This window comes from Macrotis lagotis, chromosome 2 (assembly GCF_037893015.1).
Source record: "Macrotis lagotis isolate mMagLag1 chromosome 2, bilby.v1.9.chrom.fasta, whole genome shotgun sequence".
Classification (NCBI taxonomy): Eukaryota; Metazoa; Chordata; class Mammalia; order Peramelemorphia; family Peramelidae; genus Macrotis; species Macrotis lagotis.
In genome coordinates, this window is record NC_133659.1 from 45371923 (window position 1) to 45626808 (window position 254886).

Here is a 254886-nt window from a genome sequence, read left to right on the forward strand (position 1 = left end):
GGAGTGCACAGATCTCAAAGACTTCAACAAATTTAAAATATATTTTGGTAACTATTTTAATATAATTGACTTCTTTTGAAATCTTATGCATTTTATGTTCTGCATTTAAAACATTTTGAAAAGGGGTTCATAGGTTTCAGCAAATGGCCAAAGAAGTCCATGCCCCCCTAAAAGTTTTTAATCCCTTCTCTAAGGAATTTTTGAGGGTTGTCATTTTATTTTCAATGCACCGCAGAAGACTTTTTTGGGATAGAATACGAGAGCAGTTTAATTTAATAGATCAAAGGATTATAGGATCCTAGTTTTAAAAGGGAATTTGGGGATCATCTAATTTAATACCCACATTCTTCAGATGAGGAAATTGAGGCTCAGAGAGAAGTTCAAAGTCATAGAGCTAGTTAGGGAGAGAGCTAGGATTTAAACCTAGAACTTCATATACCAAATCCAATATTCTTTCTGATAGAGTGTTCAAAGAGGACTAACAAACAGGGTTTGTTGAACCCTTTTCAGGGCTGTTCATCATCCAGACTCTCAATTCTCATCTGTAGATTCAAAAAGCCACACACAGTAAACTATCTCAGCAGATGGGTTAAACTTATTTGGGGGATATTTACCCCAAGCATGTGAAGATTTTCCCCAGAAGAATGGGTGAATGAGAACAACTTGTTCCAATGATCATGAAGGCAACTGAAGCAGGCCCTGTGGAGCATTAAGATCTAGATTAGATACAGAAAACAGCAAGGTCATCCGCTACATCCTGCCTCATCACTCATCATCTTGACTTTTGTCTTCCCCTGGACTTCGATAATTCTGGAAGAGAGAGTTAGACTGACATATTTTTGCAAACCTGCCTTACTTAAATCCAGTTCATGCACAAATCAAGTCATCACCTACAATGTCACTGATCTTTTCAAAAATGAACAGACAACAATAGGGTTGATTTCTTAAATCATTCTAAAGAAATATCTAAAGTAGTTCAAACAGATATTCATAGTACCAATAACAACCTTGGAAAGAGAATGAAGATAAGAATTTAAATTAATCATTTTAATTGTAAGGAAGGTTTTCATTCCATCAACTCTACTTCTTTTCAACTTCCATTCTCTGCTCCAAATTTTGACTTCTAGAGCTAAGCAAGGTAAATGAAAGCTCTCTTCCTTGTGACTGACCTTTCACATCCTGAAGATAGTTCTTATGTTAGTCCTTCTTATTCCCAAGACTTCTTTTTTCTTCAAACCTAAGCATTTCAGCCAATCCTCATATGTCATAATGGCATGACCTCCTATTTATCATTTTTAAATGCTCTCCGGGTTATGAATGTACTCCCCCAAATGCGATATCTCAAAATGAACCAATTACTGAAACTGTAACCTGACTCAGACACTATATAGCAGGACAATCACTTTCCCAGAAAACCACCAATGTCTTTTAATGATACCTAAAATCCCACTGGCTTTGGGGGCTGCCATACTGCATTATTGAGTTAGACTGAGCCCAAACCCCTAGATCTTTTTCAGATGAAATGGTGCTCATCCATGTGGATCCCATCTTCACAGAATCCTAGATTTCAAGGTGGAAGGGCCCTTAGGAGTCTAGACAAGTCTTTCATTTTATAGACAGTCCCCCTAGGTGTCCTAAGCAATTTCATTGCTATCATTAATAAGAGCCAGACCACCTCATTGGATTTTCCTTACAGGCAGAAGTATTCTTCCCACTAATTGCGTAGAAATTATATTTGTAGTGGCAGATGGAAGACAGGTGATGTGCAAGGTCCTTTATCCTGGCAAAGGGGTCTTCAGAAAGACAGAAAACTAATGTCCTACACTAAAGTTGCTCTCAATTTGCTCAGGGTTGTTAAACCAATAGATTGCAATCAGAAAGACAATAAAAACAATTGATCCCCTATGTTTCCCTGATGGGTCCTCTATATGGTGTTCTGACTTCCAACAACTAAGTGAAGCCATTGAATTCTGCACTTTGCAAATTATCCAGTTGTGCAGTGTTGTAATTTTCTTGATATCTCTCCAGGAATTTGAAAAGCTATGACATAGAAAAAAGGATTCAATTTCTTCTTCCTGGTCCTAGAAGGTAAAATTGGGGGTTAATGGATGGAGGTTGTAAAAAGACAATTTTTAGGCTTGATAAGAAGTAAAAAATGTGGTAAAGATTAGGGTAATCTATAATAAAAGCAATATACACAGCCTCAGGAAGTATAGGTTCTCCCTCACTGGAGGCTCTTAAGTAAAGGATTGGTAATTACTTGCTAAAGGTCATAATAGGAGTCTGAAAACTTTCTAATATGGGATTTGTAGTTCAGAGGGATAAATATTTTTTTATGGCCCTGAAAGTGAAATTGGATGATTGTGATCTTTGAACTAGAAAGGAGATTTGAATCACACCTGTAAGTTGTTAAAGAAACACCTTTGAGGGGACAGCTAGGTGGTGCAGTGGATAGAGCACCAGCCCTAGAGTCAGGAAGATCTGAGTTCAAATTTGATCTCAGATACTTAATAATCACCTAGCTGCGTGACTTTGGGCAAGTCACTTTAACCCCAATTGCCTTAAATAAATAAATTTTAAAAAAAAAAGAAAAAGAAACACTCTTTGAGAGAGTTGACAGAAAAAACAGAGTACAGAAATACCACCCTAATGTCCCAATAACAACCCAACCCACGACCTAACTGGAAAAAATCAAACTGGAAAGTATTACTATCTCAGGGAAAACAGTTTCAGAAAAAGCTGAAAGAATCACAGCCCTAAAGTGAGGAGAGATTGAAATGGGTTATTGATCCTCTATAGACAGCATTGAACTGAGGATCCCAACTGAAGCTATTGGTTTTACTATACTGAACTCAGAAGACTGAAAGAGTCTCCAAAAAAAAAAAAGGGTTGTTCTTTTCCCAACTTCACCACTTTCCATCCCTACCCAGTAACAAACTCTGTAATATAATGTCATTTTTTTTTACCTAAATATTTCCAGTATCCTGATTTTGCTTCAAAAAGAGAAAGGACAAAGACAAGTCAGTTAAATTAAGGCAGAGAACCAAGTTTTTGCACAACTGTTGAGTTTTCTCACTGGGGGAGCTCTGAGCTATTATGATTGTCCAAATAACTGTTCAGCTGATGTAAATTCACAGAGGAAGAGAACATGCCTATCTGAGAGCCATCATATTGCCCTAGGTTAAAAGCCAAATTGATAAGTATGAGAGGCTATCACTGAGCAAACCTCCAACAAGAAAAGAGGTAGGGTGGAGAGGGCAGTGGTCTATGAAAAGAGCATACTTAAACCACCCACCAGAGAAGAAATACACAAGGCCCAGAAAAGATTCCATTCTGCTCTTTTGTATTGAGTACTGAGTGAGAAAAAAGGATCCAGTACAAACAAGTCAACTCTACTCTCCATAGTGATGCCCGTCACCATTTGAACCTAGTCTGCTGTCTTTAAATTTCCACAGATGCTTTCACATTATATTGATTCATTGAAACCAATAAAAGACTTTACATTTATAACTATTCAAACTCAACTTATTAAATGAATTCTCAAAACACTTCAGAACCAGCTGGATTTAAAACAATTGAATTTTTTCTGTCATTAAGAGAAAATTAGTTCAAAAAAATAAAGAAAGAAAAAGAATGAATCCTATCAAATTCCTTTTGTGATACAAATATGGACTTGATAATTAAAATTAAAGAGAGATAAAACTGAAAGAAAACTATTGCCCATTATCTTTAGTTTTCTCATAGGTAAAAATGGGGATGATAGGACTTAAACTAATGCCTTACAAATTTGCAATTCAGCAAATTTTTTAAGTGCCTACTGCATACAAGACATATCTTACACTGGGTATACTCCCATATTCCCTTATTTCAGGTAATCCTTACTACATTGGTTTGTGTATAACTCTTCCAATAATATAGATCTTAATCAATCCCAACCTATTGTTCAAGTAGTAGACTAAATCTATTTTCTTAAGACTAGTCTCACCAAGAGTGGATATGTTCACTATCGGCAGACTGTTCACTTGAAGATGATTATAATGGAATATTATCTTTGGGCTCTAAGAAATGACAAGCAGGATGATTTCAGAAAAAACCTGGAGAGACTTACATGAACTGATGCATAGTTAAGTGAATAGAACCAAGATAACATCGTACACAGTAATAGCAATATTGTTCAATGAAGAATATGAATGACTTAGCTATTTGCAGCAATATAATAATCCAAGACAATCCCAGAGTACTAATAATGAAATGTATTCTCTACCTCTAGAGAAAAAAATGGATATTTTTTGGATAGAGAATGAAGCAGTCTATTTTTCACTTTCTTTTTTTCTTTTATTTGAGTACAAATTTGAGTACATTTGTACAAAATGATAAATATGAAAATATTGTACATAATTGCACATTTGCTTACAGTCTCGGGAGGGGGGGAGAGAGGGAGGGATAGAATTTGGGACTCAAAAATAGATAAAAATAAATAAATAAAAATGTTAAAAAATTGAAAAAGAGAAAAAAACCCTGAGTATGAGTAGTAGGGGCCCAACCTTCAAATGAGAATTGGAAAAATAGCCCTGGAGGAGATGCTATATAAAAATATGAAAATTTGATTCATGGTCAATTGATTTTTATAGAGTAAAATTCATTTTTGTACCCAAAGAATGATTTTCTGATCAAATGAGCAAATATGTCATGTTCCAATAATCTGGGTGCAAGTTTAAGCTATTAAAACTTTAAAACAATTAACTGTAGGTATGATTAAATGATTCAGTCTTAAGCATGTACTAAAGACTTTGAGGATAGCTTATATTTACTAGACGCTTACTATACCAAAAGCACTAGGATAATCACTCTATGAGATATAAATGAACAAACAAACAAAAATACCTCCAAAAGTCACAGCCTCTATGCCCTAAAGAGCTTATAGTCTAATTGGGGAGGTAAGACATAAACATGTGAAAAATTGTCTGATTAGAATTTCTAGTTCTGCCTAATACAAAATCTAGTTCAAACCAAATAAGACTTATCTTGCCAGCAGGATATAGATCCAGAGTCCTAGTAAGAGCAAATTAATATTGTATTTCCTTCCCATCATTGCCAGCAAAGGCAAACTTAGGAAGAATCCAAGTCCCCTATTACCTTAAGCTACCTAAAAGCCCACCTTGGAGTGTACTGACTTTACTGTTGCTGGTGGTCAGCTTTTCAGCAGGTAGGTTTAGCAACTAAGTGGAGCCAATGGACTTCTATCTTTGCCTTAACTATCAGAATGCTCATAAATAAATTCAGCCCTCAACTACAAATACCCAGCAGTGTCTTCAAATCTCTTCTCATATTGCTTCCTGTTGTTCAAAGTTTACCTCAAATGCCACTGACTCTATGAAACTTTCCCTGATCCAGTTGTTCAAATAATTTAACTTGTATTTGCCTCAGTTTCTTCAACTATAAAATGGGAATAATTATAGCATCTACCTTCAAAAAGTAATTGTTGGGAAGCTGAAATGAGATAAGATTTCTAAAGTATTTAGCACAGTACTACATATATAAGTAGGCTTCACAAATGTTTTTATTCCCAATAGTTCCTACTTTCTCCTTGAATTGCTTTGAATTCTCCAGTCAAATCAAACATCATTGAAAACTGAAACTGTTCAGTTTTTTCCCCTTCTATTCCCAGTGCCATGCACAGAATATTGCAGAGTTAGAGTTTAATAAATGTTTATTGAATCAAATAGAATTGAATATTTATTTGTCCCTGTGAATGGGTTTTTGGTGAGCTTTTATTTTACATTTTCCCTTTTTATATCTCTTTCATCTTTTTGGAAACAAGTAAGCCATAAAATCTCATTTTAATAAGGTATCGCACTTAGGAATTTTTTGTTTATTTTATTTTTAATTATAGAATAAAATAAAAAAAGATGATTGCACATAAAACTGCAAATCTGTTGTGTACAACTTGCTATTCCTTTTAAATATATATTAAAGTTATCATGTAAATTTCTTTTTTTTCCCCACTCCTCCCCTCCTTGACCTAGGATGGTTATCATTACATACCACTTTGTGCGTGTGAGTGTGTGTGTGTGTGTGTGTGTGTGTGTGTGTGTGTGTGTGTGTGTAAAATTGTTTTATACATACTCCAATTTATCAATCAGTTCCTTCTTTAGATGCAGATAGCATCTTCCTACATATGTCCTTTGTAGTTAATTTGGGTATTTAAGCACTCTTCATTTGTAACTAGTCACGTGTACAATCTTGTCCAGGAACTTGACCATACTAATTGATAGAAGAATAAACTATCAACTAAGTTACAATCTCATTGATGCGTAGTGTCTGCATCTATGTTGAAGTTTTCTAACACCTCTAGGTAGAAATTCAATAGATTAAGAGACCCTGGTCACAACACTATGGTGACTTTGTATTCTCAGAAATGTTTCTGGATTCAATACATATATGAATCCCAACACTTTAAATCTACTTTTTATTGCTTTTGCTATTTAAAAACATTTTTTAAATACTTTTACATCATTGAATTTACATTCTGAATCATAACAGTCAGGCTTAAAAAGAATCTTCTAAGACTTGGCAGCCCAGAATAGACTATTGACTCAACAAAACCTTTTAAACATAAAGAGTTGCTAGAGAAAATACGTAAGGAATTGTTCCAAGTCATCTCTGGCTTCCAACTGTCAACCTTGATTTGGCTTGTTTTTTTGTGGTACTAAGAGCCTACTAATAGGTCATGGAAAATTGTCACTGAAGCTACCTTTGCTAAATTCTAATAAAAGGAATGTTCACCATAAAAATAAAAAAGAGATCCATTGATTCTACATGACAACCAAGCAGTAATGTACAGAGTTTCTATGATATTCAATACAACAAGGATTTATTGTTTACTATATCCTATGCATGAAGTAAGAACTGGGACTATGAACATCAAATTGAACTATCTTTGCTGTCAAGGAGCTTATATTCTAGGTTACTTGTTGATAAGTTATTTTATAATTGTCCTCAAGTCACTTATGAAAATTTTATCTCTGCAACTATATTATAAGCTATGCAAAGACTTGGTCTCATATCTTTATTGTGTACATATTTTCTACATTTGCATGTATTTACATACATATATCTTATTTCCGAAATTTCTGAGGGCCCAGAACAGTGATTTAGCCAAGTTACACTCTCTATAAATAGTTGAACTTGTTTTCCAATATAAGTCCTCAGATTTCTTTCCCCTGGAAATTCAATGAGAAAAATTGAGGTCTAGAGGAAAAGAAATGATTTATCCAAAGCCACACAGCTCATAAGTCAAGGAATCATTCTAGCCTTTCTCCACCTGACGCCCTGAAAAAAATAACAGAGTGAAAATAATCATTTTATGGTAGATCTGGAGTTCTGCATAGTTCATATATTCTCCATAAGTATTCTTTCAGACAGTCCACTTTATGGTTTGTTTTCAGCTATTATATATCATTAGCATTGTCTTAGTCTTAGCACCTTGGTTATTGTCATGATTTGGTAAATTTGTGTAGTAATCTATAGAAGAAAGAGGTCTCTAATAATTCTTCCCTCTGTGAGACCTCGTGATCTACACCTAGAGACTGAAACGTAAGAAAATTCAAATATTTATAATTTCAAAACTGTGGAATTCTCTAAATGTATAATGATCTGTTTTTCTTCTAACATCCTCCTTCTACTACAGTAAGATAGAAACAAGGAAGGAATTACCACCGATTTTTCAGGGAGGGAAATTGAAACCTAGAAAGATTAAGTATCTTTATAGATAGAAAAGAGTGACAGCTCTGGGATTAAAATCCAAGATGCCTAAATCCTAGATCAGTACTCTCCAAACTCAAGAGAATGTAAACTCGTAAATCAGTATCATATAGGTTAACACCCTAAAAGACCAACAGAATTGTGGATTGTCTCTCTGCCAACAGAGTTGTGGACTGTATTTGCTTTTTATAAGGCCAGGAATGCAAGTTAGGCAAGTGATGACCTTGCCCTCTGGGCTTAGCTCATTTAACTTGGAGGGAGAAGAGAAAAAGGGCTAGTATCAAAATGAAGGAACTCAGAACCTCCAGTTGTTGGTATTTGTGTAAATAACAATTGCCAAGCTTACAGTTGAATCTTTAGAGATGAAAATTTGAGAGTATAGATGATTGAGGAGCCCCAACTCTTCTCTAGGAAAAGGATTCCAAAGAAAAGATTCCAAAGAAAACCTGACAGCATTAGCTAGCAGAGATGGTTCTGCGGTCTGTCCTAAGGAACACTGCCTCTAGAAATGAGAAGCTAGAATTGGAAATATGAGAGGTTTCAGTACAAAGATAAGACCAGGGAAACTTTTTACTGGTCCTACCTAGAGCAAGGAAGTTTTGCCTTTTCTAAATGAGCTACATAAAGCCCATGTGTTTTTAACTGAAAAAGTATGGCAGCACCCAGTCTTCTTTCGAAGAAAAAGATCTTGAGACTATGAATCCAGAGATTATTTGTTCAGCTGCTCAGAGCCTGGCAGAGTAACATTTGGAAAAGCAGCATCTGGTATAGACTGTATAGTAATGGAACACCAAGGAGCCCAGCAGAGGAACATCTGGTAGAATTGTGTCTAGCAGAAGAGCATCCAACAGCAAAAATGACATCTGGCTAAGGAGAGTCCAGTGGTGATTGAGACCAGAAGGAAATAAGCCTGGTATGAGCAGTGAGATGACATCTTTAAAAAGCATTAGTGACCCAAGAAGACATCAGCTCACAGTCACAAAACAACAAACGTAGTCCTAAAAGACATCTGAGGCCCTGCAGCATCAGCAGCTTGAATAGCCTCTCTAACCTATATACATAAGCTCCATAAAGTGTCTCTTCTCTTACCACAGATGCTCTTTGTATTCATGGGGAAATGAACACTAGTTCTGAGAAGTAAATGCTTCATTATTATTTTTATTTATTTACTTTTTGTTTTTCAATTGTTCAATTATTTATTATTCAATATATATTTTTTTCTACAAGCCCTTTATTATTTGAATTGCATCTTCAGAAAATTATGAAGACATTAACCTGAATTAGGTCTAGTTCCTAATAAAAGGTTGGGCTTTCCTGAAAACACAAATAACCCATAACTTTCAAAAAATTTGCCAACATTAATTTTCACCCCCTCCCAACAAGGAACAAAGACAGCTTATTGAAAATCTCAGCCTTTTTATTTTTTTCTGCCAATAATTTTTTGCAAGGTTTTGAGTTTTACATTTTTTCCCTCCCTCCCCTCTCTCCTCCCCCAACAGAAAGCAATCTAATATAGACTCTACATGTGTAATTATGCTAAACATAAATCCATATTTGTCATGTTGTAAAAGAAGAATGAAATCCAAATGGAAGAAAAAGAAACAGTAAAGGAAAAAAAATGACACAACACATAAGACAGCATTTAAAAATGGAAACTTTGGTCTTCATTTAAACTTCACAGCTCCTTCTCTGGATATGGATGTTATTTTTCATCATAAGTCTTTTAGAATTGTTTTTGATTATTGTACTGCTGAAATGAATAAGTCCATAATAGCTGATCATCACTCAATGTTGTTAGTATGTAAAATGTTTGGTTCTGCTTATTTCACTCAGCATCAGCTCATGTAAGTCTTTACAGACTGAAAATGTTTTTTTTTCTTTAATTGTGCTCATGAGTTATGATTTTAGGGGATTATGGGCTCTGGGGAAGTCACCTTGCCATTTGAGAAGGTACTCCAACATACTATAGTAAATTTATACTGGTTACTAGGTTTCTGTCTCTTAAATGTGCAGTGTAAGTTCCCAAATAAAGTTCTTGAGGGTATTTGATATTAGATACCAAATAAGGTGGTGGAGAGAGTATGGAGTCAGGAAACTGGATCTGAATTCCAGCTGCCAAATCTATACCAGTTGCATGACCTATGTTGTTGTTATGTGGATTAGTCATATTTGACTCTTCATGACTCCATTTGGGGTTTTTTCGGTAAAGATATTGGCATGGTTTGCCATTTCCTTCTCCAACAAGCAAAGTCATTAAATCCCTCTGGGGTTCAGTTTCTTTATCTGTCAAATAAATATAAAAATCTTTGTGCTACCCATGCCACAGGGCTTTTCTGAAGAAAGAGCTTTACAAGCTGTTAGTTCATAAATATGAATTAATATTTTTTAACAGAAATAATTATCTATAGTTCAAATCAGAGTTGCCTTGGGAAAGAGTGGGTTTCTCTTTACCAAAAGTGTTGAAGGAGAGATTGGATAACCACCTGTAATGGGTTCTGTCAAAAGGATTCTCATTCAGATATTGGTTAGACTAGTTGACCTCTGAGGTTCCTTTCAATGTTGAAATGCTGGGTGGACACAAGAATATTCTAAGTGAACAAGAGACAGTCACCAATAGCTATTTATTTAGCTGGTTTAAACTGTCACTTTTTTTACAGTGGACTAGCAATGGAATTTCAAATATAGATGAAGGGCAAAAATAATTGACAATGTGAGTTTGGCCAAAAACACATCCCCCAAAATATAACAACTAAGGTTTTCCTTTAGGTTTTTCCCTCCTGATTTCTGTCATGGGGTTTGAATAATTGAAGGTGGAAAAGGGTTATTCATGTCTATGTGTGATAAGGGAATGAAGAGATTTATTCAGAGCACCAGATGGAAGACTGTTTTGGTGCTCATAGTCCTATGAGATTTGGTTCCTAGAATTTTCTGTGGTAGGAGAATTGAGTAGATTCTGCACTCAATTCATTCAAAGGAATGATGGATAGCTAGAAATAAAAAAAAAACAGATACAGCAATTTTAAGAGTTATTTTTATCTTTTGTGTTGATAAGGAATTCTATCAGGGAAATGGAAATCAAAGCTAGCTAAAATTTAGTGGAGTTAGCTATTGGTAAATAGTGATCTTTGAAATTAGAATGAAAACAACCTGGGATATAAATGTGCCTTTTTGGAAGTTATTCAAGATTTCCTTCTATGATCTCTTCAGGGAATGACTGAAGGCTGAGGGAAGGAGATCCATTTGGATCATATAATCTAGAAGAAAATATAAATTGTTTATTGCAACCAAATATATAATTTAAAAATTATTTGGTCTATCTTTTTTGAAAAAAACTGTTTAATATCTTAACCCAATCTAATGTATTCTCTCTGCATTGTAAAATGAATGTGTAATATAGTGTTAGATATGTCATAAAGATTTAAGCTTAGTAAAAGACAATGCAGTGATAATTTTGTATAGCAGAAGCAATTTCAAATTTACAAAAAAAATCTATGTTTTCATCAGCTTGAGGATATTTCTTGGTGGAAAAATATTAGATAGCTGCTTAAGGTTTTGAAAGGTTAAATAAATTGTTCAGGCTAGCAATGAGTCAGAATCAAAGGTTTATTTGAATCTGGACTTTTTTTATTCAGGGTACTGTAATCACACTGCTTCTCAGTAGTGATAGCAATCATTATTATCAATGAAAATCATATTGCAGAGAGCTAGTTTTAAGACTTTTTTCCTAAAAAAAAGCCAACGTTACTAAAAATGGATTATTACCTTAGCTGAAATGACAAATTAAGTATATAAAAGGATTCCATTTTTTAAAAAAACAGGATTCATTCATTCCTTTGTTTATTAAAATAATATACAACACCTACTTTGTGTATACTGAAGGTAAAGGAAATATAACACAAAGTTAAGAAATGCAAATGAAGATAAGAATTGCATATCTGAAATCAATATAAGAAGGTTCATGACACTGCCCAGTTTTCTTTGCCATTTATATGATCTCTTGCATCAATCCACTAGAAATAGTTAACCAGTTTAAAAAATCCTAAACCCTTTAAAAGACAACATCTCACCTAGACAATATGTCATCTGTAGGCAAAAGTCAACAGAAGTACTGGTGAACTAAAAACTTCAAAAAAATAAATAACTTTTTCTTGAAAGATTTAGTAGGATCTATCAGATACATGAATCATTATGGTCAATTAATGGAAATTCCTAGCTCAATACTCACATACATATATGTCCACATGATTCCAGGGAATCTCAGTTGTAAAAGATTATTGCAACTCATACCTATCTGTGGTATCACTAACAGTATTCTCTAAACTTTGTTTGATGACCTCCAATGAAGAGGAATCTACTATCTCCTGAGGCTACTCTTTTTTTTTTTTAGGTTTTTTTTGCAAGGCAAAGGGGGTTAAGTGGCTTGCCCAAGGCCACACAGCTAGGTAATTATTAAATGTCTGAGACCGGATTTGAGCCCAGGTACTCCTGACTCCAGGGCCAGTGCTTTATCCACTATGCCACCTAGCTGCCCCCTGAGGCTACTCTTTATATTTTTGGATAACTAATTGTTAGGAAATTTCCCTTTGCTAAGTTTAAATTCGCCTTTTGCTCATCTACCCATTGCTCATAATTCTGTCTTCTGGGGCTAAGCAGAAAAAAATATCTAACAAATCTACCTCATAGTAGGTCATTTACTCATGAAAACAGCTCCAGTTCCTTCTCTGTATTGTCAGTTATTGTTTCATCCATCTCAAGGAGCAATAATTCCTTTTTTGATTCTCTTCATTCTTCCAATTATAATAACCACAATAAAAATCCATTTTTGATGACCTCTGAAGCTCTGGTTTATTCTAAGTTTTAGCTCTCCTGTCACTATTCTTCAAATGTCAAGCCATACGTTTGAATTTATCCTCTATTCTCTTCCTTTGCTTTCAATTTCAATACATAATTAAAAAGTTTAAGTTGACTGGCCAGTTTCCTATGTATACCATCCATCTCTTTAGGAAACTCATTTTTCCTCTTTGTTGGAATCATTTTTTTTATGTCTTTGAAATTTCATTCCTGGGAATTTCTCATCCCTACTTTTGTCTGTTTTTCTTTAGAATTTTAGTCCATGGGATTCTACTCTAATTTTCTGAACCCTTTAAAATCTACTCCACCAAAAACCCAGATTGTGTGTCATATTTTTTCTCCTTTATTATCAATTTCATGAGGAAGTGGTAATTTCCCATTAAAATTTCCTTTATTTTCACCCCTGCAACTACTCCCTCTTTGTTGATGAAAACCTGATCTGCAATAGTATTTCTCTTTGTTGGTTCATGAGAGACTTTTGTCACTTGTTTTGCTGAATTTAGGCAAATACTAAGTTAGTCTGGATGTTCATAATATAACTAACTTGATACATTCTTAATGAAACTGTCTCTTTTTGATCAGTATTTTCTTTCCTAGATGTTCACTAATGATTCCTTTAATAACAAGTGTTTAAAGCATTTTCTAGGAACCAAAGTCAAGCTCACTAGCCTATAGTTTTCTTGCCATTTATATGCCCAGTTTTCTTTCTTCATTTCTAAGCTGACTCTCCCATTATTTGAAATTTTAAAAGGATTATTGATAGGAGCTTAACAGTCATATCTGTCAATTTTTATGGTACCCTGGGATGTAGTTTATCTATGTCAGGTTACTTGAAAGAACCAAAGAAAATGACCCACTTTATTACTTTATTCCTACTTGCTTTGGGTCCCATCTCCTTATTCTGAACAATAAAATTAGAATACTTAAAGATAATTCTGAAAATATTATAGTTAATTGTGAAAGGAAGATGAGAATGAAAAACTTTCCTCGGCCTTATTGGGTCTATCTTGACAAAAGACCCATACAGAGGGAGAATGGAAGACAGAGAGAGATGGACGACAGAGAAGGAGAGGCATACATACACAGAGACATAGAAACATACCCAGAAGGAAAAGAGAGGGAGAAACAGAGAGAGAGAGAGAGAGAGAGAGAGAGAGAGAGAGAGAGAGAGAGAGAGAGAGAGAGCCAATGAGTTAACTCATAGGCTGCTGATCTGTTCTCCAGAAGATCAGTATGCTATCTACTAATGCTCATGATGGAAACCTCCTCCTCAGTCCTATGAGCATGGTTCAAAGGAAGTCTGCTCCATTCAATCTGGTCAGTCTGAGACTTCGGGGATCATTCTTTCATAAGACTTATTATTTTGAATGATGGTGGTATGCAAGTGTAGAAGGATGGGGTATCAAATGTCTTTCTTTTTCAGCTGGGAGATAATTGGGTGCCATCTGTTAATTTTAACATATTTTCAAGGATGGTTTAGCAGACAGATTCCTAACAAGAGTTAATAAAGAATAAAAGCTACCGGTTTTAATAAAATTGCCACATTTCAGGCAAGGATTATATGATAAGTGAGTGACTCAGAGAATTAAGAGCTGAGTCCAAAAGAAGAAGAAAAGAGGTGATTCAGGTTGATCAAGGAAGGCTTTGAAGAAGTGAGAACTGATCTAGTCCTTACTAACCTCTGATTAATTCAACAGATATCTGTTCAGGCCTTACTTCAGGTATCACCTGCCCTAACTGCAGGTGATACATAAAGAAGAAAACTTTATTTCTCCTGTCATGAAACTTAGAGGTTAATAGGGGAGATAAGGTATAGGCAATAACATGTAGCATTTATAGAAAGCTCTAAGGCTTGCAAAGCACATTTCATATGTTATTTCATTATATCCTTAGAATAATCTTTAAGGTAGATACTATTATTATTTATAATTTACTGATTAGGAAACTGAGACCAATTTGCCCTGGGTCACACATTGTCTCATAAAGGATTTGGACTCAGCTCTTTAAACTTCAAGTTCACAAATAGAGCTATATGACAATATAATGAGAGGTACAAAGGGCTACAGATGTTTACAGGAAGGATAGATCCCATTAAACTGGGGGCATTAAGGTTTCATGGAAGAAATGGCAATTTGGGCTGAGTCTCGAAGGATCGGAAATGAATAGGAAGAACTGGGAGAAGGCTATTCCAGGCAAGGGGGCAGCTTGAGCATAGCACATAAGAAGGAACAGGAGGTACGCATTGACAAAACAGCAAGAAGTCTAGTAGAATAGTCCATGTGGCCCAGTGGGTGTCACAAGTATTGATTTCAACCTCACTGAAATGGAAAATTATCCTTAAACCTCTCAGCATATTCACTGGAGTCATCGGTTCAGTCAACAAGATTTCAATTATAGAGGGTACCTGGCTTTACACAAGGGTTCTGAGTCAGTTTTATATAAATCAAATTGGGGCAAAATAATTACATTTCATTAATAATAATAGTAACAGACATATAATACCTTAAATCTTGCAAAATGTAGGGCTATTAAAAGATAATTGTCATCTATTAATAGAGGAAGAAACTGAGGTTGTCTGTCACACAAATAGAAAGTATTAGGAGGATATAAATTGCACTGTTATTTGATATTTTAAAAAACCTATTATGAAGAGACAACAAGATAGAGAGCACAGAGTTTAGGATTTTTAGTCAGAAATTCCGAATTCAATTCTCAACTTTGAAAGTTTCCTGTTTATGTAGTTTTGGTCAGGTCAAACATATATTGGTACCTCAGTTTCCTGATTTGTAAAATGAGGAAGTTAGATTAATGACCTCCCACTTCCCTCTTAACCTTTGATCCCATGAAAATCTCCATGAATCTTTGCATAATAAGAATCAATTACTCCCTGATTTACATGAGTTGTATTTTGTGGGTTTTGAATAATTAGTTTTCTTAAAGCAGAACACACTTTTATATTATAGGCATCATCTCTCCAAGTGTTGCCCCCTACCGTGAAGGTTTATCTACCACCACCACCACCACCACTACGACTATGACTACGACTACGACTACCACTACCACTACCACTACCACTACCACCACCACCACCACCACCACTACCACCACCACCACCACTACCACTACCACTACCACTACCACTACCACTACTACTACTAATACTACTACTACTGCTACTACTACTACTAATGCTGCTACTACTACTGCTACTACTATACTAAGCACTATTCACAGTATTCCAGACATGTTTCCTGTTGTAAATCACCTAATTTGTTCATGTGCATTAGAATCACTCACAATGAAAGGGTTAAGTGAAATAACTTTTAAGATCTTTTGAGTTCTAAAATTGTGCAACTAAATTCCATTTCCAAAGTAAATCTAGAAGACTTCAATCTTCCTTACAAATTTTCTACTTACTGAAACTTTACTTTAATTTAATTAATAACAATAGTTAGCAATTTACAGGATGTTTATAAAATACTTTACAAATATATCATTTGATTCTCAAAAAACCCTTGGAGACTTGGAGCTATTATTATTATTCCCATTTGAGATATGAGGAAACTGAGGCAGATAGAGTTTAAGTGACCTGCCCATACTGAGGCTGGATTTGAAGTCAAGTTTCTCTGACTCTAAATCCATGACTTAATCCACTGTACCATCTAGTTGCCTTTATTTATTTAGTTAGTTATCTATTTATTTCTGTTTATTTATTCCTTTCTTTGTTTATTTATTTATTTATCTATGCATCCATTTATTTATTTGTTTGTTTGTTTGTTTATTTATTTATTTGGTATTTTTGTTTGTTTATTAGGTTTTTGCAAGGCAATGGGGTTAAGTGGCTTGCCCAAGGCCATACAGCTAGGTAATTATTAAATATCTGAGGCTGGATTTGAAGTCAGGTACTCCTGACTCCAGGGCGGGTGCTCTATCCACTGTAGGACCTAGCCACCCCTAGCTGCTTATATTTATTAACAGCAAGTTATTAAGTGCTTATTGGGTGCTCATGTACTCCACCTGGTTCTAGGATAAAAACACAAAAATAAATATTCCTTAACCCCAAGGAGGTTACAGTCTACTGGAGAAGAAGTTGGGGTATAATTTATTCAGGTAAGTAATCTGAAGGGGGAGAGAGAGGACTATTAGAGAGATCAGGAAAGGCTTCAAGAAAGAGGCAGTACCTGAGTTATGTCTTGGAGAAAGGTAAAAATCTCCTTAGATCAAAAGAAGTTAACTCATTACCAGGAGATGGAATATGTAATTCCAAGTTTCTAGTACAAGAACAACTTTTCTACAACATGCTCAACTTGGCTGGAATTTAGAGCTTCATGAAAAAAGAATTATGTGAACTAAATTTGTTAGGATCAGATTGTGAAAATCTTTAAATGTTACACTGAGGAGTATGGATTTTATCTCAGAAGAGTGCAAAACCATTGAAATAATTTTGAGGAGAACATTGAATGATTATGGGAATGGTATTTTGGCAGTCATGTAAGGAATGGATTGAAAAGGAAAAAAACATCCAATTTGGTAGCTATAAAGATAGCCCAGAGTAGGTATTTAAGTGAAAAGTAGTCATAAGAGATGTTAAGGAGGCAAATTGATAGAAATTGGTAACTGATTAGACATGGGTTTGAAAAAGAAAGGAGAGTCTCCAATACTTCTTTTAAGCCTTTAAATCTATGTGACTGAAATAATGGTGGTTTTCTTCATCAAAGTAGAGAAATTGGAGGAGAGATGGGTTTAGAAAGTAAAATGATGAATTTCATTTCTATGTGTTGGATTTGAGATATTATTAGAACAGTCAGGGAAAGATGCTCCACAGGCAATATGTGATGAAAGACTAGATTTCTGGTGAGAAATTAGTGATGGAAATAAAAGACTACAAGACAACAGATTTAGAACTAGAAATAACCTCCAAAGCTCTCTAATCTAATCCCTTCCCTTTATAGTTAAGAAAGTTTAGGCCTAGGAAACTTAAATGCCTTGCCCTAGTCATGCAATTAGTAACCATAAGAGAAGAATTCTAATCCAGTGTTTATCCCACTGTGATAAGGAAGTCATCTGAGTAGAGATAATAATTGAAACCTTAAAAAGTTGATGAAACTCATCAAGGGAAGAGATTATAAATAGAAGAAAAGAGCCCAGGATACAACCTTAGGGGACACTAACACAGAAAGAAGATGTATGATGAGCCAATGAAAGAGACTAAGAAATCTGATCAGAAGGGTCTTAATGGGAATAAAGGATAGACAAGTGAAGAAAAAGGAGAGATGAAAAGACTAGTGGTAATTATAATAAAAATAAATTTCAGAAGTCAGGAACATATTGGAGTTACAGTTGGGATGATGGTGAAGTTTGAAACATGATAACTCTTGTGGATGGTTTGGGGAGTGGAGATGTAGGGCATAGGAAGTAAGTTCAATGAACTGAGCATCTAGAATTTTTGAGGAAATAGCAATGTGAATATTGAATCCTTTAAATATGAGAATAGGAGTTGTGATGAAGAGGAAGATTATAAGCCAGATACTTAAATCCTTGAGAAAGGAAAGAAAATGACCTCAGATCAAAAGATAGCCACAAAAGGATGTGGACAGAATGCTATGAACCTCAGAGTGGAAGAGGTGATGAAGTGAAGGCAACAGAAGGAGGCAAAAAGTTGTAAGGAGTGTTGCCAAGTCCACTTTCTTGCTCAGTGTCAGGGACATGAGAAGAGGAGCACCAGGTTTCTATTACATGCAAGAAAACAGAGGGCAAGATAGATCTAATCACTGGGAATACCAATATAAGCAAACAAGTTAATCTCTAATTTCATAGAATTTACATTCTTTTTTTAAAATTAAGTAAAGATTTTATTTATTTTGAGTGTTACAATGTTCCCCCCGATCTTACTCCCCCCCCAGAAAACAGTTTGTCAGTCTTTATGTTGTTTGCATGGTATACATTGGTCCAAATTGAGTGTGATGAGAGAGAAATCATATCCTTAAGGAAGAAACATAAAGTATAAGAAATAACAAGATCAGAAATAAGATAACAGTTTTTTTCCTAAATTAAAGGGAATAGTCCTTGAACTTTGTTCAAACTCCACCATTCTTTCTCTGTATACAGATGGTGTTCTCCATTGCAGACAGCCCCAAATTGTCCCTTACCGTTGCAATGATGAAATAGAACTTACATTCTAAAGGAGGAAGAGAACATCTAAAGGAGATCTAGAAGGGATTTTATTTGGATCCAGAGGAAAGAAACAGGAGAAATGAAGAGCTTTCTTACTGTTAAGAGTTGTCCCAGAAAAGAATGGGTTGTTTAGGCTGTGATGGGTTCTCTTCTTGGTGATCTTATTAAGACTGGATAATCACCTGTTTGTTATGTAAGAATGAGAATTTCAGGGCGGCTAGGTGGTGCAGTGAGCAGAGCACTGGCCCTGGAGGCAGGAGTACCTGAGTTCAAATCTGGCCTCAGACACTTAATAATTACCTAGCTGTGTGGCCTTCAGCAAGTTACTTAACTCTATTTGCCTTGCAAAAACCTTAAAAAAATGAGAATTTCTTTTTATATTGGTTGGATGATTTTACCACTGAGGTTGATTCCAACCATTTTATTATGGGATTCCTGGAAAATGAATTCTATTGAAGGGGACTAACCCCAATATGAATTGGTTGGTTCTATTTCTTGGGAGGACCAGCTTTTGTGGGATGAACCACTTTCCTTCTTCTATCCTATCTTTTTTCTCTTGCCTTTTTTTTTGTACTTTTTGCTTTTCCCTTCTTTTTTCTGGAGAGATCTTGTGAATACAACTTGTAATGGCTTCATATGCTAAGGCAGATATGGCAGATCTTCTTATGCAGATGACTAGAGTAGGTGTTCTTGGAAAATGTCATTCTGCAGCTTCTCTTTGGGGAGGAATAGGGAGCAAATTTCCTGGGAAACACTAATCTTAAGAGTTGAGGGAAATCCCAGGATGTGAAATAATAGAGTAAGTTAGGAATGGATCCCAGAGGGAAACTGACTGACTTGGGCATTTTTCTTAAAATGGAGCATCATATGGATATACAGAGTGTCCCAAAAGTTTTAGTGCAATTTAAAGTTTTTTTTTTTTTTTAAACTTATCAATATGAGCATTTGCATTTATATACATAATCTATATAAGGCACATCTATTTAAATTTTAAAAATTTATTTATGGAAAAGCAGGTATTTCCATAACATAGTAGAAAAAAAGATGATTGCATATAAAACTGCAAATCTATTATGTACAACTTGCTATTTTTTAAAAATATATACTATGGGGCAGCTAGGTGGCATAGTAGATAGAGCACCAATTCTGGAGTCAGGAGGACATGAGTTCAAATCCAACCTCAGATACTTAATACTTACTCATCTGAGTGACCTCGGGTCTTGCAAAAATAAAAAACCACAAATAAATATATAAATATATAATAGTTATCATGTAAATGTCTTTTTTTCCCTTTTTTTCTTCCATTCGCTCCCCACCTGCTCTAGAGATGGCTACAATTAGACACTAATATGTACATATATGTCTCTAAAATCATTCTGTACATACTTCTATTTATTACTTCTTTCTCTGGATGCAGTTAACATCTTCCTTCATATTTCCTTTGTTTGGGTATATGAGCATTTATTGTAGTTAAAATGATTTAGTCTCTCAAGTTGTTCTTAAAATAATATTGCCATTACTGTATACAATGTTCTCTTGGTTCCATTTCGTGTTCCATTATTTTGTATAAGACTTTTTTGTGCAAGGTTTTTCTAGAATCAATGAACTCATAATTTCTTATAGCATGGTAGTATTCTATCACAATCATATACCACAACTTGTTCAGTCATTCCTCAAATGAGCATCCCCAAAATTTCCAGTTCTTTGTCTTTGCAAAGAGAGCTGCTATAAATATTTTAAAACATTAAGTTATTTTTCTTTTTCCCTAATCATCTTTGGAAATAGACCTAGTATTGGTGTTACAGGGTAAAAGATTATAGACAGTTTAATAATTCTTCGGACATAATTTCAGATTACTCTCCTAAATGGATGGATCATTTCACAGTTCCAACCATGAATTAGTGTCCCTACATAAATGCATTAAATAAAGATGTCTAGCATTCAATCAGTGCTTTTAGCACCGAGTGTTCTATTCATAAAATAGAGCTTTCTTTTTTAAACAGCTATTCAAAAATATAGTTTCAGATCTGCACAGGCTCTTGTTGGAGGCCCCACCATTAACTTTTCATCTATAGAATGTTCTGTAAGGTTTTTTTTTTCCCCTATGAATGATGATGGGTTTGTCCTTGAATGTGTATGCACTTGTTTATCTGGACTACGTTATGATAGTTGAAATGCCCACACCAGGGAACTATCTAGGTGGAATTAGTGATGCAGGCATTCATCATTACTTAGGATCTGTGCAATGGCACAGTTATATTCATAACTTTTCATCAAAGACCTTTGATTTTTCAAGTAATATACTCTCATCAGCAGAGCTAACTCACAGAGACTAGAAAATAAACACCCCATGCTTTTTAGGACTGGAGACATTCTCTCAGCTGAGAGAAGGAGTTTGGTGTGATGGAGAAAGTGCTAGACTTGAAATCTAGGTAAATATTAGTTATTGTTATTTTGTAGAGTCATGGGTACATTGGGAAAAATTAAATTTTTAGAAAGACCTGAAAACAGGTAAGAAGAGAACCAGAATAGAGGCTTATATATGCCAGGTGCTGTACTAAGAACAGAAACTACAATTGCAGAAGGCAGATGCTATTATTATTATCACCATTTTTTCTGTTGGGGAAACTAAGGCAGGCAGAGGTTAAGTAACTTACCACAGCTAATATTATTCCCACTTTATAATTGAAAAATCTGAGGTAGACAGAGGTTAAGCGACTTACCGGGGTAAGCATTAGAAGCCAGGTTTGAACTCCCTTTCTGACTTGTGGTCCTGTGCTCTATCCACTAGCTTCCTGGTATCATGGAAGCCTAGATAACTAAGAATTTCAAAGGAAGGGGGTGATCTCACTTTCTCCATGAAACCTTCCCTCACCACACCAGTCCACATAGATCTGTCCCTTTCCTGAACTTCAATAGCACTTACTGCCTTTGCTTTGGACCTTTTTAGCTCATAAAGAATTATGACTAAATGGTTATAGTCAGTTCACAGTCTCTACATCCCTCAGCTCCACCCAGATTCGACTAGTAAACTCAGGGTGGAGCCACTAATACAGAGCAGTGAATCACCAAGTAAAATCCTTTTGGTAAGATGTGCATCTATTGGGACGTAACTTCTATCTACCATGAATCTTGCCATAAAATCTTAATTTAACACAGTGTTTAATAAATACTTTTTCATTCATTCATATCTAGTTTGATAGACTTTCTTAGACAGTTTTATTTTTAAATGTCCCTTCCCTTTCCAGTTAAAAGCTTTCTTGATTCAATTTCAAATATTCTAGGAAAATACAGTTTTACCAGTCTTTATTAGGTGCCTGCCTGTTGTCTTCATTCCAGTTTCATTCTTAAACGCCCTTGGGATTGCTTTACTTAATTGAGTCTCTTGCCAACCTTTCCATAAGCTTGCTTTTCCCTCTACTGCTTCTCACTATTTTATGTGTCTCTTAATCTTCCGACATCCTCATTTGTAAGATTTTACAAACGAGTTTATATTCTAAATTGGTGTTGCCCTTGGCTGCCATATCTCTCTGCTTGGCAAGGAGATCAAGTATTTGCAGGCTCCCAGTAAATTTTAGGCTTTTATTTTTTTGGTCTCCTTGTTAAGGCAATTGAGTTATATCAATTAAACTTCCTTCAGAAGTAGTACTATTCTTTGGTGATGTCTGTTTTTAAAACCCATTTCCCATTTTTTGGGCAGCGATATCTTGTTTAAGCAGGTCAGCCTGGGGTCATCTCAACATCTTCATATCTTCTACTCAGTTTTATTCTTTCTTCTAATTTGATATTGACTTTTCCCTTTGCCCTAATATGTTAATGGCCCGACTAGGAAAGGACATTTCATTTGGAAATTATTCTCATATCAGTAACTGATTACTTATAACTATATAATTCATTTCTTTCTTTCTTTTGGGGGGGCAGAGATTTGGAGGGGTGGTATTTGAAATACCCAATGCCCCCCAAAGATCTTCTTGAAAAAGTACACTTGATATATTCCTGTGAGACTTCAGTGCAGTCTATAAGCCTTTGGTCCCTCCTGTTTCTCACTCCCCAACCATGCTTTCCAACATACCATTCACAAACCTACACTATGATCACCTTTACATTGAATAGACAATCCATAGAGCTAGTCTATAAATATATGTATCATGGATAGATGATGAACTGAACCCATTGCTGATAAGCAGGACCAATATGAACTGGGGAGCTTTTGGGACACTGAAAAGTACTTTTAATGATCACAAAGTTCTCTTTGGAACAAAGGTTTATCTTTTTGACAGTGTTCTAATAGTATATTAGAATTATTTAGTGTCTGAAAAAAATAAAGTCAAAGGTCATCCAAAGGGGTATAGGAGAGGTACATATCTGTAGACTACAATACATTTCCAGTGAGAAGTTATCCTATAAAATAACATCTTTTGGCAAGTGTACGTTTGACATTCGAACAAGATGGCAAACAATAAAATTGCACTCTCTGTAGTAGTGTTAGAATGCTAGGCAGTTCAGTTTGAGAAAAGACTTCAGTGTCTGGAATCTTATCCTGCCAGGTGATCTTCAGAATCTTCCTAAGACAATTTAAATGGAAGTGATTCAGTTTCCTGATATGGCACTGGTAGACTGTCCAGGTTTTACAGGTAGACAGCAAAGAGGTCAGCACATCAGCTCTGTAGACCTTCAGTTTGGTTGCCAGTCTAATACCCCTTCTCTCGCACGCTTTCTTTAGAAGCTTCCAGAATACTGAGCTAGCTCTGGCAATGTATGTGTCAATTTTATCATAGAAGTACCTCCCTGGAAAGGATGCTGCCAGGGTAAGTGAGCTTGTCCGCAGTCCTCAAAACTTCTCCATTTTCTGTAATTGATGGTTCCACATATGGACTGGTGTTCATTGTCAAGCCAAAATTAGAGCAAGCAGCAGAGAATAGATCATTCTTTGTTGCATCTCACTTTTAGAGACTACCTTGAGTGGACCATCATCTGCAAATAGAAGATCATGCACCAACACTTCCTCCACTTTGTCTTGGCTTGTAGACTTTTCAATTTCAAGAATTTACTGGCAGTATGTTAGATGACCTTGCTGCCATGTTTATTCTCAGTGAAGACGTTTGATAACATGACTAAAAACATAATATTGAGAGTAAATGATTACTGATAGCATTTTTATGTTGTTTCAAGTTTTACAAAATTATTTATCTACACCATCTCATTTGATCTTTACAACAATCCCTTTGGTCATTTTTCATTATCATTTTATAGATAAAGAAAATGAGTCTAAGGGACATAATGTAAATTATCACAATTGGGAAGTGGCAGAGGAACCATTTGAATTGATTTTGTTTTGATAGCAAGTCTATTTATAGTGACACACAGCCATATGATTCTCTAGGGAAAAAACCCTTAGATGCCATCTGGACCTTGTGTGGAGTATTTTAGAGGAGTATATATGGATGAACAAGTACAGGATGAGAAGTGGGAATGAGCTGTAATCAGCTTCATTGGAGGGACTACCCCCATCCATGAGATCACCTATCCTTTGAAAGCATACCAAGGCTTCTTAGGGGCACTTGATCCAACCCTTGCCCTAGCTCAAACTCTAATTCTTATAAAGGGAAGTTAGCAGGTTCTTGCCACCAATGTCAGGTCACCAAAGAACAATCTCAGTCACTTTGAAAGGGGAATCAGCAGCTATCACTGCAAATCTCTTCTTTTTCTGACTCTAAGAGGATGATTTATCTTATCTTGGCCTTTGGTTCATATCATTGTTTCCTTCTTTGTAACTCCATTGCCTAGCCCATAGTTGATTGGTTGGTTGTTCTTTATTTTCAAAGAAGACCAAAATGACATTACTATGTTAGAGTCAAGTTGCAATGTGTCTGATAGACTGATCAGACCAATATGAGCTCAGAATGCTCTACCACAGATTGTACACAAATAGGCCATGTGAACATTTGTTTCAATATCTCATAAGCATACAGTATTAAGTACACAGTAGGTGCTTTAATAAAGGAATGTGAATTGATTGATAATCACCTCTTAAGGTGCTAGCATCTCCTTCCTCTTCAGAAGACTATCTCTTATTTCTTTGGGAAAACAGGTATTCATCATTTTGTGCTAATCTTTTTTCATTTCACTTGAGTCACTTTCATCTACCCTTTTAATTCTCTTGACATAAATCAATATTCTTTTGATCACATCTCTTTGTTTTTAATCTTAAAGTCTATCTTCCATTTTTTCCCCTCTAATGATACTTCAATCTACCCAATTATCTGGTGAACCAAAAAAAAAAAATTCTTTTAATTCTTTATCTTCTCTTGTAAAAGGGAGGGGAGCCTGCCTTGTGAACAAAGATAGCCATTTCTTAGACATCCCTGCTTGATGCAAGGTCTTCAGTCTTCTGGCATTCTTTTTAGCAGCTCTTGTGATCAATATTCATTTTTGTTGCTGTCACCCAAAATGGCAACTTCTTCAACTGATAAATAGACTACTGTAATCATTTCCTAACTGATGGATCCAGTGCATCCAATTAATTGCTAAAGAATTTTCTATGAAAATTTCTTAAATTAGTTTAATACTGAGGTAATAGATGCTCAAAAAGAATTTGAAATTGCTTAATTGCAAGTGATCTTCTTGAAGTTTTATTTAAAATTGAAGATACTGCTTCTGCAAAAAGTCTGAGGATTCCTGGTGTGGGTTTTTTAAATTCCAGGTGAATGAGTTTTAACTATTAATGACACTAGATAACTTAAGGCAAATTATATATTCAAATAAATTTTATTCAGAAATTAATATGGCAAATGTTTTGTCAACTTCAGATTAAAAGTTAAAGAAATGTCTGTTGTTGTTGTCTTCGCAGTGCCCTGAAACAGATTGATTCTTGATGTTGGTGATAGGTCCATGATATTGCAGTTATTGACCCTAACCCTAATCCCTTCCTCTACCTTTTGTTCTCATTCTCTAATTTGCTTTTCTGTCTGACCCCTGGTTCAGTTGCTTCTGTGGACTCTGGCTTTGACCTCAGAAAAAACTTACCAGCTGCTCCCTTGGCTCTTGGTTTGGCCATACTCTTTCTGCCCAAGGCCTACTCACTCCCACTGGGCCTGTTAATCACACACTAATCCATGTAGACAGGACCAAACCCAGGGTCTGATTCTTACTAGATCCAGATCAGATTTCTTGGCGGCCCCCTAGGGATTTGGCCAAGAGCCTATTTAGGTGGCCATAGTCAAGAGTCATGTTCTCAGTGGGCATTCAATAATAAACTGGCAACAAAAGTGCCAATCCCCAGCAACCTTTCTATATGACAAAGGTGACAATTGGAAGACTTGTGAACAGCTTATTAGTTGCCTGATTATCCAACCTTTATTAAATGTCCGATGTGCGTAAGAAGACCAAGAAAAAAACCAGTTTATCACTGTGTGAACCCTAACTGGACAGACAGGTTCAGGCAGGAAGATAATTTTTTTCTGAGTTTTTTAAATTGAGTTAGTTCCCTGGGGAGTCATTGATACATCATGAAATAATAAAACTAGCTCTTAGCCCAGAGAATAAACTCATTGACATTATAGTTACCTGGTTCCATGTTACATTTCATTCCTAATGTTAATTGAGGTGACTTTAAATTGCATAAATGTGCACTCTGCTACTTTTGAAATTCTGCTCAAAAGTCATACTCAGGAATCATTCCCAGATTCTAGCCCCCAAAAGATTCTGCCAGCCTTGAAAATATGATACCTCACTTTTGCCACACCATACCACACACACATACACACACATACACACACACAAACACACACACACATCTACCTCATTTTTCATCCCTCCCATTTTTCTAGTTACCTATTTAACCTTTAGGTACATGAATTGGGATAGGGCTAATAGTTGCCTTAGTTCGATCATTGGTACTTTATTTTTATTTGTGAATCTTCCTATTTCCCCTATTAGCTTATAATTTTCTCTGGGACAGTCTTCTTCTATATATCATTTATAAATACCTTACTATTCCAACCACTGTACAGTGCTATAGGCATGGAGGACATTTAATAAAGGTTATAAACAGTGGAAAGCATATTTTGCTAGGGCAAAAATGAATCATGATTTCTAGAGAATTAAGCCTTCCATGTGAGTAGTATTCATTCACTGACCTCCTCTCTCTCTCTCTCTCTCTCTCTCTCTCTCTCTCTCTCTCAGAATAATTAGAATTTAAGTTGTCGGGCTTCTAACTTTAATACTCAGAATGAATACTCACTAATAATGATACAACTTTTCGAATGGTTTTATCAATCAACATTTTATCAAAAAACCAATAAATATATAATAATAAAAAGCACCTACTATGTGCTCAGTACTGTTCAAATTCCTGATATTAAGATATAGATTAAAAGAATGACTTTTTTAAAAAAAATGGTGTAGAGATCAGGATGATAAAGTAGAACTCTGTTGGTGGACAGGAGCAGGGAGGGGCACATATAAAAAAGTTTTCCTTTATATTCAACGATACAAAGGAATTTGAAAATAATACAAATGTCATGTATATGGCATATTTTGAATTGAGGCTTCTATACATTATTTTTTTTAAATATGAGGGAAGGGATGGAGAAATAGTTCCTTCTTAAGGAAAGGAAATGTTACTTTTGTCTTTTTATCATCAGTTCCTACATTGGAATCTGGCACAAAGTAGATGCTTAATATTTATTCAATTGAATTGAGTCATCCACTACTTGCTAAGGACACTCACTCTGATAAATGTCCAATTTGTTTTATTAACACTATAAATTCCAATTGCTGACCACCATCCTTCAATTTTAAACAATAGATCTGAGCAATTCTCTTTTACTATCACTCTTTATTATTGTTATCTTATTAAGAGAACTGGTCTCAAAATAAAAAAATTCTACAGTTCAAGTCCTTATTAACTATGTGCTTTCAGGCAAGTTAATTCACCTCTTTTGGCTCAGTTTCCTCATTTGTAAATAACACTGAAGAATATTGTGAGGATTAAATGAAATAATACAAAAGGTTGTTCTGAGAAACTTAAAGTGCTATATAAACATGAGCTATTATTGGTACCATTATTATTTATGTTAGTTGAATTATTTCCTATTTATTGTTAGCTCTTCTGATTTGAACTCAGATTCCTTCTGACTCCAGAGCTGGTTCTCCATGCACTGCTCCACCTAGCTGCCCTCTAGTCAAAACATCTCTTGAAGGAGTTTAGGTCCTTATAACATCTTTCCTAGACTAGTCTTCTAACTGGTCATCCTGTTTTCAACTACTCCTTCCTCTAATTCATCCTTTGCATATTACCAAATCAATATTCCTAGTGCATAAGTCTTATATCACTCCCATACTCTAGGACTTCCTGGATCCCTATTGTTTCTAGGATAAAATATCAACCCCCATTTGAAACCCTTTATACAAATCTAGTCTGTATGTCCAGCTTTATTTTGTATTACTTCCCTTCACATTATACATCTCAGACATATTGGTCTTCTAGCCATTTCCTAAACTCAATATTCCATTCCCATTGCTGTGTCTTTGTTTAGGCACTTGGCAACTAGGTGGTACTATGAATAGAACACCAGTCCTGGAATTGGGAGGACCTGAGACGTCTAACTACTTGTGTAACCTTGGGCAAGTCATTAAAGTCATTAAGTCATTAAATCCTGACAGCCTTGTATCCAGGGCCATCTCCAGTTGTCCTGATTCATATCTGGCCACTGGACCCAGATGATTCCAGAAGTATAAAAGAAGGCTGGTGACTTAGCACAGCACCCACTCATTCATATCCAATTCAATTCATGCTATCTCCAACCTGATGTCATGGTCTTCTTTGACAAACATCATCATCATCACCTTGCGGGGAATAGATTGATTCCTCTCTTCAAACTGTCAGAATCCCAAGCATCTTCCAGGTTCAGCTAAGGTGACCCCTCCTCTAAGAAGTCGTTCTTGATTTCCAGAGTTCCTTCTCCTTCATTCAACCAGGATTCACACTCATCTGTGTGAATATGATATACTCTTGGAGGAAAGCAGTATCTTTAAGGGAAAGGACTGTTTCTTGTTTTAGTCTTCATATCCCTAGAACCCTGCACATTGTAGAGATCAATGACTTATTTCTTGAATGCAATTTTCCACGCATCTGTGAGACAAACACTGTTGTGGCAGTGACATTTGTTGAGAAAATCATCTTTTCCACTCACAACTTCTGAAATGAAGTCTGTGGAAATAGGATCTGGAGTTATAAAACATGGGTTCAAATGCTGACTGCAACTTATTAACTATGTGATGCTGTATAAGTCACTTAACTTCTTTGTACCTCAGTTTCTCCATTTGTAAAATGGACAAGAGAGATGATTTCTAAGCTATCTTCTAGCTCTAAATCTATGGTCCTATTATTACTGGCATCTAAAGATTTGACCTTTGTCCACTATTGGCTCCCTTATGCCTTTTCTCCAAGGTATAAGATCTGCATAATTATAATGTTCAGGGGAATTAATAACCACATGTGGGTTTCAATTCATTTTATAGCTAGATTTTATAAGATGGGATTTCCTTTCTAAGGATGGGATTTTCTTCCTCCACCTCTGCCAACACTTGAAAACATTTTTCACACTTCTATGAAATTGTAAAAAATATTGGTGGTCAATAAACAGGAAAGGACATTGAAACAGGAGGAAATAGACTATTTGCTCTCTCATTTTTAACCATCCTCTGTGCTCCTACCTTCACAGACTGGGTTTTGTGGGAGAATGGGAAGAGGTGAAAAAGAAGGAAAAATGAAAGAAAGGAAAAGAACAGAATCAGATATAGGGGTAAAGAATGAGAAAAACTGAGTATTTTTAATAATTTACCCCCCCCTTCAAAATTGAAGAAGGAAATTAAAACTACTAAAGAAAAAACTAAAGAAAAATCAAAATGCCATCTCTTCACTTTCCTGTTCACCTCATGGGTTTCATGACTTCTCTTGACATTGTATATATTCTGTTATATAAATTGGACTGTCCATTCATTATTGGTCATTCTTGCAACATAACTGACCATCTTCACCAATAGTTCACCACTCTGATGACATTCTTTATGCTTCTTTTTTATGCTATTCATCAATTGTTGTATGTTGCATTCTTCTCACACCCAACCATGTACCTCTCCACTGAACTTTGGTTTACCATCAACTATGGTTCTTCAAAGACTGTTTGCCTTTGACTTGAATCCCTGCAGGAATATTGTTGCTTCAAAAAGAAATCCTTTGTTTTCATGAAGAAGTCTGGGATCATTAAAATTGTAATTACCCTCAAAGAAAGCCAGCCCATTTTTCTCTTCTTGTTCAACTCTAGTCCGACCTGATTATCCATTTACATATCTGAGCATTTTCTCTGTCTATTCCCCATTCCTGGAATGCTCTCCCTTCTTCACTCTGACTAATGATTGAACTGTCTTCTTTTAAACCTTATTTAAATTCCACCTTCTACAGGGAAGTCTTCCTGATCCCTCTCAGTTGTAGTGACTTTCCTCCATTAATTGTTTCCTATTTATCCTGTAAATGGTGTGCTTTGTATATATTTGTTTGCATGTAGTTTTCCCAATTATATTGAGGGCAGAGGCTACTTTTCACATCTTTTTTGAATTCCTACTTCTTACCACAATCCTTATTACAGAGTAGGCATTATATTGATTGACTGATTGATTGTTATAGAGACCATCCCAAAACATTTAGTGCAATTTTAGTTTACTAAGATTTTGGGGACTACCTGTATGTACAGACTGATCAATTTTATGGTTCTTCATGGGAAACAATGAATATTATAGCCTGGACACTTGATTTTTCCTGAATAGACTTTGAGGCCAACCTCTTTTGAATAATTATGGATGTCCTTTAGGAAATTTTTATAGTGTAAGATAATCAGTTTTTGATGCTGTCACTATAATCCCATTCTTAAACAAGAAAACCTGGAGAATGTCATCAATTGTAGGGAAACTCTTGCATCTTTTGATAGTAATAACCAAAGTCTATCAGATAAAGTTGTTGGATCTTATCTCTCTCAGTGAAGAGTTTTTAAGGACCAAGCCTCTAGTTTTCTGAAAGAGAGGAAGATAACAAAAAGATAACTGAAATACTATAAATAAATTTTGATTCACTTGTCTACCTTTCTATCTCTATAAAATATTTGTGGAAAAAATCTGTACACATTGAGGCTCTCTTTGAGAAAGGTTTACAAAGGGAACAGGCAGACTTTATACACAAGATAATAAAATTAGAGGATTTTTTCATTGCAAGGGACCTTAGAAGTAACCCAGTCCAAACTTCTCATTTTACAGATGAAGAAATTGAAATCCAGAGAAAGAAAAGGACTTGTTCTAAGTTGGATAGTTAAATTCAGAGGCAGGATTTGACCTGCATTCCTCCATTTCCCAAACCAGTGGTCTTTCCATTACAAATATAAAGCTGGGAGGACCTTAGAAGATTCCATTCCTTTCTTGCTATTTCCCTCAGTGTTCCATTATCTGTCACCATTTTTGTTCCTAATCTATTTCACATCCTATTGGATGAATTTTGTTGTTTCTGTTCTCACCTCTCTATCCTGTTTGGGTTTCTGACTAACCAAATAGGAAATGATAAATGCTACCTGACTTTGAAATATCTGGGAAATATTTCTAAAGGGGTGTGGGGTGGGTGGATGAGGAGACACTGAAAAGGCTGTCCTCATTCCCAGCAAGTCATTTCCTTTTCTGGTAACTCCTTTACTACTTCCAGATAATAGACAACTTTGTCTTAGGAGCAGGAAAACAGAAGATATCATAAAGATAGTCCACAGTTAACCACATAGAGGATATAAAATACCAATGTGCTTATAAGTTTGGTTTGGTTTTCCTATTAAAATACATCACTCTAAAATATCTCTATAAAGTAACTCCTTGGCTTTTATGAAAATCATACTAGATACTACAAGAGATAATGGTTTTATTCTATGATAACACAATTCAAGATAACAACATTTGTCAATAATGTCCTCTTTCAAAGAATAACCATAGCTATTGGTCTAGCTGCCCATAGTAAAACATGTGACTACTAATAATTACTATTATCATTAGTTATTAATATTATGAGCTGTGCATTATCCAGGGAACTGCCAAAGGAAATTAACTAAGAGGAGAATTGATGATTCCTAACATTTAGAATTAGTCTTTATCTGTGACCCATTCATAATGTCTTCTATGGATTCAGAGGGAATAATTGATAGACACTCCACTAAATTTCTATAATATTTATTTTTATCTAAATTACATTCCACTTTTTTCTTTGTGATTTTTTTTCCTTTGAGGTCATTTCAGCATCTTTTCTGTCTTCAGTGATGTTCAATAGGAATGGATTTAGTGAACAACTATGAAGAATTATTGAACCTAAGAAGAAGGGACACAGGTGCGGAAAAGTTAGTATGGGATGAGTAGTGCTTTACATTAGTATGTAGGATTGATGGGAAATTTTCAGTCTTTTTGACTCAATGATACAATTATTAATCATTCTATTCATTTCTATTGACTAAGACAGAGAAGGAAACAGGTAGCTGGAATTCAGCTATGTTTTACTTTTTGGATATTGCTTCAGTTATTGTTCAACCTTTTAAGTCTGAGTTTCCATATTTGCTGTCATTTCTTTGATGCCATAGATAATTTTTTTCACAACCTTATATCCTCATAACTTTGCTTCCCTGAGGCAAACAGAGATGTCATGAACCTGATGAAACACTCAGGTTTCTGACCCACCCTTGGAAAGGTGCGCCACCCAGAACACTATGAAAAGAAACCTGTCACTTGCTGCAGCCCGAATGTCTTCAGTGCTTGGCTGAGTTGAAGACTGAACTTGCAATATATCATGGAATCCAGAAGGTCAGACTGCAAAGAGCCTACTGTGGATCTCCTAGGAGTAAGTTTTCAGCTAGAATACTATTTTTATTTTATGAAGAATTCAAAATGAAAAATATTGGCATTAACATGAAATCTTCATTATGGGTTTAGCTGGTCTTTTTTTTTTAATTATAAAGCTTGATGTGGAAATATAAAGTCACTAAAACTTAGGATTGGACCATCCAAGGTGATCATTGATAGGTACCTTTTTCTTTTCTTTTCCTGAGAGATTCTTTGGTGAGTCTCATAGCAAGTTCACCTTATTGAATTAAAAGAAAACATTCACTTCTTAGACTTCTACCCTAATATGTGGTTTCCCAGCATGTGACCAGGAGAAGGGAGTGGATTTAGCATTTTGGAGAAGTTCAAGAAGGATTAACCAATACAGAAATGAATCATTGCTTTTAGGCTTTTCTCTAATCATAGACTATCTTATTTTTAATGTATTTAGCTGGCTCCTAGGGTAAATTACCCCTGTTGTTTTTATTAAGGAGAGAACTTTCAATGGAGAATGCTACCATATAGCTTCCTAAAACACATATTAAAGCAAGGGTATATTAGGTGCATTAGACCAAGAATTAAGCTCAGTATAAAAGTTTTATATATAATACATGCCCTTCTGAAAAGGGTTTTGTGGAGGACTTGGCTAACATGAATATCAGCAGGAGGTATATTTCTTTATGTTCTGAATTTGCAGTTGTTTTTGTCTATCAAATTGTTTTTAGTCCCTAAAGGGTTTTTTGGTTAATTTCATCTTTTTTAGACTAAACTTTTTATATAGAAGGCAGAGAGACTCTAACATAATAATGATGATGATGATGCTAATAATCCTCCATATTTATGTAGTGATGAACTCTGAGGGATTCCAAAAGTACTTGTAAAGTTGGTCTTATTACATTTCAGATCATTTCTGTGACCTGAAGTAAAAGTTCTCCCCTTAAAGTATCATACTTATGGCTCTAAAGAATATTGATATCGACATATAGTTATACTGATGCCTCTTCAAATAGGGATATGTATAGGTATAGGCATAGATAAAGGCATTGAAATAGGCATAGGTATAGTTTATAGGCATAGGTATGAGTACAGATTTTTTTAAGTATAGACTTAATTTCTTTGTTATATAATTTCATTGTTATATAATCCTTCTAAAGAAGACACGTTCCAATCCAATGCAGATTAACACCTTCTCTGCAATTAAAAATCTTAGATTGTTTCCTATATGTTAGAGGGATTTTGAATGCAGTTTTTCTTTATCAGACTTACGATTTCTTTGACATGGGGAACTCTTAGATAAGGAAACTCCCTCTGCTAATGTTGGTTGGCATCTTTTCTGCAATTCATAATAATAGAGTTGACTAAATAATTCATTAACTTTCCCCTGAGTCACTCAGTAAGAGTCAGAAATGGGTGTTGAAGCTGGGCAAACCACTCTAGTATCTTTGCCAACAAAACTTCACATGGGGTCCCAGAGTTAGACATCCCTGAAAGATGACTGAATGATTGAATTGAACTCTGAAGCCAGCTCTCGAAGTATTACTCCATCCTTTGTCCTGTAAGTTCATTGCTGCACTCACTGCTGAGTAAGGAAAGTCCTTTTACCAGTGTAGGTTAGCAATTATCTTACAGATTAGAGAAGTAGTGATTGCACTAAGAGGTTAAGTAACTTACTGTGGTTGTGTTTTTAGAATGTAGGATCATAAATTTATAGTTGGAAGGGATCTCAAGAACATTTAGCCCAAACTCCTTATTTAATAGATAAGGAATTGAAGTCTAAAGAAGCAGTGACATCTCAAAGGTCACATAGTGGTAGGTGGTAGAACTGCGTTCTGGAGTGTCAGAATCAGATTAGAGTGACCTAACTCTAAATTGACTCTCAATCCACTAAGCCATGATGCTTGTTACACACACACACACACACACACACACACACACACACACACACACACACACAGAGAGAGAGGCAATACTAGGGAACACTAAGATAGATAAATATTGTGGAAATGCAAAGGCAGTACTAGCCTCTGATCCAATTTGACAAAGCCTCTGCCAGAATTCTGGCTATTTAAAGTTTGTAATTGGTGTTCTTGGATTCTGGCTTCCTTCTCTCCAAATGTATTTGGAGGAAATGGAATCAAAGATGGGTCTAGGGTGACATGATTAGATGTCTCCATTAGCCCTCTTTCTCTTCTCTGGTTTTTCCCCCCTTCCTCTTTGACAGAGTGGGATCAGAGATGGCAGCAAATAGACATAGCACCCAATTTTGGTTAGGGCCAGGCTTGGTGGAGAGGTTGTTATTATCCCCATTTTGTAGTTTGGGAAGCCAAGATTTCTGAGCACCAGTGAATTATCCAGGGTTATACTATCAGAGGCAATGGAAAGAGAAGCTCTAGCTATTATACTATGCCATAAAATGCAAGTAAAACAGACTCATACTTTCATGTCATGGGGTTGAAGTGTGTTATGGGATTTTATTTTACAACTTAAATCCAGTATATAAATCTCTCAGATCAGTGAGACATTTCTGTTGTTACTCAGGCTGAGTTCACCTAAGGCAAGCATTTCTAAATTATAGTATGTTGTTTGGGTCAAATTGTCTTTTCTCTCCTTTGTACCCTTAAGAATCTTAGAATCACTGAAATCTATCTCTGAAAGGTCTCTTAAAGACCATCCAAACCAACCTTTCTATTTTATAGAGTCTCTGAGGGGCTATGTGACTTGGCCAGGGTCTCATAGCTAATTGGTAGTTACCTGTCTAAACTAGCAAACTAGATAGAGTGTTAAAGATTAGGTAACAAAGGAGCAGAAGAATTTATCCACTAATGACCATTTAATAGACTGGAGTCTGTAAAATTTTTCCTCATTATAAATTTCTTCTTTATTATTATCACCACCCTTGTTGTTATTGTTGAAAGAAGAGGGGAAGTAGAAATCATAAAACCAAGGGTGTCAGCATTCAACACTTAGTAGACGCTTATTATGTATAAAGTATTAGGCTAAGTGCTGACAGTCCCAAGTCAAATTTTTTTTAAAAATGAAAGTACCTGACCACAAGGAATTTCTGTTCAGATCCTGCTAAGGTTCTGCTGCCAACATCCCAAAGAATCTTAGAATCTGAGAGAAAGAAGAGACAGACTAAAGCTAATCATGTTTCAAACTGATTTGTCTAATAGTAGAAAATCATCTAGTCTGTCATTCCCATGAATCTTTCATTTCTCTGGGTATGTTGATATGCTCAGGTACTTCTACTGATTCCCAACTTCTCTATTTCTATTGAGAAACATTTCTCTAGTCCCCCAGATTTGCAACTGGAAATCAGAATGGACATCTTGGGCATATCCAGTCAATTTCCATGAAGTCTTGTTGGTTTTTCCTCCATATTATCAGTCCCTTCTTGCCCCTCACACATCATTATTCTAGTTCTATTTCTCATCAACTTTTACAGAGATAATTCAAGTTGTTTTCTAGTAAGTCTTTCTATTTCAAGTCTCTTTCCTTTCCAAATCATCCTCTAAACAGCTGCCAATGGGATATTCCTAAAGTATGGACTTGATCTCTCCATTCCCCTACTCAAAATGCCTATTGTCTTCTAGTTAAAGTATAATTTCCTCTGTTGGACACTTAAAATCTTTCAAAATAGATCACTAACCTACCATTCTGGGCTTATTTTCCTATTCGTTTTTCTCAGAAACTCTGCTTTCCAGGAAAGCTGTGGTTCCTAGATTTAACATTCCAGTTCCTGTCTCCACATCTTTGGTCTAGTTTATTCCTACTGTTTGGAATACACTTCTGGCTTATAGAAACCATAACATGCTTCAAAACTCAGTTTGGATGCCAAGAAACCTACTGAATCCCTCATTACTAGCATCTCCCCTTGAGAAATTAAATTTATTGATATATATTTTACATATTGACTTGTGACCGTATTTTCTCCTAATAGAATGTAAACTCCTTGAAGGCAGAAGTTGTTTTATTTTTGTCTTGGTATGGCCAGGATCTCACAGTGCCTAATTCATAGTTAGGCACATAGTAAATGATGTCCCTGGATTATTCCTTGCTAAATCTTTTGTTTCCTATTGTTCGACCCACACATGGCTTGGATATCACTTGGAGGAAAGAATTGTTCTTCTCATAGAGGAAATGAGTCCTGTCTCCATTATACTTTCTTGACTTCCCTTGTAAAATCATATTGATTGTTCACCTCAAATTGTAAAGAAGGTCAAGAGAAAAAAAAGGAAAAAACAAGAACAGAAAGGTAAGAAGGCAATACAGTTTACTTTTGAAATTCAACAGCAAGATGGTGAATTTATGGGATAATCCTATGGGAAAATAGCTTTTATTCAGGAATGCTGACCTTATATTCCCTTTAATGGTGTCCCACTTGGAGCCTAACTTGGAAATTTCTTTGTGTATTTCTCAATGAATTAACCACATTGGCTAGTGCAGACAGACTCTAAGGCAGGCAGTCTATCATACAATAGCCACCAGGATGGCACATGGTGCCCTTCACTCTCTAAGCATTGGGAATGTAAAAAAAAGACAAAAATTAATCCTGGCTCTCAGGAAGACACAAGATGAGTGGAGACAACATACAAACAACTAGGTAAAAATGAGCTATGCACAAGATAAATTAGAGATAACTAATAGAAGGAAAACACTAACTTTAAGGGGATCAGAGGGATCTTATATGGTACTTAAAGGATGATAGAAAATTAGGAGACAGATAAAGAAAGTATGAGGGACGTCCAATAACAATCCCCAGCAAGAAAGTTTGTGTCAATGAATCACAGTGTTCATGAGGGTAAAATGTAAAAGATTGGAAAGCAAGGGAGGCAGTGTAATTCATGAAAGGCTTTGAAAGTAAGCAAGGGATTTTATATTTGATCCTAGAGGTGAAAGGGTACCACTGGAGTTTATTGGGTAGGGGAGTGGCATGGTTAAACATACACTTTCAGAGATAGGTCACTTTGACAGCTGAACAAAGAATGAATAAGAGTGTAAAGAGACAAGGCAGGAAGAACAGCTAGTTAGTTATGTAATAATCTAGACATGAGATGATGAGGGCATGCACCCAGGGGAGTAGCAGTGAAGAGGTTGAATCTATAAGAAATATTATAAAGGTAAAATCAATAAGACTTGGCAACAGATTAGATAAGAGGAGTGAGAGAGAGAATGAAGAGGCAAAAATGGCAATTAGGTTGGTAAGCTGTGCAATTGGAGGATGGTATCTTCCACAACAATAGAAAGGTAAGGAAGTGGGTAGAATTTTAAGAGAAAGATAATAAGTTTGGATTTAGACATGTGATGTCTATGGAACATCCAGTTTGCAGTGTCTAATAGGCAGATGGGTTTGCCTTCAATTCTTGGTAGAATTCTAGAATATATTATTAAGGAGATGTTTAGTGAATATGTAGAAAAGGAAGGAAGAAATATTTATTAAGAATGTTCTTTATTAAGAATGGCTAGTGCTAGACTAAACTAATTTCCTCTTTTGATAGAGTTACCAGAATAGAAGATCACTGCCACGCTCTAGATATGGTTCATCTAAAACAAAGCAAAGCAATTGGCAAAGTCTCTCAAGCCATTCTAATGCAGAAGATGGAACTATGTAGTTTAGCAGGTTAGACCAAGTATATGTTGACCCCAAAAGCAAATTCAGGATCAGAATCAATAAGGTTAAAAAAACCAAAACCAAACCCAAAATCTCTCACAAAGTAAAAAAGCCAATCAAAGAAACATATGCAGTTCTCCAGGTTCTTGCACATGGGGACACACCCAGGTTGATAAACAAAGCCTCAATGGGAATAAACAGTTTGTTGAGCTTTAAAAGCTACAACTTCTCATCAATACTGGCTTATATAGGATTTAGCAAAAAGCTGGCCTTAATGCCTTTAGCCTAGCTTCCTTCTTCCAGGTCTCCATGACTAAAGGCTCTGCATACATTTTAAATCATTAATGACATTTTGCCTATTCAGCCCCTTAGGATCCAAAACCTGGGCAGGGATGAATAATGCCTAAAACAGCAGGACAATTAGGTAGATTAGAAACTGGTTGAATGATTAGAACCAAAGAGCAATCATTAGTGGTTCAATGTCAACTTGTTGAAAGGTCTCCAGTAAAATTCTCTAGGGATCTGGGATCTGTGCTTGACCTGGGGGTTATTTGAATTTTTTGATCAATGTTTTTGATAAAGGAATAGATAGCATGCTTATCAAACTTGAAGATGATGCAAACCTGGGAGGAATGGCTTATACTATGAATAAGAAAATCAGAAATATGTAGGAATCACCTAGTCATAACCACCTCATTTTACAGAAGCGGCACTTAAGGTCTATAAAAGTGAAGTTACCTGCCCCAGATCACACAGGCAATAAATGGCAGAGTTGATTACAACTCAGGTCCTCTGACTCCAAATCTACCAAGCCTCTAGAGCTTGACAGTCTAGAATGCTGGGTCAAACTGGACAAATTCAATTCAGTACAATAGGGATAACTATGAAGACACAAAATCATAGAATTATAGATCTTTAGAATTGTAAGACAGACATCTAATCTAACCCATATATGAAGGAAACCATACTCTGCAATACCTGACTGCAGTCATTTAGCCTTTCCTTGATGTCTAAGAAAGGAGAATCTATCTCCCTTGCCTTGCAAAGGCAAATCATTCCCCTTTTGGACAACTTAATTTGTGTATAACTCAAAGATTTTTAGACAAGAGGGTAAGCATGTAAGTGGGTATTTATGGAAATTCTCTCAGTCAAAATATTGCTGAATCAGGGAGGCTAGGTGGCGTAGTGGATAAAGCACCAGCCTTGGAGTCAGGAGTACCTGGGTTCAAATCTGGTCTCAGACACTTAATAATTACCTAGCTGTGTGGCCTTGGGCAAGCCACTTAACCCCATTTGCCTTCCAAACAAAAAAAAAACCTAAAAAAACCCCCCAAATATTGCTGAATCAAAAAGGTTAGAGATTTTTTCTTATGCTTTTGATGTCTTCTCTTCTTTCAGAAACTTGCATGTTATTCTCTTAAAGCCTTCATATTGTCTACAATGCAGACTACATGTGCATATGTCTCCATATATTTATAGATAGAAATAGATAAGTACATAGATAATGAATAGCTATCTATATAGTTAGAGATAAATGAATAGATAAGTAGATGGAAGGAAGGATAGATGGATGGATAGATATGTTTCATACATTCATTCTGGCTACTTTTGTGATATTTATTCTCTTTTGTTCCATTTCTGCATCTGAGGACCTGAGGAATGACCATGGTGGGTCCAAATGTGTGGGTTCTTTTATCCTTGAGGGAAAAAAGAGTTTACTAATTTTTTTTCAGTCTTTCCCATTTTTCATATTTGCAATTTTTCCTTCTATTTTCACTTGTGAATACCCTTAGAGTGATTTTGCTTAGTTGGATATATTGTAATTTATATGGAAAGTAGCCATAAGGGGAACTCTAGAGCCTGGGAAAGGCTTCTGGAAGAATTAATATTGTAATCCTATGTTGTCTTTGTTGGCTACCTCTCTCTGTTAGGCAAGTAAGCTATTTGCTGACTAAGACAATTTTTGGACTCTTGATTTATTGGTAGATTAGACATCTGAATGAAATGATTATAGTTGGTGTCTATATTAGTTCTATTGTCTATTTCCTCCTTTTTAAAATTTTCAACTACCTACTTAAATAATTTGAGTTTAATTGCATATCCCATGTCTTTTTCTCATAATTATTCTATCTTGTGTAAGAGCTTTTCTTTTTACAAATACTGATAATTTTGATGAGTACATGATCTGATGTTACCTAAACAGTTGACTTGAGTATAACTCCTTTATCAATAGTAAAACTTTCTGTCTATTAAAATGAAGCCTAGTCCATTCTTATGGTGTCATTTGTTGCTTTTCATGTTCAGTGCCTACCAGTTTCATTTTAAAGGGGAGTAGTCATGATAAGTTTTAGGCTTCCATCAGATTCCTATTTCTTTGTTCTTTCTCATTTTTTTCTTAAAATAAATATATTTCTTCTTATCTTCACTTTTTCTCACCATTATACTGAAGTCCACAAAACTCAAGAGTGCATGGTGATTTGATTTTGAAGTTTGCATTGAGTTCTTTGTAGAATTTCTTTTCAACTTTAGCAATAGACACTGGAGTACATATTAGTGTAGTAATATTTATGGCAGTCTTTTTTAGTCAGTTAGAAGCTAAGCTAAGCAATGGGAATACAAAAAAAGTCCAAAAAATGTCCATGTCCTCAGGGAGCTCACAGATTAATGGGAAAGACAATATACAACCAGCTACATGAAAGCACACTATATTCAAGAATAACTGGAAATATTCAATAAAGAGAAGGCATTGGAATTAAGGGTGATGAGAAAGGTTTCCTGTAGAAAGTGAGAGCTTAATTAGAATTTGAAGGAATTCAGGGAAGCCAGGAGACAGAGATGAAGAGGGAGAGAATTCCAGGTATTGGACATAGCCAGTGAAAATGCTCACAGTTGGAAGATGGAGCTTCTAGTTCAAGGAACAGCTAATATTTATTATTATTATTGCAATATGTGATAATCAAATGTCACATGACAAGAAGTCTCTGGGCTTATGATCAAATTCATTCACTAACTCTTTTTTTAGTCTATCTGTGAGCCATCCTTCCATTTAGCGGCAAATACTTTCTTTTGCTTCCATTTATAGAATGAATGACATAAAATTCGCCTAAAATATGTCTGAGAATAGATAAATATTAAATTTAAAAAATATATCTGTTCATTGGTCTTTGGACTACTTGGAGTCATCATTAAAGCATTTAACTTTAAGAAGTTGATGATGACTGTGGTTGATATTGCCTGAGACATCAGGGTGGGTTGACAATGTGCCACTGGAGTTCAAGGTTCAGAATTACTGTAAGGGCTATGTGGACATGGTGCAAACTATCTCTGTGAGGCATGGCAGGGTCCAAGGAATAAAGGTGTACCTGTAGTATCAAAATATTCTTTGGGATACCATCTTGCCTCCCCAGGTCTTTTTCTAGACTATCTGTTACTATGCAATACTAAAGGAGGGGTGTAGCAATGGGGGTATCCTGGCAGTGGCAGTATCTGAGTTTGAAGCAAGAACCTCTTCAACAACTTCATCAATTATAGCAGGGATTTTTAAACTTTTTTTTAGTTTCCTGACTCCTTTGTCAGTCTATTGAAACCTATAGATCCTTTCTCAGAATTGTTTTTAAATGCATAAAATGAAATACATAGGATCTGAAAGAAAATCAAATTTATTGAAATGTGGTCATTAAATATTGAAACAAAAAATCCATCTATTGGAGTGTCTATGGGCCCTAGGCTAAGATTGCCTGATATTGTAGCTTTCAGCAGTTTCAAACTTTTTGGTCTTAGGATCCTTTATATTCTTCAAATTATTGAAAATCTCCTTCCCTACAAAAACATTTTGGTTTTTGTGGGCTACAAATTTTACCACAATAGAAATGAAAAACTCAAAATTATTTTGAATATAGTTATAACCCAAAAGACTCTCTGAAAAGATCTTATGAAGTGGAAGGTAGATTCTGAACCAAACATTAAGAACTGCAAATCTATAGTATGGGAAGGGAAGAGAATGTGCCAGGCATATTTGATGCTCACAACAAACTGAAAAATTAAATACTTGTTTATATTGTCATTTTACAGTTGAAGAAATCAAAATTAAGTGATTTTCCCAGGGTCAGTTCAGGGGGTTTGAGGGGGTTATATTTGACTTTTCATGACCCTATTTGGGTTTTTTTGGCAAAGATATTAGAGAGGTTTGCCATTTTATTCTCCAGGTTGTTTTACAGATGAGAAAACTAAGCCAAACAGGATTAAGTGAATTGCCCAGGGTTACATAACTCAAATCTTCCTGAGTCCAGGTTCTATCCATTGCACTTCCTCCCATAACCTCTATATACATCAATATGGGAACATGATCCAAACTGAGTCGTCAGCTGTGGAAATTACTTTAACTCAAGGATTTTACATTTGGAGTAACAACAGTCAAATTGAAGTTTGTTGGTGGCATAAAATCTTTGTTTTCTTGGTATTCCTTTCTTATAGGCAGGTAAATAGCACCATGAACGGAGAACTGAACCTCAATAAGTTCAAACATGTTCTCAGATACTGGATGTAATTGTAAAACGATGCTATTAATAATACTTGCCTCAGGGTTGTTGTGAGAGTCAAATGAGATAAGAATGGCACATAGTAAGTCATTGATGTATGTTTCTTTCTTACCACTTTAAATTATTTTCTTTGTATTTGTATATATTTTGTAAATAGTTATATGTATATGTAGAGTCTCCTCTGATAGAATAAGTTTCTTGAAGTCAGAGACTTTTATTTTTGTCCTTATTTCCCTTTTAACTAGGACAGTGTGTGGCATATAATAAATGCTTGCTAATTGACTCAGATATGATTTGGATTAGATGGGCCCTAAGGTACTTTTTAAACTTGAAATTCTATGGTTCTTGGAGATTCTTGAGTTTCTTGAAGAATATCCTGAAGAATGTAGGACACCAGGACAACAGCTACTCTGTAAAAGATGGAGGCCTTTTCCCAGAAGACTCTTATAGACTGCAACTTTAAGCTTCCACTGGGGGGGCGGCTAGGTGGCATAGTGGATAAAGCACCAGCTTTGGAGTTAGGAGCAACTGGGTTCAATTCCGGCCTCAGACACTTAATAATTACCTAGCTGTGTAGCCTTGGGCAAGCCACTTAACTCCATTTGCCTTGCAAAAAAAACCAAAACCAAAACCAAAACCTAAAAAAAGAAACTTTCACTGAAAGCTAAGGTGAATCATTTTTAAAAGAAGGGGAAAAAAGACAGATATCTCTATACTTAACCAGTCATTAATCAATGAGTATTTATTAATCATTTACTATGTCCTAGACACTAGAAATATGAAGACAAAAGAACAGTTCCTGTTCTCAGTAAGCTTATATTAAATTTGTGGGTATCATATTTCTCTAATAGGTTATAAATGAATATATTGTAATGCCCTATGATTATTGTTCTGCTTATAAGATTGTGTTTTGCATTTTTTTTTGTCAAGCGAGATTATGAGGGTATTTTGAATCTTGTTTATTTTTTGCCAATATTTTTAGTGTGAGAAGTTTTTCCAAAATTAGCTATAATATAAGGATTCTACTCTAATTAGATCAGAATTTGAAGTAATAAAAAATGTAAACAAACAGTAAGGCAGACTGTGGAAAATGGATTTTTAAATTAAAGCTATTCTTCGACATTTCTATTTCCATAAGAATGTCCAGACACTTTTAATAGAACAACGTTTTGGGGGTTTCAGTACACAAAATGGATTACAGCTGAAAGCTGACACAATGTTCTTCAGAGCAAAATTGGGATTATTCAGAGTTTGATTGAATGTCTTGTAATATGAAATACCCTTAAGGCTTTTAAAAGTCTCTCTCATAGTCAACAGAATAGATAACCGGAAAGAAATGACTTTATTGGAAGAATCTTTAAATTAAAAGTAGGAAGTAATGGAATTAAAGGGTCTGAGTTTCCTCTCCTAACTCCACAGGGTGTCACATCTGGAGCTGCTGAAGGGAAAGAAAGAACTATGCCTCCATTGTTCCCAAGGACTGTGTTGACACATTTTCCTGCCCCCTTCCCGATTCGTCAAAGAATCATAAGATCATAGAATGCTGGAAGTTGAAATCTGAAAGGGTACCAAATTCAACCCCTTCGTTTTATGATAGAAAACTAAGTTTCAGAGAGAGTAAAATCACTTGACCAGGGTTATATGGTTAAGAAGGACAAAACTCAGGTTTTCCTAACTCCAAGCCGACTTTTCTTTTTTTTTTTATTAGTGCCTACTATATGCCAAGGAAATTCAGATACTAATTCAAAAATGAAATGACTTCTGCCTTGAGGAGGTTGTATTCAAGTTGAGGAGCCATATATAAGAATTTGCGAAACATATACAAACTAATAATGGGGTTGGGAACAAGACCCTAGCCTCCATGGAGAGTCTTGAAAGAAGGTGACCCTTGAAGTCTTGAAGGAAACAATGGTTCTAATGGGGCAAGTTGAGGAGGAAATGCAGATGATCATTTATGATAGACAGTCTGGCGTCCCTCTTAAAGATCAGAGAATTATGCTTATTCTTTGTCAACTTTTGAGTACCAGCAGCACAATATTAAAAAAATACAAATGAGATCTAATATTGCCATGGAGATTGATCTCATCCCAGTTTTTATATAGAAAATATTCTACAAGTTCACAAGAGACAAAGCAGAAACAAAAGTAGGAGTACATATGAAATCTTATCTGCTCCTTCCTCTATTGACCCATTGCCGGAAGTTCTTAGGATTCACATGGATCAATTCCTCAATCAGTAAATATATATTAAGCACCTACTATGTATGGAGTCCAGAATTTTAATAAGACATAGGTCATAGAGTTTACAATCTAATAGAAAGAGAAGATATAACACAAATACTGTAATGAAAGATATTACATACTGGATACATTAGGTAGTTATAGAATCCAAGTGTTTTGTGAGTATTAATTTGAGGTTTGAGGAAGAAGGACTTATTTTCATAAAGAATCAATCAATAAAACAACTACCATTTATAAAATGACCATGTAGGGGCAGCTAGGTGGCACAATGGATAGACCACTGGCACTGGTGTCAGGAGGACCTGAGTTTGAATTTGACCTCAGATACTTAATAATTACCTAACTGTGTGACATTGGGAAAGTCTAACCCAATTGCCTTGTAAAAAAAACAAAAACAAAACTAAAATGACCATGTTGTACACCGTTCTTATTGCTTGAAATATGAAGTCAAAATCCTCTGTCCTCAAAGGGCTTTCATTCTATGGGGAGTGGAGCAGAGATTACAACACATCACTAGATCATGCATATGGAGCTGCATTGGACTTCAGAAGGTAACCCTACTAACTTGATCAATAAGAAAGTGAGGTTCTGGGATCCAGGGAGTGTCTGAACTAAAATTACATGGTAATATCAGTGTCTTCTGGTTCATACTTAGGCTTCCTTTGATTTGATTATGCTGCCTCCTTTACAGATGAATAAATAGAAGATATATTATGTATATATATATATATATGTGTGTGTGTGTGTGTGTGTATATATATATATATATATATATATATGTATATGTGTGATTTTTTTTTAGGTTTTTTTAGGGTTTTTTTCTTGCAAGGCAAACAGGGTTAAGTGGCTTGCCCAAGGCTACACAGCTAGGTAACTATTAAGTGTCTGAGACCGGATTTGAACCCAGATACTCCTGACTCCAGGGCTGGTGCTTTATCCACTAGGCCACCTAGCCGTCCCCCTATATATGATTTTTAAGGGGAATTGGAGGCACTGAATAACCAGGACAGTCAGGAAAAAGGTAGCATTTGAGTTAAGGAATTACATCCATGTGTAATCATCCTGGAAGGTTAAGATAGAATCATATTGGAAAAGTTTTTAAGCCCTCCACAGAAGAATTTGGATTTTAACCTAGGAGTAAGGGAGAACAATACATGTAAAGTTTTTCTTTCCATTCTCTTTGTCTTTCCTGTGAGGCAACTGCAAAGATTTGAGGACCTCTATTCATACACAATAGAAAAAAGAGTTTCGTTGAACCCCAGTGGAATTCCCAGTATCCTGTGTTGTTAACCTTCTTTGAATTTGTCTTTTGTAAATCAAATATGGTACATATTATTCTTGGGTCTAAAGAGTTTCCTATAATCTCCCTTCCATGTAACTGAATTAAAATGAGTGGAAGTTGGATATGGGAGAGAGGAAGAACTGAGAAAGAATCATCATTGTTGGACCTAGGTCTTTATGAATTTGCTGCTACAAAATTAGGAAGAGGGTCAATAAAGTCCCTGTGCTTCTTCCCCAATAACCCACTCCTGAGGTAACCATAAGTGGTCCAGGGACCTGTATCCGAAGCTTCTTGGTTCTGACTCCAGTTGCTTAGATCGCCCTTCGAGAAAGCCATATTTCACTTACTTTCATTTGTTAATTATTTGTGCTGAATGAGCAATGAGAATTCACACTTAGATGAGAGGGAAACACGGCAAGAGGGATGAGAAAGGGCCACCAAGTATGGCATGATTTGGAAATGACTATGAATAATGTGGTAGTCTCATTCTGGGCAAGATAAAACTTTTCTTTCAGATTCCAGGGTACCAGGGGTGAATCCTTGGATTCTAGTATAAGGAGAATGAAGAGGATAAAGATGATAAGTTTGATGTCCCTGTGAGGTTGGTGACATCAAGCATTTATTAATACATACTATGTCCTAGGCACTAAATATTAGGGCTGGTTGGTTGGTTGGTTGGGTCGTGCGCTTTATTCTCAAAGAAGACCAAAACTATATCATTATGCTGGTGACAAGCTACAGTGTATCTGACTGTGACTGATCAGACCAATAAAAGCTTGAAGTGTTCTGCCACAGGTCAAGCACAAATAGTACATGTGAATCCCTGGAAAGGGTTCTTAAATCTCAAATCTTGGAGGTTCAAAAAATAGTTCATTCCCTCAAAGAGTTCACAATCTAGTGGAACCTAATTATCCCCATTTCACTTCCTCTAACTCAGAGGATTTTTATCAGGGTTATTCAGCTAGTGACTGAGGTAGGATTTGAACCCAGGTTTCCCTGATTCCAGGTTCTACTATATCAGGTTATCTCTTGTATAAGAAGCAATGGTACAGACAATTTCAAACAAAAAAAAAATAGTCAGAGAAGTCTTGCATGTGTGTTTAGGGGTCTATTTTATGATTATTCCTCCAGTCACCTCTTCAATTAATTATTTTTCACTTAAGGCTGATATTAAAACAACTTTTTGTGCCCTGATCATATACCTATTTAGTGATAGGAGTAAATTAGCTCAGAATTGGGATGTGAGACAGAGTCTCACCTAGTCAATGATGAATATTTCACTACATTTTCTAGTGGGTAGATAATAGATAAATCATATGGGGAATAATGACAAGCTGACTAGACAAGCCAACTCTAGTACCTTATCTACATGGAATGTTTCTCTTGTAATCTCCTTAGCAAATGCTGTCATCACTTTTATTGCTGAGACTGCTAATAAGATATTGATGGGCCAGAGGAAGGAAACCTTTAGTTTTTGCCATTAACAACTGCCGACAAAGCATTTAAAACCTCCCCAGTTAGGTGTAAAATTAGTAGCAAAATTGGCTTCCTACTGAAACAAGTTTAACACTTGAAAAAGTTGTTCAATTTCCATAGCAGTAAAAATGGGCACACTTTAAAAAAAAAAAAACCCATTGCTTTGAAAAAAATGCTCTCTCTAAAATGAGTTTCCTTGAGAGGCAGGGGTTCAGACCTGTGATTTCATTGGTCTGAAGAAGTCCCAGTGAGGAAACTCCCCTTCCACCAATGTAGAACAGACCCTGTTATATAACTCTCTGGTTTCTGAGAGTCACCTTGCTCACTTAGACTTTCTGCCACCTGCCCAAGATCATGCATCAGTTTTCTTCAAGAACAAAGGATGAACAACAGTCAATATGCATCAGAAGAAGGTTTAGAACCCAGGTCTTCTTCACTAACTTCAAGGTCAGCTCTTGATCTTGTCTCTTTTTGAGAATTTTGGCTGAGAAAAATTCACACTTAGAAATGACCCAATTGGTTTAAATGGCTTTGACTGAGTAGAACTTAAATCATTGCCTCCATTTGTTTGAAGAAGTAGAGGCCTAATCCAGGTCTACTCAACACTGCCCTTATGTATAATATGTTACCGTCCACTTTAATTATCATATCTTCTCTGAATTCAGGGATTACATGTTAAAGGATGGAGTTGTGTGGCTCAAGAAAATGCTGACAAATAGTAGTAGAGAAGGTTGGATAAGTTTGGTGTGACTATTATGGAGAGCAACCAAATGAAGGTTAAGGACATTGGACTTGATTAGCGGTAGACATTATATGCTTCTAAATTGTGAATGATGAATTAAAATAGCTTTGCCGAATTTTTATTGATAGCAAGATACATGAAGATTGAACTGGAAAGACTTTGGACAGGGAGATTAATTAAGAATCTATTTTACAGAAAGTTGGCTGGGAAAAGGTAAGGGTACAAAAAGAAGGAATATTCTAAAGGAAGATATGATAAGGCTATGTCTCTGACTATGGTTGATAAGTAGAAGGAAAAGAATAGAAGATTCAAAAATTTAGAACTTGGAGGACATTGGGAAAAATGTGGAAAGATTAAGAGAAATGAGGAAATTGAGTCTGGAAACCTATTTCTGGAGGGAGACTGATGGGTTCAGTTCAGGTATGTAGAAAAGATTCTTGAGATGTGTAATTGAAAATACTGAGTAAGCAATTGAAATGAATAGTTTTGTTGTTCACTCACTTCTGTTATGTGTCATTCTTCATGACCCCATTTGGGGTTTTCTTCACAAAAAAAGAAGGAAAGGAAAGGAAAGGGAAGGGAAGGGAAGAGAAGGGAAGGGAAGGGAAGGGAAGGGAAGGGAAGGGAAGGGAAGGGAAGGGAAGGGAAGGGAAGGGAAGGGAAGGGAAAGGAAGGAAAGGAAAGGAAAGGAAAGGGGAAAAAGGAAGGAAAAACTCAGGCTGACACTTTTCAAGCTACAATTGCCTCAGTGTGGGGACTGAGGGACTATCTAAATGTAAATTAAGTTAACCAGGAGTAAATGAAAGAACCCAAGAAACTATGTGCTTTCCCCCTAAGTAAACATGGTTTTGTATTTTCACCTCATGGACTAAGCTAAATTAAACTTTCTGCTTGAAGTCTCCTCAGTTATCTCTTTCTTGTCCCAAATTGTTTTAGACAGTGTGTGTATGTGTGTGTGTGTGTGTGTGTGTGTGTGTGTGTGTGTGTGTGTATGTGTGTGTTGCAGTGAAGTTGTATCCATAAGACCATGTGTGATATCCAATTTAGACTTTTAAAAAATATCATAAACACAGACCTAGTTTTTAGGCCAAATACCCACTTGGCAATAACCAAATAGGGATTAGATGATCTGGTGTCTGGAGACCAGAGAGGTGATAGGAAATTCACTCTGGCAAATCACAGTTTTTGTGCTGGTCAAAATCTGAAGTGAGAATCGAGAAAGGATTGGCTTCCTTGCAAAACAACAGGAAAGTGCTTTTCCCCCCAATCTCAAAGGAAAGGAGGATGTTTTTGCACAGTTCTGTTTTTATGAGAAATGTTTCAGACTTGAGAATGCTGAAATAAAAGTCAAACTTGGTTGGCCTTTTAGTGCAGTCTAACATCTGAAGCTTTTGAAATTCTCTTGCTAGTCTGAGGGAGAACTTAGTACTCTGTTGGAAGCTGTTATTAGACTTGTCACTGTTGGGTGGGGAGGGGACCCTTTCACCTTCAAACCAAGATAAAAGGATGAATCTACTGATAAGCAGAGTTCATAGAAAAATGGAAATCTTTTGGGTGATCTAGTTAAGGTCTCATTTCCTGTTGTTACAGTCTTATCCAACTCTTCAAGACCCTGTTTGAGGTTTCCTTAACAGAGATACTAGAATGGTTTGCCATTTCCTTCTTCAGTTCATTTGACAGATTAGGAAACTGAGGCAACCAGGGTTTACACAGCTAGTAAATGTTTGTGATTGGATTTGAATTCAGAAAGGTGACTGGGCCTGTCACCACTTTGCTGCACCTCTCTCTCTTGGTAGTTGAGATTCCTCAAAGTGAATGGGTCATGGGACTGGGGATAGAGGAAGGTTTCAAGGAAGAAGGAAGGAGAGAGGAGGATGGAATGGCTTCTAGAATCAAAAGGTCTATGATACTTAGTGCGTTATGATCTTGAGCAAGTCTCTTAGCTTGGCATCTCAATTTCTCCATCTGCAAGATGAGGAGGTGGGACTAGAAAATGTCTGAAGACCCTTCAACTTCTGGATCTGTGATGGGTTGATTTTGATGGCCTTGAAGAGAAGAAGAGTTTGAATAGAAAAAGACTAAGAAGGCTTGGTTTCCTAAGAGTCTCAAGGCGGAGATTTATCCCTTTGGTTGGAATAGTATTTATGGAGAGGAGAGTGAGAAACTTCTCCCTGGTTTTATTCATCGCACATAAATCCCTCCTATTGCCTGAATGAAAAAAAAAACTCACCAGATGAAGCCCAGACCCCTTTAGGAAGGACACCTAGTGAACTGGGTGGGCTCTCTGAACAAATCTAGAAAAACCTTCCTCTCCAGTTAGCCTTGAACTTGTGGTCAGTAGGGGGCGCACTGACCTTTAAATTTTGAGCAGTTCCCTGGCCACTGCTGGCCTTTTAAGAGAAAGTCCTAGACTCAGGAGAGAAACAACCACTATACAATAGGTACTTAAGCCTGCCCACACCGATGGCAATGCTTTTGAAAAATAACCACTCTGATAGTTTAAAAAAAATGAATCCCTGGTTCAGTGTAAGAGTCCACTCCTACATAAGACCTTATCTGATTTCTCCCTTCTCTCTCTCTCTTGCCCCACCCTGAAGTTATCCTGTATTGGCTTTGTTAGTGGTTACATTTACAGTATTTATCTGTGGGCATATTATTTCCTCTATTAGAATGTAAATCTTATGAAGACAGAGACTTAGTTGCTTTGACTTTCTTTACCCAGTTCTTAACCCAATGCTTCAGCCATGGAAGGCATCAAATAGATACTTGATGAATGACTGAAGTTCTCCTTAATAAAAACTGGATGATATTTCCCTAGGGAAAAGGTCCTTTTTCCTCCATAGTCAAGTTTTTTTGGTCATATTCTTTTTTGGAAAAGGAAATGTGCAGTCTTGAAAATGATTGTGTGGGTGGCTAGGTGGTGCAGTGGATAGAGCACTGGCCCTGGAGTCAGCAGTATCTGGGTTCAAATTAGGCCTCAGACACTTAATAATTACCTAGCTGTGTGGCCTTGGGCAAGCCACTTAACCCCATTGCCTTGCAAAAAAAAAAAAAACAAACTAAAAGGAAAAAAAATGATTGTGAAACATCAACCCTATCCCCTTCCTTTCATTCCCCACTTCCCATCCAGACAACAGCAGAATGATTTTATCGATTCAGTCAAATAATTGATTGAGGTGATAGGAGTAAAAAAAAAAAAGACCCAGCCACCTTAAGTTTCTGATCATGAGCCTTATTGGAACTGACTGAGCAAGAGCTCACAGGATTAGAAAGAGGGTGGGAAGAGTGGTCTAGATGGTGTCTATATATATATATTTATTTTGTATATATCGTACACAATATAACAAAAATGTTGGATAATTCATTTCCTTAGATCCTAAATTTCCTTTTTTGTAAAAAAGTAAAAGTGTGATCTAAGTAGTGATCATTTAGAATTTGAAGGAATATTAGGAGTCATCTTATCCAACAGGGTCAAACTCAAAGAGAAACAGAAGCTACTAATAGGTGCATAAGGATCTCTGTAGGGCTACAGAGTGATTTTGTCTTAAAATGTAATGGTGTCTATGTTTTGTTCTTATTTTATTTATTTTGTTAAATATTTCCCAATTCTATTTTAATTGGATTCAACCTGCACACAGGCTTCATGTTTGACATTTGCAATCTAGTTCAATTGCTATGTCAGGGCCCTATTTCACAGGTTTCTGAGATGATTTAGACAGAGAATAGATGTCAGAAAATAGAAAAGAATAGATTATTGAACAAATGGATGTTATATTGGTCTCTAGTATCTCCAGCTTCTTTCCAGTTCTACCTCCTACAGACAGTCTACTCTGTCCTCCTCCATACTATACATTTCCTTGACTGGTATTTTGAGTTATTTATCTATGTACATGTTGACTCTTTCCCACTTCCCAATAGAAGATAAGAAGGTAAGGAATTTGTATTTCATGACATGTTATAATTGGAATCTGGAAGACCTGGGCTCCAGCCCCACCTCAAACATATACTACCCATGTGATTGAGGAAGTTACTTTATCACTATCTGCCTCAGTTTCCTCATCTGGATCTAAATCTATGATCTTATGTATTTACTTATGGATGTACATTTTATTTTGTGATAGAAACTCCTCAATAGTCAATTTAATAGCTAATATCTGGCAATTATATAATGCTTTGAGATTTATGTAAAGCACTGCTTATATACTATCTTCTTCACACTGACCCTGTAAGGGTTTTGTTGTTCAGTCATTTCAGCAATTTTTGACTCTTCCTGACCTCATTTGGGGTTTTCTTGGTGAAGATCCTAAGATGGCTTGCCATTTCTTTCTCCAGTTCATTTTACAGGTGAGGAAACTGAGGCAAGCAGAACTTACATGCCTGGCTTAGGGTCACTATCTAGCAAATGTCCAAAGTCACATTTGAATTCAGGTCTTTGTGGCTTTAAAACAAGAAGACTCCCTACCTAGCTGTGCTATTTTTGGATGGATTTTTTTTTGGTTGCTTTTTTTAAAATTTTATATTCCCAGTATCTAGAATGGGGGCTGCCACATAGAAAGTACTTAATACATATTTGAATAGGTAAAAGGGAATAGTACCTATACTTTAGGAGATCTCTGATCTCATCAATATGGAGATGTCCCTCATGGTACATCTCCTAATCTACTCAAGATGTTTCATTCTGTATGATTCTAGTCTATGATCTCCCATAGATCATCCACATTATTCCAAAAGACTACCTCTAGGATTTTTCTTGTGAATATTAGGGCAAAACTTGTGTGGTTCATATATTACCTCTGGTTCCTCTTTTTAGCTGAGTTTTCCTCACTGACATTCCTTCAGCTACTTTTTGTGTGGAGATTATCAGTGAAAAGATGTACGATTAATGCTTATAAAAAGAAATATAATTCACCTACAGAGAGTAACAATAAAAGTAACACTGTCTGGGACTTTTAAAATTATGTTTTTGCTGTTTGTCTTCCCTCAATGGCAAGGATAAGCTGACACATACTCTCTACCATCTACCATATGAAAGCAAAGTGTAAGGATGCTTCAAATAGAATTCCCATGATGCATATAGTCCCTTGCTTTGAAAACCAATATTTAATTCACCCATCTCCTGTCTCATCTGGACTCTGAAAGGCAACTTTCCATCAAGAGTTCTTATATAATAACACTTTAAAAGAAAAAAGATGAAAAATAAAAAAATAATTTAATGTGCACATGGCTTAAAAATAAAGGCAAGGCCATTTGGACATAAAACAAATATTTTCATTGCATTCACTGTATTTCAAAAAATGTTCAAAACTTGCAGTTCATCTATTTTCTCTGGTGACATCAATTAATTTGACAGGTGGTGCCACTCATAAAAAAAAGTGAAAAGTGAATTTTAAAGGCATGCTATTTTTAAGTAAAAAATCTTTCTTTTCTTTCTTTTTTTAAAAGCCAACTCATTCTTCTATTATAAAAAAGCAGCCTTATTGACATCAATTTCCATGGTTGCTTAGCTCAGTTGGTAGGAGTGTAGCATTAATGAGACCAAGGGACTCAGTTGAACCCCTGTGTTGACCAGTTAGCTTTTGTCTGTTCCATGGCCCTTGACTGAGCCTGAAAATTCTTACTGCTGATTGGAAGGGGAGCTGGGCAACAGGATATATAGAGAGATTAGGACAAATCCATCACTACCCACCGGAGAAAAGACTGGAAGTACAGATCTCACCAAAGATTTGTCAGTGGTGTCATCTTCCTATCCGAAGCCTGGCACATTCAGAGAAAGAGTTAATATTTGCATTGTACTTTCTAATAGATATGTAGCCCATCTTTATGAGGGCATCTTTCTTCTGCACTCTCTTATTTCTTCCCAGAACTGCACATCCTGAGGATCATAATTTAAAGCCAGAAGGGAATGTAGAAGTCATTGAATCTACCTTCTCTTGTTTTATATATAGCAAAGGAACTGAGGACCAGTGAGAGTAAAGGACTAAGTGATACAATCCATCAAATGCCAGGTTTAGAGTCAGGAAGACCTGAGTTCAAATCCAACATTAGACACAATCTGATTTACCCTGGGGCAATCACTTGATTTATTTGCCTCAGTTTCTTCAACTATAAAATGAGAATAAAAATAGTAACCTCCCTCCAAAAGTTGCAATGAGGATGAAATATTTGTAAAGGATTTGGCACATGGTAGATACCGTATAAATGCTAGTTATTATTACTGTTAAGTGACTTGCCATGGTTAATAGTGTGATTATAGGGAGTGGATTTAAATTCCATGTCCTTTACAATTCCAGTTTTCTCTCCATTCTGTTATATGATACAAGAATAAGCACCTGGAACAGTTTAATCAAGATCTGCCAGTTTGGCAGAAGAACCATGCAGATGTTATGCATGATCATAAAGAGACAGCCACTATGTAATGTACCATGTGATGAACACCTTGCTTGATGATGAGCTCCTTATCTCTCTGTCTCCTTAGTGTCCAAGGGTTGTGTTAAGGTCATGGGGGTTCAGAAAACACGAAAGATCTGAAGGAGCACAGCTAGAGGAGAAATGGAATTGGCCAACTGGGATCACTTAACAAGAATGGCCTGAAAAGTATATAAAAAAAGTTGTGCCCTCACCGTTAACTTGAAGGCAGTTGGTTTTTGGAGCTGGAGCAGATGTTGTTGAGGTGGTTCTATCATGGTGTTCTCCATGAAACTTCAGCGATTGGGTTTGGGGAGAGAAATTACAGATGTGAGCCAAGAATACAGGAAATGACTGACTCAAAATGCAAGTAAATTCAGCAAGTATTTACCGAGAAACTCCTCTGGGCATGACAATGTAAAAAGGAGAGATGATAATTAAAATTAATTTCCTCAAAATCTTACAGTCTAGTAGGAGGGCTGTATGGGGGGATAATGAATTAGATAGGAAGTGGTACCAGATGATTTCCAAGGTCCCTTATAGGTTTTTTGTTGTTGTTCAATTATTTCAGTCATGGCCAACTCTTCATGTCTCCCTATTGGAATTTTCTTGGCAAAGAAACTAGAGTGGTTTGTCATTTCCTTCTCCAGCTCACTTTTGCAGATGAAGAAACTAAGGCAAATAAGATGAAGTGATTTGTTCAAGGTCACACAGTTAATAAGTATCTGAGACCAGATATGAATTCAGGAAGATGAGTTTTCCGGCCTCCAGATCTGAGCCTCTAGCCAATGAATCATCTAGCTGCCTTATAGGCTCAGAGTATAACAGATTTAGGGTTGGAAAGGACTTTAGAAGTCAGACCAAGAGAAACCAAACGACTTGCCCAGGGTCACATAGATATAGTTAAATATCTGAGGCAGGATTTGAATCTTGATCTTTCTGACTCTTAAGCTCTGTCAATGCATCACATAGACTCTCAACTTTAAGATCCTCTGACTCTATGGAAGTGTAAGATATCTGAAGTTATTTCTTCAATATTTATTCTTTGCAGAATAACATTTGCTGAACAGGGTTCTCCATTGGTACACTGATTCAATGGTTAATTATAATGCGAAGAAGGAATATCCTGAGTTTTCTAAAACTGCCTGAATGGAAGCTCTACAAGGTCCTACTACCTTGGAAAGGCTTTGGTGTGTGAGGACTAACTTAATTAAGTTTGGAAAGACTGGTTGCTGAGTGGGCTAGAAAGGGATCGAAATTTGCATTGGTGAGGAAGGCCTCAGGACGATGAATGAATCATCTCTAGCACTAATTTATGGGAGGGCCTAGAGAAGAGTCTCATGGGGTAGGCAGGCATAAATAGATTGGAATCCATATCATTGAGGGGAAAATCCTTATCAAGGAACTTATAGATCCTTTCAGGGTTTGAATACCAAGGCTCATATTCCCCATGGTGAAGCCTTTGAGAGCCCAGGGTCAAGTCCACAACAAACACAGTTTAACCATGATGAATATCACTTAGTGTACAGAACTTTAATATTGCAGTGATCTCAAGGGCTATTGAGGTGTGTAGAGCTGCTTAATGCTCCCCTAAATGGGCTTCTAATGCTGTGTGTGTTTGTGTGTGTGTGTGTGTGTGTGTGTGTGTGTGTGTGTGTGTGTGTGTGAATAGCTCTTCTGTTTCCCTCCAGCCCTCCTGCCAGCTAGCTCTTCTCAGCTGTTGTTCCTGTGTTGTCCTGGCACCCGCTTCCAATTTGCTGCCTTATTTTGCAAACAGTTGTCTGGGTAAGGGGCTGAGCAAGACTTGGAACACTCCTAAAATGCAAGGGCTTTGGGACAGCTGTTTCAGCCACTTCTGAGGCTTTTTTCATTTAGTTTTTAGTTGATGGCTGGATTCCAGATGGCCACGGTTATGGAAGACTGACTTCTGAATAAGAAGAGTAATATTATATCAGCCTTACCAATAAGCACAAGAACCTGAAAAAACCTCTCTTTAGGTTCTCAGTGCTTTTTTCTTCCTCTTCTTCAGAAATGGGGTGACTCCTGGTCCTCCCTCCCTAAAGAATTAGTCAGATGAAGTTCTCTATGCCTATGGTAGGCATAATAACCAAAAAAATGTTAACAAAACCAGCCACAATATTGTCATTGCTTTATGCTGCTTTGCTTTTTTGATAGAAATCACCAAAATTTTTATAGTTCTATTTCTCTCCCTCTGTTAATCTAAGAGGGAGTTTACAATCTTGATAATGAGATTAAATGTCAATAGTAGTGTGAATGCTGCTACTTGGTTTAGCTAATGAATGGATTGACTCTTAGAATAGGAATCAGATGATTTGAGTCTCGGTCTTCATTCTGCCATGAACTAGCTCTGGTAGCTTGGACAGGTTACTTTTCTGGAACTCAATGTCTGCTGTCTGTCTGTCTATCTATCTATCTATCATCTATCTATCTATCTATCTATCCAGGGCATGAAAGCAGCATTTCCCGGGAACTCCTTTCCCCCCAAACTCCAATAAAACAAAGGGTGGCTCTGTCCATCTGCCTATCTTATATCTACCTATCATCTATCTTTCATCCATCTACTGGATGAAAGCTAAATAGAGAGTGAATAAATTAACTAAAAAATTCTGCTTTACAAATTAATTTTAAACTAAAAAAAGTGAAGTTTTTTTCCTATGGATTGACAGGTTGCCTATAGTTATCAAATAGATATGATAGATATTTATCTATATCTCTAGCTATGGATAGGTATAGATCTATATTTAGATAAATAGATGATAGATCTGGATATTTAAATATGGATAGATATAGATACAGATAGATATAGATGTAGATGTAGGTAGATATAGATGATAGATATGGAGATACAAATAAAGATAAATGAAGTTAAAGGAATAGAACATATCTATCTATATCTCTTTATCTATATATATAAGTTATGGGGATAGAGAGGTAGAGGTAAGCTAATATAAATAGATAGGTAGATATGTATATATATGTATGACATGTACTATCTATGTCTCTGTAGCATGAGGTTTAGAGTTGTGAGGGATGCTAGATTGTAAATGTAGACCTGGAGGGTACCCAGAAATCATTTAATTTGACCAACCCCTCATTTGCTAGATGAGTAAATTGAAGGTTAGAGATGGAAATTAATTTGCACAAGGTCACACAAGTAGCATATTCCAGATCTTGGATTTAACCGTGTGTTTTGTTCCAATGTCATACCTAACCTTAACTACATTGGTGCTGGTCCTGATAATCTTTGAGGGGTCCTTTGAGATCCTCTTGAGGGATTCTGAGAAAATATTATTTCCCACTTTACCAGTGAATAAAGGAGAAGGAGATGTTATGATGAACCCCATTTTACAGTTAAGATAACTGAGGCAGAGGTCTCCTGACTCCTAGTCCCATGCTCTGAATTTCCATTGTTTAAGAAACTGTTGTTAGATTTATTATACCTTATACTTTGCTTTTAATGTGCTCAAAGCAATCTGGTGGATATTAATCTCCACAGAATCATGATTACTATCAGATCTTGCTCTCTCAGCAAAGGATTCTATAGTTCTGTTTCAGCTTGAAGTCATCCTCTAATCAGGAAGTTATGACTGAATATGAGCACACACACATTCACATCTGTATCTGTCATTACATTCTAAAACTTTCTTGCTTTTGAAACCTCAGTTTTCTCGTCTGTGAACTAAAGGGATTGGATTAGATGGCATCTTACGTTCTTAATGGCTGAAAATTCCATGCATCTAGCCCAGTGTTTTTACTACTAATATGCTTGCTCAGACCTGAGGGACTTGGGCTTTCATTATTGCTAATCATGCCCATGACTTCAGTCTCTCTTTCTTCCCCAACCCCATCCCCAAGATCTACCAAGTAGGGGCTAGGATTTTACTTTCTGAAGCTTATCTATGGTCTTTAGTAGAATTTGATTTGGGAGAGAACAGGAAGAAAAGGACTCAATAATAGCATTGTATCTAATGCTCCCACCCCTTCCTGTCCATTATGGGTATGGATCAGCATCTACTCAAAATCAAAGATCATAAGCCCCACTTATGTGTTCACTTTCACTAAACCAACTAGAAATAACATAGTAGTTCAAAATAAAAGACATTTAATTAAACAGAATAACAAATAGTGAGGAAAAGATGCCACCCCACAACCCTCATGTATGCATATAAAATATTTTCCTGAATAGTTTCTTATAATCAGTAGTGGAGGTCACACGTACAAAGAATATGTGTAATCAAAGAAAATGGAGAGGGCACACACATTGAAAACTAATACAACCAAGGAACATACATGGAGAGTATATATATATGGGGACACATGTACTGGAGAGCTGCTGATGTCGTCTAATAATGTTACCATGCTGCTTTTTTGCCAGAATTTGTGTTTCCTCCTCACTCTGCTGATTTGGGGATCACTAAGTTGTTTGTGATGCTCAGGGTTAGAAAAGTCCTTTTAAAACCTAGTTGTCAGTCTGCTCTGCCAAAATTCACTTTGGGTACCCAACAACACACAACAATGGAATGGACTGGGGTGATGATGCTTCCTGATTTGGCTATTTCCTGATGCAAACAAATCTGTAGGCAAGTAGGTGAAGTTGTCTGGATTATCTATCTGTTTCTGTCTCTGTTCTATAGTCTTGCCTTCACCATTCAATTGTTGACTCTACTGTTGCATTCCAACCAACCCAAACTTTGCTATTGTAAGGGAGAGCTGACTTCTTTCCATTGATATAACCACATATTATAAAAATACTCATGGAGAGTAATCACCAAGCAAATGCCTTTTAGTCCTTATAGACCAAGTTGTATTTACAGGAACAAAGCTAAATGGAGAGTTGAATAAATTAATTAAACAATTCTGCTTTACAAATTAATTTTAAACTAAAAAATGTGAATGGATTTTTTCCCCTTATGGATTATGACAGGTTGCCTATAGTTATCAAATCCTTATAAATACCTCCAGTGAAACCCTATTTCTGTAATTCTATGCATCTCATCTAAGTCACAGATTCAAGTCTGATAACTTAAACACATTGGCTGTATGATCTTAGATAAGTCACTTAACTTTTCAGTGAAACTCTCTAAGGCTATAAATTGAAGAACAACATTTGGGTACTAGGGTGTAATGAGGCTCTAATAAAGTAAGTAATGTGTTGCAAATCTCTTCATAACTTTATTATTGTTCATTGATTTTAGTTATGTTCAACTCTTTGTGACCCCCATTAGGGGTTTCTTGGCAACGATACTGTAGTGGTTTTGCCACTTCTTTCTCCAGCTTATTTGACTGAAGAAGAAACTGAGGTAAACAGGCTTAAGTGGCTTGGTTATTTCTTCCTTTCTTTTCTCCTTCCTTTTCCCTCTTTTGCACTTCCTCCTTTCCTTTTTTTCTTTCTTCTTTCCTTCCTTGTAATTCAGAGCTCACCATGTCCAATATCTTCCAACTCCATTTGGAAGAATTTATTCTTGATAGACAGGGAGCCTACAAACTTTCAGCCTCAATAGGCTCATGAATCTAGGGCTTTTTGAGATCTCAGAGTGACCTTGGGCAAGTCACTTAACCCTATTGCCTTGCAAAAACAACCAAAAAAGGGGGCGGAGCCAAGATGGCGACTTGAAGGGATCGAGTCTTAGGAGCTCTCTGATAAAAACTCATAAGCTAAGGACTCTAACTAAACTTTCAAGAGACAGAACCCACAGAGGACCCAGTGAGGCAGTTCTCCTACTCAAGGTTACCTGGAAAAGAGCAGAAAGGCTCTGCTCCCCCGGGGTCGGAGGGGTGGCCCGCCGGAGGGGCGGCCCGGCAGAGCCAAAGAACTTCAGCCTCCCGGAGGCAGCCCCAGCACGCTGGGAGCCTCAGCTCACAGCAATGGGGGAGTCTCCTGAGCTGCACCCGAGGAGCACCAGCACAAAGTGGGGGAACAGAGGGGGACCTCTGCCAGAGCGAACCGAGGAGCCCAGCCCTCAGGGCACACAGCAAGCAGCATCATCTTTCCTCAGCCCTGATCCAGGAAACAGAAGCAGGTGGAGCCGGTAAGCAGGAGCCCCCAGGGCATGAGCCCATTGAGCTGAGGGAGGGGAGTGAAGAGAGACTGCAGAGCTCTGTCCTCTGCCCCTGGAACAGGACTCTGGGGCTCTGACCACATTCAGATCCTGATCCCAGTCTAGGCCCCCCATAGAACAACAGGGCCCCCCAACCTCGGCCCTGTGGCAGAGGGAGGTGCTTATGGTCATTCACAAACCAGGAGGGAGGACAGAGCCTCACACACTGAGACCCTCGTGGGAGTGTCCCAAAAGCTCAGGAAGCACCCCGAAAAACAGGCTTAGGCTGGGAAAATGAGCAAGCAAAGAAACAAGAGGAAGACCATTGAGAAATATTTTGCAAATGAGCCCAAGAAGGATCAAAATACTCAGTCTGAAGATGAGGAAGCACAAGCTCCTGCATCTAAAGACTCCAAGAAAAACAGAAATTGCATTCAGGCTATGACAGAGCTCAAAAAAGACTTTGAAAATCAAATGAGGGAGTTGGAAGAAAAACTGGGAAAAGAAAGGAGAGAGATGCAGGAAAAACATGAAAATGAAGTCAGCAGCTTAGTCAAGGAAATCCAAAAAAATGCTGAAGAAAATAGCATGTTAAAAACCAGCTTAGGTCAAATGGATAAAACAGTTCAAAAAGTTATTGAGGAGAAGAATGCTTTAAAAAGCAAAATTGGCCAGATGGAAAAAGAGATAAGAAAACTCTCTGAGGAGAACAAATCCTTCAGACAAAGAATAGAATTCAGGGAGATTGATGGATTTACCAGAAATCAGGAATCAATACTTCAAAACCAAAAAAATGAAAAATTAGAAGAAAATGTGAAATATCTCATTGAAAAAACAACTGATATGGAAAATAGATTTAGGAAAGATAATTTAAAAATTATTGGAATACCTGAAAGTCATGATCAGGAAAAGAGCCTTGACATCATTTTCAAAGAATTAGTACAGGAAAATTGCCCTGATATTCTAGAAGCAGAGGGCAAAATAGAAATGGAGAGAATCCACCGATCCCCCCGGAGAAAGAGATCCCAAAAAACCAACCCCCAGGAATATTATAGCCAAGTTCCAGAACTCCCAAGTCAAAGAGAAAATATTACAAGCAGCCAGAAGGACACAGTTCAAATATCATGGAGCTGCAGTCAGGATCACTCAGGACTTAGCAGCAACTACACTGGAAGCTCGTAGGGCTTGGAATATAATATACCAGAAGGCAAAAGAGCTTAGAATGCAGCCAAGAATGAACTACCCAGCAAGGCTGAATGTCCTCTTCCAGGGCAAAAGATGGATTTTCAATGAACCAGGGGAATTTCAAATGTTCCTTTTGGAATGGCCAGAGCTGAACAGAAGGTTTGATCTTCAGATACAGGACTCAGGTGAAGCATGGAGATTGGAGGAGAGGGGGGAAATATGAGGGACTTAATGAGGATGAACTGCATGTATAGAAAAATGATACTGATAATATTTATATGAACCATCTCAGTTAATAGAGCAGGTAGAGGGAGCTTTTATAGTTGAAGCAAAGGAGAAAGCTGAATTCGAAGATAAAATATGGTGTAAAAATGGAGTCAATAGGAAAAAAAGGGAAATGGAATGGGAGAAAGAAAAAGGAGATGGGGAATAGTCCAAGATATTTCACATAATAAGATTTTCAGCTCTCTTGTTTTTCACAGCTAAGTAAACTGAGGTCAAGATTGAGTAAATGGTGAGATTTGAAGCCAGGTTCTCTGATCCCAGAGACAGTCCCATTGCACTGTCTCATGTTTCATTTCTTGAGCCCAAATCATTTTTTGCAACATAATTTGATCCATCTAACCCTGTGTTGTTCATTTCTAAGTTTGAAGTCAAGGAATAGCCTGACAATGTGACTTGCCAGAGATACAACAATAGCAACCTTAACAACTACAAAACCACTACCAATAACAATAATGACAAAATATCATCCACTTACTCTATATGGATCTATATAGACTTGGTTTTTATTGTCTTCCCTATTAGAATTTAAGCTCCTTATCTAAAATAAAAAAAAAGGGGGGGCGGCTAGGTGGTGCGGTGGATAAAGTACTGGCTCTGGAGTCAGGAGTACCTGGTTTCAAATCCGATTTCAGACACTTGATGATTACCTAGCTGTGTGGCCTTGGGCAAACCACGTAACCCCATTGCCTTGAAAAATCTAAAAAAAAAAAAAAAAAGAGGGAGAATTTAAGCTCCTTGAGGGAAGAGACTATCTCTGCCTTTCTTCATAGTTCCAGTGGTTAGCACAGTACTTAAGAAATCCATATAAATTGATTGATGTGGAATGCTTTGCAGTTTTATAATATTTAAAGTGTTTTCACGCACACCTTATCTCCTTTGATCCTCATGCTATCCCCTTTAGATGGGCAGTTAAGAAATTCTCAAAATTCAGTTTTCAGACAAGTAAACTGAGGCATAGACTTGCTAAATGACTTGCCCATGGTTGCATGCCTAACAAATGGCAGAACTGAGATCTAGAAGCATTCAGACTGCCTGACTCCTAGTATAGAGCTCTATTTTTCCATTTTATGAGAAACATGACTAAGTCTCATCTGACTCACTGCATGTAAGCCTTAGTCTCTAATGTACCATTAATCCCTAAAGCACCATCCTTGCCACGAGACCTTGGCAGGCATCCCCCCCCCACCCCCCCCCAGCAAAGGGCTCCGATAGTTAGTCTGTCTCTGCTTGAAATCACCCACAGTCAGCAGCCACTGACCATTTTTTGCTATCTCCAGAACCACCTCGTTTGGCCTAAACAGAATATTTTGCAGTTTTCTTTCCCTCCCCACCCCCACCTTCGATTTAGAACTTCTAGGCAAAGCTTTAGAGGGAAGGAAGTGCCCTGTCATGCCCATAAGAGACGCTGATGGGCCCAAGCCATTCTTGGCCACTGATCTGGTGCAGACCGAAATAGTTTAGCATCGGACTCCACAGGAACAGCCTGTGGGCTTCTTGGTTGCCATTAGAGAGGCAGCATCTCTCTGTTGTGTTTGTGCGGCAGGGCTTCAGCTATTAAGCGTGCACTGTTTGCTAAGTAGGTAATAATGAGATCCTGGGGACCCAGGGAAGCTAACAAATGCTTGGAACTAGAGCTTATTGGAAAAAAATCTTTCCTTTGGTTCCTGTCCCTGCCAGTGACCATGACTCCCCTGTGGGTCCTCTTCTTTACCAACATAAACATTTCACATGTCATGCTCACCATGCAGCTGCTGGGTAGTATCTCATAAAAATTAAGACTGCTATGTGGTTGGTCTTGTTCATAGTTTGGGGTTTTAAAAGGTTTAATGATGTCTTTTATTTTTTCCAACACAGTTATTTCTAGATGTGGCTCTATACTCCCCTCCACCCCAAGAAATTCCTTGCACCAAAGAAAAACAGTTAAACAAAACAACACAATGACACTGTCTAATGGTGAATACAATATTCCATAACCTTAGTTTCTAGATTCTCTAGTGAATGAATGGACAGTGGTCTATTAACTCATTTCTTTGCTGAGATCAATATTGGCCATTATAATTTAGAATGTAAACTCCTTAAAGGGAGGGACAATTTTATTTCTGTCTTTGAATAGCAATGCTTGGAAATAGTAAAATACTGGAACACTAAAGACAAAAAAGGACCAGTTATTAACATATAAAACAGATATTAAAATTATTGATTATTGATTAATTAATTAATAGTTATACATCCTTCAGCTTGGTAATGATGCTTTTAAAAAGTAATTGCATTCACTTTTTTTTGGTTTTTCTTAGTTCTACTGACTTCACCCCATATCATTCATATAAGTTTTTCTTGTATTTCTCTATTCCTCACATGGCTCATTTCTTATGGAGCAATACTATTTTGACACTCAAATGATACAATTTCTTTATCTCCCAGTTCATGAACACATATTTATTTCTATTTCCTCCAATTGTACCAGTGCTACAATTATTCACTAGAATCTCACCACTGGGTATAGAAAGTCAGAGACTACTTGACTGCCATAGGAGACCCTTTTCCCAATTTCTTAGTTCCTTTCTTATTCATATGCCAGAAGGGTATCTCATCTTCAAGGGTTATGGGTCCTGACCCTCCCCAAGCTGTGGGATGCATATGACTGCCCATACCCACTGGCATCTCTCTAGACATAGCATTCTAAGGATTTCTGGGTCTTGCCTTCTGACCTCCTACTACACTCCAAGGATCACCACATCTTTTCATCTGCCCTAAAGCTAAACACTCCTAAAGATATTGTCTCTCCCAATTAGAATGTGAGTTCTTTGAGAGGGAGGACTGCTCTTTCCTATTTGTTTACCTTCTGTATTCTCATTACCAAAACTGACCCCAGAGAGAAAATGATTTAATACATAATCTTGCTTTCATATTTAGAGCCAGCGTTTGACACATAATAAGTTCTCTTATATCCTATTCTATGGTCTAGTTCATAGTTTTAAAAATCAATTCAACCCAATCCAATCAGCATTTATGAATCTTAAAGGAAGTCTTGAAGTAAGTGACCACCGTGATACTATGCTAGGGACCAGAATCACAATAACTCAGTACAAAAGAGCCCTTAACCCTTTGGGACTTTGCATTCTCCTGAGAGGATGCACCATTTACACCTAAAGTTAGTGCAAGATTCCTAGAGAAAGGCTTCTGTACGAGGTGGGACTAAGGTTGAATCTTGAAAGAAGCTAAGAATCCCAGGAGGTGGAGATAAAAAGGGAGTAAATTCTTGGGGAGAGACAGTCTAGACCGATTCTAAACCTGGGATCCTGGATCCATTTCAGAGAATCTGTGAACTTGGATGTGAAAAGAATAAAATATTTCTTTCAATTGATTTCCTTTACAGTCCAAGATAATTTCTTTTATACATTTAAGAAAATCTTATTCTGATAAGGGTGACATAGACTTCACCACACTGGCAAGGGTAATAATTCCAGACTTGGGCCAAGGCAGACACAGGAGATGGAATGCTGAGTTCAGGGAATAGCAGAAGTCCCACTTGGCTGGAGCAGAGAGGGCATGCAAGGGAGTAATATGAAATAGCTCTGGAAAGGGAGGCTGGCTTGGAAATGTGAAGGGCTTTAAATAGAAAGTTAAATAGGTTGTACTTTATTTCAGAGGCAATAGGGGGCAGCAAAGATTCTTGAGCAGATGAGTAATATGGTCAGAATTATACTTTAGAATGAATCTGTCCTAAAGGAATCAGTATGTGCAGGACTTTGGGTGCATCTTGCATTTTTACTTATTTCACGAGTTACTATGGTCAAAAAACAAACCAAGTCATCGTTCAGACTAGTCCATAGTCCATCATTTGACCAATAATAGTCAAAGCTCTTCCAGTCTGGTAGGGCTTCCCAGAACTGCTCTCCATTGACAAAGTCTTCAAATGCCTTGGGGCAGTTCCCTATTCTAGTGAGGGATCAAAGGAACCTGTGTTGGAAAACTTGGTCAAGAATTACACAAAATTCAAAGACACTGGGATTTTTTTTTTGATAAGTAATCACACCAATGAATTCATTGCTCTTTTAAAGAATGAATTCAAATGATTATATGAGTAGGCATCAAATAACATTCTTATTTTACATTTGTATAGTGATTCAAGGTGTTTTAAAAGTGCTTTTGCATACAGCAGATCTTTTCCTTGTCAATAAGATGCAGGAAAGTGGGCTGGATGACAGTGCAGAGAAGTGGATTCATCCCTGGTGGAACAACTGTCCCCAGAGTGTGTTGATTAATGGATCAATGTCAACTGACAATGTCCCACTCAAATGCTCTCAAGCTCCATCCTTACCAAACTCCAGAGTGTCTTATTCCTTCTCCTTTTCTTTCCCTTGCTGACTCCTGGAGGCTCAGAATCATGCCAATCACATATTGACATCTGCCAAGGCACCCTCCTCACTGTTCCTCTGTTATTGCTGTGTGGGAGGACACCAGAGCTCAAAGCTCCACAGAAAACATTAGGTTTAAAACACCAAGGAGGATGTGCCTAGTTTTGCCAGCCCTCATTTTTATATTTTCACAAATTTACATGTGAAACAGCTACTCTAGGGTCCTCAAAATTAAGAACTCCCCACCTCTTTCCCACCTCAATCCCTCCATTCTTCCCTTGACCTTCTCTTCCCTCTTTTCCTTCTCCTTCCCCTTTGCTCCTCTCTCTCTCTCTCTCTCTCTCTCTCTCTCTCTCTCTCTCTCTCTCTCTCTCTCTCTCTCTCTTATTTCTCCTATTTCTCTCCCTGTTTCTTTCTCTCTTTTGTCTCTTGGGGATGGGGATGGGAAGAATTTCTTTCTTACTCTCCAAAAAAATTGCTTCCTCCTCTGTTCCATCCACGACTTAGACTGAATCTCCCAACTAACATAGCCATGTGCTCAGTCCCTAGCATCTAAAGAATTATTAGTTATGTGTTCATAGCCTAGGTAAATAGTGAACAGTTGAGTAGGATTGCTCAGAGTCCCTTTGGTGATATACATCAACTCATTTTATTCTTCTTAGGATTCTCAATTTTAATATGTCAAAATCAAAATTTCTAGCCCTGTTCAAAATTTTAGATCAATGAATTGGATGACTATGTAGAAGGCATGATTCTCAAATTTGTAGCCAACACAAAGCTGGGAAGAATGACCTTAATAATGTTTATCCTTCAGTTTTTGAAGAAGACCATGACATCAAAGAGGTGATGTTATGACAAGCACATGAATTGGATTTGAGTGAAAGAGTGCTGTGCTAAGTCATCAGCATCACTATCTCCTCCAGAGCCATCTGGGTCCAGTGGCCAGTATGAATCAGGATGACTGGAGATGGTCCTAGATGCAAGACAATCAGGGTCAAGTGACTTGCCCGATGTCACACAACTAGTAAGTCTGAAGTCAGACTCTGATCCTCCTGACTCCAAGGCCAGTGTTCTATCCATTGTACCACCTAGCTGCCCGTCAATGACCTATATGATAGATGACACAAATAGCTGACAAGACTGAGTTGATTGTCAATTATATGCATATAAGTGTAAAGTCCTACATTCAGGTTACAAAAACAATGGTGCAAGTACATGATGAAAAGGGCCTGGTTTAAGCAATTTATTCAAGTTAATTTTTTAAAAAATGTTCATTGAGCATATTATGATTTGTGGCACAGTAAGAAATACAAAAATGATTAAGAAATGGTCCTTCAAGACTTAGATGAACTGATTCAGAATGCAGTAAACAGAACCAGGAAAACAACATCAGCTATGACTACAATGATAAATGAAAAGAACAAAAACTAAAAAAATTCAACAGCTATGTCACTATAATGCCAAGGAATTTGGCACTGGAAAAGTTGGAGAAGGGGATAATTCTTTTATTAAGCTTTTACTATGTATCAGGAACTGTGCTAAACAGTTTACAAAATATCTCCTTTGATCTTCACAGTAACCCAGGGATCTAGGTGCTGTTACTAACTCCATTTTGCAATGGAGGAAACTGAGGCAAACAGAGATTAAAAGTAAAGTAAATGGCATAGAATCACATAGCTAATTTTGAACTCAGGTCTTCCTGACTCCAAACTCAGTGTTTTATTCAGTAGTGGAATTCAGCTGGTTCATACAGTTTGGCAAAACTGATACCTAATTTTATGTTGAGTTTGGTGAACCAGTTGTTGAATCCCACCACTGGCTTTATTTGCAGAGTGGAGAAATTATGGGTGTGAACTATAGTATACATTGTCAGACAAAAAGAAATGGGACATTTTGCTCTATAGAACAGCATCAAGACAAGAGGTGGATGAAGGTTGTCTAAATTTAGATTCATGGTGAGAAGAAAGAAAAGAAAGGAAAGGGGAGGAGAAGGGTGACTGAATGTTGGATTAGATATTTTCATTAACCACAGTTGAAGGTAGGTGTGCTTTACCTTAAGCCTGTGGCATGAATCTGCTCAAGGTAGAATAAACACACTTGGCTATCAGAGCCAATAGGCTAAATGAAGATTAAATACATGAGCACTTGGGTAGGTAGCATCAGATTTCTTGGAACAGACAGAAAAACTTCAGAAGAAGGACAGAATACTTACATAAGCCTGGCACAGTAAATAGGCTTGGTAAATGGGGAATTTATCATTAAAATGAGCTGCCAGGTTTGGCAGAGCTAGAGAGAAATGGGGACCTTCTGGTTATGGAAATGATGGGAGACCAAGGAGAATATTCCAATGACTTTCAGCTATTGTGCAAAACTTGGATTTTTGTAACTACTAAATATCTTTAAAATCTGTCTTGGTTTATCTATGATGGCAAAATGGACAGGAGGAACACCCCTCTCTACCATCTAGGTTATCATGGAAATGACAAATCCATAGAAAAACTGGAGGAAGAACTTCAACAGGAAAACACAGAGGGGGAAAAAGTAATCAAAAGAAACAGAGTAATCTTAACTTATGTCATATATTTGGATGGGAAAAGAATGTCACTGACACAAAGGTGGTAGAGAAGAAAAGGACCCATTGAATATTTGGAGCTCTGTGGAATTGGATTTTTTGAAGAAAAATAACCTCCACGTGCTCCAAGGAATATGATAAGGAGTGTAAGAGTCATCAGAAGAAAGATCATGCAACCAAAGAGAGATGAGATAAGCTGTAACAGTGGGCAAGTCACTACCGATGAGGACTGAAGCATCCTTGAACCAATTTGACTCAAGCAACTGAGAAGTAAGTTATCATCCTTGCAGAGATAAGTAATACTTTGGATCATGGGATCTGTAACCTGATCCTCAAAAACTAGTTGTGAAGCCAATATAGTAATAGTGACTAGACCTTCACTGATATAAAGCACTCCCAGATAGGAAAACTCTCTCTGCTGGTACAGGTTAACACCTTAACTTATTGTCTCAGAAAGCTGCCAAAAGCAGAGGTGTTTAACATGCATATTTAACTCCTAAATATAGCATGGACCAAATTAGTGTAATTAGGACATAATTAACCAACTAAATAAATTTATAATAAAGCATAGATAATATTTCATTTAAAATTAAGTCAATGTGAATGAGGACTCCAGAGATCCTTATATATCAACTGAGTGATCCCTATTCCTATTTGAGTTGGGCACTATTAGCCTGGAACAACAAGAGTTTAAGTGTCTTGTCCAGGGGCTCAGATATCAAATGACAATGACAAAATTAGAACATATCTTTCTGATTCCAAGGTCAATTCTCTAATTTGAATATATAAATATATGAAATTTAATAGGGTCAAATGTAACATTATTTATTTATTTATATTTAGAAAAACCAATTGTCTAATAAGGATTAATGAAATATGAAATAAGGATTGATAGAATAGAAAACAAAAGAATAGAATCTCAGAGTTGGTAGGGCCCTGAGAGACCATTTTAATCCATCTTCCTTGACCTAGAAATTTCTTTTACAATCTATTCAAGAAACTGTCATAAAAACCTTCCAGTGATAGGGGATCTGCTATTCCTTGAAGATTGTATGAAAAAGACTTGGATATTGGTAGGCCTTCTTATACTATAAATTTCACATGAGCCAGCAGTATTACACAGGAGCAAGAAAACAATTTTAATCTTTTTTTTGGGGGGGGGGGGAGTGGTGGTGGAATGGGAATTTGGATCAGTAAGTTCACCAATACGGAAAACTCAAGGATATTCCTTCCACTAGAGCAGATTGCAATTCATCTGTAGATTAAAACTTAGGTACTATTATTTGCCTATGGTTACATGTGTCAGAAGCTTGGCTTGAATCTTGAACATTTTGACTTCAAAGTCAGCTAGCTATATGCTCCACTATGCTGCCACTAAATATTAGACTAGATTAAGTGGTATATGGTCTTGGGGGGAATGGAGTAGGGTTTTAAGTCTGATTATAGCTAGAACATTTCATTCAGTGGATGAGAGTTACATTTTAGAAAGGACATTGATCAATTCAACAGGGTCATGAAGGATTTTGAGATCATCTTAGAAGAATATTGGTAGGAGTAATTGAAGAAAAATGAAGAAGAAAAACCTTAGATGGAATGTGGTAGCTGTCTTCCAGGATCTGAAGGAGAACCCTCATGGAAGAAGGATGAGATGGGTCCTTCTTGATTCCAAATTTCAGAACCAGTATTAATGAATGGAAGCTGCTAAAGATGATTTTGACTCAGTTTAAATAAAATCTTTCTAATTATTGCAACTTTCAAGTGGTATAATGAGTGTGTGTGTGTGTGTGTGTGTGTGTGTGTGTTTGTGTAAAAGTAGTGTTGGAAGGGCCTGAACTATCGTGGTTCATCAAGTAATAATAAAAAATGATTTTAATACTCTGCTAAGTGCTTTATATGATTATTTCACTTGATCCTCATAATAAGACTGGGAAATAGGTGCTTTTATTATCTTCTTTAATAGATGAGAAAACATAGGCAATCAGAAGTCAAGTGACTTTCTCAAAGTCATACAGCTAATAAATATTTGAAACCAGATTTAAACTTAGTGATTCTTGATTTCAAGGCTAGTTCTGTCTTCCTTATCCCCACTTATCTTCCCCTAAGATCACATATCAGGAGGGGCATTCGATGTTTACTTATCAAATAGACCAGCTGGCCTTCCTTGAAACTCTGGTGGTCTATGAGTCTATGTTCTAGAAGGGTATATGATAAATACACCAAAAATTATAATTCACGTTGGAATTGAAGACTGAGTTTGTATTAGACAGGTAACTTGTAAATAACGAAGTCATAGAAGTATTAAATGTGGAATTAGAGAATTTGAATAATTTGGTAGGCAAAAAAAGAGCCAGGAAAAGCTTTGGAGTGAAAGAATTTAATGACTAGATCTATATTTTAGAAAGATTTATTTGAAAGTAATAAAGAGAATAAGTTGGGAGGAAGGGGACAGTAAGATGTTTTAATAGATCCCAAATTTAATGAGACAGTAGATCTTAAAAACGAAAATCAATGCAATCTTCAAATGCATTATTGTAAGTTTAATTTCCAAATGGTATTGCTAACCACAAACCTGACCCTATTAAACAGGAAGGATAAGGACATGTGCTGTCCCACATTCATCCTGAGATCATGGAACCTCAATCCAGTGCAAGAAAGTGCTTGAAGAAATGCCAGAATCACTGAAGTTCTTAGATAGCAAACAACTTTCAGTCTTCCAGCTCTCCTCTTGGTAGCCATGATGACTTATTATCTAAACAGTATGAATTATTGTGCATTTACCTAATCATAATCAGCACTTGAGCCCTCATCCAGTGGCAAACCCTACATCTTTCTCCTGACCTTTCTTTATTTCATTGAACCCCCATCAGTTAATCTTGACATAATGGAATAACCCTGCCTCAGGAAGAGAGCAAATATACTTAGATGCTATGTAAAGCATTTTACTTATAGAATAGAATCAATAAAGAAAACAAAACAATATATAATAAAAACATGTACATGTGGCTTTATGCCAATAATTTCTCCCAGATCCAAGCAACCCCCCCAGATGGCACCTAGATAGCTATAAGCCTATAGATTCTAAGAAAGGAGCAGTTCAGTTTTCTTTAGGCTTCAAGTCTATTCTTTTTACCGGCAGGCAAAGAAATACAAAGAGTAAAATTTGATTTGTAACTTATGCTTGATTCCAGGAGGGCTAGCCATTAGATATAGATTCTTCCCTGGTCACTGGACAGATAACCTCTCACGTGGGTCTTGCACTTTGTCTCCGGTATGAACTAGAATTCCTGATAACCAAGTATTTTCCTATTCATTGTTCTGACACTGGAAAGATCTCCAAATGATTCTCACTTGATGATCTAGATTATCTCCTTACAGGAGGAATGGCTTCAGTTACTAGTCCCAACAAAAGCTATCCCTCTCTCTGGTCTTGAGATCTTAAGTCCATAGGACTTCTCTTTGGATATATCAGGTAGCTTCTTGATTCTCCCATGCAGTTAAAAATAACTTCTCATGTAATGGGGTGGAGGGATAGGATGAAGAAGATTTAGAGAAAGCGACAAAGTGTCCATAGCAAGGAAGACACGAGTCCTACGATACACTGAATTGCTCAATCCACATCTAGAGAATTGTGTGTGATTCTACTCACTATATTTAAAAAGGGATCCTGCAGAACTCAAGCGCAATAGAAGATGACTAGAATATTGCTAGATATGGAAACAAAGAGATAATTTAGGACATGATAGCTACATTCAGTTAATCAAAAAAGTACATGGAAGCAAGAGTTCTTCACCTGGAGTCCTTGTTTTTTTAAATTTTAATAGTTGCAGTTCAATATAATAGATTTGCTTTTCAATTCTATGATTTCATAATATATACATCACTTTAGTGGTATGCACAAGATTCTGAGAAGGGGTCCATTGACTTCACTTGATTGCCAAGAGTTGGGGTATACAAAAGGCTGAGGACTCTTATGGGGAAGAATGTTTAGAGGTGTGTAAGTTGGCTCTGGAAGGCAGATAGAGAGCTAAGGATAGAAATGTTAGGAAGAGATAATTTGACTTAATTTAAAGAAACAAGGCATTGCTAACAAGTGTTATAGAAAGGTTTCTGTTACTATTCAAAGCTTGAATCCTTGTTTAACCAACAGCTGGTATGGTGGGCAAAGGCAGTGTGGTATAATGGAGAGAGATGGCCTTGGAATCAGAAAAACTTTGGTTCAATCCCACATCTGACCTGTGTTGGTTGTATGACCCTGGGAAAGTCATTAACCTCTCAGAGCTCTAGGCTATTATCAAAAACTTGAGAGGGTATATATCTGTAATGGGAAAGGAATTTCATTTTCTATAATTCTCTAGATCAATGGAATCAGGTCTTATTCTCATCTTTATATTGTTGAAAATCAGGGGCGGCTAGGTGGTGTAGTGGATAAAGCACCTGCCTTGGAGTCAGGAGTACCTGGCTTCAAATCCGGTCTCAGACACTTGATAATTACCTAGCTGTGTGGCCTTGGGCAAGCCACTTAACCCTATTTGCCTTGGGAAAAAAACTAAAAAGAATGAAAATCAGTTGTTCAGTCATATTTAAGTCTTTGTGAGTCTGTGAACCATATTGTCCAAGGGTTTTGCCACTTCCTTCTCCAGCTAATTTTCACAGATGAGGAACTGAGAGGCAAATAGGGCTAAGTGATTTGCCCAGGATGACCCAGCAAGTAAAGGTCTGGGGCTGGATGGAACTTATGCAGTCTTCTTGACTCCAGGCCTGGAGCTCTATCCACTGTGCCACCTACCTACCCACACTTATTTTCCATTGCTGTTCAACATGCCCTCTCCATTCCCATTAGACTGGCCTCTTGGCTGACCCCCATAATTTCCATATTCCAAGCCTGTGCTTATACATTGTTTTACTGGCTTAAGACATTATTCCAACTTCTCTAAATCTTTCCAAATCTTATTCAATCTTCAAGGCTAGTGGAAAGTCCCACCTGCTTCTTGAATTGTCTCCAAAATATTCTAACCCATACTGGGCTCTCTTTTCTTTGGAGTCCAATGGCAGAACACAATTAAGCACTTAATTATGTCTCTAATTGTTTAATGAGTCATGTCTCTCCTACTGAATTATTGGCTCTTGAAAGGTAAGAACTATAGCTAATTTTCCCTTATATCTCCCATAGTGCTTAGAACAATGCTAGACAGAGAATATTACATAGAGTCAAAATGCGGAAAGCACTTCAGAGTCCAGCAAATCCATCCTACACTTGGACAACAAAACCTCTACAATATCCTTGAAAAGTGCTCCTCTTGTTTCCTCTAGAAAACCTCCACCATTGGGAAAACCATACTATCTCCCAAGGTGGGACATTTCACTTTTGGAGAGTGTAATTGTGAGGAAAATTTCCCTTAAATTGAATTGAAATTTCCTTTTCTGCAGCCCCCTCCTCCCACATTATCTGAATTTTGTCTCTTGGAGTCAAAAAGGACATTTTCTATAAAAGAGCCTTCCATACTGGTGTCATATGAATCCTCAGACATTTTCCTTCTTCAAGGAAAAATTCAGTTCCTTCAAATTTCAAACTGAGAAATTGCAAGGGTAAATCTCAATAAGATTTAAAGAAAATCTTTCTAGCAATTAGAATTTTCAAGAAATATAATGAGAATATTTTGAAAGGTATTGAATTCCTAGTCCTTTTATGGATCTGATCCTCTTACTAACCTTAATTAGCTTCTTTAGGATCTTTGCTATTTTGTCCATATTTCTCCTCAAATATGGGGTCCAGAACTGACCATATTACTTAACATGTTTGGTGGGATGATCTCCATTTTGAACTCTATTTCTCTCTTAAGGATACCCAAGATTGCATCAGATATGTTAGTCATTGTGTCATACCATTGATTCCTAGGGAGCTTAGATCCACTAAAAATCCCTAGATATTTTTCACAGGAACTTTTACTTAACCATGCAACCTTCTGATATAGTTGATTCCTTAAGCCCAAGGGTGGAATTTTACATTTCTCTCTCTTTTAAATTCTATTTCATGAGAACTAGTCCACAATTTTAGTCTGTTGAGATCTTTTTGGATCTGAGCTTCATCATTCACTATATTTGCTATCCTTCCCAGCTTTATATTATACACAAATTTCATGAGCATGTTATCATAAAAGACACTGATAAAAATGATGAATGGCCAAGGAAAGATAGGTAATTAGAAGATTGCACTAGTGATTACCTCCCTAGATTGTCATTGATCTATTTATCCCTTCTTCTGTGCAGTCTTCCAATCATTCTCAAAGCCACCTATAATCTAGCATACATCTTTCCACTTTGTTCACAAAAATATACAAGAGACTTTGTCAAATTCTTTCCTGAAACACATATATAACATGTCTATAGCCTTCCCTTGAACTACCAGTCTTGTACCCTGACAAAAGATCAAATAAAGTTCATCTGTTATGACCTATTTTTGATGACTTTATACTGGATAGTCTTCAATGTTCACAAATCATTTTTAAAAATGACACATTTTAAAATTTTGAAAAGGAGAAACAGACATGGAAGGATTACAATCTGCATCATTGGAGTGACTGCCTTCATCAATGAAATCACAGATCATTTGTAATAAAATCACACCAAGTATTGAAGTCAATGTCATTGGTTTATGGAGTAAAGGTTCTGCCTTTTTCCATACTTTGAAAAATGAGATAGTATTTTCTGTTTTCCATTCCTATGGCATCTGTCCTACCCTACCTTTCATGATAATTCAAGGAGGTCACTGAAGGTGGAACAACAACCACAACTACCAGTTCTTTTAGTATCTTAGCATAAGATATCACACTCTAGTGATTTGAACTCATTAGAATAATCTAAATGCTTTTTTAAAAACCACTTTAGCTCTTAAATTTGGTTTTGATTCTATTATCCATTTTTCCCTTTTTTTCTTTCCAGCATAAAATTTGTTCTTGTATATTTAGACCTGGAGGAGACCTTAGAGACCATCTAAGCCAAGAATTCTTAATCTGGGACCTATGACCTTTTTAAAAAATTGTTAATTGTATTTCCATATAATTGACTTTTTTTCCTAATTCTGTGTATAAGAATGCATACATTTCTTTTCTGCCTAAAACCCTTTGAGGGAGCATTTTGGAGACATTAGTCTATGTAAAGATATTTTAGGGATACAATATGAAATAAATCTTTATTTTAAAACTGAGTATAATCTTCATTTCTAATCCAAAATACTAATTTTACAAATGAGGGAACTGAGACCAAGAGAAGCTGTAATTTGCCCATAATCATGTGGCTTTCAAAATTTCAGAGATGGGACATGAATTCAGATATTTCTGACTCTGAGGCCAGCTCTTTGTCCATTACCAGGGATTCCTAACTTGTGTGTTTATATATATATATATATATACATATATATATTTATGTGTATATACATATGGCCTCTTTGGTGGTCTGGTGAAATCTGTGAACCTCTTCTCAGGATAATGTTATAAAAATAATCAAGAAAATGTAGAGGACTAAAAAAGAAAATCAATTACATTGAAATACAATTATCAAGCTATTTTTAAAGAACATAATTTCATGAATCTCAGATTGAGAATCCATGTGGATTATACCATGCTGAGTCATTTCCCCTTATTATTATTAGTATTCTCTATCCAGCACTATTTATTGGGTCATTCTGCCTCTATGGGAGATGATTGATTTAGATCACAATATCATGCAATGAGCATAATTGAAAATGCTTGTTCATGTATTCTGTATACCAGTCTACTCTGTGAATGTCAGATATCTTCTTAGTTGTTTGTCTGTTGTCTCCTCCACTAGAAAGTAAGCTTCTTGAGAGCAAGAACTGTTCTTTTGTCTTTCTTTGAATCTTCATCACTTAACATTGTTTCTCATATATAGTAAGCACTTAATCAATGGTCATTGACTCGACAGGCACAGTTGATATAGCCTGAAAATACTCAAATACTCAGACTCTATCAAAATATATCCTTTGAAAAAAGCTAAGCATCAAATAAAAACATCACTTTCCATTTTTGTCATTTATTCTTTATTAAATAGAAAGAATCAGGTTTGATTTATCTCAATATATCAAAGATTTGAGATTTCAGTGCAGGTAGGAGATTGTGATTTCCCTAAGACTTACAGAGAATTGTCCAAATCACAGAGTGGGTAAATGAATGGCCATTGTCTTTATGCGTCATAAGCAGGTCATGAACCTAAATCTTAGTGGCTATCTGGTCACTAAATCACACTGTTTTAATTTTAAGAATTTGGTACCTACATGGACAATTTCATTTGCCCAGAGTGCTGTATTTAAGTCATCTTCATTTGCATTTTCATCATATCTATATATCTATATAATCTTGTTCTATTGGTTTTACTTTCTTCATTCTACATACAAGTCATTCCTAGGCAAAATCTTTAATGAATGCCCCTAAAAGAGAGGTAATATTATCATTTCTACCCTGTAAATAAGTTTTTATTTTTAAGTTTTTTTGCAAGGCAATGGGGTTAAGTGGCTTGCCCAAAGGCCACACAGCTAGGTAATTATTAAGTGTCTGAGGCTGGATTTGAACTCAGGTACTCCTGACTCCAGGGCCCATGCTTTATTCAATGCACTACCTAGCTGCTCCTCTTATATACATTTTTAAAAAAGCCTCAATGACCCTCTTTTTTTTTACTTTCTCTATAATTTTGATACCTGAAGCAGTTATTAAGATACCTGCCTTCAGATTTTCTCTCACTTCCCTTTATCCAAATTTGCTCTCAGAAAAGGAACCAAAATGTTTCTTGATTGCACTCTGACCACCCATATGGACATCACCATCCACCTAGACAAGTAATTCTGAACTCTGAAATTCCCCTCTCTGAACATAATCCCTTCTCCTCCCATGTCCTCCTTTGCCTCATTCTTTTTGAACCTCTTCTTGAATGTCACATAGCAATCTCTCATCTTAGTTACCTGGAATACATTTCCTCATTCTCTTGATTTCACAAAATCTTACTTTCCTTCCTTCCTTCCTTCCTTCCTTCCTTCCTTCCTTCCTTCCTTCCTTCCTTCCTTCCTTCCTTCCTTCCTTCCTTCCTTCCTTCCTTCCTTCCCTCCCTCCTTCCCTTATGTCATTTTGGAGACATTACTTTGTATAAAGCTACGTTGATGTTTTTTAGTTTACAACATCAAAACATATCTTCATTTTTCAGAGTATTTGTGTATTCCCCCTCTTCATTCTCAAACTATTTGCTAAGAAAGAAGGAAAGAAAAACAAAGATAAGTTGTTATGAGTTCAAATAAAGCCCTCTTTTTTCTTCCCATGAAGTTATTTATCTCTGTCCTTGTTAGGTTATGAACTTTGCAACGACATTTGGTTTGATGGCAAAAATTGCTTGCAGGTAAAAGTGGGGCAAAACCTGAAACACAAAATGGAAATTCAGCTGTGAATATTCTTTTATGTAAAAGAATAAGGAAGAGAAATATTAAACACTGAAGGAAAATGTTTCCAAATAAGGATTTTTAAAATTCATTTATAATATGAAAATTGAAGGGGGGAGGTCAGGCCATTACCACAATCCTCTTTTCTAGCTTCTAGATTTACCCTTTGGTTCAGGGAACCCCCAAAGCCCTAAGGGTTCACATGAACTAGATTGACACCAGGATCTGATCCCCCCAAAGGACCATTATCTCTCTTTTATCTTATTCTCAGCTCCACTAACCTCTCTCCTTGGAGTCTACTATCTCTAAATACTATTCACATATTATAGAAGGTACAATATTCCTTTAAAATTTTTATTTCATTATTTTTTAAAAGAAACAATTTAATAATGAAGAGTTCTTGGGAATAGATTTATTCAAATGTGAAGAGCAGGATCCTAAATTCCATATGGTTCAGTCAATAGTCTTTGACAAAGGCTAAGTTACTGAAAACCAATCAGAAATTGTCTGTGTTTGCTGATGAAGGTGTCAATAGTGGGCCCAAGCTCTTCATGAAGACTTGACTTTCTGATTCTCACTCCAGACTCTTTACCTGTAAACCCTTCAGAATGACCAGGAATTCCCTTATCCAAGTTAGCAGTTGGTTTAGACTTGCACTTGAGAGAGCATCTCCTTTGTCTTCAAAGTTAGATGTTGATCATTCTACTATTTTTCCAATGAAAAGCAATAGTAAATCGCCCTCTCCTATCACACCACTTCACATATACTCAAATGAAGTGGAAAACGGCCAGAACATTGGCAAACTCCTTCTAAACAGTGACCAACCTCTGACACAGATACTGGTTTTGGATGACATAGCTCTGGAAAATGGAAATCCAATCCTCTCCCTTAGTACCATTTTAAAAGTCTTTTAATCACCTAGTGATATCTTCTTGTGATATAAGTCTCAAAGTTTTAATAAACATAGGAAAAATGCAGCTTAAGTTAATGTCTCTTTCTCTGTGTTCTTCTTGAGTGACCAAGTAAAATGTTTCCTAACTATAGCAGAAGTGAAGAAAAACTAATAAAAAAAAGATGGAGTTGTGAAATAAGGATGAGGTTTGCATAATTGACTAGAAAGAAGGCCTTGCCTTATAAGACTTTTGAAAATTCTGAGGCAGATATGGTGCTAGATATCTCAGCACAGAAAGCAGTTCCAGGTGAAAATTAAATCAAATCAATAACTATTTACTGGATGCCAGTACAAATTTCAGATATCTGCCTTCCTTTAGAACACTCAGAAGTGATCAGAAGCACTCAGATGCCCTTCAAATAAAAAAAATTGAAACTGATATCTAGGATCTAACCTGCTTCCAATTTGCAGGATCCTAGATTAAGTGTTTAAGGGATGTTGGAGGCAATCTAGATTAATGGCTTCTTTTTGTTGTTAACACTATTTGGAGTGAGTTTTTTGGGGGCTGGACTGGTTTGCCATTTCCTTCTGCTTATTTTACAGATGTGGAAACTGAGGCAAGCAAATCACACAGCTAGTAAATGTGTGAGGTCAAATTTGAACTCAGGAAGATGAGTCTTCCTGACTCTAGTTCTAGTTTTTAAAGACAAGGAAACTGAGGCTCAGAGTTGGTTAAACCAGGGTCACATCAGTAGTAAACATTGAGCTAGAATTTTCACATAGGTCATCTAACTCATCTTTTCACTCCACCAGATTTTATATATATACATATATATATTACACACACGCATACATGAGTTTCTTAGCATGCGGTCATTCAACTTTCAGTGGGAAAAAAGGATGTTTACTTTTTAGTATTCTGATATTCTGCTCACCACAGTCATTTTTTTGGCTAACACAGCCATAAACACACCCTACTGAGCCATCACTCTGGGCTTTCTCTATTAATAACTGTCCCAGTGCCCTCCAGTCCAACCACAGTGAAAGTGATGTCAGGCACTTTCATAACCAGAACATTTGCAAAGAGCTTATCTGGGTTTCCAGAGAAGAATGTATTTGTAGCTTCCCCTTTTGCTTAGAGCATTAGTTTCTTCCTTAACATTCTTCTCTAGATTCCTCTAATTATTCAGCAAAATTAGCTTGACCAGATTACCATACTAAATTCAGTTTAATTCAACAAACATTTCCTTAGCACCTGCACAGTAGAAGAAACTACAATTAGGTCTACACAGCACCAACACTGACTGAAAAGTAGACATTTCAGTTGAATATTTTTTATATGAACAGAAAGCTAGGGAGTCAAGTCACTTACCAAATCACTTAATTTCTCAGAACCCAAGATAACTTTCTTAGATTATCAATTGTAAAATAGTAACTGATTTATATTAGTTCACCCAAGAACTTTCTATATCAGTAAAATTACAGAAGCAAAAAGAGTTATATGCAGCAGAAACAACAAAAAAATTGCACTTCAATCCTAAAAACTAAGCATCAATAAATAAATTTAAAAAAATGTAGGGTTTTTTTTGCAAGGCAATGCCGTTAAGTGGCTTGCCCAAGACCACACAACTAAGTCATTATTAAGTGTTTGAGGTTGGATTTGAACTCAGGTACTCCTGACTCCAGGACCAGTGCTCTATCCACTGCACCACCTAGCCACCCCAATTAAAAATATTTAAAAAACAAAAAAAGAAAAAAGGCACTTAGGTAGCACAGTGGATAGAACACTGATCCTGGAGTCAAGAGGACCTGAGTTCAAAACCAGTCTCAGACACTTAATAAGTACCTGGTTATGTGACCTTGGACAAGTCACTTAAGCTCATTGCCTTAAGTAAATAAAAAAATTTAAGAAAAGGATAGAAAAACTAAGTATCAAAAACTAGAGCAAACAGCACTTATATTTTCCCCTATAATATTTTCTCTGATGTAGAGATTATGATGTTTTAAATATTGCTTTTATAAATATCTTGATTTTTACAAGTATTTTCGTGTCAATAAAATGGATTTCTTTTGAAATATTATGTATTTTATGAAGTTAAAAATATAATCTGAGGAGACCATAGAGGTGGTTAGACTACTTAAAGGAGTTTGTGATACATAAAAATGCCAAAGCATCCTTTAAAAAGTTCTGGGGAAAGTAAAAAACAAAACAAAACAACCAAAAGCTATTTCCTTATGAGACAAGAGAAGTTGGACATCACCGAGAAGAGTAAGAGAAGACGAGGAGGTGAGTCAAAGGAGAGAAGAGAGGACAATATACAAAGGAGAGAGGGAAGTTATACAGGCATAGATGCCATTCTCTACCCAAGGCAAGGGAATTATGCTAATAGTTTAAAAGGGAAGGGAGGGAAAAATTCTATGGCATGAATCACTCACTCTAGATTAACCTTGTCATTGGCCTTGTCCCAGATACCAAATGTACAATCTGCTCCTGACTTCAATTTTTCCTTTATTTGTTTTGGTATACATATACTTACATGCAATTGGATTTTGATTAGAAGGCTGGGGGAGAGTGAATGAATAAGTGGAGAAGATCGTTTCTTGAAAGTGTTTGGCTCACCAAGGAATTAGAGAATTAAGTCTAACAGAGCAGAAAGAGACAAAACTCCTTCCACTGTTGTTAAGAGCCTGCCTGCTTAGCTGTCCTTGGCAATATCATAATTTTTGATTGACATCTCATTACTTTTAGCTATTTGGAATGAGGACACATAATAATGTGTTCTTTGACTATCTAGTGCCAACCAAAACAATAGGCTTTAGAAAAGCAGTCAGCAATGGACCAAGCGACTGTAATGAGGGGGCAGTTTTCTGTTTTTAACAGAAGTGGACCTTCACAATTAAAACTACATCCCTTAAAAAGGAAAAGGGGCAGCACCCATTGTCCCAGCGTTTTGAATGTTGTTTGAATGTTCAATGTACAATTTCATGCACAAGCTTCCCTGCCCTCCCCCTAGTCCTCAGGGGGAACTAAGAGACAGCTACAGAAATTCTGTTAGGGAAAAAACAACTAGAATGGAAGGAGTAGAAAAGATGAAGAGTGGACTTTGTCTTTCAGCTCTCACTTTCTTCTGGAAGGTGGAGGAAGAGTCAGCAGTGTTCTGTTCTCCCTTTATTCACTCTATTCTCTGGTGTAAATCTGAGAGGAAGAAGCTTTCCCCACTTCTTTCTAGCATCCACCTTGGGAGAAGACACTCTGTTGCTCTGCCTGCCGAAGAGGAGAAACAAAAAGCAAAATCCCCTTTCTCTTCCTGGGAGGTTGGTGACCTTGTGCCAAACTGTAATCCACAGGATCTGGAAATATGGCTGTGTAAATTTGTATGTCTGTGGCTATTCATTCTAATGAGTGGAAAAAAAAATAGGTGTTGAGTTTTTTAAAGAGTCATGATGAGGGGCAGCTAGGTGGTGCAGTGGATAGAGCACTGGTCCTGGAGTCAGGAGTACCTGAGTTCAAATCCGACCTCAGACCCTTAATAATTACTTAGCTGTGTGGCCTTGGGCAAGCCACTTAACCCCATTTGCCTTGCAAAAACCTTTTAAAAAAAAGTCATGATGCTAATAATCTGATGCTTATTCATCCATATCTTTTAGATTAATGCTAAGAATTACAGTCTTCATTTATGTGAATCATCTTTGATTGGCATGCAGATTTATATAAGGGCAAATTTTTTTCCAAAAGTCCTTTACTTTCAGGTTCTTTTAAAGTGCCAATCTCCTTCTCTCTTGAGCAAAGTTATCTATTTATTAGATGGGGTTCAGGCCAATAACAGATTGTTCACTTACTTATAAAAGGTTCCACAAGGAAGTCAGTCATGCCCCCATTGACTTCCCAAAAGAATGTTGGTAGTCATTGATCATTGCCATAGCTTCAAACTAGAGGAGAGCATGTATAGTATGCACATCTATAATTTGTTCTCCATGTCTAGAATGCTGTCTTACCTCATCTCCTCAATGAATCCCTTGTCTCCTTCAAAGCTGTTCTGAAGCATGAGGATTTTCTTGTTCTATAACCCTCACCTGCAAATGTATTCCCCATTCCAATTACTTTGTATTTATTTTTTATAAACTGATAACATATACATGTTGCCTCCTCCCTTATAGACATGGTATTTGATGGCAGGAACAGTTGCATTTTTTGTCTTTTTGACTGCAGAACCTGACTTAATAAATGTTTGTTGATTGATGGATGTAAACAAATAATGATTAGTAACATTATTTTTGAAAATAAAGGACATTGAAATATTTATTCTTCCTCAAAACCATACAAACATTGAAAGCTAAACGATAAAGTAATATGATTGATTTTTTTTAAAAAAGATATATCCTAGAATTTTCACATGCAAATGTGCAAACATATGCTATTCTCTTCAAAGTAGTCATCTAAGTAAGTTTTAAGCTTATACTAATGACGCTCTATACTGTGTGTCAAGATAATTTTCCAATTCTCTTTTTGGAATTGCCTTCAGAGTGTGTGGCACATCTTTTCAGATAACCTTGATGGTTTGACTTGAGGATGGATTTAACTTTTGGAAATAATGCAAAGTCATTTAGAATCAAATCTGTTGAATCAGATGACTGAGAAATCTAAATAATGCTATTTGGGATCAAATCATGTAGTCTAGTTTGATTAAATCTATTTAGTGGCCAGCTAGGTGGCACAGTGGATAGAGCACTGGACTTGAAATTTGGAGACATCTTCGTGAGTTCAAATCTGAACCAGACACTAATTGAGTGTAAGACCCCGGCATGTTGTTTACCTCAGTTTTCTCATTTGTAAAAAGAACTAGAGAAGAAAATGACAAACTATTCCAGTATCCTTACCAACCCCCCCCCATAAATGGGGTTATGAAAAGTTGGATATGATTTAAAATTACCATATAACAGTAACAACAAATTAGTGACCAAGAATAAGTGAAAATATATTTGAATTTTCACCAAAATGTTTAAAATTAATACAACTCACAACAGGCTCAGCCAATACTTTATTTTACTGTACCATAATTAATAGATGAATTCTTTAGCTAAAGAAGTGTTAATTTTCACAACAGAAGCTTAAATTAAACCCTGATTTATGAATTTGCTGGTTGTTTTTCCCTGCTGTTACCTACTGTTATTTGACCATTAAAAAAAAAAGAGCTCAAAATGCATTAACAGTTTTATCTCATTTTTCTTCACTATAATTCAAAAGGTTTCAAAACCAGTATTAACACCTAATTGCATAGCTAGAAAAGCTAAAAAGCAAAGATGTAAAAGTGATTTTCCCAAGGTCATACAGAAAATGGCAGCGCATTCGTCTCATAAATTCTTCAGTTTTTTCTGTTTATAAAAGGTGAACTGACTAGTAATGTTTCAATTCTCTGGATACTCTTCAATCAAGGTGACCAGACAACTTAGTAAAATAACAAAAATTAATAAAAATTTTTGATTATTATTAGCTTTAGAAATAGCTTTCCTATTGGTTAGAGCAACATTAATTAGCTCGGGATAACTGGGGTTATGCCCAAAATGGTGACATGAAAGGCTGCTGTTTTCCCTTCTCTATGAAATACCTACAAAGTGAGCTGCTGGACTCCTTCAGTCACCCTAATGGTACCCCTAGCCTCTACCCAACCCCACTCTACCAGCATCTTATCATCTTCATGTTACTGGTGGGGCTGCTTTCTGGAGACAGAGAATGTCACTTGACTTGGACACTTGGAATTGGTATGGGAGGCGGGGAGACGAATTAATAGGTATAAGACCTTCAGCACTCCCTCACACCTTACTCCATACATATACTCTCATTTGTTAAATGTGGCATAGTAACACTTGCATTGCCTCATTGTTGCTTGGAAAGTGGATTCTTTTGTAGCCTGAGCTTAAAGTGGTCTTCCAATGTCCCCCTCTAATTCTTGGGAAAAGATGGGTAGCAAAGAGATACATACAATATATGAATTACTAGAAAGGGGATACTCAATCCCATGAGTGAAAGTTAATATTCTCAAAGGTTATAGATAGACCTTATAGATTTTAGATCCTCTTGTCTAATACATATTTGTTGAGAATTGGGCAAGTGAGACACTGAGTAGTAACTCGACCTGCCCAATATTATACTGCTAGTTTAGGCTAGTAACTGGACTAAGGCTTGAGACAGAAAGATTCTAATCTTGGATCTGCCACTGTGGATGATCCTAGTCTTAAATGAATGTCCTTATGAAGCAATTGTTGAAGGTTGCCTTGTCTTTGGTTGTTTTTTTGTCTGAATTGTAAGTAGGAGCAGGGCCTTTAACAGAGTAGACATGCATTAAATATTTGCTGAATGAAAGTGGATAAATGATCAAGTATTGTGTAGGCAGATGATTATTTTTTATAATTTTGAAAAGAGTCAGCAATTCAAAATTTCATCCATTAAGAGGAAAGAAATTGAAGTTGGCAAAAAAAGGACCTATTCCTAATCACCCATTGTGATAAAGCATCTAATGGAATGGACCATTGCCATGTGAAGGTGACCCTGAGTACTCACAACCTTTGCTGGAAGAGTATAAGATCTATCAAGTTCCACCAAGCTGGATGGACTTCACACATGGGCCCAGTAATAAGGAGAGCGTCTATCTGATTAAACATTCTAAAATCCCAGGGGTATGTAGGACCTATAGAATTCATTAAGCCTCAAAGCAGGACTTAATTTAAACTCTCCCATTCAGAAAGGTATGTCTTTTATCTTTATTGACCACTGGGAAAGAGAATCCCCAATCATTGTCATTGCTACATAATCAACTACAGTCTGAGACAGTATGTGATTCCATTGAAAGGGTGGTGGGTAGAGAGGAGGAAAATTATGTTTAACTTAGAAAAGGAAAATGTAGAAGTGAAGGGGAAATAAATGGAAAGGACTGAGGGATTAAGGGAAGAGAAAAAGGGAGATAGAGGAGGGAGGAAAGAGAGAGGAGAGTGAAGAGGAAAGGGAAGAAGGGAAGGAAAAGAAGTTGTTGAATCATAAGATCACTTCATCCTGTCTAGATCCTTTTGTTATAATTCCTGGAATTCTAGGCCACCATATTTGCTTTCCAATATTTTAAATTTGTAGTCATTTTCTATACTCCTACCTATCCTCTAAGCACTGTGATTTCTCATTTCCATTCTCTCAACTCTCATGACCTCAATCTCCAGTATGGCCCACTCATACATGGAAATGGTCATACCTTAGATCTAAACTACTGAATTTCCTCCAAGTGCAAAAGTTCCTATTTATGGTATGACCTTAGTGTTGCTTAGTACTTTTAACATTTCAAATTTTTTTCCATTTGTTCACTTATTTATGCTCATAGTAGGTCTTGCTGATAAGTCCTTCCTTAATTATTGGGTGTAGTAAAGAAGATGAAAACAACTATTTTAAAATATTCATGAATTCTAATTTGTTAGGGAAGAAATACCCTCAATAACTTAGGAGCCACACTGAAGACATTTCCACTGGTCCTTGAACATGTCTTTCAGCCTAATTTAGCCAATATGGGAAGATGAGGGCAGGGGGGCAGAAGTAAAAATTTAGGACTTTACAGCAAGTACATACAATTAGAAAGTTAGAACCATTGTCTAACACAACCCCATCATTTTACAAATGAAAAGATAAGTAGTTTGCAAATCCCAAGTGAAGCATAACTTTTATTTAAAGCCCTTTAAGTTTTGAAAAGTATTCTGTAATAGAATCATGCTTTATCCTCACAATAACATAGAAGGCGTATGGGTGTTAGCATTCCCATTTTACAGATGATGAAACAGAAGCAGAGATTAAGTAACTTGCCCAGTCAATGTGTCTGTGACTAAAGTACAACTCAGGTCTTCCCATCTCCATGCTCAGTACTCTACCTACTATACTACCTAGTCACCTCTCAACTCCATTACTCTTTCCACAAAATTTTCCTATTAGTTGGTGATAAGCAGTCAAAGTTAAAGATGAGAAAGGCCAAATCTAAGAGTGTTTTGTTAGCCCGGATCGCAAGATCACAAGATCACAAGTTCTGCATTGTGCAAATAGAATTTGCTTCAGGACCCATTAGATTGTGCAAGTAGGTACTAATGAGACAAGAACATGGAGACCTGTGGATAAATTCAGGATTGTCCAGGAAGAATATTACCTTTTGACAATTGGGTTAGCAATGGAGTAGATATGTTTTTCTAGACCATGGTCATTGGGTCATTACCTTCCTATTTATTTGTCCATCCTCTGGGGGAGGCATTAATGACAAGTGAGTTATTCCAAAAAGCAGTCAAAGGAGCTGGTTGATTAGAACATTGGATAATCAGTTGAATCACTGAGAGTTGACTTCTTCTCGTGGTGAGCTAATTTTTCCTTATGCTTTAGATTACATATATATTGTTATAATTATAATGATATATAATATATAATAGCAAAATGATCTATTTTCTTGGAAAGTGATATGTTGGAGGTATTGAGAAAATAATATTTTAGTTGCTGGTTTTATAATAAAGAGGGATCCTCCTAGATTCAGATTGTAAAGCATGAATAAATTCTAAGGAGAGTAGGAATTCCTATAGGAATGTTCTAACAGTTACCTCTGATTAAGACAGATTGCAATTCTGGTAGTGAAGGATCAAGCCTCTAAATGCAAGATAGATGTACTTATTTTGAGTACAAATGAATCCTCCTCCTCTCCGAGTCTGGAATGGACTGCGGTTCAGGTCTCCAATGCATGTCCAGTGTTTCTTGTAGTATCTTTGGGAAACACACCATTTGGAATGATCATAGTGGGAGTTAAAAGTAGACTGTCCTGGAATTCTAATTCTTTTGATGTTATAGACATGGTATGAAAGAGAGCAATCTGATGGAAGTTTAGGTTGCCAAGTTTCTACAAGCAAATTGGTCTGCAACTGTTGTGCCATCCAAGCCACAAAGATCTCTATGAGTTAGAAGAAGAAAGAAAAATGGAATTGATAATTCTGATTTATGCGATAATAGCCTAAAGAATAACTTCATAGTCAGAAAATGAAGAAAGGGATACATTTCCCAACATTCCTCTCTCTGGGGTGCAGTTCACATAATGTGTTGAAAACATGTGTCATAAAAAAAAATGGAGAGGAAGGCATAGACCCTGCTCCAGCAAGATTTTTGGAAGTAATTAAAGCTAGCTTTTATTCAACCCTCCAAGGTTTGCCAAGTGACTTACAAATATCTCATTTTATCCTCATAGCAACCCATAGAATTTGGTGCTGTTATTATCCTTACATTATAGATGTGGAAACTGAGGCAGGCAGAGATTAAGTGACTTGCCTAGGGTCACACAGTAAGAGTCTGAGGTTAGATTTGAACTCATGTCTTCCTTTCTTCAGTTCTAGCTACATTTCCACTTTGGTACCTTAACTGCCTCTTTGAGAGTAGTCATTAGGCAAGTGATGGCTTGCTGGAGGAAAGAACAAATATTCTGATAAAATAAAAAAAAGTTTTCTTATTCCTTTCTCATCTCTGTCTTTTAAAATCATGAGTTCCCTTCAATTCTCAACTTGGGTGCCATCTCTTGATGGTCAGTCTTATCAGTTAACATCTCTTGGGCTAGACACAAGGTCTTTCTTCATTTCTCCAATTGCTTGTGTTCTATCTCCTCACTGAAATTATTTTGTATTTCTCTTGTTTCTATTTTTGTCTGTACACATGTTGAAACTCTCCAATAGACTAGAAATTCCTTGAAGGCATGAACTGTTTCATTGTCTTTACATCTCCATTGCTTAGTAAGACACTTTGCTCAAGCAGAAACTTCATAAATGCTAATTGAATTATGCCAGCATAGAGAGTTTGAGACAAGAATCGATGTCATAATATAATCCAAGTGATTCAGAATAATTCAAGATGAAAATGAAATCTTTTTCCTTGTTTAAAAATTTTCCAGTGAGGAGATTCAGTTCAGATCTTCCAATTCCTTGGTTTCCCCTTAGTATTTCTTCTTCCCTCTTTTCCCCCTACACACAGACTTCCTCACTTTAATCAACTTAGAAGAAAATGTCCTTTGACCCAACCCAAAAAGTCAAATCCACTAAAGCTAGTATTTAAAAATTATCCATGATCATTTTTCTTACCAACAACAAAATAAGGTGATTTTGCAAAATGGAGGAAGTTTTGGCCTTGGGTAGACTGAAGTCTGGAAAGACGCTGGCGAGGAATCCTGGGAAGTGGGGAGCCAGTACACATTTTGGGCAGATAGATGAGCTCTGAGTGAAAGATGGCAGGTATGGAGCAGCTATAGACATTTGGAATGCAGCTTAATAGCTGGCTATCTGGAGTGGGTAACAAACAAAAATCACATCAAGAGGTGAGATATGCTGGGAAGTGAGAAGCCAGTACACATTTTGGGCAGATAATTGAGCTCTGGGTGAAAGATGGTTAAGTATGGAGCAGTTATAGACATTTGGAACATAGTTTAATAACTGGATATCTGATGAAGGTAATATACAAAAATTGTATTGAAGGAAACAGATTTTGTCATGAATTTTAAAAGGTCAACTTATTTGGCTTTCAGTTCTTTTCTCTACCATCCAGTTCTCATTAGCTATCAGATGGAATTCCTTATCTAATCCAATTAAGGAATTGATTAGTTTTGGTGAGACTAATTGAGCCTAAACTACACAGAAGAGAGATTGATTGGAAATCATTGTCAGTGACAGAAATTTAAGAATATAAGATTTAGGTCTAGGAGACAACTTTAGTCAGTTGTTGTTATTCCTTCTTTTTCAACTCTTTGTGGCCCCTTTGGGGTTTTCTTGGCAAAGATACTGGAGTCATTTTTCATTTCCTCTCCAGCTCACTTAAATGATGAGGAAATTGAGACAAATAGGGTTAAGTGACTTGTCTAGGGTCATAGAACTCCCGAACTCTAGCCTGAGCACTCTATACATTGTGCCACCTTGCTGGCAGGAAGGAATTTAGAGATCATCTATTCTTACCCTCTCCTTTTACAGTTATAGAAACTGAGGTCCACAACAGTTAATGTACTTGTCCAAAAGGCAAAGCTGAAATTTAAATCCAAGTTTTCTCCAAATACATGGCAACAACACTTGTAGATGGAAGTTAGAATTTTGGATTTGAAGTCAGAAAGACCTGGGTTGAATCCTGCCTTAGACACTTCTGGCTCCAGGACCATGGATAACTCTTGAGAGCTTCCTTGTCGTAAATGGTCACAATACTGACCTCAGAAGAGATAATAGATTAAAAATATTTTGTAACCATTACAATGGATTTAGTTGTTGTCATTATTGTTAAGAGAGACATTCTCATCTTGTTTACACATCTAACCACTCAGGAAAGTCTCTACTCACCTTCTGTATGTTAAATTAACAGGAAGAGACAAAAGGAATAGCAAATTTTCAACATTATTGTACTATTTTACTGTAGGAACTAAGCAGGAATCACTGTAGCATCAACCACAGAAATTTCAAAATTCCAAAGTAACTCCAAGGGAGTAAAGTCCTGATGTTCTGGGCTCATAAAATAGAAGGATTCTTAGAATTCCTCTTTTTTACAGATGGGAAAACAGAGGCCAAAGAGGTCAAATGATCTGTCCATGGTTACAAAGCTAAGAGGATGGAACAGCTCAGTGCCTCAGAATCCAACAGACTATTGAGAGATACCTGCTGCATCTCCCATGCAAACACATTACATTGCTTTATTAGATGATGCAGTGGAAAGAGCACTGGCCTTGGAATCAGGAAGACAGGAGATTGAATCCAGTCTCAGACACTTGCCACTTACTAGCTATGTGACCCTGGGCAAGTCCAGGACTTAACTCTGATTGTCTCACATCCAGGGCCATCTCCAGTCATCCTGACTCATATCTGACTACTGGACTCAGATGACTCTGGAGGAGAAAATGAGGCTGGTGACTTAGCACCCCCCCCCCCACTCAAATCCAATTCATATGCTTGTCATGGCAACACCTCCCCTGATGTCATGGTCTTCTTCGAGAATGAAGGACAAACATCATCCTACTGGAGGGAAAAGAGAGAGACAGAGACATAGAGACAGACAAGATATAAACAGAGAGGCAGAGACAGAAAGAAGAGAGACAGAGACAGAGAGACAGAGAGGGAGGGAAAGAGAGACTTATCCCCTTGTTAAAGGAAGGTAACATTTCCCAGTTGCGTTAACTCATTAAAGAGCTTAAGACTGAGGTTTCTAGGCAGATCATATTTTCTTTTTTCTTTTCTTAGAGCTCCAGAGTTAATTTTCCCCAGAGAACAACACACTTGAACCAGCTGGGTGGAAACTTATCATAGAGAAATACCTTATCACATCAGAACCCACCATATCCCATATTACCTATTTCTGCAAATTGACTGTAGTTGTAAGTTATGCAGATACCAATTTGTCCATTTTTCCCCCCAGTAGATGGATAGCTATAGCCATCTTCAGGAAAAGGAGGAAACTGGGGAATTGTGTGAATCAGCCAGAATCCTTGTGATTTATCCCAAAGCAAGAAACCTGTCAAAGATAAGGTTAATAGAGATAAATTAGAAAACCCAAGTCTCTCTCTCCCTCTCCCTCCCCACCTCTCTCCCACTCTCTCTCTCTCTCTGTAATTTTGATATCTAGCCACCCAAAAGAAGGAAGGCAGCCAGCCTCCCTAAGAAGAGTTAAAAGGAGTCCTATGTTGAAACCACAGGGTAGGTTTGTTTTGGCAGAAAGCAGTTTGTTAACTTGGAATTTGACCTTGTTAAAGAAGGAAAGGAAGCTTAAACAAGTGTCTTCCCTGCCCAACTGTTTCCAAAAGTCTGAGAAAGAGTCAAAGAGAAATGTTTTTTCAAAGGAAAATTATGTAGAGAAAAAAGGTTCCAAGCAATTTGTGTTTTTGTGATTGGACTTAGACAATTAAACTCATATGTATGGCAGGGGGAGTTGCCCAATCGTTCTTTGACACAAAAGGAGGCACAAATGGCAAATAGGGAGCAGCACTAAGTGCTCCATTCAAGTGAATTATCTGTACATAAAATCTCTAGCAAGAAAATAAGAAAAGTCCAAGAAAGAAGAATATGGATTGCTTTCCATAATCTTATGAGACATAAAGCTTTCCACAGAAGTGTGTAAAAACCCTTCTGTGTTAATAAGTGCATGGCAGTGGTTTCTTTTATATGATTTGAATTATTACTCTCACAACTAAATGTGCAAACAATAATAATGCATTCATATTCCCTTTAATAGAATAATGGAAGCCTCCCTACTTGGATATCAGTAACTCAATTTCAGGAGATGCACATTTGCAAGAGGAAAAAAGTGGATCAAGAAAGCAACCTGACTGGGGAAGGGTTTTGAGTCTATGTCATATGAGGATAGGTGGGGATGTTTAGCCTAGAGAAGACTTGGGGGCCACTATAGCTATCTTCAAATATGGGGAACTCTACCAAATGCAGAAGAGATAAGACTTTCCTTGCTTGGTCTCAGAAGGAAGAATGAAGAGTTATGGGTGGATGTTACAAAAAAAGAAAATTTAAGCTCAATGTTAGGAAAATTTTCCTAATAATTAGAATTGTCTAAAGGTTAAAAGGATAGCTTCAGGAGAGGGATGGGTTCTTCCTCTTTGAGAAGTGTTCAAGTTGAGGCTAGTTGGCTTCTTATTGGGTATGTTATAGCAAGGATTTCTTTTGGAATAGTTGACTGCTAAAGTCCCATCCCACTCTCAAAATCTCTGATTCTGCAGACTCTGGGAAGAAATAGACTGAATATGGAAAACCACATGGAGCAGTGGAAAGAACGCTAGCTTTGGAGATGGTTCTGCCATGTGCTACCTGTGATTTTTTGCTGGGTCTCAGTTTCCTCATTTGTCGAATGAAGGGTTGGGATGGCATGACCTTTGATGCTCTATATAGTTCTAAATATCTCTTATGGCTTGTGTTGAAATGGAAAATGTTTGGCCAGATGCCCAAATTAATATTGCATAATGAAGTTGGCTACCTCCCAATATGAACCTCCCCCATGACGGAATGTGCTTCTTTGCCCAGGCATCATCACCTTAGCACATGTGTCATTGCACTTGGGGGGGAGGGGGTCTTTCCATTGGAACACTTGCCTCACTCCCCTTCTTGCTTCTCCTCCCCAACAGGACAGTTGTAGCTTTATCCCCACAGATGGTTGCTGATTTTGAAATTATTGACACAGGTCTTCAAGTTCTCAGGGGAAAGATGTTCTATGAATCTCAAAGTTCAAACAAATAAGTTTGGGGGTGAGTTTCATCTCTACGAGAAGACATAGATTTGGGGCTCTTATCATACCTTTTGTATGTCCATGCTTCCAGCTGTAATCCACAGAGTGAGGGACATTGTCATTATATATCACGTAGGCAGTGCTATAGTTCTGCAGAAACACATATTATTTTTAAAAATATGTTAATCTTCCATGGCACAATAGAAAGATTAGCTATCTTCATGGTGTAGCATGTGGAGTTTCCCTCAATACTCTAGAGATTTCATCTTTGCCTCTAAGGGCAGCTTATAAGACCTTTTTACAGTCTTGTCCTGCTTCTGCCCTTGTATGACTTTACTATCATTGAGGGCAATGGGGGGTCATGCTGGACTTGGAATCAATTGGTCAGTAAGCATTCATTAAGTGTTTACTATAGATCGGTTGCTATGCTACTTGCCAGGGAGAGAAAGAAAATGCAAAAATAGTCCTTGCCCTTAATCTATGAATAATCAAACATTTAATAAACATTTACAAAGAGCCTACTAAGTGTCAGACACCTGTATTAAATGATTTACAAGCCTTATCTCTTTTGACTCTCAGAACAATCCTGAGAGTTAGGCAATATTATGATTCCCCATTTAACAGTTGAGGAAACTGAGGCAGATAGCAGTTAAGGATTTTGCTGGTGGTCACACGGCCAGTAAGTATCTGAAGCTAAGTTTGAACTCAGCAAAGATCCAGAAATCTGCTATTATTATTATTATTATTGTTTTCATCTTTGTGGTAATCATTGGTTGCCATTATTGAAGGAAGTCAAGAATTTTAATAGGCAGAAATGAGGAGGAAGAGCATGCTAGGCATGGGGTGGGGCTGCCAATGTAAAGATAGAGAGAGAGAGAATACAATGAACAGAATTAGGTCATTATCAAAGTATTTAGAATTGGCCTTAGTCACTTATTAGTTGTATGACCATGGGTAAGTCAATGAACGTTTGTCAACCTCAGTTTCCCCATCTGTAAAAAATGGCATTAATAATAGCTCCGGGTTATTGTGAGAATAAAGTAAAATCACATATGTAAAACTTTATAAGTGCTAGTTCTTATTTTGATCATTGTGGCTGCCATGAAACCATTGGATTGCTTTATTCCAGGATAAATAAGGGAGGCATTCTTCCTCTCACTTTTCTCTCCTTTTGTTTCTGCTACTGTTATTATTTTTTTATTTTAATGTTTTAGACTCAGATTTATCATGGAGCAACCAAAACATATAATAAAATTGGGGCTAAATATTTTTTCAGGAAATGGAACAGGAAGAAATAGCCAGATGGTGCCTGGGCTTTTCCCACTGATAATATAGGTATTCTATGAAGAAGACTCCGAAGTTAATCATCAGTGTATCATTACTTTTCTACAACTTCTCGGTCAGGGCTATAATATGCTACCATACTGGCCTTTGTCCTTTCTCTTATGTTACCTTAGAGAGTACCACTGGTCCTTTCTCCCTCTATATTGACTGAGGGAATCCTCATTAGGTCTTCCTTTCAACCAATTTAGTTCCCCAAACATCAATCAAAATGTCTGTGGTCCAGTCCAATCCAATCCAGTCTAATCCAACCCAATCCCAACCCAAATTTCATAAGCATTTATTATGCACCTACTATGTCCCAGAGATTCTACCAAATGATGAAGATACAAAAAGAACTTCTTGCCCTCAGGAATCTTGCATTCTTTTGCAAGATGTGAGATTTGCTACACATAAATGAATAAATTTATGTATGAGAAGGGAAAAAAGACCCTACAATAAGTGGGAGAAAAAGAAAGGATCACACTTATAGAATTAGAAGGGGCATAAAAAACCATCAAGCCTTACTTTATAAATGAGGAAACTGAGGCAGACAGAAGTTAAGTAGCTTGCCTGGAGTCATGAAGCTAGAAAGCATCTCAAGCAAGATTTGAACTCAGTTCTTCCTGACTTCAAAACCAGCACTGTATGTATCACGCTATCTAGCTGCCTTTACAGTGGATTTTCACTAAGCCTCAAATCCTGATTTAGGAGGACGTTTCCTACAGGAAGTTGAGGGGTATGGAGTACTATGTTAGGGTCTGGTAGATGAGGGGTGGAATCATCCGGGCACTCCTATAGATTGCAGTTTAATAGCAGGATAAGATTAGTAGAATAACTAGGTAACTAATATATGTGATAAATGTTAATAGAGAAGTAATACAAGGGGCAGCTAGGTGGTGCAGTGGATAGAGCACCTGCCCTAGAGTCAGGAGGACCTGAGTTCAAATCCAGCCTCAGACACTTAATGACCTAGCTGTGAGGCCTTGGGCAAGCCACTTAACTCCATTGCCTTGCAAAAACTAAAAAAGAAAAAAAAGAAAAAAAAAAGAAGTAATACAAAAGGCTTTGTAGTATAGTGGAGTCATTCTAGGAAGGATTAATTGGAATACAGCTTGATGTGGCCATCCTAAATCCTATATCCATATATGCTCCATGGGATGGTCCTGCTCAGACGGATTCCCATGGATGACCCATGAGATCACCTTACTCAATGGGGTTATTTCAGGAAGGATGGTTACTGTCTTCAAGGAATAGGTTGCATTTGAATTGAGCCTTAAAGTAAATAAAATTTCAACTGATAAAATTAAGAAGAAAGGATACTTTTGCATCTTGGTAGGAAGTCCTTGCAAGCATCCAGGGAATGGTAATGAAGACTTTTCCTTAGGGTGATGGCTGTCAATATAAATGCTGAATGGAACATCACTGCATAGAGCATTTTCCTTTGAGATGGGAGCATTTCTCCTAAACCCTCTCTTCAGTTCATTTTTCACTGGCTTATTACATTTTTTAGCTTGATATTTTCCTGCCTGGAAAAACAGTGAAATTGTATGCATAACATTTCATTTCCTCGCATGAATCTTGCCATTAAATAAATACCACTGCATTCTCAAAACATCCAAGGGAGTCTCTAAGGCCAAGTTTGTGAGGCCGTGATTCTGAGGACTGTTCCTTGCTATGTTTCAGGGGATTTTTATCTTATATTTTTTATTCTGTTGTAAATAGTGTTGTTTCAGGTAGGCACAGTGATGTGCTTTTAGATATGACTAACAAAGATGATTTCCATAAATCTTTCTTATGAGCTTCTCCCCACCTAATGAGTTAAAGAAACAATGACTAAAAGTCCTGCTTTCATCTTAAGAAGTAGGGAGGCAGGAAGGATGCAGTTGTCTTCCCATTCTATAGAACAGTTTAATTTCTTTACAAAATCCAGCTTCTCTCTTTTATTAGGGCAGAGAATCTTTTCTTCTTCTGTGTCATGAATCCCTTTGACACTCCTTTGATGAAGCCCACGGACCTCTTCTCAGAATCATATTTTTAAATACATAAATAAAAAAGAATTATAAAGGAAGTCAATTTTATGGAAATGCAGTTATCAAAATATTTTTAAAAGGTCAGAGATCTGGGGTGGCTAGGTGGCATAGTGGATAGAGCACCGGCCCTTGAGTCAGGAGGACCTGTGTTCAAATATGACCCCAGACACTTAATAATTCCCTAGCTGTGTGGCCTTGGGCAAGCCACTTAACCCCATTGCCTTGGAAAAACTGAAAAAAAAAAAAGTCAGAGATCGCAGGACAAAAATCCCTGTTTTAAGTAATATTCATCTTGATAAGCACACTTTAATAGAATCTTGAGAGTCTTCTTGATAGAATGTAAGCTCTTTGAAGACTGGATTGGTTTCATTTTTGTCTTTGTAGCCCCAGCATCTGGCATATAAACAAATGTTTATTGACTGATTGATTCACAAGCTTAGTTGTTATCCCCCCCCCACCCAGTTATCTCTAATACAATTAAATTTGACAAATATTTTTAAAAGTGGAGGTAGAATTACACAGAGATTGTTTAGAGATCAGTGTTGAACTCAGGCAGGAAGACTGAGTTCAAATTTCTACCTTAGACAAATTACCTGTATGAACTTAGGCAAGCTACTTCCTATTTGGGAGCCTCAGTTTCTTTATTTGTAAGATGAAAGGGTTGGACTAGAAGATCCCTTCTAGCTATAATTCTATGATCATAGAGATCAAAGACATTCCAGACACTAGGATCACCATCACCATCACCATCATCATGATCCTCCTCCTCATCATCATCATTTACTTATCTAGATCTAATATTCTATGATCTTAAGGGCACATGAATTGGGAAACTATGGGATAGTTGCTGGGGAGCAAAAATGAGGCTCTCTCTATCCTTAAGGTGCTTCCAAGATGTTCATGATGGCTCCATGTCTCTCCAGGATAAATCAGCAGGGTAGGAATGTTGCATTTGTTGTGGAAAGACAAGAGACTTGGAATGAAGGCTTTTTCTTCTTATGGTTGATCCAAAGGCAATACTCTAAAAAGAAGAATTCCACAAATAAAGACCCTAGATTTAAAGGGCTGTCCTGGTGACAGGTGAATTGATCAAATTAAACAAAGCACAATATCCTGGGTGGACATAGATTTTTTTTTTTTTAGACTTGTATTTTGTAGCATTTTTCTGTATATTGGCAGTATGTTGCTGAGGTAGAGCTACGTATTCCTAATTCCAGAACATATAATTGGATAGCAGTTGACTAGTGGTTAGCTTCCTTATATCTGGTTGGAGTCCATGCTCTTGTCACCGAGCAGCAGATGGTGAATAGGAACATTTGGAGGTAGGCCACCCTGGGCCAGCAGCTTGTCTTAAGAATCAGCCACCTATGTCCAAAGAGTTTCTACACAAGGTGTCTAGAGAAGGGAGGTCTTAACATTTTTTTGTGTCATGGACCCCCTGGCAAAAGTGACCAACCTCTTCTCAAGACTATTTTTAAATGCTAAAAATAAAATACATAGTATTATGAAGAAAACCAATTATACTGAAATAAATATATAAAAATATATTTTTTTAAATTTATGGATCCCTAAAGTAAAGAACTCCTGGCTAGGTAGTGTCAAATCTATTGAATCTAAACCTCTTGAGGACAACAATTATTTCATTTTGTTTTCATATCCCCCAGTGGCTAGCACAGTTTTTTGCATATAGAAAAGTGCTAAAGAAATGCTTGGTAGGGGGTGGCTAGGTAGCACAGTGGATAAAGCACCGGCCCTGGAGTCAGGAGTACCTGGGTTCAAATCCGGTCTCAGACCCTTAATAATTACCTAGCTGTGTGGCCTTGGGCAAGCCACTTAACCCTGTTTGCCTTGCAAAAAAATAAAACCTAAAAAAAAAAAGAAATTCTTGGTAGTCGAAAAAACAAAAAAGGGGGGGCAGCTAGGTGATGCAGTGAATAGAGTGCCAGCTGTGGAGTCAGGAGGACCTGAGTTCAAATTTTGCCTCAGAAACTTGATACTTACCAGCTGTGTGACCTTAGGCAAGTTACTTAGTCCCATTGCCCACAACAATCAAAAGCAAAACAAAAGAAAGAAAGAAAGAAAGAAAGAAAGAAAGAAAGAAAGAAAGAAAGAAAAAAAAGAGGGGCAGCTAGGTGGCACAGTGGATAGAGCGCCGGCCTTGGAGTCAGGAGTACCTGGGTTCAAATCCGGCTTCAAACACTTAATAATAATAACTACCTAGCTGTGTGGCCTTGGGCAAGCCACTTAACCCCATTTGCCTTGCAAAAAAGAAAGAAGAAAGAAAGAAAGAAAGAAAGAAAGAAAGAAAGAAAGAAAGAAAGAAAGAAAGAAAGAAAGAAAGAAAGAAAGAAGGAAAGATTTGTTGAATGAAGTTAAATTGGATTTGTTAGGTCAATGTCAGGAACCCATGACCTCTGAGTTTCCACTAGGGTGACCATGATTTGAAAAAAGATAAAAAAAGGAAATATCTCTTATAGCTACTCAGTGACAGGGATTCCTCTCAACTGGTTTTGTGACATATTTATCACTGCCATGCTTTCAGGATCAATTGTCTTTCCAAAAAAACCTATAATTCTTCTCTGGAGAACACATACATAATAGATGGTACACAGATTTAAGACAGAGAGATGAGGCTCAGAAAACACTTGAATGTGGCAGCCGGACTTCAGTGTCACAACAAAGTCCTCTTTTCTCCCATCTTCCAAAACTTCTACAAAAATCAAAATCACAGGAGCAGCTAGGTGGATAGAACACCGGCCCTGGAGTCAGGAGGACCTGAGTTCAAATCCGGACTCAGACACTTAATCATTACCTAGCTGTGTGGCCTTGAGCAAACCACTTAACCCCATTGCCTTGAAAAAAACCTTAAAAACAAAAAAGCAAAATCACAAAGGTTAGTCTCAAACATTGTTACTGAATGTCCTTCTAATCTTTGGTCTTATGTGCTGGTGCAGATCATCAGAGTATGAAAGAGAAGCTGCTGCAACCAAGGTATTTGAATGAAGTTGTTGCCCTGCATGCCTTGTTGTGCTAACGCCAAAAAAGCAAGGCAGTTACAAATCTGAGATGACCATTTCAATCCCCTTTCTAACCCATTTGGTCAATTCACTTTTACAGTCCATTAACCTCCTGTCCATACTAAAAATGCATAGTTAACAAGAATTAATATTTTTATAGTACTTTAATGTTTGTAAAATGCTTTAATAATAATAATAATTAATATTTATATACAGTCTACTATGTGTAGCACACTACGATTATCATCTCATTTTAAACTCATAAAAACCCTGGAAGGTAGGTGCTATTATTATCCACATTTTACAGATGAGGAAACTAATGCAAAGACTTGCTTGGTTCATGCAACTAGTAAGTGTCTGAGGTTACTGAGGATTCGAACTAAAGTCTTTCTGCTTCCAGGCCCACTTTTCTATCTTTTGTTCTGCCTTGATTTACATATTTGATCCTTAAAACAACCCTGGGATGTAGGTACCATTATTATCTCCATTTTACAGATAGGGAAACTGAGGCTAATAGAAATTAAGTGACTTGCTCAGATTCATACCAGTTTGGGGCATCAGAGGGAGGATTCGAACTCAAATTGTCCTGAGTCCAAGTCCTGCACTCTATACATCATGCCAAATAGCATTTATATAAGAAAGTGATGCAGAGAGGGTTTGTGAAAAGGTTAGCCCATAGTTATTACCATTAATGAAAAGCAGCCCCATGGTTTATATCTTATTGATGTGGTTCCATTCTGTTATTTTATATTTGTGTCCAAGGAATATTTTCTCTTCTGCTTCTACTAGGAAAAAATATATCACATAACAAATACAAAGTGAGTAGTAATAGCTTTGCCGGCAAACCTACTTACTTAGAGACTTGTCTCAACCCATGCCTAGAATCTGACTAAAACCTTGTCTTGCGATGCAGTATTACAGCCTGGTCCTTAAGGACTTGAATCAGCATGACCTCAAGAGTTGTCCCTTTTAGTCTTTTTCTCTGGTTTGCAGAGCTGTACACACAGCTGCCTTGCTTGTATCTCTAAAGTAAATCGATTTTGACTCATATAAGCCAGGCTAGTCTCCTACTGTTCCCATCAGGTACTCTGCATTCTAGCCAAACTAAACTACTTTCTGCCCTCTCTCTCCTTACCCTACTCTCTGCCTTTGCTGCTACTGCTTCCTGGGCTAAGAATGTGCCTCTATCTTGCTGAAATTATTCTTTTCCTACAAAAACCTCCTCAACTCCCACCTCAGTCATTAAAAACTGTTCCAGATGATTGATCCCTCGAGCTCCATCAGCTCCTTTTCTGTAATTTATAATTTTAGTGTGTTAACTTAGAGTTTCTTAGAAAGGAACAGAGGTTAAGAGATCTGCCCATGAACACCAAGTCTAAGTCAGAGAAACAACTTCAGCCTTAATCTACTTTTTCCCAAGGGCAACTTTCTATCTATTAGACCAAACTTCTTCTACCTATGTGACTTTGTGCAAATCATACAACTTCCCTGAGATGTGGTTTTTCTCATTTGTAAAAGGAGACGATTGGACTAGATGGTTTCTGAAGTCCCTTGCAGCTCTGGATCTAAGGTCCTGTGACCTCACATCTAGCTCCTTCATCTACCATGTTGTGCTCTTACACACTCTTAGGTAGGGCTCTTACACACCCAATCCAGCCTCCTTTGCCAGAGAATAGAACATAAGCCTCCTAAAGTCATGTGATTTTATCTTCCATCCCTAACAGCTAGCACAGTGAATGGCACATAAAAAAACTGAATGAATGAATAAATGATCCCAAAGCCCTGAGGGTACTTGCTTTGCTTTTCTTTTCATCATCACCATCTTACTAGATCATATCCAAGTTTGGTTTACCTTGATTTCCCATGCTTCATAAAGTTGCTGTAATGTTCTTCCTAAGACACTCTGGGTCATATTGACTAGACGTTCACTCTTCTGCCAACTTCTAGTGGTAGGATCCAGGTACATGTACTCTAATCCACTCCTTTCATTTTTCTCTTTTCTATTCTGGGGTAACTTGTAAAAAACAAACCTGAAAAAGGAAAAGATTCAAGATTCAACTAAGATGCCACCTCTTCTATGATCCCTGCCTTTCCACAGTTGAAAATATTCTACCACTCTCAAATTTTCTTAATTTGTCTGAATCTTTCATTGGTGGAAGGGGAAGGATGATATAATAGACAGAGTATTGGACTGAAATTCATGAAAACTTGGGTTCAAATACCATTGTAAATTCAAATTGTATGACCTTGGGTAAATAACTTCTCTTCAACTCAGTTTCCTCTTCTTTAAAACGGAGGGGGGGAAACAGCACCTATAGCGTTATTTAAGGGTCATCTTCATGTAAAGTTTTCAGTGTCTGATTCTTCATGCCCCTATTTGGGGTTTTCTTGGCAAAGATACTAGAATGGTTTGCCATTCTCTTTTCCAGCTTACTTTTCAAAGCAAATGTGATTTAGTGACTTTCCCTGGGTCACATAAATAGTAAGAGTTTGAAGCCTGATTTGAACTTGAGGAAGACTCATCTTCCTGACTCCAGGTGCTCTATCCACTTAAACCTTAAAAAGTTTTATGTGTTAGATATTATTATAACTACCATATATCATACTTAACTGTGTTTATGTCAGTCAGACAAGTAGTATTTAAGTACTTACTATATATAAGTCCTATGCCGAACACTTTACAAGTATTTTTTCATTTGACTCTCACACAACCCTAGGATATAGTTACTATTATTATTCCCATTTGGTAGCTGAGGAAATTGAGACAGATTGTGACTTGCCCAGGGTCATCTATCTAGAAAACATCTGAAGCTAGATTGGAATTCGAGTCTTTCTTACTCCAGATACAGCATTCTATCACTATTACACAGATGAACAAAATACCTGGAAGTATGTTAGAACCTGATGAATGAGAGCTGATAGTTAAATTTTCAGCGTGAGCATTTAAACCTTGGAAATCAGCAAATGCTATAAACAGGATTTGATTTATTGTTTTATTGACCATTTAGACTTTAGAATGTGATGTAGAAAATGTTAATAATTCAGATTTTAAAACGGTAAATATGTTTGGAGGGAACCATATGGTAAACATTTACCTGCATAGCACTGAAAATATCTGATTTTTGTCATTGAATATAAGTATAAGGATATAAGCTTAGGGTAGTGAAGTGGCACAATGAATAAAGCCCTGGGCTTTGAATCAGGGAGACATCTCCTTGAGTTTAAATCCAACCTCATACCCTTACTAGCTGTGTGGGAAAATCACCTAACCCTGTTTTCCTCAGTTCCTCGACTGTAAAATGAGTTGGAGAAGGAAATGGCAAACCATTATTTTATTTTCAATTTACATGCAAAAGTAGTTTTCAACATTCATCCTTTTGCAAGTTTTGAGTTCCACATTTTCTACCACATTCTTCCCTCCAATACTCCCCATGGCAGCAAACAATCTGATTATAATGGGAACTCCAGTATCTTTGCCAAGGAAAACCCAAATGGGTTCACAAAGAGTTGGACACAACTGAAATGACTCATATATCAGCAATATAAATTCATCTTCTATAAGTTCACTGAAAACTTCCTTGGTACCTCTTCAATGACAGGAAAGTCAACAAGACTGATAACCACCTCATCCTATTTAGACATGATTTTCATCTCCCTTTCTGGGTCTCTACATTTTGAAAGCTTTTTATTCCTTGTAGTTTAGATGCCACTAGTGTTTGTCGTAGAGATATTCATTAAAAATATTCTCAACTTTTTATGGATCAGTGTCATATGTATCATTGTGGGCAACAGTTTGGTGTGCAATGGTGTTCTATTTTAGTGTAATTCATTTTCTGAGTTCATCAGGATATGATAATATTTATAGAATGCTTTAAGGTTTCAAAACATTTATCTTATTTGATCATATTTGACCTGGTTATGACTGTAAATGACAAATGGAGATAGAAATTAGTAAAGCTTTCTCTTCTTCTAGTAAAGAAGAGGGCAGGACCCTCAGGGTTTCTCTATAATCACCTTATCAAAGGATACAAAAATGAGGTAGTTTTCCCACCCTCTGCCTCTAATCTAGCCTTACTCTTTTCCACATCCATATTACCAAATCTCTCTTTCTCCCTGCTCTTTTTTTTAGAATTTCTTGCATATAGGCAATTATATTCTTTTTTGCCCCAGGCCTCAATTGCTAACTTCTGGTAGGATTCACTCCCAGCGTCCTTCTTAGTCATTCTGAAGTTATTCTAGTGTCTGATATATCCAGGAACCCAACACAACTACTCTGTGTCTTTTAGTCGCCTGCTTTTTTTTCCTTAGCATGTTTCAGAGTAAAGAGAGGTCTTCAGGAAGATGCTAGATCATATTCTCCCTCCTTAATTCTGTGTCAGGACTAATGACTTGAGTGGGCTCAAGAATGTTAGCAATTGGGTCTATTTTCTAGGAAAAACACTTTGGTATGCAACTTTTCAAAAATTAAATTTAATAAGTTTTCAGTGAAAATGCTTTTATTTTTCTTCCTGCTACCTTTCCCCATCTGAAAGAAGAATAATTGAAACATTTTAACAAATACACATCATCAAACATTCCCAGATTGACCATGTCCCCAAATGTACCATATTCTGCACATTGAGTCTATCACCCCTCTGTCAGGAAGTGGGCAGTATTCTTTTTGACTGGTCATCAAAAATCAATGATGAAGCACTATTAGAAAGATTGAGTCTCTCTACTTTATAAACTTATCTCCTCCCTGGAGATAGGGAGAACTTGAAAGAAGCAGCCTTCTGGCCTAATTCCATTGTTTCTGTGCCAGTATGTTGAGTTTCTTAGCACTTGAGAAAACTCAAACACATCCAGAGTGTTTGAGCTGGGTTCCATGAATATTTAAAAAATTTTGATAACTATTGAATTGAATTGGTTTCCTTTTTATGTATTGCTCTGTATATTGAAAAACATTATTCTGAGATGTATTCTGTAATCATCTCCAGATTTACAAAGGGATCTATAAAGGCTAAGGACCCTTACCAGAGATAAAGCTCTGCTTCTCATACCCTGTAAAGTTTCCCAGATTGTCAAAGATGTTCCAACTATTTCAAAGTCTGCCAGGAAGCCCTGAGACCTGGGGACAAATATAACTTCCAAAAGACTTGTGGATGCAAAGGGAAGGATTGTTTTTCATCTTGGACAATATTTCTGAAATTCTCACCCCTACCTCTGCCTCCCCGCACCCCCAAAATAGAACCTTACCAGGGTAAACAGTTCAGTGTAAAGAACTCCGGATTTGGAGTCAGAACACTTTTTGAAAGGTCAAATTATGCCTCTGTATCACTGTAGGCAAATTTGACCTCCCTGTGATCCAGATTCCTCAAATATAAAATGCATATGTAGAATGGATGGTATCCAAGGTACCTTCCTGCTCTAAATCTATGATTTTGTGACCAGTAATTTAGGAAGCTGGGAATCTGGTAAACCCCTATGTTTTACTGGCATTGGGACCGACTGGTATTGAGGTCAGAGCAACTGGGCCCTGGAAAAAGAAGAGGAGAAATGAATTTTTGTTCCCCAGCTCTGATACCATCATTCTAGTAAATTCCATATATGGGGGCACATAATACTGTCTAAGCAGAACTTCCCCTAGAGAGAAAGCCCCTGAAAGCAGGTTTCTGCCCATCGGTTCATGGAGATCTCATCCTCTTACATTTATCTACCAAGACCAAGAAAATAACTTCTGATATCTTTGCTTCGGCAGAATCAGTGGGAAAGAGAAAAGCAAGTTTTTAAAGAAGTGCAACTATGTATTAATTAATGAGATAGTAAAAAATAATGACTGAGCCAAATCTGAATACAGAGCAGGAAGGATCTTTGGGGTCTTCTAATCCAGAGATTCTAAACTTTTTATTTCTTTGTTTCCTAGAACCTTCTGGTAATCTGGCAAAGCCTAGGAACTCCTTAGAATCATGCTTTTAAACGTGTAGAACAAAATACATAGAGTGAAATGAATAGGAAATGAATTGAATTAGTTTAAAGTTATCAAACTATTAAAAAAATTTAAAATTCATGGACATCACATTAAGAATAATTGTTTTAGTACAACTAGTAGATAAGGGGGTATCTGATACATTATTGGTGCTTAATAAATGACTTTTGAATAATAATAGCTACTTATTTAAATAAGGTGTGCAAGGATTTTTACATACATTATTTGAATAATTATCTGGGTTCAAATGTTACCTAGAATGCTGACTCTGCATTTATCCTTGGGCAAGTCATACAATCTTTCTAAACTTTAGTTCTTCATCTGTAAAAAAATGAAAGGACTAGCCTCTTTTTTTTAGGGTCCCTTTGAACTCTCAATCTGTTATCCTTTGAACCCATGAGCCTGTTTGTTTTCAATTAGAAAGAGTCAGCAAGTGATCAGAGTTTTCTGAGAACCCAAGATGATTTTGCAATCTGAGATAAGCAATGCTAAACCCTTTCACCTTGGAACATCATCCAATGTCAGTGATGTGTCATTCAGCTACAATGGCCACTCATATAGACCAAGGTTATTCAAACAGTGTACTAATTTTAGGCCATAATGTTGATTTTTCCCAGTCTTCTTGAGAAAAGTCCATTTTCTATGTTGAGAGGAAAACTACCTTTTTCTTCCTTCCTCAGACTCCTTGAATGGGAGACTGGAAGAATCCTGGTGAGGAAAAGAGCAAAAGCCTTAATACAACTATCTGGGCATCTCAGCCACCTATGAGAGGTGTAGACCAGGGCCAAAAGTTGTAGAATTAGTCCTCCATGAGATTCTGTGTCCAGGGGAATTAATTCTCTCCTATCCTCATCCTTTTCTGTTCAATGTACAAAAGTGTCTATGTAGCTAAATCCCTTGAAGGGGGGGGGAGATGGGAGGAGGAGGAGGATAAAATGGACCCCAAGTATTCCACAGTCAATTATTTTATCTACCTGTCAACCAGTTCATTTGATTTGCAAAAGTCAGTCTATGAATTTTCTTTACCTACCAATCTACAGCATCACCATCTTCATTTCTGCAAGAAATTCGAGCTGCCCCCAGAGTCGTACAGAAGCTCAGAAAGAGCACAGTGAAGCCCACGTTTAATAATCTTGCTGTCATTTTTCTGTCTGCCTTCTCTAGGAAATATCAGAAAGGACAACTTTTAAAAAGATTACTGAGTGTCTAAAATATATTTCTTCCAAGACCTGTCAACTCCACTTTTTGATTCAGTTTCATCTAGCAGTCCCGGATTCCTGCCCTTTCAGAATGGGCTGGATCTGGGAGAATTATGTGGTTTTGCCACAAATGCAGTTAAAGTGACTTAGGACATGATTTTCCTGGATTGTTTGTCTGCCTTAAAAAGTCATCAAAAAGCCTGAACAAGAGGGGAAATATAGTTAACCCTTGAGGGTAAATTTTCTGCGGTATGGAGGATCAGAGAGAGCCTTTCAACCAAGAAATATGTATTGAGTAAATATTCCTTTCCTGGTTCTTCTCTCACCCTCCCATCCCCAACCTAGTCTGAACCTGTTTTTCATGAAAGACACAATATACATACATAGGAATGCAGATGCCTCTTCAGCTATAAAATGATCATTTCAAGAGGTTGGGGAATAAGACCTGTGATTTTACTGGGGTAGAAAATTTCTTAATGAGAAAACTCCCTTACCAATGCGATCAGCAAATTTTTGGAAACTTATTTTCTGACAAAAGAGCACAGGACCTTGAGAGGTAAAATGTTTTGTCCAAGGTATGAGTTCTTTCTAATTTTATGGACAGCTTTCTATATGCTATATAATACCACCTTTCTAAATTAGAAATAAAGATAATTAAATAATGATTCCAATCATGTGAGGAAGATCACTTCTTTTCCTTTCTGGAAGTAAATGGTCATTTATTTGAGGCAAATAACTGCCTTTTGACAATAAAGAAAAGGGTTAAAATCAAAGTAAGACTACATTAAACTATGACTAATCGGGGGTATTGACATATGGTCTCCACCTCCCAGACTTAGCCATTCAAAGTCTAGTTTTAGCTTAAAGAGCTCCAGATAGCCAATCAGCTTTGATAGGGAACAGGTAAACAATTCTGACCTTTCTCCCATCCATACAAATAAAAAAAAAAAAAACTAAAACCAAAACCTCCACCAATAAATGTTTTGTCCAAATAAATTCATTCTAGTGAAACAGAATTTGAAGATTAAATGAAAATGTCTTATCCCTATGAGCATGAAAAGGTGAGAATTACCTTATTACTTTGAATGGGTGAGGGGAGAGAATAAGTAGAGGGACTTAAAAACTATTTTCTTAAGTACAGTGGATTTGAATGAATGATTTTCCAACAGAAAATCTAGGTAGATGGAAAAAAATGTAGGAAGTAGAAAAGTCTCATAGTCTCAAGTATTGGGTCTAAACCAGTATTGGGGATGTGGGTTAAAATTAGAATCACTTTGAGAATTATGAACCATCCTTGAGTATAGACCAAAGAGGACTTTTGCCTTCAATCTTTAAGTGAATCTGCTTTGGCACTGGGTTGCAAGGATTTGCCTCAGCTCCCTAGGATTCTTCAGGACAAGGGATGATTTCAAACCAGGTTCCCTTTAAAGGATACTGCAAAAGATAAATTGATATCTAACTTAGGAAAGCACCTTTGGTTTTGGTTCAAGTTAGACCCTGTAAACAATAGCCAGCATTTTCTTTCCATGTTACTTCATTTTCCAAATGACTGGATCCATTAGTCTTTCCTATGATGTCCATAGGTATAGATCTTATATAGTTTGGACACATTCCAAAATTTCAAAGACTCTCAACCTTTATGAAATTGTGATAATCTGTTTAATTTCATTTCATGATGCTCCTTAGTCTCTGTAAAGGAGCTGCATTATTGATGTTTACTTTTTAAAAGTTACATAAATATTACCTTAGTTTGAAATCTTTTTAAACATTTTAGCATTTATTGAAGTTTCCTGAAAATTACTAGGCCTGGGAAGCACAATTGTTTAAGGAAATATGACCATCACATTTTCCGGGACCCAGGACACATTTGTTTATTTTGTTGGAGTATTAAACTGATTCTAGTTCTTTTAAGCATATTGTTTATATATCTTACAAACCTAGGATATATAACATCTATATTGGCATGATATATTTACAGGAACTTTGTTTCTTTTTATATCTGGTTACTATTTCAAGGATTGTCAAAATAGTAGAGTTGGGCCAAGAGTTATATGGAGAAATTTGGGGAGCCAGAATAAATTATGAAACAATCAACTCCATTCAATCCAAATAAAATCAGAAACCTGGTGGGGTGGGGGAACATTCACATTTAGGGAGTAGGGATGATGGTCCAGCAAAGGAGATTGGGAAGGTACAGTTAGACAAGCAAGAGAGAACAGTGTCACAAAAGCCAAGGGAGAAGGGATTATCTAAGAGGAGGGGAATCAAGAATGGCAAGTGCTTCAGTGAGGTGAACAGGAGTAAGGATTTAGAAAAGATCATCTTGGGGGGGCTAGGTGGCGCAGTGGATAGAACACCGGCCCTGGAGTCAGGAGTACCTGAGTTCAAAGCCGACCTCAGACACTTAACGATTACCTAGCTGTGTGGAAAGGAAGAAAGAAAGAAAGAAAGAAAAGACCATCTGTTTTAGCAATGGAGAGATTCTTGGTAATATCAAAAAAAAAAGTTTCAGTTGAGTGGTACAATTGCATGTCAAATTGCAAAGGGCTGAGAAGTGAGTGACTAAAACCCAGAGGGCTTGTAGGCTATAGCAGTTGAGTTTATACCCATAATTTTGAAATCTTGGATCCTTACAGCACTGAAATGTGAATTATTTCCATAAAAATCGACCTTGCTATTACTAACTAGATCAAAGACCTCAGCAGACATCTAATCATATCCATGTCTGACCAGGAATCCCTTCTGCAATATCAGTGGCACATAGTCATTCAGTCTTTTCTTCAAGACCAGAATACAGAACCCATTCTTCCCAAAGTAGCCATTTTGACTAATTGATGATTGGTAATTTTCCCTTCCATTCAACACAAACTCTCTATAGCTTGCATTAATTCCTTCTTTTTCTGCTCCCTGTGGCCAAACAGAATCTAATCAGTCAGTCAGCAACAGTAATTAGACAGCTACAGGATACAATGGTGGGACAGAAGAGGGATTTGGTGATTAAAGAAATCAACCAGAAATTCAAATTTGCTTTAGATTTTACTATTAACAACAGAATATTTTTAAGGTAAGCAGAGCTTTCAAAAGTGGATTTGAAATGTTCAGGTTCTGTATGGGATGGTGAGACAAGTTCAGATGATAGAAATTTTCCCTTTTCCTCTCACTGTATTTCTTTTGAACTCTGGGAAACAAGCTACTTTGGCAAAATCCTATGTCTCCTGCCCCATTTATTCTAGATATACAGATAAGGTATTCATGGGACCTTGCTTAGCTGTAGGAAAAGCTGTAGGAAAAAAAACCTAGGAAAAGTTCTTAAATAAATAAGAAAGAACCCACAGTATAGGGCTTCCAGTCAACCAGTGCTTTGCTCACACTTCTTTACTATCATGATTTTGTAGATTTTGATCTAGGAATATAGTAATCATTCTATTGCTCAGACCTACTAATTAATTACATTGCTGTTGCCTTCTTTTCATGTTGTTACATTTATCTACTTTTATTTAAGGCCATAAATTAAAGATACAGTTTAATTAGAAAAGTAAATACATGGCCAAAGAAAAGTATTAATTGCATGCAACACAGATTCCAAGATCCGTCCCCTTCTATGGCAAAACATTTTTTAGGGTGGTGTCTGTTTCTTCATTCATGCTTCTCTCTGTCCCTTCAAGTTTATCACTAAAATAAAGAGCTCTCAAATGAATCAGAGACTAACTCTTATCCATTTGGGGCCACCTGACCATCATTAAAGTCTAGCATCAGTAGTGTCAATCAATCAATATTGATACCCTGTATCTCTCTCACATGCATATGAAATCAAATCTCTTGATCCTCTATCTGTTGTTGTTGGGTTTTTTTAGATTTTTCAAGGCAATGGGGTGAAGTGGCTTGCCCAAGGCCACACAGCTAGGCAATCATTAAGTGTCTGAGGTTGGATTTGAACCCAGGTACTCCTGACTCCAGGGCCAGTGCTCTATCCACTGCGCCACCTAGCCGCCCCTTGATCCTCTATCTGAAAAGACAAATGAACAAATAAAACCATTCCATAAGGATGATGGAACCCTGGCTAAGAGGCAATACTTATAATAGGAAACTCTTGGAATTTCTAATTTGTTTGAAGTTCAGCATCTGTTCCTTTTATTTCTTCATGAGTAGTTTTAATAGTTTGGATTGAATTTGTAGGATATATTTTTATTTTATCCCCAGACACTCAAGAAGTGTTGCTTCTGTTTAAGATCTAAGGACTCTACTTCTGTTGATATAAGGAAGATAAAAGACCAAAAGATACACATATACTGATTGATATGTTAAAGTTAGTTAAAGTTAAAGGAAGTTTATAATAGGTCAAAGAAACAATAATAAAGTTGGAGAGGACCATGAAAAAATAGGGGAAGGGGAAAACATCAGGGTGATAAATCCTGCAAAATTCAATCATGTCAAAGAGATTATTGGTATATATTTTGAGATGAGAATTCTGAATTAATGCTAATCAAATCAATAAAGTGGAAATGAGGATATAGGTAAGATTTCATAAAGAAAAGCAACCAGGACCTTGGGTTCATGTCAAAAGAAGATCAGTTAAGGTAGATAGGGATCTGGAGTGGCTAGGTGTTGTAGTGGATAAAGCACTGGCCCTGGAGTCAGGAGTACCTGGGTTCAAATCTGGTCTCAGACACTTAATGATTACCTAGCTGTGTGGCCTTGGGCAAGCCACTTAACCCCATTTGCCTTGCAAAAACCTAAAAAAAAAAGGTGGATAGGGATCCTAAATTTGAGAAAAAGAACATAGGGGAACATAATAGTTGTCTTCAAAATTTAAAGACTGTCATGGGGAAGAAGGAAAAGACTTGTAATGCTTAATTTCTAGGAGTAATGTGGGTAGAAGCTACAAAGGGGCTACTTCCAGTCTGATAAGTGGAAACGAGTAGAGGCATCTTAAAGTGGAATGGACTGCTTGGAGATATAGTAGACTTCTCCTCACCAAAGGGGGATGATGGCCACTTGTGGGATATTCTGTTGGGTGTGGATGTTCTTTTTCACTGTTGGATTAGATTAGATTGACATGGAGGTCCCTGTCAACTCTGAATTGTTGCGACTCTGACGTTTCTACAACAGAGGACCTAGGTTGGTATCCTACATTTGTGTTCTCCATATTGATCAAGACACTTAAACACTTCTTTTTTTCCTCACTGGTGAGGGGAGGAAGTTGAACCAGCTCATACCACTTACATTTCTAATAACCTGTGATTCTGTCCCAAACTCAAATTCCACAAATGTATCCTAAGTACCGAATACAGAAGTAGTGCTTTGATGACCTGATTTTTGTGAATTCTAAGCAATGACTAGTCCCATGTAACATGCTTTCTCTTGTCCTTGTTCATGCAGAAGTTACTTTTCAAGTTAATTGAGTGGTCCCTGCATTTTAGGGAGGCAATGGAGCTAAACTTTTGTTCTGTCACGAAGCAGCAGGGAAATGTGGATGGGTAAATAAAGCTATCGTTTGATATTCTCAATTCCCCACCATACAGACATCCTTGTCACTTAAAGAGAACCCACCCTCAAAGCCTAAACCAACTACAAGAACTCCATTTTAAAAGACTCCAGAAACAAGGAGAGAAAATATGAGGAAAGACGACTGGAAATTTAAGGCAGGAGAATCTGGATGAGATTCCCAGTGTCACTATTTATTATCTGCACGACCCTTTTCATTTGTTTAATGACTGTTGTCCATAGTTTAGAGGGTCCATGGACTCTCTCAGACTGGAGTTCAAATCCTGAAGAATTTCAAAGTTAAATCCTTGATCAGGTTTGCTTTGCTCCCACACAGTTAAAACCCTGGGAACATCTGAAATGAGCTCAGGTTTCTATATTTGGTTATTTCCCTCTGCTATCAGACCCGAGAAAATAATAGTATTAAAAATGATAAATGGGTTTCTTTGCTTAAAAATGTAATTGGGACAGAAATAAATAGTAAAATTATAGAAAGTAATCATAGTCTATATTTCTGAATGAGCACAATCTCATCTCTATTTTTCATTACTCTTCTAACTCTAACTGTATTGATAGTTTATGAAATATATAGTCTTCTCTTTCCTCCTTTCTTTTTTCTTTCCTCCTTTCTTTCTTTCTTTCTTTCTCTTTCTCTCTCTTTCTTTTTCTTTTTCTTTTCCTTCCTTCCTTCCTTCCTTCCTTCCTTCCTTCCTTCCTTCCTTCCTTCCTTCCTTCCTTCCTTCCTTCCTTCCTTCCTTCCTTCCTTCCTTCCTCCCTCTGTTTTTTCTTTCTCATTTTCTGTCTCTCTTTGTCTGTCTCTATCTTGCTCTTGTTCGTTGTTTCCATCATCATCTTTCTGCAGATGGAGTGGATTCCTTTAGAGTATGCTATTTAGACAATCTTGACTGTTCAAGTATCTGAAGCCAATCTCTTTTGGTTATGGTCTCTACACAGCTCCTGGCTTGCTTGTCTCCATCACTACTCTTTTCTCAAAATCACAACCATCCCTTGCAGAGATATCCATTCATTTTCCATTTTATTGTACTCTCATCAACATCAGAAGTCCCAATGAATAGCTGTGTCCTGAGTACATGACTTTGTTCCCTTACAAGAACATTTGTCATGGATCTGAACATTCTGGAAAATGTCTCATACAGGACAATTACATGGGATGCTAATACTTGTACTACTTATATAACTCATAAAATTATTGCTTATGAGAAAAGTGCTTAGTAAACTTTAAAAAACTCAATTGAAATACAAATTTTATTATTAAGAAGAAGGTTGGGTAAGAGTGGTGGTATGCAGGACATTTCCCTAGAGGCTGCTCTGGGGGGTGGCGTGGTGCTCTGAATCTGGAGTCGGGAAGATCTAAGTTCAAATCCAGCCTCAGACACTTCCTAGCAAGCTGTCCCAGGGCAAGTCGCTTCACCTTCACCTTCCTTAGTTTCCTAATTTGTAGAATAGGAATCATAATAATAGTCTCTATCTCCTTGGGATGTTGTGAGATAATATTTGTAAAATGCTTTGTAGACTTTAACATGCCATTTGAGTACCAGCTATGATTTTCCTCCTTCCACTTTCTTTTTTCTCTGTTCATTCACTAAAATATGTTTCACCCATAAATTAATGAGGAATGAAATAGCCAGGATTCATTTTTACTAATTCCATCATAAGAAAACAACCCAGATCTTAGATAAGAGCTAAACTGGAAGGAAGTTTAAAATTTATCTAGTATCAGAGTTTTTAAGCTAGGGTATATGAACTTCTTTTAAAAATATTTTGGTAACTATATTTCAGTGTAATTGGCTTCCTCCCAAATCTTTTGTATTGTATTTTATGCATGGAAAAATGTTATTCTAAGAAGGGGTTCATAGGCTTCATCAGACTCCCAAAAGGAATCCATAGAATTAAAAAGGTTAAGCACCCCTGACCCTGTCTTCTATTAGGAAAAATAATAGTATACATTTATCTAGTGCTAGACATTTCCAAAATATTTTACAAACATTCTCATTTGGTCCCCAGAACAACCTTGTGAAGTTGATTGATATTATGTTTGCATTATTATCACCCCCATTTTACAGATGAAGAAACAGATTCAGAGAAGCAAAATGCTGGATTTTGTCTATGGTCCCAAATAAGTAGATGTCATTGCTGAGATAGAAGGTTTCTTCTTATTCCAACCCTCCTTTTGCCCCTCTAAGCTGAACAAAGGCTCGTGGAGATCCAATAATTTGTCTGAGGATGACCTATGACATTTAGCATAATAGGGTTAATTCTGACATAAGGGAGGTTGAGGTCAAGAATTCAGCTTTTTTTTTCTGCATCCCTGTTCCCTGATGCCATTCCTAGTGTGGCAAAGACTAGCAGACAAATCAGCATTCTGGTCTGGGTTTCTTTTTGATTTCCTCTTCCTGGGTAACATGAGCATCGAAATAACAATAATTGAGTACCTGTAACTCCTGCTATTTTTAAAGTTCATTCTATGTAGCAGGTTATTCTTTCTCCCTGCTGTAATTAATGCAGATGTGCTGTTATCCTGATCATGAAACATTTGTTAGGCAAAATTCTTTTATGGTCAATTTTGTCTGCAAGTGTGATAGCTCAGGGCAATCCCCCCCTTCTCGGGTAGATTAAGGCAATGCTCCATATTGGATGATTTGGGGATATTTATCAAATGCAGTAGATTTGGGGCAGATTAAGAGATACCGGTGTCCCTTTGGCTACAACTTTTTGACCCATCATTGTTGATCTTAGTTTCATTAATATGAGTGTCACTTATATTGATATTTGTCCTTCATTCTCAAAGGAGACTATGGCATCAGGGTAGTGATGCCATGACTTGCAAGTAAATTGAATTTGTTACTTTGGGGGGGTTGAGTGACTTGCTGAAGGTCACACAGCTAGGTAATTACTAAGTGTCTGAGGTTGAATTTGAACTCAGGACCTCCTGACTCCAAGGTCAATGCCCTATCCACTGTACCACCTAGCTGCCCCAAGTGAATTGAATGTAAGTGAGAGGGCTGTACTGTCACCAACCTCACTTTCTCCTCCAGAGCCATCTAGGCCCAGCGACCTGATATGAATCTGGAAGACTGGAGATGGCATTGGATGTGAGGCAATAAAGGTTATGTGACTTGCCCAAGGTCACACAGATAGTATCAAGAGTATAAGTTCAGATTTAAACTCAGGTCCTCCTGACTCCAGGGCTGGTGTTCTTTCCCCTTATGTTAAATCTCACTAAAGAAATCATGTTTTAGTTTAGAGATGAAAGAGACTTCATTACTTATATAGTCTGACCCCTCCTTTTGCAGATAAGGAAATCCAGGCTTTGCAATGTAAAGGGACTGGTCCATGATTCTGCAAGCATAAATAGTAGGGTTGGGATCTGAACCAAAAATTGTTAGCTTTGGACCCAACACTCTTTCCACAGGTGGTTGCTGCTCAGATATGCTAAGTATTTCTTTCTGTGCACTGCCAATATTCTCTGCAGTTGGAATGTATTCTTATCTCTTATTTAGAGGCTGCTAGGTAATACAGTGGTCAGTGTTCAAATCTAGCCTTAGATTCTTCCTACTTGTATGACTAGGTAAGTCACTTACCTGCTGTCTACCTCGGTTTCCTCAATGGTAAAAATTATAAAGATATAATGAGATAATATTTGGAAAGCACTTGGCAAAGTTTAAATATTAGCTACTATGATTATCACCCATTTTAGAGATGAGAATTCTGAGGCAGGCACTCAGCAGACTCTTCTGAAATTAATGAAACAATTAGAGAAAGGAAACTGGTTTTCTAACTTTCAATGAGATTTACTCTTGAACGCTTTCTGGTATCATCATTTGACTATTTACAAAAAGTGTGAAGTGATCTGAAGATACAGACCAGAATTCTCCCACAGGTGTTTTTAAGCAACTTTGGAAGTGTGCATTTTCATATTGTTGTTGAGAAACAAGAATGAATGAGGGGAAAAGATTCTGTCTTTTTTAGACTGAGCTGCAATTCTACTTCTGCTATTTCATCAAAATGTGTGGCAGTTTCCCCCTATCTCCCCAAACAATTTACCCTCGATTTTCCTCAGGCTTTCAGAAAAACAAATCCCAAACAAATCACATTTATTAATATCAGAAAGATGCAAAACCGAATATGAAGATTGAGGTATTTCCCTCTGGCAGCTGACGGGGGAGTAGACACTGGAAAACATCTAACATGGCAAACAAACCAAACAAAACAAATCCACCAGAGCTTTTGTGAAAGGAAGTCAATCTGGAAGAAGCAGAGACGGGTATCCTGCCTGGTTAGAAATATGAGTATTCCAACCATTTCAGTCTTCTTATTCTAGAGGAGAATTCTACAATGGCTTTAACTCAATCAGAAATATTTTGAGCTCATGAATAACATAAAATCCAATTGTTTCCCTATTAAAAACCAATGTAGGGAGAAAAAAAGGCCAATAGAGGCATTTATGGGATTTCTTTTTTTCATTAGAAACTTTAGTTTGGAGCTAAGTTGATGATGCATTCTAGTTTTGCAAGCTATATCGTTGGGGCTGAAATAATACTAATGGTGTATGTCTACTGTATTTTAGGAAGAGAATAGGGACCAGGTCCATGATTTTCTTGACCTAGAATAAAATTCCTTAACCAATATAGGTAGGCACATTCTCTGCAATTTATATCCTTATTGCCTTATTCAGGATATCAAAATCAAATGTCTTATGCAAGGTCATATAGCCAGTAAAAGATAAAAGCAGAACTGGAACTCAGGTTTTGCTTATTTCAAGCCTAGTACTGATCTGGCCTAAGATACTTGCTGTGTAACCCATAGCAAGTCATGTAACTAGGATTGTTAAAAAAAAAGACTACTTCTTTATCCATTTCCCCACTCTTACCATCTATATAGATATGCATATATATGTATATCTATATATATATATTTCTTTATTTATTTACATTCAATCCACAGAAGGAAACTTTTCAGTCAATACTTCATTTCCTCCTGATATTAAAAAGTATAGCTTGGTTGGGGTTTGCTTTTCTGAAAACCTGAGGAAAATAGGGAGAAAATGGTTTGGGGGAAAGGGTGAAAATGGCCATATAGTTTGATGAAACTTTTTGAAATGCTTTTCTTATGTCAATCTCATGTGGCCATTTTGTGAGTAGAAAAACCCTATTATGCAGATGAGGATGATGAGGTTCAGAGACATTAAAACAACTTGCAGAGTTGGCATTCCAAATCAAATCTTTCCTGATTCCAGATCTAGTATTCTTTTTATTTGGGTTGTACTGTTTATACCATATTTCTAAGTAAAACATAGATTTTTTACTTTATCACTTTGATGGATCCCTGATAGCATTATCTCCTGTGATGCAGACTGCTTCTGTCTGTGCCTGTTTATCCTGAAAAACTCTTGTCCACGTCTTCTCCAAATCACCTCCACAGCAGGAAACTGCCTCTATTTCTCCTTATAGTATGTGGATGTCAGTGAAGCAAGCAGACTTTGTCCACTGGTCATCCCTGCCTTTTGCTGCATTATTAACTCATTTTTTTCTGACTATAAATTTCTCTGGTGGTTTCATCTTTTGAACAATTTGTCCCCTGTAATTCCTCATTTTAATGGGCTGCAGTCAATTCACACCCACCTACCAATTCTCCCTCGCCTTTTGTGTGATACTTGCCTTTAATTCTTTGGACACTGTGGTATTCAATGACTCATTGTCATATATTTACTGGAAGAATATTGGTGCTAAAAAAACTGAATCTTTATCTCAAGAATCTGGGGTCCTTAAAAGCACCATAAAAATTCCCCAAAGTTATCAGCATGCTCCCCTCCCTCTGCTCTATTTTAAGTTTCTTCTTCATTTAAATCAGATCACATAAATTTGATTTTCATTTCAATGCTGATGACCCCTAGGTCTATATATAACACACGTTGCTGAGCTCTGGCTAAGACCAGCTTGGACTTAAAATGTCCAAAATAACTCATCTTTTATCTCAATTTCCCCCCTCTAATGAACTTCCCTACATCTGTCAAGGGTATCACCATCTTTCCTGGTACCATCTTGGTGACACCTTCTACTCCTCACTCTCTATTGCCATTCTATCTAACTAGTTGCTAAATCATTCTCTCTTCACAACACTTCTTGTATGCAGTCCTCTTCTCTCCATTCAGATACTCATAACATTGGTTTAATCCCTGATCATTTATTGACTGCACTATTGCAATGACCATTTTACTGGAACTCCTGCCTCAAGTTTCTTCCCACTACAATGTATCATCACACAGCTGCTGAAGGGATTTTCCTATAATGTGGAATATACTACTCAATAAACTCCAGTGGCCTTATCACTTCAATGATGAAATATAGATGCATCTGGAATTTCAAATCCTTCACAGTTTTCCCGTGTCGTGTCTTTTCAGCCCTATTACAAATCTCAGCCCACCGAACTGACTTTTTTACTGTTTTGTTCTTTACACTAGCTTTCCCCATGCTGGGTGTATACACAGAGTTTGACAAAAAGTAGGTACTTAATAATATTCATCAATTGATTAGTTAATTATAGACACCTATATAGGTGCATATACTGGTGCATACAGTACTCAAAGGTAGGAAAGCCTGAATTTTAATCTTGCCTCAAATATTTTGACCCTGAGCAAGTCATTCAACTTCTCTCAACCTCAGTTTCCTCATCTGTAAAATGGAAATAATAAACAGCACCTATCTTATAGGTTTATTGTGAATATCCAATTAATTAGCATATGAAAAGTGCTTTGCAAATCTTATAAATGCTAGCCATTATTTTTATTATTGTTACTATTAATTGATCTGAGTTATATGAACTAAATGATGGATGAGCTCTATGATTGTCCAAACACCCAAATGAATATCTTTGTCCCTCCCTCACAGTGTGGATAGTCATTTTGAAATCTTTGGAGTGATTATCAGGTGATGGTGCTGGGGTTACAAGGACAATAAATTAAACATTCCCTATTCTCAAAGAGGGTACACGTTATAAGCAGCAAAGAGAGACAAGATGTGTAGTGGAAATTCTGTGACTCATTGTCATGATGGATAGATAGATAGACATATAGTTTAATCAGATCTCTCTATGTACATATAAACAAAAACATACGCTATTACACATACATACATATAAATACACACACACACACACACACACACACACACACACACACACCTGACTGCACATCCAACTATTGCTTTGTGATCTTCCCTGATTACTAGTTGACAAACCAGTGTGCCAATGTAAAAGATATCCTTGTTGGTATAGAGAAAAGAGCCATGGATTTGGAGCCAGATAGTCTAAGTTTGAGTCTTGGTCTTACTGATCATGGAAACTTGAGTGTTCCTTTCCCTCCCCCTGCCTCAGTTTCCTCATCAGTAAAATAAGTACATTGGCCCAGATGATTTCCAATGTCATTTCCAACTCTTTTATTCTAAAATATATCTAGACCAGTTTTTACCCTTAAACTTAAAGATACAATCTGTTTCACCTAACAAATGACTTAATAATTCTTCAATTGGCCCGAAGATAAGATACCACCCACTCATCTACTTTTCATGCTGGAGAAATAAAAATCCATCATCTATATTAAACATCCATAAGAATAATGTCTCCTTTCTGCAGGGAGCTTTTCTTCAGTCTGGCTCTTCTTTTAAAGAGTCTAGAGACTCCTTCCTATCCCTTTCTGATTACATTATCTGATACTTCATTCCTATGGGCTAATAGACATGACTGGAGAAGTACAACTGTCCTTGGGGAGAAAAGGTAAAGACTCTGTATTAGTGGTCAGTCAATCAAACAACAATCATTTATTAAATATTTACCATGTGCTAGCTACTGTGCTAAAGACTAAACATACAGCTGTCAAAGGGAAACAGTCCCCTATCCTCAAGGAATATACATTCTACTGGAATGGACTGAATATTATATGTGACAGAGATAAGGGCATCTGGTGCCTCAATGGATAAAGGACCATGCCTGGAGTAGGGGAAACTCATATTTCTGAGTTTAAATCTGACCTCAGACACTTACTAACTATGCGACCATAGACAAGCCACTTAACTGTTTGCCTTGGTTTCCCCATCTGTATGAGCTGGAGAAGGAAGAGGCAAATCATTCCAATATCTTTGTCATAAAGGCACATAAAGAATCACAAAGAGTAAGACATGAAAGAATGAAAAATGATTGAAAAATAACAAAATGAAGGAAATATATAAAATCAATACACAGAGATGATATATATATATAAAATATATGCAAATATTTAAAATCAGTCAGTGAATAAGCATTTATTAAGGATTTAATATGTACCACTCAAAGTGCTAAGAACCTTGTTATACCAAAAAAAGGCAAAGACAGTTTCTACCCTCGAGAAGTTCACAATCTAATGGGGGAAAGACAACACATGAAGAGAAGTCCTGCAGCCAGGTGGGAAATATGGAGATGGCTACCCTCAGACCCCCTCCTTAAAGAAAGAAGCTTGAAGGATCTCTTCATTGACTGTCTCCCTGTTTTTCCAATCAAAGAGAAAGAGGGGCCCCAGGGAAAGGAAGGGACTGAGGAGATATCATGCAGGAAGATGAGTTTCTGGGGACAATGATGATGATGATGAAGTCCAGGAGAGCAGTCTGTTGGGAAATGAAGAGAGATATAAGAATATACAGAATAAAGGCAAAATAACATACATGGTAATTTAGAAGGGAAAAAGGAAAGCAAGCATTTATGGAGTGCCTATTATGTGACACTTTAAGATATTATGTCATTTATTCTTCACTACTCAAGGAAGGAGGTGCTATTATTATTCCCATTTTGCAGTTGAGGAAACTGAGGCAGACATAGTTAGGATTGGATCTGAACTCAATCTTTGCAGACACTGCAGTACATTATTCCATATGCTGCATGAATATTGGAGGGGCATCAGGATAGACTTCATGTAGCTGACAATACTTGAAGTGAATTTCAAAGGAAGTGAGGAATTCTTTAAGATGGAGAAGAGCTAAGAGTGCCTACCTGGAATGGATACTGGCCAATGCAAAGTACAATATTTGAGGAAGAGGAAGAAAGTTAGGTGGGTTGGACCACAGAATGTGGCAAAGAGTAATATACAATGAGGCTACCACCTGGAATCAGATTATGAAAAGCTTTTAAAATGGATCAAAAGAGTTTATATTTGATTGTAGAATAACAGGGAGCCAATGAGGTTTATAGATTCAGGAAATGACCTGATCAGACCTGCATTAATATCAAAGGAGACATCATTTAAGCCTCTTCTGTATGTAAAGGGGCTATTTGTTCATGTCATTATCTAATTATTATCCAATATTATATTCTGAAAAAACAGAAACAGGGAAAAAAACCCTTTTCTTGCCTCTAGGCTAATATAATAGTTATCTGTTTTTGAAACTTGGAATTAAGACAACTTGTATTCAAGTTTTATCTATGACACATACTGCCTTTGTGAACATGGATAAGTCATTTAACTTCCTAGTGTTCCAGGCAATTTTCTAAAACTAAGTTGTAGAGTGGTTGCTAGCCTTCATTTGGTGAGGGGATTTTCTCACCAAGGAGTGAGAATTAGAGGAACTGATCTCATTCCTAACTAATTTCTATGCAAACAGTTGTGTAAGTAAGTACACTTTATTTCACCCTTTGTCATTAATTGTATGAGGAAATTATGTGGACAAACTTCCATCAATAATCAACAAGCTTTAATAAAGGCCTACTCTGTATCAGGTGCCATGTCAAAGACTAGGATCTCAAAACCAAAACTCAACTGAGATTTGAAGCCTAGTCTGATGTAGGTATTGTCTGGTTTCTTGAGGTGTCGGTCATCTAATGAATTTGAAATGAATTTGTTTTCATCATAGAGCAAGGATGTGGAATTTGTACGCACAGGCTATGGAAAGGATATGGTCAAAGTTCTCCATATTGAACGCAATGGCAAATACCACATCATTAAGGAAGTGGCAGCATCAGTCCAACTTACTTTGAGGACCAAGAAAGATTATTTGTGTGGAGACAACTCTGACATCATCCCCACAGACACTATCAAGAACACTGTCCATGTGCTGGCAAAATTCAAAGGGGTAAGCGAATCTGCTTTGTGTTTTGGGGATATTCCATCTTGCTTTGGCTTGTTTGGTTGTTAACTTGGGTTTCTCATGACTTTTTAGCATTTGGTGCTTTTAATAAGTTTCAAAGAATTTCTTCTTTGGCTATTCTGAATTTCCCAAACATCATTCAGGAATATACATATATATATATATATATATATATATATATATATATATATATATGTATGTATATAGATATATATATATATAATCTCACTTTTGGCTTCTTCTTGTTAGTATATATGCCCAACTTCTGACCTGGCTAAGGGGACTTAGGAAAAAGTACTTCATCTCTCAGTACTCTAGACAACTTTTTAAAATTGTAAGTTGTACTCATCCAACCTTTCTGGAGAGAAATTTGGAATTATTCCCAAAGGGCAACAAAAATGTGCATACCCTTTGATCCAGCTATACCACTACTGGGTCTGTACCCTGAAGAGATCATGAAAATGGGTAAAAACTTCACTTGTAGAAAAATATTCACAGCAGCTCTGTTTGTGGTGACAAAGAATTGGAAATCAAGGGATGTCCATCAATTGGGGAATGGCTTAACAAACTGTGGCATATGTACATGATGGAATGCTATTGTTCTATTAGAAACCAGGAGAGATGGGAATTCAGAGAAGCTTGGAAGGATTTACATGAACTGATGCTGAGTGAGATGAGCAGAACCAGAAAAACAATATACACCCTTACAGCAACATGGGAGGAGGGGGGATGATCAATCTTAATGACTTGCTCATTCCATCATCGTGACAATCAGGGACAATTTGGGGCTATCTGCAAAGGAAAACACCATTTGTATCCAGAGAAATAATTGTGGAGTTTGAACAAAGATCAAAGACTATTGCCTTTAATTTTTAAAAAAAACAGTTATCTTATTATATAATTTTGCTATCTCTTATACTTTATTTTTCTTCCTTAAGGATATGATTTCTTTCTTATCTTAGATCAATGTATACTATAAAAACAATGTAAAGACTAACAGACTGCCTTCTGTGGGGGGTGGGGGAGGGAAGTGAAATTGAGGGGATTGTAAAATTCAAAATAAATAAATAAAGAACTTTAAAAAATTGTAAGTTGTAGAGAAAGTGTGAATCTGGACTTGTGGAGAGAGAGTTCACTCACCTAGAAGTTCTTTATATCAGTAATATCATAGGTCCAGCTTTATTATTATAGTTACTATCAATTGATTTGGGGGCAGCAAAACTTCACATAGGAACCAAAGAATTGGGTTAGGAAAAACTATTAACCATGGGAGTTGCAAAATGGTGTAAGGGAAAGAATCATCAAGTAAAGACAGGAGCTGAGTTTGAGTCCTGATGCTACTACCTGTGTCATCTCTACTACATCATTTACCTTCTCCAGGTTTTAATTTCCCCATCTATAAATTAAGGAGATTGGAGTTGATGGCCAGTGTTGGCTTGGAGTCAGGAAGATCAAAGATTAACTCTGGTCTCAGATATTTACTACCTGTGTGATCCTGAGCAAGTCACTTAATGTCTGTCTGACTCAGTTTCCTCAACTGAAGGGATAATAATAGTGCTATCCTATAGTAATATATTGTGAGGATTAAATGAGATAGTTTGTATAGTGCCTTATACAGTGTCTTCCTCCTCCTTCTCTCCTTCCTTTCCTTCTTTCTTTCCTTCCTTTCCTCCCTCCTTCCCTTCTTTCCTTCCTTCCTTCCATTTTTTCTTCCTTCCTTGCATACTTTCTTCCTTCCTTCCTTCCTTCCTTCCTTCCTTCCTTCCTTCCTTCCTTCCTTTCTTTCTTTCTTTCTTTCTTTCTTTCTTTCTTTCTTTCTTTCTTTCTTTCTTTCTTTCTTTCCTTCCATTTTTTCTTCCTTTCTCTCTCTCTCTCTCTCTCTCTCTCTCTCTCTCTCTCTCTCTCTCTCTTTCTCTCTTTCTCTCTCTTTCTGTATCCTTCTCTCCCTTCTTTCCTTCCTTCCTTCTCTGAGATCACTTTCAGGTCAAAATACTTTGACACTAAAAGTGCAATGGACTGTCTTGGGAGCTAATAGGTTCTTCCTTCCTAGAGATCATAGATTTGAATCTGAAAGAAACCCCAGAGGCCCCTAAATGCAACCCCTTCATTTAACAGATGATAAAAACAGGTTCAAAGAGGTGTACTTTGCCAGAATTCAAGTAGACAACGTGTTGCTGGGCTGGAATTTGAAGTAAGATCCCCTGACTCTAAATTCAACATCCTTTTCACTGAGTCGTCCCAGAATGACTACTTGCTGGGGGTGTCATGGAGGGAAATAGGCAAAGGTTTGACTAGTTGAATGCTGAGATCCCTTCTAACCTTTAGGTTCTGTTATCCTGGGTGAGGTTTGGAGGAGATAACAGTGCCATTCTTTCCAGAATCCCTTCCAATCCTCTCACCTTTTTTTTTTAAAGTAAGCACTCCAGACATGTCTGTCAAGATCCCTTTAAATCCTCTTAAGATTTACATTTTGGGGGTGGCTAGGTGGCACAGTGGATAAAGCACCGGCCCTGGAGTCAGGAGTTCCTGAGTTCAAATCCAGCCTCAGACACTTAATAATGACCTAGCTGTGTGGCCTTAGGCAAGCCACTTAACCCCATTGCCTTGCAAAAGAAAAAAAGATTTACATTTTGTATTTTCTGAAGACCATTACCCACCCCTCCTCTACCTCTACCTCTTGCCTTCAGACCAAAAGAATATTAAAGTTCTTGACTTCAGTCCTCCAATTCTTTGTTCCAGCTGTTAAACTCTCCCACCTCTCATTAATTACTCATAAAATGCAAGTAACCATGTTCAAGACTAGATGAACTGGTGGTACAATGGAAAGAAATCTGAATTTGGAATTGAAAGACCAGATGTTGAATGGCAGCCCACGCAGCTTAGCAGCAATGTCACACTTGGGTAATTCACAGTCTTTCTGAACCTCCTTCTCCTGTCTACCTTACAGGGTCATTTGGTGAAAAGCGTTCTGTGGCTAAGCTGCAAATCGTCCGAAACAACATGAGCTATTTGTACTTGAAGAACACACTTGTCCACTTGCCTTCAGAAGGACATGTATTTTGGGTTGTTTTTCTACCCATCCATCTCTATGCTTTCTTCCTCAGAGTGGGTTTCTGAGGGGGTGTTTACAAAAACTCAAGGGAGAGTTCTCTTTTAAAAATAGGACAGATTTTCATCTGTTAAACATGTTTTATTAACCATTCTTGGCAGTTCCAAATATTGTGGGCTCTGGTGGAGGAGACTGAGGCCCAATTAGAGGATAGTTGAAGGAACCCTGGAGATTGAAACAGAACACAAGGGATGGACCTGGCAATTTTTCTAATTAGCTGTTTGTTCATGGAGAAATTCATGTAATCTCACTGAGCCTCTGTTTCCTCCTCCATTAAAAGGGGACAATAATACTTATACCTTCTGGTATTGTTGTCAGGAAATATTCAAATTCTCAAGTAGCTCGGTGATGTTGTGATTTGTGTGTTCATAGCAATGAGGCATAGAAAACAGGTTTCAAGTTGGAAAACAGGTTCAAGTCTTATTTTATCTAGATACTTACTAGCTGAATAACAGATAGGACTCTGAACTTGGAATTAGGAAGACTCATCTTCAGGAATTTAAATCCACTCTCAGACACTTACTAGCTGTATGGCCCTGGACAAGTCACTTAACCTTGTTTGACTTAATTTCCTCATCTGTAAAATGAGCTAGAGAAGCAAATAACAAATCTCACTGTTATCTTTAAGAAAATCCTAAATGGGATCATGAAGAGTCAGACACAACTGAAACAACTTAACAACAAAAAACTGAATGATCCCAGACAAGTTATTTAATCATCTCTTAGCCCCAGTTTCCTCCTCTATAAAATGGACTTGAATTCAAAATCCTACAAGTCTCCTTCCAGCTCTAAATCTAAGATCCTACAATCTATGAAGAAAATTATAAACTAGATGTCCCTCGTCTATATCAGAAAAATGTTTCATAAATCATAAATTTAGAGCTAAAAAGGACCTTAGGGAGCATCAAGTTTCAACCCTTCCTCCCCGTTTTTTAAATTATTTTTTTTGTTATTATGAACTTCACTTTATTTATAAAGAGTCTAAGGCTCAGGAAGACTGACTTGCTCACAATTACAATGTAGAAAATGATAGAAATGGGATTTGAACACAGGTCCACTGACAACGGAGCAAAGAATACTTTTCAGCATGCTTTTTCCTAGGGGTTATTATGACAGTGAATTCACTTTCCTTCCAAAGTCCCTTACAAACCTTTGTTTTCATGACTCTAAGAAAGTTATAGATCATTAAAGGAGATTGTAAAGGTAACAGCACTTTTGTTGTTGTTGCTATTGCTGTTGTGCACCTGGGACCAAGTATTCATGTCATTTGGCATTTTGCTTCTCTTTGCAGATCAGAACCATAGAGACCTTTGCCATGGATATTTGTGAGCATTTCCTTTCTTCGTTTGACCATGTTACTCGAGTCAAAGTATATATTGAACAGGTTCCCTGGAAACGTTTGGAAAAGGTCAGCTCAATAAGTTGTATTTCCCAATTTATGTATCTTAAACTACCTGTTCATTTATCGCCTACTCCACTAGACTCTTGTGTCCAGGTCCTCTTGGCCACCAGTGATTGCATCTTTGTATTCTTTGGTATTCATGTATTTATTTTATATCTATTTATATGTATGTTGTTTCTAAGGTCTTGCTCAATAAAAATGTGAGTTCCTTGAAAATAGAAAGTGTGCTTAGCACAGCATCTTGCACTTAGAAAATATATATGGATTGATGCTAAAAATTTACTGGGTATTTTTCTCATTTTCAGAATGGAGTAGAACACGTCCATGCATTTATTAGCACTCCCACCGGAACACCCTTCTGTGAAGTTGAGCAGTATCAAAATGGTGAGAAAGGGTTTCTCCATACATCTCTGGTATTGTTGTAGCCTTTCTTTTTTTCTCCCTAGACTCTTCTGTTCTTTAACACTGAGGCAAAGAGGACGCAGAAGGTTACCTTCCCTTGAGATGGAAGCTCAGACTCTAACTTGAGGATCTTTTAAAGGAGTATTCATTTCATAGAAAGCCAGAATCTCAGAGTTGGGCCAACTTAAATCTAAAACAAAATCCCCATTATGACATGTTCAATGAATGATTTCTAGCTTTTTAGCACAGATCTCCTGAGAACAAGAAACCATCATTCTGCTATGGATAATTCTAAATTATTACAAATTCTATTTCTTCATATAAATCCTAAATTTTCTCTCTGGTTGCTTTTAATTGTTGTTCTAAGTCCTTCCTCTTTGAATCCAAGCTGAAAAAAAAACCCTATCTCCTCCTCAAAGACAACTTTGACTCTATAACTCTGACAGATGAGAAAACAATGGAAGATTTTAAGACACTATTCCTTGAATTATCTTCATTTTGGTTAAGACTTTCAGAAAGTTAGAACTCTTTGGGTAATTAATTATAAAGACAAAAGGCTGTGGGAAGGCTCCATTGGTTTCTGGGGTTCTGTGTGGTCAGAATTCTAGAATAGTGCTTCTTGGACATGGAAACCATGGATATGAGGAAGTCTTTATATTTGAAGGATCTATAATCTTCATATATATATATATATATTATATATATGCATATACAAATGCAATTCTTCAGATAAATTTTCCACATAATACATACTTACAGAAATATGTATATAGGTATAGGAATAGGGATTGGGTCCGTGATTTCATTGATAAAAGCAACTCTCAGATAAGGAAATTCTATCAATATAAGTTGAAACTTTCTCCACAACTTATATTCTTAGTGAGTCACCTAGAGCACCAAGAGGCTAAGTGACTTCATCAAAGCTACACAGTCAGGATATATGAGAGGTGGGGCTTAAACCCAGGTCTTTCTTTTCTGAGGTGACATCTCTATATACAATAGCACATAACCTCTTACTAAATATACTCCTAAATACCAATAAACATATAATTTTTTATCTCTATAACATTTCTCTCTATTCCTATAGCCATCACCCAAGTCCAGGCCTTCATTACCTCTCACATTGTTCATTTTCATGTCCTCTGATGGATTTTCTGTATCATTATCTCTTCCCCCTCGAGTCTATCCTCCACACAACCACCAAAGTAGAGGTGCCAAAGTCATGTCACAACCCAACCCAATAAACAAACCCCAGTGGTTCCTTATTACTTATTGGGTCAGATATAAACTGCTCTTTTTGGCATTAAAAGCTTTTTACAACCTGCCCCCTTTTTACCTCTCTCCACATGCTCTGCCACCTAGTCATTGATAGTAAATTAAATTCAGTAAAACAGCAACAAGGATAATTGCATAATTCCTGATGTTTATCCAAAAATTTGCAAGTTAAATACAGAAAATGATTAATTACAACAACCTGGACCTCATTATAACTGATAAAAACGAAAGCAAATATTAGTAAACAATTCTCCAAACTGTTAGACTTCCCATTAGCAGTCTATGTGTCCTTGAAAATCTCTAGCATCTCAACTCTCCTTTGCATACTTTTGCAATCCTCATTTGCTGTGCTAAGTGATAGAAAACAGTTGATGCCTTCCTTCAGATCCGGCCAACACCTAGAGAAGCCCAGGTACCTGAGAAGCAATTATTGGCTAAGTTGGGTTAAAAAAGCCTCTCCAGGGCTTGTGGTCACATGATAACAACACTATCTGATGACATTTGTTTGAGAAAATATTCTTTCTGATGATTTCAGATCCTTTTTAATTTATTTATCAGCTTGAAGAATCTGCCCTAGTGGAAGGGGGACATCCTTCCTTATCAGAGTTATGATCATTTGAAACTGAATTCCAATAATTGATGCCATGTTTAGCTAGTCCCCACTACATCCCAAGAGGCTGAAAACCATTGTTGAAAATATGGTCAAAGCTCATGTGGATTCAGAAGTAGGGCAGACAACAAAGTCCAATATCTTCCAACAAAAGACAAAGGCAGTTCTTTGTTTCCCTTATTGGGTTTACTGGACAAGGGAAGGAGTCAAGTTTTGCTGTATTCTTCTCGAAACCAATGCAGGAGGAAGATTAAGACCTGGGAATTTGGGTGGACTTTCACCTCACTGTAAGCACAAAAGGTACTTTAGATTTCATTAAGAAAGTCATCAAGGGGCGGCTAGGTGGTGTAGTGGATAAAGCACCAGCCCTTGGAGTCGGGAGTACCTGGGTTCAAATCCCATCTCAGACACTTAATAATTACCTAGCTGTGTGGCCTTGGGCAAGCCATTTAGCCCCATTTGCCTTCTTTGGAGAAAGAAAGAAAGAAAGAAAGAAGAAAGAAAGAAAGTCATTGTCATCGAGTCCAGTATAAGAAGAGGGGTGTGTGTGTGTGTGTGTGTGGAGAAAGAGAGAGAGAGAATTCCCATGTACTTTAGTCTGGGTCAGACCAAATCTGGTATATTCTGTTCAGTTCTGGGCAACATATTTTAGGTAGCACATAGACAAACTGGAATTTATCTGGGATAGTGAACTGAAATCATTGTCCATAACACTTGGTGGAAAGAACTGAGGTGGGAAATTGGGATCAACATCAATCACAGTCAATTAACCAATAAAGAAGCACCTTTTATATAATAAAATAAAGCAATTCCTACTCTCTGGGACCTTATAAAGAGGGGAGACACTGCTCTATCCAGGTGCTTACTTTGTTCTATCTGACATTATATATAATATATATTATATAATTATTAAACCATATACAAGAAATATTTAACAAAAATATAGTAAAAGTAAATTCAAAATAATTTTTGGTGGAGAAGGAAAGCACTAGAAGCTCGTGAGGATGAGAGAGGGCCATATATGGAGGTGACATTTGAATTGAGTTTTGAAGGATAAAATGGTTCAATATTTGCCAAGTAATTTGCAAACCTTAAAAGTACTTTGTAAATGTTAATTATAATAATAGTTTAATAATTATATAATGAATATTATATGTAATTATAATAATTAGAAGCAAGAATTCTATTATATGGAAGTGAGATGGGATGTGAGGAAGACTAATTTGCCTGAACTTTAGAATATATATAAGGAGGAGTAATGTATAATAATGCTGAAATATCAGATGGAACCAGGTTGTGAAGGACTTTAAATGTCAGATAGAATAAGGTAGGCACCGAGATGGAGCAGTGTTTAGAAATCTAGACTTAGAATCAGGAAGACTTCATATCCTGAATTCAAATCTGACCTTACGCACTTACTAGTAATGTGACCCTGAGCAAGTCTTTTTTATCCTGTTTGTCTCAGTTTCTTCATCTATAAAATGAGCTGGTGAAGAAAATGGCAAACTATCCTGGTGTCTTTGCCATGAAAGCAATAAAATGGGGTCCAAAGAGTCAGACATGACTAAACAACAATAGTAGCATTTTTATCATGAAGGCACTGGTATTTCTTGTTCAGCCACATGGTAGTTGTTTGAAGAATAGATTGGAGAAAGGAGAGACTTGAGGCAGGGAAACAACTGGAAGACTTCTGTAGTAACCCAGGAAAAGTATCTGAACTAGGCTGCTGGTCAAATGAATGAAAAGAAGGGAACCAATACAAGAGATCCTGTGGATCTAGACTCGACAAGACTTAGCAACTGACTTGATATATGAAATGACAGAGAGTAAGGAATTGAGCATGACTGCAAAATTAAAAATCTGAGTAGAGAGATGGATAGTTTGAAAGGGGAGTGGTTTAGAAGGAAAGATAATGAGTTCCTTGTCAATGAATTTTTTTTAAGTGGAGATTAGATGGACCTCATATCTAGTATATGGTAAGGGGAATTCTTGTTTCAATTGGGAGTTGTAAAAGGTGACCTCTGGGTTTTTTTTTAACATTGACATTCTCTGATTCCAAGTCATCTGTTATCCCCTGAAAATTATTTTTCTTAAAATCACACTGAGGGGACACTATGAAATAAATTAACATAAGGCAAAATATGATTAAATACCCAAATGAGAAATGGTATCCAATATTATAAAGTGCTGTGAAGGTCAGGCAACAAATATTTATTAAGTACCTACTAGTGATAGGCATTGTGCTAAGTACTGGAGGGACAAAAAGAGGCAAAGGATAGTCTCTGCCCTTAAGGAGATTACAATCTTATTGGGGAGGCAACTAGTAAGTAAATCTGTCCAAACAAGCTATAATATAGGATAAACTGGAAAATCATTAAGAAGAAAAGTAATAAAATTAAGAGGGGTTGGCAGAGGGGACTTGAAGGAAGCAAGGGAAAGCAGTAGGTAATGAGGAAGGAGAGCATTCCAAAAATGGGGAACCACCAGAGAAGATGCCTGGAGCTGAAAGATGGAATGTCTTGTTCAAGGAATAGCCAGGAATATGTGGTGGACACTAAGGTACAAGAAGACTAGAATGCTAGGAGGAAGCTGTGGTAATAAAAGCTTTGAAGGTTGAAGAAGAGCTCCTGGAAGCAACAGGAAGAAAATGGAGTTCATTTTACATTATCTCATTTGATCCTCAAAGTAAATGTGGGGTGGATGCTTTGCTTCCCTACCTTTTATAGGTATAGAAAATAAGACTGAGAGAAATTAAGGAATTTGCCCAACCTCACAGAGCTAATGAATATATGAGGTAGGATTTTCCCTCAAGACTCCCTGATTCCAGAAGCAACACACCATCTCCTAAACAATATGGATTTTAATCTACCAGTATTCATCAGCAATATATATTAAATGCCTGATGAACACAGATGAATCCCTATCCTTAAGGAACGTTCAATCCAGGAGAGGAGAGTATTATGTGATATACAAGAAACCATTTTTTTATTGATAATTATTTAAAAATATCCAAATCTGGACCTTTGGGTGGTCATTATATTATGTAAAATTATTATTCTTTAGGGTAAAACTTTATTCAGAAGAAAATAAGAAGCCACTGGAAAGTTTTGAACAAAAGAGTAAAATGAGCCTACCCATAAGTATGAATTGAGTGTGTACTGAATTTCCAGTGGTTTATCCAAGCTACACTTTGTGTAAACCTATGATTATGTCTGAACATGGGGAGACAACTCTGGAAAAAAGAATAGATGGAGAAACTAATGAAATAGATTAGTTATTAGCCTGGTGCAGTAGATTGGACACAAAGTAATGAAAGCCTGAACCAAGGTGGTGGCAAGAATAGAAAGAATGAGGTCGACACAAGGGATCTTGCTGAGGTCAAAGTGGCAGGATTTGGTGATTAACTGGATTTGAAAAAGAAGAGGAGCAATAATAAGCATAAGTCTTTGTGTTAAATGACTGAGTGGAGGATGGTGATAGAAGTAAGTCTAAAAGAGAAGTACATTTGGGGACAGGTGAGAAATAAATTCAAGTTTGGAGTTCAGTGAGGAGTCTGATGATCAGTGAAGTAAGAAAACTGAGGGAACAGGACTGAAAATATAAATTTGGGAACCATCTCCAGAGATGGGGAGGGTGTTTCCTCAATAGCCCCTGGAGCCTCTGACCATCTGGGCTTCCTTCAGGGAGAACTCAGGTTCTAGGTTCCCAGTGAGTCAGAATGCTCTCCAAATCATAAGTAAGGAGCCCATAACTTTGCAGCAGGTGGCCTATTCTATGTCCAACGTTGTGTTTCTATGTGGTAAGGAGAAGGCCCTGGATTTTTCTAAGGTAATGCTATAGGAATATAAGATCTATCATGCTCTGTATCAAGAGACTGAGTCTGTTTACCCAGGACCAGAACAATTCATGATGCAAAGTTTCATCATTTTGTGATGAAAATTTTTTTTTTATCCATGGTGACTGGTGAAACAAAAAAAATACATGAATAGAGTGGATAGAGCACTGGCCTTGGAGTCAGGAGAATTTAAATTCAAATCTGACCTCAGACACTTGATATTTGCTAGCTATATGACCTTGGCAAGTCACATAATCCCACTGCCTTGTAAAAACCAAAAAAGAGAAGAAAAATACAAAAGATATTCAATATAAATACAGGCATACCTCAAAGATATTGTGAGTTTGGTTTGAGACTACCACAATAAAGTTAGTCACACAAATTTTTTTGTTTCCCAGTGCACATTAAAGCTATGCTTATACTATACTACAGCAACTGATTAAGTATGCAATAGTACTATGTCAAAAAAGAACAATGTTCATATTTTAATTAAAAATATTTTATTGTTAATAAATACTAACCATCATCTGAACTTTCAGCAAGTCGCAATCTTTTTGTTGGGGGAGTCTTGCCTTTTGATGGGGGAAGGTTTTGGTGATGGCTGCTGTTTGACCAGGATGGTGGTTGCTAAAGGTTAGGCTGCTGTGGCAATTCCTTAAAATAAGATAACATTCAAGTTTGTCACATTGATTGATACTTCCTTTCACTTGAATATTTAGAGGCCATTGTAGAGTTATTAATTGACCTAATTTCAATAATATTGTGAAGTGGTGGAGGAATGGCCAATCAGGGGACTAGTCAAAACACATACAACATTTGTTGATTAATTCACTTTCTTATATGAGTAATAGGGAGACACACTGGAATTTCTTGAGAAGGAGAATAATATAGAATTAATTTTTAGAAAAATCACTTTAGAATGGATTGGGGCCTTAGTGATTCCCTTACATCTCTGTCATTGAAGAAAGGTATATTTCATGCTCTTTTCTCTGAGTCTTTATCCATTTTTTGTAAATCTCAAGGTCTAACTTTTATTTAGTGATTTGTTTGCTTATATTGTTTTAGCTGTTCTATCTGTTATAATTATTATAGTAGATAGATTATGATTTTGCCTTTGATATTAGTTGTGTGCACTTAGGCCAGTCCCTTATTCTCTATGTGTCTAAGGAAAATCCCTGAAATTCATCTATTAAATCACAGTTAAATGGAGATCTCTTTTAGTGAAGGAAGTTCACACACTGGGAATTTCTGATCCTGGTGGCACCAAGGATCTTTCTGCTATCTTGGTTTTAATACTACTTAAGTCCTTACTTTAAGGAGAGCATGAACCCCTATCTATGTCTTCAATCAAGACTGCCTAACTTCAATAACAAAGGCAGTTAAATCTTTGCCATCCATGGAGAAACTTCTAACAATGGTGCCACCCAGTGTTGTGCCTGCATGTAGAGTGTGGGTTGGATGTGTGCCTGCACACAGTCACAGGAAGGAACTGTGGTTTCATCACCCCATCAGGGTGAGGAACTCACACTCCATGCATGCTTAGGATTATACCACAGCCCAGCTGGACAATTGCCCAATGGTCTGCAGAGTAACTTGGTTACTGTCTTGGTGGATGAAGCAAAGAAAAGAAATGTTTCCCCTGAAAACTGTGCCTAGAGGCAACATGAAGATTAACTATGGGTTGATATGGAGGATTTAGAATCCACTTCTACTGGTGAATTCTACACTTATTGGTATTCCCTTCTCTAATGTCACAAGGGATTCCCTCCTTGCATCATGAGATGGTATTTTTTCAGTCTTCATTGGATACTTCTGCAGCTCTATTTCTGATCATCCTTTTATGTTGCTCCATACACAATTCCTTCTTTGATTGTTTACTCTAGGAAATTAATAGTTTGCATTGTATTGCAATTTATGGATTACTATAAATTCAAAAAAATCTATTAAGGATCTACCCTGTAATTAGGCATTATTCTTGGATTCAGGATACAAATGAAAAGAATGAAATAATTTCTACCCTTGAAGAGCTTCAGTTCTTATGGGAGGGACAAATACCCATGTAATTATATATAGAATAAAGGTAAAGGCAAAAATAAAAGGCAGTTTGGAAGGGGGACACTGGTAATTGGGGGCAACAGGAAGGCTTTGTATAGAAAGTGGTACATTAGTTGTGTCTTGAAGAAAGAGTTGAGTCTCTACATGAGAGAAATGAAGAGAGCGGTCTAGGCACAGCCAGAACAAAAGCATGAAGAGGAGAGATGAAGGGTTGTGTGGAAAGAACAGTGAGAAGACCAGACAGCCTGGATCAAACACTTTGTGAAAAAGAATCATGGACAAGGAGTCTACAAAGAAAGGCTGAAATTGGATTATAAAAAGCTAGAAAACCACTCCCTGGAAAAGTCAGGCTAACAGTATATTAGTACAAAATTGAGGTTATGGTCACTATACCTAGACAGGAAGTTAACAAAAGCCAGCAGGATGTGGTTAGAAAATTCATTATAATCTAGTGATATCCTCCATAGTTCAGGAGATCTGTTTCTTCTCCAGTGTCATGACTAGAGCACCAGGGTGAGCTTTACTCCCAAGATTATCTGTAATTGGAATGTAAGTAAGCTAGGATTTAGAACAAAAGTTATGTAAAGAAGGTATATATCTATTGTTCTCAGCTCTCCTCCATCAATATTCCTGCCTTTATTATACTTATCTATCTGCTGATAACCAAACCTCACCAGTTTCCCTTTATAAAGGAGCTAAGGATATGTTCATTCCTGTTTCATCACCAAAAACCATTTCAATAGATTGCAGGTTCACCAACATGAGACAGCATCAAGTAAAAGTTGAAGACCTGTTTAGGTATGTGATGAATTAGATGGAGTATAAAACTATAGATTTCAAGCTGGGATAGAAATTCAAGGTCATCTAGTTCAACTCCCTCATTTTATAGAGGAGGAAACAGACCCCAGGAGGGGAAATTACTGGCTCCAGATTACTCATGTAGTAATCAGTGGAAACAGGTTCTGAGTTCAGATTCCCTTAACCCCGAATTCAATACCTTTATCCCACTGTGCTGAGTTTCCTCCCAACTCTAGGCTCTGTGATGGGGTGAATTGCACTTGATGTGATATACTATTTTTAAAATTTCATCCAACTGTAAGTAGAAGGATCACATGGGTTCTCTCGATTCTGCCAAAGGTCTCCAATGTAAAGTCTAGGCCTGCCTCCAACACTGACTCAGAATTGACAATACCGATGGGGTTACTTGTCCTCCTCAATTCTTTTAGAACCTTCCCTTTATTGATATATTATGAAAATGGAGAAAGTAGTTGTGTTTGAATGTGTTTTGGCTTCAGTTTTGAACAGAAAGAAAAGGCTCATGTTCCCAGAGACAAATAGCTATTACCACATTTTTGGCATGACTCTGGCCCTCTCATCTTTCTATTAAAAAAAAAATCTTTTCATGAGTGTGTGTGTGTGTGTGTGTGTGTGTGTGTGTGTGTGTATGTTTGTGTGTTTTAACTTGTCTCATCAGACATTGAGAATCCCAGATAAAATCAGAGAATTTATTTGATCTTCTCTATTGGCAACATCCCAAGGAACTTTTTTAAGTCTACAGATTTACCAACGAAAACATTACACTTCACAAACTCAAAGAATATTCAAATTTATGCAAATAAGAAGCAACTAACTCCAAAAAGACAGTCCTTTTCTGGATTACATTTTCATGAAACCACTTTATCAGTTTTTCAGATTTCCCTCAGTGATTGTGGTGTAATGCATGGGGATAAAAAAGGAGGGAAAAGGAAGAGGATAAAGAGTTTCAATTTTCTTGCAACATAATTTTCCCTAGCTTTTAGTAGTCCTCCTACCTACTAATTAACTTACCATATTGCAATTTCTTTCCCAAAGAACCACATACTCTACCCTTTAGTTCTCTTAGGGAAAAGAACTCACCGAGAATTAATAGAAAAAACAAACCCATTTCCTTACTTACACATCAGTGTCAAAAAGCACAGTTTTCTCTGAGCCATAAAAAAGTCCTGTTATGAGGAAATATAATTACTTCCACATTTAACATCCCTGAAGAAGGTACAAATAACAGGGATTGGAATATTTTTAAGACCAAATTAAATCATTCTAGTAAAAGATCTTCCAAAGGAGGTATGTGTGTGTATATGTGTTGGGGGGGGGGGTGGGCTTGTAAAGTATTTGGGCAGAGATAAATAGATCAAAGACCATTTACTGGGTGAGGATCAGCCTGGTTCATCCTGACTTTAAAAAACAAGTATGGAATCCTGGCAAGAGAAAAGCTCCCTTGATGGAATTCTGTATGGAGATGATAGGTATTATTCGGATGGGAAAAGTTGATTGAGCTTTTGTATAGAAGCAAATGATGACAAAGATGATTCAAATTGCACTGATGTTTATAAAAGTCTTTCCTTCCCAAGTTATTATGAAACAATTTCTATTCTGTTATAAGCAAGAGATAGGCAGATGGTGCTATTCTGTTCTTCTCATCTCAAATTCCAGTCTAGTTCTCTACCCTCTAGGTCTAAGCAAAGCTAGTCCAATCTGCCATCCACAAGACGACCTATCAGATGCTCGGCCATCGTGACATTCCTCCCCAAGGACAAATCATCCTAGTCCCTACAATCAATGCATGCTTTCAAGTCCTTCAACTACACCAGTAATCCTCCTTTGGACATACTCTAGCTTTTCAATGTCCCGCATGGAGTCAGAGAAGCACAGAATATCAGAGATGGAAGAGATAACAGCAGCCAGTTAACCCAAAAGGCATCCCCACTAGAACATAACAGACAAGTGGTCATTAAGTATCTGCTTGAAGATTTCTATGAGGGAGAACTCACTAACCTCCCATGGAAACTCATTTCATTTTAGAATAACTAAAATTATTAGGTTTTCCTAAAATGTGAAACCCAGAACTGATCTCCAGGTGTTTTCACACCAGAATAGAGTAGAGCAGGACTATTTCTTCCCTTTGTTCCAGATACTTTTCCTCTAGTAATATGGTCTAACATCATTTTCAACTTATTTTTTACATCATTGCATGATACTTTATTAGTATTTTCAGTCCGCTAAAATTCCAAGGTCTTTTTTTCCATTTTTTTCAAATTCACCTTGTTTTTTTCATTTAAGCATTTATTTCCTCTCCTTCTTATCTATCTTCCTACCTCTCATTAGAGAAGTAAAGAAAAAAGTCCAGCAACTCTCTTATAACAGCTATGCATTGTTGAGCCAAACAAATTCCTAACATTGGCCATAGTCAACTATGTATACTTCATTCTCCCCACTGAGTCCATAATCTTTTTATCAGGAGGTGGGTAACATTCTTTATCACTGATTCTCTGGAATCATGCTATGAATCAGAGCTCTTAAGTCTTCCCAAGTTTTTTTCCTTCTTACGACATCGTTGTTAAGTGGTATCTTGTCTGGACACAAGTCACCAGTCCTGCCCCTGTACAGCTAAAATTTTGAACCCAATAAACAAATCTTCATTTTTTTTGTAGTAATTTTCACCCTAGTTGAATTAATTCCATAGTTGGTCCATGGAAATATTGATATATTTTTAATCTGTGTTAGTTACTGCTTTCAGAATAATGTTGTCTACAAATTTGATGAACATGACAACTGCGCCTTCATCCAAATAACTGACAATGATGCTGAACCAGAAGGAGCCCAGAACAGAGTCTCTATTCCTTGCTGGTTTTATCTTCCTTTTTAAATTGTGAATTGCCAATGATATCTAATTTTTTTTAAAAAAAATCTATTCTTACCAATTTTGTTTAGACCAGACTGAACGCTGGAAATACTAATACATGTAACAGAGAGGAATGCAAAAATAGTAATTATTCCACTTTTACTAAATTCAGTTACTCCTGAGTACAGAACAATATCTAATTGAACCACTTCAATTAAAACTGTGCATGGAGTATAGATCAGTGTGTTATTAAAATCTGTAACTAGAATTTAGCCAGGGTCCATGAGTTTTTCATGTTTTGCATGTACCTAGTGAGTACTTAAGTAAACGTTTTTGCTGATGGTCTTCAGAAAAAGCTACTTAACATTCAATATAGCTAAATTGATGGAACCCTTCATTCTGTAACCCAATCCGGTCACCTTTGTCTATTCAGAGAATTTGCTGAAAGACCTACTTAGCCTAAAGAGAACCATTTTCTGAATTAATTCCTTCTGGAATCCCAATAGCAATTTGGAAATAAGTAGTTTATCTCCAAGAATCAAAGTTGCCTGGGCTAGCTAGTCTTTTTAGATGGACAGAACTGGGAAGTAATTGGACTTGTGGGCATTGAGTGGAGACAGGGGAGTAGTAAAGGTATTCCTTTAGGTGAATCCTTTGGGTAGCCCTTCCTATCACTTCACCATCATGACTTCACACCCCAATTTGGAAAGTCTTAAAACATTGATATAACAATGTCACTCCTCTGTTTAGGAACTTTCAGCATCTCCCCAAAACCCAGGTCTCCTCATTTCAAAATTCAGATCTGATTCCTAGACCAGTTTTCTTTCCACCTACCACACTGCCTTCATTGGAATCACCTGGTGGTGTTGAACAATGTCTTCTGAAACATATGTATTAAAATGGATGGTTGAAAAGTGATGGATTCAGAGTACATATTGAGACTTTTTTTTACATGATCAATGCAGGAATTTGTTTTACTTAACTATATGTACTTGTAACAGAGATTTTTCTTGCTCCCTTAAATGCTGTATCTTAAAATAAAATTTAATTTTAATAATTTTTTTAGGGGCTGCTAGGTGGTGCAGTGGATAAAGCACCGGTCCTGGGGTCAGGAGTATCTGGGTTCAAATCTGGTCTCAGACACTTAATAATTACTTAGCTGTGTGGCCTTGGGCAAGCCACTTAACCCCATTTGCCTTGCAAAAACCTAAAAAAAAATTTTTTTTAAAGTTTTTGCAAGGCAAATGGGGTTAAATGGCTTACCTAAGGCCACAAAGCTAGGTAATTATTAAGTGTCTGAGGTCAGATTTGAACTCAGGTACTCCTGACCCCAGGGCGATACTCTATGCACTGCACCACCTAGCTGCCCCAAAATTTAATTTTAAAAGAGACTTTGGAGAGTAGCCCTACACACACACACACACACACACACACACACACACACACACACACATAAAAGAAAAAAGAACTTTCATCATCTCCCTAGTGTCTCTTGGATAAAATGCAAACACTTTCCTGTGGTATTGAAAGTCCTCCAGGATCTGACTTCAGCCAATCTTTTCAAATTGATTAAACATTACTCTGCCTCATACATTTCAGACAAACTGACCTATGTATTTTCTGTTCAGTCATCTCCCTTTGTATAATCTGTCCCCATCTCATTGCTTGAATGGAATCTTTTCTCATCTCTACCTCTTAGAATACCTAGCTGTTTTCAAACCTGCACTGTGCTAGCCAACATGAAATAGTCCCAATCCTCTAAGAGTTGCATCCTAATGAGGAAACAACATCTACCTCTATAGGCATACACATAAGCCATAAGGTGACACAGATCAAGAGGGAAGGTATTCACAGCTAGGAGACCAGGGAAGATTTGAGTCAAGTCTTGAAGGAAGCCAGGGATTCAAAAGATAGTGGCTAGAAGTGAGGGCATTCCCCTAGGTGACTCATACTAGAGTGCCACCTTGAACACAGTACTTTTCCTGATCTTTTCTGATATCCTTATTGTGAGTGACTTACTATATATATATATATATATATATATATATATATATATGCATATATATATGCATATGTGTGTATAGTATTCAGTTGTCTGCATATGTGCTGTTTCCTCTGATTTCTTGCCCAGTAGAATGTAAACTTTTTGAAAGTTGTCATTGTCCCATACAAAATGAACAGAAAAAACATAGCTCAGTTTGGCTGAAATGTAATGTGCATGAGAGAGGAATGTTTAATCAGCTTGAAAAGACAGACAAGTCAGATTCTGGAAGGGTTTATGCCCCTAGCTCCTAGTACCAAGTTAAGTATTCAACAGGTGCTTAATAAATACTTAATGAATAATCTTAATAGTCATATCATGATATTGAGTATACAGTATTATAATAAAGGGGATTGCAAGGACAATAGAAGACATGCTTGATGACTTTAGGGAGGGTATTTCCTTTATTTGGTCCAGACCTATGATTCTGTGATTTCACTGGTTTAGGGAGTTGTCAGTATAGAATCACAACTCATTCCTTCTATCTTCTACCAAGATTGATTAGTCTCTGAGCTCTAAAATTTATAATTTTAGACAGTTGCCTAGACACTGAGGAGTTAAATGGCTTATAGGATTAGACTACCTCAAAAGTCCTTCATCTACTCTGCAAGGCTGCTTCTTCATCATCAAACTTTTCATTCAAAATGCAGAATGTTAATTACCATATATAATAACACCTATCTATGGGTGTGAAAGTATTAAAGAGTAAGGGTACACATTTCAAGGTGCTTCAGGTAAAATGGGCAGTTTGGACTCTTCCCCACTCCTAATTTCATTCTACATAGACCTAGATTGGGATGGAGTAGGAGTCTTGAGACAGTGAGAAATACATTGTACATAGAGGGACTGATAAAAGCAAATCCACAGAAGAGAGAATAATGTTTTTCTCTGAAAAGGTTAATCTGAATTTTTTAATTTAAGAATTTCAAAGCCTCCTGGGAGTGCACAATGTGATGGATCCAGGAGAAAGTAGTGTTTTGGGAGAAAGCAGGGTTGTTTTGTGAAAATTACAACACCCCCAGAATTTCTACTTTTCTTCACCATTGGGATCGGGTTTTTACCAGTTTAATTTCTCCTTTCTACTTCTTTTTTTCCCTGAACAGGACCCCCAACTGTTCACTCTGGCATCAAAGACATGAAGATTTTGAAAACAACCCAATCTGGATTTGAAGGCTTCATTAAGGACAAATTCACAACCCTTCCTGAAGTGAAAGACCGTTGTTTTGCCACCCAGGTTTATTGCAAGTGGCGTTACAACCAGTTCCGGAAAGTGGATTTCCAAGCAGTATGGTGAGGAAGCAAAAACATGTACTGACCCTCCCTCCATAGGTTGGGTGCCTCTCCATGGCACCAGAAGATCAAATAGGGCCACCCCTCATTCATAAAGAAATTTCTCCTCCAATATCTCTGTATGATGGGTGATTGTTCTCTTGAATACTTCTCATGCTTGGGTCTGGTCCTCTCTGACTCTGACTCTCTGTCTCTGCCTGTCTCTTTATTTCTGTTTCAGGCTCTCTGTCTTTCTTTCTGCCTATCTTTGACTGTCTTGTCTGTCTCTGTCTACCTCCTTCTCTCTCTCTCTCTCTCTCTCTCTCTCTCTCTCTCTCTCTCTGTGTGTGTGTGTGTGTGTGGTGTCTCTGTGCACCTCCTTGTCTTTCTGTCTTTGTCTTCTCCTCTCTGTGTCTCTATATCTCTCATCTCTCTCTGTCTTTCTTCCTCTCATGTTTATGCCTCTCTTTCTGTCTCTGTACCTGTCTGTCTTTGTTTTTTCTCTGTGTGTAGTTCTCTCTGTATCTATCTCTCTGTCTTTCTTTCTGTCTCTTAGTATCTGTCTTTTTCTTTGTCTGTCTGTCTCTCTCTTCCTTCCTCCCTCTCACCATCTTGCTTCATAAACAATCTATTCCTTTGTTGGATAGGTCCTATTATTATTGAAAAGTTATTCCTTTATATTAATCTGTATTCTCTTGTATAGCTCCTGATTCTGCCCATTATTGCAACAGAGAACAAATGTTTCAGGGGCATTAGGGAACATTGTTGAGTAGGAGTCAAAAGGTCCTGGGTTCAAATGTCTGACTGTCATTCTGTCAAACTCTTGTCATCTTGGGCAAGTCATAGAACATCTCTTCATCTCAGTTCTCTCCACTGTAAAATGAAGGAGGTGGACTCCAGAACCTTTCTTGAGTACATTTTAGAGGGAACATTTCTTTCTATTTAATTGTAAGCTCCTTGAGAGCAAGGACTACCTCTTGCTTCTCCTTGTATCCTCCTCAGGGAAGCTAGGCAAGGGAGTAGATAGAACATTGGTCTGGGAGTCAGAAGATAGGAGTTTGAATTTAGTCTCAGACACTTGGCACTCACTAGCTGTGTGACCTTAGGCAAGTCACTTAAACCCTGAATACCTCACGTCTGGGGCCATCTCCAGTTGTCCTGATTTATATCTGACCTCTGGACCCAGATGGCTTTGGAGGAGAAAATGGGACTGGTGACTTAGCCCAGCCCCCCTCACTCAAATCTATTCAAATGCTTGTCATGGCAACACCTCCCTGATGTCACGGTCTTCTTCAAGAACAAAGGACAAACATCATCACCATCAGCATCATCATCATCATCATCATCATGATCTTCCTCCTCCTCACTTAGCACAGTATCTGGAATGCAGGAGGCACAAAATAAATGTTTATTGAATTATATTGAATTAAACACAGCAGGTGCTTAATAAATGCTTGTTGAATTGTATTGAATTTAGGAATTGGATGGAGTAGAAACCTCTCAGTACTGAGATACTTTGCCCAAAGATCCTCTCCAGCTTGAAATTTTTAGCTCTATGTCCTCTGCACAATAACTCTTCAAGATTCTGACCTGTCTTCTCTTCTGTAGTTCAATCATTGCTCAGGTTCTCTAACCATTCTTCATATGACCATTCTAGTAACTCTCTTCTAGATAGATTTGAATGTAAGACTATCACTTTTGTGGGGTTTTTTTTTTTGCAAGGCAGTGGGGCTAAGTGACTTGCCCAAGGTCACACAGCTTAGTAATTATTAAATGTCTGTGGCTGGATCTGATCTCAGGTCCTCCTGACTCCAGGGTTGGTACTCTATCCACTGAGCCCTCCAACTGTCTCAAGACTAACATTTTTAAAAAGGACCTTGTCCAGAATTAAACTTAACTCTCCAAAAGTGGACGGGTCACAAGTGAATCCTACTCCAAAATTCTGTCCCATGACTTATAACTATTTTACTTTCTTCTTTTTTTCAATGTATTTCATCTCAAATACATACTTACGTTTATTAATGTTACCTTACATTTATATTTGCCTTTCAGTTTGATGTGGTTCTAAAAGAAATTTAAACATACATTGAGAATCACATACTGCAGAGATAGAGTTTTGTTATCTATTTGAGAACTAGCTAGGGTAAAGAGTGGGAGGACCAAAGTTATCCAATGCTGTCTTCCCATTTTCCCCAAGTACCTGTCAGGGAGAGAGAGATGGGGATGGGAATGAGAAGATGGGGGGGGGTTGTATCTTATGGGTACCGATTGTCAATATACCAGACTAGATGATGGAGGTTGCCTGGTAGACTGATGCCAGAGGCCAAGTAAGGACTGTGTGTGTCTGTGTGTGTATGTGTGTGTGTGTGTGTGTGTGTGTGTGTGTGTCTGTGTGTCTTTGTGTGTGTGTCTGTGTCTGTCTGTGGATCTATGTGACTGTGTGTTTGTGTGTGTCTGTGTCTGTGTGTCTTTGTGTGTGTGTCTGTGTGTCTGTGTCTGTCTGTGGATCTATGTGACTGTGTGTGTGTGTGTGTGTGTGTGTGTGTGTGTGTGTGTACTGGGGAGCGGGTGTTTGGAGACAAGATGTACAGAGGTAGTGGTAATGAAATTTTGAAGCAAAATCAAATATCACAATGTTCTAATATTCTTAAAAGTTCTTTCTTTCCAGTGACTCATATTTGATCATCTATCAAATGACTAGAAATATTGTTTGCCTTAACTGCATGGGGAAATGAGAAGCATAAGTATGCATGATATTAGGATCCCTAGCGAGATGGAGGTGGGTGGGGGGAAGAAAGGCAACAGGGGACAGGTAAAGTCATATTAAAAAGATGTGGCATTATTAATGAAATCTTGATTTTAAAAAAAAGGTCACAGGATTGCTATTTCCTGAATCTATTGTTTTCCTCTTCTGTGTTTAAGGAATGGTGTTCGAAATATTGTCCTGGAGAAATTTGCTGGGCCGTATGACAAAGGAGAGTATTCCCCTTCAGTTCAGAAGACCCTCTACGATATTCAAGTGTTCTCCCTGAGTCAAATTCCAGAGGTATCTTTTGTTTTTACTAAATCTTCTGGAGAGTTAGATTGAGATAACTTGCTGGGGATCCTCTTGTCTTATGAAAGCTCTTGGGCACAGCTAGGTGGTGCAGTGGATAGAGCACCAGCCCTGCAGTCAGGACTTGAGCTCAAATCCTGCCTCAGACACTTAATAATTACTTAGCTGTGTGGCCTTGGGCAAGCCACTTAGCCCCATTGCCTTGCAAAAACCAAGGTGGGGGGGGGAGAAAAAAAAGAAAGATCTTGAAGATAAAATAGAAAACTAAATAATAGATGAAAAACAATCTGCTATGGTTTAATAGTTCTGTCCGGCAAAAATAAGATAAGCAACAACAGGAGATGACCAGAACTAGCAAATTGGGTCAACAGCATCATTGTTTTGTTTTGCTAATTTTGTTTGCTAATGATTTAGGGTAAGTGTGACCCATAGCACCTCTATGTCACCATATCATGGTCTCAGAGTAGAACTAAGGATGTGCTGATAAATGTATCACCATTTCAGGACTCACTTTTCAGTATAATCTACATAATTTATATTTTCTTTATCACCTTCTTAAGTCTAGGCAATCAATAAAATAATCAGGCAAGCATTAGTTTGTAGCATCAGCATATTTCTGAACTCACACTGAAAATTTGGCAATTTGCTCTCACTAACCAGTAGCAGATCCCTTAGTGGATCTATATTTGTATTGAACCAAAAGATATTAGGAGGAATGTGGAGAAGAATAAGGAGGTTGTGTGGAAAGGGTGGTTGGCAGAAAGAACTGGTTGGGGACCTATGTGGAAAAAATTGAAGATGTTTTTATATAGAATTATAGAAATGATCAAAGAACAGACTTGGACAATATGAGATAGGAACAGGCAAAAGAGCAAAGGAGGAGGAGGAAACATATTACAAATACTAGACAGACAGTAGTTATCTTCATATACTTATTAGCTGTGTGACACTGGGCAAGTCACTTAACCCTGTCTGCCTTTGTTTCCTCATCTGTAAAAAAACCTGGAGGAGGAAATGGCAAATCACTCCAGTATCTTTGCCAAAAAAACAAACAAACACCAAAAGGTCAGATTATGACTGAAATGACTTAACAATAAGTTAGAGCGATAAACAGGAACAATTTAGCTGGGGTGGGGAGGAAGGGAATAAGATAAAGTGGGGTTAGATGGAGGTTCAAAATAATCACACTCCATGATCTGTTTTATGGAACTGATTTCAGATAGAAGATATGGAAATCAGCCTCCCTAACATCCACTACTTCAACATTGACATGTCCAAAATGGGGCTGATCAACAAAGATGAGGTAAGAAAACTATTAATGGGCTTGGCATATAGCTACTCTCAATAGCCAGCTATATTCCCCACTCTAAGTTTTTAGAGCAGAAAACTGTCTACCATCTTAGCAGCTCTTGGGTCTTCCTAGGTGATAGCTAATTAGAAATTTCCCATCAGAGCCCTTCAAGGTTTCAAGGATTGGATAGTCTAAAAGAGGACAGAAGATTGGATCTTAAGAGGGGAGGTGAAGAGATAAAAGTGGGAAAAGAGAACAGAAGGAGTTCAAAGGTACGAAGCTCTCAGGGAGACTTCCTTGAGAAGCATTATCTTCCCTCATGTCAATACATTATTCTTCCTCAACCAATAAGAAGTCTTATTGATTAGGAACCAACAAGTCCAGTAGCAAGGAAGTTTTTTAGGGCAGATGAAAGGACATTCATTTTTCTAACTAGAATTACAGAAGGTGGGATGAAGATGCTCCCTTCCACTCATGTTGTCTGGTTTTAGAAAAGCAGCTAAATTGTGAGAGGGTTTCTTATTTATTTATTTGTTTGTTTATCCCCATTTCTCTTTTTAAGTAGAAAAACAATTAAATCATTTAATTATTTGACTACAAATCCCAGGGATATTTTTAATGGTATTGGAATCATGAGCAGTTATTCCCCGGTGCTAAAGGACTGAGATGGTAGGGAAAGGAAATGAAAAGGGGGAGGCACAGTTCTGATCACTGGCAGTTTCTTATCATCAGTATTCCATGGGCAACATTTCTCTTAAATTGTTCTTTTCCCAATTTTATGAATGCATTTTTAAAAATTTGGAGTTTTAATTAATATGATTATATTGATTAACTACATAAAATATCCCTGCATCCATACACACACTTGTATGTATATTTTTTGGACTTCACCATCCATTTCATGCACAAGGGGAAGCTCCTACTGTAAGAATTTTTTCCACTAATTTAATTTGGAAACTCATCTGTAACTTAGAGTCTTACAGAGTTGCCTGGGGTATTGAGAAGTTAAGTGACTTCACCATGATCATACACTCAACATTGTCACAGGTAGGATGTGAACCCAGATATTTCTGCCTTCAAGGCTAACCCATTATCCACTATTCCATGGTGTCTCTTCTGTGCATCTATGTTTGAAAGCATAGATATGTGTTTCCATAAATACATGGAAACTAAAATGTTATGAGATCTCCTATCTTTTGAGTTCAAAAGATCCAAAGCCCTCATTAGGAGTATGAAGAAACCAGGACCTAAATAGATTAAACAATTTGTCCAGGATCTTTTAGGAAGTTAGTGACAGAGCTGAGATCCAAGCCCCTCTTTTTTGAGCCAAATCCAGAACCCATAATGACCAGGCAGTGTACATGATTTTGGTCAAAGATTGAAAATCTGCTTAGATGCTGGAATTTTTCTAAAGATTCTATAGACTCTAGATTACATATGCTTTTCTTTATACCCTTTCTTTTCTTGATACCCTTGCCAATTTCTCCAAGTTGCCTCTTCTTATACCCTTCCCTATGCCCCATCTCACAGGACAGATGCCCAAAGGATGGTTCTCTTAGGATCAAAATATTTTGTATGTCTGCATCACTAGAAACATAGTTCTTGAGTCCTTGCTGGCGTGCTTAGCTTTTATAGTCAGCCAGAGGACAAAATAGCTCAAAAACATTAAGAAAAAAATTCAAAAAGGAAGCTGATCGAGAGTATATATACTGACATTTCTCCTCTGCTGAGAAAAACAAATGAGTCTCCCCGGGCTCTCAAGATCACAGGGTAATAAAGGCTTCTAAAAGGGTTGACCAGGTGTACCTACCTCCTTAAGTCTCCCATTCTGGGAACACCCACAGCTCCAGGAGCATCCCAGTGCTACAATAATGTTAGTGAAAAGTGTTCCCAAGATGGGCTCAGGGGAGTATGCTATTTTAGTTATCTGATATAATAATAAAATGATAATTATATAATATAATAATAATATAATAATATAAATGGAGAATGCCTTTCTTTTCCCTCTACCCCCCTGGTACTATTATTTAGGTGAAAGACCACTAGGAGGCAAAAGATCTGGGTTCTTTGCATCAAATTTTTCTTGAAATATCTAAATAACTTTGAGGAGGAATTTAACCACTCTTAATTCTCAATTCCCTCATCCACAAAGTGGAGGGGATTAGACTCTATCTTAGGTTCTAAATTTTAGCAATTCTATTAGGAGGGAGCCTCAGGTCACTGATGCAAACGTATCTCTGTGGCATTTTTTTCTGTGATCAAAATTAAACTGATTCTGTGCCCTCCATGGTCGTTTTTTCGGTACCTCCTCATTTTTTCCACATCATCTCTGGGACTGAGGAGACTACAGAAAATGAGTAAGATGAAAAGAGAAAGGTAAAGGATGATTTTGAAAAGAAAAAACAAAGGGAATAGGATGAGGAAAGGCAAGCAAAATAACCCACATGTGAGGTTCTGCAAATATTTCACTTCAAATAATTTCTCATTTATCCAGAGTTTGCTTATCTTACAATTCCATTCTCAGGAACAGAGTAGAAAAGATCTCTGAGCTGGTAGAATAGAGGATACCAAGTCTATGTGCTTAATATTCATGTGCTTTGCTCCACAGGAAAACCCTGTCAGCCCCTCACTTGGGGTCTATTCATTCTTCCTTTATAGGCAATTCTAACAAATTCATTTATCTAGGTTTTCTGCACTAGTTAAATCAGAAGCGGGGAATTAGAATGAGAAGAGGGCCCTATGAATTGGCAGTGGCAAGAAAGGGCAACTGTGAGGAAGACAGGGAGAGAAAGCATCCTAAAAAAAAACCAAGAGAGAATTCTGAAAGCATAGCCTTCAAGAGAGCTATAGCAAAGGGGCAAGCAATACTGGAAAGTGTCACTCTTTATGACAAACTATACTAATTATCATAATGATGGCCTTAAGTCTTTGATGAAATGTTAAATTATCTTCAAGATGCCAGATGGGTGATATGAGGACTGTGTTGATCCTCCTGGAATTTTAAATGTAGAGATGGTTAGGGCAGGGGCTGTTGAATTTTTTGACTTCTGGGTGGCCTCACAATGGATAAAGACCATTAGAGGGTGGGTTCCCTGAGGGCAGGGACTGTCATCTCTTTTTTAGTACAAAACATAGTCTGGATTAATGTTTATTGATTGATTTGGGTTGAATTAAAAGCCCCAATGCAAATCTTCAAGTATAGCAAGAATTTGATAGAACAAGGGTAAGAACTGTATTATAGAATGAAAAGGTGACAGTCATCTCAATCTATTAAGTCTCTCCTCTTTCCACTCAAACTACCAAAGTCATATTCCTAAAGTACAGTACTGCTCAAACTTCAAGGAGCTCTCTTGGATCTCCCCCTTCACTCTAGGATAAAAGACAAATGCCTCAATTGGGTGTTTAAAGCCTCCAACAGTGTGGGTCCAGGGTTTTCCTCTCCAGGTTTATTGTACGTATATCACTCTCCTGCATGAACTCAACCATCTAGCCAAAGTGGCCAATGACCTGTTCCCCAACATGCAACACTCCATTCCTTCCAGTCTCTCCCCTATGCCTGATTTCATATACTTCTATCTCACCTCCACCTCATGGAAGTAGAGCCGTTCGATGGTGCAGTCCTTGGAGTCAGGAAGACTGGAGTTTAAATTTAGCCTCAGACACTGGACACTAATTAGCTGTGTGACCTTGAGCAAGTCACTTGACCCTGATTCCCTTGCATCCAGGACTATCTCCAGTCATCCTGATTCATAGCTGGCCATTGGACCCAGATGACTCTGGAGGAGAAAGTGAGGCTGGGGACTTAGCATAGTACCTTCTCACTCAAATCTAATTCATGTGCTTGTCATGACATCACCTCCCTGATATCATGGTCTTCTTTGAGAATGAAGGAGAGGGGGCAGCTAGGTGGTGTAGTGGATAGAGCATTGGCCCTGGAGTCAGAAGTACCTAATTACCTAGCTGTATGGCCTTGGGCAAGCCACTTTAACCACATTTGCCTTGCAAAATTCTAAAACAAACAAACAAGCAAAAAAACAAATGCAGCCTCAGACACTTAATAATTACCTAGCTGTGTGGCCTTGGGCAAGTCACTTAGCCCCATTACCTTGCCAAAAAAAAAAAACCCTAAGGGAAAAAAAGAATGAAGGACAAACATCACCTCATGCAAACCTAACTTCCTTCTAAGCTCAGCTCAGAGATGGCTTCTACTCCTTCAGTAACTTCCTCAAAATAGTTTTGAGCATATTTTCTAAATAGTTTCTATAGGGGTGGTGTGTATGTATGTATGTATGTATGTATGTATGTATGTGTGTGTCTTTGTGCCCTGAGCTGCTTTTTTTTTTTCTCTCTCCTCCCCAATAGAATGTAAACTCTTTGAGGGCAGGAACTGTATAATTTTGGAAACCCCATACCTACCTCACTACCTGGGATATAACAAGAGATTCATAATTGCTTGTTGGATTGTGCCAAATGTGTGTTGTTGAAAAAGTAAGGGTTCACCATAACCCTGAAATATTCTCTTTTGAAGGCAGAGTTACTTGAAAAAGGAAGCTAATCTTTGAGTGATGGAAAAACCAGTGAAGATCTTGGAAAAGAGATAATAAAATATATCTCCTCTTTCATATCAAAAAGCTGAGAGACTGTGAGAACAGAATATTGGTTAGCTTGTCAAACAAGGGTTCTGTATCAGATGCTTTTGTCACAAGACAGGTGGAAAATGATTGGAAAGGAAAGAGAAAAAACATAAATATAAGACTTAAAAAAAAAAAAGAGGGTGAGTAATTGTAGTATCCTGGAAAGAAAACTGACTCTGTAGTGAGAGGACCTGGGCTCAAATTCTGCCTCTGATGTTTAGTACCTATGCAATCTTGAACAAATCACAACCTCAGTAAGAGTCTCAGTTTACTCAAAAGTAAACCAAGGGGGAGGGCCTCTGAATTTCCTTCTAGTTCTAGATCTATGAGTCTATGTAACTTGGAAGAAAAGGTAAAATGTTTTTTAAATTGTGTTATGGAGAACAGGGTGAGGGAGTTCAACTTGAAATATATAGAAAAGTGGAATATTCAGAATATCTCAGTTTCTAACAATGACATGTATGTATAAACAAATGCACACATGTTCATATATGTATGTTTGTACATATGCATAAATAAAATTAAGGGCATTCTATTTGCCTGTATGTTCACTACATATATATATATATATGATTTATGTGCATTTGTTTTTACTATTTCCATAATATAAATTAATAAAACACAAATAAATGACTAGATGCCTATTTCCCTCAAGCTAATGTTGATTCTATCCATAGGTTCTGCTCCCTACTGACAACCCATATGGCAAAATTACTGGTACGGTCCAAAGGAAGTTGTCTTCAAAGTTGTAACTCATTTTTGCCAGTCATTGAAAGCCATCCTTCTGCCTAAGAGATGTCAGCTTGTTGGATTGGTATCGGGTGTCATAGCAAAAGCTATCCTTGCTTGCTAAGTACCAAGTTAATTTATAGGGTATATTTTCTTCCCCAATTCAATCATTTCTCTCTACTGGATCTACCTCACTGAGATGTTCTATGGATGAACTCATCAGGGGCTGCAACATGCTTTGCAAAAAAACAGAATGTTCTATGAAAGCAATGATAATTAACCATAGATCAACTTTCCCTTTGGGTCAGCTTGTGCTTTCTCAGATTCCTGGAGCATTCAAATCAAATCATTAAGAAACTAATAATAAATTATAAAGATGCAAAAATCAATTAATTAAACTCTGAGTTAGAGAGGAAAATATCCAATAATGTTTTTGTGCATGTAATGGTGAATTTCTCTTATGTATGATGCAGATAATTTAATGATAGAATCACAGCAAAAATTCATTACCAGGGTAACTTCAATTAGTGTCTGAGTACCGCAAATCTGTAAGCACAATGGAGTCCATGGAGTCCTGAGAACTCATATGCCTATTTTAATGACATATTTGTGATTCTATGCCTCGACAATATGTTGGGTTTTAATTTTTTGCAGTCTACAAATAATGATGATCACATAAAGGGTCTGGAGGGAATAGTCAGATTGTTTCTCTTTTAATCATTGAATCACTATGTACAAAAGAACTACACTTAATAAACACTAATTATTTCAAGACCTATTGGGGGTTTTGTTCTTGTCTTTTTAATGATCAAGTAGTAAAAATGACTATGGTTTCTATAATGTTTTTGACACTTTAGAAACTGAATTATGAGAAATATAATAGATTGTCCAAAGAATCTTTCTTTGTTCAGAAAATTATCTGATGTTTTTGAAAGGTATGATTTTCCTGTTTTATTCTCTAAAATTTCATTCCTTGCTCTACTTTCTATCTTTCCACATCACCAGATTTGAGGAGATGAGATTCCAGGAACTTTTGAGGATATAATAAAATGAGTCTCTATTGACAAAATCTTCTTAAAGAAGTTTAGTATCCAAAGGGGGAAGATAATTTTCAAATGAAATTCAGTACTACATTGAATCAGCATACTAAGAATAACTGTTACTTCCTATATATTGCCTCTATGTATTCAAAGGCAAGTTTCTTGAGGAAAAAATTTGTTTTAAAGAATTGCCTGGTGTAGGTGATAGAACACTGGATCTGTGGGTCCAGAAAGGAGCTGATAATTAAGGTTTTTTTTTTAAATTTATTTTCCTTCACTTGTAAAAGAAAAAAAAATATGGGGGGGTTGAACTCCATGACTTCTAAAGATCCATTGGGTCTAGACAGGAGCTGAAAGCTCAATCTCTCTTGGTTTTTCTTTCTTCACTTGTAAAAGGGGGAGATTGGATTCTATAATCTCTAAAGGAAGGTCTCTTAATAAATGCTTTTTTCATTAATTCTAGTGTTTGACTACACTTCATTTATTGCTAATTTTGTCATTTCATTCAACTAAAATGTTTGAATGATGTGGCTATAATGACTGACTTTAAATATTTAAAAGAGTATCCTGGAGGAAGATAATAATAATGTATTACTGTTAACTTTGATATACTGCTTTAAAATTAATAAAAAGACTTTAATAAATATTAATTCACTGGATACTCACAAGAACTTTGTGAGGTAAATAATATTATGATCCTCTCTTTGAGAATGAGGAACTGAGACAGAGACAGGTTATAAGATTTGCCTAGGATAATCTCATTAAGAATCAAGGACTTCCTGCCTCCTAGTGTTGGACTTTAGCCCCTGTGCTCTAATAAGGAGTAGATTCTAAAGTTCCAGTGAGCTGGGAGGGCAATAATGGGTTAAAAAGGTGTAGATAGGCAGATTGAACCTCAATAGAAGAAAAAATCCTTCACTATCTGAGAGTGACTCAAGAGGTGGTTATTTCACAATTTCTAAAAGTCTTCAAGCTAAGGTTCAATATCAACTACTCAGAGATGTGGGCAGGATCTTTAATCAGGTACAAGGTTCTTGTATCATTGCAAAAAAACTCTGATTTTTTTATGAATTTCTTAAGTTTTGGCTAGTATAACTGGGTTCCTTAAAAATAAATACCCTCTCTTATCCGTATTCCACTATGGATAAGATTATGAATTAAAGTTTAAAAGGGCCTTGGAGGTCATCAAATCCAACTCCATCATTTGACAGAAGAGAAAACCAAAGTACAATTATTTGTCCAAAATCACAAAGAAAGTTACTGGCAAAGTTGGGATTTGAATTTAATCTCGAGGCTCTAGATCCCAAATTCTTTCCTTGAAGGTTTGCAGGAATCTTTCATAGTTGTTCCGGAAAACAAGAATATAGTAGGTTTATTAGACGGGAATCTGTTAGCCCATTTTTTATCTGCATCTTTCCGCTTCTCTTGAGCTTTGGGGAAAGAAAACTGCTACTGATTTCCCATTAACTAATTGATTTGTTATCTCCTGTTGTGCATCAGTCTGGCCTCTGATCTATGAAATTTCTAAAGGATGCATTCCCATTTTCCCCTTTTCATGGAAGGTACTGAGTTTGAGCTTTTTTGATTTATTGTTTTTTCCCCCAGTTAGGATTTAAATCATGTACTGAAGAACAGGTTTTATGCTTCCCCTGTCCTTTTTACACCAGTGGCGGCAGCATTGCACTGGTAGATGGGTGGGCAGGCAAGAAATTACAATCAATCTGTAAGTTGATCCCATGTAGGAGCAGCTGTGGAAACACTTCAGCACCCAAGTCAAGAAAAAGAGACAGAGAAAATTACCTTTCTTTGAACAGGGGAACTCCTCTCACCTCTGGTGCTACTAGCACCCCAAACCAGGGATTTTCAGAAAGAAGAATTTGTTGTGATGCTTTTTTTTAAAGAGTTGCAAAACACTTTCCCTTTTTTTCTCATTACATAGTTTGTTTTTTTAAAACTGCAAATTAAATTTAACACCATAATCACAAAATTATACTCACTTATGAAATCTTTTTGTTTCCTTCTGCACTTTTAAATATTTTATTGACTTTTTTCTTTTTTTCTCACGTCTGTTACTTCTCACTCACTTCCAATTTCCACCTTCCCGCTACCCAAACAGAAGCTCTCCCTTAAAACAAACGAGTATCACTGACTCCAAGCACCCTGTCTTGTTCTATGTCAAGAGAAGTAAGGTAGGCAGGTTTCCATCATTGGTGTTTTGAAGGGGAAAAGAAGAGGAAAAAAGAGCAGGAGAAGGAGAGAGGAGAAGAAGAGGAGGAGGAAAAGAAGAAGGATCTGATGGAGAAGGAGAAGGAGGGGAAAAGAAGGAGAGGAAGGGGAAGAAGAAGGATGACTTAGAAGGAAAAAAGGAGAAAGAGGAAGAAAAAAGGAGGAGAGGGAAGAAGAGAAGGATGAAGAAAAGAAGGGAAAGGAGTCATTGTGTTGATTCAATGTCTATATCATAAGAAATGAGAAAAATAAGAAAGGAGAAGCATGAAAGACATAAATTGATGCAGATTGGAGTAAAGAGAATCTAGAAAATCATAAACACAACTGACTACTACAATGTAAATAGAAAGAATAGAAAAAAACAACTGACCTCTGTAATTATAATGAGCAAATTTGGAGTGGCCTGAATAGGCAGCTAAAGTGGCACAGTGGATTGAGCACTGGACCCAGCGTCAGGAAAACCTGAGTTTGAATCCTGCATCAGACACTTACTAAGTCTGCATCCCTAAGCAAGTCACTAAACCTTTAACTATTTCACTTTATTCATCTGTAAAAAAGGGAGAATATCAGTCCCTACTTCCCAAGCTTGTTATGACAATCCAGTGAAATAATATTCTTTTTACAAATCTCTAAGCATTCTATAAATATTCTCTATCATCATTATTATTAGAGAGCAAAAAGGAGATGATATAATAAAAGATATCAATAAACCTTTTTTAAAGAAAAAGGTTCTTTGCCATTCTAGAGACAAGACAGAAATCATTCTTTCCCCCCTATTTCAGGACCTCTTTTCTCCAGTTTCTTTGCCAAGGACTTACTGGCTCAGTCTTGAAACAATACTGGCTCCCACCCCACCTCCCCATGAGCCTTAATTGGAGAGATGTGAGCTTTCCTCTGACCCCTTCTATTTTCCCAGTTTCCTTTCCTTAAAACTCTGAGCCATGGGGAGAGCTCACAGCTGCTCTCTGATGATGCTTTCTCTTTGCATTCTCTATTGCAAAGCCATTGCCACATCTGTTCCCATAATAATGCCCCTGGAGAATCATCAGGCTTCTTTTCAAACAAGTGAATTTTATCATTTTCCTCAACTTCCATTGACTTCCTTTACCCTCTCAGATATGCACTATCACTACCCTCATCTCTCCACAGTACTGTTGTCTGAGGGTTTCTTTCTTTCTCATTTCAGCTGCATATAGCATAAACAGTCCTAATATTCTTCCTTTCTCATCACTTCCTCTGTATCAACCTCTAGGTCATATCCAACCTTTAGAATGGAAATGTGAGCACTGGGATCACAGAATCACAGATTTCCAAGTGGGAAGAAATCTGAGAGAACTTCTAATCCAACTTTCCCATCTGAAACCTGGTGTCTACAGGGAAACACCAGGTCTAGTGGATAAAATACAAGACTAGAAGTAAAGAAGAGTTGAGTTTGAATACTACTTCTGACTCTTGCTAGTTATGTAGCTCTGGGAATGTCCCAGCCCTTTATTCCCTAGACCTGTCTTACTAGCCCATTCTAGGAACCATGGTAGGGTAGCAATATGGATTTGCTTGTGGACACTTTCCTTCAATCTTAGGAGCTCAACCCAAATGCTGATTCTTCTTCCTCCCTGAAACCTTTCTTTAACCTTCTATCGGTAGCAATACTTCTCCCCTTAGTAGTTACAAAGCATTTTGCTATGATGTCCTCATGTATTTTGTTGGGTTATAGTTATTTATTTACGTGGCCTACCCCCTGCTAGATTGTAAGGATTGCGAGGGAAGGGATTATGTCTTATTCATACTTTCTGCATCCCCATAGCATGGTGTTCTGCAAAGAGGTGGTACATAATAAAATACTTGTCAAATTCAATTAAATTCCTCTTGACAATGGCAGATTCTTTTACATTATCATGAACCCTGCAGAGGTACAGAGTGTATTCTAATACCTTATTGCACATTCAGAAATAGGATTCTGGAAATAAAAGAAAAGGTGTTGAGAAGACACCTTGTCCTTTGCCTCGCCTTCAGGAAACACCACCATTAGAGCATGCTAAATCATAAGGGCTTCATCTAAAGCTTGAAGGACCCACAAATGTGACTGAACTCAATTTCCAGATCATTCCATCAATGAGTACGCATTGAGCATTTACTAGACTGAGTATTGAGGATACAAAGGCAGAAATGAAACAGTCAGTCCATCCATCTTTTAATTAAGGAATAATTCTATCTACCTACTATGGGTCAGAAACTATGCTGGATGGGCCCTGGGGATACAAATGCAAAGAATGAAATAAATCCTACTTGAAGAGAGCTTACATTATAATTTGGCAAAGTATATATACAAATGTGTATAACATATACATGAAGTTAATTGTATAAATTGTATATTATTTTATGACTATATCTATAAGTGATCAAAAGTAATTAAATACAAGTCAGATTGGGATGAAGGGCATTAACAGGTATGGAAAGGAGATACATTCTATTAGGGGAAACTAAAGCCAGGAGAAGAGATAATGATTTCTTCAAGATCACAAAGATGGTAAGTAGCAGAGTCAGGATTTAAAACAAGCTTTTCTTAACTTGGTACCCAATAGTCTTCCCACTTTCCTAGGTGGAGATTTAATTTTCTTTTGAAAGACCTATAGGGAGGAAAATTCCCTTATCCCCCCCCCCCCCCCCCCCCCCCCAGTAATTCATTCTCTTTTCTAGGGGTCAAAACAAAATGAAACAGCAGTCCTTATTTAAATCTTATCTCAATACATTTTTTTAGATTTTTTTTTTCAAGGCAAACGGGGTTAAGTGGTTTGCCCAAGGCCACACAACTAGGTAATTATTAAGTGTCTGAGACCGGATTGGAACCCAGGTACTCCTGACTCCAGGGCCGGTGCTTTATCCACTTCGCCACCTAGCCACCCTATCTCAATACATTTTAAACTCATTCTTTTTCTTTCTCTAGCAGAAGTAAAAACACACTAGTCTTCTCCCCTCTCTCCTTTCTTCTTCTTCTTTCCTCTTCTCTTCACTCCAACTACCACCATGTTTTACTATCCTCTCATTAAACCTTGTCAACAGCTTCCTATCAGTCTTCATCTTTCCAGACTCTTTCTCCTCTCATCTATCCTAATTAATCTCCCTAAAACACTGGTTTTTATCAAAAATCTTCACTAGCTCCCTATTTCTTAATGTTCAAAGTCAGCATTCCTTAACCTTACGTTTAAAGGTCTCCATAATCTGCTGGGTCATCACCAGTCATCTTGACTTTTATCTTGTCACGGAACTCTGATGATTCTGAAGGGGAGAGTGAGGCTGATGCTTTTGCCCAGCTGGACCTCACTTACATCCAATTGACTCACATACCATGAACTTCATTAGATAGGTGGTCCTCTTTGAGAATGGAAGACCAACAGCAATAACAACCACAGTTTCTCTACAATCTAAATGACCATTCCAGGTTTCTTTTGGCATGCCCAAACTTACGTTTATTGAACATTTCCCTTGCTTTTCTTCCCCCACACCTTAGCTATATGATGTCCTATGCCTGGGACATATTTCTTTCATATTTTTATTAATAGAACAATAGCAGCAGCAACAACAAGACAACAAAATTAGGAAGAGCATTTTTAAGAGATGTTGCCATACTAGATATTCCTAATCATCTCCAAGCAACATGGAACATAAAACTTTCAAAATATAGAGACCTAGGAGAAGATATCAAAATCACAGGAATGCATGGCAGGATAGCCTCAGGATTAAAAATTCGGCTAATTGAAAAAATGTTTCTTCTTTTAATTGTACAAATGTCTGCAGTTGATTGGCTGCAGAACAGGAAGAAGAGCTACTAGGATTGTACTGAGGATGTCTATAGCGGAGGAGCTTATATCTTACTATTTGTTCACTTCTTGAAAGCAGTTATTTTATCTGTTTGTGCAATAGTCAACAAGCATTTACTAACTGTTGCCTCCATGAGCTATGTACTAAGTATTGAGGACACAAAGGAAAAAAAAACCCAGTTCCTACTTTCAAGGGACTCTCATTCTAATGAGGCAAGTTGTCAACAAATCTGTACCCAGAAACTATAGACAGAATGAACAGATCACAAACCATTGAATATATTGTTACTGTTTGTCCTTCATTCTCAAAGAAGACCATGACATCAGAGAGGTGATGCCAAGACAAACATGTGAATTAGATCTGAGTGGGGGGAAGCTGGGCTAAGTCACCAGCCTCACTTTCTCCTCCAGAGTCATCTGGATCCAGTGGCCAGATATGGATCATGCCTGAAGATGACTCCAAATGTAGGAAAATCTGCCCCATTGAACATGAAGAATATTAGTAGAATAGCTGCATGTCCTGGACCTATCTGAACCTTATAAAAATGAGAATGGAATAATTATATGAGAAAAATCAAATAATAATTATTATGATACAATTTAAACAGTATTGTTTTTTATCTTTTCTGTTTTATCTTTTCCAATTATAGGCAATAACAATTTAAATTTTTTATTATTTATTTTTTCCAATTATATGTTCAGATAATTTCCAACATTCATTTTTTTTAGTTTTCTCCCTTTTCCCACCCTATTATGGCAAGTAATTTGATATAGGCTATGTACATACAGTCATGAGTAATAATAGTTTTGAGCATTCTTTTTTCTTTTTTAATTTTGAGTTTTAACTTCTCTCCCTCTTACCACCCCTGCCTTGAGAAGATAAGCAATTTGATATAGATTATATATGTACAATCAAGCTAAACTTTTTTCCATATCAGCCATATTTGTTTCAAAAAAAACAGACCCTGGGGCATTTAGGTGGCAATGGATAGAGCACCCATCCTGGAGACAGGAGTACCTGGGTTCAAATCCGGTCTCAGACACTTAATAATTACCTAGCTGTGTGGCCTTGGGCAAGCCACTTAACCCATTTGCCTTGCAAAAACCTAAAAAAAAATAGATCCCCCAAAACCAAAAACACAAGAAAAATAAAGTTTAAAAAGTCTCGATCTGCATTCATATTTGAACAGGTCTCTCTTTGGAAATGAATAATTATGTTTATCATAAGTTTTTTGGAATTGTCTTGGACCATCATTTGCAATGTACATTAGATATAGTATTTCACTTGATCCTCAAAATGACCAGTGAGGGACGATATTACAGATATATGTTTCTCATTTTACAGATGAGGGAACTAAGTCATGAAAAAAGCTCAAATGAATTGCCCATTATTTGTACTTAGTTTCCATACTGTGTCCCACCTTTCTCCTTAGATTGTGAGTTTCTTGAGAGTAGGGATTATTTTGAGCTTTCCTTGGATCCCCCATCCTTACACATAGCCTACACTTCCTAAATGACTTGCTAGGTCTTGCATTTTTTCTCATAGACCATATTGCATTACAAAAATCTTATTGAAATCGGAATCATCCTTAAAACAACACATTTCAGGGGAGGCTAGGTGACACAGTAGATAGAGCACCAGCACCCACCCTGGAGTCAGGAGTCCCTGAGTTCAAATTCAGCCTCAGACACTTAATAATAACCTAACTGTGTGGCCTTGGGCAAGCCAATTAACCCCATTGTCTTGCAAAAACCTTAATAAAAACCCCACATTTTAAATACAGCCTCATTCATGGTACCTTCTTCACTCCTCCTGGTCAGAAATGACCCTTCCTTCCTCTAACTCTTCTTAGAACTTTCTTTGTATACCATGTACACTGTCAATATTCTGTTTTATTGTGTATATAAGCCATGTAGCTATGGCTTATGTCCTTTACTGGAATGAAAGCTCCTGCAGGGTGGGATTGTGTTTTTGTGTCACCTCTGTGGACCTTTCCATGCTCAGCACAGTGCTTTGCCCCATGAAAGTGCTCCATAAATGTCTACTGAATTGATTGTTCAATAAAAAGCTTTCCAACTGGTAACCCCTTAATATCTCATAGCCAACCAACTGCAGGCATTTACACAATTAAAAGAAGAGGCCTTTTTTTCAATTAGCAGCATTTTAAATCTTTAGGCTATCTTGGCATCCACCCATACACAGCTTCTTTCTATGTGCCAAAAAAGAAAATTAACCATGGTTATGTGTGGAGAATTTACTCTCGTTTCTACCCTCCCTCTCCTTTTCAGGTCTATATTCCTTATTTCCTTAATAAACCAAATTTAACAGCCAAAGGCAGATTCCAACACAATCCATAGCCAAGAGAAAAATGGAACCCTCTACCAGTCTGCTGGAGTATTTTCAGGCACCATGCATGGAAAATGTGATTGCCATCTAGTTTTAATTATTTGAGCTCAAGGAGAGAAGACATGATGTGGATAATTCCAATCCTTGATTAATTTAAAAATCAGAGATTGTTAGAGCTAAAAGAGGTCATCATAGAAGTCATTTGATCCAGTTTCCTTATTTTTCTCTTGCTATTTCCACAAACAACATGTAATCCCTTCTCTCGGCTCGCCCCCCCCCCCCCCCCCTTAGGTCAGACCCTCACTCTAGATTAGATTATTTCAAATGGCTTCTTGGCCTCAGTCTAGTCCATTTTACACATTGCTATCCAAATGATTTTCTTTAGCTGAACATTTGACCATATGACTCCCCTACTCAATAAATCCCAGCGATTTCCTAATTATTCTAAGATAAAATATAAACTTCTTTGTTTAGTTTTTAAATCCCTACACAAGTTGGTCCCAAATTACCTTGCCAGTCTCATCAGCCGTTGTTCCCTTTTCCAATCTTTCCCAATCAGCCAAATGGTGTATGCTCTGTTTTTCCTCTATGACATTGTCTCTGTTACACTGCCTGCTCCACACCTGGAAGAGCCTCCCTCCTTAACACCCACCTCATAGAATCCTTCTAAATGTTATCTCTATGAAACTTTTCCCAAGTCCTCACCTGTTGGTGTCCTTCCTCTTCACCTATCTTGAATTTAATTACTTTGGATATGTACACACACACACACACACACACACACACACACACACACACACTCTCACGCACAAACATATGGATATAGATGCATTTATTAACTTTACGCTTATGTTGTAAGTTGTATGAGGTGTTCAGAGAATACTGGCGTTTTTTTGTATAAGAGCAGCCAAACTCTTTTCAGGGATGCACATCCACCTTTGTGCCCAACTCTGACCCTGCTCTCACCTGTCCAAGAAAGTGTAGCATGACCAGTAGCCACACCCCAGTAAATCTATCTCAGCAACATGCTAAGCCAGATTAAGGGTCATTGGCCAGTTCCAAATCTTTTGGTGAGTTAGAGGGATGTCTGATCTAAGCATGTGAAGGTTTTCCCTGGCAGAATGGCTAGATGAAAACAATTTGTACCAACAGCCATGAAGGCAGCTGAAGGAAGCATTGTGTAGCTCTTAGAGCTTGGACAGACATAGAAAAGACCAAGGTTGTCCGCTGCATCCTGGGCTATCAATAGTCATCTTGACTTTTGTATTGCCCCTGAACTTCGATGACTTGAGAAGACAGAGTACGGGTGACAATTTTGTGCAACTCTGCCTCACTTCAATCCAATTCAGGACAAGTTAAGATATCACTCTGTGATGTCATTCGTCCTCTTCAAAAATGGAGGACAAAAAGCAACAACCTGTGCTGGATATATTTTTATACTTTCTCCCCTATTAGAGTATAAGCTCAGAGATAGGGAGAATTCTTTCATTCTTTGTCCAGGAATCCTCAATGGTTACCAGCACAGTGTATCTACCCTCCCACTCCTTAAGGGGCTTAATAAATAGGGGCTTAGTAAGGGGGGCTTAATAAATTCTTTCATCGTGGAAGCTCCTTAGAGCCCATCTAGTCTACCTCATAGCCAAAATGAATCTTCACCAAAACATAATTAATGAAGCATGCTGTGGTAGAATTTGGCCTATAATGGAGGTCTCTTAAAGTTGTGTCCCAGGGTTTTTCCCACCATTCTTGCTGTAATTGGCTTTGAAATGCAATATGCTTCCTTTTTCTTGAAGAGTTGCATTTTCTTATTTCTACTTGAATTAGGTTCGTATTAAAATGAACCTATATTCTACAGGAAGAATACAAGCCGAAGGTTGGGAAGTAGCTTTCAAGCATGTGGGGGGCGGGGGGGGGGGGATAGGGAAGTCAACTTGTCATTCACAATTCAATCTGTATAAATAGCAAAGTGACAAGTTGAGAGCTGACTATATTATTAAAACAGCTGGGCCTCAGCTCAATTGGCCCAATTTAGTGAATGAAATTGCATTTGTCTTTTATTTTCATTTTTCTTTGTTTCTGACCTGTGTCCACCAAATTCACAAAGGGACCAGGGAGAAGAGACTGGTAGCCACACAAATCATTTTGAATGTTATTGAGCCTTAATAAGGAATACAGATAAGATATATTTGGAATTCAACAAGTTTCTTTAACAATTTTTTCAGTGACTTTGGGGCCAATAAAAACTCAGTTGCATTTTACTAAACACATTTTGCTTGACTGATCATAACCTTTCGTATTTCTCAGGAGCTTGGAAAGACAAGTTTTTAATTTATTTGCAAGGTACAGTTTGTAGAATTGTCCAAAAGTCTAAAAATAGAACATTAGATCCCCAGCCTGAACTTGGTCCCAGGCAGAAGGAAATTCAAACAATGAGGAATTTTCCTAGCGTTCACAAAGGGTCTTTGTTAAACACATTTCTTTTCCTGAGAAATGGAAACATCAATTGCTTGGTTTAGACTTGGCCATTGATTAAGATTACATTTCTCTAAGATGCTTTCTAAGCCTTCCACCATTTTCCATTTGCGTAGTGTTCTTCCTTAGCATTTTGACTGCTCTAGAGAAATTATTGTGATCAGAGGTACATTTAAAGGACAAATGAGGTCCTACTGTGATCTGGTTTAGTATATGATAATATTTTGCATCTCAGTTTCTCCATCTAAATAATGGAATGAAGGAAAGATAATAACACCTGCTGCCTTTCCACTTTTTCATTCAGTGTGATGATTGAAGGCAGATGAAGTAATTTGGTCTCAGAATTAAAAACCAAAAAAGGTCATCCAGGCTGAGGATGTTTAATATTATTATTTTTTGGTTAGACCTATGATTTCCCTAGTGTAAGAACTCCCTTCAAAGAACTTCTCTCTAATCTGCAATTTATAGTGGTGTCTGGGGGGCATTGATGGGATGCAAGTGAAAAGGCTTTATTTCATACTAAGCTTTGTGGGTACAAACACCATCAAAAAGAAAGACAATTTCGATTTTCAAGAAGCCTACTTTCTAAAGGAAATTGAAAGGGGATGGGAATAGTGATGAAGACAGCAGAATGAAGTATGATTGTTCTAGGCTCTTCCTCAAAATAGAGTTTCCATGAGGAACTCCCCAAAGGGAGAAAGTGGAGGGAGGGGTCAAAAAGAGAAGCCAGCAAAAAACATAGGCACTGAAAGGAGAAGCAACTTGCTCTGTCATTTAAACCCTCTTAACTTCCAGGCAGACTCTTTCCACCATTTCATACTACATTAAAAGAATCCTTATCAGAATTCCATATTTATATATGCTAATTTTAAAAGAAGATTTATCCAACACTTAGCAAACATCAATGGAAACATGTAAACAATCAAAAAAAGTTTTAAAATGATCATTTATAAAAAAGGAATTATTATTTACAATTTGTTAGATGGTAAACAAGAGGGCATAATTGATAAAAGTATTGGTCAATCACTGAACCCCTCTGAGCCTCAGGTAACCTTGTTAGATCTACCCACTAATGCAAAACTGGGCTACTCCCTACTATCTCGAGGAGCAAGACCCAATATCATTGGGATGATAACAGATCATTGAGATGTATTGGGATAAACTAGATTGTAAACTCCTCAAGGACCATTTCACTTTTGCATTTTTTCCTTCTACTTCACATAGTGGGTGCTTAATAATAATAATGCTTGCTACATGAATCATTCCCTTTCTTATGAATAACTAGTATTGATTTTATTTAACAATATATCAATATACAATATATACAATATATAAGAGTGTATTGTTTCCACTGATAAAATGGAAACTTTCTGAGGAAAGGGATGATTTTATTTTTGTCTTTGTGTTTTCAATATCTAGTGCAAGTGGGGGCAGCTAGGTGGCGCAGTGGATAGAGCACTGGTCTTGGAGTTAGGAATACCTGAGTTCAAATCCAGCCTCAGACACTTAATAATTACCTAGCTGTGTGGCCTTGGGCAAGCCACTTAACCCCAATGCCTTGAAAAAGCCTAAAAAAAAAATCTAATGCAAGTGTTTGGTCCACATAGTTGGTGCTTAAAAATATTGGTTGGTGGGACAACTTGATGGTGCAGTAGATAGAGCACCAGTCATGGAGTCAGGAGGACCTGAGTTCATATCCAGTCTCAGACACTTAAAATTGTCTAACTGTGTGACCTTGGGCAAGTCACTTAACCCTATTGCCATAAATAAAAAAAATGGATATTAGCACAATTATTGCAAAAATGCCCTGAAACTGACTGAACTCTTTCTCTTAGATATTTTTACTTCTAGATCTTATTGCTATTATTATCCTTATTGAAATATGTACATTGTCATGCAAATTCCTATATCTTTTAGTTAATGTTGGTAAAATAAAGATCTTAGGTAAACTTTATAAGTAATGTAAATAGCCTTATAAAAGAATGCAATGAGATAGATAGCAGATCCAATCCAATACGTCTGCATGCTTAATCAAATCCCAGAATCAGAAATTATCTTATCTGAGTTGGAAGGGATCTCATTGACCATCTAGTTCAATTGAAGGTAACCCCTCACTGTAACTAGCATATGTTGGGTTTTGATTACCCTGGATCACTCCCATCTGAATTGAGAAAGAGAAAATCTTACAACTTTGCTAAGTGCTGGATTATAAATTGATATATCCAACTTCAACAAGTCCTTCCCTGCAGAAAGGCAATTCATTTAATCTTCCCTAATTGATTTCCTATTTCATTTTCCATAAGATTACCAAATCTATTCTTCTCTCCTCAAGCCTTCTACAATGCCCTCCTCCCTCATGCCCCTTGTTTCTTACTTTACTGAGAAAAATCAAGGATTTTTGTTGAGTTCCTGCTTCTCTCCTCCTTTTCATCCTAAGACCTCTTAGAATTATCTACCACCCTCTCTTACTTTACTTTTACAAAGAAGTCACTATCTTTGCCAAGGTCAACCTCTCTAGATGTTCACTTGATTAATCCACCCCTGTCTTATATAGAAGATTGCAATCTGAATCATTGTCTCCTAGCCTCGAATTTTTTTTTAGGTTTTGGATATTTATTTTTATTATATAAATTTTTTATTTGTTTTCTAATTATATCCAATAGTAGTTTCTACCTATCATTTTTATAAGGTTTTTGAATTTCACAATTTTCCCCCCACCCTCCCTTTCCTCCCCCTGCCCTCCCCACAGAAGGCAATTTGATCATCTTTACATTGTTTCCATGCTATGCATCGATCAAAATAGAATATATTGAGGAAAAAATATATCCTTAAGGAGAAAATAAACTATTAGAGATAGTGAAATTATGTAGTACATAAGACAACCTTTTTCCATGGTTCTTTCTCTGAATACAGCTGGTATTCTCCATTGCAGATGGAATTGTCCCTGATTATTACACCAATGGAATGAGCAAGTCCATTAAGGATGATCATCACCCCCACATTGCTGTTAAGGTGTAAAATGTTCTTCTGGTTCTGCTCATCTTGCTCGGTCTCCATTCACGCAAGTCTTTCCAGGCTTCTCTGAAATCCCATCACTTCTGATTTCTAATAGAACAACTCTTCTTGTTTGTTTGTTTTTTGGTAACAAGGCAGCAGGGTTAAGTGACTTGCCCAAAGTCACACAGCTACGTAATTATTAAGTGTTTGTGGTCGAATTTGAACTCAGTTTTCCATAACATACATATACCACAATTTGTTCAACAACTCCTCAATTGATGGACATCCCCTCAATTTCCAATTCTTTGCCAACACAAATAGAGCTGCTATGAATATTTTTGCACAAGTGATGTTTTTACCCTTTTCCATGATCTCTTCAGGGTACAGACCCAGCAGTCCAACTCAAATATTTAATGTCTCCCTACCTCCTGGTCTCTTCCTTATTGCCTTTAAGACACACCTTAATCTCTCCCATCAAAAAACAACAAAAAACTTTCACTGGATCCTACCATTTCCTCATGTGCATCATATATTTGGATATTATATTATATATTATATATTTTCTTTCTTTTTCAGAAAACTCCTAGGGAAAAAAAAAAAACTGTTGCACTCTGATGCTACTTCCTCTCTCATCTCACTCATTCTTCAGTTTGACTTCTGACCTTATCAGATCTTGTCATAACTGCTCTTTCCAAAATTGCTGATCTCTCAGTTGCCTGATCTGCTTCCTCCCCTCCTCCCCATCCTTATTAATATTATTTTTCTGTCTTCTCTTCTTGTTTGTTTGTAAGGCAGCAGGGTTAAGTGACTTGCCCAAGGTCATACAGCTAGGTAATTATTAAGTGTTTGGCTGAATTTGAACTCAGGGCCTCCTGACTCCAGGGCTGGTGTTCTATCCACTACACCACCTAGCTGCCCCTGATCATTCGCTCTTTCTGGTAGTCTGTCTTCTCTGGATTTTCATGATATTATTTTCTCCTGGCTCTTTTCCTACTTGAAAAACTGTTCTTTAGTCTTAGTTGGATAGGCATCCATGTATACCGCCCTGTAAGTGTGGGTGCTCTCCAAGGTTCTGCCTTAGGGCTCTACTGTTCTCTCTGCATTTGTTCTTTTGGTGATCTCATCAGTTCCCTTGGGTTTCATTGTCATTTTTATGCAGATGACTCCCAAAGCTATCTCTCCAGTCTCAGTCTCTCTCTTGAGCTTCAGTCCCACATCACCAGTTGTCTATTAAGCAACTTAACACATCTAAAACAGAATTCATTACCACTCCCTAAAACCTATTTCTATCCCACATTCCCTTTTTTCCCTCTACCAAAGGCACCACCATTTTTCCAATCTCCTCACTCTATCTCACCCCACATATCCAATCAGTTGCCAAGTCTTGTCACTTCAATCTTCATAGATGTCTTACATACAACCCTCCTCTTTTTTTCTATTCATAGAACTATCTCCTCTTACCTAGATTATTGCAATGCCCTCCTAATTCATCTCCCTGCTTCATCTCTCTTTGCCACAGTCTGTCATATATACTGCTGCCAAAATAATTTTCCTTAGGCATAGATTGAACCATGTCATTCCCTTGTCCCCCCCCCCCAATATCATTGGTTTCTATTTTTCTGGAAAAAAGGTTCTTAATACTTTTTGTTGTCTGTTTAATGGACCCTCTGGATAGTATGGTGAAACCTATGAACTTTTCAGAATGTCTTAAATGCATAAAATTATATATATTTATACATACATACATATATATATATATATATATATATATGAAAGTAAATGAAAGTAAAGGAAGCCAGTTTGAAATACAATATGTTGAAAAACAATTATCAATATATGTTTCATTAAAAAGCAAATTCACAGATCCCAGGTTAAAGATCCTTTTTTTTAAGATTAAGCATAATTTTTTTTATTTAAAATTTAAAGCGTTGCCCCAATCTATCTTTCTAAACCCATTACCATTACTCCCCCTTCCATTTTCAACAAATCAGTCAAACTCTTCCCTCTGTTCATTACACACTCTGTCTTTCCCATTTTGGTACCTTTCCACTACTGTCCTTCATGCCTTTTCACCTTCCCCATAGGATTTCTACTTCAATATGCAGCTCAAAGTCTACCTTCTGCTTGAAACCTCTCAATCCTGGCTAACATTTCCTTCCCTCTCACACCACCTTGCATTTAACTGCTTTGCAATATCTGAATTTATTTTCTTATATTTATTCTGTATATACTTAGATATATCCCAGTTGTCACCCAGAATAGACTGTAAGCTATTTGCAATTGTTTTTGTTTTCATTGTTTTTGTATCTGCAGATCTTTCAAAGTGTCTGATACATAGGAGTTACTTAAACATTTGCTGATTAATTGATTGGATTGATTGATTGATTGACTGAAGCAGTCATCCTTCCAGCCAACTATAATGCAACACTTCTTGTTAATGATTCCCATGCAAAAGATCCCTGAAAAGTTTGAAACTTTAGTTTTAATAATAATTTTCCATTCAAGAGTCAGTGTGCCTAGTAGGATCTGGCACACTTTTGCTAACTGGTAACCAGACTGGCTTGAATTAAAAAGAACATTTGGCCTTTGGGTGTCAGACTCTGCCTCCAGCCTCCCCAGGATAGATGGGATTGGGTGCCTCATGAACTTTCCTAAAGGCAGATATTGTTGGTTGCCTGCTGAGTTTCACAGGGTCTGCTACACAATCTGTTTATAATTAGAACAGTTGCGGAAAAGCATTTTCAAATTACATATTTCCCAGCATATTAAGAGAGAATGCAAGCTTTCCCAAAAGGAAATGAAATGCAATTTGCTGAATGAATTTGCTACCATTAACTCTGAGGGAAGACATTTAACTTGAATGCTTCCACATGGATAATGGCAATGAAACTGAATAGCCTTAAGCAGAGCTTCTTCTCTGAATTTGTCTCATTTTTCAGAAAACTTAAGACCTTTCATTCCAGTGACCACACATATACCCTAGGTGGTGTCTGGGCTATATTTAGGACCCTGCAGTTCTCTTTTCTCGTCTCTTATCAGAGTTCAGCTCAGAGACATAGCTAGGAACTGTTGAACATGGGAGCAGCACAAATCATACCCTGGCAAATGACACACAGTATGCCCTAAATCAATTTTGGGGGGACATTGTAAAGGGAGTGAGAGGTGTGGCAGAATGAATTGCTGTCAGGGGGAGGAAAAGGGCCATCTGGTAATTTCATATTTTAACTAATTTTATTTACTAACAAAGCTCTATTATTTCTCTGCTGCAAAAAAAGACTACAAGTGTTTTCAGCACCTTCTAAATTTCATATCCCGAAGCCGAGCCCATCTTTCTCTATGACTCTGAGCAAACTTCAGCAGCCATGCTCCATGAAAAAGCGAATTACTAGAAAGTCAATTGATTAAGTAATATGGACCCTGGATTCCTTTACTTACTAACCTCATCTTCTCTGGAACCAGAAAACTATTCCAGTAGCTCCTGAATTTCTTCTTTAGAATTTAATATAAATTTCTCTGTTTTGCTCTTAATTCTTTAGCAGCATGGCTCCACACCCTTCCTTTCTAATCTTATCAAGTCAGCAAGCACCAGTTATAGAAAAGTTCAGGGCTAAGCAAGGAGTAGATAGTCTAATGGTAACTTGCAAGCAACTACACCCAAGCATGATGTACACAGCATAAACTGGAGATGATCTGAGAGGGAAAGCAGTAGTATTAAGGGGGATCTTCATGTGCTCAGACTCTTGTTTTGTGGCTCCATTGTTTGGTGGCAGCAAGGAGGTGCAGGGGATAGAGTGCTGGGAAGAGCAGAGTTACTAGCTATGCAATCCTGAGCAAACCACTTACTCTCATTTCCCTTAGTTTCCTCAACTGTGAAATGGGGATAATAACCCTCTTGCAGGTTATTCATAAAGTTTGTAAAATAAGTTTGACTACTTAATAATGATAATTAGTGAAATAAATGCTTTTCCAATATAATCTCCAAACCCTGAGAGAAAGGCATTGTAGATTGTCTAAATCCTATTTTAGAATGAAGGAATTGAGGTTCTAGGACATGAATATTCATATATACATTATATACATACACATATATAGATATATCTACACATACATACACACACATACATATATATATATATATATTTGAATATTTCCCTCCAAATACATCTATCTAGCCAGTTATCTATCATCTATCTATCGATCTATCTCTCTACATTTATATATAGGATATCATAGATCATATAGATGCCACCTGGGCTGGACAAATTCCTAAGGATTCTGGGAATCAGCATGATCAAGGCAGATGGTAGTTATCAAAGGCACTTCAAGCTCAGTTCAGTTCAGTTCAGTTCAGTTCAGCAAACATTGACTAAACTGGGATTCTGAGTGAGGTACTATGCTAGGTGTTCCAGATATAAAGACAGAAAGGAAACTCCCCCTGATTTCTGCTTTGCTTCAGCAGCTCCTAAATTATTTTTCAACTTCTGGTACCTCCAGGAAGTTTAAATTAATCCAGAAAGAGAACCGAGGGTATTTAATCACCTTAAAAACTCCAGGGGAGGCACTAACTGGTGCCTCATGAGTGGGCACATTGCTCATTCCCACTTTCCCTTCCTCCCTCCTAACTCTGTTCAGAAACAGAAATGACAAGTCTCCAACAGAGATATCACTAAACCAAAGAAGTCAGCTCTGTGAATAGTGAACATCACAGAATTATAAAATTTTGGAACTTTCCTCTGTATGCTCTACAGATAGCATCACTGGTCATCATGCTCTTCCTTGAACAGGACATTCCACATTGTGTGACTTTGTGCTTTCTCGCTGCCTGTGCCCCCATGCTTGGAATGATCTCCCTCCTCAACTTTGTCTCCTGGCTTTCAATTAAGATTTAGCTCAAATTCTAACTTAGGGGAAGGAGGCCATTCCTGGTCTAATCCAAACTTTCAGGGTCAGTTCCTTCCATTTGAGACTACCTCTAATTTGTCATGCATGCATACAAATAGATAAATATACATGCACATGATACAGGTTTACATACATGTCTATATATATATATACATTTTTGTGCTGAACACACAAGATAGAGTAATCTTAGGTGTGTATATACATAATTCACATATACATATATACATCTATGTAGATATTAGTGTCTTTCCTCCACCTGCAATCCCTATCCACTCTCCAGTTCTGGAACCATGAACAGTGACAAATCGACTCTACTATTGTCCCTGAATGGCTCCTGTCAATCTATTTCCCTTTGACCCCTCTCATGATCTCAGTAAATTTCAGGACCAAAAACCTCTTCTTGGGCAACTCTCTCCTATTTGCCTAAGTCTTCTCCATTAAGATATGAACTCCTTGAGGGCAGGAATTATTTTTGCTTTTATGTTTTTCTGTCCAGGATTTAGCATATAGTAGATGTTTAATAATTTTTATTTGTTCATGAACTAATCAAATGATACAATATATGTAACCACTTTAGAAACCTAAAGTATTATATAAATGTTAGCTATTATTTTAAATCATAATATTTATTCATTCCTAATCTCACATGATTTGGGTTCCTTCCAAAAGAACATATTTTGAAAGATTATTATGGTTACTATCATCATCATCTTTTTTCTTTTTTTCTTTGATAGGGTAGAAAAAGATTCTTTTCTGGGACAAGTCACCATCCTGTCATTCTTATAGTCTCATTGACCCTCCCAGCAGCTCTGGAAAGTGGTTGTTATTATCATCTCTCTCCCCCTTCATTTTATAGTGAGAAAACTGAGAGTGCTAGCTGCCTTATCTCTCCACTTATCTGCCAAATTCATTTTTTCTGAAGTGTAGGATTTTCCCATGTCATCTCCCTATCAATAAACTTACTAAAGGATCAAAAAGGACATCTTCTGTTTAGTCTCTCCCTAGAGATAGCTGGTGGGATGGTGCATAGAATGCTGAACCTGGAGTCAGGAAGAGCTGAGTCCAAATCCAGTCTCAGACTTGAGTTTGTGACCTTGGGCAAGCCACTTTGACCTTTATTTGCCTCAGTTTCTTCAACTGTAAAATGGAGAGAATAACAGCACCTCCCTTGCTGGGTTGTTGTGAGGAACAAGTGAAATATTTTGGTTATCTTTAAGATTTGAGGTTATCTTTAAGAGAAGTCTGGACTCAAATATCAATGTAAATTGTGCAAGGAAAGGGTACAAACCATTCAAGACATCACATAACAGGTACATAACAAGCTCTATAGAAATGCTTTATTCCCTTTCCCTTCCTTTCCCTATACTTTACAATCGAATTACACTGCCCTCCTTGCAGTTTCTCCCTCAACCCTGTACCTTTGCAGTCGATGTTCCTCTATGCCTGAAATCTTCTGCTTTGTTACCTTTGCTTCTTATTTTCCCAGGCTTCCTTAAGATTCAGCTCACCTTTCTTGGTCCTTCCAGCTTCTAATGTCTCTGTTTTCAAGTTATCTTTCATGTTCTTTCTAGATAGAAAGGCAGATCAATAGATAGATTGATAGACTGATTGATAGATAAAAAGGCAGATAAAGATGGATAGATAGATGATAGATTAGGTAGATAGATGATAGATTAGGTAGATATATATATAGATTGATAGATGATAGATTGATAGATTGATAGATAATAGAAGATAGATGATAGATGATAGATAGATTAGGTAGATAGACTGATAGATGATAGATATATAGACAGACAGACATATAGATAAATGAATAGATGAATAGAAAGGTAGATAGTTATATAGAGCTATATCTACATAATAGAGAGCATAAAAACAGCTACATGAAGGATCCATTATAGATCTAGACCATAAAAACTATATCCATAGATTTCTAGAAAGATGTGTGTGTGTGTGTGGGGGGGGGGATCTATCCTGTATGTAGTTATTTTTTTTTGTTTTTTTGTTTTTTAGATTTTTTGCAAGGCAATGGGGTTAAGTGGCTTACCCAAGGCCACACAGCTAGGCAGTTATTAAGTGTCTGAGTCTGGATTTGAACTCAGGTCCTCCTGACTCCAGGGCCAGTGCTCTATCCACTGCGCCACCTAACTGTCCTAACTGTATGTAGTTATTGACATGTTCTGTCCTCCCTATAATGTAAGCTTCTTGAGGTCAGGAACTCTTTTTATCCCTGGGCATTATTACAGTAAAGTTCTTAATCAATACTCACTGACTAACAGTATTAGGATGTAAGCTCATCCTCTGTATCCTGGCCAAATACAACTTTGCTATGACTCCAGGAACAGATGGGCAACAAGCATGGCATGACCTTCGTCCTCTTCCCACACGACTTTGATCTCCTCCACTAACTTTCTACATTTTGAAGGTTTTTTATTAATCATAACTTGGAGATTAGGAGGATTTGGGATGGTGACATCTATTTAAAAACATGGTTCTGAAGTTTTTATGGATGCATGTTATATTTCAATTATTTATTGTAGGAAAAATTCTGATGTTGATAATGATCTAATTCTAGTTGGCTGATTTCTCTAGGACAGACTTGTCAAATGCATGGCCTGCTGGCCACTCATGCTTCCAGAGGCAGACTAAAAGTCAATTGTAAAATATTTATCAAAATAAATAATATAAAATAAAACATTGATAATATCAGATTTTAAAGTCTCACAAAAATTCTTATTACAGATTAGTGGCTCATTTCTATTTAAGGTTTGAGACTATTGTTCTAGAATATTTTGAAATCTTTATTTATAGCATAGGAATTTGTCATCTGTCAGCCCATGAAAGAGAGAAAATTTCTGATGCATGTCTTATTATGGATTAGGCAAGATAATTTCTTACAGCTTATGGTGATGTCTTGAATGGTTTGTACCTTTTCCTTGCACAATTTACATTGATATTTGAGTCCAGACTTCTTAAAGATAACCTCAATAGCTAGATCCTGACTTGCCATTATAAATCCCTCCATTCCCACCATTGAATCTGAATGCCTTAGACTGTGATGCTTCTTTGCTAACACAATTCAAGACGAACTATCTTCCATGAAGGGTCTTTTAATTCTATTCTTGGATCTTAGCTATTTCTCATATTCTGTTTGACAAATCTGAGGGTATTTATATATTATTAACCTTAACAATTAATGAAGGGATAATGTTTGCTTATTCCAAAAGCATTTCTGTAGGGTGTTTTAAACCTTTTTTTCAACTTCTTTTAACTCTGTCTATAAATTCTCCTCCTTTGTGGTGACAAAGTGTTAATCTTCCTTTAGTTGCCTTGCTGTGATGGGCCCTATGTTTTGTTAATGTTACAAGGGCTTTTGTTAGGATACTTTCTAAATTTATTATGGTTTGTTTCATAGTTCTTTAAATGTACATTAAATCTAGTATGGTGTAGGTGTGAATTACTTTAAACTTGTTCCTCATTCAGCTTTATTTCAAGCTGTAAGTCTAAATATAATCAGCCACATTATTCTCTGTGTGTCTTGACTAGAGTAGACCAAGGCAAGTGTAGATATTGCCATCAGGCATTGGTTCAATGTGACTTCCTGATATGTTTAGAATTTGACACTTTTCAAATCCAAATGACTTATAAATTATTGAATATTCCACAAAATGATGAAAATAATAATTGTAGAATCTCAGAATTTTTGAGTTAGCCCACACCAGTCATCTAATCAAGCTATGCATGAACAGAATCCCCACTTTGGCATAATCAACAAATGTTGATTTGATTTCTACATGAAGATATTCCATGAAGAGAAACCCATATCTTAAGACAATCCAACTTTTGGACATTTTAATTGGACATTTAATTGCTAAATTTCCCTTTTAGCAGATCCCCATTGCTCCTGGTTCTGCAAAAGATGGAAACAGAGTATAATCTCTCTTTTATATGACATTTCTTTTTTTAAAAAAAATTTTATTTGTGGCAGTGGGGCAGTTAGGCAATTATTAAGTGTCTGAGGCCAAATTTGAACTCAGGTCCTCCTGACTCCAGGACCAGCGCTCTATTCACTGAACACCTAACTGCCCTCACATGACATTTCTTCAAGTATTTTAAGGTGGCAGTTGTCCCTCCCTTCCCCCTCCAATCTCCTTCTAGCTAAACATTCTTTGTTCCTTCAATTGATCCTGGTGTGACTTATTTTCACCTTGGATGGTTTCCTCTGATTATTTTCTAGCTTATCAAAGCTAAACTGTGGCTTCCAAAACGGAACAAAACACTAGCTGAGGTTAGGCTAGGAGAGAGTATAGTAGAATGACCATGTCACTATGCCCTATGTCTCTCTTCATACAATCCCAGATCATACAATCTTTCTGGCTACCACATTACACTGCCAACCCATACTGAGCTGACAGTCCATTAAAAGCACCAGATCTTTTTCAGACAGACTGAACCCCACCCTGTCCCATCTTGTACCAGTAAAGATGACTTTTTTCCCCTAATACAAGATTTGACATTTATTCCAATTAGATTTCATCTTATTCAATTTAGCCACATGTTCTGATCTAACCTAATAAGAGTCTTTGAAATTCTGTTTTTCAGTATGTTAGCTATCTCTTCCCACTTTGTTCCATCTGTGGATCTGATGACCATGCCATGCATGCCTTTTATCCCAAATATGTGATAAAAACGGTAAACAGCATGGGTCAAGGAGAGGTCTCTAGGTCTTCTACTAGAGTCTTCTTGCAAGGCTGACTTTGGTTTTTTGGGTTTTTTTTTTTTTTAGGTTTTTGCAAGGCAAATGGGGTTAAGTGGCTTGGCCACAGCCACACAACTAGGTAATTATTAAGTGTCTGAGTCTGGATTTGAACCCAGGTACTCCTGAATTCAGGGCCGGTGCTTTATCCACTGCACCACCTAGCCACCGCAGCAAGGTTGACTTTGAATGATTAACTTTCGATTTCAACTCCCCAACCAGTCCTGAATGCATTTGACTGTATTCAGATAGAATTTGAGTTCAGTGCTAGGATAAGTTGCTATCTTACTATTATTTTTACATATTTAGAATTTTTTTAATTCTTATTTCTGTTCAGTGGTTTCAGTCATGTCTAACTCTTTGTGACCATTTAAAATTTTCTTGGCAGAGATACTGTAGCGGTTTGCCATTTCCTTTTCCAGCTCTTTTGGCATATAAGGGAACTAAGGTAAACAAGGTCGCTATCTTACTATTATTTTTACATATTTAGAATTTTTTAGATTCTTATTTCTGTTCAGTGGTTTCAGTCATGTCTAATAACTCTGTGACCATTTAAAATTTTCTTGGCAGAGATACTGTAGTGGTTTGCCATTTCCTTTTCCAGCTCTTTTGGCATATAAGGGAATTGAGGTAAGCAAGATTAAGTGACTTCCTCAGGGTCCACATGTCTGATAGACATCTGAGACTAGATTTGAACTCAAATCTTCCTGTCTCCAAATACTCTATTTACTATTCCAGCTTTGGACTCATATCCAGGTGGCTAAAATAGCTGCTTTTTTTTTTTTTGGTCATTGAATAAGAGTACTGAGATTAAGCTCATCTTCCATAGATTCATTGAAAGTAAATTTGGGACAATTGTAATAATAGTCTGACAGGGAGGACATTTACTTACCCCATTCTGTTGCCAGATAATTTTAATTACTTCAATCAACCAAATAACAAACTTTTAAGTCCTTATTACCTGAAAGCATTCTGTTAAGTAAGCAACAGGTACACAAAGAAAAGTGGAAACAGTCCCTGACCTGAAGGAGCTTCCATTCTACAGGGGAGACAGCACTCACATAAATAGGAATGTACAAAAGCCAACAATAATGATTATAGAAGGAGCTGTTACATTGCTTTTGGCTTCCTGTCAAAAGTCTCTGTTTTGAAAGCTTTTCATTCTATAGAGATTGAAGAGAAGTATTTTGCCCAATAATCTCAGTTGTACCTTGGGTATTTTCATTTTCCATTTTCAGATCTTTTGCCCTTGAACCACCTCTTCCTGTCCTGATTCATAATTGCCCCACCTGGCTCTTCTCTCAAGCTAGCCCCTGTCATGCTTCACTCCCTGGTCACCTTTTCCCTCACCTGGAACCTTCCCCTTACCACCGTATGTTCAGTTCTGCAATGGTGGTCAAATCAGCTCTGTCATGGTTTCTGGAAAAGGAATGTTGATAGACTCCCTTGTGGTTTCCCTCTTCATGCCAGTAATTTGTCAAACCAAACTATCCTCTCCTGACCACCACTCTTATATTGACTACTGTGCTCCTTGAAGGGAAGGATAACCTTTGTTTTCATATTTGTAACCTCAGCATTCAGCACAATACTTATGGGAGAGTTTGGTAAGATGACTCACAAGTACGGAATATCTAATAAATGCTTTTTAATTCATTTATTCTTATTTATTTTTAAATTTTTTTTTAGGTTTTTGCAAGGCAAACCGGATTAAGTGGCTTGCCCAAGGCCACACAGCTTGGTAATTATTAAGTGTCTGAGGTCGGATTTGAACCCAGGTACTCCTGACTCCAGGTCCGGTGCTTTATCCACTACGCCACCTAGCTGCCCTAATTCATTTATTCTTAAATGTTCTAAAGTAACAATGACATCCATCATGAGGCTCTGGTTCCAATACATTATGTTGATTGAATAACAATAGGGATAGCTACCACATTGGCATTTCATTTATACAGGGAACTCTCTGGATGAATAAATCCTTCCTTACCAATTTAGGTCGGCCACTTGGAGCCTTAAAGTTGTTAAGAGTTCTAGGAAATCAAGGGACCTGCTCAATGTCACAGAATCCATGTTTGGCAGAGAAGAGACTTGATCAAGCCTCCTGGTTTCAAGGTCAACTCTCAAGTCATCATACCTCATTTCCTCTCAGCATTTATTCCACAATCCTATGCTCAAAGGAATAGTTCAATGAATTCTCCTTGATCACAGGGTAGATATAATTGGAAAGGACCTTCATATTTCTTTTAGTTCAATCTCCTCATTTTACAGATGAGAAAATGAAGTAAGACGCCCAGAAGTGAATGACTCCAAGGCAACACATAGTAAAGATATTTTGGAGGTTGAATTTGTAGCACAAGGATATGTTGTCTGTTAACTTTTATAGTCTTCAAATGGGCATCTAATTCTAGCCCCTTGATTGGATCTTTCTAGGTAACTAGCCCATACAACCTGGAGTCATGTTTTCCCAGATTTCCACCACTTTATTGTTTAATCTACATTGATTAGTAAGTCCTAGCTCTTTAAATCTAATCCATTTGTAATTTCTGGTGGAATGACCTGACTCTCAATTGCTGTCATATACCACTTCATTTCTATAAACAAATCTTCATGACTCAGACATTTGTTCTACCATTGCTTTTTTATTGGTAGAGTTAGTTGAGGTCACATGGTTTGTCACCTATGGAGTGCTTTATTCTTCTTCTTAGTATTATTATTATTATTATTATTATTATTACTACCATGCAATTCATGATTGAAAATACAAAATAGCTCTAGGTCATCTATTGACCTCTACAGATCCCCATTTGATACATCTTCTCTAAAGCTGATGATGAATCACCATGAACCATTCTTTGTGTCTGACCCTCCAAAGTCCTCAGGACCTTGGCAAATTAAATTTCTTCAAAGTTATTAAAGAAATTTAATCTAACATGATGGAAATTCTGTTTTGTATCCCTGATGGCATACTCTGAAACTTAGTGCAAAAAAAACAAAGGAATCTGGCTCAGTAAGGATGACCAATGAGAACAGAACCCAGAAACTTTTACCGAACTGCACTGCAATTACTTACATCCATCTTGCTCATTATACATCTTAAAGATGCTCTAGTTTGCCATGCATTCTAGCCCAATAATCCAAGTTATCGTTTCCCCCCCATAGTTGAGGTACCCATCTTTGTGCCAAGATCTCGTTTCCATATAATATCTATATTCTATTACAAAAATATCTTAACTTTCAAATAATAAAAGGTCTGAACTAATATTTACATATTGCTTTCATATTTGCCAAACACTTTAAATAATAATCTCAGTGGATAAGAAAATTGAGGAATTTTCAATAAAGAAATTGAGGGGAAATGACTTTTCCCAGGATCACAAAGCCAGTAGGTATCTAAGGCAGGATTCAAACCCAGGTACTCCTAAATCTAAGTTTTGCGCTGCCTCCACTATACCATACCACTTGTTTCTTGGTATGAATCAATTCATCAAGCCCTCATGCAGGATCTCAAATATCAGGTGGTTCCTCACCAAGTCCTCCCCACAGAAGACATTTTGACCAAAGGATTTGCTCAATCTGCTCCAGTCACTACCACCTTTCTTTGTATGACTTCATTTCTTCAAGATACAGAGCCAGGTCTCATAAATTTATTTAAAGTTCATTGTGAGATGAAAAAGAAATCAGACTTTGCTGATTTCTGCAACTGTCTGGTATCAAAAGCCACACGGGACACATTTCAAACATCAGCCATCCTCCATGGCCTGTTCTGATCATGGTGTTTTTCCCCTGGTAAAGTCATAGTGAAGACAGCTTTTAATTATTGTCCAATGTGGCATTCTGATGGTTCTCTGGAGAATGTAGAGCCTGCCTGTAGCAGGCCATTATTCAACTTCTTAGGGACTTTACCTTCTGTCTCTGAGTTTTTTGCCTCTATTAGGAAAGAGGCTGTTAGAAAGGCTTCACAAGAGACCAGAGAAATTACATGACCTCCTCTCTTTTTTCCTTTTAAATCAGTCAAGAGGAAATAACTTTCCTTCATTTCCCATCAAACATTTATTTTAAAAGCACTTTCTGTGTACTCAAGATAGTCATAGTGTTTTGATCAATTAACTTACACTATAGAATATAAGCTCCTTGAGGGCAGGAACTTAAAAAAAATCTTTGTATTTCCAGTGGGTTTTTATGTATTTGGAGGTGGGGTAGGAGAAGAAATCAATTGCAGAAAATTTCAACCTGGAAGGAAACTCCTAGCACCATTTCCCATCAATGAAGAGCAACAATTCATCTGAATCATGGGAATGGATTGTTGACTCTTCTCATCTCCTCCTCTGGGCTTCCCTAGTTTCCTTCTAGTCACATTCTAAAATATTGCCTTCTATGAGAATTGTTTCCCAGTATTTCCTGATTTTAGTACCTCTGCTATTTTCCTTTTATCTTGTCAATAGATTCTTTGCACAGTCATTTGCATGTTGTTTCCACCAATAGTTTGTGAGCTCTTTGAAGGTAGCAATGGCCATTTTCTCTTTCTTTGTAATCCTAATAGCACAGGGACAGGCACATAGTGGATATTTAATGTTTGTTGATGGATTGGTATTATTTTAGACAGTGCCTGAGGTTCAGATAACTCAAAGGACTTGCCCAGAATCACAGAGACAGTCCATCAGAGGCAGGATTTCAACACTCATTTTCTTGACTTGAAGACTAGTTTAGTTTCTCTATCAATTATATCAAAGTTGCCATTCTCCTTGAGTGTAGTTAGCACTGAATCAATGCTTTGAGACTTGCACTGGATTGGTCTAGACTCACTAAGACTCACTAAACCAGGGTCCCAATGTCAATACTCAGGAGTTTGAGAAAGAATGAAAGCAAATGTGGACATGAGGAGCTATTAATGAACATGCCAACAACTACTGTGTTAAGGGAATACAATGTCTAAAGGACAGAATAGCCACCAAATAGATTTGAGAATATGGCAATACACTAAAGTAGAACTCAAGTAATTTCTTTCTTTGGAACATACAACATCTTTGGTGACAAAGAGGAGGGACAAGGATTATTTTACCCATTTTTCTGATGGAAAATTATTTTAGAGATGGTTTAAGTTATTTTCTCAAGGTTGGACCTTCTTGTAGACTCTCCTCAGTGAAACCTTTTGGGGTCATTCCAATTCAAATTAATCTCTTCCCCTTTTGGAGTCTGAGGAGGATTAGGTTTATTCTAATTGATTACAGAGGGGAGAGGAACAATGGATAGAAGCTGCAAAGAAGAAAATTTGAAGTCAGGAAAGTTTCCTAACAAGAGATGTTCCAAAGCACAAGGAGCTGCAGAAGTGGGGTGGGACAGTTGATGACTCTTCTCATTTCTCCAACTCTACTGTGTGAATACACATAACTGAGCACTTCCTGTATGCACCCTTCTTGCCCTTCAAGAAATCCTTGACTCAGACAGGTCCCCATAGGTAAGGTAAGTGACTACTGTGCAAATAAGTAGTACAACTGGAATTTGAAAATCCCATGATTCCAAATTCAACATTCTTTCCATTGGAACCACTCAAATGATTTTAGGATTAGAACATAAATACACATATTACTCATTTCTTTTGTTAGATGGTTTATATTTTAGCCTCCATGTTTTCTGGTCAAAATAAATACACAGAACAATAAATAAAAGGTTTCGATGATGACCTTGATTATCCTGGAACAAAAGGGAAGGAACTCCACATTTAGTATCATTGGAGATTTCTTTGTTCTTGAAATTTTTGGTTGCCCATCTGGATTCATTTAGTCATATGTAGCCATTTAAAGTCCTTCACAATATGGCAACAACCTACAAATTAATTTTATCTTTGGTCAAATTGGTCTACCTGTTCTTTTGTCTATTTACCATCTTATCTCCTACCTTTATATCTTTGTACAATTTAGCCCCTCCAGGTCTGTAATTATCTCATTTTTTTGGAATCTCTAGCTCCCTTCAAAGCTCAGTTTGAGTGTCATTTCCCAAATAAGACTTTTGATAATCTTCCCATTTTGACCCTCCTATGAAATTATTTTTTTCCTTTATTTTGTATTGATTCATCAATATCCTTGTTGTATTCTCTGATAGAATGCAAGCTCCTTATAGGCAGGAATTCTACTCATTTTTATTCAAATCTCCAGCAACATAAAGTGCTTAACATAAGAGTACGTGAGCTTAGTAAGTATTTGCTGAGTTGAACTAAATTGAATTAATTCCCCATCTCTGTAGTTTATTTGACACCATGTCATCACAACCTGAACTTAGGAAATATCTCCAGAAAATAATCACCTTTTAGACCAAATGAAGAAGAGATTGAGCAAAAGGGACAAAAACTTGGGGGGACGAACCAAAGTAACACTTTATTAGGAAGGATCACAGGACACCAATTCAACAAGGGCATTGGAATATGCAGATTGAATAAATGTCTCTTGGAACAGAGATGAGTAAGTAGCAAGCCCATTTATTTCATGTTCTTAAAAGCAAATTTTCAAACCAAAAATTAAATGAGAAAAACATCAGATTACTGGAAAAAAGAAATCACACCATTATAAAAGAATATATATTAAAAAAATTCTGTGTAAGCAGTGTCTTTTTTTTACAACTGTCTGCAAAGTTCTTCAAAACACAAGTTATAAATATAAATCATAAAGTGAAAACATTTTCTTTCAAACAATATAACCTACTTAAAAGCAACTCTACACAGAAAATGCCATTACATTCTCATGAAAACAAGCTGGGAAGTGGATGATTACCCTAACTACTTCACTTCTCAGCATTGCCTTCAGCTCTGGAATGGGCTATATGCATGTTGTCTACTCATTCCTCTAAAACATATGACAATACATGTAAACCTTAATAAGGTCAAGTAGAAGACCCTCTACAAATAAGGGTGTTGGCAATTCCATCCAAGTAACAAAAGCTACAAGGAACGGGGACTTGGAGTTGGGGTTTTTCCCTTCACCTTTCTTTACCCCCCAAACTTCCACCCACCTTTTCTTTATCCATGTCTCCCTAAGTCCATAGTAAAGGTGTTTGTTTTCTTTCTCTGTTTTTGAGAGTTTGGGGGAAATCACATATGTAGGAGTGAAGAAATACTTAAAGCAAGCCTTGTCACTCAAAGCATTGGTGCCCAATTCCTTCCATGATTCTATTGATAAACCCCCAAAGGAAAACCATGCATTCCGGTGGCGTTCCTAGGTCCCAATGGATGAATGGGGGTCAGTGGATTGCCTATTCTATCCAATAGGATAAAGTTTTCTTTGGTTAAAATTCTCAACATATACATATATATGTATTCTATGTTTACAAAGTTTCATCACATGAAACTAAATTATTTAATCATTTATTATTTGAGGTCTAAGGCCCCAATTTGACTATACTATGAGGAGTTGTTCTTTAAATGCTGTGTCTGCAGAGGTTTTACATGATATTCGTAGATTTTCAGAGCAGGACCCAATTTTAATGAAAGTCCTGTCAACACATCATTCCTTGTCATCAGCAGCAGGGATTTTCCATCAATTTCCTAAAACAGAAAACATAAAATAAAACCAATTTTTATCTCCAGACACTTTAGAGAGTCTGAGAAATCTTTCCCTTCCATTTCAAAGGAAGAGATAAAGCACTGAGGATTGTTAGCAAACCAAAAACCCAAATTATTTTACTTAATATGGGACAAACTGAAGAAAAAATTTTCCAAATGTCATCTTCCCTTTAAAAAAAAACACCAGACAAACTGGGATTTGATTAAACATGACCCACATCTAGTCACAGCTATCAAAACTTCAAATATTACATCTTAGTAATTGATGATGAGGTCCAGAGCTCAAGACTTTAAGATGTGAAGACTGTAGCTCTCTAGATTGAAACATGACAAAGAGAAATAAGTTACTGGTTTCTTCAAATGATTGGAAAGAAACATAAAAACGATTCCTAACATCAGGCATTTGGATATGCAAACTGAATGGTGGTTGATAGGTAAAATAAGGGATGGGCACTCAGATTTCTTGAAGTCATATTCATATCTAACTTATTAATAGTCTTGTAAACTCTACTTTGACTTTGAATGGTTCTCAGTTTTCCCTCTTAAAAACAGAATTAAAACCTCACACTAGATGCTTTTTTTGTTTTACTATATTAGAGTTACTTTTTAAATTTATTTTTATTTTTTACAAATCATGTTTTTTTATACATTACTAAAATATTCTTGTTTAAGAGTAAACATAATAGCCCCTCCCCCCAAAAATAGGCCCTCATGAGCACTAAAAGAGAGAGAAAAAATGAAAATGAAAAAATAATAATAATAGGGGCAGCTAGGTGGCACAGTGGACAGAATACCAGCCCTGGAGCCAGGAGCACCCGGGTTCAAATCTGGCCCTGGACACCCAACAATCTCCCAGCTGTCATACTAGATATTAATAGTTAATTCATGTGTTAGAGTACCAAACAATCATCCAGGATCAGAGATAATAGGATTTAAAGTTGTAGGACCTTAGAGATTATCCACTCTAACACCTTTGCTCTCAGATGGGCCAGATGGCCAAGCAAGTGGAGTAATTTATCCAAATAGTCAAACAACTGGTGGGTAGATGAACCTGACTTGACTTGAACCTAAGTACCCTGACTTCAAATCAAGATCTTTGAGCCAGCTGCTGATGCCATAATCCCTTCCCTGTGGTTTGTTGGGATGCCCACACAGAAAGGTGTAAGGAAAAAAGAAATCAAGTTCCCTTCAACCAACAATTTAACTGTCAATCAAGGATACTGTCACTTGTATTGTATTGAGCTATATAAGCAAAGGATGGATAACCACTATTTCAGGATTGCTCTAAGCAAGATTCTGGGAGTCACAATAGCTAGCCCCTAAGATTCTGGAAGCATAAAGCTGAGGAATGGAATTTCCTTGAGGTACCTCCATTGGCTTAACCAAGATCTTAGACATTTTTTTTTTAATTTGGATTCATGATGTCATCAGCGTATAAAACTTTCAAGAGTGAAGATTCCCACTAATGGTATAAATCAGTACTAATCAGTCACTTAAAAGTTTTAAAGCATTGTCTAGAATCCCACGATGACAAATTATTTGCCTGGAATCACCTGGCCAATATAGGTCAAAGGCAGGACCTGAATTTGGGTCTTCCCGACTTCAAGTCCCATATTATATTTTTGTGCCTCTAATACTTTGAACATAGAGCCAGCTCATGAGACTGTGCACATAAGAATCAGCATATAATATTTGTTTTACCACAGATAAGTCCTTTCTCTTCTCTAGTGTCCTGGGTAATGAATTCTAAGGAAACTTGAAGCTACAGGAGGTTTGTCCATTTGGATTAATGAAAAAAGTTCTTACACTGAGAAGCATATCCTCATACAGATAAAATCATAGGCCAAAATCAAAATAAAATAAAAGTTTCAGTTTCTTCATCTGAGGAAGGTAGGCAGGCAGAGGCAGGGAGGCAGGCAGGAAGGAGGGAAGGAGGGAAGGAAGGAAGGGAGGGAGGAAGGAAGGGAGGGAGGGAGGGAGAAAGAGAGGGAAAGGGAGGAGGGAAGGATAGAAGGAAGGAGGGAGGAAGTGAGGAAAGAAAGAAAGAAAGAAAGAAAGAAAGAAAGAAAGAAAGAGAGAGAAAGGAAGGAAGGAAGGAAGGAAGAAGGAAAGAGAGAGAAAAAGAAACAGAAAAGGAAGGAAAGAAAGTGAAGGGAGAAAAAAGGGAAGAAGGAAAGCAAAAGAATGGAAGGAAGAAATAGTTCTTTCCTCAGTAATTGGTATATACAATTCATTTAAGAGAACAATTCCCTAAACTTCTCATCTAATTGAAGGAGCTGTTGCAAGAATATATGTGATCATATCCTAATAAATCGATTTGAATACCTCCTAAGAAGAGTGCATCATCATCATCATCTTGGAAGGAAGGTGGGAAGTCCTTTGTTCATAAAGAGGACCATGCCATACAAGGGAATTGGAATTGAGGGAGGGCTATGAAAAGCCACTAACCTCACTCTCTCCTCCAGAGTCATCTAGGCCCAGAGGCAAGATAGAGATTAAAGAAAATGAAAAGTAGCTTCTCTCTGTCTCACACACAAAAGTGAAGACTTTTTCTGAAGTCCTTGGAACGATGGTGCTTTGTGTAACTTCACCTACTATTTCTTAATAACACAGGCATGAACAAAGTAGTTAAGAGACCTGGATTTGAGCTCCCAATTAATAAATATGAACAAAATGCCTGGTTATTCCAGTGCTTATTTTTCCTCTCACGTCTAGACACATTTTCACAAATAAAACAAATTGCTTTCCATGTCACTCCACACTGCAGGTGAGCTCATTTAGGCAATAGAGATCAGTACCTAAATGGAAGGTGACATGCAGCTGGGCAGGAGGCTAGAGGAAAACAGCCTTGAAAGGAACAGTTCTTTCCTCAGGGTGATATAGGCAGTTCACTGAAGAGATCAATTCCCTAAACTTCTCATCTACTTGAAGGAGCTGTTGCAAGAATAAATGTGATCAGATCCTAATAAAGAGATTTGAATACCTCCTAGGAAGAGTGCATCATCATCATCATCATCATCATCATCATCTTGGTTATTGCCCCCCTAACACTCTTATTCTCCAGGTTCCATGTAGTTCCTAGCAATAAAGTAGAAGCAAAATCCCTTTTAGTTCATTTGTGGGTTTGGATCTCTCAAGCCTTCAGTGGACTACATTACCGAACAAAACCATGTGACTTGACCATATATCACCCATTAACCAATGAGGCAAATTCTCAGAATTACCATTTAAGAGGACAAGTGAACAGAACTGTTTAACAGCCTTAAGACTCATCAATGCACTCTCCCATTTATTTGATTCATCACTCCCCTTCTCTTTGGGCAGTTAAGTGGGAAACTTTATAAAGATCCCACAGAATGGAAAAATGCTAGTGTGGGCTCCAGCCAATTCAGGTAGAAGGCATAGGTCTGAAGGCTTTGTGAAGTCACCAGCATGCAGGAGCATGAACTGATCAGAGTTTATTTTCTGGAGACAGGCAACATCTAATCTTTTTCTGCAGCTCTACCTCCACTTGTTCTCATTTAGGACTTTTTAAACAAATAGTCCAACCTATAGGCTCCTAGGCTTTGCTTATAGTCCCTCATTGAAGGGGATTGCTGTGTGTTTGACATAAAGATTAAGACAGATGAATCTGCCTCCACCCTGCCCTGTGAAATCAGGAGGCTTCCAAAGAGAGCCTAGAAAAGGACATCTTTTCATCTATTACCATTAAGTTCTTTCCCAACTCAGCACTTCTGTCAAAAGCAGAGAATGTCTGAAAAAATAGTAAAATTTGGCTTCTACTTTAAACAAAATGGAAAATCATATTTCACCCTCCAATTTTGTTTTCCCTATGCTCAGCAGACATGTTGCTGTTCACTGTGGATTAGGAAAAGAAAGGACCAGAAGGAAGTCACAATTAAAAACAAATAAATGAATGGACTCAATGAACAAGATAGAACTTCCAACTGATGAGTTTGAATTTTGTGGGAGAGGGCAGGTGTCTGGAGGTCTATCTTGACCTTCTGGCCACCTTGCCCTCTCCGTTTCTTGGACGCAGTTCACTGTCAAATTTCTGACCTTTATCCAAAGTAGCCTTGGACATTTTTTTCACTGTTGAGGTTCTACAAATGTCCTGAGATTAAACTACGAACAATAACTTTCTTTGGTAAAATCACTACAAGTTGTAGGATTGCATTGTGGAGAGCTACCTCCTTCTCAAGAGTAGATGATTATGGGGCAGCTAGGTGGCACAATGGATAGCACTGGCCCTGGAGTCAGGAGGACCTGAGTTCAAATGTGGCCTCAGACACTTAGTAATTTACCTAGCTGTGTGACCTTGGGCAAGCCACTTAACCCCACTGCCTTGCCAAAAAAAAAAAGAGTAGATGATTGCAAAATAGGACTTAATGCAACTGAATCAAAACCAGAGAAGAATCTGACATTAGATTGTGAGGTCCAAGTTCTACCTCTGACAGGAGTTGGGAACCAGGAATAATTCATTTAAGTTATCCAAGCCTGAGCATGCTTTTCTGTAAAATGTGGAAAAGCATAGTTCTATTGGGGGTATTACATGAAATCAGAATGGATGCAGCCTTTTCCAGCCTTAAAATGATGACAAATGTTTCCTCTTATTGTTTGTCTATATAATACAGGGGTATAATGTAAAGGGGAATATTGAGCTGGGTAGAGCAAGGTCTTTTTTCCTCTTGTCTTCAGTTTCCTTCTCTGAAAAATGAGGGAATGAGACTAAGGTCCTGCCCTAACATTCTAAAATTCTATATACTTATGTGTTACTTGAAGCATGTGGCACGGAAAACAAAAGCTTTGCATAGTAGGCTGCTATTTTTACTTTTATTTTGAGGAGGAATCTTCTAACTTAAGGAAGTCCTGATGCCTCTATAATCCTTGTATCTCTCAAGAAAATATTGCTCAACAATTAGGGAATGGCTTAGCAAACTGTGATATATATATGTGTGTGTGTGTGTGTGTGTGTGTGTGTGTGTGTGTGTGTGTGTGTGTATATATATATGGAACACTATTGTTCTATTAGAAACCAGGAGGGATGGGAATTCAGACAAGCTTGGAGGGATTTGCATGAACTGATGCTGAGTGAAATGAGCAGAACCAGAAAAACACTGTACACCCTAACAGCAACATGGGGGTGATGATCAACCTTGAAGGACTCACTCATTCCATCAGTGCAACAATCAGGGACAATTTGGGGCTGTCTGCAGTGGAGAATACCATCTGTATCCAGAAAAAGAACTGCGGAGTTTGAACAAAGACCAAGGACTATTACCTTTAATTTAGAAAAAAAAACCTGATATCTTATTGTCTGATCTTGCTCTCTCTTATACTTTATGTTTCTTCCTTAAGGATATGATTTCTCTCTCATCACATTCAATTTGGATCAATGTATACCATGGAAACAATGTAAAGACCGGCAAATTGCCTTCTGTGGGGTGTGGGGGAGGGAAGTAAGATTAGGGGGGAAATGGTAAAACTCAAAAAAAGTCTTTAATTAAAAAAAAAGAAACTATTGATCAAACTAGGGCTCCTGCTAAGAAAAAAGCCTTTTTTTTATAAGTTACTATTGACCAATATCTGCCAATAAGGCTTTTTACACATATAGGTAAATATATAGACACATATGAATATACCTATGCATATATAGCAGACACTTATAATACTTCATGTTCTATTTATATGTGTATATATAACAATTTTCATATATTCATATACACATACAAAAATGATTATATTTTAGCAAAAAAAAAGGAACTTGCTAATTATTCCTTCCTGCTGCTTACACTCATCTTTTAGTCAGCATGTTGGCGCTGGCAATATTTACGTTATTCCATTTGAACCTCACAACAACCCTGTGCATATATCATTATCCCTATTTTACAAATGAGGTACATGAAACAGAGATTAAGTGATTCTGCCCCCCCCCCCATCGTCTGCTAAATGTCAAGAGGGAAGATGTGGAACACAAGTCTTATGCTCAATTTGCCATGCCAAATAGCTTCTCAATAATGCTGGTGGTCTCCTGCCGTTAACTTACCAGTCTCCAGTACGCTGTCCCATTAATCTCATGTGAACTGCACAAGAGCACTCTGACATGGGCAGGGGAGATCTTAATCTCATGGTTCAGATGAGCAGATCAGGGTTCAAGTAACTTCCTCAAATCTAATAAACTAGTGGAGCCAAGTCTCGGGACAAAGATTTTCTAAGCTACCATTCTTCCCACTGGACCATGTTACTTCACTTGCAGAAAAGGTTGAATTAATCACTCTCATACTGCAAAAGTGAAAAATATTGAAAGACTTGGGCATTCCCTGTAAAAATGTAAATTCTTAAAAATGGGGGGGGGTGTCTTACAAAAGTCCTGCTAAGTGTCTCTTTTAGAGAAGCAACTTGGAGGTAGGAAGTATCCTAGATTTAGAATTTAGAATCCCAACTGCAGTCTATCTGTGTGACCTTGCGAGTAAATCATTTAATCTCTATTTCATCACCTGTAAAATGAAGGCATAAGACAAGATCCCAAGCTCCCTGGTGGTTTTAAATCTACTAACTCAAATCGTAAAGAACATGGGGACTTTCAACTTGTATTCTACACACACACACACACACACACACACACACACTTTTGTATAGAGAGATACATATGTGGGTAACACCTATGTATGAATTAGCAAGTTATAAGGGACCCAAGGTACATTTTTTCATCCTAGATTTTTACTGATTAATCTCAGAAATATAAATTAAGATCTAAAAAGAACCTCAAAGGTCATATAAATCCAACCTTTCATTTTGAAGATCAGCAAACCAAGGCCCAACCATCTTGAGTGACTTGCCTAAAGCTACACAGAGAGTAAACAGAATGGAGATTGCCCACTAACTCAGTAGCTTTTCTATTATAATATGCTACACCTCCATTACTAAAAGTAAAACAATTTTTTTAAATAATAATAATATCTTTGGTAACTTTTCCCTCCAAACAGCTTAACTTTTGCAATAAGTGGAAATAGTTTACCAAAAAGCAGCATAGCATTCCATATAAACAGTGTTCAGCAAATTTTAAAGCACTAATAGGTTATTTAATTTTTTAAAATTTTTATTATTATTATTGCGCAGCCCAACCGATTAGGGGTTGCTACCAATCCTTCCTTGAACCAGCTTATCATGTACTCCTCGTGTGCCGTAGCAGGTCTTCTCATTCTTTATCAGTTGTCACCTTGGAGTCTAGTGGATCATCCTCTCTTCTACTTCAATCCTCTCTCTCCCATTTTCAAAAATTTTCTTTGTAACGATTCTCCTGCCATTCACTATTTGACTGCAGGTAGTGACAAATCTGAAGTTGCCTGTGGTATTGTTCATGAATGGTATGAAGGTCCAAGCAGAGCCTGCACTTCTTCCTGATCCCAGTGTGACCAAGGTGGAGAACCCTGTGCTCAATATGGGGGCCATATCAAAAAGGGATGTGTGATACCTCTGCCTGGGCCGGGACCGGCGCCGGGGCCCAGAGCTGCTTACATAGTTTGTCGATAAAAAATCCCCTGAAAAGAGGCCATTCTCATTAAAAATGTCCTGAAAGACAGTACGTGGTCTTTGGAACATCAGTTCTTCTTCTAACCCACTTGTCTCTTGGCTGGTGTCGCCCTTCTCTTCTCTTCTGATAGAACTCCCTCTGGAACTGTCGTAGTCATCCCGTTTCTGGGCATCCGACAAAACCTCATAGGCCTCGGCCACTTGTTTGAATTTCTTTTCTGCTGCTTCCCTATTCTCTGGGTTCTTATCCGGATGAACCTGCAAAGCCAGTTGGTGGTAAGCCTTCTTAATGTCAGCAGATGAGGCATTCTGAGGAACCCCTAGAATTTTATAATAATTCACCATGCTTTTTCACTGGACTCAAGAACATTAAGTTATCTGCTCCACTGAATAGCCTCTTGTGGAGGAATTTCCACACACACTGTGAAGGATGGAGAACAGCTTCCTTTTCTAACCATCCACAAGACCCACCCACCCACCTCCCCTTCCTACCACATTGTTCCCTTGACAGAAATTTTCTTCTGGGGAAGAAACCCCACTTTGATGAACTCTGGAATTTCTAACCCCCTGTCCTCAGTAGTTCATTACCAGTGATGGAGTGATTGTGAGCTCAGAATTCTCAGCCAATGACTCTGCAGTCTGAGTTTTGCATTCAGGTTCTACTGGTGGAAATGTTCAGGTCATGGCACAGAGAGAGAGATGAAGGATTCCCAAGAACCTTGAAAGCTGGTACTGGCTCCCCAAGCCATGGGGGGGAAGTTTTCTTTCACCTCTGCTCAGAAAGGAGATGACCCACCCACTTCAGCTGAAGTAACAGTGAAAATAAATAGGTTTGGCATAGCACCAGCCCCCAAATCCAGTTCAGCTCATTGTGAGGGTTAATACTTCAGTGACCTAATGGAGACACACACCTGAGCCCCATAACTAACATTCACTGCTAGCAGTTGGTAGATGAGAGAGGAGCCACATTACCAAGTTACCATACAGACCTCACCCTGGGAAGGAAGAAGAAGAATGATTCCTTATTTTCATTATTAGAAATCCTATCTTAAGAAGCAGGATAAGAAGCAAAATTGTAGACTTAAAGATGGAGCATTTAGGTCCCTCTAGCAATGGGGATCTAGTTCCCTCATGTTGAACTTACCATGGGCCACCACTCTCTTGGCAAGGTGTTGAAGCAAAAGGTGGAAAAAATGGGTCCCTGTGCTAAAGTTCACATTCTATCAAGATAGATAACATCCACTTAGAAAACCAGACTATTTAGAAATACAAACAATAATTTGGGGAGCAATAGCAACTGGGAAGTGTGAAGGAGGAGGCATGAGCTGGGCCTTCTAAAACATCATGTTGGTTTCCTAAGGGCCAGTTTTTATCTTGCACCTATCTTTCTATACCTTCTAGAGTGTCTTCCAAATTGTAGATGGGTAATGAACATTGGATGAAATCACTCTTGGATGAACTGGATTCTTTTTTCGTTCTGCTTCAAAATGGTGACCTTTAAATTTACCTTTGGACTCCGAAGTATATGTATTTATCCATCAATTAAAACAATTGAAAAACTATGCCTAAGGGTGAACAGGCTTATTGTTCAACTGCATCCAAGAGGGTGAGTTGTAAAAATGCACCTTGTACCTGGAAAATCAGTAAATCAAAAATATAGCCTTCTGTATTCTGATCTGAACAGTGAACATGAACTCAATAAATTATTAATAATCATGATTCTAGTAGCAGTTATATTTTGCTTTAAAGTTCGTAAATTGTATTATAAATATCTCATTGGACAAATGAGATAAATCTCAAACAAGAAAAAGCCAGGAACCTTTAGGAATGGATCTCATTGAAATACTTCTATACAAAAATGTATACTACCCCATCCTCCTTTTCCAACTGAAAGCATTGTTCTACTTAGTGTGCTTGGGGTCAGTGATGGAATAATAGAGTGAAATTAATTCAACATCATGGGTTTTCTTCTATGATGTTGTAATATTGAGAAAACAAAATTGTCTTAAGAGCAAGTAACATTCTAGGACACGATTGTTGATGTCACTCAAGTTGTAATGGCTTGAAGAATCTCCATAACAATGATGAGAGGGAAAGTGTTTCCTTTTTGAGCTTTATCTTCCTAGAGGATTGATCGGCTGGCAGGGAAAGGTAGATAGAGAAGAATTATGGGTAGTGCTCCAAAGGTAAACGGACTTTTGCTGCCATGATCTAGAACTGGTATTCAATGAGAAGAACATCAATGCTACACTGAATTGAAAGACCTTCCTTCCCTATTGCTATCATGTGATTTCAACTTTGGGAATGGTGATAACCAGAACCAACAGCAAAAGAGTTCTGGATTTTGAGTCCCAGGATAACTTTGATGAAATCATTCTTTCCCACTTAAGACTTGTGAGGCTCTGGGCAATGTTACACCTCTATGAGTCTCAATGGTTTCATCTGTAAAATGAAGGACTTGGATGTCCTGAAGTCAGTATTGGGTAGTAGAAAGGACCCTGGATCTGGAAGGGATCTGGATTAAAATGCTATTTCTGAGGTTGTAAGACAAATCACCTAGCCTTCCTGGGTCTCAGATTCTTCATCTGTAAGATGGGAGGGATGAACCAGATGGCCTCTGAGGTCTCTCTTCCAATTCAAATCTTGAATTCAAATCCTACTTTAGACACCTAGGACAACTACTGTGCTTCAGTTTTCTCATCTTTAAGAGAAAGGGATTTTTACTACAATGGTCTTGAAAGTCACTTTCAGCTCTAAATCTATGTTCCTATGATCCCATAGAATCAGGCAAAGAAGGAGGGCACCAAGATGGTGAGAAACTAAGAGATGATGCCATACCACATAAAGATCTCTGAAAGTTAGTATTACCTTATTGGTGATATAGTAAATTGAGCACAGGGACCTAGAGTCAGGAAAACTCACCTTCATGATTTCAAGTCTGGCCTTAGGCACTTTCTAATTGTGTGACCCTAGGTAAACCTTGTTTGCCTCAGTTTCCCCATCTGTATAATTAGCTGGAGAAGGAGATCGCAAAGCACTCTAGTATCTCTGCCAAGAAAACCCTAAATGAGTTATGAAGAGTCAAACACAACTGCTGAACTTGGATCCATGCTCCAGAAAGAATTACAAATCAATGATCTTGTCATTTGGGGAAAATGCCATCCTGCCTTGGTGGCTGCTCCTTTCCCCCCAGTGCCTAGCATCACGCCTCACACATAGTAGACAAGCGCTTGTTGACTGACACGAAGAATGGTTGAAAGGAAAGAGGGAATGTTGACCTAAAACACCATGGGATGGCTGGGGAGCACCCCCCCCCCCAATCAGAAAATGGATAGGATACAGATATCTGAAGAACTATTTGAGAAGTCACAGATGGAGTGGGAAGAAAACTAGATTTAGAGTCATTTAGTGACCACAACAATACTAATAGTCAACACTTACAGAGTTTTTACTATGAGCCGGGCATTTTACAATTATTTCATCTGATCTTCACAACGATCTTGGGAAGTAGGTTCTGTATCCCCATTTTACAGATGAAGATACTGAGGTAGACAGTAGTTAAGTGACTTGTCCAGGATCACACAAAGTGTCTGAGGTCATATTTGAACTCCAGATCTTTCTGACTCTTGGCTCAGCATCCCATCTACTGTAATACCTAATGGTCCTTGTCTTTATGACCTTGTGATCATTTTTCTGAGCCTCAGGATTCTCATCTTTGAAATGGGAGATAATAATAATAATGATAGCTATAGAATTTGCTAAAATATTTTTTAAAAATAAAATCTAAAAACCAAAAATAAATATAATAAAAATAAATACAATTAAAAAAATAAAAAGAATTAATTGATCCTCCTCCCCCCCCAACTCTCACTCCACCTTGGACTATTGTGAGGATCAGATGAGAGAACAAGTGTAGAGCTCTTGACATCATGAGGAAGAGAATCCAATTTCATTCTATTTGACCCGAGGGCAGAAATAGGGTAGTAAGTATAAGCTGCAGGGGTGGATGCCCAAGTGGAATGGGCTGCCTGGGCAGGGGGATGGATCCCCCTTATTGGAGGTCTGCTGTAGCAGGGATTCCCACTTAGAAACAACCAGTATAGAAAACATCCAAGGTCCTTTCTGATGCTGCTGAGATTCTATGGGATAATGTGTTGATCAATCAGCATAGAACCACCCATGGAAAAACAACCCCAAGTGAATGCATTAATGACATGTCAATGGTCAGAGGGAGACCACATTTTCCCCTCAAGAGGTCTTTTTGCAAACGACTCTGAAATCATTTTCCAGGAACTACCTGCTGCCAAAGATTGTCCCCTAGAGAGATCCAGCTGTATAGAGAAATAGCAAACTAACTGGAGGTCTCCAAATTAGTGTGGTAGCCCTGCTGGACACCAGTTCACACAGTCCAAGACAGCTCCTGGTCTCCAAACAAACCACACTTAATGACCTGACATCCTCAGAGGTGACTTGCAGGGAAAAAGCAACAACTGAATCTGGTTGCTATAACAACACCCTGACCAGTAACAGCCTATTAGCCTGGGATTTGAAGAAAGTCACACTTTGAGAGGCAGCAATGGTAGATTTGTTCAGTTGGGGTGAGGATGACTACCAGTAATAACCCCTGACCTAAATCCAGAGCTAGACCACAATTTGAGTGCATCATGGACCAAGCCAGGTCGAGGTCCTATTCCATCCATACCATGCTTCCCATGAAGTGGTAAGGCAAAAAGCACAGGATCAAGAGATACGATATTCTTGGGAATGAAAGATTCCCTCAGCTGTTGCAGCTGAAAGACTATGACCAGGTCAAAAATTCCAGCCATCACTGGGATGAGGAACCATGTGTGGACTTTAAAGTTAAGGTCCATTAGGATAATGAAAATGTCCTGGAACTTCCCTACCTGTTAACCAAAAATAGAAGACCCCTGTCTTAAAACTCATGGTAGAATTAAATTTCCTAGGATTCAGATCCACTGTCATTAGGACCTGACCATTAGGACATGGTAGCTTGTCTTGTCTCCTCAAAGGAGACAACAAATGCCAGTTCAGCTCCAACTACACTAGACTCTTGTCTCTTAATCAGGGAAGGAAAGGAAAAAAATACTGGAGATTCCTTAAAGGAGGCTGAATCTAGTCCCTCCCCTCCCTTTTGAGAATAAGACTGCAGGACCAAGATCATACAACTCCTGGGATTATATTTCTTAGGCTCCAAAGTCAGCTGGATCAATACAGTAATCTTTATCCCTCAAAACTTTTCTGAATGAAAAAGCTTTAGAAAGGACCAGTCCCATTTCAACTCCCAGTTTCCCCTGTGCCAAACAAGTGAGGTCAGAGATGACATAATATCTCTCTCAAGGACATCTTTGAGCAGAATTATTTCCACTTCTGAAGCACTCCAGGGGAGTCTCAACTGCAGCCATCTCAATTCAGAAAGCAAAATGACTTCAGGACAATTGAGACTCCAGCCTAGACATTTTTGCTAACTCATTTTGGCCAATCTTTTAAAATATCATTAACATTTTTATTTTAGAAGGGAATTATTCAAATCCATTAATCCAAATAAATATATCTTTAAAAACAAAAATAGAACACACACCAGTCCATCAGACGTCTTCCATGTATCTTTCCAAATTCTATGATTTTTGGAGTTACCCAATAAACAAAGGAAAAAAAAATAAGGAGAAGATTTTAAAGGAAATCATGACCGATAGCAAGCAAACTGTGGTCAACTCTGAAATTTACTTACTGGTGACAATGGACAAGTCACTCCAAGTCATGGAACCATAGTTTGCTCATCTATGAAATGAGAAAGGTCCTTGGTTCAGGGGGCTGGTAATATTCTTTTTAGCTCTACATCTGCAATTCTATGAAGGCATTGGAGTGGTGGATTAGAATCTTGGACAGAGCCTTGTTAACCTCTCAGGGATTCAGTTTCCTGATTTGTGAAGTAGGGATAATAATAATAATAATTGTCTTGACAGTGTCAGTTATGAGAAGCTCTTGAGAAAATGAGAACTCTTTAGAGTTCTTGCCATTCGATCAAATGAAGATCCCCATCTCTCTTAGACATTTGCCTCTGACACTGGGCTAAAGAAATAAGAGTTGGAGACAACCAAAAGATGAATGAAGAATGAACTTTGGGATAGAAGGATGTAGAAGGGTGAGTTCCTTTATTAATCCTCAATATCCTGCAGCCCAGAAGGCTGTGTTTTCTTTTATTAAAAGTTAGGAATCAGGGCGGCTAGGTGGCACAGTGGAATAAAGCACCAGCCCTGGAGTCAGGAGTACCTGGGTTCAAATCCAGTCTCAGACACTTATTACCTAGCTGTGTGGCCTTGGGTAAGCCACTTAACCCCGTTTGCCTTGCAAAAAACCTCCCCAAAACAAAAAAACCCCTAAAAGTTAGGAATCCCTCCAGCAAAATTCCCCTCATCCACTTCACTGTCATGTATCTAGGACTCTATAACTTCCAAGTCTCTGCACCCTGCCCCCCACTTTCAGGGGCTTCTACCTAGTCAGAAAAGTTTGAAGTATTGGCCCATCAAGGGATAGGTCTGTTATGCAAGGGCCAGAGATGGGAGGATTTTGCACCAGGCTGACTTAAAGGGTGGTAAATTTTTCTTTCACAGACAATCTTAAAAACTGTCTATTGAAGGGAATCGTTATTTGGGCACACGTACATGGAGAAGTAGTACCAACAACCAAATGCCCGACCCATTCAGTATTTGTCAAACTGGAAAGATAAAGTAAGCTTGGTGAAAAATTATTGGCTTCACAGTTACTTTCAACCTTATGGCAAATTTCCTTGCAGAGTTGGTGTGGCACAGAGTTGGTGTGACTCAGGAAATAGACTCCAAAACTACTTCCATGCTTTTGAAGCCCTTTCATCTTACCTCTTCCACCTTTACATGGTAGGGATGGGGAAGCTGTACTAACCGAAAAAGGCCATGAGTGATACTGCTGATGTATCCTTGCTTTGGCTAAAGATATTTGTAGTGAGATGACCTCCCATCCATCTCTCTGTTTTCCATCACTACCCTTTGCTCTACTAAGCACCCAGGAAAAATGACTTAAGGCCAATGATAACAATAATAATAACAGTAATAATAGTAGCTAGTATTTACATAATATTTATATAGGATGTGCTGCCACTGTATGTGCTTTGCATTTTACAATCATTTTATTTGATCCTCACAACTTAGTGATGAGGAAAGCAAAGATTAAATGACTTGACCATGGTCATGGAGCCAAGTTAGTGTCTGAGGTAGGATTTCAACTCGGGTCTGCTTGCTATTGTGGCATTTCACTGCTTACAAACATGCCTAAAAACCCTCTAGCCAGGAAAGATTGGATTTGTTTTTCCTTATTTTTCTCTTCTAATCATTTCTTGCTTGAGGTTAGTCATCTCCCAATCAATGAATCAACCGAAAAGCATTTATTAAGGACCTACTATGTTTCAGGTAAGGTATTAGCTGGAAATACAAATACAAAGAATAAAACTTCCTACTTTCAATACAGGGAGGGGCAGGGTCCCAGATTGTGCATTTGGCTTATGTCTCAGGGCTCTTAACTCCAAGTCATCAAGTGAACAAGACTATATTAATTTCCCAGTGAGTGTGTTAAGCATGATGCAAAGTGCTGGGGGTGCGAAGAAAAGCAAAAAAAATAGACCCTGTCCACAAGAATCTCACAATTTAATGGATTTCTCATTTCTCATTTTTTCCTATCATCTTTATTCCCAATTTCGCATCCCTAGGACCAATGGTGAAGACATACCAAGGAATAATTGTTTACTTGCTCTTCCTTTTACCCACTTCCCCAGCTTGCCAAATGGGGGAACAACTGTCCTTATGAGGTCCACAGTGGCAATCCTAGTCAAGCTTATCTAAGTCTCAATCTAATTTTCAAGGAACAATATTTCTTCTCCCTCTCCCCCCTCCCCACTGGAAAAGAAAAACAGAAACAACTTGTTCCAAGAATGTCCAGTCAAACCAAAGTCTCACATTGACTGTATCCACATATCAACAACTGTTTTCCCAAAGAGATTTTACCTGTTCCTGAAAGGCAATGGCTTGTTCTGCGAATCCCACTGTACGGAAATAATTGACAACATCTATTACAGCCCAGTCCACAGGGTCCAGTGGTCTCCCATTCTCTACGGCACTGCAAAATGCAAATTTGGATAGGAAGATGGTCATGACTAGGAGCAGGACAAGCCCAAAACACCAAGGACAGCCACTTGGGTCCCTATTTGCAGAGCCACGGCCAACTCAATGAGCTCTGCAAATCCTTTCTCATCTTTCTGAGGACCCCTCCTGGTCCTTAGGACCCCTCCTGGTCCTTAGGATGTTCTGCTATCTTTTGGTAGGCCAGACGTGCACCAACTTCTAGAACTAGAAAACCAATACACCCTGTTCTTATAAACTCTTAGAGTTTTATGACAATATGTGCAGGACACATTGACTGAATGAATGGAATGAATGAGATGAAAAAACAAGGGATGTCATTTGCCAGTTCTTATCCCAGGTCGGGCTAAGGAATTCTGAAAGGCCACGGGGCATATATTTTATGACCTTGAAGTTTACCTGCCTTTCTGAATTTTCACAGGATGTATGACAGGAGAAAAAGAAGGAGGAATATCAGCAAAAAGGGACAGCTAATGAAAAGTGACAACTTGTTTCTGAGGTCCACAGGATGGTGGATTTTAAGATGGGAGGACCTTAGAGTTCATCTGAAATTAGATCATTTGCTTTCTTGTTATAGTAAAATAAACAATATATCTGGAGTAACAGAATCTGGACTCTCATCCAAGCTTTGTCCCTCATAAATTTTCTTCATCTGGTTGGTTTCTTCAGCTACAAAATAAAATAGCTATATTTGGTGATATCTAAGATCCCTTGAAAATCTATCATATTTTTAAAAAGAGGTCTCCAATGGTCTTCTGCCTATATTGACCTTTTTGGTCTGAATTCACTAGACAGATCATACCATTTATGTTCATTTATTTAGCCTTTTCTCCATAGGAGTTATTTACTATTGAGGCATCTTCTAACTTGACTGGCTAGATAGCTTTTTTTCTCCTTCTGCCTTGAGATCCTCCAGTGGTTATGGTAGATAAGCCATCCTAATTAATATAGGTCTATTTTCTTATCCTTAAGCTTTACACTAATTTCAGCTGGTCTTACTTTGTGGTTTCTGAATGAAACTAGTCTCAAACTGTAGGGATAGGGTCAAGGTAAGCATAATCTTCTCTCTCCTCATTATGCCACTGCATCCTCTCCTCCCATCACAGCAGTCCAGAAGTGTCTCTCCATCAGTATGTCCTAAGTGAAAAGGACCTCACATTGGATAGAAGTTAGGCCTTGCTCTGCTCTAACTGCTGTGGCACAATGGATACATCATAATCTCAAAATATATTATCTACAAATCCCATATCAAGACCCGGGGACCTATTGGGAAACCTCAGGGTTGTGTCCTTGGCTTGGTCACTAATAAGCCATGTGACTTAGAACAATTCATGTATCCTCTCTGGGATTCCTCTCTTTATAGACTATGCAGTTTAGACTAGAGGACCATAACAAGGAATTCAACAACAGTCTTAATCCTGTGACTCGCTGACCTCTGAGATTAAGTCTAGGTTGATCCTATGACATTTTAAATTCTGCAATGCTTCTGTTTGTTGTCCAACTGGTATGTGCTCAGGGAAATGCAAATTGTCTTTATATTAGTTTATGCTAATTGCTTAAATGAGCAATTGACCTACTCTCTTAAAAATGATTTCATGTTTGCTTTTTCCCATTTCCCTTCTCTTCCATTTCATCTGCACAAACAACAAAGAGCTGGCTTATCTGTGTGTGTACAGTTTAGAAAGGTATCATCTTTCTGTCTCAGCAATTCAGCCCAGTCCGACAAACCTTTATTGAGCACCTACTAGGGATGTGGCAAATGACTGTGATGAAGTATGACTGTGCTTTAAGAAAAGACCAGGGTGGTGGTTTCAGAAAAAATGGCAAGACCTTTATGAACTGATTCAAAGTGAAATGAGAAGAGTTATATCATTGTGCATAATAATGGTGATCACATGTGAAAGACTGGCTACTCTGAGCATTTCAATGATCCAAGGCAATTCCAAAGGGCTTCTGATGAAAAATTGCTATACATCTTCAGAGAGGGAACATTGAAGTATAATTTGTTTCATTTCCTTTCATTTTCTTTCTTTTTAAAAAAAACATACTGCTAATATAGGAATATTTGCATGATTTTACAGATATAATTGTTATATTGCTTGCCTTTTCAGTGGGTAGAAGGGGTGAAAGGGAGAAAAATTTGGAACAAAATCTAACATGAATGTTGAAAACAAATATTAAATTATTATTAGTAGTAGTAGTAAAGAATCTATACTAGGTACCTAAGATCCCTAGGTGCTGGAAATACAAACAAGAAGAGCACTCCCCTCAGGGAACTTTCTTGATATTTAGGAATACAAAAATACAAATAGATAATTGTCCTTATTGTCTTCTCTGTGATGGATAAATGAAGGCATTTCTGATTCTCATGGATTGTGGCATTCCATGAGTTATAAAGGATAGAAAGTTTCCTAAGTGTCCATAATGGGTTGAGAACCAGATAAATGGAGTCTCTGTCAAATTCCCTGGCAACAGGCTTTAGAAGACAAAATTTTACCTTGATAATTTTTGGTAAGAGTCAACATATGTGCAATGCTTCTTGGAAGAGGGTAGGATGAAGACATAGTGGAGGGAGAAATGTAGGTGAGGTTATCAGTAATATCAACAAATATCAAAGATATCAATAAAATAACTTTTTTTTTGTCAATGTCACTGGGATGTTTCCTTACATATAGTGAACAAAAGATTGAAGACTGTATTGGAAGGGACTTTGAATGTCATCTAGTCTAATCTCCACCCTTTGTATGAAGAAATTGCATTTCAATAATGAAGTGATTTGCCACTTGCATAAAGCAACAAAAGGATTTAAATCTAGATCCTCTGATGCTAAATCTAGCTTACATCCCAGCACACCATAATTGCTTCAATGGAATGTACACGGAGGAGACAAAGTTTTATTCATCTATTTTTAAATTTAACTTAATATTAAAAAATGAACAAAAATCTTCTTCCTCAATTTTATCTCTCTTTCTCAACCATTGGAAAAAAGAGAAAAAGGAATGTCTATGTAACAAATTCACCTAGTTAAACAACACAAATTTCTTCTTTGGTCACATCAGAAACAATAGCAGAGACTCAAGGGTTTAGAGACAATCCTAAAACATGCATTGGTCTACCTAAGCTAAGTCCTGAATAAAAATGCCAATGACTGGTAGTCCCTGACCCAATCAAATTAATCAGTACCAAGTGACAACATTAAGTGTTTATTGAGTGCCTACAACATGTTAGAGGCCCCATGCTAATCACTGGGAGATACAAAGGCCAAAACAGTCCTGCCCTCAAAGAGCTCACGCTCTATTAAGGGAGACAAGCAAACAACTATGTGCACACAAGATACACACAGGATAAACTGGCGATAATCCCAGAGAGAAGGCACTATCATTTAAGGGGTTCTGGAAAGGGTTTCTAGAGGATGCTGGGATTTTAGTTGGGATTTGGGAAAAAAAAAAGCCAGGGAATCTAGGAGACAGAGATGTGGAAGGAGAGCCTTTCAGGCAAGGGGGACAGTCTAGGGGGAAAAAAAACTAGAGTAAGGTTGTGGAGTATCTTGTGAGAGGAAAAGCAAAAAGACCCTTTTCACTGGCTCTCACAGTATGTGGAAAAGAACAAAGTGTACTAAAACTAGGAAGGTAGAAAGGACAGGGCTTTGAAGGGCTTAAAAGTCAAATGGAGAATTTATATTCTATCCTGGAGTAACAGGAGAGGGCAAATATTATCTCCAAAGTGGATAGAGCACTGGCCTTGGTTTCAGGAGGGCTCAAGTTTGAATCCAGCCTCAGACACTTGCCACTTACTAGCTACTTGACCTTGGGCAAGTCACTTAACCCTGATTGCCTCCCATCCAGGGCCATCTCCAATCATCCTGATTCATATTTGGCCCAGATGATTCTGGAGGAGAAAATGAGACTGGTGACTTAGCACAGTCCCTCACTCAAATCCAATTCATGTGCTTGTCATGGTATCACCTCCTTGATGTAATGTCCTTCTTCAAGAACCCAGGACAAACATCATCATCATCATCAACAACAGGGGACTACTGAAGTTTACTGAATGGGGAAGTGACTCATTGGGGTCGGTGCCAAAAAAGGGGGTTCCAAAAATAGCTGCTCATGCTTCTCAAAATAAGGCTAACCTGCTAAGTAGTTTTAACTTAAGTAATCTAAACTTCAAAGGACTTTTGGAAAGAGGAAGAAAGAAAAAAACAGGAAGTCAAGACCTGATATTTGGAGAATGCTGTCTAAACTTTACTGCCCTGATGCTGCATGCACTTTGTCTATAAAATAATCTGACCTGAGCTTTTTCGAGAGCTGACATTTAGAGCCATGCTCATGTCTTCAGTTTTACACCCCTTTAAATGCATCAATGTCTCCAGGTATTTTGCAGGCCAAGTCCTGCATCTGGAAATTCACCCTTAACATTTTGCAGCTCTTGCAGATGGCGCCTGAATGTCGGACACTCATCATGCCCCAATAAAATGAAGAGACTACATGTGCAGATCTTTTGAAAAGTTAAAAAATGTCAGGATAACATAAATTATATGCTTGGGAATTAAATGAGAATTACTTGATATGTATACAAATCCATTTGATCCTCAATTCAATTAAACTAAGGTTTATTGAATTTATAATGTGAGGCACCTCTAAGTGTTGGAATATGAAAAAGAAAAAATCAAGAACTCTGGGGAGAGGGGTTTACAGTCTAATAGGGGAGATACCAAGCATGGACATAAAAAATTAAAATAGATATAAATTAAAATATCATAAATGGAAAGAGGAATCAAGCATGAAAGACCATCTACAATCTGGCTTTCTGGCTTGGAGTTACCTTTCTAGGTGAGTTTCATATTAGTCTCTTTTTTTGTGCATCATATCCCAGACAAATTGGACAAATTAGACATTTTATGTCCTACCTCCCAGTCCTTGAAGAAAGCATTGCTTATATCTAGAATACAATCTGTTGAAGAACTTCATATCTCAAAATCCTTATCTTCTATCTAGGCTCAGCTCTTGTCTTCATTCCAACCTGCCCTCTCAATCAAACGTTACTACCATATTTAGTTTGCTTCAACTTTTGTCTGTCTTATATTGGTTGAAATACCATTGCTACCCTTCCCCCAAACCCAAACCCTTGACTCCCCATTGAATATAGGTTTCCCTTTTTTAAAAATGTATTTATTCCTGGCACCTAGCACAAAGCCTTTGCATACAGCAGACCTTTAATAAATGTCTGTTGAATTGAAAATGTTCCTACCAACTGAGAGCTCAGAAGGTGTTAATGAACGGCTGGCAACTTTGAAATGATTTCAGTAATTGGGTTATTAGCTGTTGGGGACTACAGAACCATAGATTTGGAGCAAGAAGGGACCTTAGATACTATTAAGTATGACACCCTCATTTTATATAGGAGGAATCTGGGGACCATAGAGTTTAGATGAATTACTCAAGGTCACACAGGGAGTGAACAGTGAAGATGGGACTATATGGTTAGATGCTTTGATTCCAGAGTCAATCCATTAGTAAGTCAGTAGGCAAATCCATAAACATTTATTAAGTATCTACTATATGTCAGACACTGAACTAAATAATGGGGATATAAAAAAAAAAGACAAAAGATAGTCTCTGCCCTCCAGGAGCTCACAATCTATATACTGAATAAAGAGGAAATAATCAACTGCAACACACATCCACCCATTTGTGAATCAATGCTCATAACATTTCTCAATTCATAATTATGGTGAGATATTTGGAATATATGCAAATAATAAGGCAAGAATTTTTATGTGGCACAGGATATACTGGCATAAGTTATATCAAGCAGGGAAGAATCAAGTTTGTTTTTGGCCCAGTTTATTTTATAGAAGTAATCTCTCAGGTCTTACATCTATTTCAGGAGAATGATCTCTTCGAGCAGAAAGACAATACATAACAATCCTATCTTCAGCATTTACTAGTTCTGTGATCCTGGGCACGTCTCCTTACCTAGTGACTGGCACACAGTAGGCAATTAATAAATGATTATTTGATTGGATCTCAACTTCTTTATCTATTAAAATGAGTGGGTTAGATTCTATGACTTCTGAAGGTTCCCCTAGCTCTCTATGATCCTATTGCATCTGTTTACTAACTACAGATTGTTGTTGTTCATCCTTCATTTTTCAAAGAAGCTCACTGCCAGGATAATGTCTTGACTTGTTCAGGAACTGGATTTAAGTGAAGCAGGGTTGCATAAAGTGATCAGCCTCACTCTTTCTTCCAGAATCATTTTAGTCCAATAACAAGACAAAAGTCAGAATAACTGGTGATGATGACCTAGAATGCAGTGGATGACCTTGGCCTCTTTGATGCCTTAAACTCTAAATGTTTCAAAACATCTTCTTCAGCTGTTTTCATGACCATTGGAACAATTTGTTGTCATCTGCCCATTTCACCAAGGAAAGTCTTCACCTGCTTGAAGGAAACTCCCAAGTTATCCTTGGTCACATTCTTTCATTACTTATTCCCCTAATTCATCTGTTGGTTATCCTCAACTTGATTTCACTAATCTCATCACAGATAACAGTGTTCTAAGTGCTCCCTGAGGGAAAAGATTGCTCAAAGAAATGAAAGCCATGGATGAAAACAAAACCACCTTTCCCAAATATGTCAACTATGTACCTGACAAATGGTCATCTAATTTTTGCTTACAGATTTGAAGTTGTTTTAGACTCTGAAATTGCAAATTTTTTTTTTAAATAATGGGAGTTGGAGAAGCTTAGGTCTGTGATTGGATTTGATGTCAGTTTCCTCTACCATTGAAAAGAAGCAACTTTCTGCTATTTGATTTGACCAAGTTCATATATTAGATGAATCTAGGTCCTCTACACTACAAAGTTTAATTCTCCCTTTATGAAATAATTCCAAAATTGTACCTTTTTATGCTCAGAAACATCACTTTGACTTGTTTTCATGTTAATAATTTATCTTAAATTCAGGTCAATCTACTCTTTGCCTTGGAATCTTACAACAACCCATACTTAAAAGCATAAAAATTCTGATTGTGGTCCATCAGTGTTGATATGGCATGTCTAAAAGTAAGCAGTTGTATGACATTAGGTTTCATTTATTTGTTTTTTGACATCCATTTTCCTTGCAAAGGAGCAATTAATTGGCTCAAAATGTGGGTACACCAGGGAAAAGGGAGAATCAAAGACTTTCAACATGGCAGTTTGGACTTATCAGTCTTGGGAAAATTAATAGTTGATCCTACTACACTCCAAAGAGAAGTCTGAACCCTACCCAGGGAAGCACCCATCCTTGAAACCACAAATTATCAGTCTCTCCTGTAAATTCCCATCTTTTCTACCATATTCTAATTGGCATCTTAGTTTGTTGTCTGCAGGTCTTATCTCTAAATTTCTAAGTTTCCTGAAGGCATTCATGGTGTCTTACCTGCTAAAGTTCTGTGCCATTGATAGGAATGCCATCTATGTTTGAACTGAATTAAAAGCACAAATGACGTCAAGCCTTCAAGACTTCTATACCAGTTTGTTCTAGAGCAGAATTGCAAGAAAACAGAAATGGACAATGGTCCTTTCTAATGTTGCCAAAATCAATAGTAGCACTTCATCCAGGTGATGGAGCACTTTTGGGCCTTTCCATGAACCCTACGACTGTACTCTCTTTTACATGTTGTCACCCTCAATTGGGGTATGGAGTTCCAATAACTGTCTTGATTTTTATTATTGGTAACTCCAGCTCTTAGCATAGTGTGACAACTAATAAGCATTTAATAAATGCTTTTTCATTTGTGAATCTATTTATTCACTCATTCAGATCCCAGCAACTTACCCTCACTTCTGTGATCACACATCAACTGATATTTTCTGTAGGAAAGACACTTCAATTTTCAAAGGTGGAAAAGATCTGTGACCAAGGTCGGACATTGATCTGTACGACCTTACTAGAGAGCCTTTTCAGGACTCAATGGCTGGTGAATATTTGTGCAGGTCCCAACTGTTTGAATGGAGATCTTCCCTAAATGGTCAACAGTTCAGAATACTTCATTCTGAGGTAAGCAGTAAGACCACCAAAGCAATTGGGTTTTCTACGATCTGATTCTTTTACTCTAGGACTATTTTCAACTGGATAGATAGCTTGCATTGATAAGTCATAAGTATGGGTTTTTTTTAAAAAGAGATGAACAAATAATTACAGAGTTTCCAATATATAGGACACCAATTCTACACAACAAACCAAATTCCAATATGCTGCAGCTAGAGCACCTGGTGATACAAGAGAGACCAAATGCAACCATTGCACCTCCAGCATGGTCCCTCAGAATTTAAGTAGCAATATGGAATTAAAATTCCCGGATGCTGCCACTTTGTGGATGATTTAAAAATTTTCTCACTGATTTCCTCCACCTACAGGGTTGTACACAAGTATCTTTTAAGCTAATGGAGATCACCTTGACCAGGTAGCAGAAGCTTAGAAGAAAAATTGCATTAAACAAATTTGGAATCCCAGGGAGTAAAGTATAAAACCTGGTCAGTGTAGACTCAAATCCAGTTTCAGGAATGAAGACACCTTTCATGAATGAGAGAAACATACTGTTTTTAGGAGCTATGAATATTTTAGTGTATTCTTTTGCATTTGTGTGCACATATGTATATGTGTGGCATGGGTACCCAGGTCAGCGGTCCCTGAGACAGAAGTTGGTGCACTGCTTGAACTTGGAAGTTCTGAAGTAAGACTCAGGCCAGTCAAGTGACCTCATGACATATGAGGATGAAACTAAATTAATTAGTGATCTCTGCACTACCACCCTGGGTGAGATAGGGACACTCAGTCTCAAAAAAAAAAAAACCACGCACCATGTATCCATCAATGTATTTAAATGATGGTTAGCAATTTAAATAAAGGTTAAAGGATCATGGATTTAGTTTTGAAAGGAACCTTATAGATCATGGAGTTCAACACCCTCAATTTTACAAATAAGGAAATTGGGGTCCAGTGAAGTTAGGTGAACTATCTGAGGTCACTCAGAGACAGAATTCAGAAAACCCATCTTCTGACTTCAAATCCAACACTATTATTTCCCACTTTATAATTATCATACCTTACTCTTAACCTTGCTCCCATTACCTTGTTTGCCCTAAGAACTGAAGGAGGTAGAAAAACTGGATAAACAAGCTCATTAAATCAGTAACTTAAATTTGACATACAATTCCAAGTCACCAAGTTCTGGCCTGATGCTGACTCTATCTCACCTGTGGTATAAAGTAAATGAGTTTTTAAGACTTAGCTTTTTTTTCCTCACTGTACAGAAGACTTTCCCACTGATTTTCAAAATCATCATCAGATCGGTCTTTAGAGGTCATCAAGTCCAACTCCAACAGTTGACACCGGAGGAAATTGGAGCCAATTCACTTGTCTAAGATCCACTGGCAAGGGCAGAGCTGGAATTCAAATCTGAATTTTCTATCTCCATATTCAATATGTTTCTCCATGACCCCATGCTTGCTCCTCCACTTTGACACCCCAATATTGTGGATATGAATATTTACTTTATAAATCTTTGGTTTTATCAATGTGGGACTCCTTTTTACCCAAAATGACAACACCCCTTTGACTTGGTAGATTCTCTGTCTTAGAGGTTGTGGCCTACTGAAAATTTGTCTTCTGGTGGCCAGTGATCTGGTGAGGAGTCTCTCCATTCTGTTCATTCAGTCCTTGAACTACAGCCACAAGGCATGGTCTATATGCAAAGTCTTTCCATCTTGCAATTTTTAGATTCCAGTCATCACTTGTGACACTCTCAGTCCAAGTACCCTCCAGTCATAATGAGAAGGACTTCAGGGGGAGGATATGGGGTATTACCAAATACCAAAAAAAAGTCTTTAATTCAGGAAACCACATAATAAAACATCTCTCTCTTCATGACAAAGAGATGGGAGATGGCTAAGAAAAGAATGTTGGACACATTGTCAGATACAATCACTATGTTGATATCTTTTCTTAATTTTTATGGTCACTCAGGGTTCAATTTAGAGAGAAGTTCCCCTCCAACCCAGAAATGACAGGAAATGACAAAAGTCATTCATAAAACTTAACAAAGATCTTTAGGAGAAACACTATCATTTTTGCATTTAAGTAGAAAGTAATAATAATTTTAAACATAACTAACATTTATAAAACACTTTTTAAAAGTTTATATAGGGTTTACATAGATTATCTTCCATAGATATTATGTTCCCATTCAAACGTAAGCTTCTTGAAGGCAAGAACTGTCTTGTTCTTTTGTTGTATCCATAGCAAAATGCTTTAATCATTTCAAGTATCCATTTTGTTATCTCATTTGCTCCTCACAAGTAATCACCATTGGACAGAGGATTTTCCTGACTTCATTCAATAGGCCATGCTGCCTCTGAAGGGCAGATTTCTCCATGTGAAATAGCCATTTAGGAGCAAGGATAAAGCAGATCACAGAATCTCAGATTTGACAAGGACCTGGAGACCATCTCATCCAACCCATCTCCCCTCTTTAACATACTCAACAATTAACCTTTGAAAACATTTCATGCCCCATTGTCACTGGGGCAGTCAATTGCCATTTTGGATACTGTGAATGGCTATAAATTTTTATTTACATCTAACCTCAATTTTCTTCTTTACTCCTTCCATCCAAGATTACGTTACAATCTAAGATATACTGTTGTTGTTTATGCCCAAACAATCATTTCTAGGGAACTGTCTGAGGAAATGCCCTGTGGGACCAAACAAAATAAATCTTCCCCCTTTTCACATTATCGCCCATCAGATACTTGAAGACAGCTATTATGTCCTTTCTAACAAGAAAATTAGAAACAATGTGCAACTAACTGATTTGTAAAGTACAGAATTAAATGACTTAGTTGATTGTGAGTTAAGACATAACATATGGAAGCCCCATTGGGAAAATGTAGGATGACTTTTTAAAAATAAATTCTCTTTGGAATTGCATTGTACTCGTTTGATCAATGCAGTCTCGGTCCTAGTACAGTGATTGCTCAACTCTGTCTTCCTGATGACCCTGTGCCAGGACAAAGGACCTTGTTTGTCACCTGTCTTTCATCTGCCATTACTAATAAGATCCCCCCCCCTGCCCCCCCATTAGTGGAAAGAATAGTGCTGCCAGAAAAGAGAATCCATCAAGGTAGTAATATGGCCTTTATTGATCAGGGCAAGAAAATCACTAAGACCTGCCCCAAAACACAATGATAAATATTAATACTATGGGAAAGCAGTTCCAAAACAACCTGGGAGAGCCGTGAAGACACTGGGAACTTCCTAAGAAAAAATGAATTAACAAACTTTCCTCATCTTCCAGTCACAGAAGGTTGGGAGACTCAGTATTTCTCTATTTTTTTTTTTTAGGTTTTTGCAAGGCAATGGGGTAAAGTGGCTTGCCCAAGGTCACACAGCTAGGTAATTATTAAGTGTCTGAGGCTGGATTTGAACCCAGGTTCTCCTGACTCCAGGACTGGTGCACTATCCACTGTGCCACCTAGCCACCCCTCAGTATTTCTCTAAATCTAACTCTGACTAGCCTTTTTATGATGACAGAGAAGGTAAATCAAGTAATCCTTGGAATATGGTGGCCATAAATACTTTGGGCTTGTTGGTTTGTAAAAGATATATGGTGTAGATCTCTGTTTCCTGAGGGAACAACTTACAATTCATTTTTCTAATCGTTTTCAAGTTTAAAATATGACATTAGTACACTCTCGGTCGATATTACAGATTTTATACTTTTAAACTTTGTAATGTTTTGGAAGGGGAGACATATGCAATGATAATGGGTGGGTTATACTATCTCATAAATCAAGATATTAAATATCACAAATACTCTTCCCCCAAGTTGTTATTTAAGTTACTAAGATGGGCAAAGAGGCAGCTCAGTGGGAAGGGTAATAATAGCATATTGGTAGGTAGTTATCCAGAAAAGGTTTGGGACTGAAATCTGCACTTATCTCCTAAGTTTCTGATGAAAATTTTCACTCACCAACTTAATTAACTATGCTTTTAGAATACTGAATATTGTGTGATTATAATAATCATGAAGTTTAGCCCCCCAAAGAAGAGCTGAGAAAACGAATCTCTGCTCTTTGCAAGGATGTACTAGCAGATAGGTGATGTTTTAGCTAATCCTGACCAGCTACTCACAGGCAGCTAAAGGCTGAGGGATGACAATACAAATACAAGCAGAAAAGGATAGCCCCTGCCTTCAAATAGCTGACATTTTAATGGAGGAAGACAATGCACAAAACGATGGAAGGCTGGAAGATGGGGGCTGAAGGTACCCAGCAGGGGCATTGCTATTCCAATGTATGAAGTCCAGGGATGGAGTGAAGTCATGGTGGAGAAGGTCCAGAGAGTGAGGAGGGAATGAATACGTTGATTGGCTAGGGCGGATGTTCTGGAGGAACCAGCTAATCATGGAGTTAAGGGGAAGTGGGAAGGAACAAGTATTTCCGTAGAATTTTTTTATATAGAACTTAACTTTGTAGACCCTGCTCATCTCATTTCATCATTACTACTATGTTGTGACGTAGGTGAAATTATTATCTCCATTTTCCAGGCAAACAGAACTTAAGAAAGTTGCTCAGTCTTTAGCTAAATTTGAACCTGGGTTTCTCTCTGACACCAGGCCCAGTGCTCCATCCATTATACCACCCAGGTACCTCTTGAGGCAGGGAGGGGAGCAAAGGGACTTTCCAATGTATGAAGTCCAAGAGCAGGGGTAAAGCTTCCCAGATGAAGAGGTTTCTATGGCAGGAGAATTCAGAAACTCTATGGTGATTGACATGTTGACACCATAGTTGTAGAGAGGAAAATGGCTCCCAAGACCAGAGGAGAAAAGTGACAAGATTCCACAATGCAACCAATTCAAGTTTTTGAAATTCTTGGCAAAGTTCCTAGCCCTCCCCAGCCCTGCTCATCACACCCGCAATCACCTGGTTCACTTGGATAAAAATAACCTCCTTAGTTTTTAACACGTTGTTGAATATATACATTCAATTATACAAGACATTATGACAGATGAACACACTATATGATTATGCAAATCGTTCTGTTCAGGGATCTCCTGCATACTGACAACAAGCCAGATGTGAAACACCGAGACATGAGCTCCCTTAAGACACCTGCTTGCTGAGATCCTGCTTCCTGACAAAAGTTGGTGCTTGGGGCGGTTCTCCCCAAACTCCAGTCTTTGGGGGACAATATGTTGACCCCCCCCCGAGATTTCTCAGTTAAATTTATAACAGTGCAGGAAAAACTGTTCTAACCAGCCTCACCAGAGAAGCAGAGGAAGAAAACCACATCTCATCTAGCCCACAGTGTTCAGCTGGAGTCATTCAAATGAGACCCTTTCCCTCTGTTTTCTGCTGTTGTTTTTTTATTGTGGTTGGTTTTGGTTTCTTTAGCCATACCTGTGTTTTCATTGAGGCAGATGGGTAGTGTGATGGATAAGAGCTCCTGGCCTGGAGTGAGGAGACACTTAACATCTGTGTGATCTTGGGCAAGTCTCTTAACTGCTGTCTGCCTCAATTTCCTCATCTCTAAAATGGGGACAATAGTGTTACCCCTTCCCAAATTCATTGTAAGGAAAAAGTGAGGTAATGTTTGTAGAGTATTTTGTACACCTTAAAAAGAAGTTCATGATTGTTCATTTTTATTATTGTTCTTAGTTGTTAGTATTAGTAAAGGGAAGACCTGGTGAAAAAAAACCCTGGATCAATGCAAATTCTCACCAGTTCTTAGAGAGCTGTCCCCAACTCTTAGAACCTCAGTGACCTTCCCAAGGTCACAAGGTCTATGAACATCAACAGGACAAGTGAGATTTGTCTTAATGACTGTACATGATAGTAACATACATGCATGTGTGGAGATAATCTATATGATAAATGTATGTACATACAAATATGTCTTCCCTTTGACATATATAGTATACTTAGGATAGAGTATACTTGAGATATATGTATAATATATCTATAGAGATAGAGATGTAGATAGATAGATAAATATATAAATGTAGATGTAGATAAAGAGATAAGAGATGTAGACGTCGATGTAGCTAGATATAGATTAGATAGAGATATAAAGAGATATCTCTTAACTGTGTGACCCTGGACAAGTCACTTTGCCTTGTTCACCTCAGTTTCCTCATTTGTAAAATGAATTGGAGAAGGAAAAGGTAAAGTGCTCCAGTATCGCTGCCAAGAGAACTTCCAATAGGGTCATGAAGATCTGGCCATGGCGGAAATAACTGTATGACACACATATGTGGGTATGTGTATGTATAATATACATGCACATGGTCATTTTGCTGTTTCCTATTAACTACAATTAGTAGTAAGGTCTCTATAACCATTTCTGTCTGTACCTGGAGGGAGAAGAGAGAAAAGAGGGGAGAAGATATATATATGCATGCATGTATATATCTCAGATGTGTGTGCATATAGCAGATATATACTTACACATACATACATCTACACCTATGTATGCATACATAAAATCCCATTGGAGCCCCACAATTCAGTATGAATGAGTGTATATATACATATATATTATATATATCTGCATATATAATATATGTAGATATGAACAAGGATACATGCATATTGTGTTAAGTATATTGCACACATGTATTTACACATATAAATATGCAGATACATGTATATTGCAGTTAGATATAGATATCGAGGTAAGGAAGAAAATATTCACAACTGTTATTTACTGTTTGTTAAGATCAATGGAAAAAGTAGTCAGACCAATTTGAAACATCTCATCAGAACCACTAGGAAGTATTTTAAAATGGGACTCTTTTTACAATTATTATTTAGAAGTTATCCTCTTGAGCATTGCTCTAACTAACAAACTAACTGCTCTTTTGATTCTTTTCAGATATAGAGATGTCAACATCTGTTTCCTCTTCTTTTATCTCCACCTGCACACCTGCACCCACAGGTAGAGTCTGAGAAGGGCTATCATATACTACATGGAAGGCTGACCTCACTCTCAGGAAGACCTCCGGCACAGACTGGCCACGCTGTGTGTCTCTGGACAAATCATTTAATGTCTCATCAATCCGGGAAACTCTCCAAGACCATAAGCTGCAGACCGGGTGTGTATCTGCATTGGGAGAAGGCATTTCCTCACTAGAAGTTCAAAATATCAAGGTTGGGGGGGGGAGAAGAGAAGGGAAGCATACTTTAGTTAAAAGTAGATAGCTTCAAGGGTTAGTTGCCCACTACAGTCTAAGAACAATGTGTTTTTATTCCATTTGTTTGCCATTATGAATGGTGAAATCATTCTCTGCCCCACCCCCACCTTTATCCCCCCCACACATATTCAGCTACAGATTTCACTAAAGAGCTCTTTGTAGTTCAATCTATATATTACAGGCATTACCAAGGGGAAGCAAAGTTGTTCTAGAATCGAATAGGATTCTCCGTAGTGAGTACAATCTAAATATACAGGTTGTCCCAAAAGTCTTAGTGCAGTTTTAGGCTTCAAGATCTTAATACTGCACTAAAACTTTTGGAACACCCTGCATAACAGACATTACCAATGGACAGCAAGTTGGCTCCAGCATTGAATAGGGCTCTCTGTAGTGAGCACAATGTAAATATATAGGTTGTCCCAAAAGCCTCGGTCCAGTTTTAGGCTTTTAAGATCTTAAAACTGCACTAAGACTTTTGGGACACCCTGCATAACAGGCATCACCAATAGACAGTGAGTTGGCTCCAGAATTGGATGAGAGGAAGCAATGAGGCTGCATCACATTTGGGAAATTGCATGGTGATTTCAGATGGCTCCTTTCCCCAAAACCTTATCTCTGTAACATCAATATTCTTCCCCGATGAGGCTGTGTGACTGCCAATGATGGAACACGGTGAACTTGAAGAAAAACAAAATTATAAGTAATTTAAAAGGCAATGGAAAAACTCATGGTGGGTGTAAGTGGGTTGGAGTCTACTTGGAATTATGACTTACTCATGAGAAGTGGCAGGAAAAAAAAAAGAACACATATGACCCTGGAAGCAGGAAGGTCGGCCAATGGTGGCAATGAGACAATGGATTGTCAACACAAACTGTGGGATATTTCAGAAATCCACAAGAGGAAGACCCCCTAGGAATGGAACAGATCTTCCATGGGAGATTTAGGGGGAAGGCAGAACTACAATTTACCCAGAATTAGAATGTGTGAAGGAGGCTGCAATTTGCACCTTTTGTCTCATCATGAAAACAACACACTAATAACATTTCAAGAATGGGTGAAAAAAAATCTTGCTTTTAACTCATGATGAAACATTAAGAAATCAGAAAGCAGAGGGATATTGTCACAAGTCACGAACATTAGAGTGGGAAATTCTATTTTCAAAGCCATTGGAGAACAAGGAAATTGTAAACTAACCTCCAACAGCAGTTAAAGTGTGAGTGTGTATGTGGGGGAAATAATCATAATAATCATAATAATATTAATAATAGCTAGTATTTATATTTATATAGTGCATTAAAGTTTGCAAAGCACTTTAGAAATATCATCTCATTTGATCCTCACCATAATCCCAGGAGATGGGTGCTATTATTTTCTTCATTTTACAAAAGAGGAAACTGAGGCACAGAGAGGGTCAGTGACTTGCACATGGTCACGCAGTTAATAAGTATCTAGGGTTATATTTGAAATTAGGTCTATTAAGGTGATTATAATGATCAAATACTTTATTTAGATCATTTATAATGAGGAGTTACTTTTTGTGTCCTTTGAGGGGGGAAATGGAAAAAGGAAAAGAAGCTCAATCATGTAAGATGAAGAAAACTGAGCAGATAAGGTAAATATGAACAAATACAATGATTCCCCATTCAAGACATAGTGAAAAACTACTGAGTATGAAATGAGAAAATCTGGAATCAAATTCTAACCCTGTCACTTACATGACCCCAGACCTTCCATTTAACATCTCTGTGTCTCAGTTTTTTCAACTGTAAATTGAGGGACTAGACTAGATAATCTCTATAGTCTCTTCCATATCCAAAACTTAAGAGAACTATGCATGCATAAACACAAACGTACATACACATACAACACAGATGGACACACATAAAGTGTCTGAGGTTTAATGAAATCATACATAAGAATGATAATAATTACTGTACAGACTGCATTTCTAACTTTGGTATATGTTATTTAAACATATATATGCACTCATATGATTGGACTTGTAATTTCATTAGTTTAGGGAACTCCTGGTAAAGAGATTCCCTCTACCAGTACAGAACTGCAAATGCTCTTGAAGTTTATTATCCCAGAGAATAGCCTTAGAGAATGATTAAATGACTTGTCCAAGGGTTGCACATCAATCTGTTAGTCAGTCAGTTAATTAAGCACCTACTTCATGCTGGGCAAGGAGACACAAATAGGGACACAACTAAGCACTGGGAACACAAAGAAAGGCAAAAGATACTTACAATCTGATGGAGGAACATGAGCCATAAAAAAGATGCTGAGAAGGCGGGGAGGGGGAGGGTACTTGACTGGAAGAGTGCAGTTGAATTGGAAATGACAAGATGGCCCTGGGCATCATCTTTAAAGGAGGATCTGAGGAAAGTTCTCCAAAATCTGCTCTCTATCCTCTCTAATCAGAAGAAGGGAAGGGCCACGGGGACAGGGAGAAGGTGTGAGGTTGAGAGTTGATGTGATTTTACAGAATTTTGCAAGAATGTGGTAAAATGTGTACACTGGTTTATGTCAAAGTCTATGGTCTTTACCTCCATTCCTCTCATCACTTCTCAATACTCTGCAGTTTGATTTTTCAACTTCATTGCTTAAATGAAATTGCTCTGTCCCAGGTTACCAATAATCTCCTAATTAATAAGCATGAGAACTTTTTTTTGTTTCTCCATCCCTTGTGACCTCTCTGAAGCTTCCGAAACTATTGCTTTCTTTTTCCTTTTGGATACTGTCTCTTTGGATTTTGATGATTCTGCTGTCCCTTGGTACTCCTCTTCTCTATCTGGTCAGTCTTTTACTGGATCATTATCTGGATCACATCTCCTAAGCATGTCCTCTGTAAATGTGATAGATCATTACATGGAAAGGAGTTCTCAACTTTTTCAAAGTGGTTGACCATAGAAATTTGATTGTGTCCTTATGCCTCACTGCTCTATTCATTTCACTCTGTATTAGTTCATACTAGCCAGGATTCTCTAAAATAATTTATTTTAACATTTCTTACAGCACAATAATAGTCCATTGTGGTCATATGCCATAATTGGTTTGTTCATTTCCCTATCTTTTTTAAATTTAATTTTTAATTTTTTAATTTTTATTTTAAGGCAATGGGGTTGAATGACTTGCCCAAGGTGACACAGCTAGGCAATTACTAAGTGTCTGAGCTGAATTTGAACACAGGTCCCCTGACTCCAGGGCTGGTGCTCTATACATTATGCCACCTAGCTGCCCAATAGCTGGCCCCCCAAATATCTTAAGAGGCAATCTAAGATATTTCCCTTACCCCTCCCCTATTCTCTGATTGTCCAGGATTAGAGAGTATGTTTTGCTTACATTCTTTCTTCCCTGGCTTTATCCTTCCTTTTAACCCCTCTCCTTGACATCTCATCTCTACTTTGTGCCCTGTCATTCATCCAGTCAATACATATTTACTAAGTGCTTATGACTTGAGACAAGCCTCAAGGGGCTTAGTCTACTGGAGGAGATACTATCAAACTCTATACATGTATGAGTGTGTTCAGCATTTCTGTGTCTAACTCAAATAACTGTGAGATTTGGTTAATGCCCATTCTACCCCAACCCTGCCCTCCATGTTTGAATACTCTCTTCCTCATATGTCAATTATAAGAAGCACCAAGTTCCACCTTCTTCTTGTTCCCTTTATTCTTCTTTCCCTGGCCCTCATTCATTTCCCTTGTTACCTTGGTAATGAATAAACACTTGGTTCTTCTGCCTCTGTTAGAATGTCAGCATTATCACCTAGTTCCTTCCAATTGCTCAAATAGATTTACTTTTCTAGGTTTCTCTGGACCCTTGAATTTATATTTCAAAATTCCTACTCAGCTCTATTCCATTTAAGATTCCATTTTCCCCCTATAAGATTACACTTGGTTTTGCAGGTTATTATTGATTATAAACCCATATATTTTGTCTTTTGGAATTCTGCACTCCAAGACCTCTTCTCATTTATAACTACCACTTCCAGGTCCTGGATAATACTGTGATTCCTTGGTACCATTTCCCCCCGCCTTCGAATGTTTGTAGTATTTTTCCTTTGATGTAAGGACTTTGGATTTTGGCTATGATTCTCCTTGGGCTTTTCTTTGGTGGGGAGAGATTCCTTTCAGGAAGTGATTATGGAAGAGTCTTCCAATCTTTATTTTGCCCTCTGATTCTAACTGAACTGGGCAAATGTCATTTATGATTTCTTAAAGTATCTAGGATTTAAAAAAAAAAAACTAATGTTTTTAGGGAGTCAACTCTCATTTATTTCTTCAGCATTTTTTGTTCTTTTTTGAACCTTATAATTTTTCTGAGATTAATATGTGAAAGTTGAATGATCTGCCCTCATTAAGAGAGTCATATTTTCCAAAAGTCCCTTCTTATTACTTTTTCATACACAGTGCTCTTTCTCCTGTTTCTCTACCTGGATCCTGGACATTCCACATGCCTGAAATGCATTTCCTTTTCATCTCCGAGTCTTAGATATTGAGTCAAACTTTGAGATTCAGCTCAAGAACCATTTTCTGTGTGAAGTTTTTTCTGAAAGCCAAAGATTCTGGTGCCCCTCAACTTCCAAAAATATTTTCCCTCCTGTATTGACTTCATATGCTTATGGATGGATGTGCTATCTTTTCAACAGAAATGTTTAGTACCTATATATTTATTCCCTGTGGCTATTAAGGTTCTCTAGATGCTCCTTTTTTGGGTGATGACACTATCCTGATTATATTACAAAGTCTTCAGAAAGAAATCTGTACCCCCTTTAAAGGGATTTGATCTGACCAACCACACTAAAAAGAGCAAGTAGATGAAAAATGTCTACTGTTTTGTTTGGATTTTAATCTAATTTTAATTGGATTATTTATTTTCCAAATTTAATTTGGAATGAGAACAAAAAGGGCAGATGGGTAAGTAAGTTGGACCCAGTTTATTGAACAAGAAGATAACAGGTTCTCTTGCCTTTGGTAACCTGTGAAGCTCCAAACTTCTCATGAAAGCAGACGTCTATCTTTTTCAAAGGACTATTCTACTGGTGGCCCCATACATATTGGGCTACAAATGGGCTACAAATGTCACTGAAGAATTTAAAAAAATGAATATAACAGAGTAAAGGAGAAGTATACTATGAAGCTCAGTCACAACATATAACCAGTGAGAGCTTCATATGAAGAACAAGAGTAAAGGATGACTTCAGGGAATCAAGGGTACAATAAGAAGACATGTGGCAAGAGAGGGTATGATGGATGGTTGACCAGAGTATTTCACTAGCATCCTCACAAAGTTAGCATTAAGCAAAGAAGGATTCCAGCCAATTGGGTGGACCCCCTGGGGCAAAGTTACAGAAGATATAAGCAAGAGTCCCAGAGTTGGGTATAGATAGGTTGTGTCCACATTGGTATGATTCTGTGTCACTGGAGGAAGTTTCTGGATCAATAGGTTCACAGACTCCACTGGATAACCCCAAAACCCTCAGGGCCCAACACCTAGTAGGCAATAAATACTTCTGAACTAATTAATTCCTTGAAAAATTCAGAACTATTAACTCAGGGACACATCTTCATGATTATTATACACAAGGAAATGAGGCAACCCGCAGCTCAAATGAATTGCTCAAGCTTTACAATCCAGGCCATTCAGGGTAACATTAAACATCCATGTCATTTTAGGATGGGTTCAAGTATTACTATCATTCTTCACATCAATAGCAAATCAGAGAAGAAGCTAAGAATTTGAGCAATTGTAGGTCTATATTAAAGGAGGTATGGTTTCCAACAGAAGGGAGAGAGTATTCCTACTTTAATGTAATAAAGTGTTTTAATCAGTGACCCCACTGTTCCAAGAACACTGAAAAACTGGAGCACATCTAAGAAGGGCAACTGGGAATGTGGGAAGACTAGAAATCCTGCCATGTGAAAATTGGTCCAAGGAACTAGAAATGGTTAATCTAGAAAAGATTTTGGGAACCAGGAGTCAGAGATTAGGTTGGGGAGTTGATGGCTGTTGTCTTTAAGCATTGAGGGGTTGGGCAGCTAGGTGACTCAGTGTCTAGAGCATTGGGCTTGAGTTCAAATCCAGCCTCAGACACTCACTAGCTATGTGATCTTGGGCAAATCACTTGACCCTGGTTTGCCTCAATTTCCTCATCTGTAAAATGAACGGAAGAAGGAAATGGCAAACCACTTCAGTATCTTTGCCAGGAAAATCTCAAATGAATCAGAGAGTTAGACACAACCAAAACAACTAAACAACAACAAAAATTTGAAAGATTAACAAAAATATTATTCTGCCTTCGTTGCAGAAAGCAAATCTAGGTATGATGGGTAGAAGATGAGAGAGAGAGATTAAATTTTGATGACAGAAAAAAGTTTCCTAATTAACACAGCCATCTCAGAAAGCAATGGGCAGGCTCAGGAGAGGACAAGTTCTTTATTATGGAATGTTATCAAGCAAAGACTGAATAACTGTACTTGTCAAAGATATTGTAGAAGAGACTCTGGTTCAAGTGAGGGTTAGACAAAAATTATGTCTGGAGTGATATCCATTAGATATATTTATATCGATCTTTGTAGCTATATATAAAAATAAATACATATATACATACACATGCCTATATATGTATGTATAAACAAATATGCCATATGCTATAAAATATAGATGCTATTTATCATAAAATATTATATGTAAAACATAAATATAAAATGTTTTACAAAAATATATTTATATATACATAATACTACACATTTTATTTTATGCACTTAAACCCTAATGCACTTAAATTACTCATCAGATTGACAAAGGAGCCCAGGAAAGAAGTGAAGATTAAGAACCCTTTTTAGGGTTAGTGTCCAAAGAATTGGAATGCTGGTACTTCACATGCAAACTACAATAATTCTTCTTGGTAAAAGATAGGAGTTAGGTCTTCATCTATGAGGGAAGTAGATGAAGAGAATCATAGGCTCCTTGATCTTGAGTTATAAGAGACCTTAGAGGTCATCTAATCCACATTTTAGTTTTGATAGTCCTTTGGTAAGAATGGATGGATGGATGTATGGATGGAGGGGTGGAGGGATGGATGGATGGAAGGATGGATGGATGGATGGAGGGATGGATGGATGGATGGAAGGATGGAAGGATGGATGGATGGATGGATGGAGGGATGGAGGGATGGAAGAATGAATAGAGAGAGGAAGCCTGTCTTCACTGGGGAGGAAGATCTAAATGCCTTCCAGATAATTCCTTTCACTCAATGATATCAGATTCATCTTCCAACCTTAAAAAGTAGAGAGATAATAACACAGTCACGGTCTTGCATGATTTTTTTTCAAGATAGATTTCCCCCAACAGGGAAACATCTTGGTATGTCAGTTTTGTAGCCATAGGAGCTGAATTCAAACCTCTGGAAATGATACTTTCTAACTATGGACAAGTAATTTTAGTTCCCTGAATCTGTACCCATTAATACAACTTGTACCACCCACCTCACATGGTTTTGGGGAGGGAAGTCTTTTACATAGCACAAATGGCTTGTCAATGGAGCAATGTCATCTTGATATATATGGGCATGACTGCAAGTCTGAGTAAGCCAGGTGCTATTCTCTTCTTTGCAGAGAAGATTAAAAACCTACAGTGGCTATCACTTCGGAAGTCCCAGCAGTAGGGCTGGCCAGGATCAGGTCCAATCTAGTATGCATCAGGGAAACATTTCCCATTTCTATCCCACATCTGGTCAGAGTTTTATAGGTACTAAATGGGCTATATCTTGTACAAGCTGACTGAGGTTGCATATTTCCCTCTAATTATGGACAAGCTGTGAATGCTCAGCATCATCCCAGCAAGGATATACATTTTGTAAATTCACCCTATGCATTTGACAGATGGGTATCTGACTGACTTCTAACTTATTTGGGCAGTTAGCTAGTTCATAAAAGGGCAGCATGCTATAGAGGATAGAAAGCCACCAGAAGATCTGAGTTCAAGTTCTGCCTTTTAAACATATGGCTGGGTGACCCTGGACATGTCACTTGACCTCTGAGTGCTTTAGGCCAGTGGTGTCAAACTCAAAGAAAAAGGGATTCTTGTGAAGTGAATATAGACTTAGAAAATCATAAATTAACATCATCTACATGGTGTTGTATTTTACTTTATTTTGTTAAACATTTCCAATTACATTTTAATCTGTTTCCTTTGGAGTTTGACACCTCTGCTCTAAATTGCAGAAAAGGTACAATTTGAATCGGCTGAAGGAATTTACTCAACTGGGAGGTCCCTTCACAAATGAAACATAATTGTAGTCCTTTCTCCTAATCCTAAGTATTATATTTTTAGATAAGGATAAAGAGAAGACAAAGTGGAGGATTTAGAGCCAAGTTTGAAATACTCCCAAAATAGGAAAGTATACTGTGTCTCAAGTCGAAGGTCTTTGGGTTCAAATCTTGTCTCTGATGCAAATTACCTGTGTGACCTTTGATAAGTCATTTAACCTCCTTGGACCTCAGTTTCCTCAACTGTAAAATTAGTGGATTAGAAGACTTCTGAGGTCCCTTCAGACTCTAGATTGCAAATCCTAAAATCCTAAAAATCTAGATGTAATCCTATGTCAGTCTTTGCTCTGACCGGACCACATTTGATCACAAAAGTAATGAATTTAGTCCCAGGTTCCATATTTTAGGAAGCTACAAATGTTTAGCCTGATGACAGGTATAACTTGAACTAGACAATTTCTGAGACATCTCTGAAATTCTGTGTTTGCCATAGTTTCATCTGAAGCAGAGAGGACTCAGTGGCTTGGTTGCACATGAGCTAGTTTCTAATACGTTGGAATTGACCTTTAAACTAATTCCCAAGGGTGTTTAGATTAGACTAGACCCTGTAGTTGTTTAGAGAAAAAGTTAGGGGTACCATTTTGATTGGAAACATTCATTCTAAGGGAAGGCAACCATCCCCTTGATAACTTCTGTCACATTTTAATTTTCCTATATTTCTTGAAATGGCAAAAATAGTGGAAAGACCAATCTTTATAATATACTAGAACCTTGGGAGACGAGAGTCCCTAAAGCTAGAATGGACTAGGACCACCCTTTAAAAACTGAGGTCATGGGGCATCTAGGTGGCACAGTGAATAGAGCACCAGCACTGGAGTCAGGAGGACCTGAGTTCAAATCTGACCTCAGACACTTAATAATTACCCAGCTGTGTGGCCTTGGGCAAAGTCACTGAACCCCATTGCCTTGCAAAAAATAAACAACTAAAAAAACAAAAAACAAACTGAGGTCAGGCCCTGATAGATGACCTTGATGGCCCTTTTGTGTAGGGACCCCTAGTTCTCCCAAAGCAAATAGCCAAATTCTTCCATTTGAATGACTGGTGAGCCTCCAGTTATGTTCCAGTCTTTGTATTGCCAGTCACCATGATCCATACAGTAAGTCAACCTTGTATCTGTTGATTGTTCTCTCCTTAAACTCTCTGTCTCTGATCTGGGGGAAAGGAGTGAGAGGGAAGGTTGCACACTAGTCCCTAAATGAGCAAGGTGCTAAAGAAACAATGTTTATTAAGCTTATTTTTATGCAACTTCTCTGAGGAGGAAAATGTGCCTTCTGTGCAAACACTGTGTGTCTTCATTTAGAAGTCACAGCTTCTATTACATTTAATTACTTTTCTCTGAAACCTTAACTCAAGGGAAAGTTTTAACAGAATCCACAGGAAAAAGAAATGAAATCAAGACCACCCTCCTGGAGCTTACTCTCACCAGTGTAGCAGAACCCTCACTGTATCTTCAGATTAATTTCTAAATGAAGTCTAGTTAGCTGTAGCCATAAACACAACCTCCAAATCCCCCTATCTTGGGGGAAATTTTTTATTCTTGAGTATAAGATACAACATGTAGTTTTTTTTAAAAAACACATACATATATATATATAATATGCATATAATATATAATATTTATTATATATTATATCTATATGTCTATATACACATAAATCTTACACGAGAAATGCAGGGATTTAACATGAGACAAGAAAGTAATATCAAGTACTTTCAATCGGTCAGCAAACATTTACTAAGTCCCTAGACATTGTGCTAAGCAATGTGAAAAAACAACAAACAAACCTGTCCTCAAAAAGTTTACATTTTGGGGGCAGCTAGGTGGCGCAGTGGATAGAGCACTGGCCTTGGAGTCAGGAGTATCTGAGTTCAAATTCAGCCTCAGACACTTAATAATTACCTAGCTGTGTGGCCTTGGGCAAGCCACTTACCCCCATCACCTTGCAAAAACTAAAAAACTAAAAAAAAAAAGTTTACATTTTTGTCAAGGGAAACATTTGCACATAAGATAAGATGAAACAAAGACAGAGTAAAGGCAAAGGACCTGGATTCGAAACCCATTTCTATCACTCACCTCTGTGGCCTTGGACAAATCACTTAGCCCTCTGGTCCTGAGTTACCTCACCTGCCAAATCTGAGGTCCCTTCCAGCTACAGCTAGGATTCCGTGGATTTTGGAGGGGCCATTATCAGCTGGGGGGTCAGGAAAGATCTCATGTGGGATGTAGCTTTTTGAGCTGAGCCTTGAAGGAAATGAGGGATGCTAAGAGGCAGAGGTGAGGAGGGAGTGATTCCAGGCAGAGGGGCATGACCTATACAAAGGCATGGAGACAGGAGATGAAATGACCTATGTGAAGAATAGGAAACAGACCAGTTTGGTTGGAGCAAAAAATGTGGGAAGGACAGTAATGTCAGGGAAAAAAAAAAAAACCAAAACAAACCTGGGAAGGGAGGATGAAATTTACAATGTGACAAGTAAAACACTGTATACAGTTGATGAAATTTCAGACAAACTAGGATACTTTTAAAGAATTTTTTCTGTAGCTTTTTTCTTCCCCCTTTTCTCCTCCCTTTTCTCCATGACCATATCTCTGAGGGTTACAAAGTGGCCAGTTTCATAAAAACTATGATTCTCTTCCTCCCTCCCTTGCTCCTTCCCTGTCACTCTCCTGATATCCCCACAAGCCTTCCCTGCATAATTTCTTTGGGCAGGATAAGTTCTATTTTGATAAGCAGACTGCAAGGTCGACAACTCCCTTGTGTTCCATTTTAGTCAATCTAGCCCCCAATGTCTTGGGGCTAGAATATAGAGGAAGTAACTGAAAGCAGGAGCTGGTGGAAGGTGAAAATCTAAGAGTCACTAGTCACTTACTTTGGGACATCAACAGAGCCATTCTCCTTGTTTTCCACGTCAACTGGGTACATCGGAAGGCCTCGATCTTCTCTTATTCCAGCAACTAATCAATAAAGTGGGCAGTGGGAGTGGAGAGGGGAAGGGGAGAGAAAAAACCAACAATAACCTTATGTTAATACCTAGAAAGTGAGGAAGCAAAATCATTTATTCAGTATCAGAAACATCAAACTGCCATTGTTGTGAGAATAAATTTCAGACCAGCTGAATTATTTGAGGAATCCCCATTTCCCTTAAAAAACTCTAGGGAGCTGATTGTGCTCCAGCAGAGGGGTGAAACTGCTTATTGGTGCTTCTATATGAACTGGCACTCCTAGGCAGACCTCTAGCAAACACTTCATATCCCAGAATTCAAATATGTGTTGTGTTCATAAGTACAGGCTTCATAAAGTGGGTGCCAGAGCCACATCAGTGAGTCAGACAAGGGAGAAACAATAGCAACTGGGATCTTCCCTCCCTCCATCTCCCTCCCCCAGCATTATGGTATTTTAATTCAGTATAACTGCTTTGCGTTCCTCCCAAGGGATTCCTCACACCCCCTTCTCCTAGCAATGCAAAAAGGTTCCTTCAAGTTTCTGGCAGCAAATATTCCCTTCCTCACTCATACATGAAAGCCTCAAATGCCAATGTATAAGATAGACAAGCTGAGGAGGGAGCTGTGAGCTCACAAACATATCAGGGAAGCCTTAGCAGGGTTGAGGAGAAAGGGGCTTATCCACTTGACTAGAACAACCTCCTAGGGTCTCCCATCGCTGTTCAGGGGAGGTACATGAAAGGAGATGGGGAAAATCATAATCAGCACCAGTAACAATGAGTCAATCAAAAAATAAACATTTAGTAAAACTTTTAGAAACTGCCCCAGAAAACTAGTTTTCTCTCTTTGATAGTGGATATATTTGCTTAAAAAGAATTCCACTCCATTTGCTTTATACTGGAATACCCCTTCTGAGAGGAATGGTGCTGTGGGTAGAGGGGTTCCACCACATCCTTTAAAAGAGATTCATTTGGTAGACATCCTGCCAGAGAAGAGAATGCTTCCCCCACCCCACATCCTTGAAGAAATAGCAAATCTTGTTGTGAGTGGGGGTCTTCTTTGTTCTATGTATGTAAATACACACAGATAAAACTTTTAGTTAGTAAAAAAAACTCCTCTCATCACTTCTAAGCATTTGACATCATATTTATCAATACACAAATACCTCAATACAGAAACGATCCCAAAGAGATAAGTTTGCTTGGCCAACCCCAGAAGGAAGATTTCATTTCATTTGGAAACTGATTACACAGTCACCATTTTCTAAGCATCTTTAGGAAAGAAGGGATAAGAGGTGTCTGGGATGAGAGTGGGGATGGGGGGGGGGAGGAAAGTGGGTTTTTTGGCATTTTTTTAAAGTATCCCTCACTATAATGCTGCTATTCCCACTATATTGTCATTTTTCTGGGGGGAAATTATTTTTTTAAAAAAAGGTCAAAAACCAAACCTACCTAGAAGCAACTAAAATGGAGCATAAAAAATCAAAAACAAGCTTGTCAACATCAGCCCAAGAAACCCCAATGTTTTCTTTCATAAAGTGGGTTGGCAAAGGAATTCAAGAAGGAGGCACAATTTGACACAGTGAAATGAGAGCTGACTGGCCCCGAGCCAACATGACGTTGGGACTCCCATGCGGAGCTGCACCAACTGCCTTCAGTCTCATGGCTGACTTTTTAAAGCTACAGTGTGCTTGGTGCCTGCTCACTTGGGCTCACTACCCCTGGCAGCCTCCTTGGGGTGGGAGAGAAAGAGACAAAGTTCCTGGGGGTCTTCAAACTGCAGGGGCTTTTATTTTTTTGGTACCTTTCTCAGAAAAGGGAAACACAATACATTGATGAGTTTCACTTTTTCCTTTCCCTCAAAACATCCTTTGATTATTATCCTCCTGGACTCCAAAACTGAGGTTTCTGGGTCTTTTATAACTGCGAGAAACCAAGTGAGAGGACTTGGCTTTAGTGGGGAGCATTGGGATGGTGAAGCTGCCATCAAGTAGGAAGCTCTCTTTGAACCTAGTCCTTGGACGAAGTTCTCAGGGCTGAAGTTGAAGCAATATTTCTTGGTGGCTAGAGCATGGTCAATTAGCAAATCCCTAGACATGACTACAGGAACATAACATGTTTTCACAGTGGAGGCACCCATACATAGAAATGGTTAAGCTTTATGCTTCTCTCTATTTCTGTCTCTGTCTCTATCTGCTCTCCCTATCTTTCTCTGCCTCCCTTCTCTCTTTCTGATCTCCCCTTCTCTCTCTCTCTCTCTCTCTCTCTCTCTCTCTCTCTCTCTCTCTCTCTCTCTCTCTCTCTCTGTCTTTCTGTCTTTTTTCTGTCTTCCTGTCTTTCTCTGTCTCCCTTCTCTCTGTCTGACTCCCCTTCTCTCTGTCTCTCTGACTTTGTTTCCCTGTCTTTTTCTGTCTCCCTTCTCTTTCTCTAACTCCCCCCCATCCTCTCTCCACTCTCCCCTCCCCCTTTCCTCTTTCACCCCCCCCCCCCCAACTCCCATAAAAAAGATTCCTTGGCAGGATGCAACTATCACAAACTCAAGCAGGGAAATATAGGAACTTGTTACAGAAATGGAAACTATTAGTTATGGTTATCTATTTATTTAATCTTTTCCTCACATGACACCGGAGACGTGATATCCCCAACTCATGCACTCTAAGCACAGGCATGGCAATTGTAAAAAGCTCAGGCCAGGCTGCTTGCCACTAATGAACACTCAGAAGGCAAAACTGTATTTTTAGACAGGGCCCTGGATAAAGAGGGTGAATTACCCCTATACCACTGAAGAGATTTGGGGTGGGGGGAGAATCACATGCAAAGAAATGAACAGACTTGCTTTCTGTCTGCCAGTGTCTAAAGCCAACAGGAGCCCTTTAGAGGGGACCCAAAGTTAACCCCTGAATTTCAGTAACCCAGTAAAGCTCTTTCCCCTCACCTTGAGAACCATCGTCCTCAGGAGGGGAAGTTGCTGCTTCTTAAAAGAAAACTGTCAGTCCATCGCATTGACAGAAGCCACCTTGCTCCCCTTCCCCTCTCGGCCCCTCTGCCACACCCCTCCATAATTCAATAAGAAGTCCTTGCCAACCCTGGAAGCCCCTATTTGACCTGCCTGAGGTGGAAGTTCTCTCCCCAGCACCGGTTCGCCTCCGACGTGGCCTGGATCAGACGCCCTCCAACCTTCTCCAACTAAATCAGCTGGAGTGGACTGGAGGAATTTGATTGGGGCTTTAAATCCTGGCAGATGACAGATGGGGCTGATACCTACAACTCACACAAAGCCAGTCTGGTGCCCAGAAGGGGAAAAAAATCACTTCTGTGCACCCAATAGCTCACCTACTACATAGGAAGAGAGACAGAGAGAGACAGAGACAGAGAAGAGAAAAAGTTCAGGACACTAACATCTAGCACACACATACATTTACTCACATGCACACATACTCATATACTCACATATACACTGACACACATAAACACATATACTCGCATACACACATTTACTCATAGCACATATAGACATACAATCTCACACATACATGTATACTCAAACACATATGCCCATTTACTCGCACATACATACACACAAGTACTCACATACCACATATACCCACATAGACACTCACACACATTTACTCATATAAACACATGTACTCACACACATACTCACATTTACTCATATATACACACATACTCTCCTACACACATTTACTCATATACACAAATACACACACATATACACCTGTAGTCCCATACACACATTTACTCACACATACATTTACATTCAGCTACATACACACATACCCATACAGCACATCCACATTCATACACACAAACTTATATACCAACAAAACCCACAGAGAAAGAAATGTATTGTGATGACTGACCAGGGCAATGACCATTACAAATAGGTATAGGGAAGGGGGGAGGGATTTTCTCCTCTAAACTTGCCTGTTGGGATATAAAGTTTGTCTTTTGAAAATCTAATAGAAAGTATGAATTTCAAGGTGGTGATAGAGAGAGCCAGAAGGACTTGTTAAAGAAAATGAACCTATATGTAGGCAATTATTGTAATAATACAGATGAAGACAATTCAAAAAACAGAATTCAGGTCAAACACAATAAGTCGATGTTGCTTCCAATTCACTGAGGCTAAGATACATCCTTCCTTTTAATTAAGAAAAGATAAACTCTTTAAAATAGAAAGTTCTATGTGCTGTCAGTTCTCATATTGGTCTGTTGGACACTTTTCGTTTTGTTTTATGGTAAAGTCCTATGGATGGAGGGGGTTATTTATTAGAAAATTTATGATGTATATAAATAAAACATATCAATATTAATAAACATTAAGGTTTCAGATTGTTTAACAAGAAGCAAATTCCACTTAACAAAGTGTCAAATGAAATCTAAAGCAGGAGGTCTTCGGAATCAGCTGGTTTCTAACTTTGGTGATGAGCTAATGTTTCAAAATCCAAATAGCTTGGGGCTCACCCACCCCATTACTTATTTCTTCCAACAAGCTATTTAACTTAACCTCCCAATACTTAAAATGGAAAAAAAGTTTGTAAGGACTGTGACTGTGCATGTCTTGGTGTTTGTGTGGGTGCGGACAGATTCTGCACCCTCAGTGAGAACTCATTCACAACCCTCAACACCCAATTATTCTTGTGTTACTGAAGTCATTTCTGAGATCCATCAATTCACAAGAGATATGACTGAGTGTAGAATTAGGTGGGAAAAGTACTTTTTTCCCCACCTGAGTAAAAAGTACTAGACGTTAGTTCTCGCCCCCCCCCACTTCTGTCTCTGTGACTTTGACTCTGTGTCTCTGCTCTCTCTGTCTCTCCTCTCTCTCTCTCTCTCTCTCTCTCTCTCTCTCTCTCTCTCTCTCTCTGTCCACTACCTTCCTCCTCCACCCTTCTTCTCCATTAAAAAGTCTTCCCGGACTAGATACTATATCAGAAAAGTAGCAGAAAAAAGTAATTTGGTCTTTCCGCATCTAAGTGAAAAGTACAGGATGTTGGTGACTTTGTATCTTTCTCTCTCTGTCTCTCTCTCTGTCTGTCTCTGTCTGTCTCTCTCTGTCTCTCTCTTCTGTCTTTCTGTGTCTGTCTATTGTCTCCCTGTCTGTCTTTCTGTCTCTTCCTATCTGTTTCTGTGCCTCTTTCTCTATGTCTCTATCTCTCCGTCTCTCTGTGTCTTAGACGGTCGGTCTGTCTCTCTGAGTGTGTCTGTTTCTTTCTCTTTTTTGTCTCTCTGTCTCTGTCTCTCTCTCTCTCTCCCCGTCTCTCTGTCTCCCTCTGTCTCTTTCTGTCTTTCTGTGTCTGTCTGTTGTCTCCCTGCCTGTCTTTCTGTCTCTTCCTGTCAGTTTCTGTGCCTCTTTCTCTATGTCTCTCAGTCTCTCAGTCTCTCTGTGTCTCAGGCGGTCGGCCCGTCTCTCTGAGTGTCTGTTTCTTTCTCTCTTTTGTGTCTCTCTGTCTGTCCTCTCCAAAGTCTTTTCCCGGGCAGGGAAGGCGTCCTTCCAACGCGGGGGCAGGCCCCTAGCAACCGCCCAGCTACGTTAAGTTCACCGGGAGCCCACTTGCAGCTCTCGAAGTGGATGGAGCGACCTTTAGTGGAGAACGACAGATGTCCCATTGGGGGGGGGGGGTTGGGGTCCAGGGGCACAGGGGGAGGAAATCCGAGAGGCCACGGAGGTGGCAAGAGTGGGGTGGGGAGAAGTGGGCTAGCGGGGCGGGGGGGAGAACGGCCAGACGCGGTGGTCCTCGACTCCGGCCAGCTGACAGCGCTCGGGGGAACAAAGAGAAAGAAAGTTGAGGCCGGGCCGCCCCAGAGAAGACTCCCTCCCGGGGCTCGGCCGCCCCCTCCCCGCCCGCGGCTCTCCTCGGGCGCATCCCTCGGGGGCAGCATCTCTCCGGGCAGCGGGGCAAGTTCTTCCCTGGATCCCGGGCCCCGGGACTGAGGAGTTGGGGGGGGGGCCGGGGCAGGGCGGCCCGCCTTGGCTGCGCTCCGCTCTGCCTGGGGGGCCGGGAGTGGGGGGGGCTGGGCCGGTCCAGGCCCTCCCCAGCCCCCCTGGAAGCCCGAGGGTCCAGAGAGCACTTACCTCTCCTCATGGCCGGCGGAGTGAGTGCTCCACACACACACACACACACACACACACACACACACACACACACAAGACACACACACACACACACACACACACAACACACAACACACACACACACACAACACACAACACACACACACACACACACACACACACACACACACACACACACTCTCACACACACTTCAGCAGCAGCCCAGGACCAGCAGCAGCCACATGTCCAGCTCCAAATACAATTCCCTCCGGCCAATGGGCCGCGATCTGCACGGGAGCGTGGCACCCTGGGACTTGTAGTCCCGGGGGAGGCGAAGGCTTGACTCTGGAGCTGGAAGTCCGAGAGGAGTGGGGGAGGGGAGAGGAGGGAGGGAAGGGGCAAGACTAGGGAGTGGGGGAGGGGAGGCTGGGGAGGTGTGCTGCAGAGGGGGCGTGGCTGAGGGGAGGGTATGCAAAAAGGGGTGGAGACCAGTGACAACTCCAATAGAAGCCCCCCCACATGTTGGGGGAGACGCCCCCCACTTCAACACACACGCACACACACACGCACACACACACACACACACGCACACACACACACAGTGGTAGGTCAGGGCCTTCAGCCAAGTGTCTTTGCCTTCTTGGCATCTCTGCAGCCAATGGCTTTTTGCAAAGTATGAGCAGGGGCTCGGAGGGTCACCAGAGCAGGAGAGGTCCCAGGGAACAGAAGACTCCTAATTATAAATAGCGCTGTGGATTATTCTTATCGGGGGCCGACCAAGGGCAGAAGACTTGTCCTGATTGATAGTTCCTTGTACATTATTTTTTATTGTTCATATTTCCCATATTAATAATGTTTGATCCTCATCTCACAGCGCCGGATTGGAAAGGGAGGGAGAGGCAGGGGGCAATGGCAACTCTTTTCACCTGGGAACTCCAGAGCGTCTTCATTTATAGGCTGCCAGGGCACCAGGACCAAGGACTGCGGGAGCCCCTTCCAGCTCTAACCCCTCTCCGTCTTAAACTCTTAGCTCCGCTCGGAATCCCTGCCCCTGCTGCCTCCCCCTCCAGCCCCACCTCAAAAATTACTTGGTACTGACTTAAAGGTTTTGCAGCAGAGCTCGTTTACTCAGCAGAAGGCAGGCCGGGGACGGCTTTCCCGCTTGTCCTGGTGTCCTCCAACACCTAACAGAGTGCCAGGGGGTTAATGCTTCAGTCACATTTATCGCAGTCAGCTTTTCAGTTATTCTCCTCCCCCCCTCCTCCTCCCCCACCGATGTTCTCTTCCCTCCCCTCTCCGACTACTTTCAGCTAGTCGGATTCTGTGTCAGCTTCTCTTTCATCTCTGCATCCATGCAAAGTCCTATTCGGATAGAGTCACAACCTCAGGTCTTTAAAGCTCAGTGACAGAACTTCCCCCCCAAAGCCCTCCCGGAGAAAAGATGGAAGCCTTAGCAGCTCCCTGAAGTTCAACTCCATTCAGTGAAATTGAAATTTGAATGGATGAATAATTTGAAAGGAAATCCGATGGCAAAGAATGGGCTGGGGTACAAAAATGAAAGACGGGTCCTGCCCATGTATTCAATTTAACAAATGTTTGATTGAGCCCTTAGCTATCTAGGTTTCAGCTCACTGTTACTGTCTGTCCTTCGTTATTGTTGGAGATCAGGACATCAGGGAGGTGATATCAGGAGACATGCAAGGGAGTTGGAAATAAGTGAGGGTGTGCTGCCCAAAGCCACCACTTTCTCCTCCAGAACCATGCGAATTCAGTGGTTTCTTTTTTGAAGTATTTCCTAGAGAGTTTGAGAAAGTTGCCTGGAAGACATTGAAAGATTAAGTGACTTGCCCTGGGGGGGGGGGGGGGATCATTTTCTAGGCAATACTAGAATCCAGTGCTTACTGACTCCAAGAGTGGCTAGATTAGTAACCAATAAATCACCCTGCCTCTCACTGGGGAGGCAAGAATAAAACCAAAACAATGCCTGCCCTCATAGAGCTTCCAATCTCTTAAAAGAATACAATTCATATACAAAGAAAAGAATATAAGGTTATTCCAGAGGGTGCAGAAAATAGCTAACATTTATCTAGTATGGTTTTAAAGTTTACAAAGTACATTACATACACAATGAAGTTCTCTGGGAAGTTGAACTCCACAAATCCATCCCCACTAATTTGAGTCTCATGAGAAGCTTGTAAGATAGGTATCCTGGGCATTTTTATCCCTATTTTGTAGTGCAGGAAAATGAGGCTTAGAGAAATAATTTAAACTCCCCCCCATGATCCCCATCAGGAAGGGTAGGAAGACAGGATCAAACCCCAGGCCCTTCCTGACTCTACCAGCTCAACAGGTACTGGGGATGATATGAATACACATAACCATCATCCCCCCCCCCCACTCCCTAAAAACCCATTTGCCAATGTGAGTTATTACTATTCTCATGAAAAGAACAAGGGTAGGGATGGTGGTGAGGAGAGGTGGAGGAGGAAATTTGCCATTTCAAAAATTTTTCAAATAATTCATTTTAAATTACTTTAAAAGTCAAGAAGACAAGGAAAGATGAGTGAGTTTATGACTCAGAGTGGTTAACTATTCAGTACTGAGGGAATCGTGACACCAGACTCGACTTTAGATGTATAACACATAAGAGATTCCTAAATATGTTTATTAGTGTTGTCATTATTGTTGCAGTTGTTATTGTGGCTAATTTGTGCTAAAGGAAACTGGTGAGGGGGGGAACAAGGAGAGAATTGTAAAAATTAGCACACATTTAAGGAATTTCACATATGATCTTCATGGAAACCCCAAGAAATAGGGGTTGAATGGTGGGGAATGGAAAGCAGGTGGACAAAATCATTTCTGAGATTCTTTCCAGCTCACTAATAGCTCACTTTGTTGTTGTTTGTCCTTCATTCTAGAAGAAGTCCAAGACATCAGGGAGGTGAAGCCTTGGTTGTACAAAGTCACCTTCTTCACTTTCTCCTCAGGAATCATTTGAGTCCAGTGATGAGATATGGATCAGGACCACTGAAGATGGTCAGTGCCAAGTCTCAGTGGGAGACCTTGACTTTTTAAAGCCAGGTCTTTCCCAGGTTACAATTTGACTGAAGCAATGCACATCCAGTCTTTAAGTTTAGGTAAGAGAGAGAGATGAGGCAAAGAAGGTAAGAATGACTGCTTCCAAAAAAAAGAAGGAAAAAAAATGCTGGGAGGATAAGACTCTCAGGTGTCTCAGTGATTAAGGCAGATGAGAAGGAAAGAAGGAAAGGAGTCTCTTTTGTATCACCCCCCCCCCCAAAAAAAAGGAAAGAAAAGAAAAAGAAAAGAAATATAGAAGGGGAAGACCCTTTAAAGTTTCTGGTCAACAGAAGAACACTATACACCCTAACAGCAACCTGGAGGTGGTGATCAACCTTAATGGACTTGCTCATTCCATCAGTGCAATAATCAGGGACAGTTTTAGGTATCTGTGTCAGAGAATACCATCTGTACCCAGAGAAACAACTGTGGAGTTTAAACAAAGACCAAAGACTATTACCTTCATTTTTTTTTTTTTAAATTGACTTACGTACTACATAGTTTTGCTAACTCTAAAATTTTATCTTTTCCTTAAGGATCCTTTGGCTACTAAGAGTCTGAGATGGATCTGAACCTGTGTCCTCTTGTTCTCAAGTCTAGTATTCTATCTTCCTTCTAATCCATAGGGCTCCTGCAATTCGATAACAAAGTTCACAAAATAAAAATGTCCCCTGATATTGCTGGGTTTTACCTTTCTTGTATTTTCACCCTAAGTTTCAGTCTTAAGATAAAAAAAAGAAACATAAAATGTACCATGAGACAAGTGTTTCTTGGACAAATTGCTGGGGGAGGGGCTGTTCCTTTTGGTGCAGACCTGTGATTCCACCCATTTAAGGATCTCTGAATTAATGTGTGTCTGAGACAACTTTGAAATTTATAGTCTTAGAAAATTGCCTGAGGCATTGACATGTTAAGTGGCTTGAATGAATGGATGGATGAATGAATGAGAATTATTAAGCTTCTACTCTGAGTCAAGTTGGAAGGATGCAAACAGAAAAGGTGAGCCAGCCCTTGCTCTCATGGAGGGAGCTCACACTCCTTGGGGTGAGACCTACAGTAATTTGGGGGACACCACCAGTAAAAGTGGGAACATGGTTAGTATCTTCAGAGAAATTACTTAAAATCAGTTTCTTGTTACTCTCAAGCCATCCCATATACCAGAACACGCCTTTGCTGGCTGATGCATTAGTCATTGTTAAGACATTAATTGTAAGTATTAATAAAAACTCACGTTTAGGGTGCACACGCAATTTTATAAAGTGCTTTCCTGGAAACATCCCTATGTTGGGTAGTTAATGCAGGAATTTTTATCACTCTTTGAAAATGCAAACACTGAAGTTCAGAGGACTTGGGGATGGATCCATGTTTATGGAGGTCAGTGTTGTAATTAAAATCACATCTTCTTTCTCTAATTCAGTGCATAGCTTTTTTTGTACAGTAGCAGCATCAGTTGTTTGCCTATGTGGGTGTCTATGTTTACCTGTTGAAGACAAAAAGGTGAACTACAGTGAACTACAATCAAAGGCATCAAATATCATTCTAGTTTCCTCTTATTCCATATCACTCCCATCATCCACTTCTCTGGATCTGAACCAGAGTGCTTGCAGTCTCCTGATTGGCACACTCTCTGGCCTTGGTGGCACTGTCCTCTCTTCTTCAGGCAGCTCCCTCTTTGCAGTTCTTCATCTATTGAATTCCTTATCCTTCTTTTAAAGTGCAGTTCAAATGCTACCTTCTCTAGGAAGAGTCCATGATTGCCCCTCCCCCCTGCTTGGTCCCTTAAGACCCCCCCATACAACTATCTCTTTGCTTATACCTCTACTATAAACATTCTCAAATGGATTTGAACAAGGGATGTTCCTTCTAACAAGGTAAACCATAGTTTACTCACCCTAACTGTCCTATACCGCCTTTGTTCATGTCCTCCAATAATTTTACATGGGAGTCCACCCAACACTGGGGACAGGTTATTCCTGACTTTCTCCAGACCTCACCCCATACTGTCCACTGCTTGGCTCTTGCTCTCAACATGGGACCAGTCCATCTTTTTCAATCACAGATTCTTCTGCCAGCATCCTTTACTCTAGTTTCTTCATTTGTTACATTCTGCAGCCCTAAGACACCCACCCTGTGCCTCCCCATTCCTCTCTGAGTAATACTCATTATCACTTCTCCAGAGGCTGTAGGGTTCTGTGAGTCACCATCATGGAACAATACCGTTAGAATTGTCTGTGTCTAAAAGACAAGGCTTTTGTTTCTGAGAGTAGTTTGGTGCCATTAAAGACTGTTTTCCATTTTTTTAAAGGCTGTTCAGCCCACTATCTTTCTCTTATTTAAGTCTGTGCCACCCAATTCATTTATCTGCACAGTCTGAAAAAATGGGTATATATGTATCTTTGTGTACCCATGCTTATATTTTCCAAATACTTGTTTTATCTGTAAAAGATATATATATATATATATATATGTATGTATATATATACATATATATATATGATGGATATATATAAAACATATATATGTTTTATATATATGTAATATTTTTTCTTGGTGAAGATATTAGAATGATTTACCATTTCCTTTTCCAGTTCATTTTGAAGATGAGGAAACTAAGACAAATAGGGTTAAGTGACTTGTCACATGGTAAGTATCCTAAGTCAGGTCTTTCTATCTCCAGTCCTGGCACTCTATCTACCATGCTACATAGCTGCCATTTTATGTGTATACACCTGTAAAGATATTTGCATTGCCTATGAAAGATGAATATATATATATATATATATATACACATACATATATGGATATATATGTTTATATTTTAGACACTTGTATTGTCTGTGAAAGATATGTACATGTATATATTTTACACATTCTGTGAAAGATGTTTATTTGGGTGTACTTACAAATGTATATATTTTATAGGTATCAGCATTGTCTGTGGAAGATATATTCAAAAGGTAACAAATTGTATATGAAACATCTAATATAATATAAACCTACAATATTATCCACATTATTATGTTCATTTTACATTTGTATACTTGTTCACGTATAACTCATTTTTCTGATACATGTCTTGCAGAGATATACAGACAGACTAGCATCCTCTACTTATGTATGTATTCGTATGATGGACTAGATCTATAGGTAACCTAACTAAAGGCATGCCATTATCTGGGTAACAGATGTTCTTTAGCCACTTACTTTTTCTGATGGAAACGTTTAGGCCAAACTTATTTGACTGGTTGCAAATAAGACTCTGCTATGTCCTGGGGTTTGTCACAACCAACATCATTGTTTTATAGTTTCCTTGTGAATGTGCTAAAAACTATTTACAAGATGATAAGTCTCAAGAGGGCAGAAAAGAAGCTTCATCTCAATTTTTTATCTCTTCCAGAGCCCAATAGTGCTCTGAACAGTCATTGCTTAATAGCTTTTTGTTGAATAATTGTCCCAAGAGAGTTGCATGCAAAGGACTATGGGAATTCAGAGGAGGGAGAATTAACCTTTATCTAGGAGGATCAAGGATTTTCACATTTCAAATGAGATTGTATATGTGTAATGTGAAAACCCCATCAGTTTGGAGAGCATCCTCATGGAGGATTTTGAGGAGCTGTTTCCCATAGAAATGTGATAAATCTAGAGCATGCTCATTCTTCTCCAGGCTTCATTTCTGACTTTCCCTATCATTCCCACCTTGGGTACCTTTGTCTTCTTCTCTGCCCCTCCCACTTTCAGCTTCACTTTAAGTGCTATATCTTCTACTATTAGTCCCTTCTTGAGGAAGAACTTTCTTACTTTTTTACTTGCATTTTCATTCTTAAAGTTTGACAAAATATAGCCTACCACATGACTTAGAGAAACCTTATTCCCATTGATTGTGTGGCTACAAATATCATTGTCTTTAACAAAAAGGACTGGCTCATCTCTGACCACCTCTTTTTGCTGCATTTGCAGCAAATAAGTGGGAGTCTTGCTAAGGACTTCCTTATGCCCTCTCTTCAACCTTGGGAATCCAGTTTTAGATGAACTTTATTGAGAGAAAGAAGTCCAAAAGTTCATTGTCAAGGAAGTCAATGAAGGGTAGAGATTGTAGAAGGAAGAGGTTAAGGTCAAGATAGAGGGAAAAAAAGAAATTTTAAAAAGGGAAGTTGAATCATATTGGCTGACCTAAAATAGGATACAAGTTCTGAAACTGACTGTAACTATGGGTACTATGGGGTAATAAGAAGAATACATTATGTCAGAAGCCTGACTGCCAGTCGTAGCTCTACAACAATTAGTTGGGAGGGGTTGGGGGGGGGTATTACTTAATCTCTCTAAGACCCAGTTTTTTTTTCTGTTGTAGAATGAAGGGGCTAGTCTAGTTGGGAGGGAGTGTGATATATAGAGTTCTGGATTTAGAGACAGGAAATTTGAGTTTGAACACTGGCTTTATGTGTGATGTTTCTCCTTTATGAAAAAGGAGTTTTGATTCAGATTACCTTTAAGACTGATAACTATGATCTTTGGTAGTCTCGGAGGTCCCTTTTAGTTATATCATACTATGATTTTAGAGATATCCCAATTTGTTTCTATGACCAAAAAAAGATTAAAAACAAAATATCCAATATCATCAGTAGGAATTTTGGAAACAAATTCAAAGATGCTAGAGCTCTGAGTTACAGGGGAGCAGGACTGCTTTGGGAAAGCACCTTACTACATTCCTACTACTTATTCCCAGTCATGCTTTATATGCTAACCAGGAAATCCTGAAGTCTTTTTCTAACTCTTCTTGTTTCAGAGGAATGCCTTAGTAGGACTCCCATTTCCCCTTAAGGCTGCTAATTGGACTATTCATTTTGTAAGATACACTTTGTATATTTGTATTTTGAATGATTGGACCTGAACTTTTAATACTATCTCTCAAATTCTATTGTTTGTTTGCAAAACTAAAGCAGTATATGGTCCTCACCTAATTATAAACCAATTGAGTGTTGGCCGAAGACATCAGTTAATCGATCTACCAACAAATGTTTATTAGTCAAACACTATGTGCTTGTTAGGTCTTGGAAATAGTCACTATGAACTAGTTCCTGTTCATAAAAACTTATAGTCTATGAAAACTTAATAGGTAAATACTTTTTATTTTCCAGTGTCTAGATTACCCTAACCTTACTTGATGGGTTTTATCCTGCAAAGTGGGTAAAGAATTGAGGTTGTGAAACTTAAATGAGGCCTCTGCTCTTTCATCTAAAACCTATCCAAATGAATGGAAACCCTTTTCCTCTTCTCCCTCTACTTAAAAAGGATTTATTATGTGAATGGTCAAAAAGTATTTATTAAGCATTTACTCAGGGGGCAGCTAAGTAGCACAGTGGATAGAGTGCTGGGCCTGGAGTCAGGAAGACTCCTCATCATGAATTCAAATCTGACTTCAGATGCTTACTAGCTGTGTGATCTTGGGCAAGTTGCTTAAACATGTTTCTACCAGTTTCCTCATCTTAAAATGAGTTGGAGAAGGAAATGGCTAGGTATTCTAGTATTTCTGCAAAAAACAAAACAAAAACAAAAAAATCACCAAACTCAAATGAGGTCACGAAAATTCAGAGACAACTCTAAACAACTGAACAACAAGAACCCATCTGAGTCTTTTCCCTTGGCTAAACATGCTCAGTTCCATAAAGGTTATTATCACTATATGGCTTGAACTTGATGCCTTTCACCACTCTGACTGACCTTCTCTGGATGCTCTCCATGGTACTGATACCCTTCATTAAAGTGTGGTACCTAGGACTGAAGACAATATTCCAGATGTGACTTAACCATCATCAGAGATGGTTAAAGAAGGACTATCCCTCCCAGACCAAGATATTAAGGCTCTTCAAGTAGGCCTAAAATTACTTTGGCTTCCTTGACTTGTCATAACACCTTATTGAATAAAATTGAGTTTGTAGACCATTAAAACCCTTAGATTGTCTTCAGACTAACTACCAGGCAGTCATAATCTGTGAAACATGAAAACCTGGATTATTCTACCACAGACTTCCTTTCAAGTTATCATTGCACTATTAATTGACACTATTTGGATTTAGTCATTCATGTAGTCGGAAATCTTGATAGTTGAATTGGAGTCTACTATATCCAGCTGTATAGGCATCCTTCATACCTCTTACTCTCCAGCATTGCTCCTGGAAAGAATGCATCAATATATTCCCCATAACTCATTCACTAACTAGAAGTCACGCTGATCAGCGACTATTTGTATGGATTTTGCACTGGTTGTTTTTTTAAAGTAAACTGCAAAATGATCATCTTTTCTTTTCTCTCTCTCTCTCTCTCTCTCTCTCTCTCTCTCTCTCTCTCTTTCTTTCTTTCTTTTTTAAGTTTTTGCAAGGTAATGGGGTTAAGTGGCTTGCCCAAGGCCACACAGCTAGGCAATTATTAAGTGTCTGAGGCCGGATTTAAACTCAGGTACTCCTGACTCCAGGGCTGGTGCTCTATCCACTGTGCCACCTAGCTGCCCCAAAATGATCATATTTCAATCTCAGAAGATTTAAAACAGAACCAACAACCTTTTACATTGGCCTTTTACAACATTCTACTCTATCCCATCATTTCCATAAATTTTAAAAGTACCTTCAATGCTATAGTAAGCTCACAACAGTGACATTATCTTGTATTTCTTGTTTACAAATACCATGGACTTTACATTGGCCACAACACAAGTACATAGTATGGCCATTTACCAGTCCAGCTTCTGCTTATGTTCCCTCCCCCCATTTCTGAATCCCACACAACTGGATATATCATCATACACAGGTTACATAGCCTTAAAGCAAAGATTATGATGGAAAGGAAATATTGGTACATATAGAGAACTGGATTCAGCCCAAACCTTGGTGTTCTCAGGATCCACTATCCAAAAATGGTGTAAGAAGGGTATACAGGGTACTGGGGGGAGAGGGGAAGGGAAAAAAGTGGAACCAAGAACAAATCATGGAGGGGTAAGGGTGGGAACTTTGTTCTCCACGACCCATAAGGTTCATGGATCTCTCCACTGATCAAAAGCCCCAATTCACTGTCACTATCTTGCACAAGCACCTACACATGTTCCACATTCCAAACTCTCCTTTTACCTAGGAGGTCTACACAGACAAAAGATCACCTTTTTCTCTGGCCAAACATGCCCAGTGGGAGTACCAACAATGGAAAACCCATTCCAAAAGGAAAAGGAGATAAGGATTCAATCATTGGAAAGGGAAAACAGCAGAAATGCCTTTCTTTTGCTCTAACCCTGACTTCTCCTGTCCCTGCTTCCATTCCAAAGTCTGATCTCTTCTTCCTGCAGGATCTGAGAGTGAGGTGCTCCTGCATTCTCCCTACTTGTCTTGAGTAACAGCTCCCTAGTAATCATTTTTGTTCTATCTTTCCAGTGAAAATGCCATTTTCCTGGGTCAGGAAAAAGAAGTAAACTAAAACTCTAGTGACTCTGGCTTCTCTCCATTGTCATTTATCATCATTTGACCCACTCTGAGCTATAGTCCCAAGGCTTATCTAATCTTCCTCTCTTCTTTTAAACCTAGATAAGTTTAAAAACCCATGATGTTATGGATCTGGGACCTTTTGAGAATTAGAGGGAATTGTTTCTCCCAATTGGTCTATAATTTGTTGTCTTAGAGAGTGGCCTGAGGCTCAGAGTTTAAATGCCTGGCTCATGATCCCACAGCTGCTAAGAAGAGATTTGAAATCAAGTCTTTCTGATTACTATTCAAGCACACTATCCATTGTAGTAAGCATATTCTCGGTTTCTTTAATATAATGTTTTTTATTCTTCATTTAATACTTAGACTGATAAGTTCATTTAGAATATTAACACTTTTCACCATTCTCAGGAGACCATTCTATGTTTTTATTGCTCCTATTTTCTGTACATTTTGTTCTGGATCACATTGGTTTAGGGGGAATTCCTGGTGAGAAAACTCCCTACATCAATACAAATCTGTGTCTCTATTGCTATTTTGCATTGTCTACTGACTTGTCTGGGGCAGGCTAAATGGTTTAAAAAATTTTTTAAACTTTTGAGAGATCATAACATCAGTTGAAACAAAGGCTAGATTTGAGCTCAGTTCATCTTGACTCCAAGACTGGCCTGAATGCCTATCACCGTCTCTGAGAAAATATATTTAGATATGAATAATATATAGATCTAAAATCTTTTTGTTCAATCATTTTTCAGTTGTGCCCAACTCTTCATGATCCCATTTGGAGTTTTCATGATAAAGATACTGAAGTGATTTGCTATTTCCTTCTCTAAATCTTTTTTTCAGATGTGAAAACTAAGGCAAAAAGAATTGAGTGATTTGTCCAGGATCACCCAGCTAGTGTCTAAAGTCAGAGTTGAACTCAGGAAGATGAATCTTTTTGACTCCATGCCTGATAACCTATCCACTGTGTCTCCTAGCTGCCCCTTTAAAACCTTAAAATGACTTTAAAATGCTAACTCTTAGTGCCATTTATTATGTTTTTCTTTAAATCAAAGTTCTTTAATGAGTTGTTTCTGCATCAGTATTGGACTCTTTGTTTAACTTTCTCTTTTACATCGCCTCTTCATCAAAATTGTGTCTCTTTATGGACTCAGAATTTCAGTAGTGAGAAATTGCCATTCCCCTCTTCCATGTTGAATTGCAGTCTAAGGCAAGGGTATTACAGTGGTTCAGCAATCAGTCAGGATGCTGGTAAAATGTTTAACAACTGACTCTCTGGGGGTGAGGGGTAGGTGATATTTATACAGACAACACATTTTTAAGTTTAATCTCCATTGTTAACATTTATTTCATCATTTCTTTAAATATAGACAATCAATAAAACAATAAATCAAGCCTTGATTTGGAGTTTTCCCTGATTTCCAAGATGTAAATGCTCAATTGAAAATTTAACAGTCTCTTGTGTCTTTTTCACTGCCAATGGGAATCTATCTGTCCTTTTTTTCCAATTTTTTTTTAGATTTTTCAAGGCAATGGGGTTAAGTGGTTTGCCCAAGGCTACACAGCTAGGTAATTATTAAGTATCTGAGGTCGAATTTGAACCCAGGTACTCCTGACTCCAAGGCCGGTACTCTATCCACTGAGCCACCTAGCCGCCCCTTTTCTCCAAATTTAGAAAGCTAAAATCTAGTTGTTAGACTATTTCCAGCTTTCATTTCCTTCTCTATCACTCATTCTAATTGGGTCCCTTCCCCATTAAATTCTCAGCATTTCCACACCAGTGACCAGTTCTTCTTCCTTGGTGAGAATCAGAGTCAGAGTTGAATTTCCCATTGTTAGTTCCTCTGCCTTTTGAAGTTTAAAATTATCATTAAGGGACGTTAAGAAATGGATTGCTGCTCTATTTTTGGCAGTGAGAGAGTTCCAGCGGATGTTTGGCTAATTGAAGTCCCTCAACGCTCCTACATCCATCTTTGTTGCCAGGAGTGTGATCTGCTTCCTAAACCCCTCATCTATTTTCTTTCTTTCTAGGTGCTTCTTAATAAACTCTAATGATGTTACCTCTGTCTCTTTCTCTGCTGATGTGTATCCAAATGCTTTCTATGTGATATCTTCACTCAGATTCCTAGATTTCTTCACATGAGGTAATCTTCTTAGCATAAAATGTGATTCCCTCTATGGCTCCATTATTATATTTTTATTATTTTTGACAAAGATATGCTTATCAAAAGCTACATTCTAGGCATGAGTTTCATCCCCTAAGCATAAGGGATAATTAAAGGGTCAAAATGACCTTTTAATTTGCTTGTTAGTCATACTGTGATCTTTTATATGTAGACCATGGAATTTAACACTGACTCCTTTCTTGGATTTTACCTTTTGTGAGTTTCCAGGATCATTCATTATAGCTACTTTCTATAATATGTAACCATTAGATAGACTGAAGCTATTTTCTTCCCCTTCTCATCTACCTTCTCTTTGAATGGAAAGACTTTTTATTAGATTTGTAAGACTAAAGATAATTAAGCATTTTGTGCACCTTAAATTACTATATATATTATTGTTATCATTTTGATCTTTTCATCATTTTGATGATGTTTAAAGAAAAACAATCCTATAACAAATTATTCCTTTCTATTTAATGTTCTATGGACTGTGGTACAGATAAAAGAGATGCATTTTGTATTTGAATGAAAGTAATCATCATAATGAAATTATTATGAAAATAATAATAAAAATGAACTTATCCTCTGTAGGTTCATTGAAATCATCTTCAGTACAAATTCAATAGCAAAAATAATATAGACTACAACCTCTTCCCTTATGATTTTGATTTCTTTGCATGATCTACATTGATCATGAAGTCCAAACTTGAGAAGAAAGATTCTTCTGTAATTTCTTGTGTGAATGACGTGGTCTTTAATTGCCAATCAAAATCTTACTTAAAAAAAAGTCTGGGGGGTGGCTAGGTGGCACAGTGGATAAAGCACCAGCCCTGGAGTCAGGAGTACCTGGGTTCAAATCCGGTCTCAAACACTTAATAATTGGGCAAGCCACTTAACCCCATTTGCCTTGCAAAAACTTAAAAAATAAAAAATAAAAAAAGTCTGAATAGATCAGTCACTGTTTAATGCTTCCTTGTCAGTCTATTGTAGACTAAGTTCATCTCACCTGTGGAGGACCTTTTGATCTCATTCTTGGATCATTGTCATTGCATAAGCTCCTTCAGGAGGCATATCATTATCTATTACATTGGAAATGCAACAGTGAATACATGTTAACAGCCTTTACTGTGACTTGATGAAATGATGACTTCTTGTTCCAATAATTTTTCTGAAGACTTTTATCCTGCTTATTATTACTTCTAAGTATATCTTTGAACCCTCTTCCTCCTTTTGGGCAAAGAAGTGTTATTCTTCCTTTCCATGTAGCTTTGTTAGAATACTTTCCAAATCTTATAATATTAATAGAGATTAATATTATATAGGTATTAATTGCTTTAAATACATTCTTCCCATTTAAGACTCCATTAAGCTTCAATATACTCGACCACAAACTTCTTGATACTTAATGTGTCACCTGGCAGAGACCAAGACATTTTTCGATAGTGCCTTTATGCCTTGGTTCAATATGACCTCTAGATTCAAGTTTGAAGCCTTTAGGCTGTCTTTTCTTGGCTTATGTTGAGAATTTTATACATATTGACTCAAAATGACATTTGGATATCATTGGAGAAAGAGTCCTTGAAATGAAGGAGCTGTTTAATATGATTTTTGATAGAGCAATACAGTACAGTTATCATCCATGTAAACAAAATTATTAATAATGGTTATCTTAGTCTTAATTATTATTATTATCTTTTTCTCACTTTTTGGATAGGATTCACATAGAAATTTTCTTGGTAAAGTCAATATCATGCTTTTCATCTTTTATATTTAATATTTTGTGGAACATTTCACAGGAGGGTAACTCCTTTTTTTGTAGTTGAATAAATATTGGGATGTTAGCTCATTCTCTATAGTTTCATTGAAAGTCTTGATAAAACTCCCCTGCAAATGGGATTTCAGAGATGATATGTGCCTCATCTTGTTTCTACAAGCAATACATGCTTGTTAATGACTACTCCAGTTCCCACTCCCATCGACAAGTTGGATACCCTTAGGCATCTAGGAGTAGTCCTAGGATATTGGTGAATTCTTTCTAACTTTACTTCTGCCATCATCATTATCAGCTAGTCATTTAGTCAGTCATTTAAATAGTTTTTTTAAAAAAAGATAATTTACTAAAGTAGTATAGTATATAAAAACTGTGTAAGACAGCTCACCAAATACCTATGACATATTCTTCCATAAGTACATAAGAGTCCAAAGGAAAGAGATTCAAAAAGTTAAAGAACATATGAGGCAAACAAAGGACGCTCATAGCTCCTGGAAGTCTTTTTTCCAGAGTCCTCAAGATATTCTCCTTAGGTATGGAATAGTTTTCTGAAGAGTCCTTTGTAGAATTGTGAATCTGAGTACAATCTATCCTTAGCTCTCTATGCAATTTCCATTTAACTGTTTCAGGGACACTGTTAAGACACCTAAGGGAAGATGGAAAATCCTCTGGACCTCCAAAGTTTCACAAAATCTTACTCTAATGTGGGCAATGGGGGGAGAGATGAGGCCAAGACAAAAGCTGAGAGTTAAGTGCTCCTCAAAGACATTATTTTCTCTTTCTCTCTTTTATCTTTGCTGCCACTCACTTGATAGTGAATCTTTTTTGGCCCAGAGAAGCTTGATTTTTTTTATAGATGACTCCTGAAGTACAACCAAATTTCCTCAGCCAATCCAAACACCTTTCCTGTGCAATGTCAATTCCAGTTCATTCAATCAACCTGAGTTCCCACATGATTAAGCTACTAACAGTGGAATGTTTTATCACTTAACTTTATGGTGAGGTGTGAATGAGTACTCTAGCTTTCAGTGCTTGTTGGTCCATTAAAAATGACTGGTTATATTATAGCATTTGGGGATGATTGTTTTTTCCTAAGTTCTGAGCCTAGAAAAGGAAGCAGAAAGAGTTGAGAAGAAAAAATTGGAAACTAGAGCTGTGTTATAGGCAGAGCTGAAGGCAACACTTATGTGTACAAGACCCTAGGAAATCCCTCAGCCTCAGAGAGGCAGGAACAAATCAGGGAAGGACTTTGATGAGGAAAAAAGAAACTAGTGGCCCCAGGAGGGGAAGGAACCATGGGAAATTAGAACTACCACTGAGACATGAACTTACCAGAAGTGGTGAAATGGTGAAAACTCTTTAACCAAATTGGATCCATCCTTCTGGGAGAGGTCTATCAATCATTGTTTTGAGCCCAAAGAATATAGCAAAAAATCACTTTGACAACTTAGTGGAAGAAATATTAGAGTTGGAATAATCTTTAAGCAGGGGCAATAATATGAAGACTAATGCCATACAAAGATAATTCCTGGCTCAGGCTTACTGAAAAGAGGAAAGAAGTTCCAAGGACCCTTATGGCCCTCTAGACTTATAATAGCAAGTTAACCCAGTTATGTTTGCAGTTTTCTTACAAAACGATACCTTTGAGGTTGTTGGGTACTATCAGATTTGCATAATCCAAGTGATTTATAATAGAAGTGGAAGGCAAATTCCAGTTTTACTATTCTTCATTATGACTTTGACCCTTTATTTTTACTCTTTTAGGAAGTGACTTGACCATTTATGACCTTAGTTAAGAGTATTTTGTATAGGAGAATCCTATAGCCAGTCCCTCGAGGGACAGCCTTTAGCCAATGTATATTTTTAGCCTGAGTTAATGTGCATAGGGGTTTTGAAGATCATTTTTTTTTACCTTTTCTATAAGACTGAGACATAAGCCAAATTCTGGGTTTCCCAAGAAAAATTCTTGGTTAGGGACATGAATCAAAAATATATATTTGGTAGCCCTTTGAGAAATGTATACCATTTGCGTAAACCAAGAACTGGGGTTCTAAGCCTGAACTTGCTTCATCATTTTGCCTTGTGCTGTTCCTCTACTGTGATCTGTAAGCTATGACTTTCCTTTAGATCCTAATACCACATACATGCTATATTCTGTTTTTAGGTCCCCAAGAGAAAATCTTGCCAATAAAAATTTCTTAATGTGTTTCCCTGGAGCCACCACTGTATGGATCATAACTTTTGGCAATCTCTTTGTGACAGTGTTATTCAAGAACTCAGTGACCAGCACCATGATTCAGTGGATAGAGCACTAGTCCTGTTGTCAGAAGAACCTGAGTTCAAATGTGACCTTAGACATTTGACACCTACTAGCTGTGTGACCTTAAGTAAGACACTTAAACTTGATTGTCTTGCATCTAGGGCCATTTTTGATTATCCTGATCCATATATGGCTACTGAACTCAGATGACTCAGGAGGAGAAATTAAGGCTGGTGATTTAGCACAGCATCCCCTCATTCAAATGCAATTCACATGCTTGTCATGGCATCATCTCCCTGATGTCATGGTCTTCTTTGAGAACAAAGGACATCATCATCATCCATCAGCAATCAATGTGTGAATATTGAACTCAAAGATATCTGGTGTCATTCACTCCTCATGAGTTGGATGCTTCCCAAAGCAATGGACAGCTACATGGGCATCAGATGTAGCAGTCCATTTCTACATCTTCTAGTGTGTGTATGAAAATGGATCAAATAAACATTTGTTGCAATATAAATTTTCTACTGAAATTCCCTTCCAGTATCTCATCTGGTCAAGTCTTCCCAAAGCAGAAAGAATTCAAAATGGAACCCATGGTCTATTTCATGAGGGTCAGTCTAAGTTTGGACATGAGTCTTTTGGCCAAAAGTAAGTCTTAAAAGATTTTGTGCTAAGGCATAGAAGGATTCTAATCTGCATCAGTGGAGGGAATATGTACACCAATGAAATCATATTTCTTAGAAATATTGAAATATTAAAGTAATAATTACAAAGAGGAAAGAAAAACTCTAGGTATGGAATACTTCTGAATATGAATGAGTAACATAGATCTTTCCTTTTCTGGGCCAGATCTATGATTTAATTAGCATACTAAATATACAAAGAAGAAAACCTTCAATCAGTGCAGATCTGTAAGTACCTTATAACTTAATATTTAACACTATTTTTTATTTATTTTTTTAAATTTAAGGCAATGAGATTAAGTGACTTGTCCAAGGTCACATAGTTGGGCAATTATTAAGTGTCTGAGGCTGGATTTGAACTCAGGTATTCCTGACTCCAGGGCCAGTGCTCTATCCACTGCACCACCTAGCTGCCCAAAGATTTAACATTCTTTTTTGGGAGGGCATTTATTTATTTTGTTTTGCAACTTTTTTATGATATTTATTTTTATTTTTGTACAGATGATATTTTTATACATTGCTAAAATATTCTTGTTTAAGAGCAAACATAATACCCCCTCCCTGCCAGAAAATAGACCCTCATGAGCACCAAAGGAAAGAGAAAAAAAATTAAAATTAAAATTGAAAAAATAATAATAATGGGGGGCAGCTAGATGGTGCAATGGGCAGAGCATCAGTCCTGAAGTCAGGAGCACCCGATTTCAAATTTGACCCCAGACACCCAACAATCACCCAACGGTGTGACCCCAGGCAAATTACCCCAATGCCCTGAAAAAAACAAAAAACCCAAAATAAAATAAAATAACAACAACAACAACAACAATAATAATAATAAAAAGTACTTCAGTGTGTTCCAACGCCACCAGCTCTGTTGTGGGTTGATCCATCACAAAAGCTACTTCCATATTTTTCCACTGTTGCCATTGCTGATCACAACTCCTTCCATTTGTACTTCCCCACTACCATACACTATATTTTCTCTTTCCTTTCACTCTGTCCCTCTTCTTAAATATGCTGTAGGTTAGCTGAGTGGTGCAGCAAACTGATCACTGGTCCTGGGGCCAAGAGGCCCCGAGCCCACATACCACCCCAAAGGCCCAGCAACCATCCAGCCCTGCAGGAATACATGCAGTTCATCATCATTAAGTCCCTCATATTTTACCCTTCTCCTCTACTCTCTTTGCTTCACCTGAGTCCTGTATTTGAAGATCAAACATTCTGTTCAGCTCTGGCCATTTTAACAGGAACATTTGAAATTCCCCAGGTTCATTGAAAGTCCATCTTTTTCCCCTGGAAGAGGACGTTCAGTTTTGCTGGGTAGTTGATTCTTGGTTGCATTCTGAGCTCTTTTGCCTTCCAGAATATTATATTTCAAGCCCTACAAGCCCTTAATGTAGTAACTGCTAAGTCCTGTGTGATCCTGACTGCAGCTCCACGATATTTGAATTGTGTCCTTATGGCTGCTTGTAATATTTTCTCTTTGACTTGGGAGTTCTGGAACTTGGCTATAATATTCCTAGGGGTTGGTTTTTTTTTGGATCTCTTTCTCAGGGAGATTGGTGGATTCTCTCCATTTCTATTTTGCCCTCTGCTTCTAGGATATCAGGGCAATTTTCCTGTAATAATTCTTTGAAAATGATGTCAAGGCTCTTTTCCTGATCATGACTTTCAGGGATTCTGATAATTTTAAAATTGTCTTTCCTGAATCTGTTTTCTATATCAGTTGTTTTTTTTCCAATGAGATGGTTCACATTTTCTTCTCATTTTTCATTCTTTTGGTTTTGAGGTATTGTGTCTTGACTTCTTGTAAAGTCAGCAGCTTCCTTTAGCTCCATTCTAGATCTGAAGAATTTGTCTTCCTCAGAGAGCTTTCTTATCTCTTTTTCCATCTAGTCAATTCTGATTTTTAAAGCATTCTTCTCCTCAATAACTTTTTAAACTGTTTTATCCATTTGACTTATGCTGGTTTTTAATATGTTATTTTCTTCGGCATTTTTTTGGATCTCCTTGACTAAGCTGCTGACTTCTTTTTCACATTTTTTTCCTGCATCTCTCTCATTTCTTTTCCCACTTTTTCTTCTATCTCCCTTACTTGATTTTCAAAATCTTTTTTGAGCTCTGTCATAGCCTGAGACCAATTTCCATTTTTCTTGCAGTCTTTAGATGCAGAAGCTTGTACTTCCTCATCTTCAGATTGAGTATTTTGATCCTTCCTGGGATCATAGGTGATGTATTTCTCAATAGTATTTTTCTTTTTTTCTCTGTTTACTCATTTCCCCAACCTGTGCCTGGTCTTGGGGTGCTTCCTAAGCTTTTGAGTGTTATTGGGACACACCCCCATAAGGATCTCAGTGTGTGAGGTTCTGTCTTCCCTCCTGGTCTGTGAATGACTACCCCCCTGCCATGGTGCTGAGGTGGAGGGGAGGGGGCCCTGCTGTTCTGTGGGAGCCCTAGACTGCAACCAGCATCTGAATGTGGCCAGAGCCCCAGAGTCCTGTCCAGGTACAGAGGACAAATCTCTGAAGTCTCTCTACTCTCCTACCTTTGGTAGGCTGAGCACTAAAGGCTCAGTTGCCTGGGGGCTCCTGCTTACTGGCTCTACCTGCTTCTGTTTCCTGGATCTGGGCTGCCACAGCCACCACTGCTAGCTCAGCCCTGAGGACTGGGCTTCATATGCTCACTTTGGCAGAGGTCTCCCAGTGATCTTCCAAATTTTGCTTGGTGCTCCCCAGGATGTAGATCAGGAAATTGCCCCTGCTGCCATGAGCTGCGGCTCCCACATGCCCTGGGGCTGTCTCCAGGAGGCTAAAGTTCCTTGACTCTGGTAGGCTGCTCCTCTAACCCCGTGGAGTGGAGCCTTTCCATTATTTTATGGGTTACCTTGGGCTGGAGAATTGTCTCACTGGATCTTTCTCTGGGTTCTGTCTCTCAAAAATTTAGCTAGAGTTATTATTTTATGATTTTTGAAATATTGTATAGAGAGAGCAGCTAAGAAATGCTCTTTTCCTGTTGCCATCTTGGCTCTGCCCCCAAGATTTAACATTCTTAAGGGAACTGTCTGGTGCACTGATAGGTTAAGTGACTTAAGACATGAATCTTGGATTCAGTTCTTCCTAACTTTGAGACTAGCTTTGTATTCACAATAGGCTACCTCTTGATATAGTTCTACTGTTTAAATTTAATAATAATATAATAAGTCACATTATGTTATGACTATTCACAGGAAAACTTTCATGAAAGGCAATTGGAGTCAGGAAGACCTTGGTCCAAACCCTGCCTCAAATGCTTAGTAGTTGTGTGTGTGCTCCTGGGCAAGTCACTTAACCTCATTCAGGTTCTTCATCAGTAAAATGGAAAGAAAGTCCTCAGCTTATTGGGAAGGTCAAATAAGATAATGTTCGAAAGTACTTTGCAAATCTTAAGACACAAAATATAAGAGTGGTGGTGGTGGTGGGGTTTGGGGGGGGGGGGATGTAAGAGTTTGGATTGCCTGATCTCAAAATCCCTTCTAGCTTGGGATTCTTTAGCTTGGAGAAAGTCAATTGAAGAAAAATATGCAAAATTAAAAGATGGAGAATTCAACCTTTGAGGGGAAAAATGATTATTTCAGTTTGGAAAAGAGATGAGGAGAAATGAATTTACTACCTAGGTTCAGAAACTGTAGTAAAGGAAATTCAGATTAGTCAGAAAGAACAGTTTTATTGCCAGCAGAGACTGTTAAATATTCACCCCTCAAAAAGGGGAATCTTCTGGAGAACCTTCTACTTCTTTGAGGGCTGGCATTATTACCTTTTTATCTTCATATCTCCACTTCCTCTCATACAGTAGGAGTTTAACAAATGCTTGTTGGTTGATGATGAGTCAAATAACTAATACTTTAAAATTGGCAAACAATTTTACCAGTATTATCTCATTGGAGAATCCTAACAATCCTGTAAGATAAAATAATGCAGACATTATTATCCTCATTGAAAATTTAAGGAAACTGAGGCTCAGAGAGTTCAAATGACTTGCCCATGGTCACTATCATAATAGTATGTATCAGAAGTACGCTTTGAATCCAGTTCTTCCCAACTCTAAGAACTCTTCTCATTTGTTTAAAATGGTTTAATTAACCTTGCCTGGATGAGAGACTCATCACTATCCCAAGGCCACAATCAAAGGTTTAATGAACACATAGTTCAAAGCCCCAAGAATTACATTCTGAATGGGGAGCCTTTTTTGTCCAGAGATCTCCTAGACTGAAACTTGCAGCACATTTATAAACCAGGAGCAAGGTCAGGAATCCAGGAGAATGTTGAGAGGGCCTAATAAACTCTTTGCGTTTCAGTAAGCCATATAGAGACCTTGATGCATTGGTCACACTTCGGGAGCATTTCTCCCTCAACCTCAGGATTTATTTCTTATTTGTGCTCTCTCTCTTTTAAAAATGTGAAGAACTGTTTTCAGTCACTGCAAAGAAAAACATCAATTGCTCATTTCTCTTATCTTAAGAATCCTCCAC

General features: G+C 37.7%; 4 protein-coding genes across 5 annotated transcripts; 1 reads left to right on the forward strand and 3 right to left on the reverse strand.

The window, feature by feature from the left end:
- Positions 1-32601: 32601 nt before the first annotated feature.
- Positions 32602-153300, forward strand: LOC141512683 (uricase-like). Of its 2 annotated transcripts, none has more exons than XM_074221801.1 (8): positions 32602-32707; positions 122923-123141; positions 127557-127673; positions 127973-128051; positions 142650-142836; positions 145738-145861; positions 147090-147173; positions 152473-153300. In XM_074221801.1, exons 1-8 carry the CDS (start codon positions 32657-32659, stop codon positions 152545-152547), a joined length of 936 nt encoding a protein of 311 aa, XP_074077902.1. In that variant the 5' UTR covers positions 32602-32656; the 3' UTR covers positions 152548-153300. The 2 variants fall into 2 exon arrangements, with proteins under 2 accessions (XP_074077902.1, XP_074077903.1); XM_074221802.1 differs by lacking the exon at positions 32602-32707 and adding an exon at positions 108498-108606.
- On the reverse strand, positions 84803-107702 carry DNASE2B (deoxyribonuclease 2 beta). The gene is made up of 6 exons (XM_074221799.1): positions 107377-107702; positions 102234-102411; positions 94080-94161; positions 92134-92295; positions 89898-90095; positions 84803-88726 (listed from the first exon to the last, which is right to left on the reverse strand). The coding sequence occupies exons 1-6, from the start codon at positions 107487-107489 to the stop codon at positions 88389-88391; spliced, it is 1071 nt and encodes a 356-aa protein (XP_074077900.1). The 5' UTR covers positions 107490-107702; the 3' UTR covers positions 84803-88388.
- A 30197-nt stretch (positions 153301-183497) lies between the features above and the next one.
- LOC141511860 (sterile alpha motif domain-containing protein 13-like) lies at positions 183498-233046 on the reverse strand (the record flags this gene model as incomplete). The annotated part of the gene is made up of 4 exons (XM_074220869.1): positions 183498-184616; positions 200222-200333; positions 226808-226892; positions 232977-233046. Coding segments are annotated over 4 exons (411 nt in total), but the record flags the coding sequence as incomplete, so codon positions are not given.
- On the reverse strand, positions 191735-192936 carry LOC141510981 (dnaJ homolog subfamily B member 8-like). The gene has a single exon (XM_074220348.1). It carries the CDS (start codon positions 192510-192512, stop codon positions 191862-191864), a length of 651 nt encoding a protein of 216 aa, XP_074076449.1. The 5' UTR covers positions 192513-192936; the 3' UTR covers positions 191735-191861.
- Positions 233047-254886: the final 21840 nt, after the last annotated feature.

Excerpts from the sequence above, each read along its gene's own strand:
- LOC141512683 (XM_074221801.1), top strand. The coding sequence starts at position 32,657 with ATGGAATCCAGAAGGTCAGACTGCAAAGAGCCTACTGTGGATCTCCTA. Across the intron at positions 32,708-122,922 it reads CTACTGTGGATCTCCTAGGA|AGCAAGGATGTGGAATTTGT; the intron begins GTAAGTTTTCAG and ends TTTTCATCATAG. Across the intron at positions 123,142-127,556 it reads TGCTGGCAAAATTCAAAGGG|ATCAGAACCATAGAGACCTT; the intron begins GTAAGCGAATCT and ends TTCTCTTTGCAG.
- DNASE2B (XM_074221799.1), bottom strand. The coding sequence starts at position 107,489 with ATGACAGCAAGATTATTAAACGTGGGCTTCACTGTGCTCTTTCTGAGC. Across the intron at positions 90,096-92,133 it reads CAGTCAATTTGCAGAAATAG|ATAGCCAGCTATTAAGCTGC; the intron begins GTAATATGGGAT and ends TACCCACTCCAG. Across the intron at positions 88,727-89,897 it reads ATCACCTTATTTTGTTGTTG|AGATCTTTGTGGCTTGGATG; the intron begins GTAAGAAAAATG and ends TCTAACTCATAG.
- LOC141510981 (XM_074220348.1), bottom strand. The coding sequence starts at position 192,512 with ATGGTGAATTATTATAAAATTCTAGGGGTTCCTCAGAATGCCTCATCT.